The sequence below is a fragment of the Hippoglossus hippoglossus genome, chromosome 13, assembly GCF_009819705.1.
Source record: "Hippoglossus hippoglossus isolate fHipHip1 chromosome 13, fHipHip1.pri, whole genome shotgun sequence".
Lineage (NCBI taxonomy): Eukaryota > Metazoa > Chordata > Actinopteri > Pleuronectiformes > Pleuronectidae > Hippoglossus > Hippoglossus hippoglossus.
This window is the reverse complement of record NC_047163.1, coordinates 5,056,965-5,278,095: the sequence shown is the minus strand read 5'-3', so window position 1 is coordinate 5,278,095 and position 221,131 is coordinate 5,056,965. Positions and strand designations below refer to the sequence as shown.

The 221,131-nt window shown below is 42.3% G+C and overlaps 6 protein-coding genes and 1 long non-coding RNA gene across 14 annotated transcripts; 4 read left to right on the top strand and 3 right to left on the bottom strand.

Moving 5' to 3' along the window:
- The first annotated feature begins 29,299 nt into the window (after positions 1 to 29,299).
- On the top strand, positions 29,300 to 119,050 carry gbe1b (glucan (1,4-alpha-), branching enzyme 1b). Of its 2 annotated transcripts, XR_004615850.1 has the most exons (17): positions 29,300 to 29,585; positions 38,920 to 39,089; positions 42,453 to 42,568; positions 44,838 to 44,963; positions 45,975 to 46,110; positions 49,014 to 49,104; positions 51,657 to 51,866; positions 60,990 to 61,105; positions 62,011 to 62,138; positions 62,505 to 62,603; positions 71,523 to 71,633; positions 71,724 to 71,895; positions 85,913 to 86,097; positions 90,919 to 91,049; positions 99,623 to 99,740; positions 108,986 to 109,471; positions 119,038 to 119,050. XR_004615850.1 is itself a non-coding variant. In XM_034604440.1 (16 exons), exons 1-16 carry the CDS (start codon positions 29,488 to 29,490, stop codon positions 109,046 to 109,048), a joined length of 2,070 nt encoding a protein of 689 aa, XP_034460331.1. In that variant the 5' UTR covers positions 29,380 to 29,487; the 3' UTR covers positions 109,049 to 109,993. The 2 variants fall into 2 exon arrangements, 1 of the variants encoding a protein (XP_034460331.1); XM_034604440.1 differs by lacking the exon at positions 119,038 to 119,050 and having other exon boundaries at positions 29,380 to 29,585; positions 108,986 to 109,993.
- LOC117772886 lies at positions 100,892 to 108,150 on the bottom strand. The gene is made up of 3 exons (XR_004615852.1): positions 108,134 to 108,150; positions 105,257 to 105,258; positions 100,892 to 103,121 (listed from the first exon to the last, which is right to left on the bottom strand). It is a non-coding gene; the product is annotated as an uncharacterized LOC117772886 (long non-coding RNA).
- On the top strand, positions 116,070 to 127,895 carry LOC117772881 (high affinity cationic amino acid transporter 1-like). Of its 2 annotated transcripts, none has more exons than XM_034604443.1 (12): positions 116,070 to 116,208; positions 122,163 to 122,576; positions 122,665 to 122,823; positions 123,253 to 123,424; positions 123,512 to 123,645; positions 123,732 to 123,954; positions 125,462 to 125,598; positions 125,814 to 125,916; positions 126,392 to 126,597; positions 126,725 to 126,876; positions 127,301 to 127,409; positions 127,516 to 127,895. In XM_034604443.1, the coding sequence occupies exons 2-12, from the start codon at positions 122,207 to 122,209 to the stop codon at positions 127,698 to 127,700; spliced, it is 1,950 nt and encodes a 649-aa protein (XP_034460334.1). In that variant the 5' UTR covers positions 116,070 to 116,208; positions 122,163 to 122,206; the 3' UTR covers positions 127,701 to 127,895. The 2 variants fall into 2 exon arrangements, with proteins under 2 accessions (XP_034460334.1, XP_034460333.1); XM_034604442.1 differs by lacking the exon at positions 125,462 to 125,598 and adding an exon at positions 124,969 to 125,108 and having other exon boundaries at positions 116,161 to 116,208.
- Positions 127,896 to 131,250: 3,355 nt separating this feature from the next.
- Positions 131,251 to 156,769, top strand: mtus2b (microtubule associated tumor suppressor candidate 2b). Of its 5 annotated transcripts, none has more exons than XM_034604436.1 (15): positions 131,251 to 131,432; positions 136,269 to 138,211; positions 138,775 to 138,922; positions 139,638 to 139,829; positions 144,642 to 144,782; positions 146,545 to 146,643; positions 147,425 to 147,621; positions 152,666 to 152,732; positions 153,043 to 153,257; positions 153,764 to 153,869; positions 153,955 to 154,028; positions 154,114 to 154,212; positions 154,313 to 154,432; positions 154,591 to 154,688; positions 155,275 to 156,769. In XM_034604436.1, the coding sequence occupies exons 2-15, from the start codon at positions 136,508 to 136,510 to the stop codon at positions 155,480 to 155,482; spliced, it is 3,468 nt and encodes a 1,155-aa protein (XP_034460327.1). In that variant the 5' UTR covers positions 131,251 to 131,432; positions 136,269 to 136,507; the 3' UTR covers positions 155,483 to 156,769. The 5 variants fall into 5 exon arrangements, with proteins under 5 accessions (XP_034460327.1, XP_034460325.1, XP_034460328.1 ...); XM_034604434.1 differs by having other exon boundaries at positions 154,588 to 154,688; XM_034604437.1 differs by having other exon boundaries at positions 138,775 to 138,923; positions 139,654 to 139,829; positions 154,588 to 154,688.
- Positions 156,770 to 157,993: 1,224 nt separating this feature from the next.
- stoml3a (stomatin (EPB72)-like 3a) lies at positions 157,994 to 162,301 on the bottom strand. The gene is made up of 7 exons (XM_034604447.1): positions 162,076 to 162,301; positions 160,878 to 160,981; positions 160,323 to 160,395; positions 159,987 to 160,069; positions 159,627 to 159,830; positions 158,675 to 158,809; positions 157,994 to 158,576 (listed from the first exon to the last, which is right to left on the bottom strand). The coding sequence occupies exons 1-7, from the start codon at positions 162,269 to 162,271 to the stop codon at positions 158,385 to 158,387; spliced, it is 987 nt and encodes a 328-aa protein (XP_034460338.1). The 5' UTR covers positions 162,272 to 162,301; the 3' UTR covers positions 157,994 to 158,384.
- A 1,539-nt stretch (positions 162,302 to 163,840) lies between these two features.
- On the bottom strand, positions 163,841 to 168,631 carry slc25a15a (solute carrier family 25 member 15a). The gene is made up of 7 exons (XM_034604448.1): positions 168,227 to 168,631; positions 167,992 to 168,070; positions 167,217 to 167,475; positions 166,065 to 166,205; positions 165,794 to 165,969; positions 165,544 to 165,702; positions 163,841 to 164,158 (listed from the first exon to the last, which is right to left on the bottom strand). Exons 2-7 carry the CDS (start codon positions 168,044 to 168,046, stop codon positions 164,037 to 164,039), a joined length of 912 nt encoding a protein of 303 aa, XP_034460339.1. The 5' UTR covers positions 168,047 to 168,070; positions 168,227 to 168,631; the 3' UTR covers positions 163,841 to 164,036.
- A 1,783-nt stretch (positions 168,632 to 170,414) lies between these two features.
- Positions 170,415 to 197,283, top strand: foxo1a (forkhead box O1 a). 2 transcript variants are annotated; one of them, XR_004615851.1, is made up of 4 exons: positions 170,415 to 171,438; positions 192,566 to 192,757; positions 193,148 to 195,496; positions 195,533 to 197,283. XR_004615851.1 is itself a non-coding variant. In XM_034604441.1 (3 exons), exons 1-3 carry the CDS (start codon positions 170,830 to 170,832, stop codon positions 194,336 to 194,338), a joined length of 1,992 nt encoding a protein of 663 aa, XP_034460332.1. In that variant the 5' UTR covers positions 170,415 to 170,829; the 3' UTR covers positions 194,339 to 197,283. The 2 variants fall into 2 exon arrangements, 1 of the variants encoding a protein (XP_034460332.1); XM_034604441.1 differs by having other exon boundaries at positions 193,148 to 197,283.
- Positions 197,284 to 221,131: the final 23,848 nt, after the last annotated feature.

The following is a 221,131-nucleotide window of genomic DNA, read 5'->3' as shown; positions in this document are numbered from 1 at the left end:
TCTGCAGGATTATAATTACAGTTCATGTATGGTTATAAAAATATCATAATATATTATCTGCAGGGTCAGAAGGGGCTGTAATTGGGCCCCACACCCCCCATTCGATAGGGCTCTAAAGGGAGCTCTCAATGAAGCTGTCTGCTCCGTGTTTATTGTCGCTGTGAGTCAACTGTTTGTGCAAGAATCACAATGCCAGTGATTTAATGTATTAAAATATGCCCACAGCCAGCAGAGTCAATTTAACACTTTTAAACAGTTCTGAACAGCCGCCCCTGAGCCATAACAGCTCCGTGAACAGACAAACACAAGCCTGCAGTCAACACGAGACAACTCCAAATAAGCGCCACTGCAAAAACACTTATTATCACATGGGAAAAACATTTACGATGCATACCGAGTGTCTCACTTGAGCTGCTTTCAGGCCTGCACTGAACTCTGGAGATCCTCCGGATATTTACTGGAGGCGCTGTATGTGTGTGAATGTCCCAGTGAGAGCATCCTGACTTTCTGTGGACTTTCTGCGGGCAGCCCCCCCCCCCCAAGTAAGAAGTCCACAGAATGTCCGAAGGAGCCATCGTGAGTACGTGATCTCCGCAGTTGAATTCATAAGTTAGAGATTTCTGTGTCGTTGTAAACATGTCTAAGTGGAGAATCTCCCGCTGCGTTGTTCATGTGTTAGAGGAAACCTCCGGAGAATGTACGAACCCAATTCTGCGGACATCCTCCAGAGTTCATTTCTAAAAAACGGCTTTGCACTCATTGGAAATGCAATGAAAACGGCAGCAGGCTGTGCAGTAACAAAAAGAAAAGACCTGGCCGCGTTGTGTGGAAAAAGGCGGTTGTGACCTGGCGTCGGGGTATCAGTGCACGGGCGCAGGGGAGGTTAATGGGCTCCCAGACATCCCTCTTCCTTCAAAGGGTCCCTGTGAGTGGTGCAGGGAAGCGAGTGTGACCATCCCTAAAGACAGAGGTAGGGGGAGAGCAGCAGCTCCAGCCAGGGATCGTTTTCTGAGCCCATCGGGAGGATTTTACACATGGTTTAACATGCTGCTGGGTGAATTTGGTTCAATTTTGCACAGTGGCCTTCCACGCCACTCCCACTTCAAATCAAATTGCTGACCTGGCCGCACCACCTGAGGAAAAAGCTGCCGAGCCAAAAAAAAAAAATGTATCCCAGCCTCTTTAAAGGGGGTCGGCTTTTCAGAGGGGATAAATGTAAATGGAACGTGAACCTGCACCATTCATTATCTAAACAAGCAATCAGTTGGATCACTAATTTTCATTGCCGAACAAGAAATGAATGCATTGTTGTTGTGTTTTTTTTTAGCAAGTTCTAATCCATTACAGCTCTTTAAACACAACAGTTCAAATCGGTGCCTTTTACAAAAGATGTGCACATCCTCCGTTTTGGATGCTGATGCTGCGTTTTAGCTTTGTAACATGGAACCGTGCACATCTCTAATCCCCGCGGACCCATTGTTGCCTTTCTGAACTGTAAACCTTGAAGGACTAATCGCTCTTGTGTGACATACATTCTCTATACGGCTCACTTATAATTCAGGGCAGAACTATGCAAACCTAATTACCATGAGGATGGTGGTAAAGAATCAATCCCATGTGTCCTGAAGGTCAATTCCGAGTCATTTCATTAGATCTTTGAGAGCTGAATTCTTCTCATGTGCCTTTTAAACACTGAGAATTTATTGACCATGTGGGTTCAGCGGAAAAGCACACGGGTGCTGACATACATCTGTAATCCAGAGGAGCATGATGCTCTGTTCTTTTACCTCTGGGAGTGTTTGTATCATTTAAAATGCCCAACTGTGTTCGCGTTGCCAGATATAACAAGGTCACCGGCTGCACTTGAGAATCAACCTGCACACAAAACAATAGAAGAGCAGCTTTGCATCGCGCCGTTTTCATCCGAGAATATTTGTTGAAAACGCTCAGTTTCCACTGAAACTCAACACAACATGAGATTCTGAGTTCAAACCTGCCACCATCCAAAACAAAGCAGGAGACAAAAGTTTAGGCTAAGCTGAAATACATTAATATGCATTAACCTGTCACTGATAGCATTTAATCCTCCCCGCTGATCGAAAAACAACTAATCCAGACACACTCGGTGCACAATCCATTTCAGCACGGGCCTGAGTGACAGCAGTCGGCGGCTGAATGCTTTATATGGTCCATTTCCAGAGATGAAGTGCTGCTCATAGGATCGGGGCATCGGCTGTTGCCATCTGTTTGCCACTCATGCAATAAATACTGAACTACACTACATAATCCTGTACGCGAATCCAAATTTGATGTCGCCATTTCATCAGGGTTTTTTTCCGAATGGAATCTCTCAACATGAACTTGGACTGATCACGGTCTTGGTTTGTTCTTCTGTGTGTGGTTTGAATAAACAGGATTTAAAACAACATCCACATTCAGTAGAGCTCACGACTCATACATTGCAAAATATATTGTAAAGAGACCGGGCTGATCCGCAGAATTGTTGCTTGGATTTTGAATTTTTGAACCAAAAATCAGTTAATCGCAGACAAACTGATGTCGTCATCAAGAAGATCAAAAACAAGGCTCCTGAGCCTTATGGTGGCTCAGGAGCTAGATTGGTGGATGGTTCGATTCCTGGCTCCTCCATTCTGCGTATGAAAGTGTCCTTAGGCAAGACAATGAACCTCCAAATTGTCCTTCACGGATGTTCCGCTATTGTGTGTGAATGATATGTGATAGCAGGGCTCATAGTAGAGTACAGTGCTTTATGAATTTTGGTGCAAACAGGTGAATTTAGCTTGTAGAAAACCTCTTTAGATAACCTTAACAAAGTGAAATTATCTGCTCAGAACATATGTTGGTCTCAGTTCTTTAATAAACTAATTTAAGGTCCATATCAAATATGTAAAGTTACATTTAAGGTCCAGATTGAAAACCTTATGGGGATCTATCAGAAAACATAATTGTATTTCATTTATTGAAAGAGAATACTGTTTTCAGATATAATGTAGGTATTGATGCATAATCTAAGGTAACAAAAACACGTTTCTTAATTTCAAGTGATCCCTTTTTTATAAAGGACACTGCACGTTCTGTGATAAGGGTTGTTCAGCTTGTTGCAATTTTCAAGTTCACATCTAGAGGTCACTAAATCCTCCAAACTGAACCTTTAAAATAACGAATGATGTGGTTATTTAACTTAATTCAAATATTAATATAGGCATCACCCTGAAAAATCCAGTATTATTTTACTTCTCAAATCTGTTCATAATATTACCTGGTCAGGTGACAAAAAAGCTAAAGAATAAACTAGTTGAAGCAGTTACACATGTGCAGAATCTATTGGATTTGTTAAACCTGACAAAAGGTCACTTTAAATCCGCCGGCTTTGAACAAGATATGTTGTTTTGACAACTGAGATTAAAATGTTCAGTTTTCATACTAATGAGCTCCCGGAACGGTTTTAATTAATTAATATAATAAAATTTCAATTATACACTACCGTTCAAAAGTTTGGGGTCACTTAGAAATGTCCTTATTTTTCAAAGAAAAGCACTGTTTTTTTCAATGAAGATAACATTAAATTAATCAGAAATACACTCTATACATTGTTAATGTGGTAAATTACCATTCTAGGTGGAAACGTCTGGTTTTTAATGAAATATCTACATAGGTGTATAGAGGCCCATTTCCAGCAACTATCACTCCAGTGTTCTAATGGTACATTGTGTTTGCTAATCGCCTTAGAAGACTAATGGATGATTAGAAAACCCTTGAAAACCCTTGTGCAATTATGTTAGCACAGCTGAAAACTGTTTTGCTGGTGAGAGAAGCTATAAAACTGGCCTTCCTTTGAGCTAGTTGAGTATCTGGAGCATCACATTTGTGGGTTCGATTATACTCTCAAAATGGCCAGAAAAAGAGAACTTTCATGTGAAACTCGCCAGTCTGTTCTTGTTCTTAGAAATGAAGGCTATTCCATGTGAGAAATTGCGAAGAAACTGAAAATTTCCTACAACGGTGTGTACTACTCCCTTCAGAGAACAGCACAAACGGGCTCTAACCAGAGTAGAAAGAGAAGTGGGAGGCCCCGGTGCACAACTCAGCAAGAAGACAAGTATATTAGAGTCTCTAGTTTGAGAAATAGACGCCTCACAGGTCCTCAACTGGCAGCTTCTTTAAATGGTACCTGCAAAACACCAGTGTCAACGTCTACAGTGAAGAGGCGACTCCGGGATGCTGGCCTTCTATGCAGAGTGGCAAAGAAAAAGCCATATCTGAGACTGGCCAATAAAAAGAAAAGATTGATATGGGCAAAAGAACACAGACATTGGACAGAGGAAGATTGGAAAAAAGTGTTATGGACAGACGAATCAAAGTTTGAGGTGTTTGGATCACACAGAAGAACATTTGTGAGACGCAGAACAGCTGAAAAGATGCTGGAAGAGTGCCTGACGCCATCTGTCAAGCATGGTGGAGGTACTGTGATGGTCTGGGGCTGCTTTGGTGCTGGTAAAGTGGGAGATTTGTACAAGGTAAAAGGGATTTTAAATAAGGAAGGCTATCACTCCATTTTGCAACACCATGCCATACCCTGTGGACAGAGCTTGATTGGAGCCAATTTCCTCCTACAACAGGACAATAACCCAAAGCACACCTCCAAATTATACAAGAACTATTTAGGGAAGAAGCCGGCAGCTGGTCTGCTGTCTGTAATGGAGTGGCCAGCGCAGTCACCAGATCTCAACCCCATTGAGCTGTTGTGGGAGCAGCTTGACCGTATGGTACGCAAGAAGTGCCCATCAAGCCAATCCAACTTGTGGGAGGTGCTTCAGGAAGCATGGGGTGACATTTCTACAGATTACCTCAACAAATTAACAGCCAGAATGCCAAAGGTCTGCAATGCTGTAATTGCTGCAAATGGAGCATTCTTTGACGAAAGCAAAGTTTGAAGAACAAAATTAATATATCAAATAAAAATCATTATTTCTAACCTTGTCAATGTCTTGACTATATTTTCTATTCATTTTGCAACTCATTTGATAAATAAAAGTGTGAGTTTTCAGGGAAAACACGAAATTGTCTGGGTGACCCCAAACTTTTGAATGGTAGTGTACGTATCAGTCACAGAAGCATTTTCAGTTTGCTTCTTACCTTCAGGGAGTATTACGCATGTTACACATTACACATTCTGTTTTACACCGAGAAGACAAAGGCTGACTGTGCCAACAAGTTACCAAATGCAAAAGGCTCGCCAACCCTTGTTCCCTCTGTATTAAATAAATACTGCATACGTTGTCTCTGAGATTACAACATTTACTCTCATTTTTCATCAGACACTTTTTCAGGCGCTCGTCTCCCTCTGCCGAAAGTTGTTATTTTATTTTGAAAGGGCTCCTGTCAGCACTTTGTTTCATGATTGTGAGACTGAATCACAAGTTATTGCAAAATATCAATAAACTGCAAAAGAGTATTTGGGTCTGATATGTACCTGCATGTCATTTGGGAATCGTATGCAGCTCTAATGTGCCTCTAATATTCTTGATCATGTAAAAGAGTTTGCAAATAGCAGCATGCTTAGGGAAGCAATTGAACATTTTAATTAGCACTAAGAGACTTCATCATAACGAGAGATAAACACTAATATTTTAAGGCCACGGTTAATTATTCGGCAGCACGTCTGTGTAACGACGTGCGGTGAGTAAATGTAGCTGTTAAAGACGTTAGCAGACAAAGATGAAGAGGAGCACTTAGAAGTTCAAACCAGTTCTCTAAACGATTTGTATTTATCTCAGCTTTCTCCTATTACTTGCATATCGGAAAAAACGACCAACGCCGTGTCAAGATAACGCACAGTTAGAGTTTGACTCTGTGCAAAAAGCGTTTTCTTGTTTCACTAAAAGTTTGAAGAAACGCTAACAAGCGGCTGCAGCTCACGAGGTCAGCAGCGCTGCACTTTGTGTACGACTCCCTCTGTGAGCCCGTTTCTGTTTAATCCAACGTCTGACACATACATGTTTTTCTTTTCCTGTCAGTGCTCCACGGGGAAATAACACCTGCACTCTCAAGCTTTGCAACGGTTGAACTTTAACAGTGTTTTATAATCAGCGCTTTATGTCCTCGGTGCATTTTCTTAGAGGAATATTTGCTATTGATGCTCGGCGGGAAATACAACACCATCTGTTCATGGCCTTATTGATGGGACACTGCGAAAAAACGTTACATTTGAAATTGGCTTTTCTGTACCAGGCGAAGAACATGCAAGTCAGCAGCCAGCGGGTTGTTGTTATATGTAAATAAACACTTAAATATGTCGTCTGGAGATGTACGCACCCCTGCAGCCATTCCCAACAGTGTTTTAATCTAAATTCAGAATCAAATATACATAAATATACACAGTCATGATTGTTGTGAAAACATATGTTCGTCTTATCTCATCCGCTGCGTAACCTGGGGAATGCATTGTTTATAATCGGCCACACGCTCAGTCGGTTGGACGAGTCACAATCAAATCCAAAGCGATGCAGATCTGTGTTGAACGCCACAGGGAGAGAAGGAACCTGAGACTTCATAAAAACATAAACTATAGATTTTGGACAAACTTAAAGTAGTTTACTCATTGGTCTTCATCAACATTCCTATAGCCGGACTACGTGCTGCAATCCTGGCTATTGTCTGGCAACCAAATGGCCTCTGGCGGCAACAGTCCCAGACAGTATTTTCCATCTTCCGTTTCCTTTATCACACAAGTTAAACATTTCTCCACACAAAACACAAACAGTGATACTTCTTTTCTAGGTGTTCTAGGTCCAGACTACATTTTGGCCCATCTCCATTAACAGCTAGCTGCATACGAGTGCAGATAAATTGCCCATAGCTGATGCACTTCGGTCAACGTGTTCCGCTCGAGCAACCGCAAGCCTCCTCAAACACGATTAGCCATAAAAATCTTTTTTCCCCTCGCCTACAGATTCAACATTTTCGCATGCAGAACCTGTTTGTTACAGTAACTGTGGCTCGACATCACCTGGAGGGGAAAAAATAGAATGTGTATAATGCAAAAGTCGCAAATTACAGGAGCCCAAAATTAACAGATTTAATTAACACGTCTCATTCTCGACAACACAGGGACAAATATAGGCTTTACAAAAGGAATAGTTTGTCTTGAGGGCTGTAGCTGCATGTGTGAATGTTACTCTGTGCTTGGATCACGTTTGAGTTCACTAATCTAAGGGGAAAACTCATATTCTTAACTGTAAACTGTGGGTTTTGTAGGTCTGCATATGATGCACTGGGAGAGTCAATAAATATATTGGATTTAAACTTTGGTTTCCCCCCCGCAAACATTTGATCATGGATGAAAATATACTCCTGGATGACGAGTAACAATAAAAGTCTTATTTCTTTTGTGAAGGGCACGAGTTGACAGAATGAGGAATGTACATATGGAGCAGCGTGGGCCAGGAGCCATTTTATTTGATGAGGCTGTAGTGTTGCTTTGTGTAGCCCCCGAAAAAGGTGGTTTATTTATTTTTGTTCCATTAGCGGTTTGAAATATTACACCTATAATTAATTTCCCATAAAAATTTGTAGGCGCTCAGAGTCAGCTGGGTATAAAAGGGAGTCAATGCAGGTCACTGGTGGTCAAGACCATTACAGGAGAATATTCCTGAGAACCTCCCTCACACATCCCATATAAAAGCACATCTTCAGGGTTCGTGAGTTGAAACAGGCCCCGGGACAACCATGTTCTCCTTTCAAACTATTTAACCCACAACACACTCTGCCACTCAAGATTATTGAAAATATAACTCCAACTACACAACCTTGAACAGGGTTTTAATCTATAATGAAAGTTTTCTTAAAACACACAAACAGGTACACGGTATTCCCTGAAAGCCCCATTATCCAACACTGCCTTCGGATTTCAAGTATCCTGACACATATTAGAGTTTTGGCTGCAGTTTTTCTTTTTTCGCTCGAGTAAAACATTTCAGCACCATTTAATGTAGAAGTGCTTCTAAGGATACCCAGCGTAGTACAACAGTGCAATGTTGTGTTACTCAAATCACAGGATTTCTGGGCAGCACCTTCGCACGGCTCATTGATTGCAAATGAAATGTTAAATAAACACGGGGCCACCGGAGAACCCCCCCCCCCCCGCCCCCCCGCCTCAGTCTCTGCTGGAAGTACCACTGAAAGATGAGTCATCGCTGGGGCCAGAGGAGCTGCATGGTAATCACCGTATCATTACCGCACAGCTACGACAGCATGGAGCTGTAATAATTCAATCAATACTGGCCTTTTGTCTTAACTTTACAAACCAAGCATCTTTTCCAAGGGCACACACGCACACTCCGCCCCCGTGGGACCAGTGCGGAGGCACATTCAGGCAGACGCGCCGCTCTCCACCTCTCCAGCCTCCAGCCGAACACGAACACAGCCCGGTGCCCTGGTTGTGCAGAGTAAAGTGCTTTGTGTTAGGGCTCACGTCCACCACCATGGCCCACGGCAGCTGGTGTTCTCACAGGCCACTGCATGGAAAGAGGGCTGATTTCAGGATTTAGCTGCCCGTGGTGGATCCTCTCATTCTGCGCTTGTTGGGGCCAGAAACACTTTTGATATGGACTTGCAAAAGATTAGGGACAGGATTCTCAGTCCCTGATCTCAGTTTGGTCGTTTGTTGCTGACGTTCGCCCGTTATTCGAAAACTCAAGTAGTCAGTCAAGGTTTTTAAACAACTTTTTACAAAACCTTTTGAGGAAAACATGTTGAATTCCTCTGGTTTCAGCTTTGCAAATGCCAATAACTCCTGGTTTCAGAAGTCTCCTATAATATCAAAATCAATATTTGGGGGTTTTAGGACTGGTAATCAGTCAAAAGGGGAAACTAGTGTCATCTTGGGTTAGAAAACTTGGGTTCACCTAAATGGAATAATCTTTAATTTACGTGAGGCGATGGTTCGATTCTCTCCCTCTGTGCTTATTGGGGCCAGAAACCCTTTGAGCTAAAGATAGACGACAACATTCTCAGTCCCCTGGTCCCAGTTTGGTTGTTGTTGCTGTCGTGCGCCCATCATGCAGCTTTGATTCCTCAGGTAGTCAATCAACAGAGACATTAGAAAACAATTTTGAGAAAAATGTCAAAATCCTCTGATCTCATAAGTCTTGTATGGTGTTTAAATCAATATCGAAAGGTTTTGGAGACTATTAATCATTTGGAAAAGACATTTGTGTCATCTTGGGTTAGATGAAAGGAATAATCTTTGATCTACCTGAGGTCAGACACACTTTCACATGGCGAGAGATTAGCCTCTATAGATCATCATTGTCCTGGTCTGAGTTTTGCTTCGTCTGTGCTGCTGACGTGCGCCCGTCATCACGCTGCTCTGACAGAAGCAGCCCAATTATCATACAGCTATTCAGTATTTGCATCTTAGTGAGGAAACAGGCTCTGATGCATCTGTTGTGATCGTTACGACGACCGGGGGAGAATAACTCCTCAACTCAAGCATCAAGGTCACCGCATTGCATTTGTCGATGTAAATAGAGGGAAAAAATAAGCAGCATAAACCTAAATGATTCTGACGCGATATATATTTCAAATATATTCATGTACCGCATCTGAATATGTGAATCAATCAAAAAGTGCCACATCTGGCGTCGCATCAGATGGAGTTTTAGAAACACTGCACGACTTCCTCGGCACCGTGACACGCCGAGCGCTACCAAAACTTTTGATAGTTGGATGGCGGAGTTACGCACAGAATTATGATGCCAGTGTCTCGTAGCTCATCAGCACTCTCTGCACCTCCTTTGCTTATCTTTGCATAACTACACATCCTGGTCATGTTTCCTTTCTCCTCCTGACCATCTGTTCCCTGCTGCCAATCTTCTGAGCGTGCCAGCTTCTGCCTCTACAGCCTCTCCCTACTGAGTCAATCTTAGTATTGATATCGTATTCTCCCTCTCTCCTTCTCTTGTCCTTCTCTCACACACACACACACACACACACACACACACACACACACACACACACACACACACACACACACACACACACACACACACACACACACACACACACACACACACACACACACACACACACACACACGCACACACACACACACGCGTCAGTCTGAAGAACAATAGAGCTGCAAACAGAAGACTTGATCAGTACGGCAGTTTGGAATATATAGTGTTTGATTTGTGTCACTCATCTTGAACTTATGACTGAGCATCTGGCTGACGTACAGTCCAATAGAAACCATAAGGAATCTCTTATATATCAGGCTTAAATAAACAATAGCCTTTTGTCTTCTGTTTATTGTTATAAAAAATGTTGGTTACCAGTGAGAGTGGTTGTTTCAAATATATTTTTTAAAGTTAGGATTAAGCTGCAACAAAAAGATAAATACTTAATTTTCAGTGATTCATTTTGTATAATTGTTTGTGAAAATGTGCCCAAATCCACATATTTCAGCTTCACAAACAACTTCTGGTTTCTGTCGTCTCCTACGATTCTAAATTCAATATTTTCTGATTTTAGATTGTTACCCAGCCAAAACCAGACATTTGTTTCACCTTGAGTTGAATTAGAATAAGTCAGAATCTCTTTGTCTTTTGATTTTCGTTAAAAATCGCTCATCTGACCGACTGGAAAGCTTTTCACTGCACATATCTGCTGTCACTGAAAAATAAAATAAGAATTGAAACACAAAAAGAAACAGTGTTGTTCTGGCTGCAGACGGAGGCATCGGCAGCAAAGTATGAAAAGGTTCAGCCACCAGCTTTCCTTGAGAAAATACTTTAATGTTCCACCGAGCCGACTAATGGAGGAAATTATGGTCCTAGCCGCGGTGGTGAGTGCTACTTTCTGGTTTTTGCGACAAAACCAAACCTTCACCATGCTTCGCATTATCAGACAAGCACCCATTACCAGGTCCTGAAGACAACTCACCACCGTGTACCGGTTACTGACCGACGAGAACACATCTGCGAGCAGAATATTCATCTTCAGCCAAATATTGATGTGCGTTCCAAGGAAATGTTTTCGTGTTGTATATTTTAAAATAAAACTTTACTTTCCCCCACAGAACATTACTGTACCTGTTCCTTCGCAGACCTCTGCACTCACCACGTCCTCCTGGAGCCAGTGGCTGGCATCCAATACAGTGTATTAAGAACTCCGCTGCTTGCCTCAGGCTTTTAAAGTAATGACTAATACACTCTTTGCAAACCGCTGAAAGGCTGCTGTAAAACATCTCAACCTAAACAGAGTGATGCATGTGGGTGCAGTAATACACTGTGGTCAACACATTTAACACAGAGGTCTGCGTATTCTCCGACGTTCTGAACGTTGGCGTTTGGCAAATATTACCATTATGATGTTTGTGTCCAATTTGCTAAACGCGAGCATCAGACACTATGGAAGTTACCACAAAATAAAAAAATTACTTTCATAAGTTTTGTTTTGGAGAAAAAGTGAAATTCCATCAGTGCATTATGCATAACTAGTAAATAATTCATACGTAGATGAAAATTTCATCAAGGAAACATGATGACTGAGGTACACGCAATTACAAGCTTTGCCCACATCAAAGTAAAATAAACTGATATGAATAAATGATGGTACGTAAGAAAACATGCATTCAGGCTAATGGAGGCTCCCGGAGAATCCACAGTGCAAGTTGTATAATGATGTTTTTGGTCAAGCGGGCTGCTCCACTGTCGAATTAGCACAGTGCATAACGGCCTGCTGCTGATGTCTGAATTTTTTCTTTTCACTCTCTAAAAGCCGAATTTGAAAGTGCACTCGTGGTTTTTTTTACGGCCCGGTCGAAACTTTAAAGATGTGCCTCACGAACAGCTTGTCAGGCCACAGCAGGGTGATTAGAGTTTGTTGTTGTGCTGTATGCTAACCGTGGCTCTGTTTGCAGACCTGACAGGTGCCAAGCCCGATCCATTAGGAGGCATTTGCACCTCTCCCCTAAAGAGAGTATTTCAATATGTCCTCTTTGGTCCAAACAAAGCTGCCAGGGCGACAATGCCAGACCACAGCGGACGAGAGGGCGATCTGCCAGGTGAAAACCTCACGTGGAGAACTGCAAAGTTAGAAAATAATGACCTGGACTCCAAATCCTAAACTTTGAAATCATTTCCTGCTTGTTTTTTTTTTACGATTTTAACATTCGTGATATTTTGGTGGCAAATATATTACATCGACTCCAAAGTGGAATATTTTACCGCGGTTGCTCATTTACTTCGGGGCCAATCAACACATTTTTTTTTCTTCCTGTCAGCACTTCTGTGTTCCATTTTCAATTTCACTTTTTTCACTTTCACAAAGACATCTGGTTTAGAGGTGAATTAGCCTTTTCAGTTAATGGCTAATTCACCTCTAGAGTCTATTAGTAGTGTGCACAACCTGCTGTTTCTCAAACTGTGCAGCTAATTTTAGATGACTCTCCAGTCGCTGTACATGTGAAAACAAGGTGAAGGCCCTCAAAAGCAAAAAGCATACTTACCATAAAGCCTGTGTTGTGCTGCACGCTGACAATAAAAAGGGTTTTTAATGTCACATACCATCAATCAAAATAGATTTTCCAATTTGCAACGTTAATACATTTGTGGGTTTTTTTCCACATCAAAGAAGCACAAAACAAAACTAGCCTTGCAGATGATAATAATTTCCCCTGGGTGCTACCTCTCGCTAACAGAGCTCGAAAAAAAAAAAATCTTGATTAGTTCTCCTGTGATTTGTGTGATGCTCCGATATATCTCATTTACTTGACAAATATTCCGAAAACCATTCCCATAAAACTTTTGATTTCAGCCGTTTCATCCCCCCCCCCCCCCACACACATTTCCTGTGCCCTTTTCACTGGTAGATTCGGATTGATTTCTCCGCAGGAAATGTCAACACGTAATGGATCAAACTAGTTTCCCAATGTTCCTGCTGTTGCCTGGAAAATTGGGAAGGAATTCACCTGACACACAAAAAGAGAAGCCTCTTTGTGTAGGGGCGAGGCAATACATCAAAATGCTGTGATTCTTCTCGCCAGACAGAGAGCAAACACTGATGTTCCTTTCGCCGTGCGCAGCATTTCATTTCACCAAGGACTTTGTCAATTATCTCAACACACTCCCTCTGTCTGTGCACGCAGGGTTATGAGCCAGAAATCTGTTGTTTTCGGTGAGATACATAGCAATAAGCCATTTCCAACTGTGCTTAAGTTTTGCAGATTTAGCCCGAGGAAATGAAACGCGCCCCGGTATCACTTTGAATGCATCTCATTTGAAATGATGAATACTTCAGGTGCTGTAAACTATAATAAATCTAATAGTGTCATGCAGCACTGTGGCAGGGAGATGGGGTGGGGGGGTGGTTACACCAGCTAAATCTGCTGCTCTTCCCCCAATCAATTAGATCTGTGAAATCCATTTCTCTTTGCATGTTTGCTCTTGTTTGCAATAATTACAACCTCCACCCCAAACAGGCACGATAAACACCCGCTGATTTAGGAGTGTTTGTTCAGATCGGAGGGACCTGCTGCTTGTCTTGCTGTTTATAAACCGTGGAAATCTACAGGGATTACACAGGCTCATCACCATCTGTGGCATTACTCCAAAACAGGTCTGCGCACAGAAGAGGCCCCTGCATGGCACCGAGAGGGAGGAGGCAAAGTCAGACTGACATATAACGGGGCTGCTCTCACCTCATCTGCAGCACAATGTCATCACCATTAATTGGGACATTAGAGACTCACACAGAGAGGTACGGTATGGATGTGTATTAAAGAGATTTTTCACAGGGAACTACTTCTTATATCCCTCATTAAAACCTGTCAAATGGTCGGTTTCTCTCTATAAAAAGGTCTCAACCTTGCTCTAAGAAGGGCATTAAGATAATATGTCTATGTACTAATTCAAGAAATCTTACTCGCACATCTGAGGAAGCGAGAGGTTCGGTATTAATATACGCTGAAGAAACAGGAGACCAGCGGCTGGGACTCATCAATGTAAGGGACCATGTTGATCGTGACAACGGCGACCAGGTCTGGGTTCAGCGTACTGAGCCGAGTTTCACCGAACATTGACAGGTGAACAGCTCTTTGTGCAGCAGCGGTGGTGTAGCTTCCGGGTCCTACAGTCGGCTCATTTACTGCAGGTCACTGTTTTACTGTTTCACAAAGAAAAGCTACAACCAGCATCACCACAGGTTAATAAAACAGCCCATTCTAAACTTGTGTAGAACGGGCACTGCATTACGACAAATACATGTAATGTATTGTTAGCAAGGAATAAGAAATGTGAGTGTTTCATATCGCCTATTCAACCAAAACCAGTTGTTCTGGTGGAATATCTGTGGCCTCCAGTTCATATATATGCAATATAAGAATAAAACTACAACAAACACCTTAACTTAAAAATGGACAATAGCCTAATAGAACAATGCAGCAACCACGGCGCTCCACACATGTACGGCATCAGGATTTCTAAATCTACTTCTAGCTTCATTTTAGGCTTTAGAGTTCAGTTTACTCAGGTGAACTCACTAACAGTGTGCACGTGTGACCGATCGCTCATGAATGCACAACAGATCAGGGCCCCCGGAGACCTCCAGCTGTGAAAATCTCACACCTTATTCACACACACAAACAACAAGGGGAACATGGTGTTTACCTGTTTATTGCACATTGCGTTCTGGATTAGATTTGATTTATTTGCAACTATGTTAGAACTGCAATTCTAACCCTCCAGTTTTATGTTGTGATGTAGAGGAACATCGTGATATTTGCTTAAAAAAAATCTAATCTTTAGGTGTTAATTAAGGATGGTAAGATTTACTGATTCGCATTGATGCACCTGCATAGAAGATCTCGATGCATTTGCACCGATTAAATTGCTCCAGATACATTTTGGGATGCATCCTTTCTAACATCTTTGCGTTGTTAACACCCAATCTATTTTTAAGTAATTAATAGATACCCTATGTCTTTATTATTTTTTAAATCTGACTAATTTGGCCGAGTCTTGCAAGTTGGAGGTGTGTGCTGGTGTTTGACAGATTATCACAAAGGAAGAGCTGCATGTTCCGCTCGATTTACTACAAGTCAAATCAGGGTTTCTGTTTCAACAGGTTCGACTTCTGAAGACCGTAATGAATTCACTTAAACAGATGTGTTGTACATTGCACTTTGTTTTCTTCTTTTGTTTCAAAAGGTCTTTGAAGCCAATCGCTGGTTTAAAAGGACAGAGGGGGAGATGACAAGTCATTTACCTTCCACAAACCGAAACTTGAGACTTGTGGAGATAATCTCATGTCAGTCTTTGTAATGGACCTCTTTCAAGGGAGCCGAGCAAATTTGAATGGTCGGATGAGGCCACAGAAGGAGGTCTTAATAGTGCGAGAGCGTAATATGAACTTAAATGGAAGGTTATTAAACTGTCTTTGATGGCAAAAGGAAAGACTTGTCATAATTCTTGAGTCCTGCTGAGAGAAATAAACCTTGTAGTTAACCACTCTGCCAGTTACGGCACTGAGGGCTCACTATTATTTAATCAAATGTTGAAAGCTTGTCCTTACCACAGTTTAGGTTCTTCTATCGGGTATTTAGGCTTCATCTCAAAAGACCTTTTACAGTCAAAATGTATCATAAGGCTGACAACTCGGCCTGAGATGGAAAAGCCTCATTTGGTGCTCTTTGGCTGTCCAGTTCTAAATTCAGTCCTCAAATAATCCCAGTTTGGATCTGATAGCTCAGACAGAAATTACAGCTCCTATATCTTCTTCAAATGTCTGCTTAGAATTTTTTTTTTAAAAACATGTTGCTCCTTTTGAGAACGATATCAGCATTTTCTTTTTTTAAAAACCCAATAACATTTTAAGAGCTATATTAACACTAAGATATGTCTTCTTATATTAACAAATAACCTTATTTTAAAAAGGAAATGCTGGGGAAAGCTCAATCTTAATCCTTTTAGACCTCAGTGATGCTTTTGATGCCAGAGATCATGAAATTTTAATTGACTGCCTCCAGCTCTGGTTGGAGATACAGCACATTGCTGGCTCAGCTGCAACATTTCCCAAAGAACCTTTTCTGTCACCGTAGGCAGTTTATCATCCTCCTCACTAGAAATAAAATGTGGGGTCCCACAGGGTTCAATTTTAGGTCCTATCTTCTTTTCCTTGTATATGTTCCCACTTGGCCATGACATCCGTAAACATAATGTCCTTTTTTTCCCGCTGAAATAAAACTAAGGGCTTCTATCTTGTAAATCTTGTTTTATATCTTTCTTAGTCTTCCTCCCGGTGTGCTTTAAACGACCGAGCACACAAATCACAGATAAAAGCATCATTGGATACAAACTAATTGTTAGCAACACAATTTATAATAATAATGTAATAGGTCTCTGCAAATACAATTAAGTTTGATTTGAATATTCAGATTATGAAAAGAGTACATTAATGCTTCTTTCTATTAGATGAAATATGTTGTGAAGTTGTTATTCCAGCTTTGACTGTGCAGCTCAACAAAGACAACTGATCAGAGAATCATTTCTCTACCTACTAACTGAACCCACTCAAGACTTGTATGAACAGCAAGTGCGGATTTTCAAAAGCTGTGTATCCATGAATACATGTAAAAGTGTTAGAGGTAGTTTTTCGTGTCCTCGTCTGGACTCAAATATTTTGTACAATGAAGTTAGAGATTGTTTTTAAGTGGAAGAGAAAATATCAGCTCAAAAAAAATATCTGCAGTCGTGCAGACAAGGTCAAAGTTGGGGGGGATTTTTTTTCTATCACACTCTTTTGCCTCCTGAATGACCAAAGTCTTAAATTCCGATAATATTTCTGCTCTAGATTTCCATTTTGCCACATCCGCTCACTGAGTTCAGCACAGCAGAGTGCAGAGAGAGACTATAAAGAATCGACTGTGTCGGCCACCATGTGGTATAGTATTCAATAAAGTCTGTAACAATGTGCAGAATATATTATGTATTGAAGAGAGATGGATCAAATAAAGCTCACCCATCCACCTGAAACACCTCTCTGGCCACAAATCTGATTATTTCTTTACAAGAAACGTTAATACAGATTTACTAGGGACAAGTTAAGTGTGTACACGTTGATTAATGCAGATAAAAGCAGATGTAGACGTATACAAACTGGATAATACAACTTTAAGAAGCTGCCAAATCAGTTTCCTTCAGATGACACTTTTTTGCACAGCACCTGTAAAAGGGGACAACAGCTGGCTGCCACAACCCTCACACAGAAAACCCATTAACATTGTACACACAGCGCACACAGCAACCTTATCCATTACCAATAAACCTTGTTCAAAACATTAACCATGTCAGATAAACCTTAACGTTAACCTTGACCAATAAACCGTATTTCCAACCATAGCCATGACCAATTTATGCCTAATCCTGATTTAATGTTTGGTCCCCATGAGGTCCACTAGTCATGACAAGATCAGTGTATATGCTAGACAGGGTCCCAAAGAGGAAACAATAACTAACACACACACGCACACGCACGCACCTGTGCAGGTGGTTATGAATCCACGTTGGATGAAGCTCAGCTGTCTCCACCCTCCTCTCTTTGTTACATCTTCCTCTCACCTGCTGCAGCTCATTGACTCGTAATGAGAGCTGAAGTAATTGTGTTGCAAAAATTAAGAGTTGTGATGAATCATGACGCTGAGTCTTTTTGACAAGAACAGCAAACGAACAAAACGACTTCCACGTGTTCTGTGACTCTGATGTCGAAACGTGCACAACGTTACTTCCTCAACACACGCAGGTGCTCCGAGGGGTGCGTTTGATTTATTGTTCCCATGGATCTGCTTTGTTTTGGGGTTTTTTCAACACCAAACCTCAAACTTTATCGATGTCGTTTGCACCAGACAAAGACGAAGGTTCCTCCAAGATTAGCTGAAGAGACAATTTAATACATTTAACTCTTCATCATCATTTAATCTTGTTTAATTCATGTGACCATTGTTGAGAATTTTCAAAGACACATATTTGTAAACTGTTCCCCTGCTTTGGATAGAGTTTTAATTTGTTTCTTATTCAAAACAAAACGAATGGTTGTGATCTTGATTTTCAACATTTAGGAGAATGGATTTGCTATTTTCAGATTATTCTGTTTTTAAATTAGCCCTTGCTAAATATTTTTGTGTCTTTTTTTATACGTTTGCTTTTGTCTTGACATCTTGTGACCATGTTGGAAATAAGTGTTTTTTTCACTTTACCTTGTTATCCTATGGATTTGTTTGTCTTTTTGTCTGCTAATTTACAAATATAAATGAATCAATATTCATGATATGTGTTTTCTAATTTCTACCCCATGCATTGAATGTTTGTGTTCAGGGATCCATGAAGGCTGCTGGATGACAATATGAAGCAGTGAAGGTTGGTGGACCACTTGTGTGACAGCGCCCTTAATGGGTTTCCAGGAAATATAATTTATTATGTATTATGTAAATGTTAAAAAAAGTCCTGATTATCTTTAATGTAAATGTGGCACTCAGATAAACCAGAAACAAGCAGCAGCGAGGTACAGCTAACCAGTTCACACCATAGACTGTGAATAAGAATGAGTCACTCCACTTCCCCCACCGTACAATAAATAATATATACATGTCTTGACAAAATAATGAACAGTTACACATTTTCTTCTTTTGTCTTCTTTAAAATTGGCATGTGTGTATGTGCAGTTTGTAAATTATCCCTACGGTTGTGTTTATTTAAACCCTGCTGTGATTGAAAGATTGAATTTCTTTAAATAATTGCTGTGGTGTGGAGTCGGAGTTACAGGCATTATTTATTGTATTCGTGATGTTCACATCTACACATGATGTGCATATAATTGCACCGCTTCAGTTTTCATCTTGACTACATGAAAAAACAACTAAATTGATAAATATCATTTTATATCCACGGCCCTGCATACATCACTTTGCACACAGATAGATCATTGTAATAGATGAGTTATGGCTTCAATAAACTCATGAATTATTGTAGTAAACATTTGTGTCTGTTTTGGTGCAAGATTAATTGGGAAAAGTGCAAATTGAGTTTAATTAAGCATAAAGCGTAAATACATCAGTAACTTAAGAAAATATTATGTTTTTGATTAAAAACAAGTTCATTTGTAATGTGCAGAAGAAATAATTAAAGCCCATTTTCTACATTCTTCATTAAAACTGATGGGGTTCGCTTTTTTTCTTCTTCTGGTAATTGCCTCTGATTATACATTCAGACCGTGTTGAAAACTCTGCCGCTGAGTGTTAGAGTGTCAGGTGAAATAAAATATGAAAATGTTACCGTAGCCTTTTAATGAAAGTAATATTTTCTGAGTTGGGAACAGTTAGCCCTGACTGAACAGGTTATGAGGTACCTTATACATTAATGGACATGTTCAGTCAAATTATGGGCACGCCGCAGAACGCAATTGAATTCAGATCTTCAAGGCATCCATGCATTCGTCGAGGCTAATGGAGAACATTATGTGCCTCTTAAGTTAATTATTTTAATGCAAATGTTCGCTGGTACAAATTGATCTTGTTTTTTTGGGCTTAAAGACTTGGAAAAGGAGATTAAAGCGGGACCAGCTTTGAATTAAACTTTTAGTTCTTTGTCACTTCAAACTTGTAACGACATTTCCTGACATTATTCAAGTAATGTGATCAAAGCGGTATGATGTAGCTTCAGCGTATTTATGATCTGAACATGAATTTCTGTATATATCGGTGTGTGTGTGCTATTTCCTTCTAGGTAACACAATTTGGCTGAAAAATAAATGATCTTTTTATTATGTCTGACCAGATTAAGTGTGGCTCCACTGAAGGAGAATTATTATTTCTGTACCTTGGTTTGATTTCCTCTGAACAAAATATAGATACTTATAGAACATGCATTAATTTTAACTTTGCAAAACTTGTATAATATGGACATTGGACACTTCTGATCTAAAACACCTCAGTTTCAGGGTCTAAGGTCTGTGTATCAACAAAATGTGGCTTGTGTCGATTTTTTAACCTAATCTCAGCCGGTATTTGACACCTACCTGCCCCAGTGTGAAAAGAGATACCGTCACTGCCCACTTACATTAATCCATTTTGTTGGCATGTAGTAATTCATGCACCAGGGGGCAGCACAGAGGGGAGAGTTTCACAAACAAAAGAGGCACATGTGGATATTTGCCCCTTTGCCCGGGGGAAGTGACGTCATATTGAAGTCTGTGTAGTTTCTGACGAAGTCTCTCTTCAAGAGGTTCTGCCATTGGTGAAATTTCTTCCTTGTCTTATGGTCATTTTGCTTGAACTATTGGCTACAGTGCCCCCTGCATGATTTCCAGTGGTACTGCTCCATTTCATCTCTTTCGTCAATATCTACAGAAGACGTGTTAATACGAGAGCTCCGTCCTTTTCTGTATATGTATCTCACGTTGAGCATATATGAGTTATGATGTAAAGATGGATGACATTGCGGCTCCCCAAACCTAATCATCTTGAGCGCCTCCTAGTGGCTGGATGCATTATGGGTCATAAACCCCTCCCGCATAAGTACCCAGGCTTTAAATATTGTCACCACTGCATCTGTGATATCGAGGCTTCATTTTTTGTAGATTGTGAGGAAGTGGAGACACGTCGTTAATCTTTATTCATGAATTCTTCTTGATTGACAACATAGTCAGACATCACTCCGTATTGGACACAATACGTATTTTACAATCTCAAGGGACCGAAGAGTGAAATGTTATTCTCCAGGCGTTCCATGCGAGCCCGACTGAGCAGGTCACGTGTTCCCTTTTACATTAATGACCACAGCACACACTGAGTAGCTTTGTTTAAGACTGAGCGGCCTGTGTGATTAATTTTTTCGAACATTATTTGACAATCATCTCCTTGTTTCTGTTCGAGAAGCCTCGACTTCCCCTCACTGAGGACCAGCAGAAATTTGGCCTCTTCACCCGCGTTTCTTTGACGTCGTCCCCCGAGTCCCGGCGGCTCGATTGAAACCATTTGGCTTGTTATATTGTGAGGTCAAGTGTTAACAATTCATTCGTTCTTAAGGGGCTGACTCGTCTGAAATTCATAAACGGCTTTTGCCTGAAAAGCCTGAATATGGTAATACAGGCTCTGCTTAGCTCCTCATGTCCTCAAACTACATCGGGTCCTTCGACACCGACCAGAGGAAACCACAGAGATTCATCTATTTTAAAGGGAGAGTAAGTGATTCAGGGGAACGACTCCTTCAGAAGCCCTTTCGTTATTTCGCCCCTTTCGTTATTTTGCACTTTTGATATTTCACTACCTTCTCTGGCTTAGCTATCGTCTGTGGTGCTTCAACACTTAGCATTTGGAGTGTGTGTAAAAGTGATTGTGGGTATAACATCCTGTAAGACAACCAGAGGTGGCGCTTGTGAACAGGCAAATAATTCTGTATATATATATATTTTGTTGTATATTTATATTGTCTTTATTTCAAGTTATTTATGGTGTTTTATATATTTATAAATTGAAGAATTTGAAATTAATTTAGCTTTACACTTTCTACCCTTTGTTGGTGTCAGATTATTTATAACATAATGTTGATGAACGCTGTTTGAGGGGCCACCTGGGAATTTATCCCTGGGGCCCCAATAGACTCTTTAGAATCACCACTGGTGATAGTGGTGTTAGCGTTTCCAGTGCCCAACAGTAGTTGACACCTTCTGGATCAGTGGTGGTGGTTTACATTATCTCAGGCCACTTTTTCAGGTCGTCCCTCGATAGTAGACGACAGATGAATGATTACGTTATCTTGTTTTGATTCCACAAGTTTTATTCAAAATTGCTCCAAGAAAGAGAATTAGCGTATTCTATCTTTATGACCATTCAGAGAAACTCTGGTTACCGCTGTGTCCTGTGCATGAATATGCTCGTTGCTGATTGGCTGAAACAGTGTTGTGCTGTTAGGGTCGTGTCCCAAACACAGAGCCAAGGCTGTGACAGCGCACACAGAGCAGAGATATTAGCAGAATTTGACAAAAAGTATATTGAATTAATACAACTTGCCCCTGCTTTAAACTTTGTTGCATTCACTGCTCGAATGCATATTCATCAGAGCGAGCACACAACGAGCCTTTGAGCACAACGAGCCCTGAGAGCGCTGATATGACGTATCGCTCGGGAAAATCTCGCCTACATAAAGAGCTTCATGTACCTGGTGGGCTTAGTCAGCACCGGCTTTGTGTTCCGCCTCACACTTACGCACTGATATCGCTGCTTTCGTCTTGTCTCTGATGTCTCTGAGACATCATCACCATCAAGATCTCTCTCTCTGTCTCTCTGTCTCTCTGTCAGTCTCCGGTCCTCTGACATCCCAGCTCCCCCATCCTTGAAATTGAAGGCTGGAGTGAATGTTATCTCCTCTCATTTGCTTCTCTCCAATTCTCTCGTGGCTCCCTTTATTGCCGGATGTTAACCTTCTCACTTTAGCGGTATTCACGGAGAAGTGGTGTCCTTCTTTCTGTGCATGCGTTGCAATATTTCACCCCACTCTGATCCATGACATCTAATTTGAAACCCAGACAGAAGGAGGTTGTCTGGATCCTCCTGGTACGCCGAGTATAATTTCTCATTAATTGTCACATTTCCATTTTCCGTTAAGGAGACCTGTTTTAATAGGAGTGCACGAGCAGTTTAATTTATAGAGCTCCATTCTAGAGCGATTGGCGCCAAGGAAAACACATTTTGAAGAGCATATTTTTGAGCTGTTCACGGCTTGTAAATCACAGAAACTGTCTGAACCTAATTGTCCGATGAAGAATTGGGTAATATTCAGTTCCGCAGACTTAGAAATCAGCAGCAATTTGAGACACAGAAAATGTATAGCAATTATGATGTTGGATGAATGCAGTTCCAGAAGAATTGCCTTATGCTTTTGTTTAGTGTGATTGATGTATTTTGCAAGGAAATTGGCGCCGTTTATTTATTTATTTTTTTCTTCAATCCACAAACAGAAGAGCTGACTCTGCTCCTGTCTGACAGCTGGAGTCGGTGGAAATGTCTGTTGTTTTGAAAACCTGCTCCTCTGAGAATATCTTTTTTTCCACAGACTGCTGTGATGCAGTGTCCACACATGTTTTTCCCCCCATTCAAAGATACAACGTCTTTCTCTTAATCCAGTGTCGCATGCACAGATGCAGACTTGCGATTCTCCACTACTCATATTGACATTGAATTCATCTATCCTCGTTGCGTGGCCATTTGGACATACATACATTTTTACTGCTTCTGCTGCTCGCTGGGATATGTATTTGTATTTTCTTAACAAATGGACCTGATTTCTGAGTTTCATTCGTCTAATTTTTCTTGTCTTTGTTCCTTTACCGTAGTGTCCTCACGTGATCCTCACAAGTGCAGCAGATGATTTAGCATTTCATTTCCACATCAAACTGTCAACGTCTCAGTCGCGAAAGATATTTCGAAAAGCTGTTTTTCTTTACTTGTATGTAAATAGCACATTTGTCTGGGAATCACAAATTAATCTGTCTTGCTTTAAAAACAAAAAATATTGAACAAAGGCACACGGCAACTTTCTCATGCCACAAGTTCAGCATTTCCCTCGAAGCTCCATTGAATTGCTCTGCGTCAAACACTGTGTACAGTTAAGTCCTTCATATTTTCTGTAGTTGTGGACTTTTGTCATGTGTTGTGTTGAGAATGATTTAAGACGAATAAATCCAGAGGTAAAAAAAAAAACCACAATAACACAGTATAATACCTGTTGTGTTTCTGTCAGCTGCTGCCCACCAGCTGCCTACACACATTCATTGCCACCAGTTGTTTTCCTCCTTTCAACTTTCATTTATCGAGGATTTCTGCTGAACAAACTCACTCTTTTCGAGCGATGCCCTCATCGACATTCATCTGGTTGCATGCAGTTATACGTCGGAGATGCAGAGGGAAACAGAGACGGAGAGACACAGAGGTTGAAATGCTCTGAATCAGGTTTCTGATCAGATTTTGCCAAGCTTATGCATCGATTTTCTGTCTTCACTCTGCACCTTTTAAACTGTCTCATCCCATATGTGTGCTGTTCATGGTTTTCAGTTCGAACCATGTATGACTTATCATTTTGTCAGTTTCAAAGTATAAAGCTGTCAGGAACTCAAAATAGATGCAACAAAGGACCAAAATATAGTGATAATAGCTTAGAATATATCTTATATATAATATAAGTAATATTGTTTCACTAGTAACACGCGTTATTATAGAAGAATGCTCAGGAGATAAAACTATAATGCAGTTTATTTATACGTAAGCAGATTTTTTCTTACTTTTTTGTGCAATTTTCAATGAAAGTCTTTGTGCGTCAATGTAAATCACTGAAATTAAAATCAAGTTGTCTAATAAATAATTCTCTGTCTGATCATAAACACTCAGTGTAAAAGCTTCATTATTCATTGACTTCACTTCTCAATCACAACAGCTTTACATTTTGTCCTGGAGGAGGAAAGTAATTCTCTCAGCCTGGTTTCGTTATCAAGCTAATAACAGGAGCTGAAAGACGACTTGTATTGTCATCATTACACATTATATCAGTGTAGCTTGCTTCTGTACTGAGTGAGTCTTTCGGACTAAAATAGGATTCTGTTGTGGGACGGTTCAGTTCTGCAGCGAGGGGGGGAAGGGCTCAAAACAAGGAGAAATTTGCAGCATTTGAATTTCTGTTGACGATGAAACATTTAAAGACATCAATAGATATAACTGCATTGTCTTGGGGAAAACAAGCTAGATTTTTTCGGGGTGAAATTTGGGTAAATAGGACGGGAGGAGTAACACCACCACACACTGTAATCCTTAATAAATTGCAAAGTTTTGATGACAAAATATATAAATGTACCATTTCTATTTAGATTCTTACTTGTCAAAGGTACAGGGTCATTATCTAATATCAGGTCGAGCATACAGCCACGTTTCATAGCCTTTATTTCTCAATTCAAGATACAACTAAAGAACACTTGAGCATATATCAGTTTGATAAGAAAAACATAAAATCACAGATCTTTGAGAAGAAATAGTTTAACATGGTCTTTGACTTTTTAGTGTTGTGTGTGTTCAATCCATTAACATGGTGGAGGCAGGACTTATCACCTATACCAAAGCCAGCCACCAGGTGGAATTCAAGATGCTTTGGTTTCATTTTTGTGGCGTCTTTGTGTCGTCCATCTTTACATACAGTCTATGATAAAGTGCAATATGATCCATAATATCCCTTGTACTACAAAATAAATTCATTAGAAAAGATACTATTCCAAAGTTCTAGGAAAGAATATATATGTATGTATGTATGTATGTATATATATATATATATATATATATATATATATATATATATACATATATGCGTTTGTTTTGTTTCTTTCCTAGTATGTTCTATGTAGCTAAGAGTCTCCAGAGGTCAGATTTTTTTAATCACATGACTTTCAGCCTGTAGTCAAACTAAAGGCAGGTGAAACTGGGACAAACAGTTCTGACCCTGACCTCTGATCAGAGACAGGTTGGCAGGAATAATGATTTTGTGTGTGACACCTGCAGGTAAAACAAAGAGTATCTTTTCCGTTTGGATTCTGAATTTTTAAACATGAAGATCACGTATAGTTTATAGGTTTAGATGCTGTTTTTATTGTTTTTTTTGCAATATTGAAATCAATCAGCTGCTGAAATCTAACATTTCCCCCACAAATCCCTGAGTGAACATTTGTTGTCTGGTGAGAATTTTTATGAGCGTGACTTTCTGGGGTGGACAGTGACACAAATCTATTACCCACAGACAGAATGACACTGACTTCGTGACCTTTAGTGTGGACAGTTTTATGTCGTGACAAGGACAACACTTTCCAGAGCCACACTATTTCTCCAGGCGCGGTGCATATTTATCAGCCCTTTTTTCCGAGAGGGATTCGATGTAAATTACCGCAAGGTTATCCGTCTCGAGTCCATTAAGTTACTTCTTCCACTTCTGTGAGGCAGTTTGTGCTCAAAGTTATCGAGGCCACAGACAATAAGATCAGAACACTGTGAGATTTGTGTTTCAGAGAGACGGGCAGATTAAAAGGAGAGAAGGCGGTGCAGTGGAAGCAGATGCAGAATCTGTGGAGGAGAACCACAACATTTCCAGCCGAACAACGAATCAGCGAATGAACTCGGTGTCCTTATAGACAATTCCCTCACCCACTAGCACACATGCACACAGGCTCTCACGCTGTTGTTGCTTGTTTCAGTGCTGGAGGCGGTTCCATGTGGTTCTAGGACATCGGGCCTTGACATTAAACAAACTTTGCCCAAATTAAACTTTGCTCGGATCAATGGGATCTTTCCTCGTGAAGCGTGTGTCTCTGCTAATGCACGGTTAACTTTTTACAGAATAGCCGTCCAACTTAAATCAATGCAGGCTCCTCTAATAACGTTTTCTCCACCATACATGACGTAGCAAGAAATGATTGCATGCAGCATGTGCATTCATGTTCCTTATTTTCTGTAAAATTGTTTATGTTTAGGTATCATATCCAATACGTTTTTAAATGAGAATACATTACTATTACCCTTTTGCAAAACCTTCCTTGTAAAAAAGCCCCGTGTTTAATTTTCAGCCTGCACTGAATAAAATGTCACGATTAAATGACTTTCAAAAGAAATAAATAATGAAAGTGACTCATTATAAGAACAACAAGAGGTCTAAAGCCCCAGAAGTGGCCCCGAGAGGCTGCACTGTTCATTACACCTCATATTATGAAAGAGTCGGACACACCGAACAATAAATGGAGCAGCTTTTATTTTTAGAAGCAGAAACAGTGGATAGACTTCAAGTGTCCTGAGGGAAGCACACGATGAACAGCGGAGGGGTCGTTCAAATCCAAGGGAGCTTCTTTTAGGAGCAAGAAGTTGCAGTCGATTTAATTGTAATCTGTCCAGATGGACTGTAAGAAGTCTCATGAGTGTGTGAGGTTGGTATTTTGGCTGCAAGGTGACAGACTCAGGGAGCGTCCATAATGAGAAATGAGTCGCTCTCCTGTGAGAATTAATGTTGCTCAGCAAATAAGTCCACAAAAATCTAATCAAGTTTATATTGTATATTCTTTGAAAATGGAAAATGTAGCCTGATGGTGGGTCTAGACAAAAGTCTGAGATTATGGACAGTGGACAAACATCTCATATTGCTCAGAAGTTCAGCCAATAACTCTGAGGAGAGCTTGTCAGAACTTTGGCCCGACACTGGCCTTCACCTGCTTCTAGAAAAGGTTGCGGGGTCACCAGGAGATGAGAAGGAGACGCCGCAATTGGCTCCTCCAGTTCACCTAGAGGGCGGTCACGAGGTATAACTCAATAAATTGGAGTGAATGGAGCTAAATCACTCGCTTTTAGAAAAACAAAGCCTCAAGTTGTATTATATTTGTCAAAATTGAAATGAAACAAATACTAATGGCGATTTTGCCCAGTATCATCCTGTTAATGCAAGCTGATTGGTCCGTTAAGGATTCTAATTACGACAGCACACCTTGCTTAATGGCACAAGTCGCGGGAATGTTTATCACCATCTAAAAGGAGGAGCAGGAGGCCGAATGTAAATCAAGCTGATGTAGCGGCCGCTAACTAGTCATGGTGGGTGACTACGCACACACAAAAACTAGCTCAGGTGAAACCAAAATGGTCGTTCATACTTTTCTGTCGTCACGAATACTTACAGAAAAGTATGTCGCTACAATTAAAAGGGCACAAATTAAGCTATATCACATATTTCTCATCCCCTTATATCGAAAAAACATAATGTTTTGTGGCTAGAGCTAACACCTCGTGAGCGCCCCCCTACACATCCAGAAGTTGCGAGAGAGGAAGTTTTCCCCTTGTTAGAAATTCTGTAGTTGTCTGTAGCACAACTGAAGTAGCCAGTGTTGCTCCATGTTGCTCTGGACTCTGAACTTTGACTCTGCAGCAGTGCTAAATAAGGGGGGGGGGGGGGGGGGGGGGGGGCACATGAATGTTCAAACAAAATGTCGATGTCATCTGAGCTGTCTTGTTTTTTCAGATTGAACGCAAGTGATCGACCATGCAAGGTCAAAGATACGACGGATAATCCTTCAGTGAAACACACTAATGCATCCTCACACACAACTCACATCTTAAAACTACAAAAGACCGAGCTTCCTGTTGTTGATCCCAAATCTCTGGAAAAACTCTCCTGATCCACACTATGAGAAATTTTAAGTTTAATTTTAAGTCCTATACCTTTTTAATCTTGTTCTGTCAATGTTTGTCATTATTTTATTTCAATGTAGCCAACCTCATGTTCTACCTGTTTTATTTTATGACAATGATCTTGATTCTATCATGCTTGCATTGCTTTCCTTTGCCGTGATTTATTGATACACCCCCGTGTGTATATCTAGGATTTACTGACTCCCTATGAGCCTGGGGGCCATCAGCTGATAGTGGTTTAGTTCCCAGAGCTCGACTGGGCAGAGGTGGACTAGAGGTCCCCAAACTCTGGAGTGATTTACCAGCTGAGATCAGAAATGCTCAATCTAAATCCGGCACTGCTTTTAAATCCCTTGTTAAAGCCTATTTAAAAATTTTAACTTTTTTGATTTATAAGTATTTTGAATTTAATTGTATTTTGTTGTTGTTTTATTGTTATTTTATCCTATTATGAAGCACGTTGTGACTTTGTTCTATATAAATAAAACTCATTTTATTATTAGGATTATCATTGTTGCTGTTGTAAAGTACTCTGACTCAACTCCTGTTATTTTTAGTGCAGTATAAATAAACTTGAGTTGACCAGAGATTCCATCCAGTTCAAACAGGAGACGAAACAAAAGTGCACAGACAATTCATCCGGACACATAAAAAAAACCCAAGACTAAATCCTGACAAATCTAAGAAGTTTAAAAAGTAGGGAACAAAAATATGTCACAATAAATAATTCTAACTCTGTTGTGACATCTTTGTATTTTGTTTGAAAGACAGCAAATCTTTAAAAAACCCTCCCCTCTGAGCTCGGATGACTTTCAAACATGCTCCCACATGTGTATAAAGGTCGTTTGTATTAAGGTGAGCCAGAGCACAGCCTGCCAACCGTAGACTGTATGTGCCAACGTGCACATCTGCATACCAAACACGAGTCATCCTCCTCTGACGCGCCAGATGTTTCTCTTAAAGTGACACGGTACCCTCTCTCTCTCTCTCATCTCTAACCCAATGAAAACCACCGGCATGTTAATTTGATGGGCCGGGCTTTTGCAGATCGCAGCCCGATTCGCTGTCGCCTGCTCCGGACATAAAAAAAAACAAACAACCAAACCGTCTCGCGCGCACAGTTCGTGCCAGGGCCATTCCGTGCCATCCCTTGTCCCGAACGCGCATCGGCAGCTCCGCGCTTGATTGGTTCTGTCTAGTGAAAGGGGGGGGACGCGATGGCAGAGAGCGAGGATAATGTTTCCATCCCCGAGTTCAGCTGCCTTCTCCAAATGGATCCCATGCTCAAAGCGTACGAGAAGGACTTCAAGCGGAGGTAAAGAACTGGGGAAACGCGGCTTTAGCGGCGGTTTCGTGCGCCATGGCGCGTCGGCACCGTGCGTCCCCGGGGGGGCGAGGGGACGCGGCGGCGTCCGTGTGTCGAAATGCACGTTAAAAAACACACAATTTAAACAACGACGCATCCGTGTGAGGGTTTGACATTACGGGTTGAGTAGAGGTCGCAGAGACAGTCCCGTGTCCCCCCCCCTGTCCTCCCTCTTCTCAGTCACTGGCTGTTCTCTCTCTCTCTCTCTCTTCCCCAGCCTGTTGTGATAATAACAAAGTATCATCGAATCTCAGTTAATGCAAAAAATGTAATGAATCGTTGCTCAACTTCCCCCTGTTTGACAGTTGCAGAGGGCGCACGCGCTTCCTGGTGTGGTGACGTGCGCGCTGCGTCGTGACGTCACGGCCCCGAGTCGTCACGCTATCTGGCCCTGCAGGAGTCTGGTGCTGCTGCATCATCGACAGCAGACTTGGCCTTGTGCAGGACCTTGCTCCTCCATGATTGGTTTTATGTTTATGTTATGGAAGCATCAGTAATTTAACATTTTAAAGTCGGATTAAAGGGAAGTGGTTGGTCAATTGCTTCTGGAACACTTTATTTAATATCTTATTTGTTGAAATACGACGTGGCTAATGATTGGGTGGTTGCGTACCTGTCTGTCATTAAAGCCCTTTTCCATTGGTCTACAAAATCCACAGACGCCTGTTAACATCTGGCTTTGTCTGCAATGGGATTCACTCCATGGACTCTGCAGGTAGCGACACGGGTTTGAATCGGCTCCAGTGATGGAAAATGTGACGCCCGGGTGGTGAATGCACTTATTTGGCCAAACAGCGAGGTTTTAAGTGCATCAGTGATTTCAACATGATGCACGTTATGATGCGATTAAGACATGTACATGTTTACATTAGGAGACTAAGGTCAGAATAGTCCAAACGTCTGAATTTGATTATTGCTTTTTCCGAGTATGACCCTATTTGGGTTAAGGTCATCATGTCATGTTGACTATTGGCTTGATTGTGTATATATCAGAATATTATTACAAATTCTTTATTTACATGTTGTTGTCTGCCCTTTGAAGATGAGTTTGTCCTGTGTGAGCTTTTTGAAGCTGTCAATTGATCAGAGTGAAAACCCAGATATGGACGCTTCCAACTGGACCAGTAGCTGATTGGTTTGCTTCTCTCATTGTGGCAGGCTTTGCGAAAAATAATAACGACCCTCAGACATTAATTGACTTTTATGCAGCACTCGTATGCTGCACGATTTTCTCCTTCAGCCTCGATTTGGCCACCGTACAAATTAATTATTAGGGTGGAAGTCTTAAGTAGCTGACACTGTATGTGTGGAAGTGGTGATTGTGCAGTGTGTATGTGTGTGTTTGTGTGTGTGTGTGTGTGGGCTTGTGCATTTATTGTGGATTATTTCCAGCATGAATTCCAATCACATTTTACTGCAGCTGCCAAAACTGTGGTGGTTGATGGTTGTCAAGCAACACATAGAAGATTCCAAGATTTTGTTATCAGACAAGAATATGTTTGCATGCGGCATCTTCTTAATTGGGTCATGAGTTAATGCCAGAAATGGACAAACCAAAGCAGAAAGTTTTGATGAATAATACACCAGCGTTGTTGGTTCACTGGAAGATGTTTTAACGCCGATCTTTGACATTAATATACATTTTCAGTCAGAGCCACACAGGTACTAGATAAACCAGAATCCATCTTCAGATTATAACCTTGTTTATAACCTTTGGATTTGTCCTTTTCTCTTTTTGGCAAATTCTGCCAGTTTCTTGTAACATGATTTTGAGCCCATGATGTCAAACATATCTAAAGACCAGGATAGCATCTTCACTTCCTGCCATTGTAAAAAAAAAATGAAGCCAAAATGTCGTGCATACGTGTTGCCGCCATCTTGCGCTGGTGAAACTATTTGGAGTCTGGCCAGTAGTGATCGTGGTGTGATGCCGCAGTATTGAGGTCCCTGCTGTGACTCATGCGTCGACCAATCACGAGTCAGCATCAGCTGTCAATCACGAGTGTTTCACCCCATTTTCATAGCCTCAAATAACTAATTAAAACCAAACTTAGTATTTGGTTTTAGTTTGGTCCATGTCCCGTCTCCCAACATGGACACGGGGGGTTGATGACCAGCCACCATGGGGTAAATTATTCATATACCGGGATTAAGTTAATGCAGGAGAGACAAATCGTACAAAACCTTTTATTAGAATATTAATTAAATGGACTTATTATATTATACATAAATATAAAGAAATTTGAAGGGAGTTGAATATTATTATAAAAATTATAAATTGGTTTTAATCAGTGCAGTACCTGAAAATAACCATCATGTGTCTCACAGAGGTAAATACCCTGACCTAGTGTGAAGACTAATGACCTTCTGTATAAGTCAACACTCAAATATGTTCTTTTGCTACTTGTCTCTATAAATAGCTTTTAACCAGATAAAACCAGATTGTATTAGAATAAAGAGATGCTCTTTCTTCTCTGCTCCACCGTGACTGAGGAGCATATAATATGTAATAATAACACAATGCTGAAATCATCATCATTTATAAACTGATTCCGGGTGGAAGAACATCTGGCTCACAATGAGCCTCATTCCTCAGCTCAATTCCCGACCTCATGTCACATTAGCCCTACCTGTTGGATTTAAAGAAGTGTAATGTATTTTACTTACAGCGTGACAGTGATAATCATCTCCGGCTCACATTGCTGCAGTGCTGCCTGCTCACTGTTGGCTTGTGCCCAAAATTAGGCTTTAAAACTCTGCTTAGGGGCCATATAGTTTTATCCATTTTCATTACCGTGTATGATCCCATCTCTAACGTGGCAGGTAAGGGGACCACCTGCCTTGTATTTGAAACGTGTGTGCAGGGCTATAGCCTCGCAGAGAGATGAGCGTGTCATCTCCATCACAGACACAGCTTGGGATTGCCAGGCTTCACCGAGCTGCAGACGTGTCTCAAACACTCGTCCCGCTGATGAAAGTTACAGGTAAATTATTTTTTACATATAGGATCGCTGCTGTGTGAAGGTTAAATCTCGGCAAACCCCCCGGTGTTCTCAGGCTCGGCGTCCAAACACCATATCGTGAACACGGGCATAGCAATCGAGAACCTTCTCAGGCTGCGGCGTCACGCTGAGTCCCCCACTGAGCCACACAGTTCTGAGAATTCAGCTGGCTTATCAGGAGACCTATGACCACCCAGAGTGACTCTTTAGATTTCACCGCCATGTCACGGCTCAACGCTGCCCACATCTCAGGCTTGTTGAACTTTGCTTCGTGTCAGATCCAGCCGGTGTGGACAGACGGCACATTTTCCAAAGCTCCCGCTCTGATTTACTATTCCGTGGCTGCAGGCCGCTCTTATTTTATTCCTACCAGGATGTTTGTTTCAGATTGATTGTGAAAACAACCGTTGATGCCACAGTGAGCAGTGCTCTGTTGACACACTTCACTTTTTCCCCCCTTCCTGTTGCACAACTTAGCAGGAAGTGCTACGAGGAGTTTGAGGCTTGTGGCACCGAGTATCTCCTAAATTGGACCGAATGAAGGAAGGGAGCTTTGGGATTGCTGCTTATTATGGCAAAGTTTTTATTTTTTGCATTTGAGTATGTCATCACAGCTCATTTCAAAGTGAAAAAGCGCAGTAAGCCCGAGTCTTATGCTTGTGATGGTGATGCAATATATATTTTAGGCAAAAACTGATTATTGACTTTGAAGAGATAACTACCAGTGTGTGTGCTCTGACTGAAGATTAATGAGCTCAAAAACAGGAATTAAAGATAAGTAGTGAAAAGGCAGCGGGCGGTTCCATTGGAATTATTAGAGTGACTGGATTAAATGTCTGAAACTGCCTGTTGAATTATAGTGAATGAGGGTTTTATGCACCTTTTTTATTCTAAAGGCAGCAGTTGTTTTAGCTTGAGGGTCAACAAAGGGACGAAGTTCAGGCCGGGGGAATTTTTAGCCTTCATCAATCAACCTCTCTGCAAATGTTCAGGTCTCACTTCAGCTTCATTACTGCACTTAGTCAAAGACGGGAATTAAATGACAATAATTGAAAGTCACCTTGCTCCTGGGCTGCGTGGAAGCCCTTGAGGCAAACTGAGATCAGGACACTGAGACGTCAGAGCCGGACTCAAGGGGATTTTAGGGCAATGTTCAAATTTACGAAACAGACATATCACCCGATATATGTGTGAAAAGAATTTGGCAAGGATTCCTAAGATGAAATATAATTGAGGTTTGACATTTTACAGTTCAGCTGTTAACTTCTTATTTATATATAACTATAACTTAAAACAAAAATCTAAATATATAGAACTTGAATTAAGAAAATAAGCTTTTTTAACATTAAAATGTAATGCACACATCTGTAAACTAAATTAACACCAGCACATATCTGCAAACATAAATGCTGGTATGTCTGTAAAGGGCCATATTGGTAACATTGGTCAGGCTGTACTTTCTACACGTGGTTAACATTATGGTTTCATGATGTCTGTGCTTTTTTATGTCCGTCCCATTCTTGTCAAGGCAATCTATCAAGAACTGTCATTAAATATGACAAAATACTCACTTGAACTTAAGCATGACCTGATTGGAGTTTTGTTCAAAGGTCAAGTTCACTGTGACCATAAGTCCGTCCAAATTTTTGTGAATGTGCTAAATCAGGAACGCCCTGGTGGAGGGAATTTAACTGCAACTGGCACAAATGTCCACTCAGACTCAAGGATGAAGTAAAAATAGTCTAATTGGATAATATGATAAAGTGATGAAAGTTTTATATCCAGTAAATATCCATATCCGAGTCTAAGGTCGACTCCCTTGTGACGTCATGGAGCAGAAGTGGAGAATGTGACCTTATTTCCTGCAACTCGACTGGTTGGCGGTGCTTCCACTTTCTACTTGTGTTTCTCCCGGCTGATGCAGACTGTCCTGACACCTCTGTGCTTCAGCTGTCACCATCAGTCACACACAACACAACAGACCTGAACGCTCAGTCTAAATTTAGACACCGCATTGTCTAACAGTGAGTCTATGAACAAGTTACAGGGCTGAGCTGAGCTGTGGGTAGAATTTTAAAACCGTGGACCACAATCAAGACTCAAACTCTAACTTTATTTTATTTTAGAGATATGAAATAGAGAATAAAACTATCAATGAGAATCATCACTTTTCAGTTACAATGGAGAGCTGAACAGAATTAAAAGGGGAGTGAATATTGGACATTACCTTTGTTTGCTGGACAAATGAATGATTGTGTTGCTCTATGTCTTCTGGGTGTGTAAACGAGCAATTTATCAACTCCTGTATTTATTTATTCAACTTACTTTTGGGAAATGCGTGTCGATTTGAGAGCAGTTGAATGCTGTGTCGTGTCAGGAACAATTGATTCTCACATCTCACAGAGGAACTCCACTTTAAAAAGTTTTTAAAGCTCGTAAATGTACGACTTTTAAAATTCGGACTTTGGTGACTTCTATTTTCAAGTTTTGAAATGATATCCGGGATCAGGTTGGGTTTGGTCATGTTGGTTGGGCCTTCTACTTATAATAATAATATTAATAATAATAGTTATAACAATAATAACAACAGTATTAATAATAAAATGCAGCTCAAAGTGCTTTACAATAAAATCAAAGACCTGAAATAAGATCGATCAATAAGACCAAGATCGCATTGAAACAGAACTAAAAGCATAAAGGTACAAAAAGAAGTATAAAATAAAGGCAATGCTTAATAAAGCGAATTAAAAGCAACATGGTAGATCTTGAGTTATTTCAATAACAGAAGTAGCTTGTCTGATGTGTGGTGGGAGTAAAGCCGCTGCCCTTCACTTTTTATAGTTCATTTTTGGTATATTTAGCGAGCAAATAGAAGACCTGAGGGGACGGTTTGGAACATACTCGGATAAACAATCAGCAATGTGTGAGGGTGCTGCACCAGTAAGAGACTTTAAAGCAAGTGAAATCATTTTAAAGTCAATCCTCAGTGATACAGGAAGCCAGTGTAAAGACGCTAAAACCGGAGGAATGTGATCTCTTTTCCTTTTTCTTGTTGAAACCCTGGCTCAACAAAGTGCATCACTACTAATAACTTGATTTGTTTTTACACTGCACGTGACTTTAATTGGGGAAAACATCAGGCTCGAATCGGGCTCTGACAATTTTCTCTCGGACTAAGTCGGGTTTGGACAGAAAATTGCGGCCCGAGCCGGACTCTGTATTTCAATCACACGTTGGCTCCTGATAACTTTGCACAACAACCTATAACAGTGAGGTGAATTTTATTCCTGCCGTATTGTTGCAGCTCTAAAATGCATCTTTTTCAACCCTTTGTGTCCTAGTTTAACACAACTCCCCAACTCTGCTCTTCTAACATTGACTTGACTTTATTAAGAATTCAGGGCTGCTGCTGCTGCTGGCGGAGGAGAAAAAAGAAAAAGAGGTTTGCCATATGTTATGAAATGGTCACAGTCTGAGGCTCTGCTCTTTTCAGCTTGATGGGAGAGGGTCTGACGGCCAAATGTTGCCCATGGATACCGTGTGTGGTCTCCTGCTGGATATTGTTGTAAAAAGTGGATGTGGCGTCAGTGTGAGGATAAGAAAAAGAGAGAGAGAGAGAGAGAGAGAGAGAGAGAGAGCGACACAGTGGACACAGACGTCTGACTATCAATCGCAGGGAAATAAATGAAAGTTTTTTGCTTCTTGCTTTCAACCGCGTTAATGACTTTCCGAGATGAACTGTGTCTTCACAGGCACAATTCATTTGTGATGTGCGGCAGATTTTTGCCTCCTCGCTGCATTTTCGAGTGCAAACAGACACAAGAGGGGTACGCTGCATCCATACAGGATTTTTGGCTCACGGTTTCCCCCCGCCCACCCCCACCCGGAACTCATTTGTTAGAATCATAGGCATGACTCTCATGCTTATTAATACGCCGGCAGTGCAGCTCTGCCTTTAAATGAATCCTCCCTTTGTCCCTTGTTCCTTTCAGCATATTCTCGACGTGGCGACAAAGTGGTGAAAGGAGGCATGTGGCGGCATTTGTTGGGACTTTAAAGGTTTACGTTTGGCAAGCGCCGTCTGTGTCCACTGCGCCCGACACAGGGAGCAGCTGCTGAGAAATGGCGCTGTTACTTCAGCCCATCATCACCAGCCCCAGGGCATTCACAGGCCAGTCTGAGCTTGGCTCCGGGGCTATAGGGGAGAGAGTGCACTTAACTCAGCTGGCTGAAAGAGGCTTTCTGTACCGGGGGGAATCTGATATGGACACCAGCTGGCTGCAGGAACTTAAGTGAGATAAATTGCAAAGTAGTTAGTCCATCCTACCCAGCCGAAGGTAACGGACAGAGGTTTATCTCTCCGGATATGCCTGTAGTCACAATTTCTTGAGGGAGCGAGGCAGGTTTGCATCCTGAGGTGGGACCTCAAAGAGATAGCGTTAGCATGGGAACATTAAGATAGCGCACCGGCACGGCTGCTCTGCCTGTGCTGCAATATTTTGAGAAAAGTGGTAAATGTGTATTTTTTTTCAAAACACATACATAAAATATACATATATTAAAACTTTTCTTACTCAGAGAGTTTGAGTAAAATCAGTTAGACAAATATTATGTAACAATAATAAGATATAATACTTATAATAACTATTTTATATAGCACTGTGCTAAACAAGTTTTAAAAAATGAAGAATTGAAGGCAAACAATAGGAAATAGGCAACACTAGACAAAGTTAGAGCACAAATATACGAATGAAAATGTTACAGATAAGAAAAGAGTAAAAACTAAATAAAGTTAAACATTCTGAAATAATTTAAATAGTCGGAAAGATACGGATAAGGATTTAAGAACATTTTTACAAATTTGTTGTAAAAAATATTGAAATCTATGACAAAAAACGATGTTATCATTAAAGTGCTCATTTACAAAATGTATAATATCGATGTTGTCGTAGCTCACTGCCTGTTTCTATTCCTTTTTATTCAAGGAAAAAGTTTTTATTAATCACACTAGTTCCTATTTCCGCCTTAAAGGACAAACCCACTGTAAAAGGTTAATGAACGGTCTAAATTTAAAACTATTAATTACACAGAAATAATTGGAAATAATTAACGACTCAGTTAAATTGATTGTTTGCGTTTGAACGACGTTCCAGTGTGACCGGTGATTTTGAAAATTGTTTCCGCTGCTGTATCCTTAAGATTAGTTGTCAATAAGCAATAAGTGATAACACTGAGGCCGTACAATGGAGAGGCTGCTTTTTCCGGTTATACTGGTAATTACTGATCAGTATCTTCTCCACCAGTAATTTCAATTTGATGAGTAGTTGTTTCGTGATATGTTGTGTGTGTGTGTGTGTGTGTGTGTGTGTGTGTGTGTGTGTGAGAGAAAAAAAACATTACTATAATTTCAACTCTATTATTCTTCCTGTTGAGGATAGAAGCCACTAGTTGGGAATGAAATTGTGGTGTTACCATGTTTTCATATGAAATCTGTAGTGTATGAGTATTGTACATTAATAATTCATATATTATTCAATAATTTAACTAAGAATCAACAGTTAGCTTTAGGTTTCGCGTCAATTGAATCCTCAAATCCTCGATTCACTATATTTGCACTTGAATGTAGAGAGAAAGCCGGAGAAATGCAAATTATGTTTTTGAGAGCGGTGTCAAAAAGCATTCTGGGAAATGGAGGAAAATGCTGATTTGAAGTAGAAGCAGAGCAGACTTGGGACACACACACACACACACACACACACACACACACACACACACACACACTTGTGTCTCCAGAGGACATTACATTGACTTACATTGATTAACCTTAAGCTAACCTAACCTAACTGTAACATAAACTTAACCTAGACCTAACCTTAACTTAATCTTAACTTAATCTTCACCTTAAAATGTATTGATTTACATGATGTGGACCTGTGTTAACAGAGTCCGCACAACATGAGTAATACCTGGACCACACTCGCACAAAGATACACACACACAAACACACACACAAATCAATCACCTCAGACAGTGCAAAATAATTGAAACAAATTCAACCTCACTGAGAGATGATATGTTGTAATGTATGTTTCAAATGTTTGATATTTGTGTGTATGTTTTAAATGTGGACCCCACTAAAAGTAGCTCTGTCTTAGGGTCGAGCTAATGGGGATCCTTCTAAATAAACAAATAAACAAAACAAATGTAACACCGCAGTTATCCAGTCTGTTCATGCAGTTGTGTGTGTGTGTGTGTGTGTGTGTTTCTCCTGTGGTTTGAAGGTATGAGCTGCTACAGAAGAAGCTGTTCCTGCTGGAGGAGGCGGAGGGAGGCTTTGACCAGTTCACTCGCAGCTACAATACCTTTGGTGTGCACCGACAGCCGGACAACAGCCTGTTCTTTGCAGAGTGGGCGCCGGCTGCAGAGGCCCTCTTCCTCACCGGTGAATTCAGTAAGTAGCCCGAGGAGAAGTGTCAGCTCCCGAACAACACGACAACAGTGTGATACCCAGGTTGTTTCCCTCAAAGTGAGTTCGAGTGCTTGTTGTGTGGATAAAGGTGTCGCGGTTGTTGCAACACCGAGCTGATGTATATGTGAACAACCGGAAGTTAGAAGTTGGAGCTTTGACATAATAGTCACGTCTGTTTACTTGTTGTTTTATTATGATTACGCAAAAACTACTGACATTTTGTGGAGGGGTGGGGCAGGATCCAATGAATAATCCATGGAATTTTGAAATAGATAAACCCGGAAATCCAGGATTCTTTTTTCATTATCTTTAACATGGCCAGATAGGACGTTGGCTCAGGCGGAAGTATGCACTCTAGTTTTTTTGTTGTTGTAGGAATTTTAAATTTCTTGGTCGCGCATCAGATATCGTCGTTATGTTTTAAAGAAACATGCAGCAGACTGAAGATGAAGAAGTAGTTATCAATTTGCAACAAGTAGTACAACTCAGTAGAGCTGAAACCTCCACCAACGCCCAACAGTCCCCTTATGAAACCACATTTAAATTCACTAGATCTGGATTTTTATGTGGAGCTGCACCAAATTGCAAACATTCATGAATATCAGTCACCTAAACATGCCTTATTTTATTTTTTCATCAAGATTTACACCAGAATTGAATGGCTTCCTCCACCAAATGTCATGGAAATCAGCTCAGTAGTTTTGCTGTTTTTCTGCAAAAACTAAAAAACCACAGACTTCAACATAACATCCCAGTTGGGGATGAAAGAGTAAATGGACACCTTAGTATAAAGTTGAATCCTCTGTCGAGACGGAAAGGAAAAAGAAGTTTCAGTGCAAAAACAAAGGTTGCGTATCTCCATGGTGCACTTAATAAGACATTTGACATTTCTGCACTCTTGAACACAAAAGGACCGACTATGAAGGAGAAGCACAGCGGACCGTGGTACGAGGGCATCGGCCCCTTTTGATCAAGCCAACCTGGGAGTAGAAAATGTGGAATATATTGATTACACGGGATAAACTTGCATACTTAAGGGGGTTCTTTTGAATGTGGGAGAGTTGGTTAATATTTTAGTAGCTGGTTATTTCATCATCGACTGCAAAGTTGTGGAGGGAGTGCAACCTCTGTATTTGCACTGAAATCTCTATCCCCCCCGGTCCCAACTTTGAAAGTAATTTCAGGTTAATAGTCTTCTGAGTGTTATTTTTTCGGTTTAATGCCGTGGAAAGTGCGGCAAAATTATTTATTTTTATCATCATTAACAAGATTAAATGAGACTTGCTTTCATCCATCACATAGATACACAAGGTAACGCAATTCATTCTCTTTGTTCTCTTCCGCCCTTTTGTCTTTATCAAATTTGTTAATGCACTGAGATCTATTACACACGCCAGGAGCCGTGTATTACTCTTATTGGACAAATACAAAAATATAGTGATAGGAAAAAAGAAAATAACAAGGTGAATGATTATGGACCTGTAACTCAAATACCATTTGTCATGCCCCACCACGGCAGGAACACTACTCACCTCTGCCACCGCTGCTCAGAACCGACACCCCGCAGATAATGATAAAGGAAGGAAAATGCTAAAAGCAATATCCCAGGATTGATACTGCTGCAAAACCAGGGATTCGTCGTTTTGTTTATTGTCCCTAAAAAAATATATTTTCTGCTTGTTTTGTTGCCGCTGTTCTGTCTTTCCATATCATCACCTTTTTTTTTTATTCACTTCCCGGGACCTTGGGGCAGCCGCTCAATTCCAACATTCTATTCTGCCCGAGATTATATTTTGACACAACTCCGTCATATTATTTGATTTCAATATCAGAGTAAATGTGGAAACAGCCCAGCCGGCCGTATGCATGAATATGATGCAGGTTGGATGCACCTTTTTTAATTCCATTTTTTCCAGGAGGAGTTTAAGCGAAGGAAGAGAAATAAATTGTGGAATAAAATAGGACTTGGCAGCCGCCGCGTGAAACGTGCTGGTGTTGTGCCGGGTCACTTCTGGAGCATCTCCCGTGATTCATTTTCTACCCCGTCGTTGTTTTTTTTTTGTTCATGAATAACAAGCAGATATGGATTAGTGAGTATAAACAAAGCCCTAAATTGACATGCCATGGTGGTCACTTTATAATAAATGTTCGGAGTCGTAATATATTCCTGCCAGTCAACGGCAGCCAGTAATGTGCCATCAGCAGGTTATGAACGTAACGCCTCTCTGTTGTTCACTGGCAGATATAATTCAATGAGCAGTGAAGTGGTATTTTATCAGTTTTGCTTTTTTGAGATCACTGAGCCTGCTGCTTTTTTCTCGCTGCTGTAAAAAAGTCACAGGATGCGGGAGAAGCGGTGCGAAAAAACAACAAGGACGAATTATGTAAGAGAATTTAGAGGAGAGGAGCACAGAGGAAGAAATTGTGTGAAGAGTGAGTGGAGAAGTCAGGGAAATAAAGAGGCCCTGCGACCACATGGGGATATTGAAATAGAGCAAAAGCCACCGTGGGCGAGTCTCATCTGCAAACTGTTGTTAGCACATAGAAAAATGGTGCTATATTACTGGAGTAACAGTTTTCTTTGCACTCAAACATAATTAAAGCCCTGGTGGATGAATTTAATCAGTTCTGACATTTTAGAGGTGTTCAACCAAAAGAACATTAATCTATTATCTATACCTACAAACATATTTCAACTATGCATATACAGGGTCTAGGTAAAAATAATATGTACGTCTCAGTTGTCTACAAATTCATTGTAACATGAGCCTATTGGTTGTTTTAAAGCGGCGATTTCTTATTTTTATGTTTTATTATCTATCCTCTATACCGCTTATTCTTTGAGGGTCATGGGGGAGCTGGAGCCAATCCCAGCGGATATTGGTGAGATTAAGACGCAGGGTGCATCCTAGACTGGTTACCAGCAAATTGCAGGGCCTAGAAAAAAAACATAAATACAATAATATATAATATCTACAATGATGCATAGTTAGGTCTGTGGTCAGTTCCTAAAATAAGATAAGACTTTATTGATCCTAAAGGAAATGAATGTGCCATCTTGCTCCAGATTACAGAAACACAATATATAATGTGGTGCAGAGAATAAAATAAAACAATCGAGTATTAAAAGTGAAATAAAAAATATAAAGTGTAACATGGAATAATTAAGTTATGTGAGAGTAAACTAACACTAAACTAAACTCCAAAGGGACAAGTGGGATTTATGTACTGATTTAGATTTTGTCATATGATCGTCCTTCCTTCTTTGATCAGGACACAGTGAACAGAACCGCTCAGACCCGTGTTCTAAACCATTTCCTCTGATGTGTTTTAAATCCTCTTCAGATGACTGGGACAAATTCTCCCATCCCTACACCAAGAAAGAATTTGGAAAGTGGGAACTGATTCTGCCGCCAAAACAAGACAAGTCTCCAGCTGTGGACCACAACACCAGACTCAAGGTAGAGAACAGAACATCTTCATGCCTATTTTCGCTCCCGCAGCCGGTGGCGTGTTGCTGTGCGCCGGCATGGGGAACGTGTCACCGTAATGTGCGAGGGAGATTGCCTGTCATGTGTGGTGTCTCATGAACCAAGTGAAAACCTGGCGTGTCGCCGTCAACAACATGTCACCCTCGCGGCGCACAGAAGGGAGATTACTGTATGTACACAGTCTGCACAGTGGAGGCTAGATACACCTGAGGAGTCCAACTGATGCCTTTTATTTCCACTCCCATCTGTGGCAGGTGTCCCTCAGGACTTGTTCGGCGCAGTGCGCGGTCCACAGTGGGTGGAGATGATTGGTTTTTAGCTCTTGTAAATAATTCATCAGGGGTAAAATGCAAAAGACACACCTCCCATTCTGCATTGTCTCCCAAGCAAACAGCTCGGATGAGAAATAATCCTGAAATGAGATGCCAGGCGAGGAGTGGACGGCGGCGTGGCGCCTCTCTCCTTCGGACCGGGTCATCGTTGGCACACTCCCGCGCCCTGGACAGGCTGCCCAGCTCCCATTGTCAGCGGAGGTCAGTCTGAGGACGATAAGAAGCAGATGGAAATGCTGGCACCTGGCCTCTCCTTGTGCAACCCCCTGCTGCCTGTGATTGGCCGTCTTGCCGTGAGCCCCACTTTAGAATTAGTTCCACAGCACTCCCTCGTGGAAGCACAAGCTCGGCCGCAATCACTCTCATGTAGAGCAGCTTGTCCTTCCAGCCCCCTTTTGTTCCGAGGCCCAATTTGTCTCCTTACACAATCAATGTGCTTTTGTAGGTACAGTATTCACCGCGAGATCTCACGCTTGCAAGTGTGCACGACTTTGAAGGTAGCGAGTGTTATCGAAGTGATCGACTGCCCACGTTTTTCGTCCCCACGCCTAACTTCTTGCAAATTGCTTGGCTCCGAGTTGTTTTTCCCTGTTCGTGCGCCCGTCGGCCGCTCCAGCAAGTCAGATTTTTTCTTTAATGCACCTGATGCTGGCCAATTTGTCTGAAGGACCTCCGCTCTGTCAGGCTTTATGCCAGTCCATTTATCCAACTATCTTTTCCTAATCCTATAAACTGTGAAGCATGTCATAAGGGGAGCCAGGCAGCTAACCCCCAGGTGGCCCGGGCATAATGAAAAAACCCCACAGGGGGGTCTGGCCAAAGGCTCACAGGCAGGTGGCATTGGAACAGTCATTACTTCACAACAGCGGCCAGAATTAGCTGAGTTCTAATGCCCATTTCTGCAGGGGGACAAAACAGGGCGAACACATACTGTGGATAACTCTACAAGATCGATGTCTCGGTGGGTTTTTCAAACTCTCACGCTGGCTTTCTCCTTTCTTATTTTTACTGATGGAGGCAAAGTGACGTGTCGCGTACGATTTTTCAAACTTTGCTTATTTGACCCCCTTCCAGTGCTGTATTGCAGACATAATAGATGAGAGGCGAAAAAAAGGATAATGATTTAGATTTTCCTGTTTTTCTAAATTGCTCTCTGGCTCAAATCCCCTCTCGAGTATGGGCCAGTAAGTGGCTGCATTAAAACCAATGATAAAGCTGCCCCCTTAGCAAAATAAGAAAAACGAAACATAATTACCATTGAATCCAGATTCGCCACAACAGGTTCTCAAATCAATATGGCAATATTGTTTTGTCCTCTTCCCCACATTATGTCTTCGTTGCCCCCCCGAGATCCCTCCTGTGTAAAAGTTTTACAGCCGCTGCATTCGAGAGGAAGGAGCTGCCTGCTTTTTTTTTTTTTTTTTTTTTAATGTCGACACATTGAAAAATGTTTATCGGTCGAACAATCTGCACCATCTTTCCTGTATAATGGATTGGGAGCAACAGCACGGGTTTTCTGTAAGCATTTCATGGCTGGAGGACGTAAACAAATGTTGCAATGGCAAACATGGAGGGACAGGAGTCACAGAGGACCTTGAAACCTCTGTTTGCTGTGTTGTTCAGGGGCCTTTTAAAAGCCAGATGACCGTTATCTCTGTCGAACGTTTCCCATCTTTGCAACATTTTTCTCCATTTTACTTAAGTTTGCATCCTGTCACCCTTCAAGACGGAGAGATTCCTGTATGTTTGAACCTTTTTTCTGCAACGTGTATCGTGTTGTCCTCATCCTTTGTCCGCTTGTCCTCTTCCTCTCAGCCTATGTACAGTACCTGTAGTGTCTTTTGAATGACTGTCACTGTCCAAGTGCCCTTCCTATAACAAACACCTCATTTGTCTTATTTTCCCAGGTGGTAGTTCACACTAAGGACGGTGAGCGGCTGTACCGGATCTCACCATGGGCAAAATATGTGAACAGGGAGGAGAAAGCCATCATCTACGACTGGGTTCACTGGGACCCCCCTAACCCTTACATTGTACATGGTTTTAATTTTGTCAATATCTATTTTATCTACACATTTTTTGAGATTTATTTGTTATAAAATGTCTGGGTTAAATCAGATTTGAAAAACACCAGTGCAGCACAGTGAGTCATAGAGAGATTGGTTTATTTTTTGTTTGCGTCTGGAAGCGTTTTCCGAGCTTTCAACATCACAGGAGAACCTTGTTTAGTTTAAACAGGGGTGATCTGTGTCTTGTTGCATCAGTTCCGGGGTTTTCAGGAAAGGTTAAATTGAAGTTTGAAATGAGATGGTCCTTCTTGAAACGTCAGGATGTTATTTCAGTGAAAACAATTAGGATTTACTGTAAAAATCACAAGATAAGATAAAATAAACATCAGTATGGTAATAATAAGTAAACATGCAAGACTTATAACTATTACTTAGTGACGGCTTTTTTAAAATAGCCTCCCTCCTTCTTGTCTTCTCGTCAAAGTTTTGATTTCTTGCAGAGGGAAACGCGTTTGAAATCAACTTCACATCCTCATATCTGAACCGACTTGTGGCCGCTCTTGAAGTGGCTGCTTGATGCCGCTGATTCGAGAGGATCTATTCGACGTCCTCGGCACAAGTGTGCATGAGCAAAACAATGAGAAGCTGTTTAAGACCCCCTCGCTTGTCTTTATAGCTTGTTATTCGGCACCGTTTTAATTAGAGGAGCTCTCGTATATTCGCTTTATTTTCAAGTGGCAATCGAGTAGTGAAGATAGTGGGCTCACGACGCCTGGTGGGTAGCCATTAGGAAATTTATAAAACAAAATACCTCTCCTGTTGTGTAACTCAGACGAGAGTGAATCACAGACGTTTCAATATTTAACGTGCAGAACGACCATCGGCCTCTGTGGTGAGATATTGGTGCAGAGACCCAGAAAAACCCACACTTTGTCTTTGACCTGATGGTTCAGAATAAATCCATGTGCTGTAACTTTTTAGCAGCTTTTAGGAAGAAAAGCAACTTACAACTTACTGATTGTTTCTGTTTACCAGCAAATTCACCCTCGGCCAAAGAAGCCAGCGAGCCTGAGAACGTACGAGGCCCACGTGGGCATCGCTTCATCGGAGGCAAAGATCGCCTCGTACACCAACTTCACCACCAACGTGCTGCCGCGGATAAAAGACCTGGGTAAGACATGAGACCTCATTACCGCCGCCGCCTCGCTCTTATTTTGTTGGGCTTCTCCGGTCTGTTAAGTAAACAGCAATCATCCCGCCGCGATTCTCTCCATCTCTTCTGTGTCAGAGGGGGGTGGGAAGTATCCGGGTGGTGTTTGTATATGCCTTAAATCTGAATTTTGGAAAAACAATAGTTAAGGGGGTCTGAGAGATGCTTTTTTTTTTTAAACTGTCAGTGTCCTGTGCCATCTCTGTCAACACCGGGCCATAACTTAGCACTCACGCCGAGCGGTTTTCAGTGGCACCAGCAGCATTTTCCGTGGCGGACCTGTCACAGTGCCTCTGCACAAAGGCACATCAGCAAGTCAACATCATGTTTACTGGCATGACCTGAGGGGCTCACTGACTGCCGGACAGTGTTTTGTAAAGAGGGCTCCACAGCACAGTTCACACCACTCGGCAGTTATGGCTCCAAAACAGACAACTTGTTCCCATTTGCATGATCTGGACTCAGGCTGCCAGTAGTGGAGAAAAGCCGACTCCCTGCATCTGGTGTCGTTCAGTCAAAGATCACAGACACTTGTACTCAGGGTTAGATGATATGAGCATATTGTGGATACATCGTGCATTTATATATATATGAATGATGTGGCTGCGGGCTGGTTTACTGGCTGTTGCAGCTCTTCTCAGTTTAATTATACAGTTTTCAGACAATTAACTTTTTTAATATTTATACAAGTCAACTTTGATAAAGGATTCATTATATGTATATAAATTCAGTTCACTTAGTTTTACTGCATGATGAATTAACAGAACTGTGTGATCCTTCTGCCTAATAAATAAACTAGTAGAGCACATAGAGCACATATCTCTGCTAAGGCCCAATATAGTCACCATAAATACAAACAAAACACATCAAATTAGTTTAATCTGTTTGTTTTCACTAAGATTCATCAATTATTCCCTGGGAAATTAGTGAAAATGTCAAAAAACATCCTTTTCTCGCAATGGCAAAGAGAGTGGATCTGCCACCTGATCTGGTTCTGCACAAATATGTAATGGGCTCCTCCCTGACCCACGATGCATCCTTCCACCAAGTGTCGTTGTAATTCATCCGAGGGTTAATGCGTAATCTTGCTCATGAAACAAACATGAACATGGGCGAAGGTTCACTGTTTATCAGGTGAGTGGGACTATTAATGTATCTGACAACAATTATTTAATATGTGTGAAGTTAATATAACAGATGAAGGGATTTGGTGAAAAAAATGTGACTTGTTTCACAGCTTTTATTTGATAAATGACGCGACAAGCACAAGAGTGATTGGGCAGCAATTCGAGAAATTAATTCATTCTTAAATTAGTAGAAAACATTCAGTGTAATTGTGATTTTATTTCACTGTTCGTGTTATGAATGACCGAGTCAGTGTGACTGTTCAGTTGGTCCCTTGACCAAGACTCTGCCGTGATGAAAATTAATCAAACAAAGACAATTCAACTGAAACAACAGAAGAAAAGATCAAATCTTTTTTTCCTGTTGAAGAAAAAGAAAGTATTTAACATATGATCTTGTCTCCACACAGGCCAAGTTTCCTTACTCATTAACTGCAGTGCATGATTTAATTTCCATTTTAACTCAAATCATTACGCAGATATAAATTCAAATGTGACTGTAACCTTATTGAACAGATGCCCTATCTTTGTTTGCCGTTCTGCTCGCGGGAGATGTGGCATTATTTTGCATTTAAAATACAGCCCTGCTGCAGTGACATTATTAAAAGGCACAGATATGACTGGCACAGCAAACCGGGAGCAATCTGATAAACGCCGCTTCCTTGCTCGTGTCATCCTGTGTAGTGGGAGAGGAAAGTCGAGGAGTAAATGCTGTCAAAGAATCTACCTGCAGCTGCTGAGGGAATCTGCACGATGGGATTCTCCAGGAGGATAAACTCCACTGTCTCTAGTGACGGCAGACTTTGCCAATTTCATTTTCTAGACTATGGAGTGTACATATATATGTATATGTATATAAATATATATATATATATAATATAAGAAGGAGAAACTTCCTCTCACCCCAGTGCTTTGTCATACTACTTTAAAAGCCAAAGGTTTTTCCCCCCGTCTCTCTTGTTCAAAAAGAACCTCTGATACAAATAAATAAGTCTGCCGCACACGACAGGGGGAAACCACACGGCCCCCCTCCGGAGTGCTCATCGACACTTTGAAAGCCTGTTGTTCTCTTATTCAACGGGAGATGTTTCTCATAGGTTGTTTTGAAATGTTCCACGCGACCTCGTGACTCTGATAGATGGTGTTTCCCCCGTAGCCACAGCTTGTCTTTGGGATACCAGAACGTTGGTGTCAGAAAGAAAACGCCTGGAGCAAATCATCGTCACAGTGTGACTGTCACAGGGCAAACAGAGTCAGGTTGTAATATGTTGCACCAAATTAATGTGCATTTTGCATAGAAATATGCAAATACAGCGTATGAGTACAGGGTTCTAAATGCAAGTGGTGTGTGTTTTGTCAGTATAAGTATCTAAATTTTAATTTTAGCCTGTGTGGCCAGAGTCTTTTACATTTTTAACTGTTGTTTGTTTTGCTGTCTAAGCAGCTATTATTATTTTAAGAGAAATAATGCAATGGCAAACATAATGGCCCCTCCAGTTATTGCAGGATGTGAAGTTATCCAAATAGACAGGATGTAATGTAATGTAATTGTACATAAAGTATATATAACACACACATATTCTTTGACCATACATAATTTAGTACTTTACCCACAGCTAATATCTAAAGTATTTACATCAGTTAGAGAATGTATTCTCTATAATCTGGTAGAGAATTGAGATTTTGAAACACTATAATGTTTTTACTCTCTGATATTATCTCTCTGTCCTTTGTGTCCAGGTTACAACTGTATTCAGCTGATGGCCATCATGGAGCATGCCTACTACGCAAGCTTTGGATATCAGGTTACGAGCTTCTTTGCTGCGTCCAGGTAAATATTTCTCAGTTTGTACCATTTATTTAGTGCTTGAACAGTCTTCAAGTCAAAAATATGAATCATTGAAGATTTTTCATCTTCCAAATTTAATCTATTTGGGGATTTTGGCTATTTGGTTGTAGCTTTCTGTCTGTTTATTCTTTCTGGTGATTTAAAAGTTCGGCGAAGCTCAACTCAGAACGCCGAACTGGAGAATCAGTTGTTGCTGCATTGACGTCACTAACGTTGATGAGTCCCTCCCGATGCTACAGAGAACTGGTTTCCTGTTTTTATTGATATTGAATATGTCGCATGTCCAAATGGAACCAAATTCAATACTGCACTTCCTTGGGCCTGTACCAATACACATGCCAAGTGTGAAACCGATAGGATGAGCGGTTCTTGAGATTTCTGGAATTATTAGATAGACTTAAAAGGGACAATGCACATTTATTATTACATGCATACTTAAGAACAACATGTAAAACCATCCGATTTAGATGCATGTGCACATTTCACATAAAGCTGAAGACCAGATCATGAGTTAAATATTTCTGTGCTAGATGACATTGTCTTTTTGTCTTTCTTTTCTAAATGTAACGGGATGAATCCTCTCAGTTCACAGTTTGTGAACAGAAAAAGACTAGTTGCTCTCCCTCTGTTGCTTTTCATTTCCCGGCGTCATTTACATCACTTAACTTAGTTGTAGAAGCCATTTGCAGCTTCTACAACTGCAAATAGTTTTTGAGAAATGTATCTGGCAGTCACTTCCCTCCGTCATGAAAGAGAACAAAGTGAGTAACTTGCTGCTCAACTCCATCACCTTAAATCAAGGTTAGGGAGTTTGACACCGGTAAAAAAAAAAAAAAACCAGACCTCTCCATAAATACATTTTCCTTTAATCCAGGCAGCGGAGGGAGTTTTAGATAAAGGAGGACAGTATTTATCTCCTTTCAGAGATCCCTCCTTCCTTGCTTCGAGTAGAGCATAAACCCAAAGTGTAATGTATATGGTGTAATTTCACCCATGATTGATCTCCCGGTGTCATTTAAAACCAGAGCGGTTTAGTACCGGGAAGCCGGGTAATACTGTCGCTATGCGTCCTGTTTTGTAAGGAAGCTGATATAACGATAGCTGGAAGGACAGACGGTCGTTACTGGACAAGATGAGAAGTGCGCACACAGAGATATGTGTTTGTTTGTGTTGGGAGGTGTGTATCCATACATACAAATGCTCTGTGGTCTTCTGTTCCACAGTGTCTCCATAGTATTGGACTGTAGACGAGTTACAAAGTGTGTCATAGCTATCAAATTACAAAATCCTCATAGGCCCACTTGACAGTGTGGTCACGACGCATGATCTATAGATAGAAGCAAGTTCTGTTTGGGAAATAATAAACTGTTTAATGGTCTTCTGGTTATATTCATTTTATGGCATTTCAATTTTTTATATTTCCTTACACTTAAGTATTGCATGTTACTTATTATTACTTACTGATGCCTATTTTTGACTCTTGCTGCTGTAATATTGCAAATGTCCCCATTGTGGGACTAATAAAGGATTATCTAATCTTAAATCACAGATGTGTTTTAGTGAAAATATAAAGCATATGAATGGGGATGCATATCCTGTGTGTGTTGTATATACTACATATACACCATATATATTTACATATACTATATTTGTCTTGCCACAGCTTCAAAATGATACGAAATTTTGTTCACACAACATAAAATATAATGCACCTTTGTATTTTGTGCCGCACACTGCTTGTCACAGTCAGACTTACCATCTGCAGCACCAGGAGAAATCTGGCCCATGTATGTGGCCTGTTTAAACATCCATAAAGTTTTTACCATCCTTGGCAGGCAGGCAGGATTCTTCACACACTCACTAGATGCAGCTTTTAATGTGAAAGTTCAAGTGAGACAAGCAGTTCGTACCGACCTCAGCTTAACACGGCCCTGCTCTTTAAGAGGCTATGATGTACAACTTCCCTTGTTTGATCAGCTCTCAAAGTTAATCCTGTGGATATACCATCCCAAATAATCACCCTACCAAGTTTGGTTAAAATCCATACATGCGTAATTGAATTATTTTGTACACACACACATAGGTTAAGGAAAAAATAATCTCCCAATCGAGAACTTTTCTTTTTGTTGTCACCAACCAGGTTTATTTTGGGGTATAAGGTGTTTGGCTAAGGAGCAGAGTTATGTTGAGGAGAACAAATGTTTACATAAGCCTGTACTTGAACACCTGTGTGTGTCCTTTGTCATTTTATTTGTGTGCTTGGAAGGTTCGCCTTTGTGATGACAGTTGATGTTGATTTTCCTATGAGAACCTGGATGTATTGTTAAATTTGTGTCAAATGTAGGCGATGAACTGGATTAGAACAGGGCCTGACTACAGTGAACCGTCACCACAACTAATACGTGTGTGTGTGTGTGTGTGTGTGTGTGTGTGTGTGTGTGTGTGTGTGTGTGTGTGTGTGTGTGTGTGTGTGTGTGTGTGTGTGTGTGTGTGTGTGTGTGTGTGTGTGTGTGTGTGTGTGTGTGTGTGTATAGTCGCTATGGGACCCCAGACGAGCTGAAGCAGCTGATCGATGTGGCTCACTCGATGGGCATCATGGTGCTGCTGGACGTCGTTCACAGCCACGCCTCCATGAACACGGTGGATGGACTGAACGAGTTTGATGGCTCCGACTCGTGTTTCTTCCACTCTCCACCCAGAGGGGAGCACAAGCTCTGGGGCAGTCGCCTCTTCAACTATTCCAGGTACTTCTTGTTTGGTGCCAGTGTTAACTACTGTACTTTTATACCTGTGTGTACCTGTGTGGTTTTATCACGCTGCAGTTCATGAATCCATTAGGCTTGTAGGAGTAGAGGGTCCAGTCGATAAATGTCAACTCATGAAGGTTTATTGCTAAAGAAAGAATATCGGTAACCTAAATGATTTGCTTTCATGGGAGAGTGAGAGTGAGAGTCTTACCTTTTAATGTATTTGATCTGTATGTTTATTGAGTTTGAATGAGAAATGTATTCACGCCACCACCTGCACGGCCTCACGTCATGCTGTCTCTTTGCAGCATAAATATGCATTAAGTTCATCGGCATCAAAATACATTGTGCTCTGCTGCAGAACGTATTTTTAGGTGTGCATCGTTGCTTATGGTTAAAGCATGATGAATGTCACTTTGATGCATTTGTATCGCAAACTGCAATTTACATTTCCTGTTTCATCAAGGAGGGAGAAATGTTCTTAGGGAACACTAACGGGGGATTGTGAAGTATTTTCAGGAAGCTGCTGGAGCCTTTAGACCACATTCAATACAGAGAGCTGCACAGTGTAATTAAGTCAGAATGCAATTATCCTGACGTATATATTATTTATATCGTGTTAACAGTAGATCTGCATTTAATAAGCTCTGTAGGACTCCTTTACTTTTGTATGACTTTGTGCTAACTGAGGTAAATCCAACATTCAGTCTATTTTTTTTTAGCCTTTTAGCACAATTCATGATATAAAAGCAAAGAACTGCCGACTGATTACTGCAATTTCATCTGAACTCCATTGTGCTGTAGATCCATTAACCGCCAATCAAATTGTATTGGTGTAGCCCATATTCACATATCACAATTTATCTATATAGGGCTTAACAAGGTGCAACATCCTCTGTCCTCTAAGTATATATATGTATATTTATATAAGAAAATGTCTGATAGAGATGAAGGGAGCAGCAGTGACAAATTAATTTAGGAGTTATTGTCAGTAATGGTAGAATATGTGAGGAGGCGTATTGTATGTGGAGCAGTAGATGTGGAGGTTAAAAGCTGATTTCAAATGCTGTCTGACACGTAGGAGATTTAAAACCAGCTTTGGCTGCATCAGATATATAAACGCTAACCTTTTAAAAAACAAGGTTGATTAATGAGCGCATTGCTTTTAGGAGTTTCTGAATTTAAAATCAAAAAACGTGTTAGCCACATGTGAACGGATTGATAAATGGGCCCAAACGGCGGCTGACATACCACTCTTGATATTTTCTGAGACTATCTGATGCGGCGCGACGTGTTGAAGGTCAGAAGCAAGACATGATCGCAAAAATGACTGATTAAATCTTTCCCCAAAGTGGCCAAGCAGTCAGGTTTACTGTTAATCTGATATTCCCGAGGCATCAAATGGGCTAATAAATGTCGAATTTAGAGTTTTTTCTTTAACTTTTACAACTTTTCCCAGGCAGGTGTTGAATTTAAATGCATTACGAGGAATGGTTGGATGTTTACGGGATTGTTAGACTAGGTTATATTCACTTTATCAGCTAATTACAATAGCATGAGAGACTAGATTGGCATTAACCTCCACCAAGGCCCAACAGTCCGTTTACATTAAATCAAGCTGGACCAAATTTCCCGCGCTGATATATTTTGTCGTTGTTTTCATCAAGATCCATGGGATAGTGTATAAAATATTTTTTTTAAAACACACAATCCAAAGCAAAATTGACTGGGTTCTTCCCTGATCGATACCGAGTGCTTCTAAAAGGTTTCATGCTAAACGGTCCAGCAGTTTTTGTGTAAAAATACCAGAGAAACAAACAAACTAAGACAAATGCTGATGGTAAAAAGGTGAAAGAACATCTCAGGGCTCAGTCGGCACCAAAACTATTGTTTGGTGTTGTTGTAAGTCGTCTTAATTAAGTGTCTCTCCTGTCACCTCGGCGGCGGCAAAATGATCCTGGCTCCCATTAGAGAGGGAACGGCCACTGTCGGGTCCATCAAATGCCTTTTTTGAACTGGCTTTTAATAAGTGTGTGTCTTCTGTGTGCAGCGGTTTCCAATACATTACACAATGCTTAGTGTCAGACATGGAGGCTATAATAAGAGACCAAGGTTCCTCTTTCATTAGTTATTGAACTCTCCTCATATCAGAAGCACTCATTAGACACGGTGCAGACATATGCCGCGACTGGGAGGCATATGAGGAGTCATTTGTAAAAGCCCAAAGGAGCTCTGCAATGTCATCCTGGGTTCATTTGTCTTCTGTGCCTCTCGCAGGTTGTTTGGACGCGTTGTTTGTGTCAAGCCTTTTCTGCCGCTCCCTTCAGAAGGAAATGAACCTCGGAGGCTGGCCGCGAACCCCGTGCCAAACACAGGCTGTTTTTTAATCAAGCAGCGCCGCTATCAGCCATCACCGTCTGACCATGATGTTCTTATTAGGCTGGGAGAAGCCTGACTGATGCAGGCTATCGCAGCAAAGATGTATTTTCCCCTCTTATACGCTCTCTACTTCCACCGCTGCGTCTTTATCAAAGAGCACCTTCTTATTTTTAGTCGGTATGCGTTTCTCTTCAACTTCCCCTCATAGGGCTTTCGACTCAGTCTGGGAGGAACGCTGTTTAGATAGATGCCTGCTGTCCTATTTGTTAACTCGAGTTGCCTCGGAGTCAAATGCGTCTTGCTCATTCACTATTTAGAACATTGGTTCCAGGCTGTTGAAATACGAGAAGTAGCTTTGCAGTCGCTGAATACCAACTTGATTGTAGAAGGACTGAGCTGCATTGAAAATATGGGAGGACGCCCGGTGGAGACTCGCAATATACACACATTGCTTGGTGTATGTCAAGAGGTTCCTGTTCCACACACGCTGCTGCTCTTCATAAGCAGAACTCGGCCTTATCTGCATTTCTCTTTGGCCACTGTCACCTTCATGATTCCTTTTCAAAGACCCCAAAGTCACCTTGAGACTGGTGACTGAGTGATTGGAGCCCACGGTTGGGTGTGTAGGGGGTTGGCAGCCAGAGCAGCCGAGCCTTTTTGCAGATCAGGGCCCTCAGATGTGAGAGTTCTGAGAAGCTTGATGTGGGCTCGTCCTGTAATCCCCCCCCTGTGCTCACGTCCCACAGGATGATTTGCATCCATTTTTCATCAATCTTTGTGTGAATTCACAAGATATGAAAAGCAGGCCCACAGCCAGGCTTTTGAAAACTCCCTTTAACTCCTCTTGGTGCGCTCGTGCTGAGAGATGTGCCCAGTGTTTGAGAACTAAGGGGCAATAATTCTCTCTTTGACATGATTATTCTATACGTGGGTTTTTTATTACACTCAGATATTTGTTAATGATGTGTGAATAGGGCAGTTAAAATGGGGAGTGCATTAATATTCACGAGGGAGCTTAGCATAGCTCGGATTGTAATGTTCTATAGCATGAGAGCTCGAATACGGCAGAATCAAAGAATCCATGTTCTCTGATATATAATGAATTTCTACAACCATTGATCAAAGTAGGGTTTTATTGGAAGTAATGTAGCTTTCCTTATTGTCGTGCATAATATTTTAGTTTGTTCCATTATTATACATTAACATGCTGTTTTTAAAGCCATGGAACAAACAACAGAACATAAACATGACTTTTACAAGTGTCATTTACTGTTTCACTGCCGATCTACTGCTAAAGATCCTTTGAATTAGGAAATGTATGTAATAATACACACTAATGTGTATAATAATACACCATAATATCCTAATACACAAGGGACCATGTGAAGTGAAGCAAAGAATAATCCCGCTGATAAATGACAGGCTTTCATTGTATAAATCTGATTCCCTCATGTTTCAGCAAACTGGGACTTCACACTGTAGTTGGGACCTGACTCGTGTCTGATCCATCAATAAACTTGAAATGTCAACTCAATCCAGATTCAGTCATTCCCCCCCCGCTCCATCTAGTCACACAGCAAGAGGAAAAGCAGTTTTCTCCCTCTGGTGAGCTTCAGCTAATGAGCTGAGCTGTAGGTGTGGATGGTGGCTGGTCGGAGATGCCTGTGGTGCTTCCAGTAGGTGTTGGATGGAGCCAGTGGGTATGATCCTAGCAGAATCTATATCCTCTCGCCCCCGCACTTCATAAGCAGAAACTGGACATTGCTTGTCTATATATTATTTTTGTATAAACTGAACGAAACCGTATTTGCTTGAACTCAATTTATTAAGTTTCTTGTGTAAAGCTTACCTCAATACATGGTTGCAAAACTGTGGTTCATACTTTGCCCAGCCCTCGTGTACCAGCAGTTTTTTAGGGGTTTTCACAAGGGGTTTACAGAGCAGTCGAGCAGGGGTTTTAATCCACGTATCGTCTTACCTGTTGTGCTTGAGTGAAGTGTGATGTTCTGATGGTTTAATTAGACAAACAATGGGTTTAAACTATCTAAGTATAGTATGGTATATAACTATAAATAGATCAAAAAGTTCCGTGGCAGCAATATGTGCAAAGAGTTTTTATGGTGCAAATGAAAACCCTTAAATGCTCAAGCACTGCAACGAAATGACATCTTTAGTAAGTGTAAAGATCATACAAATGAAATATGGGCCCATAAACCTATAAATGTTTTTTATTTTATTATTTGAGTACATGACGATCTTGAATTCTCGTGAAACATATTACTCACTTGTTTTACAATATCTCCTGAGTTATTCAACGAGGAGAGGCAGTAAAATGACAAGATTGATAATTAGCAGTATCTTGCTAATGAATGTTTCATTTCCATCACCACCGATCTAAGCAAGCTGTTTTTATAAGTGTAACAAATACTAATTCAGCGGCGCCTGCTGCAGCTCGTCCTCCCTCCTCTGCTCTCCTGACCTCAGGGACTGTTACTCCCTCGGTGAAGCCTGTAAGGCTGCACCCTCCCTCAGGGCTTTCTGCCAAGTTCCGACCCTCCTGTTTTTATAATTAACCAATTCCGAGAGGTGAGCACATTACAATGGGTTGTGGTGATGTCAGCCAACTAGCTAACTGTACAGCTATGATTCCTCGGGCATGTCTATAATTGACCTATCTCTTACTTTGTCAGAAGGGTCTTACCGTTCAAATATCTTCAGGGATTATACACTTCCATATCCCGCCACTACAAGAAAACCTTCAAACCACAGTTTAGAATTGGCCCATCAGAGTGCAATTGATTCCTAAAGGCAGTGAATACGTGACGATCCTAATTACAGGTTCCCAAACAGTCAAGCAGTCTCACAGGCTGCAGAATCTTCCTCCCAGGATGCCGAGCAGGAGCAGCGCGCTGCCAGGGAGCCTTAAGAACAGACAAATGGCAGATATCTGACACAAAGCACAGCGATACAGGGACAGTCTGTCAGACGGCGAGATGAGAGTTTACCCTGCGAGGCCGCCAGCATCACCAGACTGCCTGAAAGGCTGCTGAACAGTGTGCTGTGAAGTATAAAGACAAAACAAAGCTCACTGGTTAATTCAGCTGCGTTTCACTTGACTGATGCTTATTTTATGAAAACTAGACGTGATTAAAATGTCTACCTTTAAGTCACGGCTGTAATTAATTGGTCATATCCTTCAATAATTTACTGTGCGTATGTGAATTTCATGTACAAACTAGCTGAACTAATGACTTATTGCACTAATAAATCAATCAAGCATCAACCCAGAAATAGGACTTTTCCTGCAGGGTCATAGTCTTTGTCCTGTTTGCGTTAATGGCTGCAGCGACTGGAGAAAGTTTGAAATGCGTTAAATAAGGGACCTTATTTGTCCTCTTTGGCCCGACAAACGTGCACCATCCATCAGGCTGTCGGCCGCCGTTGTTTGAGCATCACACTTCTTGTGGAATGACCTGTCAGCGTCTGAAATTTATTTGCTCTTATCTGCGGCTTACCTGCGATGCTGCGAGAAAAACAGGGACTTTAAATCTCTCGCCATCATGACAATAAGTTGCTGTGACGCCTTATGCAAAATCGCCTTCTGGAAAAACGGGAACGTACATGCTGTGTTATCCGTCAGAGTCATAGAGTCCGATAAGAAGCCGCTAAGCATGAAGCAGATGTGGAACAAGTATGTTGTTTTAAATAGACCTTTTATAGCAGCGTGTTGTTGCAGGTAAAGCAGCTCGCATGATGGATGACCTTGTCTTACTCTACAAGCACACAAGGACATTAGAGCTTTACTCCATTAGCGCCCCCTAACCAGGTTTCACTGTCATTGCTGAGTTTTAGCATGAGGTCAATTTGCTCTTGTATTAACACCGCAGACTCGGCGATAGCTCCATTGAGCTCGGGCAGATAAGCGGTGGGTTGCATCAGGTACAGAGATCTAACTTTCTCACTGTAATTGGACTTGATGATGAATGGCATTGTGGGCCCTAATGTGGCAGTATGGTTTCATCCTGGGCCTCTGGCTCTCGCTGGCTATTATCTGTGTCCCGTGGGGATACATTGTGTGGGAGCCTTTGTTGGCTCTGTGCAGCGGAGTGGAGGACCTAATCTATTTATCACAGGGTCTGCGTGACCACCCAGCCAGGCTGCTATATCGGATCATGCTAGGCTCCCTCGTGCTCCTCCTCAGGGGAAGGGGGCAGCGCTGATGTAACATGCGGCTTCACACCTGTCAGACAGTGTTGGGGTCGGTCATCCCTGAGGAACGGAGCGCAGAAGGCACTGCATTTAAATGTGTTTTGTGTTACGCCTCAACCGACCGAAATGAAATAAATCAGGGGATTTTTTTTGTCTGTTGCCGTGGAGGATGTAATCCTCAGCAGCGCTCTGAATATGCAGAGGGAGAATCAATGATACGTTTTAAAGAGGAGGTGTTGTCGAGAGCAAGAACCGTCTCGGGTTGGATGGATTTTTTTCGTAGTGTGAGATGTTATTGAAGTGTTGCTGAAGCATGAATCTGGGACTACGCTCGCTGCTTCACCAACTTTTTGACATGATGAAATTTCATCATTCGAGCAGAAAACTGCTGAACTGCCCGTCGGTGTGGTCACAAGCGAAAAGAAAAACAAATGATGTTCAGTATCACACTTTTTTTAATTCAAAAAGGGATTCATTGTTTTTTCAAACGGCCTCTGTAGATGTAAAGAGCTAACGGTAAATCAAAAACTTTTAAAGTTCTGTTCCAGAGGTGAGAAAAAAAACTAATTTAATAACACATCCAGCAATAATGAAAATAACCAAGAGTTCACTGTTAAAGTATATCTCTGATCTCAGCAGGTAGTTTGGTTCATTTCACATCTCGACAGGGAGGTAATTATTTAAATATATCTGTTTTTAGTGCATTCAAATCCTAAATCATCTGGAGACACTCTGCAGTTTATGTATATTATGTTTTCCTCTGAAATGTTTCAACACAGCAAAATTACCTTTTTGATAGATCATAACTTCCTAAACCTAATGCCAATAAAATCTGCTCCATAAAATATCCACTCACTCAAACCTGAACATGATTATAGTTTATTATCTTCAGTTGTGGATGGATATAAAACATTATAACATACATTTATTTATATTCTGGTCATGGAAGAAAGTGTTTGTAGGATTTTGTTGAAGGTCCAATGTGTATGATGTAAGGGGATCTATTGGCAGAAATCGGATATAATATTCATAATTGTGTTTTCATTGCTTTATAACCACGTTACGTTAGAATGAGCCATTTATATCTGCCTTTTTTTCGGTAGCAAGGTCGTCTAACCATGTTGCCCGGCTCTATAGAAAACCTTTTGTGCTTTCATGTTTTTCTTAAGGCCAACGCAGAACCTTCTATATGCTTGTGAAGGGTTAATGTATTATTAACTTTATTGAAATCATGAAGGGTCTAGTTCATAATATCAAGTGTTTTCATAGATACACACGTGGTACACACGGTACGTATTGGAGGGAGCAGGTCCTGCAGTGCTGACTTCCACTGACTCCGTTTTTTATAGTGTTAATAAACCCAACAGTGTCAGTAGAGGTTAGTGTGAAGCTCTGGAGGTCAAAAGATACTTCGTGAAAGTTTTGGTCCAAAAAAAAAAAGAAAAAAATCCCCAGATGTAGTTCCAGTTTATCTCAGGAGCAGAAATACAAGTATGGTTGCAGGTGTTTTTGGACACGTATCATTAAAATCGTTCTTGGAGAGTTGTGGATTTCGACCTAAGCGGAGGCAGCAGTTCACATTTAATCAGTGGCACCAGTGTGTCATTCGTCTCACATCCCCGACACTTTGCTGCTGCTCTCCGCGAGTACAATGTTTCATTCGGTGCTCATTACGCACACTGCCTATAGACCAGAAGACCAAATCTTGAGTTTTAACCGACGTTACCATGGCAACACGCCGCTGAACGGGGAAGAGGTGAGGCGCTTGGTGTACTTTGCCTTGAGTGGCTGCTCAGATCCAGATGACTCTCCCATCGCTCAGTCAGGAAACGGGGACTGGGGCCATTTATGGAATCCACCTCCTCGAGCCTCCACCAACACAGTCCTGCCAACAGGCACACACGGCATTCATGTGCTTTGTAGCTCGCCACGGGCAACAAAACACAGCCATGAGTTACGCTTTCATCCTCAGAGGGCTTGTTGGTTTCCAGAGTATTCTCGCTCTTGCATGCAGGACAGAGGAGCTCGTCGTATGTTGATGATGGAAGCCAAAGAGAGGAGAGGCGTGCGATTTATCTCCTCCCCCAGGAGAGGTAACTCAGTTCCCCTGCACGGTGTTTGTTTGTGTGTTTACCCAAGTGTGGCATGAAATCCTATCAGTTCAAACACTGGGGGATGGACCTGGCTGCACTAAACGCTCGCCCAGTGGTCACGCAGGTGGTTCGATGGAAATCAAAGAAGTTTGCAGTGTCTACTGTAAACCACTGATTTCTCAGCCCCCTCAGCTGGAAAGACAGAATCCTACTTTACATTGTAGTCAATGAAAACACCATCTCCTCTCAGTGACTCACCAACTCCAACATAATGAAGCTTTTGTTATCAATATGTGAATGTCCTGTAGCTGGGAAAATTAATCTGTGGCGCCTAAAGTGCATGATGAGGTGCGTGAATAATTCACAGGCTCTTGTTTATCTGACCTTGAGTGTGTGTGTCTGTGTGTGTGTGTGTTTGTGTGTGTGTGTGTTTTTCCAGCTGGGAAGTAATGCGGTTCTTATTGTCGAACCTGCGCTGGTGGATGGAGGAGTACTGCTTTGACGGCTTCAGATTTGATGGTGTTACCTCCATGGTGTATCATCACCATGGCATCGGTAAGACTGGTTTGTGAGTGGAAAGCAACGTCTTCTTTAAAACCAGCAGGGCAGTACATGCACGACCGATTCCAGAGGGTTAAAGAACAAAACCAGAAGAGGTCTGACTGATCTCAGCCCACACGCTGTGAAATATCTATCTGCAAAACTCGTTTTAATTAAACACAGATAAAGCAACAGGAATTAAACAATTTAATTAACACATGTAGGTAAGTGAAACCTTTATTTATTGTATTGAGAACAGTTGAGCCCTTTTTCACACATGAACTCCGGAAAATGTGCGATAATTGGGTCTGAGCCCTCTCTGGACTTTATGAAGAACACAGCAGGAGATTATCTGGTTACTTAACAAAACCTTCAAATTAGGTCATTCTTCAGAGGAAAGTGTGTGATATTACAATAATGCCAGATTTTTAAAGAATCGTTTCCACACATATGATTTTATGTAAGAAACACACACATATATATTTATTTAGATCAAATCCTGTGAATACTAGTTGCATCCATGGATGTAAAAATCAAATCTGTGGAGAGAACAGGTTCGAATCCACCTTGCACATCTGCAGCAGCTGTCACACAGTGTGGAATATATGCAGTATGTTACTGTGAATCTCTGAAGAAGTGCTGCTAGCTGCTACTTTACAATGTACTTGTGAGCCGACAGTGAATCCGAGTGTCTCACATGAACGAGTTTGAAAATGAGCCATAAAAAAAAAAATACATTTAAGACTTGTACAATAAAGACTGTTCCGAAAAAATATATATATCACAGAAATGAAGCAAAAACAGCAGCGGCATGTGTTTGTGAAAAAAAAAAAAAAAAGCCGAGGGAAGAGTGAAGGATTTCAGAAGTTTCGGGCTGAAAAACATTACGAGAGTTGACTGTGTGGGTGTTTACTCCTCAGCTACCACCTTCTTGGGGGACTACAGCGAGTACTTTGGCCTTCAGGTGGATGAAGACTCCTTGGTTTACCTGATGCTTGCCAATCACATTCTTCATACCCTTTATCCTGATTGCATCACTATTGCAGAGGTAAAAAACACACACACACACACACACACACACACACACACACACACACACACACACACACACACACACACACTAACGCCGTCAGCATGCACTCACTTTGCAATGACACCGCCCACAGCTATTATTAATTAAAACCACTTATTATAGCCCACTTACGTATTCATTGGCGTAATTAAGAAGTAATGCAAAAGGAAATGGGATGTCACTCTTTTTTCCTTTGGCCCTGTGATATAGGACTTCGCTCCCTTTTTAATATGTGGGTGGCGGAGTGGTATTGACGCGATCCGGGCTGACGCCTGGGAAAAGGAACCTGTGCACACAAAGAGGAAAAAATGTGATATGAAATAGTGTGACTTCTCCCCACAGGATGTGTCAGGGATGCCGGCTCTCTGCAGAGGAGTGGTGGAGGGAGGGCTCGGGTTTGATTACCGACTGGCTATGGCCATCCCTGACAAGTGGATCCAGGTAAGATTATTCACTTGTTCATTTTAATCTCCCTCCTTTTTCTGCGTGCACTCTCTCTCTCTCCATAAGTTCACAGAGAAACTTCTCTACGAGCCACAGATAGAGAGAAAAAATGAAAGCATGTGTTTTTGGAGACGGGGATGAAAGACAAAGGGAGTAACTGGGTATGTTGGGAGGCATTGAAGTACTTCTGTGGCTTGTTGCTAAGCATTTGAGCGTTTTATAAAGTATAAATCGTAGCATGATAGTGACACGAGAATCTCAGCCTTTATATTTCCTGGAGATAACTGCACACTGCTGTGCTCGGGTGTAAGATTCATGGATGTGAAGGCTTGATAATGTGAGTTATTTGTGGCAACACGCTCGTGGAGAAATAGCAGAAATACTATCAATTGATTCCTGGAATGTGGGAGTCCAGTACAAGTGTTTCTCTCCTCAGAGAAAAGTTATTTTTGTACAAGACGCTCAATGACAAGAGAAACTACACAGGGCTGCACAATGCATTTAATAGCAGAATATCCCTGGGTTAAAGAAGTCTATAATGTTCAGTTTTATTTATATGCTGTTAATTGATATTAATTTTGTATTAGATTGCATTATATAATACAGTGAGGTATTTATATTGGATTAAAACATTGTGGTCACTTAGGGAACTTTCACACCCACCTTGTTTTGGGCCTTCTGACTATTTAGTTTAGTCCAAACCAAGATAACAGGTTTTCAGACCCATGGATCAAAATGTAATCTGACCTAAAGAAGTGGTCTCAGTCCGGATCAATTATGGTTTAAATTGTTTGCAGAGTGAAAACACTCTTTTGGATAGATGATCCAATGTTTGAATGACATGGACGCTCACTTTGCTGGTAGTAATATTAAAATGACATTTCAGAAATTTACAATGTGAACCAGTTCTTTCATTTTCTCAATTCAAATTGAAAGGAGGTTTCTTTCCTATTAACTTTATTCAAAAAGGTTCATGAGTGCAATCGCAGAATCCACAACACGCCAGACGCTGGTCAGACTACAAACCATTAAATGTCCAGTAGAGGTGGACACAGCTCACGTACATGAGTTTTCTGGATCTTTCCATCTTTTCTGGAGTTAGTGGCATAAACTCCGTGCTCTTGTGTTTGTTTTCACCCGGAGCTGCAAGTTAGTTTCTTTCTCTCATCAAACCAAAGAAGGTCCTTGTGCTCTGTTTCTTATTAAGTGCTGATTTACTTCATTCTCTCATCGTACCTGCTGTGCGAACGGGAAGGTCATTCCTCCTCCCACCAAACACAAAGTCACGATGGAAAAGAAACAAACAAACATAAGCATTTGACTTATTCATCGGTAATGACCTTAGATTAGTAATTTTTTTTCGAGTCCTTTCAGTGGATGTATGCTTTCATTTGATGTGAGTGGGAAGAAAGCTGAGCTTTAATAATGTTATCACGAAGGTCACCGAGTCACTGATCCAGGCGGAAATTTCTTGTGATGTTTTTTTTCTTAAGTGAAGCATTTGAATAGAGCGTCACCTTTTATATTTCACTTTGATTCATTATCAAGCCTGAAATTTCTATCCTCGGGTCCATTTTTTTTATATTATAAAGCAAAGATTATTTCTCCGCTTGAATTCAATGCGCTGTTGATTTTTCTTTTTTCTCTCTCTACCAACCAGTCGGACAATCTGAATAGTTGAAGAACTGAAACACTATTTCCACGACAAACAAATCCTCATCCTCGTGTCGGCCTCCACTCGTTGTCAGGGGAAATATGGGGAACAATTTCACCCGTAATGAATCAAAGAAGGAAATGGCCAATTATTATCTTCCCTTTTTTATTTTGTTTTTTGAAAAATATGTTTTAAATTTAACTTGAAGGAACTTTCCCATGAATAAATTTCATTAAATGGCAATAGAGCATGACAGTTTATAGACACTCATTAAACTGTGAGTTCCCTGACCAGATTTACTTTGCATTCTCAGGCTTAAATGAACATTAACTTTTTTAAATTTTTTTTAATTGTGTGTGTGAGGTTCAAGTACAGTGTAGAAAACAGAACAGGATTGATGGGGGGGGCTTTTATTGTCTTCATGAATTAAATTAGAATTTGATCTTTAGTAGCAGAGTGAACTTTATCTACCACATGAACCACATTGAGCTTTTATTTTCGGGGCTGTGCCGTCCTGTGTGTTTTTTACTGTGGAGCAGTGAAAATGCCTGTGAGTAAAATGCTCTGTTGGTCGGAGCAGTTTTCTTTTCCCCGTGTCCTGTCAGAGTTTCTGAGTTTTTTTCCATGTTTCCTGAAGGTTAGCATCTGTCATGGCGTCCAGCAAAGGGCAGCTCTTTGCTCTGCTATCTCCTGGACAAAATGCAATGTAGTGTTCACACGCTCACACACACACAAACTGGAGAGATACCCACTGAACGTGTATTTATCAGGACTTTTTTGTCAATATTCAATGTTCTCTCACAATGTCGCTTCACACACATTCTGTGATCCGCTGAGAGGAACACGTCTATATCCATTGCTTCACTCCTACAATAATACGATTTTATTTTTAATCTCTCCACTAACAGACGTCCTCTTTGCTCTGCACACTGATAGCTCAGCACAGCCAGAGAAAACTCACTGATAGCTTTACATAAATACTCTGATATAATTTCAAAGTGGATTAATTAGCTGCACATACAACCTCGAATGGAAAAACCTTCACGCTGCTCTTCATATTGAATTCTTACATCTCATACATAATGGACAAAAAACATTCTGTGCAAACGTGGTGAACTTGCAAGGTTTTAATTATGGAGGATGTAAGTTTGTATTTACAATTTAAAACATAATTAAATTTTCCCTGAACACTGATGGTTATTTTTTAAATAAAAGTATTTTAGAGGCATGAATTAGAGTTTTAACTCTGGAATGAATCATAGACCATAAATAAAGATGATCTACGTGTCTCCACTTCCTCCCACTCTCCAGAAACTAAGATAAAATATCCCGGATACGAACTCTGCCATCTTGCACATTCGGAGCCACAGTCTGCACAGTAGCGACCATGTGGTGGCGCTGTTGTAGCCAGGGTGCCATTGACCAATCATGAGGCAATGATGACGTTTCACCCTGTTTTTATAGCATCAAATAACTAATTAAAATCAAACTTACCAGAAACATCATTACTCGATCATACATCAGTACAGAAGTACCTAAAATGACAGAGACGTGACTTTTTAATTTGGCCCATGTCTGCTTACATGGAGGAGGCAGGGTTTATGACCCATACTCCAGCCAGCCACCAGGGGGAGATCCAGGTGATTTGGTGTCGCTTTTAAAGTCATCAATTTTTATATTGAGTCAATGAATGAAACGCACAACAAACGTCTTCGGCACTTGTGAGAAAATTTATTTTTTAGTTAATTGATACAGTATTTATTCACCAAAACAACTTAAAGGTTCAGTGTGTAAAATTTAGTGACATCTAGTGGTGAAGTTGCATGTTGCAGCTGAATACCCCTCACCTCACCTCACCGTCCACTTCCAAACATGACAGAGAACCTGTGGCAGCTTCAGTTGTCATAAAAACTCAAAAGCTGTTTAGTTTGTCCAGTCTGGGCTACTGTAAAAAACATGGCGGCCTCCGTTGAGAGGACCCACTCCCGATATAAAGTATTTGAATATAAAGGGCAGTACAAGCTCATACAATTTAGATGAAACATAGTGAAAAACATCACTAGGATTATTTTATATTCACTTTCTGCCAATAGATCCCTTTCACCTAAATCTCACACACTGAGCCTTTAAATAATTAATATGACTACTAATAGTCATATTAATTATTACTGCTGAACATGATAACCCCGTTGAGTGAGTTGTTAAACACTCTGGACACTGGATGGGAAATTCCGGGTGCCGAATCTTCTCCGTCCCCGCACAACAAGTGTTGAAGCACCCTCTGGCTCGCCACTTCAGCCCAAACTGCCACTGTGAAAGTACTTAATGGCCCACGATGGAAAAACATTGTTTATAACCGAGCTGCCATCAGCTCTGAAAGTCTGCATGACGGTGACGCCGTGTAGCACAGGGAACGAGCGTGCACGCCCATCCAGAGGTGAATAAATATGCATTTCTTTATCTGACAAGTTTTTTTTCTTCCTCACTGTCTGTTCCGACGCCAACATCCTGTCGTACATGTTCAGTCTTGGTCTCAGAAGACTTTTTTTTCACTTTGGAGTGATGTCTGCCTCCTCTGGAGAACTTGGATAAATTTACAGTATTTGGGATCAACACGTAGCTCATAATTTATTTCCATGGCCCCCGTTGGAGTTTTCTTCAAAGTCTGCATTAATAAAAATGCCACCCATTCATCATCAGTACGCCACAGTGTTGTTTTTTGTATGAAATCAGCAAATATTACAAGTACATTTGTAGGGAAACAGACAGGCAGCCGGTTATCTCTGGGGAGGTGTGTGTCTGTGTGTGTTTGGTTTGGCTGGTGAATTGTTTTGTGTCCTGTTTCAGTGTGTGTGTGCACGTTTCGAGTGTAAGCAGAAGCCCTCTCCTGTTTGATACTTGACAAAAATCGCTGCAGAATGCCTAAAGAGGTTATCTGCTGTAAGATTCATGTAACGCCGTGTCTTCTTATCTGCTCGCCCACACTGAAAGTTGCACTTACTCATATTTTGGGTGGAAAAGCGAAGCGGAGCGTGTGACCTCGGCACCGCATGCATCCTCCTGCGCTACAGTTTTTTTGTGTGTCTCTCAATGGGAGGAGACCATGCATCGTTAATCAAGTCTGTATATCGCAGCGGTGGGTTTAACTCTGTGGCGGGGATGGAGGGAAGAGAGCATAGGGGGCAGAGGGAGGGAGCGGCCGGGGGATAGTCCCAGACTTGACCTTCCTCGGTGATGCTTGCACTCGGCGTGGCGGGCGGCGCTGCTCCGCTGAGAGGCAGCCTCCTTTCACAGGATTATCCTTGGGACGCCCCCGGAGAGGCTGCTGCTGCTGCTGCTGCTACACTTTTCAGACAACATCTCTCACAATGCAATTATCATCTAGATTCTCCTGGATGCATCTTTTTCAATTAAATTTGTCGCCTCCCTGATGAGATTTCGATGCCACGCGAATCGTAGAAGTCGGCAAAGTGAGCACCGAAATTCATGCGTTCCAGTGGAGGGAAGCATTGGTATGAACATGCCTTGGTGAAGTCAGTGAAGTGCACTCAGGGCTCGCCTTGCCTCTTCTCACAGAGTGTCAATTAGGGAGGGATTTGAATGGACTCAAGTGGAGCCTCCAGTGAGGGTGTGTTGCAGAGAAGGAGACATGGAGCAGGGAGGCTACAGGCATTCAGAAAGATAGACAGAGGGAGAGAGGCAGGAGGAAACAGATGGAAAGAGAGACAAAGAGTCAGAGCGAGGGAGCTTATTTTTAGATTCACATGTGTGCATGAATGAATCTCCCTCGGTTCCTGGATCGAGGCCTCACGCTGCGTTTCGTCCCCAGCGTGACTGATTGATATGACTCATTTACTGGCTGCAGAAGACGGTCGGGACCAACAGGCTGTGAAAAATGAAGATATCCTAATGAGAGGACCAGATAAGGCGCGCGGCACAAGTTTGGATGATTCGATCTGGTTATGACCATAAAATTCTGTCACTCCTAATGGATAATATTACAAAAGCCCTCTAATTTAACAGGCTCCCTTCCCTCCAGCTACAATGGATTGAGATGTAATTGAAACAATTAGAGGCGGAGGAGGGAGAGACCTCGCCGGCCGCAGCGTGGATAAGAGCGGGCGACGCGGGGAATTTTCTGGCTTCTCTCGGCTCCTCAACTCGAACGACCTCCGAGTCAAAGGCCCCAATTTTTTTCTGTTTCCGTTATTCCATTTAATTTGATTAAAATATCAGTCCGCGCCGCTCTCTCCTTATTAGTTTCAGGAGAAAAATCCATTTCTGGTGCTTGTACGTTGCTCTGTCCATCATACTGAAAACACTTTCAATTAAAATGACTTAATAAAAAATCCAGGCGGCTGGCAAGCAGCGATGGAGTCAGGCTCGGTTATGTAAACATGTCAGTGGCTTCATCGCAGCCTTTTAAAGGGCGCCCACTCTCTTTGACCCCCTCGTCGAGCGTCACCCTCCACAGTCAGTAACGGCAGCGTTTTTGGCTTTCGTTTTATTAGCTAATTGCACTCCGAGGCCTCGCTGGTGCGGTGTTACCCGGCGGTGCAGGATCGAGACGGTGCCGTGAGCCTTTTCAAACTGTGAGGTGAGCTGAGCAGGGCCGTTCAGCTTAGCGAAGCTCCTGCAGGAGACGTCAGCGTGGGCGGAAAAGTTCATTAATTTCTAAAACTGTGAAAGAACGGGGAGGCGTTCGGTTGATCCGCGGGATTTGAGCGTTGCACACCTTCATTCTCTGACCCCTGGGGGCAGCGGGGAACGTGCTGAAGAGAGGACGTCCCCATGGCAACGCAAACACACATCCTCTCGGAGATTGGAAAGGTGCCGGGGACAGTCAGCCGACCGTCCCTGAACCATGTGATTGAATCAGAGAAGCTCTTGAATCAGTCACAGCGTGTCAGCGGCGAGGGAGGTGACCTCATCCTACACTGCTAGAATCTTTTTATTATTATATTTTTTTTTATTCTGGCTCTGCCTAATTAATCCGGGCACTCTGGTTGGCTCCTGACAGCAGGCTTGTAAAGTAAGATTTGTGCACTGCTCATTATCATTGATGAAGTGGACTGTCAGTGGCGCCAGGAAGCTCGGCTGGTCGGGGCTGATGTGGGTGAGCTGGTGGTGGGGAAGTCGTCAACCCAGTCACTCCCCGTCTCCGCTCCGACAGTCCCACTCCCAGATTAATTGCTCCCAGACCACTTTTGCGGTTGAATTGGATTGTAATGATTCATAAGGAAGTGTAAAGTGTCTGATTGTAGGTGGGTGTGGAGGCGGCGGGGATGATCTCTGGGGTATTTTCAGTGGATTCACTTGTTTGAAAGGAACCAGAGTTTAGAGGATTCATGTATTTTCGGTATTTAAGTCTAGCCACAGGAATAAAATCCACATTTTTAAACTTTAGGTTACTGCTCAATTTATTCACATAAATAATACAATTGAGTGTTGTATTATAATATTTTCCAGGATGATGATAACCCAGCCTGCATTAACAAGATCATTTCCATAGAAACCTGGTCACTGTGACCCCTATGATTTGATCAGCAGGAAATTTTGTATTTAAACTATTCACAGTTTTAATACTTTTGTCATTTATGCTTATGTGTGTGTTTCTCCCTGGTGTTTTTCTATATATATTTTGCTTAATTCTACTCATATTTCATAGGTTTTATTCGCATCACTATTATATACAATATAATATACAGTATTAATTAGATATAGAGCTTGAAAATATCTGTTCTGTCACTTCTTTAGGATTCATTGTTTTTCATTCTCCTGCCAAATAACCTGCTTTACTTTTAGTTTTTTACCTTGGTAATATAAAAAGCTCCCTTTTGATTATTATTTTGGATTCTATGTTCTTTATCTCTGCTCTTTCTCTGATTTAATAAGATATGAATTAATGTATACTCTTATAAATGATTATTAGTGATTATTATTAGGATTTATTATAATTATTATTACTTGTTGTGTTGGGTATTTGCCTTTGATTAAGTTTCTTTCCTTTTTTATCATGAGTAGCTCTGTTAGCTTTGACACATTTCAGCATTCACAACTCAAAACTATTTATTTCTGCCGTGTCAAACTTTTATAAATGAAACTTGAAACCCCAAACCGTTAAAATCTAGTTAAGTGGAACAAAATGAGGAAAATGCAAAACAAAGATTTTTCTTGAGGATCCGAGGCGATGCACCGAGCGCACAGGGACAGAGTTAAAAGGTCTGAGAATGTGTCGCTCATGTAGATGACACCTTATGTTCCTTGGCGAGTTTCCCCGGTGGCGCCGGCGCTGAGTAATACGACCACACAAGGCTAAGGTGAGGAGGAGCGGATGTGAACAGATGGTGATATATAGAGCGGGGAAGCCTCTCTGTTGGTGGGACCAGCCAGTTCATCTCAGACATATTGATCGCCACAATTTACTCTCTTTACTCAGAGGATTATGGCTCTGTAGAGTAACATAAAGGTTTCCTGACATGTCAATCAGCTGTCACAGCCAATTCCACCGAGCAGACGTCAGCCTGTCACTGAGTCGGACTCGCCAACTCCCCCACCGATCACACCGAGCGCGTGTCTATCACCAGGGGTTCTTGGAGGGCACACGCTCTTTCTTTTACACATTTAGGACTGTTATCGACACCGCGGCTTTCTAGCTTCTCTGCTGTTCATTAAATCCCCCCCCAGTGCCCGCTGCAGTACATGTGGTTATCTCCACTCTGCCCTGTGCTATCATCTGCCCGTGTGTCTTTGGGTTATTAGTCGGTGTAACTGCACAGCCGCGCTCCGTGTGGGCAGATGTGCTTTAAATGCATGTTGTGTTGGCCCTCGCTTCCCCCTGACCCCTGGAAATGACTCCTGTGGCAGGAAGTGTGCATGTAGGCAGGCCAGCGACAGGGCATTGATTCCCTGGTTGGATTTATCGTCGGATCCCTCCGTTTGGATGAGAGGCTCTGACCTTGCCCATCTCAGGTCGGGGAGAGCTGATGCCTTACTACCCATGGGCTGTATTGAAGTTATTAAAAACTCCATTACCGCCATTCAAAGGTAGACATAACTCACCGTGCGGATATAGAGATGTCAAAACAGAGATTGATCTGAGAAAGAAGTGTAACCCAGAAAAAAAAAAAACTTAAGGAAGGGTAGAAAGAGGGCCGGAACTGAAAGACATCAGCTTCAGACATCAGTCAGAGCCCGACTGGATCTCTCAGCAACACATCTATCATTCCCTTTTTCAATAACCCCTCTCTGTCACTCTGCAGATCCTGAAGGAGTTAAAGGATGAAGAGTGGAGCATGAGCAATATTGTCTTCACGCTGACCAACAGGCGTTACGGAGAGAAATGCATAGCCTATGCAGAAAGCCATGATCAGGTGAGCTATTTTTCTACGTGATTCCCGGTGTTAAACAGAGTCCGTCTCATGCTCCACTGTGGATAATAAAAACCTGGTCTACCTTCTCAGGCTCTGGTTGGGGATAAGAGTCTGGCCTTCTGGTTGATGGACAAGGAGATGTACACCAACATGAGCACCAGGATTCCCATGACCGCCGTCATCGATCGCGGCATGCAGCTGCACAAGATGATCCGTCTCATCACTCACAGTCTGGGTGGAGAAGGATACCTCAACTTTATCGGTAAGTCATCATGGTAACTCACAGCAAATACCTAACGCCACGGTCGTATATACAGTCAATTAAACCATTATGTCATTTGGAAGTAGTGGTATTACCATTATCTGCCATCAATAAGATCCTGTTATATATATATATATCATTCTATGTTTTATTTTTGAGTTGAAATAATGAATCCACGATAATCCATAAATTATTTGAATCACCTATCATGCAAAATATGTTTGCTCGGTTTTAAAATAATTGTTTGTTTCCCTCAGAGGATTCACTGTGGTTTTTATTTTACATTATTTTAAATTAAATATATTATTTTTATCGATGATCAAACAAAACACAGCAATTTAATGGCTCTTGGAAAAAGTGATGATTTTTCTGACTGCGCGTAATTCAAACAAAGAATTGATTAATTAGAAAGAATGGACAAATTATTCTGTAATTTATATTTTAATACAGTACACTCGTATGGCTAAATTTAATTTACACTAATCCCAGTTCAATGGCTCCATCACCATCACCACCACCATCATCACATCATTTTCACAGCTTGTATCATATTTCATGTTGTTTAATTTAATTTCATATGCTATCATATAATCATACAATCTAATTAGGCCATATCATTATATAATCATGCCACATGGATTTGTGGTTCAGCTGGCATTGAAACGCTGAACTGTCGAGAGGCTGCAGAGGTCGTAATAATGAGGCATCGTCCTTCTGTTTGTTTTATTTCTTATTAAAAGAGATGAGGGGAATAATTTCAAATCCTTCTCGTGTAACCTGCGATGATCCCCCTGAATTTTCATGTTTATCACTCAGACAGACAACAAGTCGACCAACAGATATAAAGATAAGGCAACAAGGGTTAATTCTCTATAACTCTCACACACATTCGCACGGAATGAGAAACATAGATCCCTGTGTGTGTGTGTGTGTGTGTGTGTGTGTGTGTGTGTGTGTGTGTGTGTGTGTGTGTGTGTGTGTGTGTGTGTGTGTGTGTGTGTGTGTGTGTGTGTGTGTGTGTGTGTGTGTGAGAATCATATTTCACCTCTGCAATGATAAACATGTTCTAATTCATAAAAGGCTTAAAATAGCTCGACACAGCCCCGTGCTACTCATTTTCCATCGGGGGTTAAAGTGCTCAGTTATTAGATGTGTTGTATTTCTTTAACGGAATATATCAGTGGAGTAGCTCGCCACCGATGAGTCAAGGCTGGTGATAAGCATCAAAGAAGCCTTTTGAAGTGGGGTTGACATTAACACTCACTTTCCAGAGCTGATGGTGGAACGCACGACAAAAGCTGTCTCAGATCCGATCTGTTTTTTTTCTTTTCTTCTTCCAATGGATCCACTGTCGTTCTCAGTCTCGCTGTTGGGGCAGCTCCTCGTTTTCAACACCGAGCTGCGGCGTGATTTTTATCGAGGCCTGCTGCTAAAGATAATAAAGTGATAATTAACGACTGACCTTGGTTGAAGGGAACGTGGCTTCCTGCATGTGCTGCTCTCTGGTGTAATGTACGTATACAGCCTGCACGCGTGGTCGCAGCATTTTAGCTCCACCTGGTGATCCGGTCGGACTCCGGAGCCCAAACAATATGCTTTTCTTTTTCCTGAGATGCTTGGATTCACCATCGCTCTGGGTTTACGACCATATCCAGTCGGACTCGAAGGGAAAAGAGTGAAGCACCCTGTGACTTCCTCCTAAGTGGACTGATGTCTGTCTTAGGGGTGTGTGTGTGTGTTTGTGTGTGTGTGTGTGAGAGAGAGGGGTGGGGTGGGGGTTGCAATCAAAGCAGCTGTTCTTGATGGACAGTGATAACAGGGCAGCTCGTAATGAACAGGATGTCGGAAAATTGACCTCATGTGGGCAGTGGAGGAACGGTTAATAGTAATTATGTCTGATTCTCTGAGTAAAGTGTAGCTAAGAGGCTCACTCCTCCTGCTTGACTCCTGCTGCTGGACTCCTGCTGCTGGACTCCTACTGCTGGACTCCCGGTGCTTTGTCTCTCTCGGATCTCTGTGCTCTCAACCAATCAGTGCACGAGGAGCTGATTCAACGAGTGAGATGCAGTGCTGCTCGCAAAGTCAATTCGACAATGATGTCATTTAATGAGTCAATCATCTTTCCTTACAAAATAAATAAGACCCTGGGGTTTGTGAATACATATACAAACAAAATGGACAAACTAACAAATACATAAAAGAAGAGGGCTTCAAAATGGAAAATAAAGCAGAGAGCGTGATTTGTTTGAGATTGGGTGCATTTCGGTGATTCTTGCTGGATGTGTTTTGGGATTTTACCCCTTAGAATATCACCTGCACGTACATGTACTACCAAACATTTTCTCCTCTACTAAAGAGACAAATTCCCTCCAATTCTCTGTGGTTATTTATTTGGAATATACAGTTTCTCCCAGTTTCTTATTCCGCATTTTAACACAGGCAACAGGCTGATCCTCAGATCTTTCCCATTTTAAACTAAACATATTTGTAATTATTCACAAAATCTCTGATTGTTCCCCTTTAGTTGGCTTTACTACTCTAATGACATAATATACATTATTAAAATTATAAGAAATCTCTTTTTTCTTATATTCTTATGGCTAATTTAGGCAACGCCACATTAACACAGTCAATGTTTTATCTTCTTGCAGATCAAAATGCTTCAGTCTACTTCAGTATTAATTTGTCCAAGTCCAGTTGAGTCACCTTATATTGAGTAGCTGTTATCTTTAAAAAGCTAAAAACAGCAGAATTAGAATCAGCCACTTTGTATTATTTCCATTTTTTATTCATATTATTGTGAAAATGGGGTTGACGGTCTTGTCTTTATTGTAAAACAGGCAATTCGCCATACAATGAAATTCTTAGTTAGCCTCCATTATACATCAAAATTAGATTTGTGGAAAAATGAAAATTAAATGCTCTCCACTCACCTTCATCATATACATTTTTGCGTTTGCATTTTTAGTGTCGTGCTTTTATTTATGAGTGGATTAAACCAAAAATTTGAGCTGCTAGAATAGACACCTGGTTTTTACTTGTTCTGAATCTATATTCATTTTGGATTTGAACCAGACAATGTGTCTTTCACCCGTCCTTACACAGTCTAAGTGGAAACACGTCTCTTATTACCTTATGAAATCTGCCTTTAATAGCAATCTGGCCTTTCGTCCTCTTCGCTGTGAGCAGGTCTTAAAATCCAGATCAGAGATAATTCCTCTCGCTGATGCGGTTGAGACCGGAGGACGTTTATTACCAGTTTTACTGCAGGAACTTATGGATACTCTATCACGTACTCTTTGTGACTGTCCTCCACTCCCTCAGTTATTCTATTTTTCCCCCACAAGGTTTACGAGGACGTAGAAAGCTTTTTTATTGCGAACAGTAATGCATGCGATCGTGATCCTTATTGGAAGAGACAGAAGTGTGTAAATCTTTTTATGTGTCAGTTAATTTATCAGTTATTGTTTGTAAGAGTTGTGTCACGGATGTGCAAGGGCAAACGTCTCCTGCAATATTAACAGAGCAAGTAAAGTCGAATACAAATCGGCCTTTTCACAATGATTCATATTTTTACACTTAAATCGGAGTTTGCAGAAGTTAAAGTTTAATATTTTCTCTTTTCTGTCAAGTAGTTCTTGCAGAGTCACAGAAAGGAAAAAAGGTTCTCTACCGACTAAAAGAACGATGACGTCGTCTTTTCATCACAATAATGGATGAAAGTCCCTTTTCCTGAAGAATACAAAATCAGGCAAGAGAGAAGAAAGTGCTTAAAATCCATCGCTGGGAGCCGCTCAGAGTTCAAGCTGCCAGGTGGGCGAGCAGAAGGGAAAATGCACGAGAACAGAGGAAAAGAAGAAGAAAATCAAGTAAATCCGAGATGACATGCCGTGTCAGTGGATCAATGACATGAGAGTCATTTAGCCAGTGCTGAGCAAGAGCAAATTCTTTTAGCAAGCCAAATCAATTTGAAGTGCCTAGCGCAGAAAAAAAAAACACATTTATTTACTCATGGCCGATAGCAAACAGCCCACAGACAGAGGACAGAGGCAGCGTTGGTATTTGAGATGCTGAGCGATGGATACTGTTGAGGATGTTGGAGTGTCAATGACATTAAAGCGCCGAGTGGTGTGGCAGTAATGAAACGCCTCAGTGGTTTTATCATCGCATCGGCTGGGGCAGAATGGAGCCGCTCGCACTTCCTGACTTTCAGGGGCTCACTCAGACTTAAGATAACCTTGCAGATTTACGGCCTAAATTATTGAGCTAAAAACTTCTCCCTGCACTCTGTATTCAGGGAGTGTGACAGTGCAACAGGCAGCCATTATGCTGCGGCCCTGGATGATGAATTGAGAACCGGTGCTTCCTCCTCATACATTTCACACAGATAATCTCACTGCTGAGAGCCGACTGTGCTCTCAGTCTTGTGGAGCGTTCGGTCGCACGAGTGCAGTGTCTGTTCTCATCCCGCCTGTTTGGAATGGGCTGTTAGCGTCGCCTGTGTTGATGCTGCGGAGCCACTTCGCATTTATTCTTTGTGATTAGTGAGTCCACCTCAAACACTTCGACGATACACTTTATTCTATGTGTGCTGGACGTTGTGTGCAGAGCTTTTTATAAACAGTCTATGGTGCAGAGGGAAGTTAGAAAACTTTGTGTTCATCCTGCCTGGTTTATCTGCAATGAAGATTTTACAGTCAGTTTTTTTACAGATTGAAATTTTGTATTCTTTATTATTGTTCATGTATGTGGTTTGTATATGAATGCTCGACTATTTCCGAGGTCAGTCTTCAAACCCAAGTTCACAGTTTTTCTAAATAATTCTGCTCGTTACAAAGTTTTCGAGCAACAAATTGAACACTGTGCTTTAACTTTGAACACAAATTGCCAAACAGGAAGGGACCAGAACGTCGGCGATCAGAACCTATGCTGTGTGTGTGTGTGTCTGTGTCAGTCCGATATGTTCAAATAAAAATAACCAAATTATCAAAATGATCTGGCTGCGATTTTGACCCACTCGTGTCCAAATTGCACCAAATTTGTCACTTCACTTCCCCGGGCCGTTTACAATACACGTGCAAAGTGTGAAGCTGATAAGTTGAACAGACGTTTGTGGAATTAGTAGATACATGTGCCGATCTCGACTTTTCTGTTGGAGCGTGCACGGACGCATTAACAGGAAATCAATCCCGCAAGTGGAAATGAACATCGCATCTCGTCTCCAGCTTTTTTTCTTCTTTTTCTTTGCGCTGTATCTAAAACCTTCTGTGACTCTCGTCCTCTCCATCCCCTCTTGATTCTGTCATTGATCTTCCTTTTGCCAGAATCCCTCCAATGGAAAACACATTGATCCTTTGGCTTCTTCTTGTGCTGCTAATTACTGAGGGGACTGTGTCACTGTCAGGCCCTTATCTGATGCCGGCCGCTGTAGAGGAGTAATGGGATGTGCCAGTTGAAAGGCTGTCCGACATCAAACTGTGTAAACACGGTTGCCCCCATTAATCATATCATTATTGGAACCACGATAAATTTAAGCATCAACATCATCCGACAAAGCTTTAGTTATTTTATTACCCTTAAAACACTGGTGCAAATTCTTAGTGCAACCTCCTGAATATATATATTTTAGTTTACCCATCATTTTTAATGGTCATGATAATGTCTCACTCAGCAGCTTAACTGCTGTGGATGTGGTGACCTCTCCAACAATGAGGATACACTGCATCTACACCGGTGGGTACACAATGTGCGTACTTTCTGCTTGGTACACAAATAGCGATTCACCACAGTAATGAGGAATGAATTTTGCTTATTATCCGACCAGTAGTGCTCCCATCAGTTGTTGAGATATTTCACTCAAAACCACAAATGTCCACCTGCTGGAGGCAGTAGATGAAAATGAAAGGAACATAAACACGAGTATTAGTATTAGTTATTAGTATTATTCATGGAAATCAGTTTAATAGTTGTGGAGATATTTCAGTTTGTAACAAAGTAGTGAAGGGACTCACTGACATTGCCATACCTTGTTATAATTTGGGGTTTTACTTTATAGTGTTTACAAGAGAAACAAACTTTAAGCCAAACTGTTTGATGTAAACTTGCGGAGTTGACTGTGTCCAACCATAATATATGCATAGTTTTCCAGTGAAAATTGCAGAAGAAGCTGTAATTATCCTATAATAATGTGTAAAAGAACAATCCTTGTGTAATATACTATAGAAAAACCCTTCTTTGTATTTCATTTCCAGATAACAGTACCCAAGATATATAATGAGACACAAAATGATTTTATTTATGTGTATTCGGGGTGAGAATTCGTCTTATTTCTTGGTCGTGCAGAATGAGCTCTCTGGTTAGTTTGAGCTGTGAGGGGGCAGAGGAGGGTGATTATCATGGTGATTAATTCAGGCATATGGGAGGAACATTGGCGTGTTATCGTGGAGGAGAGGGGAATGATTACCTAATGGAGGTGTGTCCAATGTGTTTCTTTAAAGCTGAAATGAAATGAAGAGTCAAAGGCTTCCATGGGTTACTGAACCAGCCTGCGCAGGAAATCAATCATCTCCACTAGACTTTATAAAATAATAACGCAGGCAAAACTGAAAGTAAATACAGGCAGAAAAAGGGAGCTGGAGCCCGAACGCCATTAATGAAGTGAGGCTCTTTTTAAAAACCGAGGATCGCTATCTCGGATAAAAAACTCACAGACTGTTTTATTCCTCCTGTGTCTTCATGCGTGTGTGTGTGTGTATTTGTCCCTGTATATGTGTGATTTCCTCCATAGGCCTCACACCCGCTCACAGAGCAAGTGCATGATAAGAAGGAGCTTAATGCTGAGTGCTCATTAATGGAGGAGTCCACACTTTACATTTACACACTGTGAAGTAAGTATAGGGGGAAAATACTGGGGACATTTTGTTGTGAGGTCTTGTGCGGGCCACTAGAGGAAGTCACATCACAATGAACGATGTGCAGAGCAGTTTTCTTTTGCTCATTATTTATCCCTCTCTGAGTTCAGTTCCCTCGCTCTGGAGCAAAGGAGAAAAAGAAAGTGATCCATTGTTTTCCTTTGGTTCTAGTTCATGTAAGGTTCACGCCGACTTATTCAAACCCACAGTTGTAAACGTGGAGTCACATGGGCTGACAGGCCGCTCTTTCATTGGACACTTGCGTCATCATCAGTCATCCAAAACGAAATTTATATCAAGAGCATGTGATGCCTGAAGTCTTTACCTGCTTTCTCTAAAGATCAGAAAAAGCTCGCTCAAAAAGAAACTTTTGGTCATGAGCTGCCAGTATGACTTTATTACCCATAGATATTAGAAACTTAAAGCGGTATTAAACTTATACCGCAGAATGATTTGGTGGATTGTTGCCATCCTCAGCAGAGGAATGATGGACAATCGTTTAGTTTACAGTTTGAATTTGACTGTCACGTACCCACAATCCCTCTGGCTGGTCCATGTGGTTCTACAGTAGACAACAGCAACAATAATCTCACCTATAGATCAACGTGATTTTTTTTTTCTTAAACCACAGTAATTAGAATACGTGATTCCACTCTGGTCTTCAGGGTTATCGGTGTGTAACGTGTGTGGAGTTCTCCAAAGTCTGAACATATGCCGCGTTGTTCCAATTCACTGCATCAGGCGTTTTCACCGATGTGCATCTTCGACCACAGAGAAGGAACTAATCAGTGAAATCATCTGTTGCACTTTTTTTGGCTGGAACAACTTGTCCAAATCCAAACTGCATACTAATGTTCATGGTGAAGTAATCTAAAATCAAGTGGGACCACCAGATGTCACTCAAACTGGGAATTTTGGAACACTGCTGCCGGTTGCACTCATAGACTGTAAATAAAGATGGTCGACGCGTCTTCACTTCCTCTGTCTGTACAAGGAAGAAGCCAAAATATCGCTGAAATGGATGCGACCACATTTGGTTCCAGAATCTGCGTCTTCGTGGAATTTCGTCGCAGTGTCGAGGTCCCACTGTTTCACAGGCCCGACCAATCACGAGTCAGACTCAGCTGGCAGTCATGACGTTCCACCTCGTTGTTATAACATCAAATAACAGCCCAACCAATCCATCGGCTAGTTTGCTGGAGCCAATGCAGCTGACAAAAGGCAGGGTGCAGTCTGGATGGGATTTGAAGTGGGAAACATTTATTTGGTGTGTATTTTGACTTTTTAGTTTCGTCCATGTCCCATCCACTAACATGGAGGGGACTGGGTTTAATGACCTATGCTGCAGCCAGCCATCGGGGGCAATAAAGATGTTTAGGCTTCACTTTTGGGGAGACATCATTTCATCTATCTTTATATACAGTCTATAAATAAACTCAAACAGTAACTAGACAGATTTTTTATGTTTTTATTATTAAGAGGTGCAGGATTGTTTTCTATGTTTTTGTCAAAATGAGTAGCTTCCCTTCCTTTGTGCGTGTCGTTATGATTTTTTTATGCACACTCCCATCCCTGACACTGATTAATCCTTTCAATGTGAACACACAACCTACTCACAACTGGGTCTCAGCTGGTTCGACTCAGTCGTGTTACACATAGCACGTAGCTGAACGTCTGTGTAATTCATTTGTAGCTCGGCGTCTCCCTGTGTGTGTGTTGACAGCGGCATGTGAAGTTCAACAGCCTCCACTGTGCATTACACGCCGCCGCATTGATCCTCTTCTCACTTCTTCCTCAACGGAGGAAAAAAGAAGAATAACAACGCGTCTGTGGTTGCTCTCAGTCCCACCACCTACACATACTGTACGCAATACAGTGCAACACAGAGAGAAAACCACTTCCCATGGGGAGAAAAGCCACTCTGGGAAATGTAGGAACTCAAAAGTAGTGTCGAAGTTGACGAGGCAGACGAAGAGTGGATACACCAAAATAGTAAATTATGCATTGAACATGACATATTCATACCTGGCAGTTTCCACTTTTCTCCTGGAGAACGAGATCCCAGAGGTGATCATGCGGAGGTGATGATGGGAGGAGCCTCATTCCTGCCGTTGACCTGTTGTTGATAATATCCAGAGAATATATGGTGACTGCTTTTGTAAAAATTTTAAAAAGGAAGACTGCCAAATTGTAGCACCACTTTCCTTCCGTTCACTTTTCACTCAGCAATATATCTTGATCATTCGTCCTTTACACTGAAAATGTGGATTGCATGTGCTCGGCCAATTGCAATGAGCGTATTAAACCATGTGGGGCCACACTAGACACATGGTAGCATTGGTGGAAACCTTCATTAATAGACATACTGATGGACGGCAAATTGTTATTAGGCTGACGTCGTCTTCTTGATTTTTTTCCAGACCCCACTTGCGGCATTAAATTGTGATTGACTGCAGAGAATTCCACGATAAATCAGTCAGGAGGGCTGCTCCTGTCAAACTGTAGAGGTCATACACACGTGTAGCAGATCCAGTCAGTTATCAATGTTTTAAAGCCGTCACTTACCAAGTCTCCACACTCCTGATATGCAGCATTAGGCGCCACTGGTCCTGCTTAGAATGACCACGAAGGCCTGGGATTGTCCCCCTCAGTGCTGCTGGCTCCTCATTCATTCATTGTAAATCCACGACTTAATGCATCCTCTAATACCTTTTTAATGTCGTGAATGATGTCCCATGTCTTACGTGTGCTTGAGAGGCCTTGAGTAATTGGACTGTTTTAGATTTTAGTGTTTTGGTGCCATCGGGTCATTGGGATAAGAAATGCCTTGAGACAGTCTCCATCCTCAAGAAGATAAGAACAATCCTGACGTGGCTTATAGTGACTTAGACATATTATCTGTTCCCGTCCATAAAGCAAAAGAGGTTTTTATACAACTTCATTTTTCTTGTTGTGGCTGCCTGGATGTGAGCTGGACCAATAATCTCCCTCAACAGATCTGTGATAGAGCGCATATGTCGGCCAAGGCCCAACAGTCCTATTCTATTCAATCTGCACAAAATTACACACACTACTAAATATCAGTCCCATAAATATGCCTTTTTTTCTTTATTCATCAGGATCCATGAATTATTCGCTGGTAAATTGGTGAAAATGAGTAAAAATGTGCTGCATCGGACCCTTTATCCAGATTCAAGCCAAAATGTAACGATTTTTTTCCTTTATCCGTTCAGTAGTTTTTGCAAAATCATGCTGACAAAAAAACTAACCAAAAAATCTAACCAGAATGTCAGTCAGTAGAGTGCATTCATCAGCTAAAGCCCAATAGTCCACTTAAATTCAGTCAAGCCGAAACCAACCAAATTGCGCACACTCATAGATGTCAGACCCCTAAATACGCCTGATTCTTTGTCATCAAGATCGTTGAATCTTTCTCTGTAAAACCTGCCCTGTCTCATAACGTTAGAGAAATAGAAAAAATACAGGATCCAGTCGTTAAGTTTATTTCTCGTCCCTTTTTCCACCTTTCCACCAAGTTTCCTGGAAATTCCTCGAAATTTAGCACTTTTCCATTACAAGTCTTTCAGGTCTTTGCATATTAATAATCACTCTACTCACTGTGTGTTTTGTTCAGATTGTGTTAAACAGTGGCGTGGATGATGATTTGGACATTTGAGGAAGGTGCGTGAAAATCGTTTTTCTGATGACAGCGGGTAGTTGGGGAGATTGACACTACACACTCCCCCTAGTGGCAACAGAGCACTCATGAGAACTTGTTTTTGCTCCAGGGCGTTCATGCCTTCCAGAAAAACCACCTGCCACATGTGGCCACGGGCCATGACACGACGGACAGAGGCTGTAGCGTCCAGTGTGAAATTACTTTGAGAATCTGCTCAGGCAGATGTTTTTAGGGACTGATGTGATTAAAAGCTGGCTTGGAGGTGCCCTCTAGAAAAATTAAGGAGGGCCACAAGGGTGACGTCTCACCAAATCCCCAGTGTGAGGAGGACGAGAAGGTTTGTCTTCTGCTGTGCCGAGAGGTGTGGAGTTGTCTTCACCTCCCAAGGGAGGACACAGCAGCGAGGATCTGGGAGGGACAGGGGTTCCCAGTACACTCCAGTATGCCTCACTTTGATTGCACTGGAGCTTTGGCCATAGTGAATATGTTACACAGCAGTATAGCACTTCTAGCCTTCTTGTCATCTCCCAACAAAGCCATGTGATCCTTACACTCCGGCTCGTGGTTCATCCCCATGGCAGCATTGTCAGCACTGAGGTGACACTGGTGAGCCGCAGTAAAGGAGAGTAAATGAAGAGCGGCATCATCGCTGCCCTTACACAAGCTCCAACAGGGCCGGATAAACTCATTCTGACTGGCTGAGCACACACAGTGCAGGCAAATTCCACTCTGACAAAATGCAGAGTGGCTGTTTCTGGGATTGGAAGATGAAGCAGGAACGTCCGTTGAGTCAGGTGATCGTGTTATTCGATGAAAACGAATCAAGACAATCACACCATGTAGATGCTAAACCGCCCAAAGCTTCATTTGTGTTCACAGTGAAATATTTACAAGAAAATAAGCTGTTATTTCAGGACCTTCCAAAAGCATTTGCAGCAATATGCTATTCCTCTAGGAGTTCCTGTTTTTGTTTTTATTCATTGTTTGTGGTTCATGACAATAGATCGTAAATAAAGATGGACGACTTGTCTCCAACTCCACTCGTTGCACAAAAAAATCATTTGGGCCAGAGTCTGTACAGTAGTGAAACCGTCTCAGCTGTCAATCAGGGCACTTCACTTTTATGGCATCAACTAACTAAACTTACCAGAAAAATTTGCACTTGAATATTCAGTGCGATCAGAGCTGCCTGAAATGACCGAAAATATCTTTAGAGAAAAAAGTATTCAACGTGTACTGTGACTGTTTAGTTTGGGCCATGTCCCGTCCACTGACATGGAGGAGGCAGTGTTTATGACAGCCAGGATCTGATGTATAAATACAGTTAGTACTTAGAGTAAACAAATTGTTCTCACACAGATTTCATACTTTTGTTTGTTTGTTTGTTTGTTTTTTATCTCACTTTACTGTCACTTACAGTTTGTATTTATGCACGTGTGAGTAACGTAATCCTTTGCGTTGAATTTTGGGACAATAGATTTCTAAATACATGCCTGCTCACAAATCAAGCAGATTTTCTTTGACTTTTCAGTTTGGTCTATGTCCCATCCACTAACATGGAGGAGACTGGGTGTCTGACCTATACTCCAGCCTTTATATAGGCTACACTCCATTTTTTTGCGACCGTCATATCTCGAACATTAACAACCACATTGGTGTTAAAATGTAATCTCGACTCAAACTCCCCCGAGGAAGAGAAACCCTGTGACCTTCCCTCCTGCACAAAAAGATAAATGGTCCAACTATCTCTAATACAAAACAAATGTTCCTATTAGCAAGAATCCTATTGATTCAGTTGACCTCATGACGTTCACCGTAGCACGATCGTTACAGAACACTTGGAGATTTTAAATGTGCGTATCTCATGGCCTGATACAAAATGAGAGGTTCTCTGAAATTCTCCCAGGATTTTCTATTAAAGATCAAACAAAGTGCGTCAACTGAGATTCATTTAAATTTGCATTAGGATCAATTAAAGCCGTGAACCCTGCTGTAAGTGTGTAAAGCTGCAGAGCTCCTGTTGCTGTCTGAGATTATTTGCACGTGAAATATTCATAACAGGTGGGAAATTTTCACCGGTGCACGCCGAACGTGTAGTGTGCTCATTCCTCTCGGTGAGCACCTCGACTGCCCGCGCTGCGAGTTTGAAGTGCAATTCTCTCCTTTACTTTTCGAGTTCAGCTGCGTGGGAGGCTTGTTATTCACGCAGATGTCACAAGAAAAGCCACCGCCTCCTCCTTCCCACTCCACCTGCACCCCCCCGCCGCCCGTCTCTCAGTGCATACAGTGTGTCCCCGCTGCCCTAATTCGTAGGCGAGTGCTGCCGTGGGCTCCTTCTGCCGGCAGTCCGTGCCTTAATGCCTGTTACTTCTTTAACACCTACATGATGTACTTCATTAGAATCCACTGTCACTCCCTGTCTGTTCCACTTCATCCTGTCACTCTTGAGTTTTTCCTCTTTGTAAGGAGGAGGAGGAGGAGGAGGAGGGAGTCGCTCTTCGCACCAAATAAACAACTGGCCTCCGTTCTGTTGTCGTGCATCTTCCTCCATCTCTTGTCTCGTGTATTTCTTGCTCTGCCGGGAATTAAATTATCCCGGCCGTTGTTTTATGATGTTGTCGTGACACCCGTAGACGGATTCCTTATCTCATCTCGTGACAGCGTCGCAGCGACGGGGCCCTTGTCTCCGACGCGCCCGCGGTACGCGTTGAGCTTATACATCTGGCCTGTGCAGCTCTGAACGCCTCAATGATACTCGTCTTTTCTTAAAGAAAATGAGCCGTCTCCTGGAGAAGCTGCATTCAATTACAGCAGTTGCAGTTGTTAGGTGGGAGAATAATTCTGAAATGCAGATAATGTTTTAATAAAGTTGAATTAATCAACAAGGTTATAAAGAGGACTCTCACCCAGACTTATATGTATTTATTTGTGTGAACTTATAAAGTTATTTGCACTTTTTCCCCATTTCCAGCAATGACTCAAGGTTTGCTCTGTGTTATATAGAAAAAATTATATAAAAATACATCATGGTGGATTATTTTTGCATATATTTGTTGAAAAAGTGTGAGTCAAATGAAAGCGTTGCAGTGTTTTCACTTGCGTTGGCTTCTTTTCCCAAAGTTTTATTCATGAATGGGCAGGTTCCTCTGTGACAGGAAGCTCAGCGCACTGTGCTTGATGAAAATGTCGCAGGAGCTTTGTGGCTCTGTTTAAATATGGAACGTACTAACCTCTGCTGAGGTTATGAAAAGGCCACAGATTGTGGCTCTGGTCCCTTTTGATCATTTCTTTTTGGTCTTGTTAAAAACTGCACCGGACCTGAAAAGAAGCTCATATAGAGTGGTGCGGTAGAGAATGCTAATTCACAGGGACTGTGTGTGCCTTTCCCTTCATTATGTACATTCTTTAATAACTTTCTCTCTTGCAGGGAATGAGTTTGGCCATCCTGAGTGGCTGGATTTCCCCAGAGAGGGGAACAATCAGAGTTGCCACTATGCCCGGCGGCAGTTTAACCTACTGGATATAGATCACCTCCGCTACCGTCAGCTCTACGCCTTTGACCGGGACATGAACCGCACCGAGGACAAGTACGGCTGGCTGGCTGCCCCACCTGTAAGGACTTCACACGCTCACTCTACATCAGGCTCTTTTGTGCAGACAGCCTCAATTACCAATTCACATTAGAGATATTGAAATACGTTTGAGGAGAAGACACGCACACCTAAAAGAACCTGTTAATGGATTGTATTTGACGTAGTGACGTTTCAAGCACACGTCCCTTCCTCAGACTTCTGTCATCTTGAATACCTGCAATCCATGTTTACTTACACACTTGATGTATGACAACAGTTTTAAGCAATTAAAACACATAGTAAATATCATAATAAATATATACAAAACATAGCGTACAAAGGTTAAACAACCTAGGTTACGTATACAATGTTTATAAGAAAACAGATTATATATAAATCATTATTATAGTGACACCACACATAAAGATGAAAATCCGAAATGCAATGGGACATGTAGAGACGGTAGATAATAAAATATCCAGGAGATCAGTGCTACCATCTTATGCCGATGACGTATAGTTTGGAACAGTAGCGATCGAGGAATGGAGCAGCGGTATCGTGGTCCTGCTGATACACGTGATCGATCTCCAGTCGGTCTCAGGTGTCAATCATGACATTTCAAACATCAAATAAAGTAAATAAAGTCAGATACGGATTATTACTCAGCCAATATTTATCAACGATTTATTTGATGTAGGACTTTGAGTGAATGTTTTCCAAAGCCTCCATCTTAACACACAGGTACAGTTTTATTTCTGGAGGCACTTAAATCCTGGACTCGGGCAGGAAATAAATGCACCATAAAGAGAGTTTCATTTTGGAGACGTCTTGTTTCTCTGGCTGCTGTCAGCCTCTGGAAGAAAGAGAAAAGGTGTTTTTCTCTCTCTCTCTAGACTCCCTGGTAGCAAAGTGATGGGATAATGCAAATGGAGAGTGTTGCTGAATTGACAGGGATTAGAAGTAAGTCTGTGTAATTGATTCAAAAAAACCCTCCCTCACATCCCCGGGAATCCGTTTTTGAAGATTAGAACTACTTCACCTTGCTGCGTTACTCTCTGACCCGCTCGTCTCCCCGCAGCAGACAGACAAATGCAGCGGAGTCGGGAAATGTATCAGAGAGCGTAATTAAGAGACATGTCTGGTTCACGAGGATAATTTCTGCATATTGGTCTATCAATCAGAGGTGTGCTCTGACGTCCCGGAGCCGCGTGCACATTTTACAACTGGATGAAACGGAGCTTTGAAGGTGCGGCAAAGGAAAAGCAGAGTCTGGCTGGTTCCTCTGCTCCCTTTTGTGGAGTTGGAGGGAATGCTGATCCCAGAGGAGGCTATTGGCAGGGAGGATGCATACATTTGGCACCAGTGCTGACCTGCTAAACATTGTGGGTGCTGTTTTTCTTGGCTGTTTCTGTGGCGTTTTTTTTCATTTACAGCCGCGGATGACAGCTCTGAAGCGTATACTCAAGACATCATCTAATTATGTTCGTTCTGTGATTGATTACTTCAGAAACTGAAGTAAAATATTTCAGTTTACGTCGTGGCGGTCTGAAGGATATCATTTCCGCTAAGTTAAATTATGTGCGAAGCTGCAGGCGGCTGTGATGTGTAGGGAGCAGGAAGATCATCCATCACAGAAAAAAGATAATTAAGGATAATGAATATTACAGACACGGTATCTCTGATGGGGAGAGTTTACCCTGTTGAAGTGTTCTTGAGGACAACATCGAATTAGGGCAGTGGCTACCGCCGACTGACAGAGGATGAACTGGAGGTAATTAGTTCATGAAATTATGGATTTGGTTTTTGATCAAATCCAATTTAAAAGAGTCTGCCGTGATAAAAAGCTGCCAAATAATTACAGTGTGATAATCAGGAAGGTTTTTACAGGTCAGACAAGTTTAATGACCTTTTAATATCTCTTATCTATTGATTCAGATCAACGGTGAAAAAGTAGCTACGGGTTTCAAACATTAAAGCTAGGGCTAAACTTTGAAATGATGCAACGGATGCCTCCATCTTCCATTGGACCTCTCGTCAAATACGGCCCCAAAACACACTCATTTCATTCGGTCCACATAAAATGATCGGTCGTGTTTATTAAAGTCCGTCTTTTTGTATCTTACTTTATTTATTGATTTCGACAAACAGTACAAAACGTGTCAAATTACCAACCCGACCTTTAAGGCCTTCGTCAGGGCAGGTTTTAAACCTATAGTGATCATATGATCAGTATGGACAGGTGAGCAGCACCATGATCTGTGCACGTCACAGAAATCAATTCATGCATCACATCTGAGAGCATTTCAATATTAAGACACTTAATACATACTAATAAAAAACTGTAGTAAATAAAACAATTACAGAAAATTTGAGAAATCAAGTTCCCCATTTAAACCGGTAGAAATGTAATAATGTAAAATCTAAGATAACAGGTAAATGGTCTGAAAAAGACAAAATGGCCGTGGAATCTGTAATAAATCAGTTCCAGGGGTTTCTTCAGCTTTGCCTGTGCTCCGGGCTCCGTCCTTGGAAGCGACTGATACAAAAAGAAAATCAGGGATTGATACAATATCACAAAAGGTCTTTGTAGAACATTGCTCACAGATAACGCCAATAACTGCTCAGAGATTCCGCTGTAATAACCAGATGAGTCTGAATCCCCTGTACAGCTTATCAATGACATTGCCAAGGTAATCGTGCTTAGTGGGAATATTCTATGGCTCGGTTCAATATTTCAGCCGCGGTGGGAGGATCCAAGGGCGTTGTGTAGTTGAAATGAGGAGCGGGGCGGAGAGAGGATCTGTCAGCCATTCTCCCTGTTGTCCCAGGTAGAAGCCAACTGAGCGGACTTTGCCTTTAAAAGTCTGGTTTGTGTCCGCCTCTTTGAAGCCGCGCAGCTGTGAGCTTCAAAAGGCCAAAACCGAGGACGTGAACTGCAGCCTGTGTCGGTGCAGAGGTAGCGTCACTGTGATGAAATGTAAATAAGGGCAACGCACACTATAGCGTTCAGTGTTTGTCCGTGTTCCACTTACACCAGTATTAACGGCTGTGTGACGCCAATTCAGATGCCCGTAAAGTGCTTTTTATTTTCTAGCAGTATAACTTGTATCCGTCTGTATGTACAGCAGTAAAAGCTGTTTTATGATCACATTAGAAAGATGCTGTATTTAATCATTTCAAGGTCATTGGAGGGATTTACCGAGCAGCATTCGTACAGCAGGCTGTGATTCGGTCACTGGTCGCCGTTCCCTGAGAAAACCTCAGGGGGGAGAAAAAAAATCTAAACATAATTTTATAGCAGGTTGCATCTTCAGATGTGTTTTTGGATGTCTCCCTTCTCCCTGGATACATAAAATGTTTACCCGGGGCAAAAGCAATTTTTGTTTCCCACACACAGTCCCGAGTGCTCTCGCCGCTGACTTGACGTAAGCTCCACTAGACTGAGGCTGTAGTTTGTGGAAATATTATATTCGAAAGAGCGGTTACACAAAAATAATGTTTTCATTCAGGAGTGCTGAGGTCACAAATGGGGCGACTGTAGGGATTTACCCCCGCTCCCATTGCCTCGCTTAGTTCCACCCAAAACTGTTGATTCAGTACAGTGGGAGGCTGCAGGGACAGGAAATGGAATCTTAAAAACTTCAGTAGTGTAACACTAGACTGTTCATACATCATATACATCGCCTGAGGGAGATGTTTTTTTTCATTTGAAAATTATAAGATAACAATTTGCATTTTACTAACGGCTGCTGAATAAAATAGGAATACATTTATGATTACCTCCAGTTCTGCTGATTGCATTTACATGTATTTATTCATTTATAAGTAAAAATGCACATTAATCCAGAGGTCGGAAAAGTTCGCACAGTCTTTACTCAAGTAGAAGTACAGATAGCACGTGTTTAAAAACAACTTATGTAAAAGTTTGAGCACTGATTCCATCTGTTTACTCAAGCAGAAGTTTACTAGTACAAAAGTACAGGCACTGAAATGTACTGAAAGTAAAAAGTTTGCCTCTGAAGGTCATTTCTACCTCCTGTACCTGTGCAAGGTAGAGAGTGTGTACAGTGAATTGAATAAAGTATTTTTAATATAATATTTCCCCTCAAATGCATTAAAACAAAAGTAACAGGCCTTTTTTAAACATATAAGGAGTAGAAAGTGTAGAAAACTAAGTACAGATACCTGAAAAATCTACTTAAGAACAGTACCAAAGTATTTGTACTTCTTCACCGCCCACATCTGCACTTACTGTACATGCTTGTTAGGATCAAACGTAATGAATGCTTGGTTATTTTAGTTTTTCCGTTTGCTTAAACATTCGCTGTCAGCCAGAGGAGCTTTGGCATCGCTACAAATCTAAAGACTTCTTCTGTAGAAAACAAACTCCAGACTGTCATCCCGTTCTTCCTTAACCTCCGTCCTCCCTGACGGACGGGTTGCAGGGGCGCTTATCTCCTCGCTCAGCCGTGAATACGCTGCCCAGAAATTGGCTCGGGGAACAAGGGCGCTAAAAATAGGGGGTTGGCTGACATTGATAATCTCTGCTAATGACACGTTAACAGTAGCTGGCTCCGCGGGAGAGTGGCGACTTTATCACGTGCCGCCTGACTCGAGCTGACAGCGCGCGCCTCGCAATACCCCGGGCCGCTGTTCTCTGCTGATGAGTGCCACCTGAAAATTGATGTGGGAATGTTACTCCGGTCTATTTGGAAATGTGTCGGCCACTGATATAATGTGCCCCATTATAACTCTCTTAATCCAAGATGAGAAAGGTAATGACTATTCATGAAGAAGTCATTTATTAGCTCCTCTCTTCTTCTCCCCCTCTTCTCTCTCCCCCCCCCCCCCCCCCTTCCAGGCCTTCGTGAGCGCCCAGCATGACGGGGACAAGGTCATAGTGTTTGACAGGGCAAACCTGCTCTTTATCTTCAACTTCCACCCCAGTGTGAGCTTCCAGGGATACAGGGTGGCTGTGGACGTTCCAGGGAAGTATCCTTTTTAGCCTTCATCTGTCATGTCGGGGCGCTTGTTTCTTTTTAAAAATCTTTCCTCTGTCACGCCAGGCTGCACACTCGCTCTGCCTCTCAGAGTAATGATGCCTTTGTTAGTTACTTCTTTGATACAATAACGTGATTAATCTCTTTTGGAGCTTGACTGAATCACTAACTGAGGATTGTGCTGTTTTTTGCCCGAGACGTCTCGTAAAAAGGGACAGAGAGGAGATAGAAATCCAAACATGGGTTTTCTTTTTTGATCTCATTTATTTGGGAAGACATCTACAATCAGGCCCTCTTGTATCTTTGTGCCTCACTGATTTATTTAGTACCAACTAAAACAATCATATTAACTTTTTGTCTAGCACCACCAACATGTCTAAATTTCCGTACAGGGCCTACATCGTTGTGAGCATTCATAGTTGTGCGCAGGTATGTGTGTGTGTGCCGCCAAAACGCTAGTGAGCGTGGAGTCAAAACGCTAGTGGGCGTAGACCTTATATGCTACTGTGTTGAGTGTCTTCCGGTGTCTGTTCTGCTTACTTGAAAATGATCTGGTGTCTCTGTTTACTTCAGAACAATGGCGAGTGTTATCAAATGCGATGCTGCCGAGCGGACCAGCTCTTGCAGTCCGTGTCTCCTCGATGCGTAGTGACATTTTTGGGGAGGTGCACGTCAGGGTACGACGTAGGGTTCTGCGTGGGGGTACACGTCTACATGTAGGCTACGCTGGAGCTGATGGTGCTCTATGTCAGGATTTGAGTTTATGTCTATTTAAATGGGACAGTGCACATTTAATTAACATGCATACTTGAGTCTAACAGTCCCTGGCAGGTTAGACACTGCTACTTGGCAGTAGTTTAAATATATTGTTTGGTTTTTGATTTTCCATTGGATTCATTGACAACAAATAAAATGTGGAATATTATCAGACTTTTCTGTTGGAGCAACACACACCAGCTGGTTCTGGGTGTGTCGCCGTTGTCTTTTCCCGCATTGATGTGTGTTATATGACCCCTGTGTGTGTTGATTGCACTTTATACCTGTTTTAGTGTCAGAGTATTATCATCACCTTCACCAGGGATGTTTTCATCAGCGTTTTCTTTGTCTTGCTGTCAGCAGCATTACAAGAAAACTACTAGACGCATTTCCACAAAACCTGGTGGAAGGATGTGGTGTTTTTGGTGTGGATCCAGGATGTTTTTCACTTTCTTTACCATGGCGACTCACGGCGTTCTTTGACATTTCCACTGATTTCCCAGAGAATAATTCATGGACCAAGATTCAGGCACGTTTAGGGGACTGATATCTGTGAGTGTGTGAAATTTGATTCAGCTTGATTGAATTTAGGTGGACTGTTGGGCCATGGCGGATGTGTGCGCTCCACCGAGTGCTATTGGAATTCATGAAGTTTTTCTTATAGAACAAAAACATCCGACAGGTCTTACTCACGTTCCATCAAAGTGAGCGAGTAGCTGATCTCCAGCGTGTGACGACCAGCTACATTTTAAAACTGGCTCTGTGACTGTACTGTAGGTTTCTGTCATCAGGCAGCCCCACCTCTCCGCCCCACTACAAACTGTTGGTACGAGGCTGAAGGCTGGACGTGGTTCTAAATGAGTCTGCCGTTAAATTCGTCAGCGCATGGAAGGAAATAAATAAAAATCACCTCCTTCCCCCCGGGTTGAGAAGTGAATCTCCGTTCTAAAAACGGTGCCACACGTGTTTTGAAGTAAATGCGACGTGTAAAGACCCAAACCTTTAATGGCAACGTTCTGTCCGAGGCTAATACTTGTGTGATATAATCTCAGCGCTGGCTGCTGGGAGGAATATAAGTCAGTTGTTTATCGTGGTGTTGTTATGCTGGTGCAGAGAAATAATAGCAGGACGCAGTGATTCAGAAAGTGCTCTCTTTAGCTGCAGCGGCTGTCTGTCTTCCCAGCGAGCAGCGCGGAGGAATTTAATGAGTCCCACAGTTGTGATTACACCAGGCTTAATGATCAGGGATGTGAAGGGGGACAGAAATCTGACAGATTTGTATTTATTATAACGGACATCATTCTCTTTTGGGGCTCTGTGCTGCTCACGCCAACAGTTTCCCCACCGGAACAGATTCAAAGCTGTGTGGTTTCCTCGTCTGTGACTTAAATAATGCGGCGGCGAGTCGAGACGCAGAGTTTGTTCGTTTCCTCTGGATGCCGGCGGCTCAAATCACCACACATGAGCGACTCAGACTCAAATGATGGTGATTGGATTGTCTGACAATGAGGCTGTTAAACAGCAGTTGGTCCTTGATTTTCTTTGTTTCATTTAGATGGATAAGTTGATGCTTTGTTGTAATTACAATAAAATTTGAATGTGGTTCCTGTTAGGAAACTTTTAAATTCACTCGAACTGGAGTTTTATTTATAAACTAAAATCATCATGTGGCAAATGTCAGTGAATACCATGATTATCAGAAAAAGAAAAACAATACAAGAACATTTCTAATCTCTAAGTGTTTATTTACATCCACAAAACACGTTTTAAATATGAACAGTGAGACTATAATCAAGTGTATTTGAAGATTAAAAGAAAAAAACAGAATTAACCTCTAATCTTTCGGTATCATGTGTTAATTGTCAGCCTGTTTGATGTGCAATTATTGTATATTCTGCCTCGTGTTCTCCGCTCTGCCTTGATGGGGGTGAGTCTCGGGCACAGCGCTAATAGCCTCGCTGCACAGTGTCTGTAACACCATTTTTGAGGGTTTATTTTCATTTAGATGGAGCCACATCTTTTCCTCCTGGTGCTTCTTTTGATGTTTGAGAGGAGGCCTCAGACACTGGGTGGGTTGAGAGGAAATGCAAATAAATGCGAGGGCAAAGCTCTGGCTGTCATTATACAGAGAAGCAGTAAACACATAAAGGCAAATGTGCTCTGCGTGTGTGTGTGTGCGTGTGTGTGTGTGTGCGTGCGTGCGTGTGAGGAAGGTAAATGCGCCGTGTGCATGAGGAGATGCCGATCCTCCGATGGGAATGTGTGCAGAGGATCCAATTAGGGGAGAAGACAGATGAAAGTGCCACTCAGAGGCAGAGGAGGTAAACAAGACAAGCTCAATGAGTCCAAAAGTGCTTTTTCATTACGCTCAGCTGTCATATACTTAAACTTTCTTACCTGTGTGAGGGTCACGGATGTCACGGAGGTGCCCCCACACCACAGCTCCATCTGGAAATAACGGCTGAATGGAGCCGGCCATGCTGTGCATCACTGAAAATGGATCCAATATGGGTTTTATTCCCTTTGGCAACGTGACAAGTCCTGTATTTTATCAGAGGGTGTTCCTCTCTAGCAGAGAAAACCACCATTAAGTTACCTTCAGTTGCCCTGGGACGCATATTGGACGACTGCATGTTGGCCGTGATGGAGTTTTCAGGTGGTTTCTCCTCCCTGGTTATTTTATCTCTTAAGGTAGAAGCATGAGCAGAACGTTGCCCCGGTTGCAGCATTGTTTTAGAGAACCCCACTTGTTCTGCATGACTTCTCAATAGGTCGCTTAATTATACAAGAAAAACAATAAGCTGTCAATGTCATGGGGAAGAAAATCCACAGTCGACGCTGTTGAGGTGTTGTTGTGGTTTTAGCGTCTGGGGCCAAATTGTAAAGCTGAAAGTATGCTGTCGTAACTCAACAGTGATATAGACGTCATCCCGCAGTGCCAGTCCTCAGTCGGATGCTCAGTGACTGTTTGTCCTCTTCATATTTTTTTTATACAAGCTATTTCATCGCTTCTCATTGTCCTCTTTTAAATGTGCGTGTGTTTTTTATCCTCCACGAGGAAGAGGAGAGCGAGTGAAGTGAAGCACCTTCGACGAAAAACGTCGGCCATTAAAATGCAGTCAAAGTCAGCTTTCGACAGGCACTCAAACCATCACGTTTTTTTTTTTTTTTATATTATTTTCCCTCTGACTCGTGGTGGATGCGTTCTGCAGGCAGCGGGCTTTATCTGGCTGGTTAGACTATTTGAAATCCCAGTAGGATCCTGTCATGAGAGCTGTACCTGTCGGGGCAGATTGGTCTTTGATTTACACTGTGCCAATAGGCGGTTGAGATTGTGTCAGGTCATCATTCTTCTCTCTCTCTCTGTGTCTGAGCCGTTCCTCGAACGCCATTTGGAATAATTCAACCACGGGTGCTGGTGACACTAACAAGAATTCAGAGTCAAATACGCAGAGGTGACAATAATTTACTGGGATATTATCTCGAATCAGTTATCGCAGGTGAGCTGCATCAAGATGGATGACGTCAACAAAGTTGCATTACTTTTCTCTGCGTGGGATCCCATTTAGGTTTTAACTCCGGATGCTTAAACTGTGATTTTCCCGAATTTTGTCATGTTCTATTGCTGCAGACAAATTGATGAGCTGCTTCGGTTCAGGTATTAATGGGAAAATACCATTATATTATAACGTATGTGTTATTTGTGCAGCTTTGACCACAGTTTCTCTCCATCATGATGACGTTCATAACAAAGTAATGCCCGAGGTTATTGGTTTCACGGGAAACACGAGCAGTCAGATGTTCAGACAGGTTGTAAACAAGTGAACAGTTTAGCCAAATCATCTGCCACTTTATTTGGAGCTTAAATTATCCTAACAGCTCTTTGACATCTGTAAGTGTGCCGCGGCAATTTTAGTCTTGTCTCTTATTTTAATAAAACTCACTACTTTACTATAAAGAGGTAAATCTGAATTATAATCACATCCAAAACTCCTGAAATCATGATTGACTTTCAGGCATAAACCAGAACCTAATTACCTGAAAAGCCCGGGAAAGACTCTAAGTTCTCTGAGAGCTCGTTACATTTATAGTCAGAGAACAAATTGTTCTGTGTTTTCATGTTGTCTGGTTTGACAACATGATTCTGGTGAGTGGTTTGGTTTGGTTAAGACCAATGACTGTAAATGAAGATGGACCACATGTCTCCACTTTATTCACATTTTTATAGCATCAAATAAGTGAGTAAAACCAAAATTATAGGAAAAGGAACATGCACTTGAAAAGGCATGAGTTTAATAAGAACTGCCCAGAATGACAGAAACCTTCTATGAGAAAAATCGATCTATCTCTGTACTTAGTTTGGTGCGCGTCCCATCCAGTAACAAAGGTTTATGAACTATACTGCAGTCAGCCACCAGGGGGCGATTGAGACGATTGGCTTCACTTTAGGGCAGCTGTCATGTCGTCCATCTTTATATTCAGGCGATGGTTGAGACAATAAGACTCACAAGAAAAAGCATGAACATTTACCAAGTCTGTCCAAGAACTCGTCAGTTTACAACCATTTCATTTTTTATTTAATAGGTAATGACAATTTCAAAATCAAAGTATGTCGGAAAAAAATCCTGTCTGGACGTGTCACAATAAAACAAATGTATGCTGAAGGCTGTTTAGTACAATAGCTTTCATACTCTTTTTTTAAAAAACACTTTCAGGGTCACAAATTAATCCAGTGTCTGTGTTTCAGCTGCTGCCTCCTCTCCTTAGAAACAGTTTCTCGCCCGGGCTGAGCAGAGAGCGGCTCTGAAAAGGCACGACATGGTGTTTAGAATGCTTACAAGGCCGTGCCTCATTCTTCAGATGTACACACACACGCACACACACACACAGGCGACTTCACTCATACCAGAGTGCTATTGCTTTCATAAAGCCAGCGAAGAAGAAAAATGACAAGCTGGTGGAGAAACTGGAGAAAGCGGTGGTTTGTTCTGCAATCATGGTCACGGCACAGATTGTTTTCAGGTCATCAGTGGCTCTAATCACCGAGCGTCGGACTGCCCTCTGCACACTGGACAAAATTGATTGTGTTTTTTTTAAGGCCCCCCCCCCTTTATTCACAAAGGCTGTATTGATAACACTACTGCAAGCTATTGGTGCAGCTCGTCTGCGGCCACTTACAAAGATGTAATCACTCTAAGCTTCCAACTACCACTTTGTGCTGGTTCTGGGTTTCTGCAGGGAAACTTGACATTTCTGTGCATTCAGTGCCATAGATACACACAAATACCTTATGCATGCAACATTTCCATATTCCATACACTATGATCGTTACTGTAAAGGTTTTTTTTTTTTTTATTAACCCTCCTGAAATCGCATATATCCTCTGTTTTCAGCAGTATAGCCCTGGAGCTCAGCTCTATTTGCATATCTTTCTGATGGTTCCTGTAAAACCTCCGTATAGATAAGTTTGAGTTTGTTCTGTTAATAACCCTCCATAGCGGTGAGAGGAGGTGCAAGGGGGGGGGATCTCTCTCCTCGGCAGAAACAATGCACAGAGCAGCGCTTCTTTTTAATCATCACTATCAAAGCAGACAAGCAGCTGGCAAAAAGCGGAATTTTCCCGGCTCTGGGGCAGAGCGAGGCGGTGTTTGAGGATCACACTCGCTCTCCAGAACGCCGCCCATGGGGAGATAAAGGTGATTATTCAGCCAGCCAATTAGGGCGCTGTTTGCATGTGTGCTCCTCTCTCTCGGCGTTGGCCACAGTGCCACTCCTCGCAGCTCGCCGTCCCTGCAGAGACGGGAGTTAATAAGATGTTTAAGGGTATTTACATTAAACACGGACATCAGAGTGCAAGTTTAAGTGTTTCTGATTGGCGTGAGCAAGGCTAAACTTTGCCTGGAGATGAGTTTTCAGATGAAAATATTCGTACTTCTCCAAGTGGATTTTCCCCTCATTTTAAATCTGGCTTTTTAAATATTTCCTTTGACATAAAAAAACTGCCTAGTAACTGATTCTGACATCCATCCTTTTTGGGGGGGTTTTTTGTAAAGCAAAAAGATTCAATTTCTTCAGTCAGCAACAATTTAGATATCACATGTGACAGCATTCTCCATTTCCTCCTGCTGAAGGGCCACTTCATCATGTAATCAATTCCATCTCGCACTTTTGCAAGAAAAAAAAAAGAAAGGTGAATATATGCTGAAGCCCCCACTGGAGCATATGGTGCGATTTACATATTATTTCTAATGCAATGGCTTCTCTCGTTGGTTCCGCTTCAGTAACGCACATATTTCATGAAACTGTGGTAACCTTATTATGGAAGCTGCCAACAGTCAGCTCTTCAGTGCCTGAGCATCCTTGTTCAGAGGCACAGTGGAGACATTGTGCAAAAAGAATGAAGAAAAAGTGATGGCAAGGGGCCTCCCCTTACTGCTCACACACACACACACACACACACACACACACACACACACACACACACACACACACACACACACACACACACACACACACACACACACACACACACACAGTACGTGCATCTTTGCTGTGCATGATCAAAGAGAGTTGCATTTTTGTTTCTTAACCGTCTCAGTGCAGCAGAGAGCATCCCACAGACCTCTCTGACATGATGCACTGCTTTACAACTTTCAATCACTGTGGATTAATCAATAGTTTTTGGCAACGATCATCATCTGAGAAAATACTTACAAATATATCAAATGCACTAGCAATGCAAAGTGTATTCCATATGCAGCACAAAACAGCATTTGCATAGGAAAGCAATACAGATTTCAGTATCCAGATGTGCAAAGTTGATGTAGTACTCGATAAGTCAGTGTTAGACATATATGCATAGATGTACTAATACTAATTTAAGAGGAATGAATATCATGAAGGTGATTTATTACATCTGCCAAGGAGGTTATGATTTCATTGCATAAAGTACAGAACAGATTTTATTGGAACTTGGTGGAAGGATGAGGCAAAGACGAGTGAGAAAGAATCAATCGCAGGATTGTTTTTATCTCCTTTTTTAAACATTACGAACTTTAACCAGTTCCCGGTTCAAATCCCAGTTTCGTCGGAGGTGCTTCTGTGCGGAGTTTGCATGTTCTTCTTTTTCTCCTCGTACCTCCGTCCTCGTCCTACAGTCCCATGACGTTCAGGTTAGGTTGATCATAGACTGGTGACTTGTCCCGGTTTTTACGCCGCCTCTCTCCCAACGTCAGCCAGGATCGACTCCAGCCCCTCGTCTCTCACCCTCAAAGGATGAGCGGGATGGATGGAAGCACTTAATTATATGATTTGCACATTAATGAATCTTTTCTCTTGATCTGTGACAAAAAGAAGCTTGATTAATCCGCTGTGGCTCCAAGTTGTAAAACAATATAAATGCGTCCCGGAGGAGGAGGAGTGGATACTCTCTTTGTGTCTGTATATCTGTTGTCACTCACTTGGATCACTTTTTTTTGATCAAATTCATAATGTATGCAGTGAATTAGATAAATTAGACAGGCAGGCAGGATGGTTGAGCCATTACTGAATCGCTTTTGTGTTTATGTTAATTTCCGGCATGCGTTCCCATTGTCTGTTGGAGCTCTGAACTGTTGCCGAGGAGGAGACGAATGCTGATGGATGTGAGGATTTCAATGAGTATAAACCAGCGGAGCACTGCTAAACCCAGACTGTACAACCAAAAGCACCTGTGATAAAAAACCCTCTCTGCTGCTTCTTATGTCTTAGATCCCATAAGCGAGTTTCCCACTGCTTTTTTTTGCACCTTAACCCCAATGTCTTCGTCAGATACAAAATCAAGCTGGATACGGATGAGGAGCTGTATGGAGGTCACGGACGTGTCGACCACAACGCGGATTTCTTCACTGAGAAGCAGCCCTTCAACGGTCGCCCCAACTCCATGCGGGTAACTATTTCCATCATCACACTTTTTTGACTCATCGGAGGTCACCTTTTTTGTTGGCTCCTAAATATGGAGGATGCTCCAATTAGAAGTGCGGGGCTGTTGTAGCCGAGTCCGGACTCTAGACCACTCTTCTAATAACCTAGCGTTGTATCAACCATCCCACTCTGCATACTAATTCCAACGAGGTCTGGAGCACGTCGCACATTCCCACTGAAAAAGTGACAAAATTAAGTGTACTCATGAATGTCAGCGTGCATACTAGATGAATGTTGAGAGGGCTGTTGATGGGCACTATTGTCCCACAATGCAGTGCACACATGTGATGGGGGGTGTCGCTCACAGCTGAAAAACATCAGAAGGAGGAGTGGGCGCTGATGAGACGGCTCCAGAAATATCTCAGGAAGTTAAAAATGTAGGATACAAATTTGGGATTATTTCCTGTTATTATAAAAAGTCACTGAACACTGGAAAACCAATAAGGTATAAACTTGAGTCATATGAGCTTTAGCTTTGGTCTCATATATGTTTTTCACTTCACTTTTCAGATATTTTGACTTGACAAACACACATGAAAATCTTTTCATACTATGCTTTTTTCAGTTTTTCTTTCTTTAAGTCTGTTATATAGGTTTTTTTGTGAAAGTAAAAGTTCTGCAAATTGTCATGTGACATCCCTATGTCCCACATTTGCATAATACACTGTCTGGCATGCCCCCCAACAATGATAAGAGAAGATAATCCTTTATTCGTCCCACAACAGGTAATGCAAGGTAAACCTAGAGTGAAGGCCGACATTTCCTATACGTGCTAGAATCAGTTGACCAATCACAACGAAATGGGCCAGCCAGCCAATTAGAGCAGACTGGGCTTAATCAGGAGGAGGGGCCTTAAAGAGACAGGAGCTGAAAGTGAAAGTGTTTCAGACAGAGGCTGAAATGAGGAGCTGCAGCATTAGAGCACGTAAACCTTTTCAAGTGACAACCCAACTTAAAATTATGAACCTGAATATGAGCAGAATCCAGAGAATTGGGTCCGGACTTTCTCCGCAGTTTGTCTTTTACACAATGCACAGCACAGCGGGAGATTCTTCACCACAGCAACAGATCCTGTGGAGGATCCAGGTGAGGGGTGGTGTAGCGGGCGGAGGCAGGACGTAACGTAGATCATGTGTTTTTGTTTACAACACATTGACACCGACGTTGACTCTTATCACCACAAAACTCTCCTGACACCTTTGTCGATGTCACACATCACTCACATGCTGCCGGTACGGCCGTCAAGGGCAATTTGGGGATCAGTATCTTTTCCCCAAGATAAATAATAAACATACTGAACCCCAATAATTCATAGGAACATATAAACTATTTAAATTTTCTTTGCAGCCCAGCCAGCAGTTAATAAAATGTAATGAAACCAGCTGGATGTTTTTTATAGGTAACGCTGTTCTCTATGCAGGAACAGAGGTGTAACACACAAGCAGCTCACAATTACCAAATGTCAGCTGTCAGCGTGGAAATGTTTTGTCCTTTTTATGTTTGATTTCATGAATCGGTTTAATTAGCTTGAAATGGAGTTTGCAGCGGGAGGATCTCTGCGAGTCGTTCTAATGAGGCGGCATTGGGTTGCCATGAAAGAGCTCTGCCTGTTCAGAAAGACACCGTCTCCCTGGTCTGAGCCTCTCCGCCTAAACGCTGCTCTATAATTTAACACCGTCTTCATTAACATGATTATCCTTTAATGCCGAATCCAGACATGTATCAAATAGGGCTGCGTTTAAAAAAAAAAAAAAGGTTAGATGCCTGTCAGCGCTTGGTTTCTCCACAAACATTTTTTGTGAATATCGAATTTGTGCGTTTTGCTCGGCAGTTATCCTGGAGTCACTGAGCGCTAAGTGGGAATGTGGTTTCAGATTCTCCACCAAACAATGTGCATTATTGATGGTGCTAGAATTTACCTTTTCATGTGCTCGGCTCTTAAGATCACGCAGAAAAATATCTGGCAGGACGAACCACCGGGCTTCCATCGAGGAGACTGCTTAGGGCTTAATAGCACGAAATAGGTCGGTCCTTGAAAAAGAGAAAGAAACACTGACGTGCATTTTAAGCAGGCGGCTCGAGGAGCGCGCACGTTTGCCTCCTGATGTAATTGTTTTCCTGATTAAAGTCGCTGAAAGGCAACAAGATGTTTATGAATAAGGTCGGGGGGATGAATTAGCGAGGCACAGATTCGCAAACACTCCAACTGTAACTCTGCTGATTGCTCGGCTTGGATCTAATGTTAATGAATCCAATTAATGTGTGAGGACAGTGAAGTGTGTGAAGTGGTCATCACATCATCATTCTGTGTTTAGTGAAAAAAACGAAACATCGAGAGTCAGTGCTCTTACGCCGGTTTAGTTTTTATTCGAGTGACCATATCAACTGGTGAAATTTTGTTTATCTGATGTTTGTCTGACCTTCCTCCCGTCAAGAAAACCTCCTCAGATTAATCCAGGACGTGTTGCCGTCAATGCATACAGGATATTTCTCCATATTAAGCGACGGACGAGCACTTTAATGCATCGCAAATGTGTTTGGCAAAACTGATGCTGCTTTTAAGAGCATCAATTCAGCATTATTTAAGACTCTGTCCACCCGTCCTCTTTCATGCCGGCTGTGATCCTCCGTCGTATTAGCTTAGGTTTCATCAGGTGAGGACTCCCAATTCCACATTCTCTTAAATCTTCTCTAACTCGTATTAATTCACACACATCGCCGCCCTCGCCCGCGTCCCTCTCGGCCATGAATGTGAAGTTTAGTTAACAAGTCAGCCGCTAATGTTGGCACCACCGCTGATTAATGGGGAATGAAAGGAAGTGGGTGAAATGGAGCTGACAGAAATGGTGGGGACCCCTATGCACACACTATTTCCTGTAGACACTCGTATAGAGATTGCATGTTCAGACTGTAGTCTTGCATAAAGATGCTCTTTCTCCTCCTCCTCCTCCTCCTCCTCCTCCTCCTCCTCCTACCTGGATGTGATGAGAATAATCAGGTCGGAGGACCTAGGGGGGCTGCAAAAGGTGCCCACACCAACCGTGATTAATTTAACAACTGTTGCTTTCTACATCTGCACAAACGGGTCTTTTTAAAAGTTCTCCAGCGTCCTCATTACGGAGCGATAATAAACTCTCATATCCTCCGCGAAGGCATCACTCCTCAGACTGAGGATGCACATAATTGGATGAAACCAGCGGAGTCGAGAGCACTGAGGGGGCTTGGTCGACCGTGGTGAACCCTGCGTACCTGTAACGCCCCGTGTTTACTAATCTGAAGCCGGACTGTTGTCTTTTGACATCTCTATAGTTCTTTCAGTCTTTTTCTATTTGACTTTTTCTTAAACCTCAACAAAATAAACCAAAATAAGAAGAAGACAGAAACTGTGCAGATGCTAAACAGGCTTTGAAAATAGTGGAATAGATGAAGTAGTTGATTTCATGCTGGGTTTCAGTTTCAAAAAATAATATTTCACTCAGAAAAAAAATGTGGTTCGTAAGATTAAACTAATACGTTAGAGTTTTCCACTCAGCTACTCCTGCACAGCATCATAGACCATTGATGTGCTGCATTTATCGTTATTCCAACTATTGCTTTCCTTCATATTATATTTAGTTTTAATGTAATGTTTTCCCCTGTGGTACATTGTTCTGTCGCAGTTTAGAATCAAGTGTTGATTGATGTGTGTTTAAACACTGCCCCCCCCCCCAGAGAGTCTTGCAAAACAAAACAACGGACGCTCATTGGAGTAAAGTTACAGTTCGAGTCTTTGATAACAGAGACGACAGCTCGTCGTACATAAGGTCTTGAATTTATCACAACACAAAACAGCAACTGCCATGCTGACATCCAAAAGATCTCATATTAATTAATAAGAACAAATCATTTATTAACAAATAAATAAAGCCATTAACTGTAAACCCTTAAGAAAATGTGCCTTATTAGATATATCTCTACATGTGTTTTTTGGCCTGGTGAATTTAGATTTTCATGGTTGTTGTAAATATAAGTTGAAAACTAATCTACATATATTCTTTCTAATAATAACACCAATGACAGTGACTAGCTCTAAATAAAATTCTAATATTAATATTTGTAGCCATTAAATACAGACAGTACTAATGTGTATTAAGTGGCTCCTCATTATTCTTAAAGTGTATTTGATGTAACAGGTTTTTATTGTTTTCCCTTTCTTAAGTGTTTTTTTTAGGAATCGGCTCTTTCCCGGCTCATTTCGTTTCACCCATGGTAATATGAGGAGAACAATGTTTTGATGATGTGTTGAAAGAAGTTGCCGTGATGATGAATTAAAAACTCTTCTCTTTATGCAAATAAAAACCTTGCTGCCGCTCAGCCTTTGTCTGAGAGATTTGACAGTTCGACGCTCCGGAGAATCTCTCTCATCAATAACTACTCATATTGAACGTTCAAATTTCATCAATCAAAGCCCAAACTTGAGTTGGGGACTAAAAATTCCCAAAGTGAGGAAATGTATTTGTCAAATTTACAGTTTTGTTTGAGCGTTATAGTGTCAGACGTAACACTAAGAAACACTGATGAGTAATTAGCCGCTCGGAAACCTTTTGATAAACTTTGCACGCTTCAAAGCGGTTGTCTCCTTTGACAGATTCACGGAAAAAAGAAAATGAAGCTGAAGTGAGGAAGGAAAAAAGAAAGTGAGGAAAAAGTGTGGCGGGCTTGTTGCAAATGATCAAAAGACGCACATTTCCATCAGGGAGATCTGAGGCCCGTGTGTGTGTGAAGTAACCGAGTCAAAGTGTGACAAGACGCAGACGACCTGCTCCACACTTTACTTATATATATGCAGCACTGTGAAGTCCTTACACGTGCATATGGAACATATACTGAACTGAGCCTGCATTCATATGCACAGGGTAGGGTGGGGTGGGGGTGGGGGGGTGTGTGTGTGTGTGTGTGTGTGTGTGTGTGTGTGTGTGATGCAGATCAGATCAGATCATTTAAACTTCTCTTTTTAAGTTTGTCGTGTAAATCTTCCTGTGAGCTGAAGACTGAAATACTGTCGCCTCAGAAAAGTTACGACGTGGTAAAGTTTTTCCACTTTACTGAAGCTTCATTTAGTTGTTTTTTTACCTCCACCAAGGAGGTTACGTTTTCCTCAGACTGTAAATAAAGATCCACTTACGCTCACTTTCAAGAAGTGAAGCCGAAATAATCCGGGATACGAACGCTGCCATCTTGACGTTTCACCAGTTTTTTTAATTGCGTCAAATAACTAATTAAAACCAAACTTTCAGTGTAATAAGAACTACATCAAATTATCTTAAAAAATATATATATTTGATGTTTATTTAGACTTTTTATTTTAGCCCATGTCCCATCTGCAAACATGGAGGAGGCAGGGTTTATGACCTGTACTACACACATCCACTAGGTGGCAAACGAGACACTTTTGGGGGACCGTCATGTCGTCCATCCAAGTTACGCAAATTATGCAAAAACTACTGAACAGATTTTCCAGAGACTTGGTGGAAGGAGATAGGCCTGGAAAGAAATCCATTAAATCTTAAAGCAAATCTTGAAATAATGACGGATCTATTTTTAGAATTATGGCCTTTTGTGGCATTTTCACCAATTTCCCAGGGAATAAATAAATGTATCTTGATGGTGTAGAGTAAAATGCATATTTAACCAGGAGGGATGTTGTTCAATAGATATTATCCTTGCATCGAGCACTGGCTCAGTTTACCATCTAAGTCAGGTTTGTGTTGTTACCCACTCAGATCCTTGGTCTTTGCCTAAAGTACCACCTACGTGTACAGAGGTGCTTAGTGGGAGCTGATCCTCGTTTAATGAAGAGAAGCCGAGACATGTCTGGCGAGTTAAAGTGCAGAGATATTCAGGCGGACGTCTCACCGGCAGCTGGGGTCAGGAGACGGACACCTGGAGGATGAAATATTCCTGTGAAAGCACCTCATGAATCCTTTATCGGTGTGTTTGAACATTGATCAGATCGAGTATTTGCCTGAAGGCTGGACTCTGCTCTTGAAGGAAGAAGAATATCTGAATCCTCACGTGTGAACTTAATACGAGGGCGAGAGCGTCCACGAAAACACAAGAAGTCAAAAAAAGGACAAACTGCCCCGGCTAACTTTCTCCCAACACTCATGCACCTCGTCTCATTTTGATTTGCCGCTCCGATATCAGCAACTGGGACCAATCATCAGATTTTCAAAGCTTTCGTTGTCTCAGTGAACTCTGTTGGATTTGACTGCTGTTGTTGCTTAGATATTGAAACGTGGCTTGTGAGTGTTTGTCGATGAAGAGATATACACCTACTCCAAGTGACTCATCAGAAAGCAGCAGAGAGCTTCATGCACGTATTCACACGAGTCAAGTCCGATATGCAGGAGGTCCAGGTTTGATTTCTGCAAACTTTGTGCTACACTGATGAGAACTGTGTCTGACATGGCGTCTGAGAAAAGGATATTAATCCTGGGTGATTGGATGAGTGATTGAATCAGATCTTATCAGTGGTTAACCAGTAATGGGAAGTAATTAGCACTGGGAGATCAGCACGGTGACTATGAGGCTGCTGCAAACTGCTGCTCACTGACACTGGAGCAGCCGTTAACCCAGGCTCAACCTCTGTGTTTACGTCTGTCCATTAGGTCCCTATGACCTGAGTCGTACACACTGGACCTTTAAGACGGATGAAATGACTCTTCTGTTAACCGATAAAATGTTTTTTATTCAGGTGACAGTTAAAGTACGAATCTAATTTGCACCTTTTCTGTTGTGAGGAGTAATACGTCAATGAGAACGTCTTCCACAGAATTGCTGTGCCAACACTCAGGACAATCGTCTGCTCCCTGCTCTCGGGTTGACTCAGGATTTGGTCTGTGTTTCTGTCTGTTTGGTGGAAATGAAAGCTGTTGACACATTCAAGGTTAGGCGCGGCGGTTGCTTTCGTCTAAACAGGTGCAATGATTCACGGCGCCGTCTCTCTCCCTCTCTTTCTCTCTCCGTCTCTCTCTCTCTCCCTCTCTCTCCCTCTCCGCAGTGCTCCTGCGTGGAGACTCTCCCACTGTGACTGTTTAATTAGTCACCAATGTCTGTGTCAGTGCTTTCAGCACCGGGCTGCTCGACTCCCTCTGTGACAAACTGTTGCCAAAGAAACACATCCACAGCGAGCTCAGATCTACTGATGCCGAGGGGCGGCTCCAAGAGTTCGGGGGGGTGATTGAATTGTTTACAGCTCTGCTCTCTTTTTCACTTTTTTTTCGTGGGGAAATGCGGGATCGTTTATGTCTGCTCGGCTGTTCCTTTGGCATTAATCTGGAATGACAAATGGTACACAATGGCGTCTCGCCTCCAAATGACACTGTGAATATCAAAAGGATTGATCAAACTCTTTATTAGCTGCACCGCTCCAAACCAACACCCCCACTGCACACTTGCACTGTGTATATACGAGGTGTCTGACATTTCCACACTCGGTTCCTTCTCTGTTTTTTTTCTGCTGTGCTTATTTTTTTGCTGACATATTTTTTCTTTTTCTTCAGTCCACTAGAACTCAGGAGATTCTTTTAGCCAAGCTTATGCCCGCTGGCAGCCTGTATCTTCACAGAATCCCAAATTTACAGTTGATGCACAGCCAATATTTAGAGATGATGAAACGCACAGTTATTGCATTGATCAGAGCGTTCAGAATTGAAAATTAGGATTTTTTTTTTCTTTTTTGCTTCCTCACTCCGGGCTGGGTTGCTCATTTGGAGATGGTTCACCCGAGTGCACAAGCTCGTAATGCAACGTAATGCTAATGTAATGAATCTGAGACTGTTTAATCGATGATTAAGGAACGCATATTCTCCATAGATCAAGGTTTAAACTGAAATGCTGCAGCATCAGTTCAGTGGCAGAGGCGAAAGCGGTGGTGACTCTTCTCCTCACTGCAGATCAGCAACCCGCTCGTCTTCATGCAGCAGTTTCTGCTACGTCATCTGGAAATGGTTTCCCAGGGAGGGTTCCTAACTTAGAGTGGAAGTGACTGTTGAACATGTCTCAGTTCAGATGTTCCGGTGTCTGATAATATTAGAAAGAACAACTTTATTAGGAATTCATTAGATACAAAGCGACGATCCTGTAATAGTCCAACTACAAGGAAATTTGCAGTGTAACAGACACAAAGGGGATAGTGAAAATATAAACATCAGTAAAATAGAATGAGAATAGGATCGAGCACAATCCCCCAAAATCCAGCCAAGCTGAACCAAATTTCACACACTCATTGATATATTTTTCCCCTTTTGTGTGACTTTCTATTCATCAAGATCCATTAATTATTCCCTGGGAATTCAGAGAACATGCAAACTCCACATGAAAAGAGAAAGGCCAAGCTGGGATTCTAATCAGGAACCACTTAAAGTTAGCTTTGTTAAAGAAGGTAGAAATAAAACCCTCGATCCACCCCGTTGTCCGGATTTGCACCAACGCCTAGTGGATTCTTAATTTCTGTTCTGTGGTTTTTTGCGCAATCCTGCCAACAAACAAATCAACCAACAAATAAATCAACTGGACAAAACAGAATTTCTTCGTCTGACCTAAAAAGTAACAAATAAGTAAACACATATGAACACATGGTATAAGTACAAGTTTATACACACTATAAAACGTGAGAAATACTGTCTTCAATGCAAACAGAATCTGTCCAGTGTGAACAGGGTGGAAATTTCAGTTATAGACAGTTATAGAACTTGCAATTCAGCTGTATCATAGTGTATTTATGATCACACAGAGCAGGGTAGAGACAGATAAAGGTTTGAAACCGGCTGACACCAGGCAGAATGCAAATGAAACATCATGAATATGCTAATTAGCGTATCGTGTCATCAACTGACTTTTTTTCCACTCTTTACCTTCCATTGCAGCTGTTTACAGCGGTTTTCAACTAGGTCCTCATTTCCACACACATGGTCGTATTTTGTTTTTTTCTCTTTCTCTTTCTCCTCGTCTTCGTTTACCCGTCTCGCTGACCTTGATTGTGAGAAGCAATCAGGCCTGATCATCAAGGCACCACCAACTTTCTCACTCCTAAAAAAAAAAGGGTAAACCGGAGGAGTCAGTAATCTCCAAAAATCGGTGATCACGTTAACGTCATTAATCTCCAATTGTCATCTCACTTTTCTCCCTGCTCTCTTCCCTCCCTCTGTCTCCCCCTCCCTCTCTCAGGTCTACATCCCCTGCAGAACAGCTATTGTCCTGGCCAACGAGGAGATAGATTACTGTTATTAGAGGATGATTGTCTCCACAGAGACGAGGATCGAGAATGGATTCCAACCCCAACTGAGTGTTAACAATCACCTTCATCTCAAAGTGTCAACCTTGCGCGCCACCCAAACCCACTTTTTGAGTTTGAGTCTTTTTGCTAAATGGGGAGAAAATTGTGAGCTTGTGTGCTTTCAGACACCATCTGCAACATTAGATGCTGTGTAACCCCATTTGCTGCAGATTGGTCCATTTGGGCAGCGTCCAACATTACCAGCAGCTAGATGCTAAAACCCACAACCCTGCCGAGCCCATCCACCATGAGCCAGCAGCCATTTATAGGCTCTGCTGACTTTGGTGTGTCGTCTGAAACCCACGACTGACAACTGTGGCCAAGCAGAGGAAAAGCAGCATCTTTACACACACACTCAGAGAAATGAGAATATTTTAGTTGGTTTGATTATTTTGTATTTAAATGCAAATAGTATTATAGTGTCAAAGACACGGAGCAATTTTTAGTTTCACCAGCACTTACGTCCACGTATTTAATCACTGAATTGGTTGTTAATTTGCCTTGTGGGACGTATAAAAAATGTTGTAATTTGCACAAAATAATAAGATGCTTTGAATTATTACACTTTTAATGGGTGTCTGTAACAGTTGTGTTGTAATGTTTGAATTTATTCAGCTACCAGGAGCATTTATGTGGTTATTTATGGCCCAGTTATTAAGTCAGTAATTTGCAGTTGAAGCAAAGTGATAAAATCCCCTAATTTGGATTGTTCATAGCGTGTAGTATATAATACACTAGTAACTGAACCAACACAGAGTTTCCACTTTTCATAAAGTCATGCACAGTTTCTCTCCTGCAGTAGATCACATCAAGTCATGTGTGTCGTGAAGTTCAGCAAACTTTTCAAACTGCTCATTCAAATAAATTGATTCTGATCCTGATCATTTTGTGTGGCAGAAGACTCTGGTTCATTTTTCACTGTGTTCATGAGAAACTTCAGCATATATTCCACTGGGATTATTACAGAAAAACATAGAAAAAGTACAAATCCTGTGTTCCTATTAATGTGAGAAGAGCATTTATTAACAAATACATTTATTTGTAAAGCACATTTGGAAACAATAGTTTTGTGCGGCACAGTCAAAGCAGCCAATAGCATAAAGCAACAAAATAAAAACGAAAAAACCCATTTAATAGACAATAAGGTAGTAAAAGCAATAAGACCATAACAATAAAAAAAAACTGTCGTGCTGAGCAAAAAGCCAGGGGGGAATAAAAATGTGTTTTAAGACGTAGGGGTCAGCCGGATGATACCATGTCCCCTGTGCTGCGACATTGATCTTGGGACAAACCAATAAGTCTTAACTGGTCAGCGGACCCTGAGTGACCTGGATGGGGGGGGGGGGGGGGTTGTCAAAGGTCAGGGAGATGGTTTGAAGCTGTAGTATATTGATTGGTAGGTGAACATTAAAATCTTAAATCAATCCTGCAACATGAAGGGAGGCCGGTGGAAGACAGAAGATGAGCTGCAGCGTTCTGCACCAACTGTTGGAGAAGGGGCCTGGAAACACCAAAATAATGGACATGAGAGTCGTATGAACTCATAAAGGATAAATATGTATGAACGTTTTAAAATAAGGTAAAGGAGTCAGATAATACAAATAAAATAGATGGATTTAATAATAATAGATTAAATCATAACCTCCCTGTTGGAGTTAAAAAGCAAGATTTGATGTCAGAATCGGTCTAAATTAAAGTAATTTTTTTACAGTGGGTTTTACATATAATGGAGAACACAGGTTATTATCCCAGACACCACTGGTCAGTCTCACTCTCATTAAAGTAAAAACCTTTGAGGCCCGTCCGAGCTGTGACGTCGGTGACACAGTCCATCAACGGTGCATCTTTGTGTTTCAAAGACAAGTAGGACCTGACCTGACCTGACCTCCAGCTGAAATATGTACGAGCTGAGGAACAGAGGTGACTGTTTTGTCACAGCTGAACTCGCTCACTCAGGCACAGTGTCGTTTAGATGCTCTTTAATACGACAGGTTCCCTCTTCTCAGGTTGTGTTTCGCAGACGACTGTGATAACTGATCTTTTTTCTCTCTTGATTTTCCACCCGTCTTCTAAAACTCCCCCTTTTTTCCATACGAATGAATTTCCTTTGGACAATTTTTCAATCCACGTTTTATAACAGTTATTCTGTTACGACTAAAACAGGAGCTGATTGTGGGCAGCCCAGATAAAAGCGAATGCTTTGATTCACTGCGATCCACACCTACTGCATCAGTGCAGACTCTCAGTCATTTAAGCCGTGTATTGTAGCATATGGCAGGTTTTGATCTTCCTCCCCTGCAGCTGAAGAAAGGAAACAACACATTTAAATTCAGGACCATCCCCCTGTGTTTAGCCAAAAGTATCATGAGCATGTCATTTCTTTTTGTGTGTCAGCAAAGCATTTTTTTAAAAAGCCTTTTCTCCTCCTCTGAGAGGATCACTCTGCGTGAACCTCAAGCAACGAGGTTGGTAGAAAGAACTTGAATCATCCCTCATCGGATTGTGTCATCGTCAGTTTACCTCTGCCGAAATTAATTGTCTGCATTTGTTCTCAAAAGTACATCTGATGTCTGGTTCACAGCAACTATTGCAGCACATTTCTTTCACTATTATTATTAATGACAATGAATCGGTGTCAAGCCACAAGAAGCTCGGTAGAGCTCGTCTCTCCAGCGAGGCCCATCAGTCCGCTGAGTCTAATCCTGCTGCACCTTCACTCACCTTCATATCAGTCTTGTTTTCATCTAGATCCAAGAGCTGTTCCCTGGTTAACTGTGAAAATGTCAACAACAACAAAAAAACGCCCTATTTCTCAATGTTAAAGAATGTAAAGTTTTGTGTTAATCCGTCCAGAGGTGTTTGCAAACTAACAGACAAACAAGAAGATGGACAACGCATCTCCACTTCCTCCTGAATCCTGTCATCTTGCTTATCGGGGGAGGGAGCTCGACCAATCGCAAGGCAGCCTCAGCTGTCAATCATGACAACTCAAATAACTAATTAAAACCAAACTTATCAGAAAAATTCCCACTTGAACATAAATCAGTGTGATAAGAACTATACCTACAAAGAAAGAAACCGTTTTTGAGGAAAATTTATTTAACATGTTTTTTTTGGTTCACGTCCCATCCACTAACCCGGAGGAGGTGGGGTTTATGATACTACAGCCCGCCACTAGGGGGCGATCAAGACACGCATGTCATTTCATTTCGTCCATCTTTAAATACAGTCTATGAATTAAATCAACACAATAACTGAATGCTAGTTGCATACTAACATGCTTTCAGATGCATACATGGTTATTTCATCTCCATCCCCTGCAGACACGACTGCCATGAAATATGCAGGACACACACATACACACACTGAGCAGTAAAACCAGTAACCTGTTTTTGTGTGTGTGTGTGTAGTGTTGCACATGAGAAGATTTCCTAACCCTGAAAGCAGAAGAATGTATTCTGTGTTGTAGCAGTTTGTCTGTTTTTGTGTATTTCTCGTGAGCAGACGAGGATAGAAGTGCCTGGAGGGAAGATCCAGGGGAATCCAATATTGTCGTAGTCAGAAGTGAAGCGATGACATGCACAAAGAGGATGTTTTCAGAGGCTGACCCGTGAGACTGAACAAGTCAGGCAGTGGTTTCACCGCGCACGCCGCTGCAGCTCGAATGTAAACACGCCTGTGACGATGCATTCGATTCTGCGACTGGAGGTTTCATGATAAATGCTCGTTAATGCAGAGACAAGAGAAATTACAAATGCAAAGTTAATTAGGTTAATTTGTGAAATGTTGGTTAGGTCACGTGATGTTTTATCTTATCATTTTGGGGACAAACGCTGGCGGCTATTTGGTGTTAGTGCTCAAATTCAGATTTAAAGCAACAAGATCCGTCATGAAATAAATACTAAAAACCTTCTTAGGGAAAAACAGAAAAACCTGCTGAAATAGCATACAGAGAATTTCTTTAAGGTAATTGTGTCCAACAGCTTTACCCATTGTGCTGCACTTTCACGGACACAATAATAGACCATTAATGTCACAATCTAAGAGATGTTTTTTCAGGCTTGTGATTATTCTATACATTTCTCCCATTCTGTTATACAAAGAACAAAGTTCACCTTCCTTCTCGAGACCACTTGTTCTTTTCACCGCTGAGTATGTGGAGCCGGAGAAGCACATGTACTTTTCATCATTGTTTTTCTAAGAAGAGGTTGCCTGTGGTTCTCAGGAACAATCAGCTCCTGCCGATTTGAGCACCTGGGGCTCGCAGTGTGGAACCTGATCCTTTTAAGACCAACTGGCTGCATTTTTCTCCAGGATTGAGACATTGTCCTCCAGAACGTTTTCAGTCTCTCACACGGTCAAAGGGGTCGCATTTCTGGGTTGGTTTGGAGGAAGGTTTTTTGAATTTTAGTGTATAACAGGTAAGAGTGAATTAACAGGGCTTCAACACCAGCAGACAGTGGATACAAAATGGAAAAAGGTTTGATTTGGAGTAGCCCCATGTACATTTTTAAGGTTATTTTTACATTTTGCTGCTGTTTATATTCATTTTCATTCGAAAAGGTCGTCGGTGAATTAAACATGTGAGCATCACTCATTGAAAGCATGAAGGTGTCGTTGATATAAATATTTTTAGTAAACCAGCAAATTTCTCCCAAAATGTCTTAATATTCCTTCTGTGTCATTATGAGGATCTTGAGAGGGGTGGGGGGGGGGGGGGGGGGGGGGGTCCTTTGTGTCCTGGATCAAACTGACTGGACTGGTTTTAGTTTCAATGTGGTTGAGATGGTTGTAAAAGGCTCTTATAGACAGTATTACAGGGGGCTGATATTCTTTTTTGTCATTATTAACATTCAGTTGTTCATGTTATGCAAAACACTGGCAGTGACTGGTTCCAATGCAGATCTTCAGTACCCACAGTGCCACTTGTTTTCTATTGTACAAGGTAATTAACCGCATCCTCCTGGTATCTCATGTCTATTCTGTCCTCATTAAAACGGCTTGAATGAAAACCACCAGCGCTGGAGCTCCTGAGCAGCAGAACAGGGAAATAATGTACATGGCCTTTCGTAAGAATTGCATTGAAACAGAATACACTGGCTGTCATTTATGAAAGTGGGTAAGATGCAGTGGAGGTTGCAGATTATCCACCAGAAGTGGTACTGTGTTTAAAAGAAGCAAAAATGCTGCAATATCTGGAGAGGGGGGGGGGGCATGCAAGTATTTCTTATGAAGTACTTCCTCCTCCGAGGTCCCACAGGAACTGCATTACTTCAAAATCACCTTAGAGCTCTGACTCCCATTTATCAAGGCGATCCGCAATTGGCCCACAGGGTGAGCGGCAGTCAACCGTAAATCCAGAAATGTCAGATAAGGCAGCATATACAGCACTTCTCTTACCAATTATGTCTTGGCGAGCTTTGATACATGTAGTAGTTATAGTCAAAGCAAAGAAGGGAATCATGAAGCAGCCGATCCCCAGCTGATCGCAACAACCTCTGCAGTTAGTCCCTGCGAGGCCTGAGAAGTTACTGATCTATAGCTGGAGGGAATCTCTCCATCCCAGGCTGCATGGGGCCCAAGCTTCTGCTGACTGCCGGATCCCCTTATATCGATAATCCCAAATCCTGGAGTAGGAGTTTAGGTCTCTGCTTATATATCGAGCATCGGGCTGAGGTAAGAGGATCACGACGTGGTACAGCGGCGTTCAGCAGCCCCAGCAGGAAACTTGGGAGAATAGAGTGTGACAGCTTTGTTTCCCCCCACTGAGAATTTGGGAAACTTTCACATGCGACATAATAATCACCCTCTGCTGATGTGAGGATGAGGAGGAAGGAGGAACAGCAGGGGGAAGATGTCAACATATGCATACTGACACGGAGCCAAATTTCAAAATTAAGACGTGACTGCAGGGTGTGTGTGTGCTGGTGTGTGATCGCCATCCAGGAGGCCTCAAGGAGACGGCTGCAGCAGGACCAGCTTGGAGGCAGCATCCGCTTGTCCACAGCGCCACCCAATGGTCGCAAATAGATGGCCCTTTTTACAGCTGCATGGAGTCACAAACAGCTGGGCGGACTTAGGGCAACACCTGCGTACAGCCCATTGGTCAAAAGTGTCAGGTCTATTGTGAGGAAACCAGGGCTGCACCTTCTCTTCGAGGTCGGCCATTATCAAAGGTGACACCAAGGTTTTTACACTTGTATCCAATGTTTATGGACAGAGAACGCAGGTGCTTTAATGTGGAGGTTGTGACTCTGTCGGGTCAATAGTTATCACCTTTTCCTGCAAGAAGCCAGACAGCATTTAATATCCAGGATACAATCATTGAGAATACTAAGTTGATCAGAGTCCTGCAGGTCTTTATAATAATTCAAAGAGAAACACAGTTCTCCACCTGCTGCAGGATTTTAACCCAGTATTACCTGTCAGCAGAGTAAGGTGGCCGAGAGAACTTCCTCAATTTGACGGCACATGAGCTGCAAAAAGTCACAAACATGCAAATCAAGAAAACACATGCAAATAGTGAAAACGACAACAGAAGTGTGTCCAGGGGAGCTACCTGGCTGTAGCTCAATGCTGTGTGAAGTTCCATCACCATTGACGAGTAGCAGACTTCAACAACTTCACAGAGCGTTGAACAACAGACAGCTTCATCACATGTGTCGACAAATTGATGTTTGTCGACACATGTTTGTTTTCTTTATGTAAACGTGTTTTTTTTATATTTGCATGTGTTGAGCTCTCTCTGCCAGAAATCCCATTCGTCCTTGCTTGTTTGTTGTAACACAACAAAAACACAAAGATGCTCTTCAACAGTATATCAACGTGTGTGTGTGTGTGAGAGAGAGAGAGGTGGCTGCAGCAGCACGAGCATGGAGGGTGCATTTGCTTGTGCACAGCGCCACCCAGTGGTTGCAGGTGGTGCTTGCAGAGCGTTTATAACCTGGCCATCCTTGTTTGTACAGATGGGCGGAGCCACACACAGCTGGGCTGGACTTTCAGGGCAACACCTCTGTTCAACTCATCTGTCAAAAGTATCCGGTCGATGCCTGCGTCCATTGACAGGAAACCAGTTGTTCACCTCCTCTCTGTGGTCGGTGTCTTTGTGAAGAAGGTAAGAGGCTTTTTAAACTTTTATAATAACCTCTCAAAACTCTTATTCTGAAATCGGAGCTTGAAATGTACACATGTTGCACGTGGGAGGCTGTGAAGTTTTGTTATTTTTTGCGTAAAAAGAGAAGAATGCGCGTGCTGCATCTCTGAGCCACGCGCGCTCTGCAGTAGTAGCTGGAGGTTTGTGCACGTGGTGAGAAGAAGGAACAAGGAAATATCCGGCTGATGCAACATGAGCTCAGCTCATCACAGAGCAACTTTTAATGTGGAGGAGGAAATCTGATCCGGTTACTGGACAGAGAGAGAAATGTGTTTCCTGCAGCTTTAGTTTGACTGATTTACAGATCAGAGAACAGAAGGGGAAACTTTTCCTTTTATAGCGCCACCACATTACAGCAGTGGGTGTGTGTGTGTGGGTGTGGGTGGGTGGGGGGTGAAGTCACACGAACCCACCCCAACTGTAAATACAACAAACGACTTAAATGAAACATCTCTCCCACTATGAGGACATATCTTCTAACTATGTGAAGCTGTCAGTGTGTCATTGGTTTAAACATGATTTTAATTAAATTGTAACCCTGTGTATATTAGACTTATGTTAAAGTAAACTCTACTCAATGAGATACTCATAATAACAGTTTAACTAAATCAGATAAAGACTTTACTCATTTCCATCAATATCAACATATTGGGCAAGACAAGTTTATTTGTCAGCAACCAGGCAATTCAAATGGCTTGATGTCAAATATAAAAGGAATCGTGACAAATTGTAAAAAGCAACATAAGATAATACAGAAAAGAATAATATGAAAAGAGTTACGAAGAGAATAAAACGGATAATTAACATCAGATATAAAAGATTGACGGTAACAGTGCAGTGTAAGAAATTAGTAATTATTAGATTTAAGTCAGAGGCAAACGGGAAACTTCTCAGTCGGCGTTTTGTGGAAAGTCCTCACAATAATATTAAAAGGAATCTGTGTAAACATTCCTCTGCTCTGTACTTGCCAGGAGCAGATTCTGTCCTATTACATTTCCAATGTGAGACATTAGGCACAAAACAGTCTGTAATATGGAAAAAGGAAATCAGCTAAAATGAGGCATCGCTTGTTTCTTTTACTGTTATTATCTCTCTACCTCAGCAAGACAACTAAACCGTGTCAATAAAACCCAAAGCAATACTATATCACTATACTTTATTTATTTAAGCTTCTTGTATCTTTTTATGTTAATCCCAAATTTTCCAGTGTTTGATGTCAAACAAGTTTAATTTCAGAGTCAGTTACTTGATCTGAAGCGAACACTGACGAGATATGTACCTAACGTGCGAGTGTCAGTCCTCCAGCAGCTAAAGTATTAATCAGGTATTATTTTAATCAGGAGCTGTGTCGTCTTTCACACTTGTTACCAAACAGTTGCTGTTATCACAAAGAATTATTCTGATCAGTAACGCCTCATTACCTGGAAATACAGGCTTCTGTTTCAGGCTTCTGTTAAAAATAGTTTGAACAAGGTTGTTAAGTGTTTGTGATATTTTTAGTGATATGTGTTGAAAAATGGTATTGGCCGATTAGGTGCGTTTTTTAAAGATATTTACAAATTAATCTAAACAACGATGTGTGCATTGTCAATGAACAGTGTGAGCACCTGCCAAATGTTTTATTCTTTAGAACATTTAATGTGTGTCAACCAGTGGGCGGACTCTCGAGGAATGATCCTGGAAATCAGGGACATTTAAATTAACATATGTAAATATTCAGTTTGTGAAACATATGGCTTCCTGTGGTGTCATGCTGACAAGCTGGAGTGTAAATCCTGAGGGAGGTGCAGAATGTAAACACCGCATCAGACGGTGAGAAGCTGCAAGGTCACGTCAGCCGAGCCAGAACAGGAGCCTGTTTTTGACACCGCACCTGGTTTTAAACCGAAGTGACAACAACTTAGAATCTACACGGATTATACTATTATTGGCGTGTGTGTGTGTGTGTGTGTGTGTGTGTGTGTGTGTGTGTGTGTGTGTGTGTGTGTGTGTGTGTGTGTGTGTGTGTGTGTGTGTGTGTGTGTGTGTGTGTGTGTGTGTGTGTGTGTGTGTGTGTGTGTGTGTGTGTGTGTGTGTGTGTGTGTCCAGTTATTTCCTCATGTGGGGACATAAATCTGTTTTAAATAGTCAAATTATGGGGACTTATCTTCCTTATCGGGACAAGAAGACTATTGAGGTGCTTGTTAAATTTGCAAAGCCACACATCTTTGGATATGTTTTGAAAAATGTTCCTTGTTCAAGCACAGACTAAAAAAATATGAACATTTTATAAGCTGTCATATTTATTGTTAGTAAGTGACTAGTGTGTATATATATATATATATATATATATATATATAACTACAGACAGTACTGGGGAACTTCAGGGAACCAATCAGATTTCAGCTGGGGTCCGTGCCCCCCCTAGCCCTGCCCCTGGATCCGCCCCTGCTGCAGTGAAAGCCAGTTGTTAGTCTGAGTTTGATGATGTCCAGATGACCAGTGTAGCACAAGATAGCAGCTTCCCACTTTATATGAGATATTCAGACTGCAGTGAACATTTATTTATGTGCGTCATGAAGGCAGAGTTGTTCCAGTTTTAAATCTAAGTGATTGTGTGCTAGTAATTGTCACAAGTGCAATAAACGTTACATGGATATTCCAGCTATAAACACCTCAGACTCAGAATAGTAGAAGCTGTTCTTTTTATGATAGATGGCTGTTTTTTTTTAGTTTTGTCCTTCCCCAGCTGCAGTGGTACAAGGTCATCGTGGCCCTAGAGGTGTCGCCAAGGCCCGAATCCCCGGAAAGGAACGTTTGTTTGGCTCGTGTGAGCCGTCTGCTTTGTGATGGCCCTCACGTGGCACTTTGTTTGCTCCGTCCCCCGTTACACCACAAGGGCAGGTGGGCTCTTTGTAGTGCTGCTAAATGCCCTTCGCGTGCCAAGTGCCAGCCCGGTGGGCTCCAAATGGGCTCTCTGCCGCCTCTTCCATCTTCTTTTCCAATCCACGCAGGGAAAACTGTAATCAAACACCTCCGGCAGCATTTCTCAAATTTATGTTCGGGAGAGAAAAATGTCAAGTTGCCTCGCTGAAATCTTTGAGATAATGTGTTTTGTCCGGACGCAGGTGGTTCTGCAGGTGTCCGTCTGTTGTGCGTAATGGATGTAACAACATTTGTAGCATCGTTTATCAGCCAACACGCACATGCAGGTTCAATATTAACGCTTGACTGGTGTCCTTGTTGTTGTGGCTGCTCAGAGGATATAATAACATTTGTTAAACACCACTATCTTCAGGTGGATTCAGGTCATGTTCATTTAAAGTTTGACTTCAGCTGTATTTTCTATGTACATTAGATTATGCCTGAGCTGTGTGCTAAATTCCTTGAGAGCCTAAACAATGTCACAGCCAACACACGTGAGTCGTTTGAAGGAGTATTTTGCCCACAGCCAAGGAGTGACGAGCATGTGACTCACTGCTATTCCAGATTCACCCACGCAGCGAGCTCAGTGATTGGCCGAGGAGAGGGCAGGGTCCTTTCCCTGCCCAACCTTCTTTTTATAGCTCGATCTCTGCGTGTCCCATCATGTGCGTATGTGCTTGTGCTGAACCATCGACTGTTCCACCACCTTTGTTTTCTCTCCCTGGCTGTGATGGAACAAACGTTCACCCTTGAGCAGCCTCTAAGGACATTTTCTCTCCATGTCCTATACTTTTGACACTTCTTGCTTCCTGTTATCAACCACTTCTGGCCTGATTAAATATCTGGCCCCAACTGTCCCAGGTCATCACAACCCAGACGGACAACATGAAATTGTTTAACGACAAATACGGCTCATTTAGTCCATGAATGTGTTTTTCCTCTAAGAAAATCTAGACTAGAAGAGATAACTCTCTGCAACTTCATATTTCCAGAGTTCTGTGATTGTAATAACTTATACGAGCCACATTTACAATCACAATCACTCCTTAAGTCTTGTACAACTATTCAACTATGTACAATGGCCGTATGTCTGCTGTGAAATCAGATCCTTGCCCTCTTGTTTTTGTTATTTGATGATGATGGTCAGTCCTGTGTGGGTGGAACATGGCCATCGTCCCAGCTGCTCCGAGTGTTTGAGTCCTGAGGCCATGTGACACGTCACGCTTCTATTTGTGAACCGGACACCTTTGTATACTAAGAGGCGTCGGCGTCACGTGTCGAGACAGCGCTTGTAGACGTCAGTGTCTCTCGGCTCTGTTCATCTGAAGAAGGGAAATCGGTCCACAGCTACACACACACGGAGAAAGTGGTTGAGAGGATTTATAGATTGAAAGAAGGGTGAAGGCGGAAGATCCTGCTTTGTATTGTGTTGTTGTGACAGTGAGTATTGTGTGTGTTGTTGTGTAGATCTGCTTTCTGTGCTCTGCTATGATTTTAAACCGGATCTCGCTTGGATTTAGAAAAATTTGACACGTCCGGGTTAATTCACATTTACAGCATCTGGATATTCTACCTGGTATATTTCCATTAAATGGAAAAAAGCTCAGCAATCCTTTGACATCTCGGTCTCGTCCTTTCTGTTTTACTGCTGCCGTCATTGCAGCCTGGAACAATAGAACTTCACCATGGATAATTATAGGAGAGGAACAAGTCTTGCTTTTTAAGGTAGAATGATCGTCCAATCAGAAGCTGTGTTGGCTGAAGTATGCAAATTATCGGACTTTACACAATCAGCCTCGCTTCCTTAAGACCAAACTGGTCAGAGGCATTTTCTTAATAATTAACTTGGCATCTACAAGTTTAGATGTAAACTATATTTGAATAGTTAAACATTAGTTTTTAAGCTAAAATGTTTTCGTTGAGATTTATATCTGATTGTTTTTATGATGCTCTAATCAATACTAATGATGTATTAGTATTAGTTTGTTCTCACGATATAGATTTGTTGCACATTGAAGCAGTTTCCAGTTTATCCTTTATATCAGTGTTAATATGTTACAGTGCTATTAAAGTGTAAAAGGCCTATTTGAACCTTTTAACAATATTGCAAGACGCAAAGAATTGTGGGACATTTTTGACTGTGTTCAGACCAACAGCTCCATTAATTCTTTTGATATTTCTTCCTGAAGTGAACCCACACTTTCTACATGGTTTATTGTCATGTTTTCATCTTCACACCTGAGAAAACTGAACTCAAACTCCTCCATATATGTATCGTAAGGTTATTTCCTGTGTTTCCTGAGGCACGTTTTGTTGCGTTTGTCTGGTGACGCAGTCCAAAAGCTCTGAGCACTCGACAAAGTCGTTGGAAGCCTTTTGAACTTGGAACAGGAACAGTTGGGTGTCTCTATAAAGTTAAAGTCTTGACCTTATTATGTTTTGATTTGGTTCTTCAAATTCAACATAATAACTTTTATTATAATTCATTCCTCATTTTGCCATGGATCTTTTTTCTGTGAAGAATTTTGTAACCTTGTTTTAGGTAAGTGCTATACAAATAAAGTTATTATTATTATTATTATTATTATTATTATTATTATTAAAGAAAGGGATAAAAAAAACAGAATCTGCCATTTGTCCAGATCCATGCCAAAATTGAAGGGGTTCTGTCTTGGTCCATATCTCATCGTTCTAATAAACAACTCCCTGAAAGTGAAGCCAAAGCATCTCAATCACCCCCTAGTGGCTGGCTTCAGTACATGTCATTAACCCTTCCTCCTCCATGTTAGTTGCATGGTACACGGAACAGTCAAAATACACGTTCAAAGTTTAAGAGAAATCCGATAAGTAGTTTTTGAGTAATCCTGCTTCCAAACAAAACCAGCCGACCAGTAAACAGACAGGAGTGAAAACATACCCTCCCTGGAGGAAGTAAGAAATACAAACTACATGCATTGTGTCTGTTTTCATTTGTGTAGTAACTCCGTGCTCCTGTCTTGTTATGTCAACAGGTGAATTACCTACAGTAGAGCATCGGTACACAGTGCCAGCCAGGATGATTCTGGCCAAACTGAAAGACGTGGGGAAGCAGCTCCTGCGGGTGAAGGTCGTCGACTGTAACGCCGAGGACTCCCGCTTGTGTCGATGCCTCAACACATTCGATCTGGTAGCCCTCGGGGTCGGCAGCACGCTGGGGGCCGGCGTCTACGTGCTCGCCGGCGCCGTGGCCCGAAGCAGCTCCGGACCTGCCATCGTCCTCTCCTTCCTCATCGCCGCCCTGGCTTCCGTCCTCGCCGGGCTGTGCTATGCCGAGTTTGGAGCCCGTGTCCCCAAAACTGGCTCGGCATACCTCTACAGCTACGTGACCGTGGGAGAACTGTGGGCCTTCATCACGGGCTGGAACCTCATCCTCTCCTACATCATCGGTGAGACACTTTAAACAAGGGAGGGAAGGAGTTTGGCTTCTCCACCAGATATTTCTTCGGTTTCTATAAAATGATTTTCTCTGCACAGGAACTTCAAGCGTGGCCAGAGCGTGGAGCGCCACCTTTGACGAGCTGATTGGACGGCACATTGAGATATTCTGCAGACGATACATGACCATCAACGCCCCGGGCATCCTGGCAGAATATCCGGACATATTTGCCGTCTTCATCATCATTATTCTGACGGGTCAGGAACGGATCAGCTATACTTTAGATATATCTTTTGTTTCCTATCTTTATTCACGAGCTCAGTCTTTCAGTTTTAAAGCAGGACTTAATGATTCCACGTTCAGATTTTTGTTATGCTCTTTCTCAAAATTCGGCACTTGCACTCAAATATTTCCTGCTTGTGCTTATTTCTCTATTTCTCCTCGAACTTGCGCTGCTTCTGTGCACGTGTGAAACGTCTGCTCTCGGATTTCTGCTCTGATTTTTTTATTTCTGAGCACAAGGAGAAGAGCTGAAGCTGAAGCACAGGAGGGTATTTGAGTGCAAGTGCAGGGTTTTGAGTGAGAGAATTACAAACTGAAACTGCAACAGCAACCTCTTGTATAAAGATGCGAAAACTCTCATATGTTTAAATTTTTCACTTTGTCTTTTTTTCGTTGTCTTGCAGGACTGCTTGTATTTGGAGTGAAGGAGTCGGCCATGGTAAATAAAGTGTTCACCTGCATCAACGTGCTGGTGCTGCTGTTTGTGGTCATCTCCGGCATGGTGAAGGGAAACCTGGAGAACTGGGACGTGAACCCTGAAAAGGTCCTCAATTTCACCAGAAACTCCAGCCACAAGTGGGTGAAATGAAGAACCTTTTAAGAAAGTCCCCATAAAAATATTGCCGTTCCAAATAATCAAACGTCTTCCTTTTTTATTTCCAGCATGACTGATTATTTGCCAACAAAAGAATCCCTTGGTCAGGGCGGTTTTATGCCGTTTGGCTTCTCTGGAGTCCTCTCTGGTGCGGCCACGTGTTTTTATGCCTTCATCGGGTTTGACTGCATCGCCACTACAGGTGAGAGGAAGCCCATCCATCTGATAATCATCTCACACGATGACGATCTTCCTCTGACATCTCCGGGTTGTGTTTCCTCCCCGTAGGAGAGGAGGTGAAGAATCCCCAGAGGGCCATCCCTGTTGGGATCGTGGCCTCGCTCCTCATCTGTTTCGTGGCGTACTTCTGCGTGTCCGCTGCGCTCACTGTGATGATGCCGTACTACCTGCTGGACAGAAACAGCCCTCTGCCCGTGGCCTTTAAGTACGTGGGCTGGGAAGGAGCCACGTACGCCGTGGCCATCGGCTCTTTGTGCGCTCTGTCCACCAGGTAAGAGGACCTCCTGCTGCCTCTTGTGATTGTTCTGCATGAAACTTTGAAAACATTTCCTGCATCGTAAAACATTTGCAAAGCATCGTTTGTATTCATGTTTACATCCTGTGAGCCTTGTGTTGGTGCTTTGCTGTAACCACCACCTGTAGATCAGTGGAATAATGTGAAACCATTGGCAGGAACCAGTATTGTCACTGGTGCATGAAAGCAAACAAAATGGGTTCCAACATATTAAGGAAATTGTTCTGATAAAAACCCAGCACTTTGTTTTTAATCCAGTTTAACAAACTTTTTTGGGGACAAATTTCAGTCCTAAAATTTTGAATATTTTTGCATGTGGTTGTGATGTGTATATATTTATTTTCTAGTTAATATTAACTGAATATTAAAACAGCCCAAGCTAATTTGCAGAGCTCATCTTTAGATGATGTTGAATGATGCACTCCTGGCATTTTTAATGGTTTGAGCCACTTGGTAATTGAATTAATCTTAATGCTCCAGCAAAACAATATTTTTCTCAGCAAATTTTTTTTTTCCTCATGACAAAAAAACTCATCAATGTTTGATGCATGTGTGAATTTCACAGAGCCGCTGACCTCGGCCGACTCTCTGAACGTGTTTGCGATGAATTAGAATGATGACAATTGCACATTAGGTTTTATTACTCAACCATGAACCGAGGAAGAACCTCTAACATGTTGGTGCAGATCTGGATCCAGGAATGTTTTTTTTAAACTAACTAACAATGATGGGCGTTTACCCACATTTTGCTTAATTCATCACAGCACAATTCAACTTAATATTTATTTGTGCAATTGGTGCTGATCCAAATAAAACTCCTGATCCGGTGAATTTAAATGTGGTTTCATAAAGGGACAGTTGGGCCTTGGAGTTATGTGATCTTCTGAGTGACACTTAAATATTTAATTGACCCTGTTACTTCCCTGTTCTAATTGTGTGCATTCACGTGCACGGCATGCTTTTGTTTTTTTCTCTCTCCCCCCACACTAGTTTACTAGGCTCCATGTTCCCAATGCCCAGAGTGATCTGGGCCATGGCAGAAGACGGGCTGCTCTTCAAATGTTTGGCTAAAATCAGCGAGCGAACCAAAACCCCTCTAACAGCTACAATAACATCGGGTGTCGTGGCAGGTGAGGCCGCGACCTAAACCTACTAACTGGTTATGGGGGGGGGGGGGTGTTCCTGTCAGAGCCCTGCGAGACTCTTGGTGCACACGGCCTCAGCACGAGCACAAAACAAAGATGGTCACACGGCATAAAGTCAAAAACTTGTATTTTATGCAACCCAGCAACATCCTGAATACACCGTGCTGTGTTCAGGGTGTGAGGCTGTGTGTGGCTGCAGCTGAGGCCTTGTGTGAGAAACCAGGGTTCACAAACTGAGGATTTTTCTCCACATTATAAACCTCTTCCTCCTCCTCCTCCTTCTCCTTCTCCTCCTCCTTCTTCTCCTCTTCCTCCTTCTTGCTTCACCCTCGGCTTAGTCTCCTCGGCTCCCTGTTTCCGCTGCCTCGCATTATCTTTGCTATGGCTCGGGATGGTCTGCTCTTCTCCTTTATGGCACGTATCAGCAAGAGGAAGACGCCCATCATCTCCACCTTGGTGGCGGGGCTCTTGTCTGGTAGGTAGCTGAGCTGAGGGCAAAGGCAAGACTGCCTCCTTGTGGCAGGAGGATGGTGGTGTTTTGGGTGGTGTTTTGATCAATTTTCTAAAATTCAAAGTCTAGAAATTATTTTACTTTGTGGATAATATGCTTACTCTGCTGTTTTAGCCTGTTGGATTCATTTAAAGATGTTTTTCTTTTTGCTGACATGTATTTTCCTTCTTCTCCTGCAGCTGTGATGGCGTTCCTGTTTGACCTGAAGGACCTGGTTGACCTCATGTCCATCGGCACCTTGCTGGCCTACACCCTGGTCGCTGCCTGTGTGCTGGTCCTCAGGTAGAGTCCTCAGGCTGGATAACAACATATTAGTACATCCACAGACTGAGTCAATCCTCCACTCAGAGGCTAATCAGACCAGGCCGTCCAAAAGTGTAATAGATACTGAGAGTTTATCAAAGTAAAAGAAAAAGGTAATGATTAAGAGACAATGCATTGAAACCTTCAGCCTTACTAAAGTTTGTGAATGTATCTTATACATTTCATGTTTTTTATGCATGTTGCAGTAAAAATAAGGATCATAAACTTTATTTATAAAGCGTAATCTATGCATATAATAAAACACGAAATGTATGATAAAACAATAGAATTAAATAAAATATAAACAGCGGGTTAAGACAGATGTCAGATTACATTTATGAATCATCTACATCAGTTGCTGCATATTCACCGTAGAAAGCAGGAGACTGTACTGTTATTAATTTGTGTTTGAGGAATTCTACAGTTTCCATGTGTGGTGGTTTGTGGTGTGCAGGTACCAGCCCGTGCAGCCCAGTGCGGCCTACGAGATGGCCAACACTCAGGAGGAGCCGGACAACAACGAGTCGTGTAGCGAGGTGAACATGGACATGCTGTACCCGCCCGCAGATCGCTTCTCCATCAGGAACCTGTTTTGCCCCTCGAACACTGAACCTTCGCGACTGTCTGGCTCCACTGTGAATGTTTGCACCAGTATACTCGGTGAGGGACGCACACACACACACACACACACACACACACACACACACACACACACACACACACACACACACACTCTCCTGGTTACCTGGTTATCATCCCCTGACGTTCTCTCTTCACCCCCCTGCAGGTGTGTTGGTGTTTGTCTTCAGTATTGTAGCTGTTCATGGAGGGATGGCGCCCTGGTCACTGACCATCCTCACTATCGTCACGGTGACCTGTCTGGTTCTCTGCGGCATCGTGTGCCGACAACCTCAGAGCAAGACCAAGCTCGCCTTCAAGGTACAGCCGCTTCCAAGAGAGAACCGTTTTATTATAGTTTTACTGAAGACTCTATTGTTGCTTCTTACCTGCTCAGTTACTACACATCTTTTAGACTAGAAGTCGTTTCTTATCATGAAGTATTCACAAAATTAAGCATAAGTTGTTTGTTTTTTTAATTGATTAAAATTGAACTCATTATTATAATAAAATTGCAGTAACAAAAGACATTTTTATTTCTATAGAGTAACGCAGACTCTTTCCAACTGCACTAAAACTTTTTCATGCAGAAATGAAAAAGTTGTTCATTGTTCCAGTCTGCTCGAGGTAGTTCCCTGTAACATTACCCTCTGAACAGTTTTGTCGTATTGTCCATATTTCCCATCACTTTTTGTGTCTTTTCTTGATATCAAAATCTAAAACTTCACACTCTCTCTCCTCCCAGGTTCCCCTGCTGCCGTTTCTCCCAGTCGTCAGTATGTTTATTAACGTTTACCTGATGATGCAGCTCGGCGGAGGAACCTGGCTGCGTTTTGCCATCTGGATGGCTCTAGGTACTTAGGATTTTTTTGTGATTTATAAAAATAATAAGACCTGTACTGTTATTCATTTGTTAGAAGGAATTCCTCTTTGCCTTAATGTATCCACCCCTATCTGCAGGTTTTGTTATCTACTTTGGCTACGGCATTCGAAACAGCGCAGAGGCCACGTCGAACAAGTCCGGCCCCTACAAGCCGGCCTGCACGATAAAGGGAGAGCCCATGACCAAGGAGAAGGAGGCCTTCCTGCGTGGCGGGCAGAGCGCCGCCGCAGACGACGAAGATGAAGACGACGACGAAGATTGAGGAAACAGGAGGTTCACTAATCTACTCTGTTCTGCGTATCAAAACAATGACGTGTGACAGAAATCCAGGAGACGTATGGAGACTCGTGTGAACCCGTCACTCAGAGCATTGAGTTGTTTAAAATTATTTGGTCTAATTTGGCTGTTTGACTCAGTAAAAGACGAGATGAATATCTGGAAACCAAGATTTTAAGTCGAAAAAACATAATTTTTTAATATAAAATATGATTTTTATGTTTTAACAATTTTGATATGATCAATTTTTACTGAGCACAAATGAAGCTGTGGATAGGAACCAGAGCAAAAGTACAATACGTGCAGTACACATGTGTATTGGTAAAGTTTATTTTGGTTCCTTCATCTACAGGATAAGCTTCATTATGATTGTTTTTTTGTTTGTTTTTTAAATTGTATTTGAGCTTGAACTTTTTGAGAGTTCAGTATCTGTTACTTTCCTGATGAGGAACGATGCTGAACAATGAACAACCCCCCCCCCCCCCCCCCCCCCCTTGCACAACCAGACCCAGTGATCAGCTGCTGGTTCATCACAAGAGCATTAAAACCGACAGGACGTCGCTCGTAACAAGTGAAATAATTACAAAACTATAAAAGCTTTTTTTTTATGAAATGCAGCTCAACTTGGCTTTCGTCACTCATCTTGCTGGGTTATTACTTTTTACATCCGCATCCTTTTACGTTGCATTTGAATTTTTAATTAAGAATCTGTAAATAATAATTCCTCAAATCACAGCGGAGAATTCCACTGTGTTTAAAGGATGACTGTTGTTACTGGGGAAAGTTCTAGAAAACACATCTGTGTCTCTTATTTTTTATACAATAACTGTGTAGCTCGGGCAGTCACAGCATGGTGCTACGTACATTGTGATTGAAGAGTTTGATGTTTCGTGGATTTGTCTTTGTCCTCATGCTCACGGCACAAACATTTATCTTCAGAGGTTCGGTCTTCTCTCACTTTAACAGAAGATACGAACACAAAATCCAAAACACGACTTCAAAAGCCGCACAATGGAAACACAATCACAACGGAAGTGAGCGACAACGGACGCTGACAATGAGCAGAGTAACTTTCTGCTGTCGGGTCATGAGCCGTCGTTTGTGAAAACTCGCTCAAGCCAGTCGCCGGTTAATATTTGATGCTTTTCTATTTGAGGAGTTATGGTATAGGTGTATTTTTTTTTTACCCTTTTTACCGTAAAACTTCAAATAAACAAGCATCATGTTTTAAGCAGTGATTGGATTGTCCAGGTTTTTGATCCCATCAGGTTACTCTTCTCGTTTCATCGTCAAAATCCGTTGTCGCTCGCTTCCGATGAGATTGTGCATCTTTTGCATTTGTGTTTTCTGTTGATGTAACTTGTGTGAGACATCTCGGCAGCTGTATTTATCAGTGACACACGGCACCACACCACATGGCGGTGCTTTCTACCAGGGAACTGCACTTTTTACCTCGTCAACGTAATACAAGTGAAAGAAGCTGCTAATGTGACTGGATTCATTGGATATTTAAAGGGATGTATTTAAGTGCGTGTTGGCCAAATGAATGTAAAACCTTTTAGAGGCGTGACCTGCTACGATTGTGATATATATATATATATATTTTAACCGTTTTGTCTGTATAAAATGTACACTCTGGATTTTTGAAAATCCTATATGTAAATACATATATAAGAGAAATTGAACAATTTCAGATGATTTACCCTTTTTTGAGTTTGCACTAAAAACTGAAAATGCAACAAGGTAAAAAATCTCTCTTCCCTTTTGAAATGAACTCTGTTAAACTATTGTTGTTTTGACCTGTAACCTGAATGAAATTGTGTTAATTTAATTGGATTATATGTTAAAAAGCATTGTTTATTGACAAAGCTGCTGTATTTCCTCTATTGACGTAATTTAAAAGTTTAGAAAACTAGATGTAAATAACATTTATACTTCAAGATATTGAAGCAGCATTTGCAAGCGAGATGAATCTTCAACAATAATTAGTTTTCTTTGCACTTATTTAAATTGAAACATGTGCATTATTACCCGAAAGGCTCATTTTCCACATTTGAACATTTGTAAATACAGTTTTGATTGATTTACTTTAAGTTACTGCCCATAGAACAACTTTGACTTGTCTACAACTATCAGCGTGCATCTAAAACCATTTGTTACAGACATCATGTAAAGTAAATAACACTGATTTCAATGTATCAGCACTGAATTCATGTTGTGTGTTTGTTTTGTAAGAACCGGACGGGAGTTGTTCTCGAGGTCAACGCCTTCTTCACTGATGTTATGTCTTTTTTGATATCGATGCCGTGTCGAGCTGTTGAAACCACAACAGTTTGGATGTTTGTCCTTGACACTTGTCTCTTCTGTGTGAACCTTTATTTGCATGGTGACGTATCTAAAGTGTAAACATCCCAGTGCTGCGAGGTCGGAGCAGTGGAGATCAGATGTACAGCTTTTCTACAGCCGCCTTTTTCGTTGGTTGCAGTTTGTATAGTTTTTTCTGCTGTAAATAAATAATGCTGAAATTTAAAAGCCACATATTTTGTGTTTTTTTTCATGTCACATAAATGGTTTGCTCAATGCAGCCAATTGTTTTCTATGTAGTGTCCTGTTTCCCCTTTATTTCTGTGTCCATGCAAAATTTATTTGTTTTTCATGAATGCATCATTAATTATTTATGACAAATTCGAATTAAAAATCTTAGATTCACTACCCTGTGTTTTATGGACAGGGCAAAACTGATAATGTTGTACAATTGTACACATGAAGAAACAGGATTTATCGTTTTATTTTATTACAGTAAGAAATACAAAATGTACAATACGCTCTATGGCCCTTTATGGGGCTATAAATATTGCTTATGTTATTTTACACATTTTTACATGGATATTTTAAATTATTATATATATTTATACTACACTACTTCCTTCTTTATTCACTTTATCCTTCACACTAGTTTTTTTTTTTTTATCTAATATTTTCTATGGACCAAACACCAAAGCAAATTCCATGTATGTTAAAAACCTACTTTAGACTGATTAATCTAAAGTACTGTACTACAACACTATATAATGACATTGAATATATGAAAATAAAAATGTGCAGTATGAAAATATATACAATATTCATAGCCTTGTACATATTTTGCATTGTTATAAAATAAAAAGATAAATCCTGTTGCTTCATGTGTTTTACTGCACTTCTAGATTGACACGATATAGATTAAATATCTAAATTTAATTACATTATTTTGTGTTAGTGGTAATAGTAACTCGTTCTGCACCGTCCACAATACACAGAGCACTTTATCTTACATTTATAATTAATCCACAATATTTAGGCACAGATGATTAATGAGGATTTTCATTAATTATTAATTACTTGTTTAATAAATGTTACATGGACACTAGGGCTGAGCCAATGCAACAAAAAAAAATGGCAATAATTATCATTGTATTTTTGCTGCTGTTGGAAGGTTGTGGAAAAATAAAATGAGAGTTTCACCTGCAGGGGGCGACCTGGGTGCATGTTGACATGGGCGTTGAGTCGCTCCCTCTCTCCTCCTCTCCTCCTCTTCCTCCTCTCCTCTTCCTCTCCTCCCTGTTTTCCCAGGGATGCTGCTGCGGACCGGAGCCTCTTCATCTCCGCCCGGGCTGGACGCGTCCCTCCTCCCCCAGGCTCGCTGCTCTCTCAGCGGATCACCTGCGGACTGTGAACGGTAAGAAGCTCCGTTTCACACCGGAGGAGGATTTTCTTCTTCTCAATCTCCATCGCACATCAGCGCTCATTGATAATTGGATTTATTGGCACAGCTGCATCTGCAGGAGAGAGACTGCGGATCATCCTGTTATCTGAGCTTTTCTATTAACCTCCTTATTTCTAAGCCAGTTTCGGGTTTTTTTCTGCAGGAGTTTCAATTATGATATATAGCTGCTGCCTATGCAGTCAAATTTAAAAAATGTGGGCTCAGCTCCCACTATAGGTGTTTGTGTATCTGCAGGTATGAGGGTCAGACCCCGGGAATCTTATAGTTAAGTGTTTCTTCACCTCTATTATTATCTCGTGTTTGTTATTCCGCAACAAAACCTGCTCTTCCTCTTTCCCCCCCCTCCTGCCTGGAATCATGTGTGTTTGCTTGGAGCCTGTGAAATGAGGAACAAGGCAGCACGAGCTGGATTAGTAACTGTGAGGTGTCAGGCTTGTGCAGGTGTGACCACAGTTATTTCCAAAAAGGCCTGAGTTTTGTCATATTACACGAGGCGTGACAGTGAGGAGCATGTGAGGAGCCTCCACCACCAACAAAACCTGCATCCTCCAGCATGTGGAAGCTCGGTGATGATAATAATTGAACATAAAATGTGTTAAAATAGCATATTTGTGCATTTGCATATTACATATTTACATTTGCACGTCATGTAAATAGTTTCCTGGTATGCGTGTAGCTGTTGCTTTCACGTGCAGCCCTCACCTTCAGCTTCTTTATTTCTCAACAGCAGATGATCCTCTGTGAGGTTCAGGGTCACTGAAGCATTCAAAATCTCGCCTCCATTTTCACTCAGCCTCAATATTTCATGAGGGTTTCCAGTCTGAGCATCAAGTGAAGCTCAGTGGAAAAACCAAGGCCTTGATCTTTGCTCTGCTTCCAACATAATGTGAGACCCAAACAGAAACAGCTCCTGAGGAGAAAAACAAGATGTTTGTGCAAACGCTCACACAAGCAGCAGAACGAGGACACACAGATTTCACAAGAGGCCTCGATGAAGGTCTGGGCTGCGTATCGGGAGGCAGGTGGCAGAGCGAGCTGCTGTACGGTGGGGGGATGGGGACACATGCTCGGGGAAGCATGTTGACGGGGAGAACATAAATTTCCTCAATCTCCCTTGTTGCCATTATACGGTGTCACCGCAGGAACATTATCGGCTGTTGCAGAAGCGAGAGCAAAACAAGAGAGCGAAAAACAGCCAGGCAGAAATACAAAGGGGTGGAGGTGACGGGGTGTAGAGCTGTGTGGATGGAGATTGGAAAAATGGGATGGCAGAGGAAGGGAGCATCACTTCAGTCACTCAGGACACTGCACTTTTATTTTCTCTCAGTAAAACGAGCAGCATCTGGCTGTGACACTCAGCTCTCCAGAGATCTGTGCAGAGGAAGAGGTTGAGATGAATTAAAAAAGTTTAATTATCTCTGCGACGCTTTTATTTCAGAGTGTGAAGCAGAAAATTATTAAATGCGCTGGGTCAGAAAGTCAGGATGAGAAGTAGGTTGGGGCGTCTCAGATTAGTTCAGATTTGAAGGAAGAATTGTTGCATTTATATTAAAGATGTTAGTTTTAGTTTGTTGTTCTATTTGCGGTGAGTTCCATATTTAGGCCTCTTGTACTTTTATGCTCTTGATATCATCATTATCTCTGGATTCAAACTTTACGTATACGAACAAAGTTAATAACGAGTCATATCCATCATTTCATTGCTGTGCTGATGAATGTCACATTATGAAGTTCTGCTGCGTGTGTGCTGTGGGATGAGCTGCATTGATTTTGAATCAGGATTCAATCTAAGGTGAAGGAGAAGCAATCAAGGCTGCAGCAGCAGAAACAATCCTGTTTCCAGATCACAGCCAAGACTTCATTTATCCAACATGTCATCTCTCATGTAAGAATCTTTACGAGAGCTGCGTCGGTTGTTTGGTTGCCGAGGTGGGAGTTAGTGTCTTAATCATACAGCACCGATAGGGACCTGATAGGGGGGGGGCCTGTAGGGAATCTGATTCATCGGCCTCTGTTCTGCAGTGCAGGTGCTGAGGCAGCGTTTTAGTGTGGCGTGGTCTCCTGTGCTGCAAACAGACACGTGTCTCTGGAACGTCTCTGCAGTTTTTCTGTCACATGTACTTACAGAAATCAAAGGGAAAGGAAATGTGGTGTATATTTTACATGGAGGCCTTTTGTAGCTGGTGGTATTTCAATCAGGGGAAACTTGCAGAGAAACAAAGGAGTAAGTTGGAATGAATCTCCTTCAGATATGAGGGTGACTTCTCCCCCCGAAGGCAAGACACTGGTGGTGGTGATGAAAATGGAGGATAAAGTTGTCTTGAAAGGATTTTGAACAGACCATTGACTGTTTATAAGGATGGACGACGCATGTTCACTTCCTCCCATGATCCAGAAATAAAGCCAAAATATCCGTCATATGCATTTGGGGAGGAGTCATGTTGCCCATCTTTATAAACCCATTAATGGGTTGGACGGTTGATGGGAGATGATCCAGAGTTGAGGTGATGCAGCGATGGAAGTGGGTCACTTTCTGCTGTATTAAACTGACAGGAGCAAGAGGAGACATTTTAAACTTTTAAACTCTGATTGCTCGAAGGTGATTGGCTCAGGGCGAGCTCGTCAGGGTGTGACTGGATGAGTCTCACTTCTTGGTGAACAAAGTATAATGAAACACAGAGACCTGACTTTAATTCAAGGTCCCAGGCCGAACTCGACACGCTGAGCTGAGTAATGACAAACTGTGACAAGGTGGGGAGTTAATGTGAAGGTGAGAAATAGCCCGAGATCAGAGAGTCTGTCAGGTTCTCTGTTCACGAGTCCGCTGAGGAAGGTCAGTGTCAGCAGCGGACATCTTTTTATTCTGTGCCTCTGGCTGAGGAGTCCACCACTGCAGTGCTCGTTCAGAATGGGCCTCCAGGCAGTGGCTGATGGTCCGACCTCTATTAACCCAGGCTGCGGGGTTTTCTGAGAGCATCAGGCAAACAACTGCACAGTCGACACAGCACTTCACCTGAGCTCTTCACCTGAGCACTTCACCTGAGCACTGCCATGACTTAGATGTTTCCCCTCTCTGCTCTGTTAGTGTGATGTTGTAGAAATTACCATGACCGTTCAGTTTGGCCTTTTTTTTTGTTAAAAAAATTCAAAAAGGACCAAAATGTACTGAAGTAAAAGTACTACATTAATGTTTCTACTCACTGTAAAAGTAAGTGCTTGCTTAAAAGTATTAAAAGAAAAAGTACTTTTCCCTAATGCAACGTTCTACATCATTATGGCTTTCATTGGTGGACTGCAGGAGGCGGGGCCTAATGTTACCTGCTCGCTCTGATTGGATCAATGGAACAATTCCCCTCTTGTTATTGACTACTTTTAAAAATATAAAAAACATTTCAGCATGTAATGCAATGCTTGATATTATATAGATAGATATTTGCTCATGTTTTTAGTGGAGTAAAAGTGAAAAGTATCTGAAAATATACAGTAATGAAGTAAATATACTTTGCTACATCCCACCACTGCAGGTACCACGTGGAAACACCTTTAAGAGCCGCTCATAGATAAATATAAAGCTCTTACTAACAGGGATGAGCAAAATGCACAAAGACCAAAACTAACTTTGAAATGTTAACATGACAAGTCAGTCCCACGTGGCGATGACACATTTAAACATTCCTATCATTTAAACTCTGACAACTTCCTCTTCCTCTGCTGTGATGCAGGGATCACGTGATGTTGAGCTAACAGCGTATTTTGTTGTTGGAGATTCCCGACACATTAAACAGCCTTTTTTTTATATTAACGCTTAAAATGCAGCTGGAACACCAGAGGGAGAAGTGAACAACCACACAGCACAGTGTGTTGTTTTCAGGCCACAGTCGCACACAAACCTCCAGAGACAAAGACAACAAATAGACGCTGCTCTTGAAGTCAAACTGGGACTGTGTATGTACTGGGATCGGTTACGTTTCATGTGTTTACAACTAGAAAACCCAGTTGCTGCAGAATTTGAATGTTCTTTTAACGACAAAGCTGCTCGTGTCCTGGAAATATGACCAGATTTAAGATGACAGAAGTACAAGGATGATATTTGAGCAGAAGCAAGCATCGTGCATTTATAAACACACGCTACATTGCTCACAGTGATATATTCCTTACACCAGAGTATCCACGCATCCATTTTTTACACAGTTTATCCTTTAAAGGTCACGGGGGGGGGGGGAGCTGGAGTCGTTCCCAGTGGACATTGGGTGAGAGGCGGTACCAGGAATGATGTATATCGACATAAAGGCCCCAGAGCAACCATTCACAGCTACAGAGTCTCCAGTTGACCTAACCCCAGTGTACATGGATTTAGACTGTGGGAGGGAGCTGCAGGACCTGGAGAAAACCCACACAAACATAAGGAGAACATGCAAACTCCACACAGAAAGGCCCCGGCCGAATTGGGATTCAAACCACAAACCTTCTGGCTGTCAGTGCATCTCCGTGCCGCCCTACCTTATAGAGTATATTATAGTTAAGTATATAACTCAGTTATATGGCATTTAATACATTTCAGATTAGTTACAGGCCATTTATTTAACTTCCTTTTTCAAATTGACAAATCAGGACACAACAGAAAAGAAAACTGTTCTGTGTTAGAACCTCTGGGCTCCTTGATAACAGTTCACACTCTTAAAAGATAAATTAAAATGAATTCATTCATGTTTCCTGCACAATTTATTGTGACATATCAAAGCTCAGGTGTTGAATATGTCATTTAAACATGGTGTCTTTTCTCTACAGGATCCAGAGCCCAGATGTCATGAAGCTCCATCTTCTACATGAGGCATGATATTCAACGTTCTGATTTCTGAACAACTGGAGAGAAATGTGAAAATCCCTTCCTGGCTCCTGCTGCTGTGCCAACACGACACTTTGATGGGATGTCAGGGTGGACTGCTTCATAACTGATGCCATGAATGATTGCTTTCTTTTTCTAAAGTGCTCTCAAGGGCGCTGAAGAACTCAGAAGTGTTTCCAAAATGTGCGAGCGTGGAGAGCCCTTCAGCGGGGGGGAGCTGAGGAACAACAACCAGCGGGGCGGCGTGCTGGGCGATGGCGATGCCAACGCTAATGACATCCGGGCAGAGGACGGCGGGACTCTGTCAGGGCTGGTGAGTGGAACGGCACGGCGAGACAAAGTCGTCATCCTGGGGAAGGACACCCAGTGTGAAGACCCCGACCTGGCTGAGTTTGAGAGGCTGGAGGGTCAGGAGCTGGAGACCTACCTGGTTGGGGATGGAGAGGACTTCGTCGGGCTTGCGGAGCGGAAGACGCCTCCGGGGAAGTCGTCAGTAGCAGCGGATAATAACGGCAGGGAAGAGAGGAAGGCCTTCCTGCGTTCTGCCAGCGAGCAGGAGTCCACTGCTTCTCATGTGTCCGAGAGCAGAGAGGCCTCCAGGACTGAGTTGAGCTCTGAAACTGACGTCTTTTTGTCCTGTCAGTCCAACATTTCCAGCACTGCCACTGCCAGCAGGTCCCAGACGACAGACTCGTGGCACGTCGCCACTGGTCCTTACTCGACCACCTCAGAGGACCTGACCTCCCAGGCCTGCATCACTCTCTCCGAGCGAGGCAAGGCGGACCCCCCCTCCCTCTCCTCCAGCAAAAGCACAACACACCAGAAAGACGTGGACATTAATTTGAATTCAACGCTTCACTCGGAGGACGTTGCTTTGAAGGCACAAGTGAGAAATGGAGCCGTTGCGTGCGGGGACGCCATTGATGAGCACAGGAGGAACAATAACCAGAGAGATATAACAGAGGAAGATTGTGATCAAGGGAGAAATAAGCACAAGGCTTTGCCAACTACAAAAAACACACATGAAGAAAGAAACAGGAAAATGGATAAAAGCACACAAGCCAACGAGGCCCCTGACGTGAGCCCATCCAAGGCTGCTACAAAGGAGAATCCGTCATCAACTACTTCCAAAGCCATAAAGAAACAGGGATCGTTTGATAACACAATGAGGAAACAAAACTCTTTCGACAGGAGTTTTAAAAAGCAGCCGTCGTTTGAGAACACTTTAAAGAAGCAGGGCTCTTTTGAGCACAGCATCCCCTCCGGCTCCTCAAGTCTGGAGCGGCGGAAGCCATGGGGAAGCCCCAGTCGAGGGGCAACGCCACCGCCCTCGAAGACCACCTCCTGTTCGCCCAAGAAACGACCACCTGTTTCTCCAGCCAAGGTCCCGGGCATCAGGGCGCCGAGCTCGGAGCGCAGCGACTCCCCACAGAGAGGTTTCGGTCAAACGGTTAAGCTGCCAGGAAAGATGAGCAGTGGCATCCCCAAACCTGTCGTCCCTCCTCAGCACAAAGAACAAGAACCCAGGAGGTCTTCTTCTCCCCAGAAGCCTAAAAACGTGCGACCGAAAATCATCACCTATGTTCGGGCGAGCCCTCAAACAAAACCCCAGGTTACAGATGCCCCAAATGAAGCTTCTGCACCCCAGCTGAGATCCTCCTTCTCCAGTTCACCGGCTCATAAAGCTCCGAAGGTTACTCCTCAACCTAAATCCACACCGGTGCTGTGTTCCTCCAACCTGCTGTTTGACAAGTACCGGCAGGAGATGCAGAAGGCGGGGCTTTATCCTCCAGGCGTGGCGATGACTGGGGCGAGCGGCACCAACCCCCCAAGGTTGAGCGGGAAGTCGGGAAGCTTTCACGAGGATGAGAAATATCTCCAAGAGGTGAGACTTTAATGGTTGAAGCCAAGGGACGGTAGCTTTACTTGCTTGTGGCCTTTAATCAGTTTGAAATGTTGGAATAATCCAAACGTTTGAACTTACTTAGTTTCACATATGTATGATTCAAACTCTGGAAGAAGCATTATCCTGGTTTTACATGTTCCTCAGTTTTAGAGAGAACCCTGATTTATTGGATGGCCGATAAATGAGACATATTGGTATCAGAGTCTATGTTTGCCGATATGAAAACTTTCATTATGCAGAATAAACATTGCAGAAAAAGATGTGCATTTATATTTACCTTTAACATAAAAACTGTTTCTATGTATTTGGTTTTATTTGTGTTTTCTATATATATATATATATATATATATATATATATATATATATATATATATATAATGGCTAATATTTCTGTATTGGAAATCTTTTACTGAGATGTGTATTGGCATCGGCCTCTGAAGATCTACAATGTTCAGAAGATTACATGTATGAAAGTGATTTGACCTCTCAAATGTACAAGGATTCACAATTTCTGAATCTTCTTAAAAAATCTACTTTACCAGCAGGTTTCTCACGAGGGCGGCAGCGTGTACCGGTCCCCCAGAGCCCTGAGGCCTCAGCTAGGGTTAGGGGCGGTCAGCAGGCAGCCTGCCGCCAAGACAAGAGCTCAGCAGACAGGTCAGAGGTCAGCACCCCCTCAGGACTCTGCAGGTGAGATGGTGACCCGATTAGATTTATTGTCATTTAAATCAGAGTATCAGAACACGAGGAAAATGGTTTTGAGATCTTATATATAACATCACAGGACAGGCTTCTTATTTATATGTTTACGTTGTAAAGAACATACTGGTTTTGAAGCATTTAGAAAAGAGAGGGACAGAGATTCCTCCTCCATCTGCATCGTTGTGTATTCCGTGCACATCCTGTCCTCTGGTTGTCGAGATGCAGAGAAGTTGATTTTGCCTCCGTTTCTTTTGCCATGACTATGGATGAGGCACCTTGGCACCTCAACTCTTTGAAGTGCAAAGCACGTGATAGCGCACACACACCACATTCTAACAACTTGCTCTGCATATTTCTACCCACTCACATTACAAATCATCACCCAGCCAGCTTCTGTGTTACAGTCTGCTGCTGTCTTACTGTATCTGTGTTCAATTTCATCACTGAATGAAGGTTGACAGAGGTTAGTTATCGGTAATAGGGAGATTAGAGATTAGTGAGATTAGTGAAAGTGACATAAATCCCTTTTTTATTCATCAGAGCAGATGCGACACAGACTGCGACTGCAGATCCCAGCGTCAGTCTTGTAATGGAAATGTATCGCCTGCATATTTCTTAGCATTCTCTCTTATGTAAATGTGACCTTGAAACAGACGCTGTTCTCAATGAGTCTTATATTCCTCATTTCCTCATGTACCTCCAGGAGATCACAAGAGCACAGATCCAACCCCTAAGAGTGTCCCGCTCAAACCAGGACAGTCTGGTCTCCGTCCTCCGGGTTTCTCCGCCCTGCCACCTGCCCGTCTGGCCTCCTTCGGCTTCGTCCGCAGCTCCAGTGTCTCGTCTGCGTCCAGCAACCAGTCCAACGACAGCGATCCCTGTCGACCCTCCCAGCGTGAGTCACCATCTCTCCACACATTTCGTATGAATCTGTGCTACACGGTCACCCCCCCCTTCAGCTTAAAGTGTGACCGGCTAAAAAAAAACCTGCCTGAAACAAAAATAGACATAAGAGAGTCTGATTAAAAGGACATTTCACACTTTTGTTGCATCACATCTTCTTGTCCTTATAAGTTCACCAGCAGTTCTGGCTGCCGCTGCTCTCCTCAGTTACTATAGTAACAGCCGCTCGTTTCTTTTCAGTTTTTTTTTTTAATTCATCGAGCAGGCGCCGAAAGCTGCTGCACCACAGAGGCTTTGAGGAAGAAACGTTAAAGTCTCCCTCCTCTCTCTCTCTCTGCTGCTTCTCCTGAGTTTGCAAACTGCAGCATTTTCCCTCTGGCGCTCGGTCCGACGCCCCCTCTCATCAACCTCCTGCAGGCTCCACTCAGAGGGATCGATGGCAGGGAAGCACAGTAGCTGAGCTGCTTAATGTCTGTGTGTGATGAGGACGTTGGAAATGTGTCGTAACAAGATAAGAAGTTGTCAGTTACGACTTGTTTTCTTATTCATTGCAGAGGACACCTTCAGTGAGTTGAGTACAGCCAGCGTTTGTGTTGCGACATGGAGCCGCAGCAGATTCACTTGTTCAGAGTGCTGAGTCAGAACAAACAGTCTGAATGTGCTGACACAGAAAAACCTCTTTGTCCCTTTTGAATTTTTATTTCTCTGCACCGGCGACAGTGAGTGGCCACAGGCGTTATGGTCCAGGTTGTCTCATTCTTGTGAACACAATATCTCAAGAACACCTCCAGGGAACCATTTAAAATTTGGTACAAACATTTACTTGGACTCATGGATGAACTGATTTGAATTTGGTGGTCAGAGGTCAGAGGTCAAGTTCATTGGTGATGTTAAAAAGCACATGTTTTTGGTCTTGTGAATGCAACATCTCAGGAACACCTTGAGAGAATTTCTTCATATTTGGTGAAGACTTTAACTCGGACTCAAGGATGATTCGATTAGATTGTGGTGGGTGAAGGTCAAAAGTCAAGGTCACAGTGACCACGTGTTCTTGTAAGAGAATCTAAATCAGCTCTCTATTCATGTTTTATAGTCCTGTCCACAAGCAGAAGTGTCTCCTCTGACTGCCCTGATTGGAGGACATGATGACGGGTTAGCTCCGTCCTCCTCTGCTCAAGTGTCCCCACATTTGTTCCACTCATCGACAGCTGGCTGCTGCCTCTCGCTACTTTTACTCTCTTATCCCGAACCTGCTGGACTCAGAAAATTCTTGGAGCTGCTGGTGCAGACAGGATCCTCAGACTGGAGAGAAAGAATTGGAGGAAAGCAGCAGCTGTCTCATGCAGGGTCCTTCACACGTCTGTGACAGTCTCCCCTTCCCTATTTATAATCCTCAAAATGAAAAAAGTGGTGCTGAAAACAGAGAGTCAGGGTGTGGTATATATGACAGGATACTATGTGCAGCTGTTTCTACGCCAGCTGTTTGTACCCGCCTCTTTCTTGCCTGTGAATCTCCTCTTCAAACTTTGTTGGGGCAGATGATGGTCTCTTTCTTCACGCTGCAGCGTCCCCCCTCCTGAAAGGCTCAGATGCTCACCTTACTGGGTTATTTTGTACCATTTTTAACTCAGATTCTTCAGAAAACAACCACAGCTCAAGATGATAAGCTGCCGTCGTGTAAGTGTCTGTCTGTCATTGTTTGTTTTTGCTTCTCCGTGGAGCTGTTGTTGAATTTACAAGCCAGTTGAATATATTCTGTGTTCTGCTGATGCTGAGGTTGAATAGATGGTTGACTAACACTCAGTCAGTATATCCATGACTGGCAGCCTGCATGACATGGCAGTGTTTCCCTTCAGGCTCTGGGCTCAGGCAGCTTAGCATGCGGCCCGTATGTCTCGACTGCAACCACATGTACTGGTGATGCGCCCCAGTTAAACGTGACACATGGGATCTATCTGCCCAGTTGACTCCGTGGGAGCAGACATTATGCTCGTGTGTCTGTTGTTCTGTGGAGTCGTTTGACGACAAGATTCAAGGGTTACGGTGAATCAGTTGTGTTTGGCACTTTGGCAATACACGATTTATTACCTTCGCCAAGTAAATTATGTTTTTACCTCAGTCCGTTTCTTTGTCAGGAAGATTGAGTAAAAAGTACCAACCGGATTTCAGTCTTTTTAAGGCCCTCTATGAAGTAAAATTGCCAAACATTAATTGTTTCCAGATTCTAATATTTGATCATTTATGTTTACTCACGTTTTTTTTGGCTTTGAATTGTTGGTCGGAAAGAACAAGCTTTTCAATGTCACCTTGATCCTTATTTTCAGACGTTAGTGTAGCTGCTACTTCATATGCACTTTATAATACATATTTAAGCTCTGCGTCCCAGTTCCAAGCCAGACTTCACGGTCGTTGAAGCAGCTCAGCTTTCTCTGTGGGGTGTTATAAATGTTAAGCCTCTTTTCCTGTGGATCAGTCTCATCCCTGCAGGGAGAAAAGTCTTCAAAGTGTCTGAGACGTCTCTGGTGTCTGAGAGGGACATTTATTTATTGATTTATTTTCGGTTCATCTCCTCAAGATGAAATCTGATTTAAAATCTGCGAGGTGTAACGATGTGAAGGCCTTTGAACTTCACTGTACAACAGTTTTCCACCTCACTCTTGTTCATGGTGACCCCCCCCCCCCCCCCCCCCCCCCCCCCCCCCCTGTCAGTGTGTCAGGTTTCAGAAGATTTGACTGTAGAAAGTTTGAGAAAATTAATTTAGAGTTCTGGTACTTTTCGTAATAAGGGTGCAAAGGAGTCAAATTCCCTGAATGAATTATTGTCCCAGTCAAACTTAGTCTAGTTAAACAGTTTTTGTTGCCTGAAATAATATATTAACAAATTTCCCTTATCATCCCAATGGTGTTCTATAGCATTGTTCTTTCTTGTCACTTCCAATTTGATAATAAAAAATAGTAGTTTTACAAAAAGAAAAACCGACAAACCATGTTATTCCTTTGATATCCTGCCTGAATGTGTCTCTTCCCAGTATTTACAGACTGTTTAATTGAGGAAAAGGTTGTTCAAATTAAGAATTTGAAAATAGAAGATGTGAGAATTGTACATTCAGAAGGTATAATGAAGAAACACCTTATTGCAAATGCAAAACAAGATGTGTCTGTTCACTGTCCGTCCTCACTTCCTGTGAATTAGTCACCAGCCGAGTTTCGGCCTTGTTGCCTCTCACTGGTGTTCACACTGAGCACAGGATTCTTAGAGCAGGGGACTGATTTGCAGTGAACATGCAGGATAGAAACAAGCAGTGAGTCAGCCTCCGGTCGTCTCCCGCAGCCAATCGGCTTCTTTGCTCAGCCTCGATCTCTGTAAGCTGACTCTCCCAGGTGAATTCATGCTGTGAGCAGAGAGAGATACTGGGATCCCAGTGGAGCTTCCACTCAGATCCTGTCGGCACTTTGGCATCTAATCTGCATTTTTAATGCTATCTAGTCATTTTGGTTGTGTCCCTGTTCAAATGTGATACCATATCTTATATTTCCATACAACAGCTTGTTTTTAATCCTGTTTTCAGCCCCAGTTGAACCTGTTCCACCTCAGATCAGTTTGTAATGATTTTAATGCACAAACCTGTCGTTCTCTCCTCTTTGAGCGTGTTCAGTTACCTGTCGCTGCAGATGATTGAGGAGCTGAATATTTCATGATGAGTAATTAGAGCTTCACATCAGACAGACAAAGTAAACCCAAATGCTGGATTGTCTATTTACTGGAATCCCAGAGAGACAGTTAATGATGAAATGATATGAAAGAAAACATCAGAGTGACGATACATCACAAACACAAAGATCCTCCAGTTCTGTGTTCTCAGTGTTTTTATGTTGGACGGCTCCTCGCTACAGTTTCAGTTCATCTATGAATCAAAGCATTTTTCTATTCACAGAAAGCTTGAGGCGTAAAAACAGCTGTTATGAATAATTAAGATGTTTGCCGCAACTTGCTTTCTTCTGTCCCTGTGAATTTCTGCAGTTTAGAGAAAGAAAATAAAATACTCTCCAGGGAAAAATAGAAAGATTGTGATCTGCTGATACTTCGTCCTAGAAATATAAAAGGAAAACACAATGGCGAATAAATATCACTGACCTGTAAAGAACTCTTTATCCTGTAATTCTTTATCCTGTAGGTCAGTGAGAGTAGATTTACAGCACTCGACAAATGATGCTTTCTAAGTTTTTGAAGTGAAAATAACTGATGTTTTTTTACACTGCATGTTGTTTTCATTGACACATTTCTTTACTGATAAATGTGCAAATTATAAATTGACAAATAAAAGCTATAACATCCCCCCCCCCATACTAAAAAATGCAATATAATAGAATGATACAAGGCCAACTCCCTTTTATTTTATTTTATTTCATTTTAAGATCTATTCTGCCAGAAAGTCTTGGCTAAGAATAAGCAAATAAAATCAAAAGTTTATATATAAATACAAGCAGGAACAGAAAACACACAAAAAACTGACTAAAGCACAGAACACACACAGAAACGTATGTGAAAACTGCTTTTCAAACACACCAAGAGAGGTTTATGATTCCAAATTTAAAATGTCTCATTCCAAGCATCTGGTGCATGAAAGCAAAAAGGAAAATTTACTCAGCTCTGCCCGTTACTTGAGACCTTAAGGAGTAGCATTAAATTTACAATTAATTGTCTGTCAGCGCAGTGTTGCCCAATACTTGTATTTCAATTCAAATGTGAATCATTCAAACAAAAAGAAAATCTACATCTTGTTTCCTTTCTCCTGTTCTGCAGATCCCAGCAGTGGCAGCGATGACACACTGTCACACAAACAAACCCCCGGTGAAGCTTCACATGGTCCGAGCCGTCCGCATCCTCCCAACGCCCCCAGCCTCCAGCGCCGCTCTCTGCCCCCGCAGCGCTCCTCACCAATGGGTACGTTCCCCCACGACTCATGAATGTCTGTGTGTGTGTGGTGTTGGGTGTGTATCTGCTGAAACGACATACTTAGGCTGTAGCTGCTGCCACAAGGTCAAGGTCGTTGTTCCTGGTGATCAAATGACACCAAGATGGGATGTGTGCTCGGAGAGGCTCGGAGGCGTCGGCACCAACGCAACAACTCACATGTTGGGTTTCATTCCTCTGCAAACTGACATCATCACTGAGTTGCATAAGAAACACAAAGACAGTTGGTCAGTGGAGTAGTTTACACAGGCTGGTTTACTGTGTGTTAGCGGACATACATTCTGAGATGAGATTGTTCTACATGGTTCAGAATTAGACGCAGAAATAGATGAATTAATGGATTTATATATTTTTTTATAGTGTGGCTTGTATACATTTAGTTTGTTTAAATGGCTTGGTTGACATTCCTCACATCAGTGTTTCAATGAAGAAGAACTAGAACATATTAATGAAATATGATGTATATAGTTCTCAGAGAAAAAAGTCACCAAGCAGAGTAAATACAATATTTTCTCGATATAAAATAGCTCAAAGGAAATCACAAGTAAATACTGTTTATGAATTTAATAATTATGTCCATGAGTGTTACTCTAAGTTGCCTCTGTGAGTTGGGTCTTGTGAGGAAACTCCCTGCAGGTGCTTATGTAAAGTTTGTTGGTATATGTAAAGTCTTCATTTAACTCACGGAGCTAAACTGACTGAACCGGAATCATCAACCAAATCAGTTTTCCCGCGGTAACGAAAGAACGAAGCCTCAAAAAGTTGAGCGGGACGGAAAAGAAGTCGGACGAGGTAGGGAACAGGGAAGAGCTCCGGGTGGTGTGAGACTTTAAAAGACAAACATAACAAAACCTGCAATTCCACTGAATTCCTTCTGACTCAGGACAGGCTGCAGGCAGAAAGGAAAATAACACACTGCGCTCCCGTCACCTGACGAGATAAAAGACACACGCAAGTCACCACTTGTCCCACCTGGTGCTTAAAAGACAGTTAAAGTATCTACATGTGGGACAGACAGAGACGTAGGATCACACATCGACTGCCCAGATCCCAGAACCACTCCACTGCTTAACATCCATTTCAGAGAGATAAATAATTAACCTGAAAACGAATCAGGCTGCCTCTTAACTGTTGCTCAGCGTTGCATCACATCAGGGATACTGTTCCCTGTGATATATATATATAATATTCTCCCTCTCTGCTTTGTTGGTTGAACCTTGTTGCCTGTTTTGGCAATTTTTGCTTCAATGTGGAAAATCAACACCATCTAGTGGTCACAGGGGGTATTTCTGTGTGGGGCCCCTGTTTCAGCCTCGGCTTCCTGCAGCAGAGCAGTTACGCCACCTGGAGGTCACTGAACAGCACTGTACCTCACGTGTAGTTTATACCAGCAGTCAATCATTTTTATGACGTCCACGAGATTGTTTTCCTGGTGAAAATCCAAGATATAAAAAACACAGTCATAATAAAACTACAGAGGTATAATCACCAAAATGAAAGTGATCAATTCATTAAAGAAATGCTTATTTTATTGTTATTTTATGGAGCCTAGTGCTGCTTCATTAATACTGATGCATTCATGAGTTTTAATGTAGCTGATCAATACGAAGCAAATATATATATATATATAAATAATATTTATATGTAAAATCTCAGTTTCCAAATAAATTGTTAAGTGAAAGAATAAAAATAACAGTTATTTTTCTAACCTGTTTGTTTCTTTACTCCACAGCCTCAAGGAGAGAGGTGCCGAAGGACACGGACGCTGTGATGTCACCGAAGTCGTCCCCTAAAAGACTTGCAGTGGTTTCACCCAAACCTCAGTCACCTGGTGAGTCTGACAGAACATTAATCTGCTCTGTGTGTGTGTGTGTGTGTGTGTGTGTGTGTGTGTGTGTGTGTGTGTGTGTGTGTGTGTGTGAGGGTGTGGGCGTGGGTGTGTCATAGTACGCAGTAGTCAATAGTGTATCACCCTCAGCTGCCACTGCATCTTTAAAATTTCCCATCTCTCTCTCTCTCTCTCTCTCGCTCCACACTGCATTACAAGGCCAGCCTGCTGTTGCCATAGCAACAGGCTGCAGTAGCTCTAACGCCTGCGTGGCTCCTTCAGTGGAAATCCAGCTGGGTCAGATTACCACAACACAAGTCAGCATTTTATCTGTTTCTCAGAAAGCAGCCGGACACAAGAACCACGAGAAAAAACTAAACTGTCAACAGTTAATAACCAACCAGGCAGTCAGCAATTCATTTGTTTGTGTATGTGTGTGTGTGCGATGGATGAGATGATAGGTTCTTATTGTCGTTTTGCTTCCGCAACAGTGGAAAGCAGAAAATATATTCAATTTAATATAAAAAAATTCAATAGCAGGGTGTCCCAGACATTTTTAAATTTCTTTATCAATTTATCAATTGCTTGGTGTGTTTCTACACACTTTAAAATCTTCACAGTTTTTATAAATGTGTTATCAAATCTTATATACTGTACACGATAAAGTTCAAACAAAAGGTCCACTTGTTCATGAGAGTTTATTTATTTAAAAACCTTTCTCAAAGTCTCATATTCATGAAATCATTAAAGTATATTGTATTGATCCCTCGGCTCTGTCCCTCAGCTCGTGGGCAGACGGCAGCGGTTCATGGTTCGGCTCGGACCGACAGGGCCCAGGAGCTGGACCGGGCTCTGGTCCAGCAGCTGCGTGAGCGCTGCGAGCAGCAGGCGCTGCAGCTGCTGAGCCTCCAGGCCCAGTTGAAGAAGGCCTCCCTCTGCCTGGACGTTTTCAGCATCACTACCCAGCACTTCTGTCAAAAGGTAGGACGCTGCAGGAGACTGGGACCTGAACAAGAACCTTAAAGAATCAGAATCAGAAAAACTGATATTGATCCACAGGAAAATTGGGTTTCATTACAGTTACTCTAACCAAGTTTGGAGATATGTGCACACCTAGAGAAGATTAATATAAAATATGAATAAGAAGTATGTGAGGTATATATACTTCATTCATTGCGCATTATAGTGCATTATACTACATATACATATACATAATACATGTAGAAAGAAACATTTCCGTTCATGACGAAGTTGGACGTCCTGCAGGGATGAATTTTCAGTCCTTACTCGTAAAAGCATTATTGTCTCACAACAACACAACTTGATATATTGAATGTAAATTTGTTTTGATTGAAATATTGTCTGTCTGTCTCAAACAAGGTTCTTATCTCTGCAAGCTGTTTTTTATATGAGACTCACAGAAGAGAAAGACTCGGATCATATTTAATCTCACCGTTGATTCATTTTGCTGATAAAACACATTCCTGCTTTGAAAACACAAGAACACCTGCAGCTGGCTTCAGAATCCGACTACAAAGTGTGATGTCTTCACAAGCACCACTGACACCTGTAGCATCCGGCGTCTGTTGTCAGCGTCAGTTTGTCTACAAAGGATTTAAAAACCTGACTTCTGTTCCTCTTTGAATACGTTGGAAATAAGTGTGAAGCAGCAGGTTTTTGTCAGTGAGGAAAAATACAAACGATTTCCAAAGGCTTTTCCAGCTGTTTTGTTTACTGTAGTTTGGATTTTTCTACATTAAAGTGCACAGTACATGGACAGATGTGTGACTGAGCTGGATGGTGAAACTCACCTTGCAGAAGACTCAGTGTGGCCGAATGTGTTCTGCGTCTCAGAAGTGGATCCAATGCTTATTCCTCGTCCTCTCCTGCTCCTCTGCTTCCATTTCATCCCTTTTTCCCGGCCACGCCCACAGCCTCTGCTCTCCAGTGGGAGATGATTAATCAGATCAGAGCGGCCTGAGCCTGAGCCTCTGCTTTTAGTGATCGAACATGGAACATCCGCTTAAGGTCCGATGGGTGGAAGATCTTAAAATACATGAATCTGAGATACATCTGCCACTTATATCTATTTTGGGATATGACTCCACCTTGAAAACTGTCTTTTAATTTGGTTTTTAATCAGTTCTATTGGATAAGTAGCAATATTTACGTGATTGTAAAGTAAATTAGCATTGAGTCTGATAACCAGCCTGAAAGATTTGTTCTGTTATAATGTTTTGTCTATTTTGGATTAAATTAAATATTTTATTATTGGCCAAGATATGATATTTTGGCTGTAGATAGATAGATGGATAGATATATAGATAGATAGATAGATGGATAGAGAGAGAGAGAGAGAGAGAGAGAGAGAGATAGATAGATAGATAGATAGAGAGAGAGAGAGAGAGAGAGAGAGAGAGAGAGAGAGAGAGAGAGAGAGAGAGAGATAGATAGATAGATAGATAGACTGATAGATAGATAGATAGATAGATAGATAGACTGATAGATAGATAGATAGATAGATAGATAGATAGATAGATAGATAGATAGATAGATAGATAGATAGATAGATAGATAGATAGATAGATAAATAGTTTTATATATTAATTGTTCTATTGAGCACCTACATTTTTCCCGAGAAACCTTTCATCCATTGCTGTGTTATTCCTTCGGTCAGATCTTTTCCCGCTGTCTGGTGCATGAAGCTTTTCACAGAAACAGAGAAAAAAGTAGTTTTCTTTTGCATGGGAACATTTAAATTGTTTTAATTGAGTTATTTTGGGCAGCTAGATTTTTTGCAAGAAACTTTAACATCCAACACTACAATTTGGACATTATTCCTCCAGTCAGATCCATCCAGGATACGTTATCTTCGATGAAGCGTATGTGGGGGTTGATATGTTCTGAAACGTCTGATGCATTCAGCTATTTTCCCTGAGCTCAGTATCAGAGCTGATGATTGGCCATTTATTGATAATCTCCCTCCCCCGTCTTCTTCTGCTCCACTCTTCTTGTTTTTTTTTCTCAAAGATGCAACAGACCACACATTCACATTCACATGCATGTATCTGTGTGTGTGTGTGTGTGTGTGTGTGTGTGTGTGTGTGTGTGTGTGTGTGTGTGTGTTGCTCCCTGGCTGTGAGTATGATACAGGGCGGGGGTTTCAGGGGTGGGCAGGCAGAGCTGGGCTTGGGCTGGCAGTCTTTGTTCTCGCAGGGATAAACGCAAACCAGGAAACAAGGTGAGGCTTCAGTCTTCCCCTCTCTCCTCCCCTCTCCATCCTTTCGCCTGGTTCCCTCCCCCCCTCTCTCTTTCTCTCGCTCTGTATTTTCTCTCCTGCCTCCCCCGTGCAAGCAGCCGGCTCAGGGATGCTGCTGTCTCCTTGCCTAGTATGGGCCATTGCTGCTGTAGGCTCCATCTCCTCCCTCTGCGCTGTCTGGAGCAAACGGTAAAAGGCAGTATATTATGCAGGCGGCACAGAGGATTCCTAGTATGTGTGTTTGTTGGCATGGCGAGGGGGAGGGGGAGGGGGAGGGGGGGCTGACTGTGTTCATGTATGTGTTATGTTGGAGCCGGTGCAGAGGATGAATGTGTGCCGGATTGTGCTGAGTCAAAGCCGGATTGTCAGTCGCACTGTCCCTCTTTCTTTCCTCTGACAGTTTGCAGGGACATTACATAACAAGCTGCTGTATTCCTGTCCTCTTTTCTCTGTATCGATCGCATGGTTGCATTTGATGGATCGTAGGGGGGAGAAGCTCTCGTCCTCGTGTTTACCCGACGGAACTGGATTTCTCAGCTACCAGAAATCACGTGTGCAATTTTCCTGTGCAGCATTCGTGCTGTGCAGCTGCAGCTTCCTGTGCGTTCACTGGAGTCTCCTCAGGATGAAAACAAAACCAGTGACGGCACATCGGAGGGATGTTATGGTCCCACTGAAGCTGGACTGTTTGCGTGGGTGCAGACTTAAGAGCAGTTAATTAAGTCATTACAGTGTTTGAGCAGCCGTACTGTAAAGATGCATGTAAATTCTGCAGCGCTGGAGCGATTAGTCAGAAGATGTAAAGAGATGAATATAAATATGTTATAATCCAGTAGTTGTTTGTTATTTAGCTGCTTCCAGCCTCTTAAACGTGAGGATTATTCTCGTCAAGGAGGTTATTTGTTTAACTGCAAGATTATGTAAAAACCTTTGAATGGATTACTTGAAACTTGGCCAGGGAAGAACCAATTAGATTTTGGTGCAGATCCAGATCAGGGGACAGATCCAGGATTCAGACTCAGGACATTTTGTCTCTTTTTCCAGGGAATAATAAATGGATCAGGCATATTTTGGAAACTAATATGTGTGCAATTTGGTGCAGCTTGATTGAACTGAGATATGCTCCTCTACTTTTTTACTTCTTTGTTAATTGGTTATCATTAGGTTTTCTTTTCTCATGCTGCCAACTCAGACAACAAATATAATCAACAGTGAAATCAATGATGGGATCAGTCGTTGGAAATGGCTGAATAGTGAAATCAGGATGCGTGTCACACTCACCCACGACTCCCGGGGATCAGAGTCGGGGGGGGGGGGATGATGGGTGGGAGCAGAGGCGGAGCTCAGGAGTGAGGAGGAGTGAAATGAAAAAAACAAGCCGCTGACCCTCCTTCATCCCTAATGAGGTCACCGGCGTCTCTCCCCTGACGACTTCGTGCACCAAGTAGAACCTCTTAGAGGATGACATCACTCGCTGCCGAGACATACTGTAACTGCATACTGTCTCATGCATATTTCACCTGCTCCCGTCTGTCTCTCTCCTCCCTTCGCCCTTTCTCGCAGAAAACGCTGCTTGGTGATCTGCGCCTCATCATCTCGTCACAGCGTGCGTGGCCATCTTGCTGCGTGTTTGAAGGAGTGATCAATAGTCATTTAGTCACCCTCTGTGAGTGATGTCACATCACGAGGATACTGGAGACTCCGTCGAGCTCAGTGTGAAGACCTCATCAAAGTGGATGTAAAGATGTCGTTGACTCCTCTATGCTGCTGTCGAGCCTTTCACCCCCGGAGCCATTAAGACCCTTGGCTTTTTTACGATCCACATTAAAATTATACACTGGTGTCAAATGTGACGCAGGAGGTTTTTTTCTATAATTATGTTGCTGCCACGTCTGTTCTTTGATTCACTGTGAGCTCCACACATCGTCCTGAGACCACAGCTGTGACCTATGACCTTTAGTCCAGCGTCTTGTTAGCAATTTCTCAGGCAGCGTTTCATTTGTCTTGTTTATCAGTGAGTCGTGGCCTCAGCCAATCACACGTCGATGCATCTCAGAGCAGAGGCGGCTGGAATAGCTCATTGAAAGTGCTGGTTCGAGAGAGGGACAGTTTGGTTAGTGGTTAACGCTCATTACACAGGCAGGCTATAGTTCAAACAGGTCGTAAATTAGCTTCTACAAGACATGACAAGATAATCAGGCTGCTTTATATAACAGTATTTACGTGCTGCATGTGGTGGAACAACATTTCGGTGGAGGAAGCTGCAAATACAATGAATGTTAATGGAGCAGGAACATCATTTTGGTCTATAATCCTCTCATCTACAGTGACCACGATGTCAGTTTCTAGGTTTAAACTCAGGGAGATGTGTTCTTAATTAATATGCATGATACCTGTAACAAGAGGCAATGCACAGAAAGAGAGAGAGGAGCTCAATTCGTATGGATACCACGACTAATACATAGTTAATGTTTCATGGAGCCTTGATTAAATTCATCCATTAACCTTCACAAGGGCAGAGATTTGCATTAGATTGTGTACACAACATTTTTAACTGACTGATCAACATCAAACAATAGAAAAAATATATATATAAAATATATCATTAATCATTAATTTCAACCCTATCGTCTATTCCTGTGTCAGTTTGAATTCGTGCCACAACCTTCACATTAACTCCACTTACACGGTTCACTGCTGTACTGTAAGTGTAAGAAATCCTCACGCTCCAGAAGTGCTCACGGTTTTTATGTGTTTGCCTTTCAGAGTGAACGTGCCATTGTGAAAGAGAGGGAACTGTCCCAGGAGCTTGCCAGAATCAGGGATGAAGTGGGTAAGTGGGGAGGGAAGGCGGTGAGTCGCTCCCTGCTCACAGCTTGTTATGTATTATACAGTACACTGCTATAAGTGACCCCCGGGGAACCCGCTCTGCTGCTGGATGTAGTCTAAAAGAAAAACACCATGTTCTAATGATGCTCAGTTTGCTGTATTTAGAATTTTACAACAAACTGACACCTGCAAAATTCAGAAATGTGTTTCTATCCAACATCATTCAAATTAAAGGACAGATATAACAACTGGTAAATTAACTCGGTGCATTGTCTTTGCTTAATTTTTGGTTTGTGCTTGACCCTGATTTCCAGCTTTCAGTGTCGCACACTGGGAGCAACTGCAGCGGGAGAAGGAGGAACTGGAGCGTCGCTTCGAGGCTGAGCTGCAGGGATTGCGGGCTCAGCAGCAGAGGGAGCTGGGAGCGCTGGAGGAGCGGCTGAAGGCGCAGCACATTGCCGAGGACCGGAGTCTGAAGGCCCTACAGCGGGATGAGCTGGACGACCTACGGATGCAACAGCAAGAGCAGGTGTGTGTGTGTGTGCATGTTATGATCATAGAAAGGGAAGTAGATACAGAAGTGCCTGTATTCTGACCAGCAGAGGGCGACTCCATTGATTCTATAGTAGTCTAAAATGACTCTACTTCTCTTTATGGTTTCAATCGTTGTTTTTAAGTCTTTTTTCATTACAGCATGATGTTCATTTTGTAAATTATGGTCCCTTTCAAAATCGCATAAATGCCCAGTATGTGTTGGGCTGTTGATACCGTGTGATTGACAGCTAGTACCAAGGGGAGCAGGCTGTAGGTTGCAGGTGTGGGTGGACGTGCAGTGTCCTCAAGCTCTCGATACCTGGGTTCCCCCTTCAGGTGGGATGCATAATGCACTGTTGTAAATAGGAGTTGTGGGTTTAGCCTCCCCGTGCATTTGTTGACCATCTGACAGAGAAGAAACCGGCGACCTCAGAAGCAGAGTTGTCATAGCATTTGTAAAAACTAGCAAGTGTTGCTTTAAACGTCTACATCTTGACCCAGATTGAGGAGATGAGTGAGAACCACGAGGCGTCCCTGGTGGAGATGGAGACGGCTCACAACGACACGCTCACCACTCTGCAGGAGGAGCATGCCAGGACCGTGAAGAGTAAGAAGCAAACTGAAAACCTGCAGTTGTCCTGCTGCTGACTCGCAGGTTCAGAGAGGTGATGACATGTCATTTCTTCTGTTAGATCTGAAGATGGCCCATGAACAGCAGAGGAAGTCTCTGGATGAAGATTTTCAGAAGATCAGACTGTCGCTGCAGGTCAACACCTCTCTTTTGACAAAGTATCTGTTTTAACAGGACACATTTTAAGTTTGGTAACGGCAACATATCGTGTGTTCAACAGGATCAGGTGGACACGCTGACGTTTCAGAATCGCAGCCTCAGGGACCGAGCCAAGCGCTTTGAGGAAGCTCTCCGCAAGAGCACAGATGAGCAGATAGTGGTAACGGCTCCGTGATGCTTCACAGGAACAACATGTGATGTTATTCTTGACGTTTTAAAGACTGATGGTCGCCTTCACTGTTGTTGTCTTCTCTTGTCAGGACGCTTTGGCTCCTTACAAACACATTGAGGAGGACCTGAAGAGTCTCAAAGACGTTCTGGAGATGAAGAATCAACAAATTCATCAGCAGGACCTGAAGATAACAGAGCTGGAGATAATAGTAGGCTTCAAATTTCTGTTTTTGTCTGGTTGGTCAAATTCCAATAGCTATAGTCCATACACGTAAGGTATGGACGGTTAAAATGACAAATATAACTATTTCTCTTTTTATTTAAAGAATTTAATGTTGTGCACCCTCCGTCGTTTGTTTTTGAGCAGGCTGAAAAGAATGTATACCTGGAGGAGAGAGTGCAGGTGTTGCAGCAGCAGAACGAAGACCTGAAGGAACGAATAGACAAGAACCTGGTTGTGTCCAGGTCAGTTCAAAAGCCTCAGTGATGAGACGGCAAAACATTTTTTACAACGTCACCTTGCGATTTTTAGGCTTCTGCACCAGAGACAGCCAGTGGCCAGGGCCTTTGTGTTTTCAGGTTGTCCGTCCATCCAATAAACTGAATATCTCAACACCTCAAGGGAATTTCTTCAAATTTGGTACAAACATTGAGATGAACTGATTTGATATTGACTGTGGGGTCAAAGGTTAAGGTCATGGTGACCTCATGTTCCTATGAACGTGATATGTCACCAACACCCGCAGGGAATTACGTTACATCTGTCGCACACATTCACATGGACTCAAGAATTTGGCCTCTTGAACATGATATCACAAGTCTGCCTTTAGGGAATTTCTTCAAATTTTTGTGGACTGAAACTGCACTGGCTGGCGGAGGCATACAATTGTAGGACAGTATTTCTAGTTCTGGGTATATAACTTATATTTGTACAGTAGAGTTTGGCCTCAAAGTCAAGAACCAAAAGTTATATTGTCTGTGTATTAAGACCAGTTATAGGCAAATACAGCAGTGAGGAAAATAAATCTGTAACTTCGCTCTTCTTCCTCAGACAACTCTCTGAGGATAACGCCAACCTGCAGGTCAACGTGGAGAAGGAGAGCAACGAGAAGAAGCGGCTGAGTCGCAACAACGAGGAGCTGCTGTGGCGTCTCCAGACGGGAGAGCTCAGCCCTCGCATGTCCCCCAGCTCCTCCCCCATCCACCGACCCTCCCCTGGACCGGGCTCCCCTGGCCGCCCACACTCCTACCATCAATGACACTCTTCACACTCTTTGCTGAATGTTCCTCTGGGTAAAGGAAAGGGCCTCTCACCCTCGTGATGCATTTCCACAGACAAACCCAAGGAATTTTAATCTTTGAACTAAATAATTGTATCAAAGCTCAAAGCCTATTGCCTCCTCTTTTTCTATTCAACACAAATCTCCCACGAAGCAGAACGCGCTGCGATACTGCGGCGGATGAAAGACCTGATCATTGCAGACGTCAGAGAGCAGGAACAGACTCACAGTGCCTCATTTCCATGTTTTGGCCTCCATCTGCAATCTCCACCTTCTCCTCCAGCGCTCAGGATGATGGATGTACAGCACAAAGCAAACGTCGAAAGTGCAGAACAGTGAACACAAGAAGCGCCTTTCCTGTCCAGTCTCTTTCCACCAGCAGCGGCACAGGCAACACTTTGAGGGAAATCACAAACCTAAGTGTGGATTCCTCTGTGGGACATGACAAAGCTTTCATGTATCAGGATTGTATGACTGACTCTCAAGCCATCCAGCCTCAATCGTCCGTCCCATGTTTTCCATAAACGACCAGATATCAGCGCTGACCTGAAATGTACGACAACATAACAACTCATCATCGTCCATTGATCTGCCAAAATGTTTTAGCTATGGTATTGATTTTAATTTATTTAAAATAATGTACATGTGTTGATTTCTTTTAAAGCATGTTCTGTCTTCCGGTTATAATGAACTTTATTTTTGGATCACTGACGGTGTGTGAAATGGAGCGGACGAGCGAACGGGTGAAACAAGTTACCTCTTGTAACCTGGAGCAGGATTAAGTCAAATGAAACCGAGGTCAAACAGTCGCCTCAGATTGGATCTCACTTCCCCGCCCCTTTATGCAATTAAACACGTACGCTCGCAAAGATGTAATGCAATGACAGGAAGCAGCGAGGAGAAGATAAGGAAATCAAAATAACACGACGCAGATTTATTTTCCAAGCCAAAATCGAATAACTTCTTTCTGGGCCCATTTCTCATCCTTCCACCAAGTTTTGTGGAAATCTGTTCTGTAGTTTTTCAGTAATCCTTCTAAGAAACAAACAAATAAATGGACAGGGGTGAAAACAAAAGCGCAGGATAAGAAATCGCCAAAGACGGAATCACTCACACAGTCGTCCATCATGTGTAACGGCTTCAGATTCATCCTTGTAGGGTGCAGACATCAAACAGTATTTACCTGAACACGTGTGATTCCCACATCTGTTCATCGTGCTGCATTGATTCACTTTGAGATATGTTCTCTTGTTCTTTCTTTGAATGTTCCTTATCTCGGTATCGTTTTTGGTTTCTCTTTCACTCGTGTTTTCTCTGCAGAAAAACCTTGAGAAGAAATATGATGTGAAAAACATCAGAGCCCGACCGATATGGATGTTTGGGTCCTATATCCATATTAGGAAGTAAACCTTTTCCAATACCGATATATGGGTCTATATTTATATATTTAAAAAGAAAAATTGGCAATGACTCCTATGATGTTGTTATCAAACTCTAATGACAAAGAAATGTAAGTGAGGCTTGACATTTTAACAGTTTGACCAAAAACTTTATTATAAATCAGTAAAAACAAAACACAAATACAACCAAATATATTGAACTTGAAAAAATAATATTGACCATAAACAAATGTACTGATGTACATAAATGCGCATAATTTATTCTGTAAAATAAAGTTTTTATTTCAACAAACACAAACGCTAACAACTTTTATCAGCCGTCCGATAATATCAGTCGGGCTCGGACGTGTTTCTTCTCTCGATTTTCAGCTATTTACTTTCGAGGGATGAAAAAAATTCCTAAATTTGCTGCAAGCTGTTACCTCATGTCTCATTGTAGAGAATCTCAGGTGTTGAGAAATATGAATCATCAAAAGGGAGACAACTGCCATAACCTTTATTTGTTTTACAGTAATCGGACTATTTTAGTTTTCCTTCATGCTGATGTTTACATAACCACACAGTTCACTGTCTGTTTTGCAGAATGTGGAAGAATATATATAACAGTGAAGTCAGCAAATATAAAAGTAGTTTGAAGAAGCATTGCTGTACATGATAATAAAATGATTTAATAATCAGATCCCCGTGCATAATATAAAATAGGAAAATCTGCTCTGGTAAGACTTTGGCTGTAGGTGAGTTGTATTTGCTGTCGGGACAAGTCGCTGGGGGGTTTCTCTGTGTAGCGACAGGAAGTGGAAATGATGCTTCTCTCCGTCAGGTGCTCAGATTGCACCGCTCGCCTCTGTGTCCCATGGACATGACGTTGTGCTAATTTACTGAATGTTTGTTCCGCACTGAAACGAGAGGTTTTTGTTTACAGTTTACATCCCGTGTACTGTACGTGCGGATGTCGGTACTTCTGTTGATTGTTTACAGGACTTCTGTTGTAAAGATTGTATTCAGTATTTCAGAAACGCTCTGAATGAGTTTTTAAGAAAGCATGTCTTTATAAGGTTGTTGTGCATTTCATCTGATTTTATTTTTTTTGTACATTTCTTGTGCATTTCATATATTTATTTATTTATTTATTTATTTATTTATTTATTCGTCCTCCTCCAGAACTGCACCTGTAGCTTAGCTGGTGAAAATATTGTTGTCAGTGATGAGACACTAACATCTACACTGTATATGTTGCACTTTGTATTTAAGTATTAAACCACAATAAGAAAACAAGTGTGCAAAAGTGAGATTTGTAGTGGATATAAAACATAATTATGATACATAGCTCTTTTATTTCTTAGTAAAAATAGAAAAAGAAAATCTATAAGAAACAACGATGAAGTGCAGACTTCAGCTGTGTTCTCTTAAGAACTCTAATAACATCATAACAGTATAAGAAGTAATGCGGCTCTTATAGGACTCGCTGGCAGTGACATTCATCACTTCTTCGGCATGAAACACTGAATCATGTCCATGGGCAGAGGGAAGATGATGGTGGAGTTCTTCTCTGCTGCGATGGAGTTGAGCGTCTGCAGGTATCTCAGCTGGAGGGCGGACGGAGCCTCGGAGATCACCAGAGCGGCTTCCTTCAGGGCCCTGGAGGCCTTCATCTCTCCCTCTGCAGCGATGATCTGAAACACAGAACATCAGTTCTACTCTCTGCTTTGATAGTTTTTCACAATTCGAAGGAGGGAAATCAAACTGAAATCTTGCGTCGCCCCCTCTTCACCTTCGCCCTGGCCTCCCGGGTGGCCTCGGCCTCTGCAGCCATGGCCCTCTGCAGCTGCTGAGGCAACTTCACGTCCTTGATCTCCACTCGCTCCACCTTAATCCCCCACCGATCAGTGGCTTCATCCAGAGATTCCTGCAGAGGACGTTTTATTAAATTACAAATAATACAGTCAGGAAACCGTTGTTAGCTCTGCGGAGCCTCGTAGTCGTTTATTAGGCTCGATCTGGTTTTTGTGCTGCGTTTGTGGAAACAATCTCCGATAAACCCAGGGTACCGGGAACAAAAAATAGACTCAGTTACCAAAAAATTAAACATCCAAATATTTTGTCAGTTGGTTTAGACCCAAAAAATTGATAAAATTAGAATGAATATAGCCTCATACATTCTTTAGTTGGTTAAGAATAGAGTAACGAGGCTACAATTTGCTAACATGGTTGCCATAACTACTCCTAACTATAAGAGAATCATACGTCAGTGTCAGCGTGTTGTCCTGCAGCTATAGTGACTGAACAAACACCTAACGCAGCTGTTAAATGACCCGTTTCTGCACAGTCAGAGTTCAGTGTCTCTTATCTATTCAGGTGTTCACGACAAACGACAGCAAGTTTGTCTTTGTGCGGATTTGCCAAATATTTATTTCCCTTTCCCAAAAACGCTTTCTTCTCCTAATTGCTCGTGTTCAAATGGCAAACAAGTAATTGTATAGAAAGTACGGAGGCCGGTCAGGTAAATATTGGACTTTAAAACCTCCTGCAGTGTGTTTGCACAGATACACAAGCACAACTCACTGAACCTGTTTGAATGCAGGGTTACGATTTTCAGTTTTGTCGCCTCCACAAAGTAAAAAACTAAATTTTGACCAAACTATTTCCTTAAAAACCATAAATTTCTCACATGCTCACTTGTCCTCCAGCTCTTTATAAACAATGACCTCACAGTTCCTCCTCACCTGCATGCTGAGAGAGATGCCCTCTCTGTCGGCCAACAGCTCGGCGAGGTTTTTGGTGCCGAGCGCGTTCCTCAGGGTGGTTTGTGCGAGCAGGCGTGTGGACGAGTGTGCGTTGAACACATTGGCCACAGATGAGATTGGACAGTTTATTCTGAAGTACACAACGCCGTCCACAGACACTGTCACTGAGTCTTTGGTCAAGATCTGAACAAGGAGAAAAACAGAAGAGCAGTTATGATGCTTGTAATGGAAAATTACAGACTTTTCTTATTAATGACAGGAACTGTGGACAAGCTACGATACGTGAGAGACACAAATTCATTTTCACACATATGACGTGATGAATAAAATCAAACTTACCTCTTGTGGAGGGATGTCAAAGGACACGGTTCTCAGGTCGACTTTCACAAAGTTATCAGTGCAGGGCAGAACAAAGAAAAGTCCTGGAGAGAAACACAGGTATTAGTGTCGTTCACACTTTCCCAGAATCAGGAAATAATCACTGTCTCAGGACAAACACTTTCTTTGTGTTTGGCTTTGTCAACATGCTCTGTCTGTGCTCAGTGCTTGATGGGATCAAATAACATAATCATTATCACATAGGCATCAAGAGAGTATTAGCAACTACAAAAAAAAAAACCCTGAGAAAGATTGTAGATGTGTAAATGCACATTTGTAAGAGATGAAATGACGAACCTGGCCCTTTAGGTTTCCTGTCTGTGATCCGGCCGAGTCTAAAAATGACGGCTCGCTCATACTCCTTCACTATCTGGTCGTTAGAAACACAACCAGTCACACAATCAACACACACACCACAATAACAAATCAGCGCAAATCAGCCACATAAGTGAACTAAATGCAAATGTGTTACTGTAAATGTTAGACCTGTGTAATATGATAATCAACTCAGTGTAGTTTAAATGTGACTGTGGTTCCTCTCAGAGTTCAGCTGCAGTGCATGTTTCATTGAATCATTGGCATTATACATAATTAAAGTTTCAGTGTGTAGAATTTAGTGACATCTAGTGGTGAAGTTGCACGTTGCAGCTGAATACCCCTGACCTTCCAAAGGAGGAGAACCTGTGGCTATCTTCAGTTGTCATAAAAACTCAAAAGTTGTTTAGTTTGTCCAGTCTGGACTTCTGTAAAAAACATGGCGGCCTCCGTAGAGAGGACCCGCTCCTTTCACCTAAATCTAACACACTGGACCTTTAAGGATTTGTAGTTAATACATCAAGGAGAATACTTTACCTTAACACACATAAATAATGTGAGCGGGAAGGTGACGGCTACAAAGAGCATGGATACGATGACCAACAACCAACCGAAACATCCCAGTCTCCCTGAGCTTTTATCTGCAGAGGGAACAGAAAACACGTTAAAAACCTCGAGTACAGAGACACACGGCACTTTGCATATCTTCCACACATGAGAGTTATTTCAGAGTTACACAATGGAACAGTAATACGGTCCAGTGGGACGGCACCTTTTACTGAAGGTGACACAAAACATTCAACGCGAGGTGGTGGATCCACATGTTTAATTAATCTCTGAGGGAAGTCACACTGCTCCACAGTCACCAGAGTCACGTGGTGTTACGTAAAGATGCTGAACTATTGACAGCATCCTCAGAAATCACCTACAGAGAAAACTAAACGTCTATAGACTCAAATCCAATGATACTTGTTTTACATTCACATTCACAGTTACATACTGTAGATCAAAAAAGACGTTGAATTTTCTTGATAAAACTTCTCCTCAGTGAGCTCACAACCAGAAAAATAAATGTTTGGTATCCACATTTGTGACATAATAATAAATCTGAATCAGGTTCATAAACTGCTGGAAGTGTGTTTTGCTTTTTCTTGGATATGATTTGTCAATGTGGGGAATAATGGAATCCATTCATTGTAATGCGTCATGAATAATGCAGCAGTTTTGTTCCAGGACTCCAAACAGTCAGTGGGTGAAGCTGCTGTCAATGTGCAATACAATACAACTCTGTCAAATCCTGAAGGCAATATGGAATTGAAAAATAAATTATAGAATATTTATTGTATTGTATTGTAAATTGCCAATTCGCTCAATACAAACATTAATAAGTATAAAATATTTATTAAATGCTATATTTATTTAATTTATTTTTTTCGTTTCAATTATTTAGTTGTTTGTATTTTCATGATTCCTGTTTACACCATGTATTTGTAGCTCTGTATGTTTGCTGATAATAATAATAATAATAATAATAATAATAATAATAATAATAATAATAATAATAATAATAATAATAATGTTACAATATAGAATATTCTGTAATATTTGTGATTACTGGACATTCCCGGAGTTCCAGCTCACCTCAGGGCCCGTTAACAACGTTTATCATCCTCAGCATGTTCCCCCTCAAGTGTAAGATTCACTTTTTAAAAAGTTCATAAGAAGATGTTCTTACCTTCTATATCCTCCACAGCGTTGATCTGAAGTTTGCCTTGTGTGACCATCTCTGCCGTGCTGGACGTTGTTGAGATCATTAGTGAGTGTGTTGTCAGTGTGATGGAGCGACTGAGCCAGAGCTGCTCTTGTTTACCCGTCTCTACCCGGGAGACACACACACATAAACTCACCCTCACTCGTTGTGTGTGCCTCATGGACTCATCTGATTGGGTGCCATCGGGTAACACAAGCCCATAACCAGCCTCGTATGTGTGTCTTGTATTGGAGCGCTCACAGTTCAGCTCTTGTGCTTTATTATGCTCTTACACTCACGTCCAGGAGTCTGACACCTGCTGAGGGCAGCTAATGAATAAACAATGGGAGGCTTCCATGTCGGGAAACACGAGAGGTGCTGAGGGAACCAGGAGCTGTGTTACATTACACGCTCATGTAAGTTTCCATACATTTAAAATGTATAGAGACGTGGAAACAAGGTGTCACTGTAAGATTTATTAAAAAATATATTGTATGGAAGTAAAAAAAACAAACGCATGAGGGCAAAACACACAGATGGAAAGAAGGGATGAAATAAAGAAATGAGATGTGACTATTAATATGAATACATACAGTAATTAGTCATGTAAAACAGCCTGATACTACAGAGGCATTAGAACCATCATTTTTCAGTAAGGTCCCTTTAATCAACTGTGACTTGATGCGTGGTCACATGACAGGAAGCTCACATCATGATTGGCACATGAATTCTCGCTTCCCTTTTTAAAAATGCTCCAGCAATAGACTTGAGTTTTAAAATGAGGAATCTGAAATTGTTTTAAATTCATGAGTCTGTGTGTACTCAGGCTTTTGGGCACAATTGGTTTTATATTCGATGATGTGATGTACTTAATTACAATAACGCCTTCAAATTAATTTTTTTAAGTATTCGTGTTATTAAAGAATGACAATTTACTTTCCCATTGCTTTTCTTTTTCATTTTACCTTTACAAGTGGTTCATGCTAATGTCAAACTCCAATAGACGGCCAATAATACCCAGATGTTTTTCTTGTTTTAAGGATTTAATGCCTCAGGAACAGGAAGTTTTAATTCCATTTTTCATTTTACTCTTTGCTTTATTCTGATATATATTATTTACCAGAATCCCCTTCAGACTTTCTAAGTAAATTAATCATTATATAACTTATTTGAATAGCGCCAAATCATAACATTATCTTTAGGCACCTTATGTTTACTTATGTTGAAGATTTCACAGTGTTTTGAGATGGACGGAGCAGGGAGGTTTAATAAATGCTGATTTGAATAAACTACTTAAAGACTTGAAACTAAGCTCCTAAAAAATGAATGCTCGTCAACGCCTCTGCAGCTTTGCATCAGGATCACTGCCGTTACATGCATATAATCTCTATTATATCAATGCAATCTGGGGAAGTGATAAAGTCAGAGCAGAACTTAGTGACACTTTGGCATCTCATGAAACAAATCCAGTCCATTTTAGCAGAATTATCCTCGTTTCTGCTGTGAGACTAAACACTAAACTTCACTTCACTTTAGTGTGAACAGGATCCTTTCTAGAACAGGGAACTTCAGAACCTGCTAAAGTAAAGATGAGTTTGTTGGGTTTACTGCAGCAGAAACAACTGGGATCTGCACTGCAAATAAAATAAAATTATACAATGAGGTTTATTAAGCAGAGTGAGGCTGTTTACCGGGACAGGTCGAACCGGCTGATGTTCTCCTCTCTTTTTATGACTTGACTTGCAAAACGTTTGTTCGAGGCATCATCAATCATGCAGTAACTTGTTCACAGATATACTCCATATAAAGAATTATGGTGAGATGTGAATGATTAAAACTTTATTTCAGATACAGCTCCACTGAAAACGCAAATACATGCATCATTTTACATCATTAAAAAAGACACGATAATGTCATTTTAAAAAACTACTATAAAGGACGAAACATCAGGCGCCCACGGTCTCCATCATAAACCTGCGACTCCACTCATAAGCCAGGAAGAGGGCTCCGTTGGCAGGGAAGGTGCGTATCATGGTGGGAGTCAGGCCCGAGTACAGAGCCAGGAACCCTGTGGGGACAAGAGAGAGTCAAACAGGTCGTTCCCCACAGATGAGTCATTCCCACAGCTCGGGCCAATTAGTGCCAAGATGCGTCGACAAATCAGCAGCGGTTTACACGTCTGCAAAGTTTAAAGACTTCTGCTCTTTTACTGCGCCTCTCGGGGGAAGTTTTACGGCTCTTCATTATTTGCATTACATCCTTAGGTTTACTGTAACTCTTTAATTTGGCATCAAACCCAGAACAATTAATATACTTAAAGACACACACACTGTCATCATTATACCAGCAGGTGGTGCAGGTGGTGCAGCATGGGGCTGTAAATGTGCCAAACAGATGCAAACGTGCAGATAGATATATACACACTGCTTTTTCTATCACACACAGCTGGAACTTCAGTGATTCAGTATCTTGCCCGAGGACACTTCACCATGAAGACTGGAGGAGCCGGGCATCGAACCACCGAACCTACAGGTTTAGCAGACGACTAATCTCCATAAACAGATTCTGCATGTGAATAAGCATTTTCTTGTGGTTTCTATTTGTAGTTTGACTAATCACGTTTGAACAGGCTTTGGTTCCCCGCAGGAGAAAGGTCCATGTGGAGGTGGAACACATTTTACAGAAATGCATCAGCTTTATAATTCATCTGGATGGATTCATATTCAGATATCTGTTAATAGAGATGAACTAAAATGTCATCTGGCCCTTAAAGGGTATCCTAAAGATTTGACTTGTGTGATAAAGGAAACTCATCGGACTCTAACTGTGAACGGCGAATGGAAGACAGAGTCTTGGCCTGTATATCTACAATGGAACCCCACAAATAATGGCCGTTGCCCCGGAGGCTAATTCATGAGAAGAGAGCCAAAGCATTGTTCTCGACTGCACCACGGTCGTTTACAAAGAGCCAAATTATACACGTGCTGTCCATCGCACTATGATTATACGGTCATGTGATATAAAGCTGTTATCACATAGGGTCTAGATTTAGAAACTTCAGAGGCGTTGGAGAAGCTGCTAAAATGTGATCCACACATATCTAAGTGTATTTAAATAGATGCTGCACTTAAATGTGTTTTAAAGCTGTAAACTAAAGTATATGTCTGTTCTTTAATGAAATACATTAATAATGATTTTAACTTCACAGGTTTATAAAAAAATCTACATTTACGGGTTGAACATGGCTCATTATACCAAGAACTTCTTTAAACAATCAACAATTTAGGACATCTCTATATCGTCGCATATGAAAACGTTAACACCCTCTAATCAAAGGAGGGGTGGGGGTGGTAGGTAGCCCTGCATTATGAAAGAATGTCCAGGGAGAGGCACATCAGCCAAACTTAGGGGTAAAGTTACATTTCAATCATAGAATTGATAATCCCATTTTACCTTCGGTGCGTACGACACCCAGGAAGGTTTTCCTGAAGCCCTGTTGCCTCCCAGCTAGTGAGTGCACCTGGATCCTGGACTTCACGCAGTCGATGGGAAAAACCACCAACCAAAGACAAGCTCCCGCAAAGCCACCGCTGAACATGATTGGAAGAACTCCTGCATGGGACCAGATCACAAGAATGTCTTTCACAATGTAACCTGAAAAAAATGCCTCCTGATATATAAAAGGAAAATCTTATAACCATACCGATTCCGTCCTTCTCTGTGCCCATGTGTCGCGCAAACGTAGAGCGGCAGAGTTCATACGCCCCGAAGAAACAGAAGTAACCTGGTATCTCCCTGACGTAGGTGGAACTCAGTCCCTGGTAGAAACCCAGGGGGCCGTTGTTCCTCATGACGGTTTTCATTACCGTCCACACGGTGCTGAAGTCACACACACAAACCACGACACAGTCAAAAAGCATATCAACCGAAGCTGGACAAGTTCTGCTCAATCTCTGTGTGTTTGACCTGCCGACCTCTTCTGTCCGCCTGCGATCCTTCCAGACGCCTCCATTTCGTGCATGGCCTGCAGGCGACACTTGACCAGCTCGGGGGGGCACTGTGCCAAGGAGGAGAAGATGGAGGATAAAGACCCTGCAGCTGCCATCTGTAGATCACTGGTGGGCAACGAGGGGGAGTTCAGTCAGTGAAGTAAACAATCAAAGCAGTTTAGGCCGAGCCTCAGCCACAATGAAGTAGTTGACCTGTGCACAAGCTACACTCGACAAATACTTTTACTTTTAGTACTTTAAATAAGTAGTTGCTTTTACTCAAGTAGAAAAGTCATGTGGCATTTTTTTGTCTGTTTATTTGTACTTTTACTTTTAAGTAAAATGTTTGTGTATTTTCTCCGCCAAAAGAAATCCCATTAGAAACACATTTTTATTGTTCACCTCACATCAGATTGTACGGATGACGACATTTTCTTCTATTGTCTCTTTTACTTTGTTTCCTCATGACCTGGCAACGTGACTCCTCCACAGTATGATTCCAGAGACGTACTTTTCTACTTTCGGTTCCATTAATTCACTGAAATCTTTCCCAACATTTACTCTTATACACCAGACAGTTAAATTGGAATGAGAACAACACCTACTTTTAAAAGAAATGGTAATTTGTCTTTTCAGAATTCACTTGAGTCATTTACCCTTGCAGAGGAGGTTATGTTTCCCTATGTTGGTTTGTTATTTGTCCGCAAAAAGTACTGAACTAATTTGCACGTGATGGAGAAGGTTCCAGGAAAGAATCCATTACATTTTTGGTGCAGATCTGGTTTAAGGTCAAGGACTATTTTTCTCACCGTACTTAACATTGCAGGATTTATTTTTGGTCTGCCTGGTTTTACAGTGAAATGTAAACTATCCTGTCTCGGAGGTATGTGCCCTAGTGAGTGTCATTCTGGTTTCCCAGGTTTTTCTTCACAGGCAGGTTGCATCTACACTAACCTATAAACAGTAGGATGTTGCAACGACGCCCATAGACCCGCTGACAGTAATTACAGACCTGTTTCCCATTGTAACGCCAATTCACCACGGCAATGATAACCAATCAGAGCCTGCTCTTATCTCTTGTTTGACTGATAATTCATCAGCTCATCATCATAAAATCTAATAAAATCAGTGTCAAACCTGAGCTTCTTGCATTTGTCGATACCAAACACGAAGCGGACGGCGTCCTGGCAGAGGCCGTAACTCAAGAACAGCACAGCGTTCTCACTGATGTTGGCAATGAGGGCTGGGGTCGTGCCTTTGTAGAGGCCCCGGACCCCCACCTGTCTGTAGGTGGACGTGAAGCAGTGGAAGAAGCCGCGGTACATGGTGGGGAACGTCTGCATCTTCACCTTGGTGGTGTCAAATGCTTGACCGCTGAACACGCACGCTGTCCCACCTGAGGAAACGTCACGATGGAGATGAGGGAGACGCACATAAGTTTCCACAACTTTACTGCACTCACAGTCTGTTACATGATGGACATGAACACATTAACTGTACAATGCTCTACAATAATAAAAAAGATCTCAATCTACTTATGTGGCTTCCTGCTGACCTCATGTCTTCTCCCTGATCGAAGCCAAAATCTAAATTTTCCTCTTACCCTTAAATGTTACAGGGAGGTCACTACAGGCCATCATTACATAATTAAAAGGTAAAATCTTTAGTATACATGATCTAAACAGTGTCTCAGTACTACAATAACATGTATCATTATATTAAATATGAAGAAATTAAGCAATTAAGCCTTTTTAATGAGGAACCATTAATAAAGTTGTTTCTGTAGTTTGAGCAACAATGGGAATAAAAAAAAAAGTTAATTATACACATGTGTGATATTCTAACTTCAATGAAATTATGCAGAATATCATGATTTATGATGAAATTAGTCAGAATTCATGGTCTAACTCACCTAATGCTCCCGCAGTGAAGTCAATGATGACCTGGGTGACAGGGTGTGGAGCCATCGTGTTTCCAAAGATGCAGTGAACCTGAAAATATCCCCAAACACATTGAGGCTATTTAATAAACACTTCTTCATCCCCTTACACACAAATACAAAGAGACAACTTTAAACTACTTATTACCCATTTAAACAAAGTTGAAAGAAAGTGTACAGGACAGTAAAACATATATTTGATGCTCACCTGTGTTCTTCTTCACCTGCTGTGCTCCAATCTCCTTTCTCCTCTCGCGTAAAGAACAACTTACTGTGGCACAGCACGTGGATTCATGATGACATAAGAGCGTAAATTGTTAAAAATGGCAGACACCCTGGCAGGTTTCCACACCAGGTAACTTCGCAGACGGAAACTAATTCAAGTTTTGTCTTTTCCAGGAGCAAAGGACCATGTCAGAGCCAGTTTTTAATTCAACTGGTCAGGAGCTGGAACTTCTCAGCAGCTGTAGTTTAAAGTCAGAGGGGTGTGCGCAACAAGTGGCTCCTGCTGCCGCGCGCACCGGAGCGCACAGGTATAGCTGCTTTAAGTTAAACAGGGAAAGTTGAGATGAGACAGGAAACAGTTCGTGTTAAAACCAAAATAAAACACGATAATTACAGGGACAATTAAGATGCTACGTCTAAAATGTTATATAAAGTGGTTATATATCTGGTGACTGTTGACACCAGCTGAGAAAACTTATAAGCAAACGTCCATTTTTTTCATGGAACTGGATGTATCTTTAATTTAAATCATAGTTTAGTTAAAATAACATTTGATTAATAGATTTATTTTGAATATTTCCATGTTCTATATTCATCTCACAATTATTTGACAATTGCTCTCTTATGGGAATAAAAGTGTATCATCATAAAAGTAATCATAATAATAATCATTATTATTATAATAATAATAATAATGATTATTATTAAAACCATTTATTTTGGTGAAGTGTAAATACATAATACACTGCTGCCTGTTTGTGATTGTAATACCCACAAACGGCCACAAGAGGCCAGTATAGTCCAGGGTAGCTGAGAACACCGGGACACAAACAAACAACGAGCTGAAGACAGAAGCTGCTTTGTTTCAGTCTCTCTTTCCTCCTGTCTTTCAATCAAAGTGGCTGTTTTTTAATGTTTTCTCTTCTTAAATCTCATTAGACTTTTATACAGAGTTAATATGAATATTTTTAATAAAACCTAGGATTTTTATCTCCCATAATATTGAGTTTATTTTGGCATTTGTTTTTAGGTTTTACATTAACTTATTTCATGCTGTGATGACTCTAGAGCAGCAGCAAGTACACGCCTTTGTTCCTAGATGACATTTCGACATTTCCAGTTGGAGAAGCAAGTGTAAATAGAAACTAATGATAATTATTTATAATGATTAACAATGAAATTTGATTAAGAATGAATACTGAGACTTTAGAATTGTGTTGTGGTTGTTATTATAAGGAACACCAGGGCTGGTGCAAATAAGAATGTTCTGCTGTAAAAAACAAACCAGGTAGGTCATGAAAAACATGTGAATGAATAAATCAAATCTTATTTGTATAGCCCATATATATATATATATATATATATACTTTATATTTACAGGTAGTGGGTCCTTCTACGGAGGCCACCATGTTTTTTACAGTAGCCCAAACTGGACAAACTAAACACCTTTTGAGTTTTTATGACAACTGAAGGTTGCCACAGGTTCTCATTCATGTTTGGAAGGGGAGGGTGAGGTGAGGGGTATTCAGCTGCAACATATAACTTCACCACTAGATGTCCCTAGATTGTACACACTGAACCTTTAACAAGGTAAAACCATTAAAGTTGCAGTGTGTAGAATTTAGTGACATAAAGTGGTGAAGTGTGAAATATAATTAAACATGAGTTATTATCATATTCCATGAATATAAACTGTCAAATAAACTAATAAAAGAGCGAAATGAGAAAAATACTTATCATATTGCTGTAACTGGATGTAGTAACATGAGGACAGAAATACACCCAAAACAAAAAGAACAGCTGCAACATGTAACTTCACCACTAGATGTCACTAAACTCTTCACACTGAATTTATAACAAGGTGCGACATCCTCTTTCCTTATCATTCAAGAGTGAGAATAAACCATTAAACATAATTGAATATGAGTTATTATCAAATTCCATAGATATAAACAGGCAAATAAACTAATATAAGAGCGAAATGAGAACATAATGGTCATATTGCTGTAACTGGATGAAGTAACAGGAGGACAGAAATGCTGTTTCACCAAAAACACAAATAGCAAAGATATAAATGACGATGCAAAATGTGAAAAAGTTTTATTTTGAACCAAAACAAAAGAGTTTGTATAGTTTTATAAGATGTTTGCCAGGAGGGGGGGGGGGGGGGGGGGGGGGTGAGAATGGAGGGCGAGGATTGGCTGTGCCGCGGTGTCACTCACGTGTGGGCGGTGTCAGCAGAGGATACTTCCAGTAAAGTCGTGTCACGCTGTTAAACGCGCAGAATCAACAGACGCGAGCACAACATCACCAACCGACGCGAAGTTTTTCTACTTCCACATGAGCGAACTTTTCACCGACACGCTTCTTCTGTCTGTGTTGTTTTTCTATCCGGGGGATGTAAGTGCGGAGCTGTCGCCCAGGAGGAGAACACTTTTGCCGGACACATTCCCGAATTCTTCCACTTTCCAAAAAGCGACATAGTAACTTTTTTCCCTCCGGAGCTTCAGTTCTGTCGCATTTTCATGACATTGTAACATTTTATCTAATTTTTTTTTATTTTGTGGGCTCCGTCACCTCTCGACCATGGCGGAAGCGGCCCCGCTGCCACACCTGGTGGAGATCGACCCGGACTTCGAGCCCCTGTCGCGGCCCCGCTCCTGCACCTGGCCCCTGCCGCGGCCGGAGTTCATCAACCCGGGCGACTCCAACACCTCCTCGCCGGTGCCCTCCGTGAAGCAGGAGCCCGCCGGCAACGCCGAGTTCATCAACAACCTGAGTCTGCTGGAGGAGAGCGAGGACTTCCCGGAGCAGAAGCCGGTTCTCCTGTGCACCGACTTCCAGTGTCAGGAGAGCTGCGTCCACCAGCAGCAGCAGCAGCATCAGCAGCAGCAGCACCAGACCCCGCAGCTCCCGCATCAGCAGCAGCAGCAGCAGCAGGTGCCTCTTCTCTCCTCCCCGGTCGGGTCCTCGTCCTCGGCGGCCGCGGCTGCAGCTGCCGCCGCTGCCCAGAGGAAGAGCAGCTCCTCCCGGCGGAACGCGTGGGGGAATATGTCATACGCAGACCTCATAACCAAAGCTATCGAAAGTTCCCCCGAGAACCGACTCACTCTGTCCCAGATTTACGACTGGATGGTGAAGAGTGTGCCGTATTTCAAAGATAAAGGAGACAGCAACAGCTCTGCAGGATGGAAGGTACGTGGTTCCTGACTTTGTGGTGCTTTTATGCAGGAGTTGCAGTGTGTTTAAGTGTGTGTTTGTGTGTGTCTGTGCGCGTGTGGCAAAGCTGTGCCACTTCTTGCACAAACTTTTCCAACGGTGTGTGAAAATCCTCCAAATATATTCTTCAACGTGCCTTATGCTACATGTTTAAATCTCACAGTCAAATCTCTCCAGGGGCTTTTCTCTCCTGCACTGATTTCTCCATCCCTAACTTTTTTCATTCCTTCACCACAAACTTTTCTACACTGGCATGATAAGAGCATCATGCATGAGGAGTGGCTGTTCATCATTTTCTGGCTCCTAATTCCCGGTTCTTTGTGAAAACATCCCTCCCATTGTCATCCATCCATCCAGTTCATGGCAATTCAGTTAACTGACCAATTGGCCACCGTGACCTTACACAGTCATCTGACCTCAGTATGTGATTTATACTGAGTCTGCTGACTCAACCGTCCTGAAGCCACCACTCAAAAGTGCTTCAGCAAAAGTGCTTGGCTTAGTTTTTTATTTGAAAAAAAAAAAGTCCAAGGCCACATCGCAGTTTTTCCATGTGTACCTCCATTGAAGCTGCGTGTGGACGTCCTGTGTCGTGAGGAGGGAGATGCCCAGGAGCGTTCATGTGTCCTGGAAGGCGTCCAAAACATTACACAAGGGAAGGACATCAAAATTTTCTGATGTGGTGTGACAGGCCCTCCCACTGAACACTATTGAAGGGCGTAAACCTCCCTTCTGGAGACGCACAGTTTCACTGGTGTCTGACAGTGAATTGATGACAGTCTACTCTCCCAGTGGGAAATCATACTGAGCCCGTAGTCGCACAGTGAGAGATTTATTACGACGACCCCCCCCTCTGTTTTATGCCGTCTGGGCCGCTGATGAAATTTAAAGCAGTTGTCTTTCTTCCTTCTCTCCAGTTGTCTTCCCCCGACACTGCAGACTCCCATGTTTGATTCATGTGCTGAGAGATGAACTCATGTCTGTCACAAAAACAAGCAAGAACTCCAAAACAACTAAACCACAACTTTAATAATTCACCAACTATGTTTTTCAGCAGCACGCGGCTCCATATTCACTCTGTTTACAAAAAAAAAGCAGAAAAGGTGAGTGTGGAAGTGTCAAACCTGTCAGTCAAATTATATGAGGGTGGAAAAACCCCCTTCTTCAGTGTAAACAAAGCGGTTGCCGGGCAGACGTGTCACTATAGGCGGTGATATCGTCCAAGTAGGTTTGGTCTTGAGGAGAAAAGCATCATCACAATATCATCATATGGCTTTGTTGTGGTTTGTAGGTAAGAGAGACGTTAAACTTCAAATAGCACATCAGTCACACTTTGTGTGTGTGTGTCCCTATTGTGTTCATCACAATATCACAGGGTTGATTCTGATGGATTTCGTCTCCATTTATAACATTTTTGCTTGAAAAGAGAAAATAAGTTGTTTTCCAGTGAGCAGTGAATCATCCTCTCGGGCTTTCGAGCATCAACATCAATTAATTTTGACTTTAAAATGTAGGAAAACCTTTAAATTATTATTCTTTTTACTTAAGAATGATCTCGTAAGCATTTTGGTGGAGAACGTAGAGTTTTCTTTCGGCCACGTGATTGTCAGGAGTCACACCGGCCTCTCGTCGACCATGACACAACGCTGTGGTCATCACTTTGTCAGCGATACTCATTGGTTACAGTGTAATTAAGAAGTTATTCTATAGCCGAGTGTAGTTAAGACAAATGGCTTCAAGTTAATTGTCTCCAGCATCATTAACTACAAGAGTAGATCATTTACATTTCAACAACAGAGGCACGGAGGCGAAGATACCTTCATTAATACGCCTATAAATCAGAATTTTCTCCCCATCTTTACGTCCGTTTGGCAGTTTCTGTGTGACTGGCGGCCCGGCGAGGGGCACTCAGCCACCGCCGCCTGGGCTCGCTGCTTATCCTGCCATGTTGGGGGTGTAGGCTGAGTAATACTGTGGGAAAGAAAAGTGCCATTCACTGCTGCGAGGGGAGTTATTCATAGAGCTCCCCTCGGTTCCACACAGGGGGGCTATCACACATTGTCTCCTCAGAGTGAGCGTACTTACAAGCCGAGGACAGAAAGCCTCTGTTGAGATGTAAACTGGTAATTTGGAGATTTTTCTGTCGAGCGAAATGTTTTTTTTTGTTGTTGTCGTGTTGTTTCTTCCCTTAATGACCCTTTAATGTAAAAAAGTTATTGAATCAATTAGTATTTTTATAATTTCTCTACACACATACTGGAAAATAGTTTTTCCAGTAACAAATCTGTTTTTTTTTTCCCAGTATAGTAGTGAAGCTGTTCATCCTCGACAACCCTCTTATGTTTTGTCTTGATTATAAACAACGACATGTCAACCCTTCAAAAGCGAAGCCAAAACACCTTGATCGCCCCCTGGTGGCTGGCATTTTCCTCAAAGATGGTTTCTGTCATTGTAGGTAGTTCTTATCATATTTTAAGCTAATTTTAGTTATTTGATGATATGATCAACTTGATACCGCAGCATGTCCCTACTGCCTAGACACATGATGTCACCTGCACAATATGGCGTCGCCTGTATCCAGGATATGTCAGCTTCATTTTTGTACGGTGAGAGGAAGAAGAGACATGTCGTCCATCATTATTTACAATCTGATGTGACACGACTGATCGTATAAACCTAAATTAAGTGGCCACTTTGTTTCACAGACACCAGCTTTACAAACTGACTAGAGCCATTCAAACTCTTCCACTATCAACCAGTGAACCCTCAAGAGAAAATAAATAAATACTCAAGTTCTGTGGTTTGTGGAAATATTGGGCAGATGTTCACTGGTTGACAGTTAAAATATACAGGCTGATTATTTTGGATGTTTCACTATGAGACGTTGACCTCAACGACAGAACCAAGGATCATTTCCCCCACTTGACTGATCTCACTGCACAGACGCCGCTCTCCTGAACCGAACTAACTGCAGCACATTAAGTTTTCATTAATCTTTGATTAAGGCTGTCTGATCTGTAATTGTTGAAGACCGAGCTTGTTTCACAGCGCTGCTGATCCTCCGCAGTTGGTCGTGTCGGAGCTGAGTCATGACAGCCTCCACACTTCCCGGGCCTTCTGCAACAGTGTGAATTTTGAGGACAGTTGTGCCAGGTGGGACCAGCTTGGAGAGGCTCTGCAAGTGGACTGGACACTGGCCCAGGCCGCTGTCCAACAGGAAGAGGAACAGATGGCACGAATTATGTATCACCAAACCTTTCTGCCGAGCTGGTTATTTATTTCTAATAGACCAAGATGTTGAAAAGGGCTGCAGCACACATGCATTAAGGCAGGACAACACGCAGTACATACTCATCCTGGCCTGCCTGCCAAAATCTGTTCTTTCCTGTACTTCTCTACTATACGTACGTCACCACAGGGTAAATATTTGGTTTCAGCAGGTGGAGCTTGGCGGCTTTGATGTCGGTATCGAGATCAATTCGGTCATAGGTTTTCTCTGTACATGCTGCTCTCTTGACCCGAAAATTCCACAGCCTATGCTGGTAAACACTCCCACGGGTCTCAAAACAAACTGCGCCGCAGCAGACAAACAAGAAGGTCCGAGCAGGTTGTACAGCAAGCGATACGGGGGTCATTACCATGTTAATGCACCCACTGACTCCGATCCCACTTCACTCTTACTGTAAACATGGAGGGGGTATCGCAGGGGACGCTGGGATAGGTCAGGGTGGGAGTGTTGGAACAGAGGACAGGCCTCATGTCATGGATCTGATTTGATATTCATGAAATTTCAGGAAACTGAAACCTCACATTCAAAATATTCAGGGTTTGTGAGGCCGATACAGAATCTACCGTTAGTAGTTTTTCAATCTATCTCGATACAGATGAGTGACCACGAAGTTTTACAGCATAATCAGCCCATCTAATAATAATGCATCTAATAATAACAATGTCTAATTCACACTTGTGTGTTTGATATATAGATTAGAAAAGTGGATGATCACAGTCATGTTTTGTTTCACAATATCATAATGTAGGAAAGTGCACTCAAAAGTGTTTGTACTAATGTCTGTTTGATTATTCCAGTAGCTGAAACACTTTATTATAATAATGCAAAATTCATGTAAATTTAATATTAAAGTATTCTGGCTTGTTGAACTGCAACTTCGCAGGCAACACAAGCAGAGATGTCTCAGTTTGAATGACATTGTTATCAACACACAGATTTATGTTCTGTGCTTTAAGCAGACGTGTGAGTAACCTGAACTAATTGTTCCCATGAATACAGCTTAAAGAAATACAGAAGCTAAAAGAATTAAGGCGTTAATCCTGAATGAGCACAAAGCTGGTTTTACTTGATCACCAGTCGCAAACTGCCTGTTTCTGTGGGTCTGAGTGTGTATTAGTTGGAAAAGGATCTGGACAGAACAGCAGTCCTCCTGTTTCTACTGGTTACACACACACACACACACACACACACACACACACACACACACACACACACACACACACACACACACACACACACACACACACACACACACACACACACATCTCACCCCCCTGAGCCAGTTGAGGAGTCCAACCTTGGCCTTGCCCCAAGACATGAGGGGCAGCTGTGTTTCTCAGGCAATGAGACGCAGCTCTCCTCGCCCTCCTCCCCATTTCCTGCTCGCACTGCCACCGAACTCCCCACTCCTGGTTTTCTGCCTCTGCACAAAGCCGGCCATCCCACACTTGGCGATTTACGAAGGGGGTAAACGGACGCCCCCCTCGGTCAAACCCCGCCGAGCAAACCGCTCACTGTCTTCAGAGGGGGAAAAAAAAGAATTAAGAGATAAAGAGAAAGAGGGCGAGAGCAGTGGGGAGACTCGGAATGCTCTAAGTTCAGACTGGGTGACACTTGTTAGGAGTTGCATAACAAGACATTTACTGGAATCAGGGAGCCGCAGGCCAAAGTCTGGTGCCACTGGTTAGTCAGCGGAACTGTGAGGCACTGTTACAGATATGTGGGATGCTAGTCTCCTGTGTGTGTGTGTGTGTGTGTGTGTGTGTGTGTGTGTGTGTGTGTGTGTGTGTGTGTGTGTGTGTGTGTGTGTGTGTGTGTGTGTGTGTGTGTGTGTGTGTGTGTGTGTGTGTGTGTGTGTGTGTGTGTGTAAGCACATAACCTGGGCCTCATAATTAAAGCCCTGCTGCTGGCAGATGCACAGACACAATGGCAGACAGACAGACAGGCCGACACAGGGAGCATTCCAGCACAGGCTTTTATATCGTTCCTTTTTTTTTATTTTTTTATAGTGGCGTGATATTGTTCCTTTCCTTTTCTCTCCAGCTGATTTTAATCCAGTATTTCCTTACAAGTGCCCTTTTTTTTTTCACCCCCTTTGCTTTTCAAATCACTGGATGTGCTGAATCACCATGGCTGGCACACACAGGGGTGTTAAAAAGCAGCTGAGTGCTGATGAACAATACCCGTGTGTCTTTGTTCTGCCATGTGTAAGATGCCCTCAAGATAACCGTGACTGTGTTAATGATTATTTCTCAATATCGAATAATATTTTTCCCTTTAACTGAGGAATTGATGAGTCAGTTTTAAGTCAAAAAAGTTGAAATGCCCGTCACAAGTTTCTAAAAATGAAGGTCACCGTAGTTCGAAACTCCAAAACTAGAAAAGAGTCTTTTTGATTGCTGAAGTTTAGTTTGATCAAAAGTTTGTTTTTAAGCACAAGATCATAAAGTGCGTATGTGCTTTAGGCTCAGTCTGTTTTTAAAATATGAGTGAAAAAATATTCAGATTCTAAAAGTGATGTAACCGTAGCCTCAAAGATTTCACAACATGCACGTTTGTTTTCCTCTTGGCCGCAGCGTCGGCATTCTCTGTTGTCATGTCGTCTCTTTTCCCCTTTTGCCCAGAAACATTTTTAGGAAGTTAAACGCTGCCTCAAACCTCAACAGACCGAAGGGAGGCAGCAAAAACAGGTCAGTGTGGCACAGCGGGGATGTCACATGGCGTTTGAATGTTTACGTCTGTGCATGGTACATGCGTGTTTATTTGTGGATCCGGCCATTCTGGAGCTATGACGTCACATCACTTTGACCTCAGACCGCTATGGACGATTGATTCCACGTGTGTGTGTGCTGCCGGGGTCATAGTTTGGCTGTAAACATTTAAACGCATGTCCAGAATGTCGTGAAAGAAAACCAGTAGGTGACGACAAGAGCCGTGAGACGGATAGCACACAGGGGAGCAGGTCTGCCGCAGGGGACGTTGTTAGTCCGTCTGTCTGGTTGTCGAAGAGGCTTCACAGTTATAGTCATATTCACAACAGGCATATTGTGTTGGTGTAATGCAGCGAGTTTCTTTTTTCACTTAAATAACGTGCACAACCTCTTTAACATGTAAATAACTTTAAATTGTCAATAATTACGATCGCTGTTGCTACATACAACAAACACCCACAGTGTTTATCTGCTGGGGGTTGATTTTCTCTTTGGTGGTTCCAAACCGGCTGTTAAACATTACTCACTCGAGATTTTTTTTTTTTCGACACCAAGGACTCGTCTTGGCCGCACCGATCCGAGCCACAGCGGAAAAGAAAAAAAACATATTTTTGAAATTCTCTCTTAATAGAATTTATGATTCGGTGAAATGTTATGTAATGAATTCCAGTGCTCGTCATAGCAAGGAAAGACATTTTGTTTCTATCATACAGATTAAATTTGAATTTGAGTCCCTCTAAAAAAAATCCCATATTGGATTATATTTTTTATTTTAAGAATATTAGATAATACTCAGATTTTTTCCAGAGAGATAACATATTTTCTTTGTATGCATTAGACTTTACTGCTATTTGAATAATTTTTCATTGCTTTTGTTGCTCTTAAACAATGCTTGTTAGAGTCAGGGGTCAATTAATGCCAGTAATTCAGCAACTTCCCTTTCAAGCCCTTTTCCATCAACACCCACTGTTATCTGGCTTTTGTCTGCACTGGATACGATAGGAATTCACTCCCAGGTCACGTAGAAGCAGACGCGGGTTTTTATTGACACTGAGGTTGCACATTTTCTGGCGTCACATTATGACGTGCATTGAAATGCTTGGCATCGGTGCGTAAATATCTTTGAACGTTTGTGCTCTTATTGTTTTTTTTACCTTTTGCCTTTGTGCAACACTGGCACAACAGCAGGATGATGCATTTGTTCCCTGTGCGTTAGAGACGTTGAAGATAATTTACCAGGAGAAAAAAAACTAAGTTAAACTACTTTACTGGCAATGGGAAACGAGTCAGTCGCCTTTTTTTAAGCAGGTTTACCCGCATTTAAAAACCTGCACAATTTCCATAAAACCGATAAATGTGTAGTTAAACAAACTTAACCATAGTACGATCTATTCAAACTGTAGGATTTCTGTGCTGAAGATAAAGATCTCACTGAAGTGATATTTACATCCTCTGTCAGTGACTCCTCTGGTTCCACAGCTGATGGCTCTATACTTACAGAGCCTTTATCTCACGGAAAAGGTCCCAGGAAAATCCCCCTTTCATTTAGTGAATTCAAACAAATCATGTCAAATGTCTAAACTGGTGTTTAAACACCCACCTCACGCGCTGGCACCACTCAAACTCCGCGGCGCTCCTGCCTCCAGAGTTTTGTTTTTGTTGCGTCCTGGCTGTGTACCAGGGGACAGAGTAAACGATATGAAAAGATACGAGCGGAGAGTCGGTGCCCACACAGGGCGCTTTACGCTAGAGTCGAGAAGATGGTTGACATCCAGCTCCACTGTCAGGTAAACAGTCATTTAGGGTGAGTCATGTTGTTTTGTTTTTCCCCCGTGTGGGTTTGGTAGTAGCGGGATGGGAGCACGTGATCGTCTCTTCTGGGCTGTGGGTTTGCCCAGGCATGGCGGTTTGTATTCACAGACTACACTGTTGCTCTGTCTGTCGTCTCATCTTCTCATCAGAGGGAAAAACTGGGAAGAAACAAATCTCCTGTGTGGTGAACAGGAAGACCTCAGCATTGTTTTGGGGGTTTTTTTTTGGTGCGAGAAGAGGAACAGTCGTACGGATTCTAAGTTATTTCACCATTCAAGTGAGAAGTGAAAGAACTCGATGCTTCTTCACACGTGAAACACGTCATATACCTTGTGTGTGTGTGTGTGTGTGTGTGTGTGTGTGTGTGTGTGTGTGTGTGTGTGTGTGTGTGTGTGTGTGTGTGTGTGTGTGTGTGTGTGTGTGTGTGTGTGTGTGTGTGTGTGTGTGTGTGTGTGTGTGTGTGTGTGTGTGTGTGTGTGTGAAGTGTCTTCAGGCACACAGGGAGTGAGCAGAGCAAAACCTTTTTACGGGACCGCTCACCGCTGAGGGCCCCAAACCACAGGCATTACCCAGACCCACATTGTTGTGCAATTCCTGCCCTAAAGCGATTATGCACGGTGCCTGTCAGACTGGCCTGGCATTATCTCCCCCCCCCCCCCCCCCCCCCCCCCCACCCCCCCCCCCCCCTGTTACATACATGAACGCTGTCTGGGGCTCTGTAGCTGCGTGGCATGCTGGGAATTTAAATGCGCACTTTATTGAAAAGTGCCAATATGACTGCAGCATCACACACAGCGGGTTCTCCGCTTCTGTTGCCGCAGGAACTGATAGTTTGTTTTCAAGGTCAAAGTGCGTAACAGCGTAACCAAACCGCCCTCGGGAGTGTTCAATGTAGGTTTGCATTGGAGTTGCGACCATTGAAGCGCTATTGTGTGTTTGTTGTAAAGCGAGGCCCTTGGCTGACATGGTGTTCGTAAAAAAGAAAACACCCCACTCAGGGGAGAGGAGGGGCGGCCAGCAGCTAGGTTTCAGTCCGCGAGCTCGTTCCACAGGGACTCAAACAGATTTTTACAAATTGTCCAAAAAGTCCAAACTAGACTCTCTCTCTGCAATTTCCAAAGCAAGTATGAAATATTATTATTTTTGCACCTTTTACTGAAAGCTGAGAAATGCAGTTTGTCTGGCTATTAATAGATTGAACTTCGATGTACTGTACAGTCTCAGTGTGGCATCTTTAGTTTCAAGAATGCCTGCTCAATCAGATTCCTGCGCTGAATTCGAGGAACTGCAGACGTACACATGTAGCCACACTTGGACTCATTTTTCTATGAATGACTCCGTTCTGTCCCTGATAAAAGACAGATAACAGATACATGAATGAAAACACTAGATTTGGTGTTGGGAGAATCTAGAATCATTAATATTTTCATTGTATTTTAAGACACTTTTCCATCTTGTCATCCATTATGTATAGCACTTATCCTTTGAGGGTTGTGGGGGGGGGAGCCAATCCCAGCTGACATGGGGGCGAGATCACCGGTATATTGTGGGGCCAACTCAAGCCGATTTCAGACATGATCTCCAAAAACATATTCGCACAATTGGGTCCGGAATTCGAACCGGGCCATGTAGAGGTTTATTCTTAACAGCCATAGGAGTAATATGAAATTGTTGGTAAGTCCTTGACTTCTTCTGGCAGGATCTACACATTCCACATCTTGTATTCTGCACTAATATTAGAGATTAAATATGGCTGAGTTCATAAAATCTGTCTTTTGCAACTCATCGTTTCTCTCCAGCTTTCTTGATGACAAAAAGATCAGAATTGTAGAAAGACTCCAATCGCAGGAAAAAATCATTCATTTGCACGTCACATTCAAACGTTGCAGAAATTGAATGTATTCATTGTAATTATGCATTTAGATATTTACTGTCAGAACATGCAGTTAAATTCAGTGGGTGTCTCTCTCCCCCATCTGCTCCTCTGCGACTTACGAGAGGCGAGTTTCAGCCCGATAGGAAGTGAGCGCTCTGAGAGCTGGTCGAGTTATGCAGCAACACAGTAGTGATGTCATCAGAGTCAGGGGCTTCTTCCTCCTCCAGCGTTCCCGTCATTTTTTTCATTCTTCCTCTTCCCCTCAGAGTTGGGAAACAAATAGTTGTTGTTGGTTTTCACAGCTTTTATAGGATCATTTCACCACAATACTCATATTGAGATACTGTGGTGATTACCCTGTGGTTCCCTCATAATTGGATTAATAAATACTGTATGGGCTTCAGTTAAATGGAGCCAAAGTCAATACTGGAGTGAGGCTTTGGTTTACATCTCCTGGCCTGTACGGCTGCCAGCTTGATAATGGCCCCTCTGATTGGGATGCCAGGTCCAGGTCTTGGTGCCCTAGTTTTAATGTCACACTTGCCGTCTACTGTTCCTCACAAATATGTGAGCCGTAGTGATAAGGGGGTTTTCTGATAGTCGCCGGAGGAGAGTTTGAATGTTGAGCTCTGTAGTCAAACAGACGGATCTATTAGTTCCAGGGGAAATGAAAACACCCAGCGGCACTTTTTAAGCTTTTAGTTTTGTTTTGTGAACACTGGACTTTTTCCAGGCAGCAAAATGAACACATGCCAAACGTGAAGCTGATAAGATGAACGATTCCTGAGAGTCACAGACAGACATCAGGCCGATAGCGCTGTTGTAACAGTAACAAGGAAAAAGAACAGCAACACGAAATAATAATAATTGATGAAGGTTAAACAGACTGATATGTTAAACATTAGTTCTGCATTGAAAAAAGATAATTTGCTTTTAACATAAAAAAAACAACAAAACATGATATTTCTGTTTACATAACCATGGACAATAAGAGCAGAGTCTGTTTATAGGTACTTGTTCACTTGATACAATCCACTGACATATTATGTGTTGCTGTTATTTCCTTTTCATAATGGAATTCATGAAAAGAGCTACTTTGGGATCATGGACTATATAATGGCTCCGCTATGTCTCATTAGAGTTAGTTTTTTTTCTCTGAAGATAGGTTGTATTTGTGGCCTGAGATTGAGTCAAGCTAATTTTAGAACCAGCAAACGGGTAAGTACATCACAGCTCGATTTACAAACCGCTTCACGGACTCTGTACATATCCAAGGACATTTAAAGCAGAAAAGGATTAAAAGCCCAAATCATTTTCCTTTTGTGATTTACCCACAGTTCTTCACTTGCAACCATTTGCCTGCTCAGTCTCTCACAATACAAAGCGAATTACCATTGCAAAGGAAATAAAGCAACACAAAGAAAGCCTTTCTTGCCACAATCTCAGTACACACACCTCATTAGCAAGTGCTCATGTCATAGGGATATCCGAAATTTGATAGTTGTATCAGTACCTTGAATCCACACACTCTTTCAAAACATAAAAGGCAACAGAGGCTGCTGCACACACACACACACACACACAAACATTGTGCAAGTGGTAGTTTAAATTGACTGTCAAGGTGACAGAGCAGTGGGGTGAAACTATTCATTTAGAAATTGTTTTGACACACTCCACGGCAATGACGGCAGCATGTCTGATGCAGAGAGCCGTCGCTACATTAACCCAAACAAGATAATATGAGCCTTTATGAACACTGTGTGTGGAACAGTGGCCCAACAGATGCCAGCTGTCGCGATACGCAAACAATAACGGCAACATTTCAGGATGTGTGCGTTTTGACGTCACGTTGTTAATATGAAGTCGGCAATTTAAACTCGCTCACCTCTGGAATCCTGTGTAACAGATCCAGATGCCTGTCTTTGTGCTGCTCAGATAAGTTTCCGCCGTCTCGGTTGACGACGCGCTGTGGCACCGTTTGGCACGCTGCAGGCTTTGATAATCTGTGTCAAATGCAACAATGTCTCCATATGCTGGTTATGTTTTTAAATTTTTCAAAAAATGTGCCGCAGCACATTCTATGTATTGTTGTTATTTACTGTGCCTGCCTTCAGATTTGATGTCAGACCATAGACTGTAAATAAAGATGGATGATGGATCTCCACCTCCTCCCACTATTTAGAAATTAAGCCAAAATATCCTGAATACGAACGCCGCCATCAGCGTGTACTTTGACTTTTTATTTGGTCCATGCCCCATCCTCTAACATGGAGGAGGCCCTTTACTGCAGCCAGTCAACAGGGGGCGATCAAGACACTTTGGCTCTCACTTTTTGGGGAGCTGCCAAGTTGGGCTTCTTAATACACAATCTGTGTGTCTGACTTTTTTTATCTCTTATTCATCCTGCTTTTCAGTGTCATAAAACAATCCTCTCAAGATCAGATAAGATATTTCTTTATCAGACCCAACACGGGGTCATTTGCTCGATCGCAGCAGCAAACGTGCAGCTCTTTAAGCGAGTGAATATTTATTGTTGCAATCAACATTCAGCCATTAAAAACACCTCGGGGATATCCCCTGTGTTTGTCAGGTTGAACTGGGGTAACAAGCTTATAAATATAGCCGCCCCCAAACACTCCCTTCACCCTCCCTTCCTGCAGCGGTGGGTCAGGCCTTTGGACGCAGGCCGCCACCACAGGCACCCAGCAGAGGTCCACACACTGCAGCTTTATCCAGGCCCGAGCAGGCAGCGGCCCAGCCCAGCCGCTCCGCTGATCAGAGGCGAAAAATATCCCCGCTCCACAGACACTGCTCTGTGCATTTACAGACGCGCATTGTGTTGCGCATAGCAACACATGCACATATTTTAGCATGGTAAGCTTTGCCAGCACAACCCGGTCCCTGTCTGTACACATGAGCTACGTGCGGCTCCAGTCTGAGTCAGGAAATCAGCGAGCACGCGAGAGAGAGGCAGCTCAGCGCGTAAACATCGAGCTCCGACTGCTGCTAACATGTTGCTGGGGTCATTATTTCAAAACTAGGTGCAACAGTTTTCATGAACAGCATGTGTTCAGTCGGAAATAAACACAAAACGTAACGTGAATCACACAGTTCTTCTCAGCCAAGGCCTTTCAGGTCAGGTGACGTTAGAGGAGAGAGGTCAAATCTACATTATTATACTGTAAATAATGTTCATATACAGCAGAAAACTGTTTGTTTTTTTGTAAAAGCGCTGAAAATATTTAAAGTGTCATGAAGTGGAAACCATTAAAAAGAGTCGAAAGCGTCAGTTGAAACTTTGATGAAAGTAGTTGATGCGTCAGTTGAAAGTTAATCACGTCCAAAACCATATTGGATTTTAAGTTTCACAGCCAAGAAGTAGTAGTAGTAGACTATTTGACGATTTGATTATGTCTTTAAAAGTTTTAATCTATGGTCAGTCACTTGCTCTGCCAAGTTTTCTGTCAGAGGGAATTTGTCCATGTGTCGGGCCACGTGCCGGCCAAACCAAAGGGAAACCGCAGATGATTTATCATTTTCTCACCAGGTTCTGTTTGTGTGGATCCATAACAAGGGCAAATCTCAAGTGGGGTCACTTGTTTCTAAGATGTACAGTGAGAGCTGTATCTGCTATTGTAATCCTGCTGGAAAAGTCTACCTGGACGAGGGGCCCCTCCTTCCTCTTTCCTCTTGTTTTGTTGCCCTGTCAGACTCCAGAGTTTTGATTAGGAAGTGGTGGCTCTTGAACCCACGAGTCTCTCACGTTGCACCTAGCAGGGCTTCGACTTTCTGCGCAGAAACCCGAGGCATCGGTGGGATCGGTATCAGGACTGGCCAGCTCTTCCTGTGCGGATACAACGCAGCAGGAAGTTCCCTAATAGCCCCTCCACTCCACTAAAAATCTCACACTATGATACCGTGACAAGAGATGCTAAAGTGTCAGTTGGCTTTGCTTCTTCTCGCCATATGCTCAAAACCACTCGCATGACTATTCATCAGTTGTCTGTAGGTGATCACCATTCGCTCAGGCTTCCACGTTCAGTTGTGTGTGTGTCGGGGGGGGGGCAGTCGGTTGCACTCAGATTCCTTGCAGAGGATGTGAAAAGGAGATCCTGCCAAAGAGGCCGTCAGTAAATACATTTGCAGACGGATTTGCTTCTGCATGACTTGCGTTTTCTGCCTCTCCATCTGTGCTTTCCAATAGTCGTATTCTCAGCGTCTGATAATGAGCAATTTTGGACGAGGTACTTTGTGGAAGTTGTTGCCTGCGACTCGCGCTCGTAGAACTCTAAAGTGAATTTAGGGAGCTCCACAGTGAGCACTCTGTGTCCGAGGCCCAGCTCTCTCCCCTCTCCTCGTCAAATTGAATTATTGGAAGTTGACCGTCAGCCGGTGAGAAAAAGGACTCTCTTTTTTTTTTTTGCCTGCAACACGATGTGTGCGATCAGCTGTGGCGAGTAGTGTACGTGTATGATATCGCAGAAGAGCAAGAAAGACACGTACGAGAGGAGGAACAGGAGACTTACAAAGAGGCAGGATGGAGCGAGAGGGCAGAAACAACCTATTTCTGTCTCGAACCCAGATCCTAGGGTCAGTTTTCCATTTTTAATCTGAGAGTTTTTTAAAAAAAAAAAAATTGTGGTTAGAACAGATTTCTTTTTATATCCCTGCTAACAGTGACCTGTTTATTCCTCAGCAGCCAGACACACCTAAGGTGCTGTGTTGTGTTGCTTTCTCCCAGCAACATTAATGGACAACAGTCATTTCCTACCTTTCTCCAGGCTGTTTCTAATCAAACCGACCATGTAAATAATGACAAAAGGCCCAAGGTTTTACATTTCCTGTGCCCTGCTTTTTTTTATTTCCCCTGCCTTTTATGATCATTGCTGTATTGACTTTAGTAAATAGGTCAGTGATTATCCCTGGCCTGTTCAATACTGGTGCTGATGATAACTTATCAAACTGCAAACACATGAGGTCATCACAGGCTATTTTGATTGCTCTATGAATGTGCTAATGTGAAGGTGTAATGCTTTTTTGTGACTGTGTGCGTAGTGTGTGACCAAAATATGCATGAAGGTCAATAAATCCGAAGGTTTCTTAGATATTCTGACGGTTTCCTTTAATTTCCAATAAAACACATCACAAACAATCCCATGAATCAGAAGGAACATTTAAGCTGGACTTGCAATTCATGAAATTTTATCTTTTAATTATTGACTGTACATCTCAGTATACCAGAAATCTTACCTCTGCCTCACAGCTTTTTCATATATATATTTTTTCGAAAAAATAAGGTTAGAAAACCGAATAAACTTTTTCTACAAATATTTTATTTAACAAAAGAAGCAAAACTTGGGAAATCATCTTCAGAGATGTGTCGATACAGACACCAGCATCGGAAAGTTATTGGCGGTACTCAACTCTATGTACTGATCTGATACCAATGTTTTTAAAGTTTATTAGTTTTCTTTTCTCTGAAAGAATTTTGACTTAATTTGCCAAAGTTAAGATCAAAAATCTGAAAGTTTCTCATAAAAGAAGGAGGCTATAAGAGCACAAATCTCACCAGACATCTGATGTCATCTTTCAGCACTTGACAGCTCTTATTTCTCTTTTGCTCCAGATACTTTCTCTCTGCACAAAAACTATTTTTAAAGGTGGAGTTAACTCATGTTATTCTTAGCCACGAAGACATGCCTCTATAAAAATAACCATTACCTCTTGCTCATGTCTGGGTTTCCTCTCTCCCTAACTCCAGGCATTATTATTATTTTTGTCTCATTCTATTGAAAGTTTTACCACAAAGCGCCACCTTTAGCGAACTGCTTTTACAATCTGATGGAATCGCTTGTAATCGGCCTCTGATCACCGGAGTGCATCTGACTCTGAGGGAGAACAACCCCTCTGTGAGCAATCTTTTGATGACTCTGTGATCTCGGTGATTGCTAGTCTCCCATCAGGCCGCCATTCTCACCTGGAGCTGTGTGCTCTGCCCCAGCTGATGTTAAGCAGGCAGACCTGCTGAGCTGGTGTTAGCCTAATAACAGGTTTTACACATTTTCTGTCTTCACCGCACTGCTCCAACTCAGCCGGACTCAGCACAAAGCTCCAGACATAATCAAGCTTCAGCTTTATGGCGACTTACTCCGGCTGGTTAGAAATAGTGCTCTACCTTCTCTAATAGGTCGTCCTCTCTGCAGCCGCAGACATTACACAGAAAATAACTACTTTCACTGGAAGAACACACCTCCTGCTCAGGCTGAGTAATCAAAGGTGAAAACGTCTGTTCAGGACAGCACCGTTTCTCTAATGAGCTCACGGGAAATAGTGCAGGCAAACACACATTTTTTTTTCAATTTTCATCACTTCCAGATCTCTGATAAGTGCATGTGAAACTGCTCAGAGAAACCGATGGCGTGTGGGTTTGAACCTGCTGCACGCTCTCAGTCGGCGAGCAGGGAGCAGGGCTGCAGACTCGTCATACCTGTAGCTGCATGGCCTTTGCAGCTGAGGTTTCACTTGTGGCTTCGCTCGATTCTAAGCAGCCCTGCATGTAGGTGGTGTTGCTCCCTTCTGGGGCTTTTTTTCTTTTCTTTTCTTCTCATTAGATCAGTTGACATTTGAGAGACTCTGAGCGTGTCTTCAGTTTTGCTGCAGGTGGTTGGCTACTGTTTGCACGAGAAAGCAGAGGAGGAGTGGAGAGGAGATATAAGGTGAGATGGCAGGAGAGGATAAGGACGAAAACTACAGGAAGGAGCAAGACAAACACAGGGGGTGAGAGGAGGACAAGGAAGGAAACATGATGAGGAGAGATGAGAGGAAAGAGGGACATGATTTGCAGAAAGGAGGAGACAGGAGGTTAAATGACAAAAGATGTAGAAGGACGGAGGGGACATAAGTCAAGGCAAGACAGAGAGAAGAGGAGGAGGGAAACTGAATGAGGAAAGGAGAGGACAAAGCAGGAGACAAGAGGTGTAGGAAAAAGGTGAGAGAAGGGAATAAAAAGAGGGAGGCGACAGGAAAGGGAGGGAGGAGACGAGAAATAAAGAAAAGCAGAGAAGGAAGGAGAGGACAAGGAAGAAAACTGAGGAGGAGGAAGAAAAACAGAGGGGGTGAGAGGAGGACAAGGAAGGAAACAAGATGAGGAGAGGTGAGGAAAGAGGGAAACAAGGTGAAGAAGGGGGCGACAGGAAGTGAAAAGAGAGGAAAAGATCTAGAAGAAAGGAGGTGAAGGCAAGAGGGGGGGGAAGGAAACTGAATGAGGAAAGGATAGGACAATGAAGGAGATGAGGTGAGAGAAGGCAAGAGGGAGGAGACAGGAAAGGGAGGGAGGAGACAAAAAATAAAGAGAAGCAGAGTAGGAAGGAGAGGACAAGGAAGAAAACTGAGGAGGAGGAAGAAAAACAGAGGGGGTGAGAGGAGGACAAGTGAGGAAACAAGATGAGGAGAGGTGAGAGGAAAGAGGGAAAAAAGGAGGAGACAGGAAGTGAAATGAGAGGAAGAGATGTAGAAGGAAGGAAGGAGGTGAATGCAAAGGGGGGAATCGAACTAGGAAAGGAGAGGACATAGATGGAGACACTGTGTGTAGGAAGGAGGTGAGGGAAGGCGAGAAGGAGAAGGGAATTAAAAGAGGGAGGAGACGAAGAAAGGGAGGAGAAGCAGAAAGGGAAGGAGAGGAAAAAAGAGAGGGTGATGTAGCGAACACTGTCGCCTTTCAGTGGAGCTGCCAGTGAGGGAATTTAAACCAGCACAGTGTGTTCTTTACTGGTCCATGCCCACTCTGTCACACACAACCCGTCTTTCTCTCTTCCTTTAAACAGCCCCCACTCAAAACACAACACACACACACACACACACACACACACACAACACACACACACACACACACACACACTAGCCAGACGCACTGCAGTCACTTGTTGAGTGGTGATGTATCCAATCGGTAATTCACTTTCAGCTGTGACATGACAAAGTGATCATTACTCTCATTGAACAGATATAGTGTGACATCAGGAATTAGTGCCTGTTGCTAAACATAAACTCCGGGGGGGGGGCGTGGCGGCTGAAGGAGGCGAGGCGGGATGGAGGGGAGGGCGAAGGCTAAATTTGCGGTGTCCGCTTGGCTCACGACGCTGCGGCTCCGCATTCCATGCCTTTTTTCACTGCCTCCCTGACCGCCGTGTATCCTGTGAGGCAGGAAGTCAGCTCTGCTTCCTGTCACTGTCCGCTTTCATGTGGTCACTTCCTCGTGTTTTGCCAGGGCCGCTGCAGCTCTGTTGACTCAGAGAGCAGGAGGTGGTGCTCCTGGCGGCGGGCTCGGGCAGAGCAGAGAGACCTCTGCGTGTCGCGTGGGTGCCATTTGTTATGATTGCATTCCTGAGTACAACATAAATATATTCACATGAACTATTCATTAGCTGCAAGTGTGTCAATATTATTTTGAGCTCCGAAAAAAGTGTCTCCTTTATTCTGTTGCATTTTTTGTGGCGAGCTACAGGAGATGGGACGGCGCTTTTGTCGTATTTTTTATACAACACAAGATAGGATCGTCCTCTGGCAGCAGCAGCAATCAGAGTTGGGTTGTGTGAAATCATGGGTTTTGTAACCTTCCTGAGGAATGTTGATTGTGATGGCTGGCTGGCTGGGAATCCTGACTTTACTGTTTCCTAAGAGATACTAACAAGTTGGCTGTGATTACGATTGAACTTTGCACACAGTGATTAGCAGGAATGTTCAGATTCCTGTGTACTGCAGCCAGAGATAAATCGGTGTCGCATACAGTCGCAGGATTCAAAGGAAACGTGCTCTGTTTATTTGAAAAGAAACAAAAAATCTATAAAAAGTACTTCGGCAAATGTGGAAGTTGTGTGTCTTTGTGTGCGACTGTGTCCTCGTACGTGTGTTCCCAATCGTGTGTGTTGTCAAAGCACGATATTGCTGGCTGCAGTGGAGTGAGCAACAAAACCAACACCATACTGCGCTGCTGCTTGTCGTCCTGCCATTCCACTAAAGCCATGAGTTGTCACTCGCACGCATGCTCACACACACACCCCCCCACAGAGGCTTTCGCATTGGCTGCACCAGCAGACACCCTCAGCCCCGCTCCCCATGCAGCACACCGAGTTCTGGTATTTCCCATCAGAGCACTTTTTTTAATGACCCCCCTCGTGCTTCCTCTCTCTTTTGCGTCAGGACTTTTGAACTGGGGTTTCAAACGTCGTGGGTCGCCGCAGCGCACCGGTGTAGCACTGGCTGTAACATAAGCCAAAATAGAAACCAGAGCCTCTGAAGCAGAGTTTGTCTTTGTCGTTCCTGTCATCGGGATGATATAGGGCTGCAACAGGACATCCCGGCGTCTGCGCTCACATTGCAGTCATTCCTCGTTGCAGCACAGCTGAAATTACCAGCACTCTTAGCGGTCATGGGAAAGAGAGGCTCATGACCAGAATTTACTCCTCGCCTTTTGTCATAACTGCCGATGTGGGGCGGGAGGAGGGGTCGGGTGGGGGGAAAGCATTCGCTCGGCTAATCAGGAAAGGCCCGTCACGTCCCTCAGATCATGCAAACGAGCCCGAGACCATCGGCTGAGGCAGTCGGGTCATTTGATTCGGAGGTAATTTCATTCACTTGTGAAGGGCCAGTGTTCAGAAGAGCCCTCATGTGCCCTAGAGCCTGAGGTCTTCCAGTGGAGAGAGGGCAGAGGTGGACAGACGGAAAAGTACAAAGGGAAAGAAGAGGAGGAGGTGGTAGGAGATAAGAGAGGGTTTAATGAAAGGCACCGTCAAGAATTAACCAGTTTTCTCTTATGTACGTCATTTATCTGCAGGTTTTTAGAGTTTCTTGAAAATCAACATTTATCTGATTGACTCTGGGGGAATTTTGGGGGATAAAAGGAAATCGAGTATATCGTCATCTGAAAATGTAATCTTAAATTGCTCTTACAATGGCAACCACGTTTAAGACGCACCCCTTTGATGATGTCATCACTTCCAGCTTGAGGGGCACAGCTCTAGACATTGGGAAATCTACATCCTTCAGTTTTGGATTGCGACAAAACAGGAAATTTAATGACATCTCCTTGACCCATGGAAAATTACAAGGACTAAACAGCTCATTGATTCGTTTGTTTGAAAATTAATCATCAATTAAATTAGTCATGGTGTAGGTTAGAGTTACAGATGAGACTTCACAGGAAGAGATGGAAGAGATGAGGAGAAGCTGAAGTGGCGAAGGCTAAGCTGAGGGCAGACTGCAAGCCAGATGTGAAGCAGTGACTCACCACAGGATTAGGCTTGATGACGTGAGCCACTATGCACGCTAGGCTGTGTGTGTGTGTGTGTGTGTGTGTGTGTGTGTGTGTGTGTGTGTGTGTGTGTGTGTGTGTGTGTGTGTGTGTGTGTGTGTGTGTGTGTGTGTGTGTGTGTGTGTGTGTGTGTGTGTGTGTGTGTGTGTGTGTGTGTGTGTGTGTGTGTGTGTGTGTGTGTGTCGGGAGTTCCAGCCTTTCCTCCAAAACAACAAGCTCTACGCATGCACAGTGATGTCTGGCCAAGGCTCATTACTTCATGTTACGGGCCCGGACACAAAACAAGCCGGGGCCATAACGGAGGCAGAGTATAAATTATCCTTTGAGGGTAAATGGTCACTTTAAAAACAGTTTTTTGCGATGAGTTAAGAATTTGAGGCTGAAAAACAGTCGAGTCTGATAAGCGCTCTGTCCCGGTACACTAGCTCAGTTCCAGTAAAGTAGGACAGAATCGGCAGCGTCTCACTTTCTGTGGTTTGCTCAGCAGACGTTCGCTCAATATTCTCGCTCTTCTGTTTGCAGTGTTTTAATAATGCTTCACTAGCTTCCTGCACAAAAATTAGTTTTTCCACTGGGGGTGTCACCAAGCAACGTGAGAGTGCAGAATTTCCTCTGTAAGGAGGAAAGATTAGTCTGTTTCCTACCTTTGATTCTGTGCCGGTGCAGACAAGACATGTAGTCAGCTGGAATGTGTGTGTTGGTACAATGGTGTTTTACAAAGGGCCCCTCTGTTTTTATAAAGAAAATAAAGGCCCACTTGTACAGAACGTTTGATGATAAGAGCGTTTTTCAGACTAATCTTCTGTCCAGGAAATATTGCTCATGGAGTCAACTTCTTAACACCCATTGTGTGCGTGTTTGTGCACATGTGTTTCTTTGAATAGCAAACGGTATTAGATTGTTGAATGACCTTAATATCTCCTCTTTCTCCTCCGTGAGTCAGCTGTCAATACGAGGATGTTTGTAAAAGAGAAGAGAACCACCTGCACAGGGGGGGGATTTACACTTGGAAGCTAAAGCAGATCAGAGGTGTTTCTGGTAAAAGGGCAAACACAAATCACTCCATTTGTCTTGTGCTAACCCAGATTTTCTCATCTGTTTTTCTGCAGAACTCCATTAGACACAACCTGTCGCTGCACAGCCGCTTTATTCGCGTCCAGAATGAGGGAACGGGGAAGAGCTCGTGGTGGATGTTGAACCCGGAGGGTGGGAAGAGCGGCAAGTCCCCACGGCGCAGAGCTGCCTCCATGGACAACAACAGCAAGTTCACCAAGAGCAGAGGAAGAGCAGCAAAGAAAAAGGTAAACAAAGGATCCACTTATGCTCTTGTATTCAGGGAAATTGGATATTTTTTTAAACCATGGGATTTTCTCTCCACTGTGTCCTCAAAACTATATATTTTTAGCATGATTAGCATTGGATATAATGCTGAACTCTTAACATATATAGAAACATATGAATGTAATTAAAAGCTACATTGTAATTTCTGACTCTTAAAGCCGAAATAGATTAACAAAGAATGATCCTTTGTGTTTGGTAATCATATCCACATGCGCATTAATTGTTTGCCATAATCCTCTTGCCTGTAATCATCCTCTGAATAGTCATTCCCAAGCATTCTGGGTCTGTGATTTGACACGATTGTTTAGATGTCAAAGCATATGTTACACCGTCTCCCTGTCTCCCCACAGCTGTCCCTGCAGGGAGGCCCTGACGGAGGCGCAGAGAGCCCAGGCTCCTACTCTAAGTGGCCTGGCAGCCCCAACTCCCACAGCAACGATGACTTTGATGCATGGAGCAGCTTCAGGCCTCGGACGAGCTCCAACGCTAGCACTCTGAGTGGCCGCCTCTCACCCTTCATGCCGGAGGATGATCTCGGGGAGGCAGACGTGCATATGGGCTACCCAGGAGCCCCTGGCACCAAAATGACGGCCACACTGCCCAGCCTGACTGAGATGACAGGCTCTCTGGGACACAGCTCTGAGAATGTCATGGAGAACCTTCTGGACAACCTGAACTTGCTCTCGCCCAACAATTCTCAGGTTGGAGGAGGGGCGACAACCCCAGGCTCCTCCCAGTCCTCCCCGTCTCCCATGATGCAGCCGAGCCCTGGGTACCCCGCGTACAGCTCCCCCAGTATGGTCACACAGCCTCAGCAGGAGTATCGCAAGTGTGGTTATGGACAAGCGGGTATGAACGCCCTTTCCTCCATGCCGCTGCAGACGCTGCCAGAGAGCAAGCCCAGCTTTGGACCCAGTATGGGCCAGTACAGCTGCCCTGCAGGGCTTCTGAAGGAGCTGCTGACATCAGACACAGACCAGCACGGAGATCTCATGCCGTCAGTGGACACTGTGGTGTCTCAGTCCAGTGGAGGCTGCATGCTGCCGCCATACAGCAGCAGTCAGCATGCGGCCAAACACATTGGAGGAGGGAACGGTCACTTGCACAGTCTCTCTCACACTCATCCACACAATGTGCACAGCCAAGCCCCAGTCACGTCACAAGCTATGAATGGCCGCTTGCTCATGTCCCTGAGCCACAGTGGGGGCACCTCACGTTTGCCTACAGCCAAAATCCCTATGCAGATGCCTTATGGCATCTCCAGCCACCTCAGCGGGGGAGGCATGCCTGGTGGCTTCTGCCCCCTCAACACCAACGGATACGGTCGACCAGGCCTGCCACCACCCTCACACCCAGAGAAGCTGCCCAGCGACTTGGACGACATGTCCATTGAGAGGTTTGAGTTTGACATGGAGACCGTCCTCCATGACACTCTGATGGACGGGGACTCACTTGACTTCAACTTTGAGCCAATGGTGACCCAACAAGGTTTCCCCCACGGGGTTAAAACCACCACACACAGCTGGGTAGCCGCAGACTGAAAAAAAGAACAGTCCTGTTCATCTGGATCATTGTTGTTATTGCTGTTTGGATGTTAAAGCCTCGTCCCAGTTCAATCATCACCTGCAGTTTTCTAACATCAACTTTTCTGTTCCAAAAAGACTTTTCTGATCATTTCCGTGATCTGCTGAGGACGCAACACCATTAGAGACCCTGAGCTGAAGACAATAAAACCAGGATTCATTTTCAAATATCATAATATTCTGTACAAACAAAGTGCCAAACATTTTTGCCTTAACATAAGAGCCAAACTGAAACACACCTCTCTGGTTTACTCACCAAGGCTAGAAATAGAAACTGCCAACTTCATCTCATCATCATCATCAGCAGCAGCACAATCTGTGGACGTGCACAAGCTCATACCATTCTGTTTACTGTCTCCACAATCAACCGTTGTTGTATGTGCAGTTTAGTGATAATTGATCACCACTACGGGCAAATTATGAAGGTAATCTGGCTCATGGGTTTGTGACCTGATATGATTTAAAGTGAGAGAATTCTCAAGGGATCCTCGGACGATGTTACATAATGTCTCGCTTTGTTATCGCCTGAATGTACATAAAGTCGTACAAAGTTTGTAAAATCAGGTCCGTAGTGTATTTTATAAGACTGTAAATAGTGTTTACAGAATTGAAGCAAACATTCAAGGCAGCAGGAGTGAGCTCACACACAAAACTGGATCTGATTCTTTTAAAAACACGTGTCAGGTGTTTGAGAATCCTTCTCAATCAGGCTGTAAAATGGAAATAAACTCAGATTTCTTGTACATATATTAAGAATGTATATTAAAATTATGTAGTAGGTGTTTACTAGATTTAGTATATATATATACATATATATATATTTGACGGCTAAATTATTTGAGGTTAAGATAGATTTATGCTGGTGCATAACCTGCACTCAGACGTCAAAATAGTTCTGAGACATTTGTCACTCTGACCCTTAATACCACAGGGGCCTATTTATTGTGCCTAACAAAGTAGATATCGACTGCAGGCTTGAAGGGTTTTATGTTGTAAATGTCTACGGTCCAGATGATACTCAAATCCAAGAGAATTGCAGCGAAGTCTTGATTTCCAGTTCCCTGCTTTTACAAGAAGAAGCGAGCGAGGGAGTGTAGAGTTAGAGACATTGTTTTGGTTCCTGAACGCTTCGTGAATCGTGAGCAGGTCGAGGCTGGTTCGATAAAAGACGTCCTGAGTCCGAGACCTGCTGGAGATTGTCCTTAAAGACACTGTGAGCAACCAGCCTGTCCCCTGTTAAGTTCCAGAACTTTTTACATTTTCTTATTTGTCTCAGAACGTTCGCGTGACTGATTTTTAAATTAGAACAGTATGATTCCTTCTTAACAAGACTCCACTTTCACTCTGCCTCTACCTCTACCTATCTCTGTCTTTTTAAACATTTATTGGTTTAAACATGTGATAGCTTGATAGCTCCAAACGTCTTTTTTTTTTTTTAACAAAACATTTATTTTGATTAGTGTATGAAGTTTCCCCTGAAAAGCGCTACTTAGATGTTAAGTATTTTATCTAGCTTGTATATTTGCATTTTTCTGACCTGCTTTTCCCACTTATTGCTGTACTAACAATGAGCTTGTAAGCCAGTCAGTGACTTATTACGTGGCGACCTTAAGTAAAGATGGTATCGTAGACGTGAGTTCTCACAAGGTCGACTGGCGGAAAGACCAAGTGGCTTAGAGATAAACTGAAAACTGCCTATTTGACGTTAATCTTTATTGATTCATTCACTCAGAAACCACATATATCAGCATGCGTCAGTTCATGTGCTGTAAAGGACAGTGGGCAGGAAGTCGTGCTGCCACCTCCAACCGCAGGGGAAAGCTCCTTCCTCAGCTCTGGTGTTTGGTTGAGATGAGAACTTTGCAAACCCCAGTGCTGTAACAGCACATGATCTGAAACAGGTTTGAAGTAACGCCTGGGAGCGAGAAGGTTTACGAAGAGTACAAATGAAATTCTTAACATTTCAAAAAGGCTCTGCAGAGAAGCCGTTCAAGAAGCTGCTGTTTGGCTGTGGTGCCAGGTGTTGCCTTTTCTTACCCAAACATGCCATAATGTACTATAGCCAAATTTGCCTTTTTGAAGTTAAAGTGATATATTTAGCATTTTTATCATGTGATATGTTCAGAATTATATATATATATATATATATACATATATATTTGTGCCGGTCACTCAAGTCAGGATAAACTATAATGAATCCATGTAGTCAGTGTCACAGGGTTCATTCTAAAAGTAAAAGAGCTGTACTAAGTAAATTATATCTCTACATTTTAAAATTTTTGAATCTATGCATTGTATTCTTTAATTTTATGTTGCTACTGTTATATTTTCCTCTTTTTTTTTTGAACTTATGACAGAGATATTTTATTGTAACATAGCGCTGTGAGATATTATGGTGTTGTTGTTGTCAAAAGTCTATGTTCCAGATAGTTATATGGGAAAAAAATGAAGTTTATTTAGAAGATAGATGCTGCAGTGATTGATAGGCTAAGCTTTTGTAAACTGACAATGTTGTATTTCTTGTATTTAGCTACAGTTTTTAGAAAATAGCATCAAAAAAGCAAATTACTGAAAAAAAAAAAAATGTTAAGATACATTGCATTTTTGAAAAATGAAAAAAAACACAATATTTAGTCCTGCTCAGAATGCAGATTCTGGACCAATTTTTTTTGTAATTTTATGAATAGAAAGATATTGCACTTTTACACACATTTTATAACAAAGTGCTCCTCGAAACAAGAGGAAGAATACCCGATACATATTTTAAAATAAAAATCTGTTACATTTAACTTATACAGGAGTAAATTGGAAATATGCTGTGTGATTTGCAATCAATACGAATATGTAACTTGTTCAATATTAATGTATTAAGACCTGAATAAATGTACTTCTGTGTTCAATTACGTGTCTGATCTGTTGTTCAACAAGTTGATGTGAAAACCTCTGAGAAAAGAGCTGCTCTGCAGGTACAGACATTCTGTCACCATTAGATATAAAGGCCAGTGAAATAAGCTCGAAAGTTAATAAGTGAACCATTGAATTGAAACTTTTTATATATATATATATATATATATATATATATATTTAAATCCTTTATCCCTAAGATGTTTTTATCAAACCCTTACTACGAAGTAATTGAGGCTTGTCCTTTTTGTTTGATATTTTTTGACAGTTTAACCATAAACCTTATTATAAATAAATCTAAATAAAACACAAATACAACAGAATATATAAAACTAAATTGTTTACGTGACATGTTAACATGTTTTCTGCATGGTTTACTCTGTAGAAAAAGTTTCTATATCGTCACATATCGGCAAATTTAAATACAGATACCAATATTTCTATAGGCTAATTTTACTATAGTTTAAACTGAGCTAACAAGTTGGCTCCTACTTTTCCTTTATCTCTGTTGGTTACAGAGGCCTCTGGACTTAACCAGTGATTCCCAAAAGAAGTTTGTTGTAGCTGGTTTATACTCACAAATATTATTTTATACCTTTAAAAACTACCATCTGATTCATTTTTTCCTGAGTTGTAACCTAACATAAACTGTCTTTGGCTTGGCAGAAGATGATTTGCAGGCTCACTGGCATGAGGTCACACATCTTTCCAGCTAATAAGGCAGCTGACAGTTCCAGGTCAAAGTGACTTATGTAGCATTATAATACCTTCAGTACGTTTAAGTCTACCAGTATAAATGTGGGGGACTAGTAGCATAAGTAGCATAAGTGGCAAAAACAATTATAACCTATAATCCCATAAGCTGAAAATGAAAGAATTCAGAGAGTAAAATAAGTAAATATTCCTCCGTCATCTTCCATTCCGTCTCCATGCTTAAAACCTGGAAAGGGCACATGAGGATAAAGGATCCCGGAGCAGGAGCTTGAAGCCATGTGCAGAGGCTTGTTTTAAAAAAAAGACTGAAAACTCTACTCGTGTGCTACACTCCCAGTTTCTGGCGTCGCATTTCTTCCCTACAATGATTCCTCCTGGCTTTTCCTTACAGCCACATTCCGCACCATGCACCCCCTACCACTGAACTCAGTCACCCCGGACAGCAAACTGCGCCGCCTCTCTGGACCCACTGACTTTGACTTTGACTTGTACGTAAACGATAACCTTTGCTAGACAAGCTGCTGGGGACTAGTCTCATAAAAAAGCTCTGGCTTAGAAGGGGTCTTAGGAAGTTGCAGTCGAGACTTGTTCCAGCGCTCAACTTCTTTTCCTCACAAATGTTCCTCCTCCTCCTCTTTGTTTCAGCATCTGAATACTGTAGATAAAAACGAATCCAACCCCAGAAACTTGACAAACCCACATCATCGACATGCACACGGTATCAGTCAGTTTAGCCAGCAGCATGGTGAGCAAAGCTTGGAAAGACTTGGCACACTTTATGTCTCAGCTCCCCCTGCGTCCGGAGGTGAAGGAAATCAAGAGTGTTTGCATTTCTTTACAGTGCACAGAAATGTGGGCCAGCGTTTTGGTGTCAGAGCAAAGTGGGAGGGGGTGGTGGTGGAGGGGGGGGGGACGACGCTTGTGAGCACATAGCACAGGAATGTGGGTGTGGACTGTTGCCAAACGCATATGCGATCCTTATGTTCCCCTGGGTGCAGGAAGGCCAAATGTGGTTAGACGCTCGGGTCCATGTCAGGACACGGATGCAGTGTGAGGACACGGCAAAAAGGCCGTTGAGTTCACATTCTTTGCTGCATTTGCGCTTTCACATCTTAAGTTTCTTTCCAGCGATTTCTTGTGCCCCTAATTTGAACTGGAGACAAAGAGTTAAAGGAAAGAAAAACCTACTCAAATTAAAATTCTTCTCATTCCTTCTCGTGGGACAGTTGAGTCAATATTTGCAAACACAAGATTCTCAATACCTGAACACTGGGGGGGGGGGGGGGGGGGGGGGAGTCAAATCTCCCTGGTACTTGTCCACTAACAATGTGCTTGTTTGATTTTTCATACTCAAACAAGCACATTAAGAAAATAAGAAGAACACTTACTCGTCTCTTTAGGTGACTCATATACAAATACAGCATAAGTGTTTTGAGGGAAATAACAGTTAGAATGAAAGGATGCAGACTGAATTGGGTAAATAGACTGTGGTTATATAGTGCTTTTCAATTCATAATGATGACTCGTGGGGTCACACTGACCCATTCAGGCTCATATTCACTCCAGTCCAAGCCAGGGATTGAACCGCCGGCTTTCCAATTAGTGGCCAACCCCGCTCTACGTCCTGAGCAACAAACAACAAGGGATGTCTGTGAATTGATAAATGTGTTGTAGTCATGCAAATGTTTCCTTTACGTAAAGTCAAATGTGCTAGTGGGTAAATAGCGCACAGTTGATCAGTACACTCCTGTGCTGTAAATAAAATACAGATTAAAGTAGGCTAATTTTCCTAAGATCACCAGCTGCCTCCTGGACATAATCGAGTTATGTCCCAGTTATGTTACACAATGGGGTTAGTCTGGGATAAAGGTCCAAGATCCACCTACAGAGCTTTAGTGTAAACAATAACCTTTTAATTTCAGTCTGAATACTAATGGACTCGGTGTCATTGGGCTTGAGGAGAACGTTCTTAAATATTTGATTATACAACATATGTTTAAAAAGGAATTCAATTTAAACCGGTTTAAATTGATACTGGAGAACCGAACTATCAAACTCACATAGTGAGACTTCTCTACTTATCAACTGTACTTTATCACGTTTAGCCTCTATACCGACATGCAAGCCTGAGCATGCAAGATTGATTGTGTGTGTGTGTGTGTGTGTGTGTGTGTGTGTGTGTGTGTGTGTGTGAGAGATGCTGTCATAGGCCAATTGGGGACAAAAGCTGAGTTGCCAGTAGGGAAGAAGCTGAATTCTGGCTCAGTTGTTAAGATTAGGTCTAAGGTTGGGGGTTAACTTAGGGTTAGGGTTGGGGTGGGAGTTAGGGGTAAGTGTGTGTGTGTGTGTGTGTGTGTGTGTGTGTGTGTGTGTGTGTGTGTGTGTGTGTGTGTGTGTGTGTGTGTGTGTGTGTGTCTGTGTGTGTGTCTGTGTGTGTGTGTGTGTGTTGTGTCTCCAGGGCTCTCTGTTTGGCACAAATAAGTCTCAGAGAGACTTTGGCCCCATAAGACACCATGCAAATGGGGCCTGTAACTAGTGAAGTGCCTATGTGGATGGTAGAACCCATGGGTGGCCCCTAGGCTCAGCTAACCCTGCCTGGTGCACACCAAGCAGAATTATATTATCATATGGTCATTAGTTATTCAGTTCATTTGGTCCATTTAAAAAATATTTTCTTGCTTGTTTACCCCTATTCTTAGTCTGGTTTGATGTGTGATTAATTTTTGCCCGGAAAAAGACAGAAAAGTATTAAAACATTAAAATCTATTAAACATTTGGACAGCTCAGTTCTGAAGGTATTTGCTGTACCGGTTGTGAAGTCACTGACCCATCTGGTCGACCCTTCTACTTGGTCAGTCACCCTCTGGTTGACCAAACTGTGATCTTGCTTGTTCTAGTAGTTGCTGGAAGTGCCCACAGTTTGCCTACATATCACTTCAGTTGGCCTAAGTACCCTTCTCGTTGGCTTAAGTACTCTTCTGATTGGCCCCCAAATCCCCTGTCGGTCGGCCTTAGATCCCTCTGGTTGGTTCAAGAGCCCTTCTAGGTCAAGTGCACCTATTGTTGCTCCGGTTGCCTCTTGGTAAGCCCAAGTGACTCTGTGGTTGGCATAAGTTCCCTTGTGGTCACTCAAAGTGCTTCTGTGGTTGACTCAAGTGCTGATCTAATGCGACCTTGTGACTAAATCAACCATAAAACTAAACACTAGCTGGCCCCTTCGCCATAAAGCCACCTTCTTCCTCCCTGTCCGATAGGAAGACTTCGGATTCCACTGATCAGCGGATCAGTCGCGCTGAATTGAGGTACATCATATAACTTTGGGGCCAGCATATGTCATTGTGAAGCACCCCACTACAGGAGAGGGGAGAGAGACAGAGGGAGAAGGAGGCAGCGGGATAGAGAGAGTAAAAGAGAAACAGATGTAGCTCAACTGTTGTGTAAGTTGAGAGGAGACAGCCCAGCCTGGGGTTGTGATTTGTGTCCTGACTTGACCTCTCCAGCAGCACTGATAAGACACCCAACAGGCATGACACACACATACTGATGTGATTGTTTCTCTCTCTCTCTCTCTCTCTCTCTCTCTCTCTCTCTCTCTCTCTCTCTCTCTCTCTCTCCGTTTTATCTTTACCATTTCTGACGGTGCTGCTGACCATTACTGTTCCTCCCTTCGCAATTTATGCATTGCTGGAACCGATTAGCACCATATGACTCAAGCTTCTAGGTTAGTTACATTCCACATCAGTCTCTGCTCCTCGCAGCCTTTGTACTGTCACATTTTCTCACTCACGGAGCCCTCATTAATCACCCCTGACATTATTTTGGTATCTATCACAGCACTAGATATATATATACCCGAGAGATCCACTGTTCATGTCATGTGATGTAAGCAGCAATCTGGGTAAACGGAGCGAGACAGAGCGGAGTTTGTGAGTAAGTGTTTTTGTTGAGGACCAAAGTGTCAGAGCTGCCGGTCGCTGACATCTCCTGCAGGCTTCGTTAAGGGAGTTTTCTGTCATACTGTCCAACCCTCTGGTGCTGGGAGGAGACGGCTAAAGTGAAAATTCAGGGCATGTCAAGCATTCAAAATAGATTCTAATGTTCGCCCCTGATGCTTCATGGATTGAATTTGACAGCCTGGTAATATCTTATGACCAACTCGGCAACACACAGAAACAATAAGAGCCCTTTTCCCCAGCTATACCACAGGCAATGGTTACTACAGTCCGCCTTTGTATTGCTCAAAGCTGTTGAAACATGGCATGCAATGGGACTCTATTTATGGCTGCTCACTCAGCCTGGCAATGGCTCGCCCACAGTCATATTCCATGATTTATATGAAAAATGCCCCTCTCCACCCAGCTTGGGTTTGTGGTTAGCTGCGACTGGCACGCGACTCCTGGTATTTCCTCCAGAATGATAGTAAGGGAGTCACACACCGGCACTCTCGAGAATAAACAAGGTCTTCTTGAAAAGCACACAGGATGTAAACACTGAAGTTTCTATGGTAAAACTACCAGAGAACAAAGAGAGAAAGACGCAGAGGGAGAGAAAAACACATGGACTAAGTCAAACACCAGCAGAAAGACAGAGTTAGGTGAGGCAGGTTTATTTGTGCAGCACGTTTCAGACACGGAGGCATTGGCTTTTAATAGTTGTACATTATTCCAGTGATTCGCTGAGGCAGGAATCTCTCAGCAATCTGTTTCTTCTCCCCATGGAACTACAGTTTGTGGTCGGGTTTACAAGAGAGACAAAAGAAAATGATTTGCCCAATTTCTTGTATGTATCAACCAGCTGTAAATTCACAAACTCTCCGAAGCAGCTGCAGCCCACACTTCCACACAGACAAGAATTCAAAAACAAAAGGATGCCGGCTGTAACTGTCCTTTGCTGGGTTGCGGCTCGTGGTAAAGTACGCTTTCTGGTTTGGGAACAATTGCAGCTCATTTGCATGTTTAAGTCCCGACTTAATACCCATAAGCCCACAACGATTGTGTGCTCTCTTTCTTGTGGATGGAGCTGCCCGGGGATATTTTTATGACTGACAACTCTGGCTTGTGGTTCTCTGGGTTTCCATTGAGAGAGCTGCTCATCCTAACAACTGCTGAATGGACGATTTAGCTCCTGAGCATTAGGCGTTTTTGTTGTTGTCAAAATGTCAGATTTACTTAATGAAAGACTTGGAAATAGACACGTTAGTATTCATCACCGGTGGGCTGTCGCACGCCATAAGTCATGAGTTTTAAAGTGTTACTCATCAATGGCAGGGAGAGCGGGGAAAGGTATCCTGCTGCATCTGCGGGTCATTCACCGTGTGATGAAATTATTCATCAGCGTATTAGATTCTGTGCCCCCCCCCCCTCCCTTCTACACTACACTGGTTTCATAAGGCGTTTTACGCTTGTTTACGTTCTGTCCAGGAACATATCGTTTACTTGAGCCCCTGCACCAAAATAATCTCCATCTAGGGTACGTGTTGGCGAGAACAGAGTATCAGCAGGACATTTGAAAACAACACCGTCAACAACACTCAGCTGACAAACACCGATCCTCATAAAGCAGCGTGTGTGTTTGGAGAAGTCTGGCGCTGAGTTGCAGGTGGAGGCGGTTTCCCCATTGCTGCTACGATCACAGATTCGTCTTCAGATAATAAGTCGAGTCAACAACAGCATTGGTGTCTGCCGTTTGGTTTGGGGGGTTGTCGCCCCACCTCAGGACTCCTCTTCACTACATTTACTCCACAGTTCCTTTTTGAATCTTTTTTTTTTTTTTTTTTACATTCATAAATACATATCAGCGATTCAACTCGTTCTTTTATCAAAACAAGCTCACAGTGAGAGATATGTGCCGACATGTCTGTGTTTCAAGGACGGTGGCTGCTTTCTGTGGCTCTGCACATAGCTGAGGAGCAAATGTAACCAAAGTGGAAAAAAAAAAAAATATCAACCAGTGATACACCCAGCAGAGAACAAAGCAAAGGAAATGGCAACCGTAACTCTTGTTTTCACATTTATAGCATGTATTCTTTTTTTCATCTTTTAAGCAGCCATTTTTTTCATGTTATGTCTCAGCTTTGTTGTGGTGAAAGTTTTTTATTTCAACTTATCCATTATTTAAGCTTAAATTCTCAGTATGCCAAATTTAGGGTCCAAACTTTTTTCTTTTCGAAGGTTTCACGTAGAAAGAGCAGTTATAACATTATGTTTATGTTTTGTTAAAAGATAAAAAATATTCAAAGAAAACCATAAAATGTATAAATCTATGCAGTTTAGAGTCATAGTTTTCAGATTTGATATTTACTCTTTGACTTTGTTGTATAAGTTATGTGTTTATTTTCCAATTCTCTTATTTCTCTCATGAGGACATTGACATTAAAATGTTTTTTTTCATTTTTTTTTAAATACTCCAATGACCTTTGTAAAGTGTGATTCCCGTGTGCTGTTATAAAACAGGTTCTGCCACCTTCTCTGCACCGTTGCTGTGGTAACGTCACTCCTTTCTGTACTTTTTAAACTGATGCTCTTGTTTTGACCAGAAAGGCTTCAACCCAAATGACTTAATTAAAATGGGAAATTCCCATTTCTTGGTTCTACAAGGAAATGATCTGAACACAGTTTGTAATCTATGCACAAACAATAGATCATTCAGGGGCTGAGATATAATTAAAACCTTGGACAATAATAGAGCGTATTGTGGAGTGAAAGAATAAAAATCAGAAAATCTAAGAGGGGGAAACTCTTTATAACCATTAACTGTGAGCAACTCAATGAAATTAGGATAAAAAAAAGCATAAGAGCACTTAGAAATTGGTCCAGTCTCTTTTTGTTTGCAGTCTAAACTTGCGAGCGACCCACAGACCCTTGCCCATGAATCATACTGTGCAGCTATAGTGGATTAAATGGTCCAGGATTGGTCCCTCCACTGTTAGCTCCTAATAACGTTATGGAGTTAGCACTTTGCTGCTGGCCAAACGTATGTGTTCTGAGCTAGTGGGTTATTGACATAGAGAGTTCAGGGAGGAGCTCGTGTCAATAAGCTGGTCTGCCCCATGCTGGCTGCACCATATGGAGAGGTCTGGTTGTAATTCGCGGGACAGGCCGGGGCATAGTGCCAGGGAATTAGAGAGGCGGGCGGCAGGAGACATTTTAATTTGTGCTGCCATGTGCAAAGGCATGCACCTCCAGCCTGGGTCGGTTCCTGTGATTAGGCCGGCCGGCGTATTCTTAGAAGAGGGGAGGAGCGGGAAAACAAGGGGGAAATAAAACAGGACCCAGGAAATGCTATTGATGACATGAAGTGTCCTAATATGAGGGTGCGTCATGGACTCAGAGCAACATCCTGACTCCATAAACAAAAGCACCATCAAAAGCATAACCAGAAATCCATCAGCTTCAGGACCAATTGTAGCCTCTTTTACCTCATTGTTTTGGCTGTAACCCTGCAAATGAAACCATCATTAACCCCGTCTCCAGCAGCGCGGAGCTGTTTTCAGAAGAAAATACTGCCACTGATAAACCAACCATGAGCTGTACTTGCCTATTAGGGACAAATGGAATAAGTGAGCAGCTGGTCGGTAAAGAAAGTGGATCATTAGCATGCAGGTGAAAGGAGGAAAAGTGGGTGGAGGCCAAAACGGAGCTAAAAGTATTTCCTATTTGTCCTGTGGCAAGAAAAAAGACACCAAATGAATCATAATCTCTGGGTCTGATAGATCATAAAATAAACAACTGTTAACGAACACATCAACTGCAAGATACTTTATAAAATATACAGTTGCACAATGTAGAGTATGTTCAGTTCATTTACAGTTGTACCTCCGGTTGTCCTGGCAAGTCCAATATTTCCTCTTTTAGCTTTAATGTGAAAATGTCAAATTGTTAAGCTGCTAAATGACTGTTCACCAGCAAGTGCTCACTTTGTCCGTCTGCTGGTTGTTAGTTGTTGATCAGAGTAAAACGGCTAAAACTCTCAAAGGTCCATAAAACCAAGAGGAACTGACGATTTGGGTTCATCACTGCGAACGCCCCTGATCACATTGTCATTATTGTTATAAACATAGTCATTATAGCAGCTTTAAAGATGTGATGAGTTATATTTCTTAGTTACTCAGTGTAGACGTCAGCAAAATGTTCTTCTGACACATGTCGCTGCTTCTGGAAACAGAATAAATGCTTCCGACAGGAAAACATTTATTCTGCAACAAAGGGATCCGATCACAGGTGTTTAGAATATTGTCATTGGCCCTGAATGGTCGACTATTCATCATCAGGACAGAAGTCTTAATGCCAGTCTGCTGTGAAGGATGCATTTAATTACAGAGAACAATATGATGTACGGGACTGCTGGAACGTGATTTTTTAGACAAGTCAAGATTTGACTTAATTAATGCCAAATATAAATATAAAGTGTTAGTCTTTCTCCCTCATAAAAAAATACTTTTTTTTGACACCACAAAGCGGACATCTGCCTTGACCGGCTGTGTTGAGTAAGAACTAAAGAGGACAGAAGGAAAGAAAGAGGAGGAGGGAGAAAAGAGCACAATGTACGTTTCATAAAATGATGTTAAATCATAGTTATGGTTATGTGCTTATGATAAATTAATAAGAATAAAGTTATAGAAGCAGGTGTTTAGTATTTAGGTGATTTCATTATAAATCTGTAGCTGTGGTGTAATTGTCATGTAACTGTGGCACATTAAGCTCCGTGCCTCTGATTATCTCATCACCGGGAGTCAACTGGTGTAATTCTGAGGATGGATCTGGTCCGTTGGGATGTGCGGCTGTCTCTCCAGGCCCTGACGGGGAGGGAGCACCTCTGCGTCTCCAAGGTGACAGAAATCCCATGAAAGGAGCCGAGCAGCACTCTCACCAGCCGCTGACGATAGGAGAGCTCGTTCGAAAAGAGACACTGAGGATTAAGAGGAAAGGCAAAGACCCTCTCGCTCTCTGTCAAAAGAAACGAATCCGTTGAAGAAAATGTTGGTTCATTTGCTTTAATCCAGTATCCAGACATTATAATAATAAACTCCAGATTATATTTTTCCCACCATTATAGAGAAATTGTGATTAGTCTTTGTGAGAGAAATGTTGAATGGATCCGGGGAAGCCTTAACTTTGCTCTGAGCTGTGATTTATGTTCGCTAATGCCGTGTTGCAACCGGGAGCCGATCGAATTCAACGGAAGCTTGTCAGGTGTACAGCCGCGAGCATTCCTCTGTTTCCTAGACAATGGGATTATGGGATATAGACAGTGAGATAGGCAGCGTGAGTATAGAGAATGACCTGTCTCTCATTAGTGAGACGGGGAGAGGATGGCAATTACCGCTCAACTCCTACAGGAAAACAACTCCAGGAGGGATTTGTTAGGCGTGTGATACACTGTACGTCAATGTGACACCTTTTCCTCGTATGAGAGACTGAATGTGTGTGGATGTACGGAGCTCTGCCAACTGTACGGTCACTCAGGAGGATTTAGGGTCTTACAAAAACCTAAATTTCACTTTTTAAATTGACTTCGTACCAGTGACATAAAAGTTTATCCAGATAAGACCACAGCCGCCGTGTCTCCACTTCCTCCCACTGTCCAGAAATGAAGTCCAAATATCTAGAAATACGAATGCCGCCATTTTATGCCAATGATGTCATTTGGAGCCGGAGTCTGTGCAGCAGCGTTCAGGGGGTGGAGCCACAGAATCCGACACCTGCTAATACACAAGCTCGACCAATTAGTAGACAGCTGTCAATCGTGACCTTTCACCCTGTTCTTATAGCATCAAATAGCCAATTAAACCCAAAATGGAACAGATAACACATTCTTCCAGCAAGTTTCATGATAATCTGTTCAATAGTTTTTGTGTAGTCACGCCGACAATCAAACAAACCAACAAACCAACAAACAGGGGTGAAAACATAACCTCCTTGGTGGAGGTAATGAACTCTATAACATACAGCAGAGTAATAGAACTATACCTTAAATCACAGAAACAATGTTTGAGAAAAATTTGACATGTATATCGACTTTTTAGATTGGCCCATGTCCCATCCACTAACATGCGGGAGCCAGGGTTTATGAACTATCCTGCAGCTAGCCACCAGGGGGCGATCAAGACACCTTGGCTTCACTTTTGGGTAGCTCTAATGTCGTCCATCTTCATATACTTCATAAACACAAGCACTGGTTAATTTAATTTATGGCAAAAATGTCTTGGTCCCTTTTGCTGTGTTTGTTTCCTATCGAGAAATATTAAGAAATAAATCTCATATATAAGACTATATATATATATATATATATATATATAAGGCTTTCAGATGGCTGAGTCACAAGCAGAACAATCTGTGCTTTCATTTGCATTCAAACCCCTTCACTCTCACATGGAGACGCCATGATGGAACTGGATTGAAGACATAATTATGGTTTCACGGCGTTCACTCATACATGGCAGAGACCTCGTACGCCCTCGTACGTATAGAACATTTCAAGGGAACATTTCAAAGCACAGCACACACACACATTACTCTTCAAATACTGTTTCCACCCAAAGTGCTGTGATGGTTGAGTGGTGGAGCGTTTACTGCATGTCTGGAGCAAAGCAACATACAAATAGAACATGTTAATCTTTTGAAAGGAACTAAGTAGAGACAGAGCCTGAGGGCAGCTACTTCCTGCACAACCTGGGTTTGTATATTCACAGTCTTGACCATCATTCACAGCATCATTCAAGATAGTATTTGATTGGGTATAGTATTTAAATGTGTTAAATGTTGGGATATGAGGACGTGGCAGTTAACCTATAGGATTAAGAGAAATGGACTCAGAGGAACATTTTTGTGAGTCCGCTGGGGAAAGCACATGTTTTTTGTTTACGGCAGTTAAATAATCGGTGCTTTAACAATAAAAAGCTCTAGAATCTTGTTGTCTTTCCAAGTTGTGGATCTTCGTAGACGTCCTCTACGTCCTCTACACCTATGACACCTCTTTTTTCATCCTGAGATGTTTGTATTCTTCCAGTTTCACGTCTGTCACCTGTTAAAAACGTCATCAACACTTTCCTGCTGTATTCTCACATGGGCTCATGTGAGGGGGGACTAATAGGAAAGGTTTCAGAAAAAGTCCGAAGCAACTGACTCGGACATTTGCGTTCTCACATACTGTGCTGTGGAACATTTCGAGAAAATGTCCGGACTGTTTAAAGTGTCACATTATCACGCACATGTTAAGTTACCTGTTCTCACTGAGCAACATGTGTAAACATCTATTATTATAATATCTTACTGAATTAAATACCATTTCAATTCCGTATGTATTTGTGCTTGAATTGTACATATTATGTATGAGCATAGCACAGGTCCTGAAACTATCCCCCGACAAACTTGTCAAATTTAATCCAAATCGGATTAAAACTCCCTGAGTTATCACGTGTGACAGACAGATGACACAGATTGCAACTGAGCAAACCACAGCAATAAAACTACTTTGAAAAAGTCCATAAATTTACTAAATTATTAACTAAACAACTAATCTGCAATTAGCTGGCAGAGGTAACAACATAAAATGTAATGTTTCTTAGATACTGCACAGATAGTCCACTGTTAATTGGATTTTGCTCTTACTTTATGGTCTCTTGTTGACATCCTGTGCTCATCATATCTGTGTGAGTTATTTTTATTTTTTTTCCAGTCCAACAGATGAGAATTAAATGTCACTTTTGGTTTCAGTTTCAAACGGGTGGCACAGATAGATGTCTCACCAACCACTTCCGTTGCCCATTGAACTCTGCTGTACAACTCATGTGTTACTGACATCACACGACACCGAGCGCGAAAGACTTTATTCTATTGTGCATAAAGAAGAGAGAAAATGATTTTAGAGATTGTCTTATCCAAATAAGCTGTAAAATCTATGAAACATCTCTGCAGAAGATGAGTTCCTTGCTCAAGAGCACATCAGACATTAGTGTTACTCATACAAAACGTGTGCCGAGCGGCCGTGCATGTGTGTGTGTGTGTGTGTGTGTGTGTGTGTGTGTGTGTGTGTGTGTGTGTGTGTGTGTGTGTGTGTGTTGAGGGAGAAGCCGATTCACTGTTGCTAATGACTGCCTTCCCATGAGCTTAATCAAAGATTTGTACATTTAATTGCCGTCAAGTCAGCGCTCGCCACCTGCCACGTCTTGTCACACATGTGCTCTCCCCCTCTCTGGGAGCCTTTCCAGCTCCATCTATCATCCCTGGCTGAAGGCTGAGACAACACAGCCTGCTGGGCAACCTGCACTCAGCCGTCCAGCAGGGCCCCGCCAGGCCTGCGCAGCACGGACCCAGAGAGCCTGCTCAGCGCGGCGGGAGGCCTATCAGCACCTGGGCCTTCCACCGCCGAGCCGCTCCTCGCATTATTAGAAACAGACCTGCCTCAAACTGACACCGAATGAAGCCACGGAGGTTTATGTTTGCGTTTTCCTCCCTCACAGAGGCATTCACACGGCCACATGCAACCAGGCCGTGACACGGGATACATATCAAAGCTCCTCTTCAGACCTCACCCTCACTCCCACGCTAACCGCACTCGCCGTGTGTGAGAATCGGTGGTCGGCTTTGTCCCTCGACGCAGCCCGGGCTGGAATGTGGGGCCTGATCTGTTATCAGTCTCTGCTTGTTTTCCCAGCTGATGCCCACAGGCCTGGTGTAATGCAGCCTCACTCTTGCACAGGGATCTGTCAGGACTGCGCGCTAATGCCTCTCACCTTTGGATTTGTGGGGCTATTACAGTTTGCAAGACAGACATTATGAGTCCCCAGAGGCCCGAGCCTCCCAGGGAACGACAATGCACAACACAGTAATGCAGCATCAGGTGGATTTTTGAAAGAGTGGGAGGCTTGTGCTCCATGTGCACGCTGACAGACAGGATCCAGGGAGGCGTGTGGGGGCTGATTTACGGCCTGTCGGTCATAAGTGGTTGTTTGATGAGTACCTCATTAGTATTCCATGTGGTGATGGTGATGGCAAATGGACGTGGTACCTTAAATACCCTTATTCAACACCCAGAACTAAAAAAATATTATAACTGTCCGTAACAAATGACTATATCAATGTTAAAAGATATTTATGAAGGGGTAAAAGAGGTCAGTGTTAAAGGGAACATATTATATATGAGGTTATAATGAATCTGACTTTCTATTACAACTAAACTGAAGAATTATCAAAAAGTATTAAGTAAGAACAAAGTATTTTTTATTTAGCAATCAAATCCTGTAGCAGCCCCTTTGCTTCATGTCCTCCTAAAAATATCTTATTATTAAGTCATAAACAAAGGTCACGATTATCCTTATTAGACCTTGAAATACTTGAGAAAATACTCATAATACTACTAATAAATACTACTTATAAAGTGTGAATATTGAAAGTTTTATTTTGAAAAGTTCTCATCTAGTATTTTCTACAGTACATGGACACAGTCTGAGCTTTAAGAGTATTTAGGTGATATACTTATCATATAATTATCTAATTTGCGTAAATTAAGTTAGAATCAATAAACTTTAGATATGTTTTAATGAAGCAGACATATCATCTCTTACGGATTATTTACGTAACCAAATTCGAAAACCGAAGCCATGAGGAGAAAAGAACACGTCTCTGGTAAGAAACTGATTTCACGCCCACAGTTCACACGCGCTCACATGCAGTTCAGCGGTGGGTGGTGGCTCAGGTGTTACAGTTAATCCAATGTTATACTCATCCTCCAAAGTTCGCTAATTATCTCATACGAGGGCTCCGGGCGAGACACAGGAAAACAGGCCTGACCGGTACAGTGGGAGTCGGATTGAATGGATTCGGACAAGTCTGAACAAGGCCCCGTGTAGCTGGCATCTCCCGGGGCCAACGCAGCCGCATGCAAGGTGTGAGCCCGACCTGTTCCCATGGGTGCCTGAGCCAGGGAGCAGGTGGAGGACCCGGCTCCCTCTTCGACTCCCTGAGCTCATCAGCCGCTCTTTTCACCGTCTACAGAGGAAAGAGGAAACACAACTCGCCTCCACAGTCGCTCAACCGACGGGTTCTTTCAACCAACAGGTTTTATCGAAGGAGTTTGGAGGACAAGTAAAACGTGTTATGTCTGATTAAAGAAAGATATTAATATATCGATATCACTTTTAAATAACCACTTTTATAATGAATAATCACTTTCAAACCTACTTTGAACAATTTATTCTTCTTTTAAAAGAAGGTGAAAATCCTAAAAAAATGTATTAATCCTTAATTGAATCCTCTGATGACCTCACCTGCTTTGCAGATGTTAAACTCTACAACTTTAACCAAATCAAACACATTATCGGCTGTTTCTCCTTTTGACTAATGTAATAACTCAAGTTAAAGCCTCACTCCTTTAAGCAACATGTAATCTAACTTTCTGAAAATAGCATTAACAACTCTTAGTGGAGTCAAGAGATCTCCTCACACACACACACACACACACACACACACGTCATGAAGTGGATCCAACAGGTGAAACCAACTGGGATCCACCTCCTCCGCTTCCTTCACAGAGCAGTTCACTGACGCAGCGAATGCATTCACTTATGATGATTACATTGAATCCTGTCATTGCATAACGCAGCACATTCCTGCTCCTGATTCACTCGACTCAGGACGTTCCTCCATCTTTGAAGCTGCCACAAACCCCCAGTTCGAATGTGGCACCAGCAGAGAGCAGGCTCGACCATATGGCCGCACATCAGGGAATCAAAAAAAAAATAGATGGAGTTCACGATCTCTCTCATATCGTGACAGCAGATGCAATCCGAGTGGTCTGTTTCACTGACTCACATGTTCGGGCCACCCACGTATGAGAGCGCCAGGCTAAAATCACACACTGTTTCCACGACAACCATAAATCATACCTTCAAAACAACTTTTTCTTTCATCTCGCACAAAAAAAAAAAAGAGAAGAAGAAGAAATGTAATTAGAAACTATAGCTTCTGGACTCACAATGTCAAATAATGTGGATTTATTTGCAAAATAATCACAACACAGAGATCGTGTTCCCGTCTTAGGGAGGAATAAACTTTGCCCAAAAAAACGAGGCTTGTGAGAAACCAGATCTATCCAATACTTTGGCATGCTGCTTACAGATGTGGAACTTGGGCAAAGACAAAAACAGCATAAAACAAATCCACATCAATCACAGTGGTGGACAAGTGTTTTGTGAAAGCCCGATCCCTTCCATTCTTGAATTTTATCTAACTTCCTACCGCGATTTCCTATTTCAGGTCAAACGCAGCTTCCTACTTCTTGATCACTGCGGAGCGTTTCATTTGTCAGAGCCAAGATATCACTTGAGAGAAAGTCGGGACCTTTGGGCGTTTGAATGGGAGGAAGTGGCTGGAGAGTTTACCCTCCATGCCAGTCATTCCAAAACAACACCCCGTCCCTGCCCCCCTGCGCTCAGGTTAAATACCAAAGCTTTTGATTTACTTCCATTATTTGAAAGCGACTATTTAAAAAAAAAAAATTGGCATTGTATGGAAAGTTTTCAGATCTCTCTCTCTCCTCCCCTCCTCAGTGAAAACAGGGCCCGGTGAAAACTGGCCCCGGCGCCAGCCCCCGGCTTGTTGGGACAGCTGCTCAGATGATCTGGGCTCTCTGCAGGTTCCATGATTCATTTTCTGAGTCAACATCACGAACTTGAGCCTCAGCTCCTCGACGCGGTCGTGATTCACGGGCAGATTTGTAAATTTGAATAGTAGCCCGACTTTGTACGGCATAAATACTCAAGTGTTTATCTCACACGAGTCTGAAAGAAATGTTTTGTTTTGTTTTTCACTGAAATATTAAGAAGGGGAAACAGCTGCTGTGGTGTTTTTGCACGTCAGAGACAAAGTTAATAATTTTCCTTGGATTGTTTTGCTTGTTAAAAGGACATCACGGATCGCACCAATCATTTGTTTTCTGTTGCATGTTCACTTTTTGATTTGTACGTGTAAATCAACAACACAGCAGTAAACAACAGCAGGCTGACACACCACAAAAAATAATGTTTCAGACACGTTTTAAATCCCATATTTGGTATAAGCTGTATCAATACAAGCTCCTATTGTGTCATTTAATAAATAGATAGTGCTAATTGTTATTTGAACGGCTTCATAACTTCCACAATACTTACATGAACACTATGGTTATTCAAAGTTTAATCTCCACTTTTCTCCAAACTGCCAAAATAAAAGAAACAGGTTTTAGAGCTTTTCAGCAGAGTCACGCCGCAAAGTTCCTTTTTCCACACTTCTCATTTCCATGATACTGTTAAACACTGTGACGCGTTTACTCAGTTTTCCATTAAAAACCAAGCAGAACTGATCTAACACTTGATTAACAGCACTGGGCTCCCTTGTTGAAGCTGTTTGCCAAAGCGCTGAAACATTAAACCTTTTACTGGAGCAAAAATATTTACATATTTGTATAATGACGCAGAAGAATGCCCTCTGTGGTGTGAGAAGCACACACGTCTTTTTGTGTTTTGAGACAGGGCATTACCAGAAAATCTTCCAGTCACACCCATGTGATGTGGGAATGTACGTGCGCAGGTTTCATTGTGGCCGCTCTGGACTGCTCTGGTTCTGCTCGTCACCCTGGACTGAATTAGCCGCCCGTCTTTCAGCCGGTACCTCCCTTATACCAGTCTGGCATGGAGAGTGTGTGGGCTGGGATGGATTAATGATGTCAGGCCAGCAGTTCTGTCACTGCCACTCCCAGTCTGCGTATAAAGCCACTAATCACCAATATACCTTGTGCAGACTTCGCTGGGTTCCCTGCTCATGCTAAATATTATTGTTGTGAGTTGTAGGTCGAGTGACTCACACTTTCCATTGACAGCTTACTCATTCAGCTGCTACAATGGGAAGGAGTGGCGTTCTGCTGACACAGTGGCACACACATTCCCACACACTTCCCCATATTCAACTGTACTCTATGCTCACTTTAAAGCAGCGTATGGGCCTTTCTGAAAACTCTGCCAGTGACTAATGAACCTTAGCACCACCCTGTGGCCTAAGGTGGCTTGTAAATAACGCTTTAAAAGTTAAGTAGCAATGCAAAGACAAGTCATGTGGAAAATGAAAATGAAAATCTAGTGATAATGATGCCTATCAAAGTGTTTCCCGCATAATTTAATCAATCTATGGCAATAATGGGGGTGCGGTGACAGGTCCACAGACTAAAGAGTGAAATATAAGTTCTCACGTAAGAGAAAGAACTGCTTTGTATTCCACACCTGAAACTGAGCGCTGACTGTTTGTGTGGATGGTTAAAATGTATTCAACCATAGCGCAGGCCTGCGTTAGCATGTGGTAGCACGATGGCGTGACATGGGGTGGTGGTTTAAAGCTTCCCCTACGAATTGGTACAGCCCTTCAAGAAGCCATTACATCATCAGTAGTTGTCGCGAAAGGGGGTGCGACACCAAATTATGTGAAAATATGGGATTATCATGCAAAAAAAAGATCACTAGCATGCTAACGCTAGCAAGCTCGCAATCTTTTCTTTTTAAGGTTGTTAAAGTGACCATAATCCATTGAAATGATATTAAACTAAGATATTACAATAATAGATATTACAAAAAGCCCCTTAGCCCCCCCCAACAGGTATTGGGACACCCTACCTCCACAGATGAACGCGCAAAACAAAGGGGAAGGGCTAAGTGCTAAGGGCCAAGGGGTGAAATGGGATTGGGCCAACGTTGGTTTCTGTCATTTCTGGTAGTTCTTATTACACTGATGTTCAAGTGATGATGTTTCTTGTAAGTTTGGTTTGAATTTGTAAACTGATGCTAAATAATTGGGGCTAAACGTCATGATTGGCAGGCGGGACTTCGATACCACTGCCAGTCCAAGATGGCCGCACCCATATCGTGGATATTTTGGCTTCATTGTACAATGCACCGTCCACCTTTTAGCTGTTGTTATTTTGCTTGTTCTGCTGTCCAAGGGAAACTTCTAGTTAATGCTCTGGTGTGTGTGTGTGTGTATATGTGCGTGTGTGCGCTACGACTCTCTGTCACTGGTTAAGCTTTCTCGGTGCGTGTGTGTGTTCGAGTGCACACTATGGGGAGTAAGCATACAGGCTCACTTCACGTGGTTCGGAAGGTGAAGGGCTATTAGGGGAAAGGTGAGCGTGGGACTGCTGCTCTGGGTTACTCAGTAACTGGGGCTCTCTCCTTCCCCTCTCAGGCCTCTAGTGCCGTTTCTGCGCAACCAACCTGACACCTCCCACCTCCAGCCACACATATACACACACACACACACACACACGACAACTGTATCACTGTGTTCTCTCTTTTCTTACGTTCCTTCTGCAAAACAAGAAGAACTATTCAAACAACACAGTGAATGTTATTTGGTCAAATAAATAGACATGACATAAAGTCTGATTTACCAAGAGCTCACCAACTGCGACAGCTACTGACGCCTCAAAACATTGTGAGCGTGCTCAGTGAGCTGGTTCTCCTTTGACAGTGGTTACTTGAAACCCTAAAACAATAGTAGCTCAACATTTTTCACTTGCTCATAGTTATTTGATTCTTCACCTTTATTCAAAACCTTTCTGGCACAAGTGCTGTGATGTATCATCGTTTCCCAAACGCTGCATTTTAAAAAATCTGCAGTTTGGAAGGTGTCTAAATTCTCTAATTTAGTGACTTAATTTGCCATTTGTGTGATGACAAGAGGCTCAAATGCAGAGGAAAACATTTTTGGGGAAAATTTCCACATTCGTGTGGAGAAGGCATCACAGGATAAATGTTTTACACAGCAATTAACACAGCGGATTTGAGATAAAGACGATAAAATGGTCTTATCTGTTTGGATACTGCTCAAATTCAAACTAAAACTACAGTGATGGAGTATAGAAGCGGTGCAGATGTTGCCAGCTGTGACTGGATCGGAGCCCCTTCGCCGTTGCGTCACCATCCGGGCATCGCGGCTTCAAAAACACAGCCGTACCGTGCAGCCGCAGCTTTGTGCTCACAGCCATGTTTTGTTTACCGTCCCTGAGCAAGGACACATGAAAGTGGGGTGACTGAGTCTTTGGCCATGACCCTGGTGACAAGAGCAACTCCTGTCCATATAATCACTGGCCTTCTTCCTCTCTCACTCACACACACACACACACACACACACACACACACACACACACACACACACACACACACACACACACACACACACACACACACACACACACACACACACACACACACACACACACACACACACACACACACACACACAACACGGCCCTGTTCTTTCGCCTCACGATGGGAGTCACGGGACTTTGCTTTGAAGAAGCGCAAAGCTCTGCCACGCTCGGACCAATGAGAGCGGACACAGTGATCTCTGTGTGAGTAATGATTGACAGCATGTTGGATTACTCAGAGGAATTAGTCACGGTGAATTTGTTCTTGTTCTCTAGATTGTGTTGGTGTGAATAGGTCTGTCTGTCTCTCAGGTTCATGGGTTCGGTCGTGTGCTGGTGGAGAACATTGTGATCTTGAAAGTTTGGCCAAAAAAAATTAAAGCTCAACGTCTAAATCTAATCTACAAGAAAAGTAAACATCTCTGACAAACACTGTGTTTCAATAAATCTTGATCATATTCTAAAAATGTCACAGATTTTGTAAAGGATTTCATGTTCATGCAGTTAAATCTACAAGAGATCTCAAACGTGTGACTAAAATCCCAAAACAACCACCACAGGACACATGCGGTCGTTGGTGACACAATTCAGAAATGACTGAAAGTGCTCGTGCTCGGCTCGGGACTCAGCACAAAGTGTTCGTATCAGCAAAAACAAACGCTGCTGCCGGGGAGGAAAAGCTTTCACAATGAAGTATCGCAGCCACATGCAATACTGTACCAGCATTCTGGGGCACCATCGGGGGGTCCGACCTTTTCCAACAGTGTGAGGGCAGAGCGGCTCCGTCATTGGCTAATCTTTGGCCGGAGGGAGCCAGTCATCTCTGCTCGCTCCCCTAATCCCACAACTATCCAAACACTGTGCTGCTAACGTCTCTGATATGCTTTGTTTACCAGGCCACCTGGACGTGCATCTGGTCGGCCGGGGAGTGTGCTCGTCAATAGCGGTGTCAGATGGACGTGCATTAATAACTCTGATTATGTGTCAAAATCACGAGCAGCAAATGGTTGGGTTTTATTTTTTTGGTGTGAGGCAGTTTTGGAAGTTTCTCGAGCCCCCGTGTTGTCGCTGCACGGAATGAAATGCTGATTAAAACGATGGGAACGGCGGAGAATCAGAGAAGAAAAGTAATTAGTGTGCACTTGTGTTTCAGGTCAGTACTTCGCAGTCACTCTCTTCCTGCACTAATAGACAAATTGCATAATAGCCTCCAAAGAGAGAGAGAGAGAAAGAGAGCGAGCGAGAGGGAGAGAGAGAGAGGTCTGACATCAGGTAGCAAAAGCAACGTGGAGAGATAATTATAAAAGGCTCTGATATAAGAAGGGAGATATTTCACCTTCATAAAAAGACAGATGAATATTCCTTGTGCTTGAAGCATGGAGAGCATATTACATAACTAATGTCTTATACTTTCTAACGAGCCTAAATAAAAGCGATGTTAAACATGAGGGAGAGGGACGAGTGGCCTAATTATTAAAATTCCAAAACAGAGCATTCTCCAAGTATTGGAGGGTTTATGTTGACTATTTATAAAGAGGGGGGGGGGGGGGGACAAGGGCGTGATGCAAGCGTCTATAATCTGCCAGTACAGCACGGTTTGTGAGACGAGGAGCCCAATCCACACAGATAACACATTCACACTGTACGCTTTACAGTGTTCTCACTTTGTGGTTTAGTGGCACAAAGTTCCGTTCTTCCGTCGCTGATTTCCTACTTCCTATCGGACAGGACGTAATCTGTCCGGGGACGGATCTCAGACGTGTGGACATTCAGCCTCAATTGTCTTACAGAACCACAGCTGTTCTACAACCTCCTGAGCTCAGCTGTTTTGTCATTTGGATGATTGTACTGTACCATTACAAGATCCTTTCCTTTTTCTACTCTGCAAATGAAAGTGGTAAAATCAAAATGTACGTTTTTTTTTTACCTGGGATCTTACCAGTAAACGTCTAAATCAACAACCTGATGTCAGCATTTAATGTGCCCAGATCAGATTATGCCGGTTTTATATGCAGCCGTACATCCTCTCGTCATCGTCTTCGTCACAGTCGTCTGCTGGAGAACTGATAATCTGTAACTGCAGACTCATGTCTACCACAACTAAAGATTTTATAACTGTGGAAATATTCCTTTGATCCAGAGGTGGATGTTTGCCAGAAGCTGATAAATCAGATTTAAAAGTGACCAGACAGTCAAAACTGGTCTTGTGCTTGAGTCCCATTCAAAATGTAGTCACATGTATTAGATTGTTAGATATGTGGAGACTTGATCAGAAAAACCTCCGCTAACATTTCACACAACTTAAAGAACTTACAGAAACTAGATGACAAATAACTGTATCGTGCAGAAAATGTATGTCAGGATAATGTGCTTTCTATAAAGAAATGTAGTATTTAGATTTGTCTTAATTTCAATAAACTTACTACTAATAATAAATAACATATTGTTGTCTATATATATATATAAATATATATGAAGGCTTTCAGGGATCAATTGAAAGACCAGTTCTTATGCTGGCACCTCTTTTGGAATCTTTTCTTATCTATCTCAATAAATATGCACACTCATCCAAACACGAGTGAGTCTTAACTGTTTCACCTCATTCATACAGCATCAAATACCTAATTAAAACCAAACTTAATGAAAACATGAGCACTTGAACACACATCAGTGTGATAAGAACTTTTATGCTTTCGGGACTTAACACAACATTTAGCATTAAAAGCAGAGCACTAGAACATAATTACTGTGTTGGGACACAAAACCCTCCTCAGTACTAGTTGGCAAATCCTACTTCGAAGAGACGATGAGTCATTTCCAAGCGAGAACGCAACACATGACATTTCTCAGAGAAAACATGAAGACAGAGCTACAGCGGTGCAGGAAGCACTGCAGTAAGACATGCGATGTCCACACTCGTTCATTTGACTCAGTTTCTGCTGAGGCGATAGATAAGACACAAGCTGTCAGCTGTGGATCAACGTTTACCACCAGCCGCTGGAGTGCAAGGGGGGGGAGAGAGAGAGAGAAGAACTCAATACTGCCGCTATTATCCTTTAACCCAGATTCCAGCTGGTCTCATGCTTCAGCAGGCAGACGCTTGGTGACCGCTGTCATATGGAGCGAATGATGGGATGAATGTTTGCCACCCTGCTCATCGCTACCTGCCTCTAAGTGGCGGCTCCATCACCTCCAGCATCTGCCAAGTCATTAATACAGACACGGGCAGGAAAAAGCCCTCACGTGCTGGAGGCCAACATGTATTCACACACACACACACACCTGATGCGTGTGTGTGTGTGTGTGGCCTGCGTTTATTGTCGTATAGGAATAGTGTGTTGTTATTCAATGATCCTGCCTTTCCAAACATCGTCTCCCTTTCTGCCAAAGAGCGCTGACTAAAAACACTCAAGAATCCGCATCAGGCCGGAGCCAAGCAGAACTGGAGGAGAGAGCGTCGGTCTATTTAAAGGATGAACGAGCGCCGTCCAGATGCTGAACTTTGTGGAATTCCATTTATTCCCAGTACTCAATGTCCCGGCCAATGATATCCGAGTAACATCCGGTGAGCTGGGGGAAATCCTGGGACTCGGAGCTGGCAGCGCTGCACAGATCAGGCTTGCTGCCATGACCCTTGATGTCATAAAGCAGAAATGAAATTCCACTTCTCAGGCCTGAGAGCAGCTACAACAGATAGGACCAGTATTCATTTAATCTGAACTGGCTTTATTGGGAATTTAATGGGGTCAGTGAGAGTCAGATTTTCACTGATATGATTCCATCAGCATGTTACAAATGTCCCAATTATTTTTTGAAAGAAATAGAAAAAAACACTACTGGGATTTACTGTTCATTTCACCACTGCATGTTCATTTAGGGATATTTTAAATATAATTTTCTGTATTTTAATGTGTGGAATTATATATTTTGAATCCATATGATAAAGCTAGTTTACCTTTTTGA

What these genes read in the sequence shown, in the direction of transcription:
- gbe1b (XM_034604440.1), top strand. Translation starts at nt 29,488, where the DNA reads ATGGCAGAGAGCGAGGATAATGTTTCCATCCCCGAGTTCAGCTGCCTT. An exon ending in ACCCCCCTAACCCTTACATT is followed by an intron (nt 44,964 to 45,974) that starts GTACATGGTTTT and finishes TCTGTTTACCAG; the next exon opens with CAAATTCACCCTCGGCCAAA. An exon ending in GCCGCGGATAAAAGACCTGG is followed by an intron (nt 46,111 to 49,013) that starts GTAAGACATGAG and finishes CTTTGTGTCCAG; the next exon opens with GTTACAACTGTATTCAGCTG.
- LOC117772881 (XM_034604442.1), top strand. Translation starts at nt 122,207, where the DNA reads ATGATTCTGGCCAAACTGAAAGACGTGGGGAAGCAGCTCCTGCGGGTG. An exon ending in TGACTGCATCGCCACTACAG is followed by an intron (nt 123,646 to 123,731) that starts GTGAGAGGAAGC and finishes TCCTCCCCGTAG; the next exon opens with GAGAGGAGGTGAAGAATCCC. An exon ending in GCCTGTGTGCTGGTCCTCAG is followed by an intron (nt 125,917 to 126,391) that starts GTAGAGTCCTCA and finishes TGTGGTGTGCAG; the next exon opens with GTACCAGCCCGTGCAGCCCA.
- mtus2b (XM_034604434.1), top strand. Translation starts at nt 136,508, where the DNA reads ATGTGCGAGCGTGGAGAGCCCTTCAGCGGGGGGGAGCTGAGGAACAAC. An exon ending in GCAGCGCTCCTCACCAATGG is followed by an intron (nt 144,783 to 146,544) that starts GTACGTTCCCCC and finishes TTTACTCCACAG; the next exon opens with CCTCAAGGAGAGAGGTGCCG. An exon ending in CAGAATCAGGGATGAAGTGG is followed by an intron (nt 152,733 to 153,042) that starts GTAAGTGGGGAG and finishes CCTGATTTCCAG; the next exon opens with CTTTCAGTGTCGCACACTGG.
- stoml3a (XM_034604447.1), bottom strand. Translation starts at nt 162,271, where the DNA reads ATGAGGCACACACAACGAGTGAGGGTGAGTTTATGTGTGTGTGTCTCC. An exon ending in CGCTGTGGAGGATATAGAAG is followed by an intron (nt 160,982 to 162,075) that starts GTAAGAACATCT and finishes TTCCCTCTGCAG; the next exon opens with ATAAAAGCTCAGGGAGACTG. An exon ending in CCCGGGAGGCCAGGGCGAAG is followed by an intron (nt 158,577 to 158,674) that starts GTGAAGAGGGGG and finishes TCTGTGTTTCAG; the next exon opens with ATCATCGCTGCAGAGGGAGA.
- slc25a15a (XM_034604448.1), bottom strand. Translation starts at nt 168,046, where the DNA reads ATGGCTCCACACCCTGTCACCCAGGTCATCATTGACTTCACTGCGGGA. An exon ending in GACAAATGCAAGAAGCTCAG is followed by an intron (nt 166,206 to 167,216) that starts GTTTGACACTGA and finishes GTTGCCCACCAG; the next exon opens with TGATCTACAGATGGCAGCTG. An exon ending in ATCGCAGGCGGACAGAAGAG is followed by an intron (nt 165,970 to 166,064) that starts GTCGGCAGGTCA and finishes GTGTGACTTCAG; the next exon opens with CACCGTGTGGACGGTAATGA.
- foxo1a (XM_034604441.1), top strand. Translation starts at nt 170,830, where the DNA reads ATGGCGGAAGCGGCCCCGCTGCCACACCTGGTGGAGATCGACCCGGAC. An exon ending in ACAGCTCTGCAGGATGGAAG is followed by an intron (nt 171,439 to 192,565) that starts GTACGTGGTTCC and finishes GTTTTTCTGCAG; the next exon opens with AACTCCATTAGACACAACCT. An exon ending in GAAGAGCAGCAAAGAAAAAG is followed by an intron (nt 192,758 to 193,147) that starts GTAAACAAAGGA and finishes GTCTCCCCACAG; the next exon opens with CTGTCCCTGCAGGGAGGCCC.